The following is a 288,358-nucleotide window of genomic DNA, read 5'->3' as shown; positions in this document are numbered from 1 at the left end:
CTGAACTGAAGCAAATGTTTCTTGATCAAATCCCACAATAATTGGGCCCACTGGTGACTGATGTGTGGTATGAAGGGGTGGAAATGTTCCGAGTAGACCTCCATTCATTTGGTGATCAGTGTGTCAGTGTTTAGAAATCCACCCCTTTTCCAAGCAACCACGGTCGTGTGTCTGCTCTGTTCTGCCTTTTTCCGGTTAAGATTCTCATCAGTAAGGCATATAAAGTATGACATTTCGGGCCTCCAATTTCATAGCTAAGCCACCGTTTCTGTGGAATGGTCCAAAAAAAACAAAAACAAAAACAAAAACCTGTTATAATTACGTATGAGTGAAGAAAATTAGGAACTAGGAGGCAGAGGACCTTCACACGAGGATGCCCACCTTGCCCCTACAGCAAGAAGGCGCCAAAGAAAGTTTTATCTTCTTTTGTGTAATCCACCAAAGAGATGTCACTGACGTTCACCATCAGCTTGTCCCCTTCCTGCAAGGAGAACATGGCCCCTAGGTAGATGGGCTGGAACCAGTTGCTGCCTACTTCGCACACAGACTTAGTCCCCATTAGGAGCTGGGTCGGCTCGGGGTAGCTGTCTGTTACCTTAGTGATGACCACGATGATGGAGTCTGGCTTGTTTAGTCGGCTCCCTTGGTGGATTTCACCACACTCAGATGTGGTTCCTCGGAACGTGACCTGGGAGTAAACAAAGTAGTCTCCCGACTCTGGGATCACCAGGAATTTATTTGTGTAGTTCATCCGGTTCTTGGTAAAGGCCAAGCCAAGTTCATGTTCCCAGTGCAGAGCTGGAAACTGATTTTTCAAAGACTGTGTGGGACTTTGTCTGACAACTGCAAAGACAAGAGAGAGGTTTAATTTCCTCGTGTCAGAACCTGTGGACTTTGCCAAAAAGAGTCTCATATTATTTTCAGAGTAAAGTGATTGAATAAAACCAACAGCTAACAAGCTCCTTGAGGAGGAATGAGTGGAGGAGATCTAAGCAGACACACACTTTTGTTCAGAGAGTAGCATCTTAGGGGCAAAAGACTTCGCCTCTCTGAGCCTGAGTTTTCTTTCCTGATCATTTAGAATTTTACCTGAGCTGTGATCTTGGAAAACAGTGGACGTTAAGAAATCTCACTCTTTGTGTTTCGGAAAACAGCCCATTACGATGAACCTCTTCTCCAAATGACTTAGATGGAACTGGTGGGTGCCCTCCACCCTTGGGTACATATGGCAAGACCAGACACCAGATCCTCCAGATCGCCATTCTCTACCGCATAAATGATCAGCTGAACTGTACTGTCCCCATTGATCCATGGGAACATAATGCTTGTTTTTTCTTTTTTAAAGATTTTATTTATTTATTTGAGAGAGAGAGCACGAGTGAGAGCAGAAGCAGGGGGAGCGGCAGAGGAAGAGGGAGAAGCAGACTCCCTTCTGAGCAAGGAACCCAATGCGGGGCTTGATCTCAGGACCTGAGCCTAAGGGCAGCTGCTTAACTGACTGAGCCACCCGGGCGCCCCAACATAATGCTTGTTAACCCAATTTTGGTTAAGCTTCTCTTCTGCCTCCAGGCTTTGGTCTACCCTCAGCCTGGACCAGCAGACAGTCTGTCTTGAGAACAGGCTGGCCTTCGGGTAAAACATTCTCTGACGCTAACACCTTTATCCCACTTCTTCCCACCTGGTTCTTTCTAACTTTGTTTACTCCTTTCTGCAAAAGGAAACCCCTTTTAGCTTAACTCTTGAGACACTTGCAGACCTTCTGGCCAGAGCATTCTCCCTATTGCTGCTGATTTTCTTTCTCCTTTCTCCCACTGTGCAATAATCCTTTTGCACAAGCTCTCTCTTTACTAAGTCAGGATTTGCTTTTCATTTGACGTATCTTTCCTTTTTTTAAATTTTTTAAAGCGGATAAAAATACCCATGGAAAGGATTAAAAGGGATGGTGTGTATAAAATCCCCAACTATTAGGAATACCCTCTAACCTGCATTCACTTTCATTAGCCTTTTGTTTCAGACATACCCTGCTACAAGGAGTAGACATTTTAGGGAGTTGGATGATCCCTGGAGCTCCCCTGCAGCTCCCCTGCAATGCTACGGCCCAAAGTTACTGAAATTCAGACAGTGATTAAAAGAAAAATCAACATGCAGGACAGATATTGGAACCAGAGATCCAGAACATTCTGGAAATGCTTCTCTGACACCAAAATACAAGCTGATGTTATTGGCTTGTGGAGTATAAGGGATCAGGGCTCTGGGTCACTTCAGCTCTATGGCCATGTAACGTTTTTAATCAGTGATGTAGGTCCCTTCTCTCTGAGTCTTGATTTCCTGTCCCTAAGCTAGAGATAAAGCCTCTTCCCAGTCTCATTTGGAAGATCAAGTGAATAGAGGAGACATGGACATTTTTATCATGAGCCTGGCTATGGCAAGTACTCAATACATAATCACTTTCCCCAAATAAACCAGCATCTCTCATCTTGACAGATTAAAAAATAAGCCTATTTCACTGTATATATTTTTATAGGTTCTTATGTTTGCATTGTTTACAAATATACATTATATACTCGGACATATAAATGAGTGCTTTTTTTTTTTTAAAGATTTTATTTATTTATTTGAGAGAGAGAATGAGAGAGACAGAGAGCACATGAGAGGGGGGAGGGTCAGAGGGAGAAGCAGGCTCCCTGCCGAGCAGGGAGCCCGATGCAGGACTCAATCCAGGGACTCCAGGATCATGACCTGAGCCGAAGGCAGTTGCTTAACCAACTGAGCCACCCAGGCGCCCTAAATGAGTGCTTTTATGAAGTATGTGTATCGCAGAAAAAATGAATAGAACCAAACCATTGATTTCAAATAAGATAATCTGCAGTAAAACTAGCATGTTTTAGGAAAATAAAAGCATATTTTAATTTCCTACGACTGCTTTGGAAATCCATAGTGATCCCCGATATGTGCTATCAGCCACCGTTTGGGGATAGGTTATCTTTAAGGAAACATTTAGCAACTTTCACACCCAGTGGCTGCCTAGAAACCTGGTTCCTGGATTTTTCTTAAGCATCTTTGCCGATGCTGACTGGACCCTGGATTATTTTGCACCATGACACACGTTTAGAATGCATGTGGTCTCTCCGGTCCTGCGCACTCAGTGCGTCCTGGAGAGTTTGTTGCTTGTTTGCAAAATCTGTGAAAGGCATTTTTATCAATCACTCCTGATCATCTCCACTCCTTCTTTGTGGATGATGTAGTATAAAAAAATCCTCTGGGATGATGCAAAAACAAAAAAATCATTTAGTCTCTAGACAAAGCGAGTTTTGTTGAACTGGTATAGAATCTGCTATGTCAACACGGCAACAAGTGGGAGTTAGGGTACGGAGTAGGTTGTAATGGGAACAGTGCAGGTCTAAGAGTCAGACTCAAATCTCAGCTTTTCCGAGTCATGTATATGATTTGGGACAAGTGACTTGACTTGTCAGAGCCTCAGTTTCCCCCCTTGTTGGGCTGATATGCAGATTAAATGAGATCATGGTTGCAAAATGCCTACCACAGTGCTGGTACACGTGAGGAGCTCAGTGGAACCTAGATTCCCACCCCCAGCTCCCCCATTCAGTAGGAAGAAGGGTGATATCCCCACACTCTGTTGTTAGGATTTTTCCTGCCCAGCTTGTTCACTCTCTCCCATTCTTAATATTTTATTTATTTATTTATTTTTTAAAGATTTTATTTATTTATTTGACAGAGAGAGAGACAGCGAGAGCAGGAACACAAGCGGGGGAATGGGAGAGGGAGAAGCAGGCTTCCCGCCAAGCAGGGAGCCCGATGTGGGACTCGATCCCAGGACTCTGGGATCATGACCTGAGCTGAAGGCAGACACTTAACGACTGAGCCACCCAGGCGCTCACTCTCTCCCAATCTTAAAGGCAAGTGGTAAGTGACTAGTGACTTGGTGTCTGTCTGGTCATAGTCCTCACTCAGGACTCACCACAAACACTTTCCTCTTGGTCACATGCAAGTCACATGTTTGGGCCCTGGGGATATCCCCCTGTGGGCTGCAAATTTTCTTATAGGTCAGGAGAGTATGCTTGCTTTTAACTCCTTAGGTTTTCAAAGGATTTTTTTTTTTTATAAAGATTTTATTTATTTATTCATGAGAGACAGAGAGAGAGAGGCAGAGGGAGAAGCAGGCTCCCAAGGAGCAGAGAGCCCGATGTGGGACTCGATCCCAGGACTCTGGGATCATGACCTGAGCCGAAGGCAGACGCTTAACCATCTGAGCCACCCAGGCGCCCTCAAAGGATTTTTAACACATACTTGTGCACAGTCTTGCTCTTTTCTCTGGAGTCTTAGATATATATGCAACTCCAGGCATCAGATGTCAGAAATGTCTTGGGAAACTGGCCAGCTGGTGATATTTTTTTATTTTTTTTTATTTTTTTTTTAATTTGAGAGAGAGAGAATGAGAGACAGAGAGCACGAGAGGGAAGAGGGTCAGAGGGAGAAGCAGACTCCCTGCCGAGCAGGGAGCCCGATGTGGGACTCGATCCCGGGACTCCAGGATCATGACCTGAGCCGAAGGCAGTCGCTTAACCAACTGAGCCACCCAGGCGCCCCTGGCCAGCTGGTGATATTATGAGGCTGCTCTGAATCTCTTCACATCAACAAAAATTCTTTGCAAATGTCTACCTGAATGCAAATGTCCAATCACTTCATCTTGAGTGGGGTACAGATGGACTTGATACTTTTAACAGCCCAGGGGATCTTTTATCTTTGACCAGATTCAGAATTATGTGAATCTCTGAGTCTGAGTGAAGCCGTTTCTGAATGCCTGATGGTGTGTATGAAAGAGAGAGACAGGAGAGGAAGGAAGAGGACTGATAGAATCTGAAAGAAAATGCCCAAGAGCCATGGGCCTTTGGAACCCTTAAGGGGGGAAGACATCTGAAAACCCTCAATTGAGAGGAGAAGTCTGTTACCAAGGTGTGTCGTTTCTGGTTTGAAGCTATTAGAATAAGTTTTGACAAACCCTCTGAAAGAAATCTTGGGCCCATGGCCCATACATGATCTCCTGGAAATCACACCAGGGAGAAATACCTGTCAGGTGTGCCCTTGGCTTATCTCCAGCAGCTCCGGAAATTGCATCTGTAAGGAAAGGAGAGAGATGCTTTGTGTGAGTCAGGGGGTGGCTGGAGTGAAGACAGTATTTTTGGAGTTGCATGGTGCCTGCAACTGGAGAGAATCATTCCTCTCCTTCAGCTGGGTCCACTGGGGATTGTTGTCATTTCCCCAGGGACAGAGAAGCCTCAGGAGAAAGAGTTTTGAACACAAATAAATCTTGGCCCATAACTTTGGGCAAGTTTCCAACCTGCCCAAGACTGTTTTCTCATCTCGAAGGTCATCCCTTGCTATCATGAATGTAGAGTGCTCAGCATGATTCCTGGCACATGGCCTATGCTCAATGAACTCACATTGCCCCCCCCCCCCCCCGCTACTGCTTCAGGGTGAGCAAACTGACCTTTGGCCTTATTCAAGGTCCCTTTAGCCATATCCACTGAAGCATCTGGATGGCCTAACAAATAGGGTAGGGAGGGGTAGGATTAGGCATTCTTCTAATACTTTTATAGGAATTAACTGATTTAATCTGCACTAATCTAAGAAGGTAGGTACCATTATAGCCAATTTACAGGTGAGTAAACTGAGACAGAGGCAAGTGACATTATTTGCCAAAGGCCATCACCTCCATAGGCCATACACTTGGACACAGCACCATTTTGTCTTTTTAGTGACTTGGGAGCAACCTCACTCCTCCTCTGGGTTTTCATCCCTCTGAACCTCCCTCATACCCAAACTACTGAATGCTCTGTTCCCCACAAGAGAAGGCAACAAATATGAACACACTTACAAGCTCGCTGATGTGAAGGTCCAAACTCTTGCCCTTTTGAAGTCTATTGGAAAAGAAAGATATGATTCAGCCCACCTGTGGTCCTTTTGTCACCCAACCCCACAGCTGCCCATAGCAAGGGCATAATTAAGATGCCGCTGCTACCCAAACTGGGCGTTCTGAGATGAGGGACATGGCAATGAGACTACTCGATGGAGGGGAATCTTGTGCCCAAGCGCTCCCCTTTCCTCCTCCAGCACCCCGATGACCTTCTCTCTCCTACACTCGTCTTGGAAGCTCAACTTCGAAGTTCTGTCCTGAGAGCCTTCCCTGTTCTGTTCTAGGACACTCTGACATCTATTATTTGAACAAATGATGGCACTTGCTTTATTTTCTTTTGTCCACCATGATTTAAGAATTGGAACTATTTAAAAAAATGATACAGAAAAAGAAATAAGGGCTCTGTTCTCCTTCCTACCAGCCCCTTGTCTCCATGAATGACATGGAGACATGTCCATCCTTGCAATCCTAGCTTGCGAGCCATTTCAGATACCACACGGGGCAGTCGGGGCGGGGGAAGGGTAACTGCTTTGGAGGCAGACAGACCTGAATTTGAATCCTGCTGTCACCATTTATTAACAATATGATCTCGAGCAGACACCTTTCCTCTCTGAGCTCTGGTGCCCTCATTTGAAAAATGGGAACAATAACATCCCTAACCTCAGATAACTCCCACATTTGAGATAAGGATCAAATCAGATGTGTGAGTCAGGGCAAAGAACGTGCAGGAAATGAAGGAATCACCGTGTCTGAACACAAAGCTCAGGAGCAAAGCTAAGTCCTTGGCTTAAAGGGATAAAATCACCACCTTACATTTTACGGTTTCCAGGAAAACCTTCTCTGATATGATATTGACTCAATTCAGAGTCTTCTGATTGGGTTCTTATAACTACATAGTCCCCACGGACAGTGATCCTCATGTCACCAGTTCTGTATCTTAGAATCCGTGTGTGTGTGAGATCGTACTTGTGAATGAGGAATTGTGCGTCCATGTGGGTGTGACAGAAGACAGCTCTAGCAGTGGGGGAGGTAGGAGCCGATGTGTTTTGTGTGTCTACATGTGACTCTAGTGTGGAGCTGTGTGCATGGATGTCTCTGCACGTGTTGGTGTGGTCACGTGGGTGTAGCTGTGTCATTGCTCACCAGGACTGTGAGCAGGTCTGTGATGGCAGTGACCTCATTAAAGCCCAGACGGCCAGGCTCTTTTTATTCCCAAGCCATGCTACCTAACCTCCACTGGAAGGCTTCTTGAGGGCAGAGATCTTGTCTTTGAACGACAGACCCATTGTCTCTCCATTGTCTACTTCCTAATTCTGTGAATAGCAAGACAACTGCTTGCCTTCAGTTGCCAGGCTTGAAACTTGCTGCTTTTTCCTCCCACAAACCCAAGCTGCCATTTCTATTTTGCAATTTTTCTCATTCGTGCCTCCCCGCCCCCCACCCAGGCCTCAGCACGCTGTTCTTCTGGATTCTCCCATCAGCCTCTTAACTGATCCTTTTGCATCTGGTTCTCCTTTCCTTGAAATCATCTCCTCACCTGCTCTCAGAGTGCTTTTTCTAAAGCATCACTGTATGGGGACACAATTCTGTCCATAAACCTTCCATGGCTCTCCATGGCCTTCCAGACACAGGCCCAAATACTTATCTTGGCATTCAAGGTCCCAGTTGATCACCCCATTCTTGTTACCCACTATTTATTCCTCTCCGAGTACTCTGTGCTCCAGCCATGAGAGGCAACCACAGTGAATGATTCAAAGGACCTGAAAGATGCAGTAAATGTAGCTACTTTCTGTTGAATGAGGAGTGGCTCTGTGCTATGCTACGCCCTTTGCACACGTCATCTCCTTCAGTGTTGTGACGACTCTTCAGGTAGATGCCATTCATACCCTTATATTGAAAAGGGGGGGGGGGTGCCTGGGTGGCTCAGTTGGTTAAGCGACTGCCTTCGGCTCAGGTCATGATCCTGGAGTCCCGGGATCGAGTCCCGCATCGGGCTCCCTGCTCGGCAGGGAGTCTGCTTCTCCCTCTGACCCTCCTCCCTCTCATGCTCTCTGTCTCTCATTCTCTCTCTCTCAAATAAATAAAATAAAAATCTTTAAAAAAAAAAAAAAGAAAAGGCGGCTCAGTCAGGTTAAGTAACTTGCCCAATGTCCCACAGCTGGAAAGTGAAGTAGGATTTTAACCCAGGTCAATCCACTCTAGAATTCCTGGCCCTAAGCCATTGCACCTTCTCACTTCCAGGTAAGCTCCCCCTTTGGTGAGGTGGATGGATGAGTACCAGCAGCTCCATGCACTGCGACAGTAGGGGAAACACAGAGCTCAGAAAACAGGAACCCAGCCCAGAAGTGGGGGAATCAGGGGAAATTACCTCTGAAGTTGAGTCTTAGAGGTCCCACAGGTATTAGCCAGGTGATAAAAGGTAATGACCATTCCAGACAAGGCTAAGAGCTTGTGCAAGAGTACAGAGACCCAACAAGGCATGGGAGCAGCTGGGAAACTACAAGGATTTCTGCTGCCAAATGAACCCATATATACATTCAGCATAGGGTCGTGAGTACAGTTGCTTCGGAAAACCTAAACCCAATTGATGCAACTACTTGTCCAGCATCGATAACTTTGATGGGCTTTAGGAGTGGGGTGGGGTGGAGAAGCAGCCTAGAAATGAGCTTATTCTGTAGCCTGTTTCCTATGCTGTTCCTTATTTGCTGTTAACAGAGCTGATAAAGAATTGGTTTGTGGCAGGCAGAAAACTGAAGGGGAAGAATTGGGAGAGCATGGTTGCATCCTCTTGTGTATGAAATGGTACAGTCCTGGCTGGTCTTCTGCTTCATTGAGTACTCTGCTGAGAAATCTTCTTGAACATCTGCTTATTTTTGTCTAAGCAGACACTCAGCTAAAAGACTGGAACATTCCCTTTGGCTCAGAGTCTTGCTGTCATTAGCATGTATCTGCGATGTGAACACATTTCCCTCTTTGCTCTGCTGGATTTCTATATCTTGGGCATACAGTTATTTTCACGTGTGGTTGGACGTGTATGGAACTTAGTGGCCTAGAATCTGCTATACATCTGGAGTCTGTCATAGTGCCAGTTAGCAGGTGTTGAAGACCTCAACAGTCCAAGAGTCCCCAAGAACATCAGCTGGGACTCTCTTACCAAGAACAACATCTAAAGCCTTCCATTGCTGCTTCCCTTAATAATGCCTCTTCATGGGAGGAAGATTTTTGTGACGGGAAGCAGGAATGAATGAAGAGGAGATTTGAGATGAAGAAATAGTAGCTTATTTGGAGGAGCTTATGCATTTGAGCTGGCTCGATGCCTGTTTTCAAGGTGACTGTTTGCAAGAGCTTTTCGCTCTCAAGTACAATCCAAGCTGCCTGTGGGCAATGACCTGGTCTGTCTTGCTCACCATCAAATTTCTGGTGCCTCAGACCATGCCTGGCACTTCTGCCGGATTACCCAATCAGCAAAATATGCTGATGCCCAGGTGTCGGAAAGACAGGTAGAAAAGAGAGCTGGAAGAGGGAGGCAGGTTCAGCCTCAGTGACTTTTGCCTGAGTTTGGCAATCCAAAAAACGAAGAAAAAAAAGACCTTTTGATTTTACAATACATGCCAAGTTTTGAGTTCTTGTTTAAATTTTAAATAATTAATTTAAGAGTTAAATGGCCATAATCTTTTAGTTACTGGCACCTCCAAGTTTTTCATCAGGCTTTGCTTGGAGCATAGTCATGGCTCCAGAAATGTTTGTGGAAGATTGTGAGCTTTGTCCAGGAATCAGAGACAGAAAAGGCAAATGTGGATGCCTGTGGGGATTCGTGTTAGTAGAATAGTGGGGCGCCTGTGGCTACCAGCATTGATGAGCCCAAGCAAAGCAAGCTGGTGCTTTTTACCCCTTAGTTTCTATAGGTCAGGGGATTTTTCACTCTTGTTTGCGTTTCTTTCTTTTTTCCTTCTCACTTTTTTTTCTTTTTTTTTTTTGTATGCTGATTGGTAATCCCTGACACATTTTTGGAATTACTCTAATACTTCAACCAGGGAAGAAAGAAGGATGGAGGGAGGGAGACGGCTATCTAGTCGAGTACTCCCTGGGTGCCAGGTCCTGTACTGGGGTTTATGTGTGTTCCTTGTCTACCAGTCCAGTTACTCTCAAAGGAGGGCATCACCTTTTTAGAGGCTTTGTAGGCCAAAGGTCAAAGAGTAAATGGAGGGTCTGGGATCTGAACCTTCAGACCAAGTGCAGACCCTGGCACGTATCAGGAGCCCCATAAACATTAGCTGAGTACACACCATGGACCATGGAACCCGAAGCCAGATGATCTTTGAGATTCTCTTATTGGCATTTCCCCAGAAAAAATCCCTTGAGTGTATTTTAGCTAATGACCCATTTAGCCTTTCTCCCATGTCCTATACCCACTGTCTAGTATATTCATAAACAGGAAAAGAGATCCATTTTTTGCCGTCATAAATGCCGCAATTGCAAAACCATCAATGTTTTATGACCCATAACATCCTCCCAGCACTTCTAGGAGAAATACACAGACCATCGCCTCCTTGTTTTTGGCTTTCGCTTTTCTCTGTTTGTACTTGCACAAGGATAAATCCAACCTGGAAATGTTTTATTCCAAGGCCACTTCAATTCATTACCCTCCTGGGTACACTGGATGGGGCTTCACACCCAACATTCAGAGGGGTGCAGAGCTGAGCATGTGGTGTTGGCAGCCGAGCAAATGTGGGAATCCCAGCCCTAGGGTTTCCTAGCAATCTGACTTTGGTATGTCACCTAACCTCAGTGAGATTCTGTCTCCTCATCAATGAAGGCAGGCAATCATTCTTTCCTCCTGGAAGCATCGTGATGCCTAAGGAAGACCATACACATACAGTGGATATCCAATTCACCTTCCTTCTTTCTTTGGGTTCAGTCAATATTTATGGTGCATGGTGTTGGTTCTGTGTAAGTTCCCTTTGTTTTCACTGCTTCGGTGTTACACAGAAGGCACCCTTGGGTCTCTTTATGACCAGTGGCAGATTTGGATCATTTAGGAGCTCTGGATGGCCTCCTCCTCCCAGCAGAAGAGGCTTCCTCCGTCTACAGCTGGCTTCTGGACTTCTGCCCCTTCCAGTGCAAAGGGCTTGAGGGAATGGAATGTACCCTCCATGCATTTCAAAACCTACCCTTGTTACTGCAGTCGGTGGCTGGGCCTCATTAAGGAGACCAGGCTGGGCGATGACCTCTTACAGCCGGACAGCGTGTGGTCCATCAGGTGAGGACCCAGGAGCTCCCAGTGCTGGGCATGGAGTAATGTGTGTGCTTATTTATATATATATATATATATATATATATATATATATATATATATATATGAGAGGGAGATAGTAGGGGAGGGGCAGAGGGAAAGGGAGAGAGAGAGAGAGAATCTTAAGCAGGCTCCACATCCAGTGTGGAACCCGAGGTGGGGCTTGATCTCACGACCCTAAGATCATGACCTGAGCCAAAATCAAGAATTGGATGCTTAACCGACTGAGCCACCTGGGCGCCCCGTGTGTGTTTATTTTAACAGGTGAATGAATGGATCCTGGAGTCACCAGCTCGGAGCTGCTGCAGATGTTTGGGATTCATGCCCACAGCGGGCTCACCCTGCCTTCACGCAGCTTCACCAGTTCTGGTCTTCTTGCCCTCCACCCCCAGCCTGAGCTTCTGAGTGAGTTGGCTTCTCTTCCTGGTGTGCCAGGACTCTCAGAGGCTAGAGCAGGGGCAAAGCCACCTAGTGCTCCGTGTTTTACAATTTCCAAAGCACTTTTTATCTCAACCATCTATTTGTTTTCTCTAGACAACCCTGAAAAGGGATTGTCAGAACCGTCCCTGTTTCCAAAGAGGAAACAGTTTGAGTGAAATGAAAAGGCTACACCCAAGATGGAGCAAACAGGGAAATCATGTCTGTTGAACATCTACTTCATGGCATTACCTTGCCGACATCCTCTCGCAGAATTCTCAGCACGGGGCTATGAGGAAAGTGTCTTTACCTCCCCATTTGACAGACAGGGAGCGGACAGCTTAAGGAGGTCAGGTACCCTGTGCATCCCTTCCTCTCTCTCTCTCTCCACCCAGCTAACAGTGTGCCAGGGACAGCGAGGTGCCCCCAGGGGAGGAAGGAGACTCGAAGTTATTGAGCACTTACTCGGTGACAGGCACTTTTTAGGGAATCCTTATTAAACGCTCCTGACCACCCCAAGAAGTGAGTGATTTGCTGGGTTAACACCACAGGCAGACCAGCGTGGTCGGCTTAGGAGGAGCTTTTGAATCCCAACGTCACACTCAGTGCGACTTTGGGCACATGGCTTAGGTTTTCTAAGCCTCAGCTCATCATCTCTGAAATGGAGATAATCGTAGCACTTTCTTCATTGTGTGATTTCAAGGACTAACCCAGATGAGGTATTTAGTAATAATAGCAAACGCATCACACAGACGTATGTGCTAGACACCAGGCTAAGGACTTTATAGACACGACGATCTCATTTACTCTTCTCAAAACCCTGGGTGTGAAGAAGCTTAGAATGGTGTCTGGTGTCTAATAAGTTATTATAAGGTCACAACTGTGGTGGTGGGGGGAGCCATGGCATTCCCTCAAGCCTGCACAACTCTGAAGCCTCAGATGGCACCCCTATGGGATCCTGGATGGAGACCGGGGTGGGGGTGGGGTCTCAGGAGCAGGTGTGCAGGGGAGAGGCGAGCAGGGATCAAGGGCTAGGAGCCTTGCAGGGTTTTTCAGGAAGGGGTGAAAGTGAGATTGCAGGGAAGCAAGAAGAATCTGGGGCGAGCATGTGGGGATTCCAGAAGCAGCACGGGAAGGGAAGGACGGAGATGGGGCAGTGGTGCAGTCCAAGGAAGCAGTGTCTCGTGGCACCCCTGCCAACGTATTGCACAGTACCATGGGCCTGCTCTGCCCAGGCTGGGGGCTGAGCCAGCACGGTGCATTGTGTCATGCCTGGAGTACCCCGAGTGAGCCAGAGCAGTGCCTGGGGAAGGCAAAACCTGGTCTCCGGGGACCTGTGAGCCAGCGTGGGGTCCATGCACCCAACCTGAGGGCAAGGAAAGCCACTAAGGGCCCAAAGAAGGCCCAGGCCATGGTTAGCGCAGCTGGGTAAAGAATGGATTGGAGTGTGGGTTGTCGGTACAAGACCAGGATGGAGAAGGAGGCGCGGAAGTATCTCACAAATATCAGAGACCAAGAAAGGCCCTCCAGCACCCAAACCTGCTCTCTGGCCTGGTGATGGCAGATTCCAGAGCAGGTGGGGAGGGTGACAGGTATGATGCAATGTCCATGAGCAGGGAAGTTCCTCAGTCATGATAATGATCATTGCTACCATTTACTATTCTCCTACCTCCTGCCAGACACTTTAAATACTTTATTTCTAAGTATTCCATTTCATACATAAGGAACCTGGGGCACAGGGAGGTTACATAACATGGCTAAGAAGTGGCTGGGCCAGATTTCAAACTGATTTTTCCAACACATGAATCTACCGGACATTCTCTAGGAGTTTAATGATCCTAAAACATTTTACTCTCTCTCTCTCTTTTTTGTAGATGTAACATACACATTTTGTACAAAAGAGGGTAAGTTTAAAAATGTCTCTCTCTTCCACCTGTCACCCAGGTCCCCAAGCTAGATGCTGGCAGAGCAACCAATCTCTTGTCCTTTTCTTGACATAGTCTATGCATTTATAAACACATTCATAAAAGTGAATATATATATATATATTTAGAAAATGAATGTCCCCGATTCTATATACTGTTATATACCTTTCCCTCCCCACTTAATGATACATCTTAGAGAAATTCTCCATCCTTACATATAGAGATGTGTCATTTTTTAGAAACGGTGGCAGCTGCAGGCTTTCACTGCACGGAGGCACCAGGCTGTATTTAATTGATGCCCTATCTACGGACACTTCCCCTAAAGGTAGTTATCCCAAACCTTTTCAAATCTGATTTCTGCTCTGCAAGCTTACCTGGGTAAGGATTTTGTCACATCGAGTATTTCCTTACACAACCCCTGAAGGAAGAGTTCAGTTTAAAATAGATATATAATTTTAAGTTCTGGTAACTGTTTTTGTTGCAGCTGATAAAAACCTGGAACATTCCTACACCAATCGCTGTTGCTTTTTGGTAGTTGCCTGGTGTAACCATGATGATCACGTCCCAGGAACCAGGTGTGTAACCCTCCCTGCGTTCCCATCAGACAACCTGTTCCTGCACTTGCCTTCTTAGCATTGCCAGGGTGTTAACATTAGCATCCTCTTTTGGCAGAAAAGGAAACAGATTCAAAGAAATGAAACCACATGCCTATTTTTACCCAATCAGAGGTGGCTGCGCTGGGATTTAAACTCAGATGTCTACGAGCCACGATATTTCAGTTATGTCCACTCATGCTCTCCTTGGTGATTTAGCTTTCCCTCTTGAATCCTATCTTCCATCTTTTCTGAGCTGGTTATTCTCCATTAGCCCACTGGAACCTCTCTTTGCCCTTCTTGGCCCTGCACTGTGTACCGAGAGGCTGGGCACACTTGCTTCCTGGCTTTTAAGCCTGACTTCCAGTCTGACCAATGGGATGAGAGGTGGGGAGAAGAGCATGGCCAGCTCTTCCATCCTTCTTCCTGCTCCCTCCCTGATGTTTGGCAGGCAGGCTAGCCCTCTCCTACATTTTCCTTCTCCTTGGGTTCCCCGAAAACTGCTCCCTCCTATCTGCACCCTCAGGCCAAGAGGTGATGACTGGCTTCCCACCATTGCTAAGCATCCCAGGATGCTTCCAGCTCTTCGGTTCCCTTTTATCTGTCTACATCTCAGCAAGTAGACTCTTCTTTGAACCCTTTTCAGACTCTTTACACATTCTTCTTTAAATGCTCCTGTTTGAATGACCAGGTGTTTCTTTTCAGGACTCCGATTGCTACATGTGGCCCCGCCTCACCCCTATTTCCCTTTCTCTTCTTCTGATGACCGAGAAGTTCTACAGTCTTGCCAAACCACCACGCTAAGCTTCTCTGTGTTTCTGCTCTTCAGGGAGATTGCCTGAAGTGTCACAGAATGCACTATTAGCCTTTTCATTTCTTGAGTAGCTAAGATAGGACAGGCACTCATGCCTTCCCTCGTGGGGCTTCCTGTCTAGTGACAGCTCGTGTCTCCAACTCTCTTCCTGACAGGGCAAGTCACTGGCCCCTCTGGACTGTGGCCTCCCACCACCAAGGGGTGGTGACTGGCTTCCCATGGTTGCTAACCCCAAGGTGCTTCCAGAGCCTGATGGTCTTCTAGATCAAGAAAGGCGTTTTTTTGGCATCTGCTGAAATAGGGGATCTCAAGACCACATTTTAAGCAGAGGCACTGTTTCCCTCTAGAACCCTGGAGAGTTCAGGTTATTGGAGGCCACTCAATGCCTCATTCAAGAACAACGGTCTCTTTCTGGCTAAAGCACAGACTCCCAGAACACCGACTAGACACTGTGGTTTGGCTTCGTAGAAATCATCTCCATGGTGGCCTGGAGGTCACAGCCTGACTTGCTATGCCTTGAATTTCTTCTCTAACATGAATGGCATTTCTGGGCTGTCTGAATATTTCTATGTTTTCTGAAAGATGGCATGTGGCTGTGGATGCCACCATCTGAATCGAGGTCTGGTTGCTGACCCTGAGGGGATGGGGAGAGTTACACATTAGCCATGGCTTGCTTGCTCGCTCCTTGTGTTTCTGCTTTGAAGTCAGCCAGCATTGCTTAGCAGACAGGTTTCCTGGTAAACCAATTGAAAAGCCTGTTTTCTCCTCTGGAATTTAATACTTTGGACTCAAATGAAATCTGTCATCACAGACCATGCAGGTGTGTGTGTGTGTGTGTGTGTGTATTTATAAAATGGTATTATTTGAATGACTCTGTCTTCAGTCTTTAAGATTTTTGATATTCCTATTCCAGAATAAGTTTCCCCTTGACACTTAATACCCCCCCACTTGGAATCATTGTTCTCCCTATACCTTATATTCATTTTTGACTAAGCTCCTCCACCCCGAGCCCCCAGCAAGATCTGAGAAATAGACAACCAGGCAAGAGGTTCTTTCTTGAACATTGAAAGAGAATATTTCTAAACCCAAGAGAGGGGGTTGATTAAATAAATTATAGCACATGCATATACAGGACTATAATACAACCATCTAATATCATCATGCTGCTTTGAATTTACTAACAATAAATAAAATCATAACACATTTGGAGATTGAAAATAATCTCATCTTATTAAAAAATACAGAATTATATTCCCCAAGATGTCAATAGTGGTCACCTCTATGTGGTTGTGGGTAATGATAATTATCTTGTTTTCCTTATCTGTGTTTTCTAACTTTCTTCAATGACATGTGTTAGTTATGCAATTTAAGGAGGCTTATTATTTTTTTTTAAAGAAAAAGAATGTTCCCAGATTATCAGTACATGATGATTACAATTATCTAAAAATATGTTATTGGAGATTGTTCCCATATAAACGGAAAGAGGGACAATTCATCCCCTGGCATTACTGAGGATAAACACCAAATCAGACCTCTCCAGCCCTCACATGCTGCTTCCTTTGCAGGGGAAGCAGAGAGTGGGTTGGGTCAAGGGGGTCTGTCCAGAGCTGCAGTGCCCAACAGGTGCCTGCAGCAGGTCCAAGGATCCCCGGTTCAGGGCTTACCTGGAACACACAGGCATCTCCTTGGGCCCGGAGCTGGCCCACGAGCAGGTAGGTGGTGAGTCCTGCCAGGATGGGTAGCGATACCAGGCAGCAGGTGAAAGCCCAGCGCACGCTGCTCCTGGCTGCCAGCCTGCCTCTGGCCTTGGGCGTGCAGCTGCCTTCCTCAGGCAGCATTTCCACACTGGCTGTTTCCCCGAAGCCCAGCCCCAGATTCTCCGCCATCCTCCTGCTGGTCCTGGAGCTGGCTCTGACTCCCCCTGGGCAGAGAGACCCTCCATTAAATAGAAGACAAGCTCTCACAGTGGGTGCATTAATCACTGCCTACTCCTCCCCCAGACCTCTCCCCTCCCCCCTCCACAACACACTGGGCCCCGCCCTGCAGGGAATGCACCGCCTACAACAGAAACCAAGTTTGGTTTAAAAAAAAAAAAAAAAGAAGAAGAAGAAGAAGAAAGCTTTCCCAAGCGTATTTATATACAGTGTGCTCATGTGCTCCTTCCTTCGTTTACAGAAGGAAGTTAGGAAAGTCCCTGGAGGAGGAGAAAAAGAATCCATCAAGTCAGTGGGCAGGGTGAATTAAAATATAGCTGTCCCTGCCCTGGAGGCCTGCCAGCCAAGCCAGTCGGGGGAGTATGCTGCTTCTGGAAGTGAAAGTGAAGGATGGGGAGGTGTGTGGTGTGGCTTGCAGACTGGGAAATAGAAATCATGTTTGCATCACCACTTTGCAAAATGCTGCCAGGCCCTCTGTCTTTTTGAGCTTCATAGGAGCTCATTTTCCTTGCACAGCCTGGAATACCGAAGTTCTGAAAAGTGAAGGCACTTGCTTTTGGTCATCCAGGGATTAAGACAGAGGAGCCAGGATGATGGTCTAGTTCCTCTAAATCTCTATTTGGGATTCTTACTTCTATTACACATCCACCTGTGAAAGGAGAACGCATACCTAGCCTGAGTTGACCAGTTGTCTAAGCAAAGAGCATGAGGTCATAGAGGTGACTGTCCATGAGGAGAGGACATTGACTTTTCGTCTCTGATTAATTCCAAGTTGATTGAGCACAAGTGATAGGCCTTGCCCACAGTTGGGTGTGTATGGGGGCCACATTTATTAAACATTTCCTCAGTGCCAGTCACTATTCTAAGGGAGTTAAATGTACCAGTGAAGTTATTCAATCCTGAGATAATCTTTTGACGTAATATTTTATTCCCACTTGACAGATAAGGACATGGAACCATAGGATTAAGACTCAGGTCAGCCGGCTCCGGAGTGTCATAACCATTGTACTAGGCTGCACGTGCTGCTGTGTTATGCACGTACACGGATACCCACACCCAGCGTGCCCAGGGAGAGGCCATCCTTTCCAGTTAAGGGTTGGGAAAGCTTCCTGGAGAAAGACGTGGTATTGGAACTAGGCCTTGAAGCTTATGGAGGGTGAAGTCGGAGAAGAGTAGAGGACCTTGCAAAAAGATGGGTTATAGAAATAGGAAAACTTAAGGATGTCCTGTGGCATGTGGTGGAAACCAGTCCGACTTGCACCTCCATTCAGTTGCTACTTCTGCTTATTTCACCGCCTGAGCCTTGTAGTCTACTTGGAAAGGTGTTTCAATACCTGGTCCCTGCCCACATCACCCCTCCCCAGTGTCCAGCCTCATCTCTTACGACTTTCCCAAGCTGCAGTTCTCCTAAATGCATTATGGATTAGCTACACTGTTGCACATGCTTTTCCCTCCACCATGACAGCTTCCAGTCTTTCCCCTTCATATCACCATGCCCCCCTATTTTAAAACTTTGTATTAAAACCTTCCCTTCTTCGCCTGCCTCCAAGATTGGGTGAGATGCTCATCTTCTTTGTTTTTATAGCTTCTCATTCTTCCCCTATCATCAAATATTTCATACTAGACTGTGGCTGGCTACTTTTCTATCACCCCCATTAAGTCATCAGATGTAGGAGGGCAGGTGCTAAGTCCCATCCCTTCCCTATGGTTGTAGCTCCTAATGTAATGATGGTCTTAACAGACATCTGTTGAAATAAGCATCTAACATATTTCCAAAGAATCCAGCACAGGATGATTTTTATGTCCCTTGGTTACCCATTCTTGGTTTAACAAACCTAGTAGGAAACTTTTCTTTAAGACTAAACTAAATCTTTGCCACTGTAACTTTTAAACACACAGTCACACTTAATATCCGATCATCCTGAAGGAGCTTGCAAATGTGTTCTTATTCTTGTATTTCTTTTTTAGGAAGTTGGTATGCTTAATCAAACCAGGGTCTTAAAAGTGTTAGATGTATGGGTTCACATGAAGAAGTATATATCATCAGCCACAATATAAGAAGGCTTCAAAAGATGGGGAACACTAAAGACACCAGACTAGGGATCTGGAGATCTGGGATTTAGTCCCTCAATTGTGTGACCTTGAGAACTCTAGCAGACCCTACTCGTTTTAATGTACCTGGCTATCTACAAAACCTGGCAACTAAGCTTGTTATACTTCTGTTTAAAGTAAGGGTCAATAGATCCTGAGTTTGTGCCTAGGGAATGTCCTATGAGAAGAGAATAAGAGTTTTAGGGCATGAAACTATGTGCATCTAATTGGGATGGTTGTAGATGTAGATTCACATGTAGTTGTAAGAAACAGAACAGAGAGGTCCTGTATATCCTTTACTCAGGTTTCCCCAAAGGCAACATCTTGCATAACGAGAGCATAACATCACAACCAGGAAACTGACATTGACATTGATATTCAGATTCTACCAGTTTTATATGCACTCATTTGTGTATACATATTTAGTTCTGTGCAATTTGTCACATGTGTAGATGTGTGTGACAATTACCACAGTCAAGACACAGAAAAGCTCTGTTTCAAGGATCCCTCATGCTACAGTTCAAGCCATTGCTACCACCCTTCTTCCCCTCCTCACTTAACCTTTGCCATCCACCAGTCTACCTTCCAACGCAATAATCATGTTATTTCACAAATGTTACATAAATGGAATCATGTAGTCTATATCCTTTTGAAATTGGCTTTTTTTTTCCCACTCAGCATAATTTCCTTGTGGTCCGTCCAAATTATTGCATGATCAGTAGTTCGTTTCTTTTGATTGCTGAGTGATATTCCATGATATGAATATAGTACGGTTTGTGTAACTGGTGACCCATTGAAGGACTGCTGGGTTATTTCCAAGATTGACTTATTATGAATAAAGCTGTTATGAATATTAGTGCACAGCTTTTTGTGTGAAAGTGCCTTAATTTCATTTCTGGTGTAAATGTCTAGAACGAAATTGCTGGGCCATAACAGTAGGCACCTGCATAGTTTTGTAGGGAACTGCCATATTCTCTTTTCTAGAGTGGTGGTATCATTTTGCTTCCCACCGGCAATGTGAAAGAGCCAACATCCTCTCTGCATCCTCCCTCCAGCATTTGGTGTTATCACTATTTCTCATTTTAGCTCTTCTGGTAGGTGTATAGTGACACTGTGGTTTTGCTTTGCATTTCCCTAATGGCTAACAATGTTGAACATCTTTTCATGCACTTATTTGCCATCTGTAAACTCTTTGGTGATACAGACATCTATTTTGGCTGCTAAAAGTTACTTCTCACTTCCTTCTAGCTTCTCAGTGGATTCCAAGGCAGAAGGTAAATAGCTTACAGATAAATGACGAGTTATTGTGTCTGAGCGCCAATTATGTGCAAGGTAGCATTCTAGATACTGGGTTCTAGGTACTTTCTAGCAGTGACAAGAGCAGACAGCAATCTGTATGGTCATGAAGCTTATATTCTAGTGGATTGAGATGGCCAGTAAATAAAATAAGTTAAGTGTGTAGGGAGATAGGCAGTTACTTTAGTTACATTTTAACATAGGGTGGTCAGAAAAGCCCACCTGTGCTAAGAGGAGAATGAAGACCTCAGGTGAGGGAAGCCATGGGTGTCTGGGAGCAAACTGCTCCTGGCTTTAAGCAGTTGTGTTCCGGGAGCATGGGGATAGCCGGGAAGGCTGGAGCAGTGAGGGAGGAGGAGACCAGGAGCAATGAGGTCAGAACAGTATTGGAGGAGGTTCTGGGCTTCTGGGCATGGGTAGGACTTGGCTTCTCATTCCGTGTGGCGGGGAGGCTCTAGCACATGTAGGGTAGAGGAGTGGCAGGTTCTAATTTTGCCTCATAAGGATCATCCAGGCTGCTGTGTTGAGAGTAGCCCGAAGGAAGGGTGGAATCAGGGAGACCAGTTTGGAAACTGCTGCAATCATCCAGGTGAGGCAAGATGGTGGATCGGACAAGGTGGTGACGGTAAGGGTGACAAGAAATGGTGGGTTCCAGATATATTTTGAAGTAGAGCAGACATAATTTCTTTTTTAAAAGATTTTATTTATTTATTTGACAGAGAGAGAGAGAGCACAAGCAAGGGGAGTGGCAGGCAGGGGAGAAGCAGACACCCAGCTGAGCAGGGAGCCCGACGTGAGGCCTGATCCCAGGACTCTGGCATCATGACCTGAGCCGAAGGCAGATGCTTAATCAACTGAGCCACCCAGGCGCCCCGAGCAGACATAATTTCTTATCCAGCTGGATGTATGGTGAGAGAGAAAGAGAAAAGAAAACTCTGGGTTCAAGGTTCTTGGTTGGAGCCTTAGAAGGATGGAGATGCCATTAGTGGAGACAGGGAAGGAAGCTTGAGAGCTCAGAATCAAGATGTGCACCACTGAAGGTGACTTTCAGACAACCAAGCGTAGGTGACATTACAAGGATGCAGTGGATGATGAGTCTGGGGTCCCAGGCAGAGACTTGGTTGCAAAATTAATTTGAGAACCTCGCATGGCACAGCACCTATCACATAGTGCTCTAAAGTGGGTGCTCCTCTTGATTACAGGTCCTTAATTTTTTTTTTTTAAGGATTGCAGTCCTTTATTACATTATTTTATTCTTTCAACTTTTTTGAATATCTGAAAATTTTCACAAAAAAAAATTGGAGAGGGAGAATATATTTTTATTTCTACTGCTTTATAGTACCCAGATAATCTAAATGTGATTTCAGGTCCTTAATTTCTTTTTTTTTTTTTAAAGATTTTATTTATTTATTTGAGAGAGAGAGAATGAGAGACAGAGAGCACGAGAGGGAAGAGGGCAGAGGGAGAAGCAGACCCCCTGGTGAGCAGGGAGCCCGATGTGGGACTCGATCCCGGGACTCCAGGATCATGACCTGAGCCGAAGGCAGTCGCTTAACCAACTGAGCCACCCAGGCACCCTCAGGTCCTTAGTTTCTTAATTCAAAATCTTTGGTGTCAGGTTTTGGAAAAGCATTAAGTTAAGCTATATGGAATCACCATTATCTGACCATTTTTGACATATAATAATAATAATTTCACATGGTTCACCTTAATAATCCCCTCCATATGCCTTATATTACATAATACACTTAGTGGGATTTGAAACAGTGAGATATAATCAAACACAGAAATATCTCTGCAACCCAACACACTCATACTAAGTGGGCTAGATAAGGACCACACACACACACACACACACACACACACGCATGTGTGTACCCTTTCAACTTAGCCTTTGCTGCCAAGTGTATTATAACAGCTTTCAAATTTTTAGGGCTTTTTGGATTTTGGATTGTGTGGCCTCCAGAGAGTTGAAACAGGCCAATGAGTAGAGTGTACTGAGAAGCATGTTTCAGCTAAATTTTAAGATTATGTCAATGCTATTCAGTGACTAGTCACGCTGTTTCCAAAGGTGGGAGCTGTCTGTCCCATGAGAACACACGGGACCTGAACAACCACTTACTGCGGATATTTTAGAGGAAATTCAATTACTGGAGATTGTTAGAGTTGATGTCTTTTATAGCTCTTGATCTCACTGAGACAGAAATGACTCTAAATCATTTCTATCTTTAGGCCTCATTCTCCCCATCTGTAAAATGGTGCTAAGGAGGTGAACTTTGTGATTGCTGAGGAAATGTTTTCAGGGTCTCTATGCTTCTCTGTCCACTGATTGTTCTTCCCACCTGTGTTTACATATCCTTGTTTGCTGAGTAACCCCCTTTCCAGACTATGCCATGAGGCAATTTTCCCAGGGGGTGCAATGAGTAATTAGTATGGGCAGCTGGATGGGGAGGCAGACGTTTTCCCTATTGCTTCCCCAATTGGGAAAAATAGTTATTTTTTTCAGTAATGACTTCTGGACATCCAAGCGTATTTTGACTTATGCAACATCCACATGCTTCCTGCAAGAGTGCTAATCTAGGCCACGATTCCCCCTTCCTGGAATGGTAGAGATGGTGGCAGGACCTCCCCTTTCTGGTTCTCTTGGCAGATGAGCTATTTGATGAAAGACTTTTCAATGACTGCCCCACAGCCTTCTAAGGGACAACCTAAATGGAACCATTTTGAATGGAAAACTTTCTAAAATATAATTCCCCACAACTTTAAAACAACTTTATTTTCCTGATTATAAAAGTGACATATTTGACTCTAGGAACCAAAAAAAAAAAAAAAAAAAAAAAAAAGAGTGGGGAAGGAAAATAATTCCCTAAACTAGAGGTTGGCAGTGGGTCAGATAGTCAGTATTTTAGAATTTGTGAACTGAGGGGCAAAATTGAAGGTATCATATAGGTGTTTATACAACCATTTACAGACAGGAAACCGTTCTTAATGTGAAGACAAAAGCCTGACTGGCTGGATTTCACCTGTGGGGAGTAGTTTTCTGACCTCTGGTCTAAACTGTTTAGAAACTGGTATTGACCTTTCGGAGTATTTCTCTCCAATTTCATTTTCCATGGTTTTCTTTCTTTTTTTTAAACAAGGGATCACCTTGTGTGTCCCATTGTGATTTCTGTGCATCTCACTGAATGGCAGCATTCCGGGAATAAAGTTGTTCAGGGCCATATAGACCTTCTCTCAAACAGAAGTACGACAGTTCATTTTAACAACTCCCACTTAAAGTGCATTGGGATTGTTTCTTATTAATTTAGAAATAAAACATGGCTCTTTCGTTGTTGTTGTTGTATTGTGGGTCTTGCATGGAGTCCCAGGAGGGGCATCTCTAGGACAGAAGCTATGAATATGTTTGAGGCCCTGTGTTTGTAGAGGTGGGAACACCTATCACCCCATCTCTGCCGGGATTGGGTGTTTTCCCAAAACAGCAACAGTATTTACATTCTTGAGTGGGGATATGAAAGCCGATTTAACCGTGTCTGGATAATTCCGGTTTCCACCATGAACATCGCAAAGTCTGAGCCTGGGTCCTTTGCAGCCACTGAATCCCAAAGAGCAATGTTTCTCTTACGCTGAGTACGCCCACAAATCAGGCTTTTAGAATCTTCTCTTCTTTTCCTTGTTTCCTAGTTGCTCCCTTTCTCTCTGCTTTGCTTGGATTTGGCTGCCCTTTAGAGTCACCAAGATTCTCACACAGGTTAGAGCCAATTCATCCTAAGCACATGGCCAAGAGGGACTCTTGCACACGTTCAACAGGAGGTGCCTACAAGGACCTTGGGTACAACAGTTGCCATGGTAACAAAAACCTGGATGCACACCTGGTGCCTTTCACCAGGAAAGGTGGTGAAAACCGTGCAGCTGTACAGTCGTCCAAGTGAGGGAAAAATGCCCCACGCCTCGAGAGGGATGAGTCTTACCCAAAGATTATCTACAGCAAAGGTTATATAAAGCTAAAAATAATGCATGCGTGTGCATGTGTACATACAGATAGATACAACAAATTAAAAAGTAAGTCTTGATAAACATAGGACTCGGGATGATGGATACCCTGAGCTGGGGCAGTTTAGTGGTGGTTGTGAGGGGTTTCGAGGGGGTGTCATATGATATCCCTCAACGTCCTGGCTTGCTTGCTTGCTTTCTTTTTTAAACATTTTATTTATTTCTTTATTTGAGAGAGGGAGATCATGAGCACAAGGCGGGGAGGCAGAGGGAGAAGCAGGCTCCCCGCCGAGCAGGGAGCCCGATATGGGGCTCGATCCCAGGAGCCTGGGATCATGACCCGAGCCGAAGACAGACGCTTAATGACTGAGCCACCCAGGCGCCCCAACATCCTGGCTTTCATTTTATGTCGTGGGTTCATGGGTATTTATAGTGTTATAACTAAGTAACTGGCTAAGTAAAAAGCAGGCCAAGCACGGGCCATGATGATGGTGTGCCATGATCCAGGGATGATGACAGTCCCAGTTTTGTCCTTCTGAGATCCAAAACCAGATAAGAAATAAGAGTCAGTGAGTGCTGTGTGTGGTCCTGATAAGACTTTCCGACAAACCACATGGATGAGTGTTAGTACAAAGATTCCAGGGTGTCTGTTTTGTCTGTTTCACAGAGGGAAGTTTTTATTTTATTTATTTATTTTTATGTTCCTGATTCTGGTCCAGGCAGCTTGTGTTGCCAGATAAATAATGTCTTGAACCAGACCCCACTGTTAGAGCTCATAAGCATTCACTTAAAAGGGCCTGAAGTTACAATTACGTACTTTCTGAGTATTTGGTTATGGGACGAAGATAGAGGGAGCCCTGTCTCTGGAGAGATGGCACATTCCAGCTGGGAGCAGAGTGCTCAGGTGGACAGTGGGTTGGCAAAGGTCCAGGAGTGAAGCAAGGGGCTGCAGAGGCAGGAAGGCGTACCCAGTGGTGACATCGTGCCTGCAGGTTTGGAGCAAGCAAAATGGAGCCTGAGAAGTCATGGCCAGGCCAAACCACCACCCTGTTTGCTGCGCTCTTTCTCCCTTCTCTGGCCTTCACGTTATTACTCAGTTTCAACCAAGAAGGCTGCTAGGTTGTGAGGCCTGGCTATGAGCGTGGGCATTCCCTCACTGCCCAGTTACTCTGTGGCCCCAACTGAACCAGAAACTGAAGATACAGACGTGACAGATCTGAGATAGAAGACCCTGATTATTATTATTTTTTTTATTATGTTATGTTAATCACCATACATTACATCATTAGTTTTTGATGTAGTGTTCCATGATTCATTGTTTGCATATAACACCCAGTGCTCCATGCAGAACGTGCCCTCTTTAATATCCATCACCAGGCTAACCCATCCTCCCACCCCCCTCCCCTCTAGAACCCTCCGTTTGTTTTTCAGAGTCCACCATCTCTCATGGTTCATCTCCCCCTCCGATTTCCCCCCCTTCATTCTTCCCCTCCTGCTATCTTCTTCTCCTTCTTCTTCTCCTTCTTCTTCTTCTTCTTCTTCTTCTTCTTCTTCTTCTTCTTCTTCTTCTTCTTTTTTAACATATAATGTACTATTTGTTTCAGAGGTACAGATCTGTGATTCAACAGTCTTGCACAATTCACAGCGCTCACCATAGCACATACCCTCCCCAATGTCTATCATCCAGCCGCCCCATCCCTTCCACCCCCCAGCACTCCAGCAACCCTCAGTTTGTTTCCTGAGATTAAGAATTCCTCATATCAGTGAGAAGACCCTGGTTATTTTGTCCATGGTTGTAGCCTTACCTCTCAACATAGACAGTATTGGCTCTTAGCGCTCGATTAAGTCGAATGATTCTTAAATTAAAGGGGCAGAGGGCTAAGCTATGAAGTGGCATTCCAAGTGAGAGCCCCAAGCCAAGGTAGAGCTCCCTCCTCTCTGTGTGTCTGGCTGACACCTCAATTACTGAAGTCTTATCACATTGTATTGTCATGATTTATGTATATAGCTCTCCCGCCTACTGGCCGGGAAATATCGCAAGGGTAGAGACCATGTCTTTTTCATTGCCAAGTCTCCCAAATTCAGGGCATAGAGTGGATGCTAAATGAAAGTTTGGGCGAACACAGTGCCCTCACCACACCTTGTTGTCTGTGCCCAGTGAGTGGGACTCAAAGTGGAGACAGATGATCATGGTTCAGAGGGGTCCAGGGGAGCTCAGAGAGGAGGGAGTGCTGACATTTGGGGTTTGAGTGGGTGTCACGGATGGAGAAGGGAGGAGGATGGAGAGTAGGGTGGTGGTGGCTGGGTGGGGATATTCAAGGTAAATAGCAACCGACTGCGTGTCTGCTGACCCATCAGAGTAGACTGGTGGCAGGTAGGCAGTATTGCTGTCCCTGTGCCTACTAGCTGCAGGTCAGCCTAGAAGATGATGAGGGACCTGGAGATGGAATGGGAATAAATGTTTCATGGTCATTGTCTTTTTTCTTGGCTCCGCATCAGGAGCTTTCTGTATATGGTCTTACTTGATTCTCTCTAGGCACTGTAACTCCAATGTCTAAGACTAGGAAACAGACAACAGAGGAGTGATACCACATGCTCAGAACTACCCAAAAAGGGAGTGGTAGAGAGAGAGTTGACATTGAACCCAGACCCCTACATTCCTGGGCCTGTGCTCTGTTTTCTCTGCCCTCCTGTCACACTGCCACCCATAGAGGGTGTGGCCAGTGGAGGTCAGGGCGAGAGCCAAGGCGTGAGGCAGGAGCCATCAAAGGCACCCTGGGGACTTCATGGGGGAGGAGCAGGAATGAGGGTGAGGCAGAGGGCTGGGCAGTTCCCCAGGCCAGGGTGGGTGTCCCTGGCCGGGGACATTCTATTTGGAGTCTTTAAACCTCCACCCTTTGTACCCAATAAAGTTCACAGTGGCCACACCCTTGTCATGGCCTTTCTGGGGAATGTTTCTGGAGCTGGATAGAGGGCTCAGGCAGGGAAGGAGGACAAGGCACTGTCCTGGAACCAGGGCCAGATTTTGGAATTTAGAAGGGAGAGGTTGAGCACAAGCTTTCAGCTGGAGACTTTGAAGCTGGAGATGAATAATGCCTGGTTAGGGGAGGAGCTCCACTCTAGAGATGAAAAGGAAGTGGTAATAAAGAATCAGAGACTAAAGATGTGGCTGAGCAAGTAGATGGTTTTAGTACTGGCTATGGTGAGGACTGGTTTCACAGGGGTCATTTTTTATCCAAAACATCTGAGTGGTACATTGGTGGAAGCAATGCATGGAGCTGAGGGAAAGAGGGGAGGCTGGGAAAGAGAAATGGATGCATAGACACAGAGAGACAGAGATGGAGGCAGAAATACACAAAGATTAAGGGAAAACACAAAGACAAAGACACAGAGAGGTAACACCCTGGAGATCCAAGGGCTGTGTCTGATGGAGAAAATCCATGTGAGTTCCTTGAGAAGGACTGCATCCGGGCCCTTTGGGCCTCCGTGGGAGGATGTGTTCTTTGGCTTAGCTGAGGTACTGGCCAGTGCTAAGTTCCTGTGTTTTCCTGACTGCCAGGTGGAAACTCCAGGGTAAAAAGCCACCTACAATATGGACTTTCCCTATAATCATGGCATCTCAGCCTTCGTCCCATCTCCCAGTCACCTGCTTGCACCTCTGCAGTTATGTCCAGTGACCAACTTCTCAATACTGACCCTCAGAACATTCTTCCTCAGGCTGGGCTACCTCCCCGTGACTTCCAGTTTGGGAGCAATGCATGAGCAAATCTAGTGCTGCTTTTCCACTTAGCTCTTCAGGTGGTTGGTGACCATGACCGTGTTCCCTCTGTGTTCTCTCTTCTTCAGGATCATCTGGTATTAGCGGCAGCATGGGCTAAGTTATGCTGTAGGAACTGATGATCCCAGGATCTCAGGCGCTCTCAGGAACAAAGGTTGAGTTCTTGAGAAAAAATAATATTCTAACTGTTAAAAAGATAATTATTCAGGACACTTGCTAAAGAACGGTAAGGCAGACTTCATTGAAAGGAAGCTATCGCAGTGGGTGTAAGGACCACTTCAATGGAGCCTTGTAGACATTGCACTTGGATCTGAGGACAGCCTGGGCAAGTGGAAAATCTTTAGCTAAGGAGTAGGGTGAGGATCAGTGAATGGAAAATTACTGAGATATATCAGGAATAAGGGGAACTTTGGCTAGACTGACCCAACAGGATTCTTACTGAAGGCAGGCCAGGGTGAGCAGATGCGACCTGGGAGATGATAGAGGATGAAGAGCCTAACTGGATATCAAGAGTGATCAAATACAGAGGAAGGAGGATTCTGGCTAGACTGACTTGGCAGGTTTCTTGCTAAGATGGGATAGCACAGAGACAAACACCAAAGCTCAAAATCAGAGCCTAGTTGAGAAGAGAGTTCACAGAACCCTGAGCAGATTTTGGCCAAAGAGAGAGACTATTGCTTACTTGTCACTTACTTACTCTGTATATTCACTGCAGGCTGGGACCACTGCTCAGATTCCCACTCACCCCAGGACCCAGGCTGAGCAAGCAGCCTCTACCTAAAACATGGCTGACCTGTGGTAGTCGAAGAAGGAGGATGTGAGTCTCCATGTGCTGGTCCGGGAAGCTTCTACCAGAAGTGACACATGTCACCTTCAGTAACGTTGCATTGCCCAGAGTCTTATGTCTAAGAGGTGGGGATGGGAACTCTGTGCCCAAGAAGGGTCTGCAAAATATTTGTGAACAAAATATTTGTGTCCACCAGAACTGGCTTCTCCCACAGTACAGTCTCCAGTTCTCACACTAAGCCAGACCTTTATTTGTGGAGGCTCCCAAGTTTACTGATATTCCCTTGGGTGCTTGAGAGCCACTACTGGACAAGAAAGTTGAGGGAGGTGATGCTCCTGGGGGCACCAGGTGATTGTACCCACGAATGGTTCTCCACCATATTATAGCTACAGTTTGCCAAGGCCACAAAAGATAGAAAGAGGGAGAGGAAACACACTTGCAGTTTGATCTTTCTACCAGGGTTTTACTGGGTCTTTATTCCCTGATGCCTTTTAAAAATCTCGTCTTTTACTGCTTGGGATCTAGAAGCAATCGGCTCTCCTGTCGCTCCAAAACAGAAAAGGGAAGCCTATCTTCATTGGACTTTGAATAAGTGAGAAATAAGCCTTTATGATGTTGATCTACTGAAATTTTAGGCTTTGTCTGTTTTGACAGCTACTGTTCATTATTTTGATGCAGAGATTGGGACAAGAAGTGGAGTGCTCCAAAGCAAAACCATCAAATATATGATGTTAGCTGAGTGATAAGGGGACAGATAATGGGAAATTGGACTTGGCACTGAAAGATGGAGGCCAGGGCATGCCATGGCAAAGGTGTTTGAACGGTTGCTGCCTGGGACATCTTGAAAGGCAGACTCTGTCCTCATGGAACTCACCATCCCACCGGGAAGAGGTAGGAAAATTGGAGACAGGAGAATGGTAGGTAGCATGGCTGCATTTGGTAAGGTATTACAGGTGTGAGATGAGCTCTGGGAATTATTAGGTCAATTGTAAACAGAAGGTAAGTAGAATAGAGAGAGTCCATAAATGTGAGGCCTTGAATTTGAAATAGCATACTGCTTTAGATACTACACAATGAGGGATGGGATTCACAACGGACTTAAGTGGCAAAAGTCTAGTAGAACCACTTAGTTGGAAAAATGCCTCAGGGCAAAGATCAGATGAAAAGAGCAGCCTCTTCATTGATTTTTTCCATATAGCCTCCTGGTAGCTGCCATTAGCTTACGAGAATGAGAAACAAGGAAGTGAAAAATCAAGGAAAAAGAGTTGAGAACTAGATCTTAAAAAGAACTCTGGCTGTAGTCACTGCAAATAGATTAGAAATCTGAAATAATGTAATATATGTTAAGAAAAAAAAAAAGAAGAAGAAGAAGAAGAAGGTAGCGGGAGGGGAAGAATGAGGCGGGGGAAATCGGAGGGGTGGACGAACCATGAGAGACGATGGACTCTGAAAAACAAACAGCGTTCTAGAGGGGAGGGGGGTGGGAGGATGGGTTAGCCTGGTGGTGGGTATTGAGGAGGGCACGTTCTGCATGGAGCACTGGGTGTTGTGCACAAACAATGAATCATGGAACACTTCATCTAAAAATAATGATGTAATGTATGGGGATTAACATAAGAATAAAAAAAAAAAAGTAAAAAAAAAAAAAAAAAAAAGAAATCTGTTATGCTATTGAGTGAAACAGTGCAAAAGACACCAGGAGTCTGGTCTAGGAAATCTTTGAGGCTCAAAACAACCCTTGGGATGCCAACCTTCCAGGAATAGAAAGTAGACTAAAGAAACTATGCCCAATGGGGAGTGTAATATCAAATACCCACTTCATATAAGTCCAAGGAAGGTCATGGCTCCCAAAGGGTGGACCCAGGGCTCAAGAGAACAATGGATAAGCACGAGCTGCCCTGAGAGGAGAGTCACAGTCCCTCACCCAGAGTAAGAGCCTTCCTGAAGTCTGCCTAGCAGAATTTCTGTGTTCCCCATTCTTTCTACCAGGTGTGTTGATTGTGGCTGCCCTGTCTGTGTCTTGGATGTGTGGTGTGTGTGTCGGGGGGTAGGGTTTGCTGGGAGAGAGGGCTATATAATTTGTCCTTTTCAATCATAGGTCTAGGGTAGTGATTCTCAGCTGGGGGATATTTGGCCAGAGCTGGAGGCAGTTTTGGTTGTCACAACTGGGAGCGGTGGTGTTACTGGCACCTCGTGGGGGGCCAGAGATGCTGCTAAACATCCTACAATGCACAGGACAGTTCCCTGCAACAAAGGATTGCCCATTCTCAAATGTCAGTGTGACCAAGCTTGAGAAACTCTGTTCTAAGGAATAGAAGGTGTTAACATCCTGACCTAGTAGTAAGATTACAGGACATCACCTGGAAATCAGAAAGCCTGACACCGAGTTGGTGCTTATTCCTTCTTTTGACATTAGGTGAGTGCCTGCAAAGGGAAGCGGGTGGCTGGGGGTGCTGGTGGAGGGATGGGGATTTGTCAGTAAGTCATGCTAGTTGCTACAACAGACAACCTTCCCAAATCTCAGAGTCTTAAACAACAGAGGTTTATCTTTCATCATGTCAGGAAAAATCTGTTTTTCTCCTGAACAACTAATCTTATTTTTCTCTTATGGGCATGGTGAGCATGATCATGGATTGATTTTCGTCATTGGCTTGGCAACCAGGAAGCTCATTATAAGAACTGCTCATTGCTGCTTACTGATATTCCCTGGCTCATCTTCTTATCTGACTCTCATTTGCCCATGACTCTGATCTCCTCCTCCCCCACCCAACCCCAATATTGTTGTACTTTTGATTGTTCCTCAAAATATCTTTGGGGATGAAGGGAGCTGTGGAATAATGAATGAATCAATGTCATTCTCGCTGAGAAGTGGCTGCTACGAAAGGGATATTGGGGAACCAGTTAAGTGTCCCTTTCCTTCTTTAAAAAGGAAAGTGGATCTTTAGGTCCTGGCTTGAAAATTTGCAGAATTGAAACTGATGTTTGGGCTTGGAATCTGCAAATAGCTTTTCTTTTTCATTCTGCAGTTTTACTTACCCCTTTTAAGTTGCTATTTTAACAATCCAGAGTCTCATTTGCTCTAGCTGGCAGAGGAAGGAGATAAGAACATCTATTCTCCAAGGTCTTTTGGGGAATCACTTCATGCAAATATCTTTGCCTCAGAAGGAAACTGCCCAGAGGTTAGGTCTCTGCCCATCCTGGAGAAGGCAACTTTCAGAGTTGGTGTTTTTCCTTTTGCTTTTCTGTTTGCAAATATGAAACAGACAGGAGTCAGGAGACCAGCCACAATCTTGCTATGTGATTTCAGGCTCTTCACACCGCCTCTCGGATCTTTGGAAGAACAAAGTGGGCTGAGAACCCACCCTGATCCATGGTTCTTGTTTGTGTATCAAAAGAGGGGGCTATTCCAGTGAAATGTGCTTTCTGGTGATCCTGGCTGAGTGGGATTTTAGTGACACTCATTTGGAAGAAGCTCACTCAGCTTCCCTTAAATGTGGAGGAGATGGCGAGTTTAGAGGTCCAGACCAGGGTCTTGCTGGTGACAGTCTTGAGAGATGGGTCAGTGTGGATCCGGGAGCCCCACTGCCCAGCTGCCAGTCCCCACAGCATCCCTCGGTTGTGTAACCATGGGTGAGCCATGTTGTCTCCTTCGGCCTCGGTGTCCTCATCAGCCTCAGTGGGATGACAACAATATGACCACGTGTTGTGCAGAGTCAATGACGCAAGGCTCATAACGTGCTGGCCATGTTGTGCAACAGATATTCCTGATCCCTCCCTTTAAATGGGCCACACACTGCTGGATTGGGGTGTGGTCACCAGAGTGACTGAGCTAGGATGCCCTCAACCGAGGCCCCACTGGACAATCCTCCCTCCTTTTGAAGAGGCCAGAAAGGAATTGCCCCCGACACTGTCCTAAAACAGGATGAAAGGTATGGGGACATTCTCGCAGTGAAGCTTCTAGACAACCAGCTCTGTCAACAGTACCCTCTACCTCTCCATCCAACCCCTCTCTAGGACATGAGTCCCTTTCCCCTCTGGTTTTCATTTTTACTTCAGTGAAATGGGTAAGTGAGTTAGATCGTTTATAATTGAATGTATTTCGTCCCACCCCACTTTAGGTAATTTGTATTAAATTAAAGCAGGATTTCTCAACCTTAGCATTATTGATGTTATAGGCAGGTGAGTCTTTGTTGTCCTGTGCATTGTAGGATGTTTAGCAGCTACCCTGACCTCTACCCACTAGATGCCAGGAGCACCTCTCCCCCAAGTTGTGACAATCCAAAATACTTCCAGACATTGCCAGATGTCCTGGGGGTGGGGGGAGCAAAATCACCCTGGGTAAGCACCATTGACCTAAGAGTACTTAAGCATAATAATAATGATGGTCACATTTATTGAGTACTTTTTTATGCTAAGAGATTCCCATATTGGAATCTTAACGGATCCTCATCCAATAAGGATCTAATAGATATGAATGTCTTCTGCTTCTCAAATGGGGATGTTGACTTACTAATACATGATGAAGCTGGGATTTGAACCCATGTTTTCCCAACATCAGAGCCTGTAATGCCTCACCACTTTAAAGGTTTCTAAATACAAGGGGATCTTTTGAAGAGCAAACGATATGGTTGATTTAATGAGAACACAGGACTCGGACACAAGCAGACCTGTTTGGAATGTCAACTCCACAATGATGAGCCGGTCACCATGTCCTCCTGAGCATCATTTCTGCATCGTTAAATTGAGGGTAATACCAACCTTGCAAGTTGTCAGAGGACAAAATGAGGTAGAGAGACGCCTGGCACTCCAGGTCCTTCTCCGGCTAAATAACGCACCGGACAACATGAAGAACATGGCTGACATGTCTTTCATTCCTTCCCCGCAGCCCTGGGTGTGGCGTAGTGCTCCTGGGGTGGATGGAAACCTCATGCCACAGTGTATCACCTCATCCCTGTCCCACATTGTCCTGGGTGTCTGGGGCTTTCTTTTAAGCTCCAGACCAGCAGAGAGAGTGGTTTGTGGGAAAATCCATAGTCAGCACAACCAGATCTGAAACAGTCATGTTGCCCCTAATTGGCTCCACGCTGCTCCCCCTTTCTCAGTGAGCCCAGTCACCCAAGCTAGGTCTCTGGGAGTCATTCTTGACTCTTCCCTCCTCACTTCCCACAGCCAAGTGGCAGCCAGGAGCCCCCCATTACGCTTGTCATGCATTTGTTCCTGTCTCTCCCTCCCTCTGCCTTGCCCTGGGCCAGTCACCATACTTTTCCCCTGGGTGCTGAAAGATGCTCTCTGCTTCCACTCTTGACCTTCACAATCCATCCAGACAGGTGGCCAGAATGATCCTTCTCAGCTGTGCCTCTGACTGCGTCTCTACTGCCTCCCTCCCAGGAGAAAGCCCCATTCCTTAATTGGCAATGGAATGTTTCTCATCTGGGCTCCAGCTTCTCTTCATCCTCACCTTGGGCCTCTCTTCCCTTCTTTTTCCCAGTTTTGGCCATACTGAACCACTTAGAATTTCTGGAAGGCACTCACCATGCTCTCCCTTCTCTTAGCCATCTGAATATGTTTTCATCTGGTCCAGAACACTGGCCACTTTTGCTTTGGCCTGGGTAACTACAGCAAGCTTCGGCCTAGAGTTCACTCCCCACCTGGGAATATTCTCTCATCCCTAACCCTGGTCAAGCACCTTCTGGAACTTCCCCACTAAGGCAATTACTCTCCTGTGTTGTGAGCATCTGTGGACAGGTCTGCTTCCTCCGCCAGATGGTGATTTTTTTTTTTTTTTAGGGCAGCAAATGTGCCTTTTTCTGCGACCTCCAGTCAGTGCCCAGCATGGACCTTGTTACACTAGGTGTTTGTAGCACCAATGAATGATACGCTGTGTTGCCTCAATCAGAGAGTAGGTGTGAGAAAGTGGGAAGAAACCAAGGTAGTGACTTGGAGAAACTGACATATGAACAGTCCATGGCCAGTCCTGAAACTGGCTCGGGGCCCATCTTTCCATCTTGAATCTCCAGGAATTCAACAGAAAGATGATCTGGTTTGGTAGAAATGTGACTCAAGGTAACTTTTTCTTTGACATTAAGAGAGAGAAAAGACCATCTTTGTACCTGCCAAGGAGCCTACGTTGTTGTTTGTGATATTAATGTCAGATGAAGAGAGTCAAAGAACCAGGAGCCGTATGACCTGCACGTACGTCACTTTTAGCTTAGCCATTAGAGAATTTATTAAGAAGCCTTCCTGATGATGTTACTTGAAAAGCCAGATGAGCTTTTGGTGTTGTCTAGAGCAGGATTTCTCCACCATGGCATTATTGGTGTTTGGGTCCAGGGACATCTTTGTTGTGGGCGTTACTCTGCACATTTTGGGGCGTTTAGCAGTACGCCTGGCTTCCACTCCCCTCAGATGTGAGCAGTACTCCTCTCACCTCAACTCTGACAACCAAAATGTCTCCAGACATTGCCAGATGTCCCCTGTTGGGACACAGTTGGCCCAGGTGGAGAACCACTGCTTCAGAGGAATCCGAACTGGAGTCTATCTTGTAAAGCCAAAGGAGCACTGGATGAAGGGTAGGTTTGAAGTTCATCTCCAACTCTTCAATTGACAAAAGACTTTTTTTTTTTGTAAGTTCTCTTTGAATTCAATTTCAGGATATTTGACTTTGGGGAATCAGCTTGACCTCTCTTCTCATTCAAAGTAATAGAATAATGCAAGCCCAAAATGTTTTGGATGCTTCTAAGTTCAGTTTTGGTCTTAGGAGTGGTCCAGGAAATGGGATGGGGATTGATGGCCTAGTATCTATAGTCAGGCAATGAGATTCAGGCCCGTGCTTGCTCAGGAAGACCTGTTTCCACAGGCCAACCCAGCTCTCTCCTTAGAGCTTCTCAAGATGCCCCAGGGAGGACCTACCTCATTCAGTCTCCTCTCAGCTGCTCTCCAGTAACTTAGACTGTCAGTGCTGGAAAGTTCTTAGAAATATTTGATCTGAGCCCTTTGTTACAGAGGGGGAAACTGAGACCTGGAAGAGGGAACAGATTTAGCTAAGATCACCCAGTAAGTTAGAGTAAGAGCCCTTATTGACCCAAGTTTCTTTATTTTTAAAAACGGGGATGCCTGGGTGACTCAGTCGGTTAAGCATCCGACTCTTGGTTTCAGCTCAGGTCATGACTTCAGGGTCATGGGATCGAGTCTTGTGTCCGGCTCTGTGCACAGTGGGGAGTTGCTTACCTTCTTCGTTTCCCTCTGTTCCTCTCCCTGCTCACCTCTGCCTCTCGCCCCTCTCTCTCTAAAATAAGTAAAATAAAATCTTTATTGAAGTATGATTGACATGTGAAAAACTACATATTTCATGTATACAGCTCGAGTTTGGGGCTGAGAAATCATCACCACCAACAAGGCCACAAAAACTTCCCAAAGTTTCCTTCCATCCCCTTTATTATTATAATTATAACCACAGTAATAATAATGTTAAGAACACTTAGCATAAGATCTACCCTCTTTGCAAATTTAAAGTATACAACACAGTGTTGCTAGCTATAGGCACTATGCTGTATAGTATATCTCCAGAACTTATTTATCAGTTTCAGTTATATCCCATGTCTCTTGATTAGAAGTCTGCTATTCTCTCTCCTGCTCTGTTCTGCCTCACTCTGGGAGCCGTGTCTGTTCAACCTGTGGTGGAAGTCTTTATTGTAGGCTTTTCCTGATGTTTCTGTTTATTTTGTTGAAACGTATGTCTTTGTTTTCTACTTCCTGTATCCTGCTTTTAGCTTGCTGATAGCCATCAAATGCAAAAGGAGGTCCATAACACATTAGCAAGAACTAATATGTTTACTTTCCCTCTCAAGGGAAACATTTGGCTTTTCATTGAGCTCTGCCCCAATGAAATGAAACTAATAGTAGGAATTTGAAGCACTGAGATAGGTTTAGAAAGATTTTAGGAGTGGCTAGATCCTTTTGGGAAATTCCCCATCTTTGGAGGTCATGTAGCTTACCATTGGGTACAGAGTTGCACACTGGGGTTGCTTCCCCATCATGTGATTTAGAGGAAAGAACCTGAGCTTTGGACATAGGTCCAAACTCCAGCTCCACCACTTTATAACCCTGCAAATTCACCACCAGGGCAACATCATTTCTGAATGGTCGGCGGGGGCTGGTGTCAAATTACCTGTGTCATCTCATCAATTCTTTACACAACTGGGGGAAGAAGGGTCAACAGTTTATGTGGGAAAACGGAGTTTCAGCTGAAGACACAGAAAGTTACATTAAGTAACAAAAGTTAAAGTAGCAGAGTTAGGAGTTGAACCCAAGGCAATGAGGCTCCAGATTATGAATGACTCAAGTGACATTGGGAAAAAAAAAAAGATTAGGCATAACATAACCTCAATTTCAGTTTCTTAGGATGCTAAATTAGGATGCTAGTACCTCCTTGGAAGAACCATTGTGAGGATTAAATAAAATAATGCCTGCTCAGCACCTGGTACTCACTGAGTGTCTAATAGTTGCTCAGTCTTCCTCTTCACACAAGTTGCTCATGTTAGTTGAATGTTAGCTACCATTTATTAAGTGCTAACGGGGTGTGGGCAAATCAGCTCACATACACAATTTCACTTGCTTTTTTTTTTTTTTTTTAAGATTTTATTTATTTATTTGAGAGAGGGATAGTGTGTGTGTGAGAGAGAGATAGAGAGAGCACAAACAGGGAAGAGGGGCAGAGGGAGAAGCAGACTCCCCACTGAGCAGGGAGCCCGATGCGGGGCTCGATCCCAGGACCCTGGGATCATGACCTGAGCCAAAGGCAGACGCTTAATGACTGAGCCACCCAGGCACCCACAGTTTCACTTACTTTTGCAAAAGCTATGTGAAAGAGGTCAATATTCCACCCCCCTCATTTGCACCTAAGAAATCAAGGCAGAGAGAGATGAAGGACACTGTGGAGCTCAACAGTGAGGAAAGGCACAGTCAAGATTTGCATTCATGCCGTGATAGAGCTCTTGCCCCCTTGGCTATGTTCACCCCTCTGTTACTCCAAGCCACAAATGAGCTTCAGAAACTCTCAGATGCCCCAAGTCTTCCCCCTTGGAATGCTTTTCACCTTTTGAGACTAAAATAAACCAAATTTTCATCTTAATCAGTAGATCTTTTCCTGTCTTGGAGGTTGGTGCCTGGAGGACCATCTGAGTTCGAGTCAGCCTTGAGGATACTAGAGTCAATTCTTGCTTATCCCCCCTGAATTTCTAATTCAGACTCATATTTCATCTCTCTTCCTTGTCACCCAATATGGCCTCAGGGACTTCAGATTAGCCTTCAGCCAAATTTCAGTGAGATCTAATTAAAGCTGTGCATGGCTTGCTTCCAAAGCACCCAGCTAACCTCTCTTCCTTGGGTCCCCCTTGTGAATTACAGTTTTCTGGACCCTCTGTGTCCTTTAATCTTTCATGTTCCTTTGCTTAGCGCAACCCTGTCTTCATCTGATTGGAATTTCTTCATTCCAAAGCCTGCCAGTGTGAAAAGTTTGGCTGGGTCAGAGTCACATTTTTTTCAGACCGAACTGATGAGACTGGAAGTCAATTTCCTCTTCATTCTTTATCTCAAGAGCTCAACATGGTGCTTAAACTGTAGGCCCTAATAAGTGCCTGGTGATAAAACAGGAAACTTCACAGGCATAAAAGCAGGGGTGATGGAGGCAGACAGACTTGGGTGTGAATCCCAGCACTTGTAGCTCTCTGATCTTGACCAAGTTACACTGAAGCTCTCTGAGCTTTCTGAGCCTCAGTTTCCTTATTGGCAACCTGGGGACAGCAATGTGGTTGTTGTGAAGATCCAAAGAGGCCATGTCTATAAAAGCACTTAGCACTGCTGAGTTTAGGCTAAGTAGATGTTTGCTAAATCACAGTGGACCCATAAGTTGCTCTCCTCTGATCTGATCTCCCAAGACATTTTCGCTGTGTCTCTTTGATCCATTTATCCCTTTCTACCCTAGTTGTTATGAACTGGGTGTGTACGTATGTTCTCCTACTACTCTGAGCATCTTGGAAAGAAGCCTCATAACAGACTCAGTTTTGAACTCCCAGTACACTAGGGCCATGCTTTGTACAGAAGGGATTAATAAATAGTTGTTGCATTAAGGAACAGAATGAACAACCCATGAGAGAAATGCATAAGGGAGAAATGCAAGCTTCAAAGAGAAATACGTAAGAATCAACCTGTGTATATAGGGACTGGGTCTGCCTCAGTTTCCTGATCACTTGGCACAGTGCCAGGTGATCAACAGTGTAAAATGAATCCCTGTTGAATAAGCGAATGTGGGGTCCAGGAGTATTTAACCTATCAGAGTCCCTAGAGCCCTCTTGGACTGATGTCTAGCTATTCTCAGCAAGAGAAACAGGCCCAGGGAAAGGGAAGGACTGCCTATTTTGACATGACAGGGACTCAGCAGCAGGTATTCTATATTATCTAGTAGGATTTTTCTATAACCTGGTATAACCATAGCTTTTGGTTGACAAAGACTGACTTGGTGTGGTTAGTCACAACTGAATCTAGCCCTATTCTCTTACCCCTCAGTGATTGGCAGGAGCTGAACCAACGAGAGAATGAAAGAAACTAAAGCAATCAAGGGGAAAAAGCACCTGCACAGTAATCCATTCATGTTTGTGTTCTTTTTGGACTGAAATTCAGTGCATTCCTAAATCAGGAATGCACTGAATTTGGGAGGTTTGGGAGGAAAAAGAGTTTGGGTTATTTTTACGTTGCATACCTTGCATACCTTGACTTTTACCACGTGGAGTTTTATAGCCAGATTCTGTCTCTTTTTTCCCCAAAGTTGTGCCAAACCAGCTACTTATGTCTTCCTTGGAGGAATTCTTTGGAAACAGAATCTTGCCTTATAAATCAACAGCATATGTTGTGTGGCCTAGAACAATAGTTGGAGTCAAATTCTCTTCTGTTTTCCTGATTCTATATTCATTGTGTTTCCTTTTGCTCATGGCTTCTTTGAAAAATAAGCCTTTCCTGTCATTCAGAGGGATTCATAAAAAATAAGACGAGGGACTACAATGTAAGCGTCATGAGGACAGAGATTTGTTTTTTTACTGCTGTATCCTTAGTACCTAGAATAGTGCCCTGTTTATGGTAGGAACTGAATGAATGAATGAATGAATGAATGAATGAATGAATGAATGAGTTGAATGTTCTTAGACAATGGACAAGAACCTTGGGGACTCGTGCTGGGAGACCCTGAAGCCATCTGTAGTCTTACTTATGACCAGCTATGCAACTTTGGGCAAGTCGCCCATTCTCTCTGAATTACTGACTCATCTGGAAAATGAAGTGGGATGAGTGGATGTAAAGAGGGTTGAATTAAATAATGAATATGAAAGTATTTTGGAAAAATATTGGCTTCCAACTTTTTCCTTTCTTCGAAATCTCTCTCTGGGAAAATCTCCAGAAATGTTTGTTTTGGATCATAGTTGATAACCGGATGGAGAGGCACAGAGAGCAGCACAGATGTTAGTGGTGCTGCTTTGGATGACCCAATCAATGAAGTTTAAGGTAAAAATTAGGGTTGTTCAGGTTGGTTCTGTGTTACAAAAGGGTGGCAAGGAAAATGAGGAAAGGTAAACAAAACAATCAGATCTGAGGGATTGAGGGAAAGCAAGAGAGGAAATGAGTTTATTAGGAACTAGTTCACACTTGACCTTTCAGTGTGGTGACCTTGGACAAGTCATTTCTAAAAGATCTATGCATTGTTTAATGCCCCTGGGGGATAGGGATGAATATAACTCAGCCTGCACAGCTCTGGGAGATGCAGATAGGTAACAGTGATGAATGAAAGATGAGATTATGATTGCTGAGATGAAGGGTGTACCAGATTCTATGGGAATGCCTAAGGGAGAGAGATTTGAATCTGCTGGAGTGGCTCTGGGAAGGTATTCAAGGGGAGGTGGTGTTTGGGATGGGCATTAAGAGGAGAAGAGGTCTTTACTAGGTGGAGTAGGAGTGATGATGGGTCAAGTGACACCGTTCTCAAAGGAGAGAATAACTTGCACAAAGCATGGAAGCATGAGGTTGCATGGTGTCTTTGGTCAATGAACTGTGATTTATACATAGGCTATATGGAGAAGAAAGCAGGGAGGAAAGGAAGGCACAGATCATAAAGACCCAGTAAACCAGGCTCACTGAGATTTTCATACCTGTGGACAATGATAAGCCATGGAAAAATTGTAGGCAGAGGAAGAATATGGTCACTTTTGCATTTCAGAACAATCATTCCAGAGCTGTGCAGGGGATGAGTTGGAGGTAAGAGAGGCTGGTAGTAGGGTCTCCAGTGGAAGGCTAGTACACTTGTCCAGCTGAGAGATGATTAAGACAGCCAGCAAGATAGGATAAAGGGACAGATACAAATAAAAGTAAGAGGTGATCCTCAGGGCCTCAGATTCCCTATCTATAAATTTAAATATTTCTGAACCCAAGTTTCTATGGTGGTCTCAAAGACTACTAAGGAATATAACTATGGTGGGATTTGGGGACGCCCTGGGAAAGAAGTGGCCTCATGAGGAATACCATTTCGTAGACTCCCTACAATTTTATTGGCTGGGTGTGTTGGGTGGGGAAGGGTTAACAACAGCCTTGCCAAAGGGTGAAAAAACTCTGCTGTGAAGCTTGAAGGATGGGACCTGAGGAAGGGCATATGTGAATGGTGGCAAGACAGTCTCAGGATTGGAAGAACCTTGAGAAGCCAGTGTGTTGGGTGCTTTCAACACCTCTGCAACATGCTCACTAAAAGACTGTCCAGTCTCTTCTGGGTCCCTCCTGTAATGAGAAGACCTTCACTTCCTGAATAGCCTGTCCCATTCCCGAAAAGTCTCAGCACCAAACATCATCCTATCTGTCTCATTTCTATCCCTCCTTGGCCAGAGAAGGTAGTCTTTGAAAGAAACCATCATAAGAATCCTTGCACAAAAAAAAAAAAAAAAAAAAAAGCCTGATTAATGCAGGCATTATAGAAGCAAGCCATTGCCTTGATTAAAATTGATTTTCATTTTTTCTCATTTAAGGCTCAGCAGTATTTCAAGCCCCATGCCAGATGGAGACAGAAAGATGGTTGAGTTCAAAAAGGATTTTTTTTTTTTGGTCAAAACAGAGCTCTGGAAGCCAGAGAATTCTAAGGCCATTCGTGATGAGGAGTCCCTATGGGCGGGAAGGGCACAGGATATAGGCTGAGAAAGTCAGAATCTATTCTTGGTGGGAGGGTTGATGTAAAAGCCTTGTCCTAGGGTGACACAGGAACTGTTAAGAAATAAGGAAGAACCGGCTGTAGTGAGTGTGACTAGAGGGCTGCACAAACATTGAGGCAATGCCTCCAAACGCAATGGGCTGCTCACTGTCCTCTCTTGCCCACTTCCCTTATCCTCCTCCTACTCCAAAACTCTTCTTCCTGGTTTCTTCCATCTTCTTCTTGAAATTGGCTGCCTCCTTCCTCCTGCCTTCCCCACCCACCTCTTTCTGACTCTAGGTTTCTGTATCATTCTCCACATAGAAGCAATGCCTTACATTTTTATGATGCTTCACAGTTCACAAGGCCAATTGGAATACATGATCTCATCAGCCACATGTATAGGTAGGTGCTGTCCCCATTCTGCAGATGATGAAAACAAGGCTATGGGAGATGAAGTCTCTTGCTCAAAGCTACACAGTCACATGGCAGCAGAGGCAGGTGATGGCCTGTGCCCTTTCCTCCAAACATCGTTCCATCACTCCAACTTGACAGGTTAACTGTCTAGTATTCCTGTGTCCTGACTTACACTGAACATGGGGAACTGAATGATCTCCTCATTGAAGGACCCCAAAGGAGGGATACTTTCTCCTGGAGGTGTTTTTAGAGGAGGTCCAAGGAGAATTTATTTCCCTGAAACTTTTCTTGAATTCTAGAGAAGTCCCGTTCTAAGTCATTGGAGTTTTTGAGTGTCCAAGCTTACTGCAGATGCCCAAATCCATTCTGATGACACTGATACTCGGGCAGATATAGCTAGAATCAGCGGTGTGCTGGAACCAGCTCATACTGGCTTGTTTGTTAAATTTTCAAGAATTTTGCAAGCTGGTTATGAAACATAGCCACCATATAATGTTGGACATTATATAAACTTATAGTCAAATGAATTATGATGAAAGCAAAGGTAGGGAATATTCAAGACATCACTTTTTAATTATTTTACTACATTTTACTATAACTATCATTTCCTTACTATTTACATCTATTGTATTGATATTATTTACAGCTATTGTATCGGAACCATGTGATGATGTGTTATTACTTGTCTCTTACTTTCTCTGTGTTCAGTGACATCGTATTGGCAGCTTGAAATTGGCCACAGGGGGATTATTTACACCGCAGAAATTAGCAAAAGCTAAAAATCAAGGCTCTTTTTTCCTTCCCTTTACCATTTAGCAGCCTAGCACTGGCTTAGATAAAGGTTTGTGGAGATTGGACCTCTAGAATACTGAATGCCCAGCATGGTCTTCCTTCTTGCCGGCATGAACTTGGGCAGAGGGAGAATGGTGTCTAGAAAGGGATGGAGACAACGGACATTGGGAAGTCACTCACTATTTGTCCTTGGTGGTGATGATCACACTAGCAATGCTATATAACATTTAATGCCTATTATGGGCTTGGTACTGTATTAGACATTTGACATGCCCTATTCTGTTTCATTCTCACAAAAGCTATACAAAGTAAGTATTACTGTCCCCATTTGACAGATGGAAACCCAAAACTCAGGGAAGTGGAATGACTTGCCCAAATTTAGAGAGAAAAAGTGGTAGGGCCAGGCTTTGAGTCCAGGTCTGTCTGATCCCAAATCGGTGCTTTTTCTGAAATGCTAGTGGAAAGGGAAGTCACTGGAACTCTGTGGACCATCCTGCACATCTGTTCTCACCTCCAGAAGCTCTTTTGTTGGTGTGGACCAGTGATATGCCAGGTGTCTTTTGCTTAAAGTAATCACTAATTCCAAATAGAAACCAAACTCGAGGCATCTATTCATTCATTCAACTGATTTTTTTTTTTTTTTCTGAGTGCATATTGTATGCCAGGTACTATCTCAGGGGCTTGGGGTCCAGCAGTGGACAAGGCAGATAAAATCCCTGCTTTCGAGGAGCTTTGGGACCAGCAAGGGGTCAACTTTAGGCCTGGTGAGATACTGATAAAGGCACTTTTCCAGTGCATCCCCAGAGCATATTCTGAGGTTATTATGCTGATAATCATGCACTCTCCTGCATCAGCAGGCCTTGCCCAGGCTTGGCAATCTCTGCTTCTGGAGTTAGCAAAAGTACCTCTTCCTTCGTGTAAAACAAGATTGGTCACCAACCGCTTCAGAGAAGGAAAAATAGCCCTGGACACTGTCCACAGATTGTTCCTCCTTCCAGGGGCAAGAGGACTAGGAGAAAGGTATGTACATGGTTTCCTCAAATTGTGGTTTCCTATTTGGGTTTGTTGTTCAAATCCCCATTTTTGGCAGTTACCTCTGCAGCCAGTCACAAGAGTAGGTCCATTCCACACCCTGTGGGATGGATTTCGATGTTAGAGGGGAGGTATCAGATTTGTTATTATTCCATCCTCCTTTTGGGGGATGGGAAGCAAAGCTAGTAATTGTGGATTTTTGTTTTGTTTTGTTTTTGCTTCTTCAAGGGCAAGGTTAGATGATTCTGAATGCTCTACTATAGCCACACTCAGGTTGCCTAAGGGGGATATTTCCTGAAGCCTCTACTTTGACTTGGAAACAGACAGTTGAACTCTTTGGCAGGTAGAAGAGGTGCAGTCGTTTTGATCTTTGTAGTGTTGATTTCCTTAGGCCAGCTAGAGTTATTCCTTCTGTCATGATGGTGGTAGAACTGTCTTGAAAAGCCTGTCTGATCATAGCCTTATTCAAATGTGGTTGGTTTTCAGTTATCTGAATTTGGGGCTTTCCGTGGCTGCCTTCTCTCTCCCTCTTGCTGTTTGTAAAGAGAGGTGAGTACTTATTCCACTTGAAAACCATGCCTGGAGGATGGCATTCATTCCAGTTGGATGATGAGAGTGGCATGAGCACTGGGTCATGGCAGGCTGGGAGTCTAGAAATGAAACAGAGGAAAGTATCCAGCAGAGCTGGTGAGGTGTGAGCAAGGAGAGTCCCAACCTGGCAGGGAGGGGCTGCACAAGCAGGTGCAGTCTGAGCCAAACTGGTCTACCAACTCGGGCTGCCTTCCCCCCACTCCCATCAGGGACATGGCTAGATCCTTTTCTACAGAGCTCCCCCCCAAAGATGGTCCTGTTTTGGTCATTCAGGCAAATGGTGCTGTTTCCATTTGCTGGAATCACACACCCTCCTGTCCTCCAGAATTCTTGACCTTTGCATTGTTTTTGACTGCATCTACCCCCTCTCCTTTGAAAGCCCTGCCCATAAGCAGCTTCATCTTTTCTGCATCGCAGGTGGGCTTACCATTCTACAATTCTGCTGCCTGACAAAACTCTGTTTTGAAAGATGTTTCCTACTAGTAATTTATTTTGCTAGCTTGCATGAACCAAACACATAGGAGGGAATGATTAGAGCTTCCAAAGTGGTTACAATCAGATTAACCACAGCAAGTTCATTACTCAATAACTACAAAATCTTGGGCATCTCTTTCGATGTAAGCTGTTGTCATTTAGACCGAACATAATAACATAATGATATACAGCTCACAGTGTTGTTGAGTGGATTTTAAAGACAATGAATATAAAATGCTTAGTATCAAACTCAAACTTGCTGTGATCTCTCATTATCTCAAGCATGATGGATTAGAAGAACAATATTCTGGGAGAGCCTACTCTGTGCCTGACCCTGAGCTTGGCTTTGGAAATTCATTGTTAAGCATTCCTGTTCCCAGGCTCTCTGCTCTCTTGGAGCTTTGAGTTGAGCAGGGAAGGAAATAAAATCAGAATAAAATCAGTGTGTAAGAGTGCCTTCTCCATGGACTTGATGTGACGTGGTTCAGGCGTCCTCCCCCACCCCCCACTCCTTGTGGACAACGGAAGACTTTCCAAAGTCTCTTTTTCTTACTGTGACTTATCTCCTGAGAGTTTCATGTTTTCAACTTCCTAGTGAACATGTCCTTAGCTGTGCCACCATATGATTTTAAACTCAGTGTGTCTAAAAGCAAATGTATCCTTTTCTTTTCCCTGTCCTGACATTCCTTCAGAATAGCACTGAAGTTCCCTTGTTTAGCTCGTTAGCTGGGCTTTCTGGGTTATCTTTAGTGCTTTTATCCTTTTTCCTCTCTTTGTCCCAACATTCTGGAAGGCACTAATATTCCCTGGTTTAGATGGCTAGCTGGCTAACTATCTTGGTCATCTTTAGTCTGTCCTCCGTTTTGTCCCAGCTGTCCTCTTAATCACCAAATCTTGTAGGATTCCAAGCCATTATCCCAACCTTCCTGTATATTATAATCATCTCCCTGCCTCTAATTCATCATGCATACCCACTTCTTTTTTTTTTTTTAAAGATTTTATTTATTTATTCATGAGAGACAGAGAGAGAGAGAGAGAGAGGCAGAGGGAGAAGCAGGCTCCCAAGGAGCAGGGAGCCCGATGTGGGACTCGATCCCAGGACCCTGGGATCATGACCTGAGCCGAAGGCAGACGCTTAACCATCTGAGCCACCCAGGCGCCCTGCATACCCACTTCTAACAGATTAATTTTACCAAAACGTGACTTTGTAATACAACTTGACAGCTACCATTTATTGAGCACCTATTACATGCCAGGTTCTATGCTAAGCATTATATATTCATTGTCTTTTAAATTTCACTCAATGACTCTCTGAAGAACATATTATTATGTTCACCTAAATAACAGAAGTTTATGGGAAGTGAGATGTCTAAGATCCTATAGTTATTAAGCAACGAGATTTAAATGTAATGTTTTCTCTGATTCCAAAGACTGTGTTCTTAACCAACACTAAATGGCCTGTAGATTTTTTTTTTAATGTTTGTTATCAGCTAAAAAATATTCAGAGGCTTCCCATTGCCCAAAAGTAATGTCCAAATATCCGGTCAGGTTCTTTTGTTGCGCATTCTCCCTCACCATTTCCTGGCACAAACTTTCTGCTAGGGCAGGCCAGTGTCCTGAAGTTCCCTTCAATGTTTGGTTTATTCCAGCCTTTCCATTTTTGGTCATGCTGAGAGCTATCTGAAAAGTCAAGAGATTGATAAAGGAAACTGATTTAAGCACTGTTTGGAAAGCAAGAGAAACAACTCAACTCTACTTACATTAGAACAAGAAATAACTCAGTTTAATGAAGATGATAAATATCACAGAATGAATTTGCATTACATGCCATTGACTTGTGGCCACACGAGGTCAGTCTGTCTTTTGAGGTTGGTGAGCTAATAAGATACTAAGGAGTACAGTGGCTTATGAAGCGTTGCTTGAGTGAACGAATAAATTTCAGTGTTGCTTGAGTGAATGAGAAAGCAAAAAGGCAAGACAAGAAAGATGGAGATGTGTATGGGGAGAGGGGCTGATGCGGGCAGGCTTTATTTACATGTTGGGGGACTTACTGTTCAAGTAAAGATTAAAAAACAAAAATACAGAATTTGTATTATTTTAAATGTAAAGATTTAATAACTTAGAATTTATAACACCAAAAATACATTACAATGTGTTTGTGCTATTCATAGGATGAAATAGACTTTATAAAAAGTGTTACTGTGTATGCCTCAATATAAGGCAAGGTCTTTACGCACTCACTCCCTGATTACCCTAAGGAAAGAGGGTTTCTTCATCCTCAGCTCCTCTCCTTGTGGAGTGTCACAGATTATGGGATGCTTTCACAATGTATTTTATTCCATCACCAGTATAATGGTGGAGGAAGACAATTAGTCTGAAATGACCTCAAACAATGCAAAGTTCAGATGCTTACTGAGCTCATCTGATGTAGTTAATTCAAATCTAACCCAGATTCAAAGTTTTCTTGGATTCTGCTTTCCAAATGTAAATGATGGGTGAAAGTGCAAATGAGCTTTTAACAGATGGCCTCATAAAGTAATAGAACTAAGTAATTATGCTTTGAGTATCACAGATACACACCAGGAGACCAACGCAAACAAAATCTTTGAATGTTTGGAAAATGGGTACTGTTGCTAAGGTTACATTTGCTGTGTGACTACGATTCATGGATTAACTCAAGCCCTTAAGCAGAAGTGTAGATGATATGCTCTGGAAAACTGAGTTAGGTAACTCAGAAAAAAGGCTCTAGTAATGACAAAGACACTGATATTGAAGATGCATGTGGGAGAAAGCAGTCTTTCCACATTAATGGAATTTTATATATGAGATTATTTTAGATGTATTGGTATAACTTAATTATCATAATAAATATTGTGAACAGAACTATAAGTCTTTCTTGTGTATCCCTAAAAGGTTATATATTCATCTTGGCCCAAATTATATTTTTTATTGGTATTTTGTTAGGAAAAATGGGGCCTCTCCCTACACATATGGTTGCCTTATATTTGGACTTACATGGCATTCACCAAACTCTCTAGAAAGCATGGTTTGGTTATTAGCACAAGTGAAAAGTTGTATAATGAGCACCTTCTTTCAATCCCTACCACCTGTGATGTATGACTGTAATTGGAATTAAGGTAAAAAAGTCTACATGGGAGGGTTCCTTCGTGAAGCTGGGGCCTTGATGTGATTTTCTGAGAGACGAGAAACCATAGAAGAGAGTCAGGTGAGGGGTGCCTGGGTGGCTCAGTCATTAAGCATCTGCTTCAGCTCAGGTCATGATCCCAGGGTCCTGGGATTGAGCCCCACGTCAGGCTCCCTGCTCCGTGGGAAGCCTGCTTCTCCCTCTCCCACTCCCCCTGCTTGTGTTCCCTCTCTTGCTGTGTCTCTCTGTCAAATAAATAAATAAAATCTTAAAAAAAAAAAAGGAGAGTCAGGTGAGGAGATCACAAAGGTCTTCTACTATTTAAAGTTCTAGATCATTCTTTTCCTCCCAGGCCTCAAATATCCAAGAAACCCTCCTTCTTATACCATGTATCTAGGAATCAATCTCCTTAGTCCTGCCTCTCTCTATTCCAGCCTTTCTCAACTGGGAGCCTCATCTGAGCTAAGGAACACAGAAAATGATTTGAGTAACTATTGTCTCATTTCTTCCAAGGGTGCTTCATTATTAGCACCATCTGGATGCAGAGGAGAGAAGTTAATGGATTATGTATAATGGATACCTTAGAGCCTCTCTATTGTATCTCTTGGGATTTCCTTCTTTCCCAGGATTCCTATGTATGAAGACCCCATGTCCTCATTAGATGAGAGATACTACTCACACAACACATTGTGGTCTAGGGCTATGGAGACATTTTACATACTCATTTAATCTTTCCAATGAGACTATGACCTATGTACTGTAGATTTGTGGCTAAAGAGACTGGGGCTCAAAGAAGTTAAATAATTTGGTTATGGTAATGGTTAGTTAGAGAGCCAGAATTTGAGCCTGGATCATCTAGACTCTGAAGAGAGCTTTTAACTATGGCTCTATATTGCCTGTAACTTGGTATACATGACATTTCTTCCCTTTTGATGATGAAGAGCTTAATAAGACTAAGGCTTATAAGAATCATAAGCAAACTCTCAGTCTATTGCTTGGTCTTCATTGCCTGTCTCATATCTCTTATATGAGTCCCTTCTTACCTAAATCTATCTACATGTCTCCTGAAAATTTGACTTAAATTAATACCTACGGGGATCATGAGCTGGGTGCTGTGCTGGGTAGTAGTGTAAAAGCATTAAAAACCAGTCCTGAAATTCCCCATAGGGAAGGTACTCCCTTTAAGAAGTATCACCTGGGGTTGTGAGTGAGCCCTCCCTGAAGGGTCTAGTTAGAGATAAGGAAAAAAGTTAGCAAAAAGATTATGTATAAGAAATCAGCAGGAATTTGGGCATTGAGGGGTGAGAAGAGAAAAGAGGGATAAAGGCTGATGTTGGGAGAGAAGCAGCAGCTGAGGAATTTTTTTGAAAATCAGGGTTGCACACTATAGAATTCTAACACACTTAGGCTGCTGTAATGTAATACTGTCTTCACTCCCATAATCTCCATAAACCTCTCCTAAAGTCGGCTTTCTGTACCAAGTGAGTTCATGCACTGCAAATAAGATTAGTCAAGTTCCAGATCTACACCAACTTTTAAGGAAGAGAGAAAGCAATGTACTAGATCAAAGACAAAGTATAAAGTGAATTGACTCAGTTGGTAGAAGCTGGGACGCAAGAGGTTTCAATTTCCCACTTTCCTGGGAATTGTCCCCATGCTTTAGTGATGGAGGTTCAAGACAATCTTATCTGGATCTTAAGAGGCTTAGTGCCTATAGCTCTGAAGCTGCTGTTTGGTTTACTCAGAGGACAGCAAGGTAGGCATTCTGTCCTCAAGAAACTTATGGTCTAAAGGGAAAGGCAATTACATAAAGAGATCATCTCAAAGTCATGTCCCAAGGCTGAGGGGAAGGGAAAAGTACTGAGTCCTAACAGTGCAAAGGAAGGACACAAAGACTGGTCATGCTAGGGCCAAGAAAGTCTCCTTGGAGGAGATAACAAGAGTCTTAAAGGAGGATCAGAAATTATCCAGGTGAAGAAGAGTTCTTTCAACATTCTGGGTAGACAGGTTAGTCTGAGAATACCACCACCACCACGGCTAGTACTACTACAACTACTACTGTTACTACTACTACTACCAAAACTACTAGTTAGCATTTACTGAGCTAATACTGTATGTACCAGGCCCTGTTCAAAGCAATTTACACCTCATGGGAACCTCTCAACTCTATGAGATAGGTACTATCATTGTCACCCTTTAACATATGAAGGAGCTAATCAGGTGATTTGCCAAGACAGTTGTGGTGAGTTGAACCCACACAGTCTGACATGAGAGCCTGACAAGCTTAATCACTATACAAAAGTGACTGCGCATACTGGTAGGGAAATTTAGGGAGTTTGGTATCACTGAGAGTAAGGATAAATGCTGGAAGTGGTCAGAGATGAAGCCAGAGTTGGTAATTAAAGGCCAAGTCATGATGTCCTATTGGTCTTTTCTTCTGGGGGTAGGGTTTCCTAGGATTTTTCTTCCTATCTCTACCAAGAAATCTTTATCCAGTTGAGATGGACCAATATTTGTGTATTAGTTGGGTGTTGTATCAGTCTTCTATTCCCACAAAAATGCTGTGTAACCACCAACCATTGAATATTTCTTTAGCTCAGGAGTCAATGGATTCAAACGATCTGGGTTAGACTTGATCTTGCCTGGGCTTGTGCATGCATTTGCGGTCAGCTGTGAGTCAGGTAGTAGCTCTGCTGATCTTGGATAAGCTTGCTCACATGTCCGGGAGTAAGCCGACTGTTAGTTGATCAAGGCTGAGTGCCTCTGCTCAGTTCCACTCCACATGATTTTCATCCTCCAGCAAGCTAGCTCAAACCAGGTCTCATGGCAACAGTAGATGTTACAGAAACAAGTTGAAATGCGTAAGCCCTTTCTCAAGCTTCTGACGGATCCTGTTTGCTAACATCTCCTTAGCCAAAGCATGTAACTAGGCCAGCCCAGATTCAAGGGGTGGGGAAATAAACCAAGAAGCACATGACAAGGGGCACAATATATGAATGCATGAAGAATTAGATCATGAATCCAACTGATCTACCATATATATTCCCCTGCTGTCATCCTTCTGCTACAAGCCATTTGCATGATCACTTGAAGGAGTTGCTTGAGGACTGTGCTTATTAAAGCGAAGAAAGGAAAAAAGAGTGGAGGAAAAAAACAGGATAGCATTCATTTTGGAGGAAGGGGGAAAGAAAGGACATATTATGGAAAGAAGTTATGATTCTGCATGGGTTTTTTTAAAATAAGCCTTTTATTTTAGAAATTTTAGAATGGTTTTAGATTTACAGGAAAATTGCAAATCTAGTGTAGAGAGTTCCCATATACCTATAAAAAATTTCCCCCTATTATTAACATCTTACATTAGTAAGATATATTAATCATAATTAATGAATTAATATTGTTACAATATTATCAACTGAAGTCCATATTCTATTTGGATTTCCTCAGTTTTTATCTAATGTTCTCTTTCTCTTCCAGGGTCCTATCCAGGATGTCCCATTACATTTAGTCGTCTTGTCTTCTTAGGCTCCTCTTGGCTATGAGTTTTTTGGGCTTTGTTTTTGATGACCTTGACAGTTTTGAGGTAGATTGGTCAAATGTTCTGTGGAATACCCCCTGCCCCCCACCACAGTTTGTCTGACATTTTCCTCATGATTAGCCTAGGGTTATGGGTTTTGGGGAGGAAGACCACAGGGGGAAAGTATTATTTTCGCCCTGTGATATCAAGGGTACATAAACCATATATGGAAGAACAAAGAAAATCTCAACCATTTTAAATACCACTCAGATTAAATACAACCAGGTATGTGAGATCTTAGGTCAATGAGTTAACTACTATATGCATGATAAATCAGTTTAATTTCGCTCAACAAGTATAAGGTGAGTCAATACAATGGCCCAAAGTGAACAAAGTGTTTTAGTGTCAAGGTGACTATTGAACCATTGTAATGGAGTAGCTCATGTGAAGGTTTCCTGTAAGTAAACAACTTTTCATGATGACTTTGTATAGGATCAGGGCTTTAATTTTCAGGAAGATCTTTCCTCCTCTTGACTAACACTTCCCTCCACCCCAGGTTATTTCTAATCATTGGAAACATGATATTGTCTAGCCAGCACGTTTCATTCTCTAAAGCAGTCCTGGCAAGAATTTCTTTTTATTATTCCAGGATTCTTCATTTCCTGCCGTAAAAGCATGGGGTCTCCGGTTTCAAGACAATACCAACCAAAGCTGAAACAAGACTTTGGAACACATAATTCTCTATTTCCATAGTCTAGAGGCACAGGCCAAGAAGGATGAGGGTGAGCATTCACTGATTCAACAAATATTTATTGAACATCTATTACGTGACTGGCTCTGACCCAGGGGACGAGACAGTCCCCGCCCTGAAAAAGTTCGATCAGGATGTGGAAGCAATGACAAACCAGCGTGAAGTGTGATAAGAAGGAAGCCCTTGTGTGGGGGCTACAAAGCAGAGATGCCGTCCTCTGGGGAGGGGGCTGTTGGCACCTAACAGGGAAGCTTGCTCAGAGCCCTTGACCTTTAAGATACCTGAAGGATGAGTAGGATTAGGGGAAAGAGGCGTTGGCGTGCATGTGTGTGAGTATACATGTATGTGCATGTTTGTGCACGTGTGTGTGCCTATGAGTAAAGAATATTTTTGGTGGATGGAAATCCATATTCTAAAACCTAGAAATAAGTATAGTTGTGGCACATTCAGAGAAGGGCAACCATATCTCTGTGTTTAATTTTACCTGAAGAGCCTGAGGTTTAGGAGGATTTCCTGGCTGCAGTAACTGCCGAGCTGGTCTTAAATGTTGGGTAGGAATACAGGGAGCCCAATGAGAGGGCGGGAGAGCAGGGCTCTCTGAGCAGGGACCACAGCTTCAACAAAGGCACAGAGGAAAGAAATGCCTAGTGCCTTCAGCAAAAACTGCAAATAGCTCAGCCAGACTAGAACATAGATTGGGGGTGGGGAGGAGTGTCCCAAAAGAGGGGAGACTGGGGAGGTGACAACAATCCCAGGTCTGCCACTCACTAGCCTTGAGGTCTTGAACGACATCACCGAGCCTTAGGTTTTTCATCTTGAAGGGGGGAATGACAATAACCACCACAACAGCAATAGACCCACTGTGAGGATGAAATGAGATAAGCCTGCAGACCACCTAACATGGTGCACCCCTAGAGCTGAGAAAGGGGCAGATTGGATTGTCATACATTACCTTTGAATTGCTAACACACTGATTAGTGACCATTGTTTGCAGCTGGAGGTTTCTGAAATTCTCCAGATTTCCCCAGGGTGCTCCTTGGAGAGAGCCTGGGCTGGGCACAGTGCCTGGCACATTGCTGGCGGTCAAGGGCTAAGCATAGAGGTAAAGTGAGATTATTCTTTGGGTTTCAACCACAGGAATAAACCGCAGCTGTACCCAGGCTCAAGTTAAATACACAGGCAGGCTCCATAGGGCTTTGGTTCTTTCTCTGGAAAGTTCTTCACTCTTGAAGAAGATGACTCCTTGAATGCCACTCTGGGTTCCTGTACACATTTTAATCCCCTCTCCCTGACTTTTTACCCCCTGAAATAAAAATGTGCATGTTAAGGGTGATGGAGGTAGGAAGCAGTGTTACGTACTACTTTTTCATTTGGCCAAGTACTGCTCTGCCAAAGATTCTACTTGTGGTTTTCCTCTTTGCAACCGAGCCGCTGACTCTGGGTGTGTAGCACATTTAATGAGATTTGTGCCTTTAATCTTTACAGGAGCAAAGGAACCTCCGGAGGGAACTTATCTCCAGTGAACTGAATGTTTGCATCCCTCCAAAATTCATGTTGGAATTCTAAATCCTAACCTCCACTGTAATGATATTGGGGTGGGGGGGGGGGCTTTGGGAGGTGATTGGATCCTCAAGGTAGAGACTTGTGAATGGGATCAGTGCCCTTATAGAAGGAATCCCAGAGAGTTCTGGCCCTGTTTCCCTCATGGGAAGATACGGTTAAGTCTGCAACACAGAGGAGGATCCTCATCAGAACTAGACCATGCTAGCATACTATATAAACTGCTCCATAACCTCCCTTTAATCCCTTGCTATATCATGACAATCTTTCCTGCTATTAAATATTTTTGTTGTAATAACTGCACTATACTAAAGATGAATTATAATTTATTTAATGCTTCCCCTGGATGCTGAACTTTTAGATGGCTTCTATTTTTTTTTTCTTTCTGTTTTTTTTTTTTTGCTATTTTGACTAGTTCCATAATGAGCATTTTTACAGCTAAATATTTGTGCACGTTTATGTTTTTCTTTCCTTCTTTAGGATACATTCTCAGAAATAAAATAGCGGGGTCAAAGAGTATGCATATAATTTTTAAGATTTTTGACACATCTTTGTCTCTTTGCTATTGAGGAAGTTCATACCATTTATACTATCATTGAAGTGACCTCTTGCCAACACTGGGCATTGCCATTATTTTTAATATTTGGCAATTAAATGAGTAGAAAATGGTATCTTATTTTGAGATGCATTTCTTTGCTGATTGATGAGGTTCAACATCCTATTTACGTTGATTGATCATTTGCTTTTCTTCTTTCCTGTTTGACCTGTTGATGATCTTTGTCTGTTTTCCAACTGCTGGATTCACCTTTTTTTTTTTTCCTAGTTATCGATGATAATACCAATATTTGATTAGGGTCCACTATTTGCTAAATGTCTTACATCAGTTCTCTTAGAACTCCGGGGAAGGTGAGAGGCTTTTTTCCTCCTGGCACCAGATATGTGGTGTCTTTTCCAACACCACTTCTCTAACTTTTGACACCAAGTAGGTGTCCTAAAATTCAATTCAATTCTGACACTAACCACCAGAGTTAGCATCAGACTTAGTAGGTTTAAAAGCTCAGTTCCAGAAGACAGCTTTCACTTCAGACATTAGTCACAAGTATCAGGTCAACTGATAGACCTGCTATAATCGGGGGTTCCCGATACTACCCCCTCAGGTTTGATGATTTGCTAGAATGGCTCACAAAACTCAGGAAAGCACTTTACTTACAGTTACTGGTTTATTATAAAGGATATAAGTGAGCAGCCAGATGAAGAGGTGCATAGGGTGATGTTCAGAAGGGTCTGGAGGGCAGGAGCACTTGTTCCTGTGGAGTGGGGGTGTTTTAGGCTCCCAGCACCTTGTGCCCACCAACTCTAAAGCTCTCAGAACTCTGTCACTGAGGAGTTTTCATTACTAGGCATGATTGATTAACTTATTGGTCATTGGTGATTAACTGTATCTCCAGAGCCCTCCCTTCCCTGGAGACTGGAGGGTGGGGCTGATAGCTCCAAGCTTCTAATTAGGACTTGGTCTTTTTAGTGACCAGCTCCCATCCTGAAGCTATCGAGGGGTCCACCAAAAGTTGCCTCATTAGAACAAAAGATGCTTCTATCACCCTCTTTACTCAGGGTTTTAAGGAGCTCTGTGCCAAGAGTTGGGGACAAAGACCAAATATTTTTCTTATTATACCACAGAAGAGCATTATCCTCATTTTTCAGAGAAAGAAACTGAGGCAAAGAGAGAATATGGGGCAAGTAATACCGAGGCAAAGAGAGAATATGGGGCAAGTAATACATTTGGCAAGAGGCAGCCTTGGAACTGACTCGATCTGTCTTTCTGTAAAGTCCATTTCTGAACAAAAGGCTATGTGGCATTATTAATATTTGTTAGCTTTTCATAAATTAAACACAATAGCCTATGTCTGTGGTAGATGTTGCAAAATATATTTTCCTTTTGGTATATTATTTGTATCTTATTCTTTTGAGTATAGAAGTTTAAATTTTTGAATTATTATTTTATTATTTCAAAAGCTAATCTACAGACATAAAAAAGTACAATGACAGGTTATTCACATTCTCACTCCTGGCCCCTAGACTTAAGTTCCCCCCACCACCCCCAGGAAGTTAAAAAAAATTTAGTTAACTAACATTTGCATTTTAAATTTGGAGGGAAGACAGAGCATATTTCATGTCCAATTGCAGAATTCAAGAGAATTAATGATGCAGCAACAAAAAAGAGCAGATGCCTCATCTGGAGGAATGAGAAAGAACTGCTTCTGTGAGAGAAAGTGAATGCACTCATTATCTCACCAGTGCAATCCACAACTCTTAGCAGGACTAGTTTGAACAAACTTATGTGATGAAAGAGGAATCCACAGGGCCACTCCCAGCAAACTCGCCCACTTGGACTTCTGCCACCATGTTCTACTGCAACACCCAGGGAAGAATGAAAGAAGGGATTCTCCTATGCATACCAGATTTGGGGACTTTCTCAATTCTTCTGGGTGGAGATCCATCCCCTCCCAGGATTAATGAGAGTCATGAGGGGACACCTTGACTTTGTAACTTTATGTGGCTCAGCCCGTGCCAAACGAAAACCAGGACTTGGAGAGCAATACTCTTGGAAGAGAGTGATGAGTTAGATGGAGACTGGTCTGGAGAAGTCCCAAACATTTTCTAGTTTCAATTTTCTCACTGATTCCTTGAGTGAATTTGAACATACTAAAAAATCTATGGGATCTCCAAGACCTTCCCAACTTGAAGTTTATGATCCTTCTGGGCACTTCCCATTGTCATTCTCATAGGCTTCAGGCATTCATTCATTCACTCAGCAAATATTTATTAAGCACCCACTGTGTAGGTAGAAAGTTGTTGTTACAAGTAGATCAAATGGTATTGAGAGCTTTTCAAGAAACTAAGACTCCCAAATAAAAGTGACTTTAATAAGACAAAAATAATCTTACATTACAAGATATCCCAAGATAAGAAGATTCCAAGATAGGTTAATTCTGATGCTGAACGACAGCAAATACCAGGTTCCTCCATGCCATTCTCAGCATGTTTGTTTGGTCTCTTCATTTTCTCAGCATAGCTGCAGCAACTCCAGCCATTGCATCTTCAGGCAGCTTGGGACAAATAGAGTGGGGATTGAAAAGACTTCATCTCTCTTTTTAAGATCTAAGAAACTATTTCTAAGAACTTTCTCATCCATCTCAATATGTTTCTGTCACACACCATTACCTAGAATCAAAATATATGTCCCCTCTCAAGCCAGTCACCAACAGAGAATGGAATCATCAATTTTGGCTCAGACTAATCAAGGTTCTTCCCTACTGGGGGAGGGGGGCTGGGTTAGGACCTAGAAAAATAGAGCTAACCGGAAGAGTCTGGATAAATGAAAAACATCTAGAGTTTTGTTGGCAAGGAAGGATGCTGTTGCGTAGTCTGCCTTACCATTCTTTCTATTTTTTTGCAAATATTAGAGGCAAAAAGTGATAGCTTATATTTTTGTTTTCTTCTCAATTCAGCTAGGCATTTTCTTCCATATTTCTTGACCATTTTTTTTATTTCTTCTTTTATGAATCACCTGTTCATATCCATGGCACATTTTTCTATTATATATTCCTTTTTCTTATTGATCGGGAAAAGTTCTTTGCTTATTATTTTTCTAGTGGGATTATTTCCTTCCCTATTCCTTTGCTCTGAATCAGGTAATCCTGAGTTCTTTCTTTTCCTCAGTCCAATATACTTTCCAAATTTGCCTTTTTGGAGATATCTCAAAAAATCTTTCTTTTATAACACAGCCCTGGTCTAGCGTAGTGTAGCTTCCCACCCACATCTACTTAGTCCTCAATCGTCTGGATTCTTCTTTTAAAATACATGTCACTTTCCGTGATGAATCAAACTAGCTCACTATGACCTACACAATAAAATACATGTCACATCCTCTTTTCCTCTTCCCATCACGAATGCTCCAACCAGTTCTCCCTTTGGACTATTGTCATGGCTTCATAATTGGTTTCCTCTCCCTTAGTGCCTTCCTTTTCACCCATCCTGCAGTAATCAGTGATAAAACACCAAGGTGTGGATGACATAGCTTTATACCCATTGTTGCTCAGGCTGCCTTTTTGCTTGTTGAGGGAAGTCTATACTTCCTAGCCTAGCATGTAAGACCTGCTCCATTCAGTTTCACTTTGGCCTTATGCTCTTATTAGATCAGTCTGGCATGCCTACTCTTGCTTTCTGTTAGCACGGTTTCCCTTTCTCTCACACGCTTTTGGTGAAATCGCACCCATCTTTCAACACCCACCTCAAAAGCTACCGCCTTGGGAAAGTCTTCACAGATTCCTCAAGTCAGAATGACCTTCTCTTTCCTCTTTCATAAGCATTTCTGTTGTCTGTGCTTGAGTATTTAGGACATCTTGCTTGTATCACGATTCCATACACATGGAGCTCTCCACCAGTCCCTGAGGGCAGAACTCTTGCCTGCTCCAAGCTGCTCTCAGGTGTCCTCATCACCTTCTGGGGTTTATGTGGAGTGATGTTCAATGTGTGCTTGTTGAATCTGTTAGTGCTCAGTAAACACTTGACATTAACAATTCCTCTCGGTGTACAATTAACCCAAGGGTTAACTTAAATTTAATTGCCATTTAACATTTGCTAGAGCAAGGCTGATCGCTACTGTAAGCACAGATGCTTTTGGGAAAGGCAGTATTTTTCCACAGGTTGTTTGTAATAGTATGGATTTTCTAGCCCGCTTTTTTGATTTGTTAGCGTATGACTCCATAATGGTGCCTCAATTAATTGATTTTTTTAGGGTAAGGCTCTTTTAAATGTGAATTCAACCTTACAATTGCTACTACAAACAAATCTTTAAAAGTTGCGCTAAATTATGGGGAAGGAAGTTAACCACAGAAATTTACTTTTCTTGTTCTTTTTAAGAAAATTTAAAAGATAGTTAATAACCAATAGTTACTGACAATTTGCTATTTGTCATGCACTATTCTGAGCACTCTACATGTATTAATTTATTTAATCCTCCTAACACTTCTGAGAGATAGGTACCATGATCATTTTCATCTTAGATGGGGGGGAAACTGAGGCAAGATAGCTTAAGGAATTTGCTTTAATTCACACAGCTAGTAAGTGGAGAAACCAGGATTTAAATCCAGGCAGTTAGATTTCTGAACTTGCATTCTGTGGTGAGCTCTAAGCTATGTTTTTACTGACTAACCAAGGAGACAAGTAGTCAGTTCGAGGCCATTCAATATAAATTACTTTTTCAACAATCTTAGGCTGCAAGGGACAGGAGGACAAAAAGGAGAAGAGCTAGATGGTGAAAACTTTGGGCTCCATCTATAGTTATGGGAATTAAAATTATATTCATTTACCATTTTATGCCATACTTGGTTTCCTTGCTAGAACACCTGTTGATTTGGGAGCCCCAGGAAAAGATGCAGAAAGATGATAAGGCATAAATTAGAAGGGCCATTACAGAATCTGTGGTTTCATGCTGCTGCTATGAATATTCTCTTTCATGAAGATAAGCTTTTTGTGAATTTCACCGTCAATGGTATTTTTGTCGTTTAATGAGAATGTGCATTTGAATCTCTCTGCTATGACATGCTCGTGTATAAGGATTTATCCTAGTGGGATAAACAGATCCTTTGATTAATTTTCCCGCCTGTGTGTAGAACTTGTATTATGAAATGTGTGGAGCAGTGGTTCTCAAAGTATGCTCTGGGGATCCCTGAGGGTCCCTAAGACCCTATCAGAGAGTCCACGAGGCCCAGACTATTTCCATAATGATGTTAAGATGTCATTTTCCTTTGTCACTCTCATATTCTCACGAGTGCACAGTGAAGTTTTCCAGAGGCAACAGGTTGAATGCAGAAACAGACCTGAAAATCCAGTTGACTTCCATTACATGGAACATTAAAGAGATTTGCAAAATGTAAAACAGTGCCACTCTTCTCATTAAATTATTTTTGTTTTGGAAAAATAGCTATCTTTTCATAAAAATATATTATTTGTGTTAATCCATTAACATGTAATGGGTTTATTACTGTTATTTTAAAAGAAATAAATATTCTTAAATGATCGGTTTTAATTTTTAATACAGTCCATGTCAACAAGTATAACCCACATAAACAAAAGCTCTTTAAGATCCTCCATAATTTTCATTCTAAACAATGAAACTCTTTTTTTTTTTTTAATTTTATTTATTTATTCATGAGAGACAGAAAGAGAGACAGAGGCAGAGGGAGAAGCAGGCTCCCCGCGGAGCAGGGAGCCCGATGCGGGACTCGATCCCAGGACCCTGGGATCATGACCTGAGCCAAAGGCAGACGCTTAACTGACTGAGCCACCCAGGCGTCCCAACAATGAAACTCTTAAAAAGAGGTTCTGAGACTAAAGAGTGTGAGGAACGCTGGTATAGAGAGACTAGAACAAACCCGAGTCATGAGTTGTATCTAGGTTAGCTTCTGAGATCTTAATTTCAACTCTGTATGTGCTGAAGTATTTATAGCTTGAAAGATATTCATTTATTTACTCACATATTCAAAGGGCATTTATTGAAGAGTTGTTGTGCACCAGGTGCTGGATGAAGCACTGGGGGTAAAATGGGGAGCAAGAGAGCCTTGCCCTCCCAGAGCCTAACCTTGGCATTCATTCCTGCAGATTTCCTTTAGCAGCTATATTCAGGGTCTACTTTAGTCTTTGCACAGTCCCCAAGGAGCTTATAATCCAGGGAGGCAAGACAGCTGTATGGAATCTTTAAGTAAATCAGAGTGAATGGAGTTAAGATGTCACCATTAGCCATTCTCATGAGTAGGAGCTCAGAGAAGGGATCAGTCGTGTAGGATGGTAGGATAAGGGGTTCTGGGATTTGAGTTAAACCCAGAAATACAGGCACTTAAGACAGCAAGTGGAGTGGAAGGGGGCAGGTTGAGTGGGGGAAGGGATGAACAGGCTTGTGGAGTTAAGTCATTCATTGCTCACTGCATAGGATGTAGGGAAGGGCAAGGGCCTGCCTCCATGGAAAAGATGCTTATGGTGGGGTACTCCTGGTCCAAGACTGGGTTTTTTCCTGTACTGATGGAAAGCCCCTATGTCTTCTAAACTATTGGTCAGTGAGTGTCTCTCTTGGGTGTGATTAAAAGTCCATGCCATCATTCTGTGTTTCCCAAACTTGCCAGATCCTAAACTTTCCCAAATAACAAGAATTATCTGGAAATACTTGTTAAGGACACAGATTCCAGGGCTCCATCCAAGGTATACTGATCTGGGGAGGGGCATGAGGTTCTGTACCTTTAAGTCATGTCAGGTGATTTTCTTTTCTTTTTTTGTTATAGGTAAGTTCGGGAATTATAACTCAACCCATTACCGATGGTTTCAATCCTAAAGCTGCATAATGGGAAACTCAAACAAATAAACAAACAAACAAAACAACAACAACAACAACAACAAAACCCACTGCTCAAGCTTACTCACAGTGACCTAATTTAATTTAAAAAACGATAAAAATGAAGATAACAATAATCAGAATGAAATTATGAGCGATTTCGGTCCGTAATTGTTCCTTCAATTGTACCATATTCTCCATAGCCCCAGAATCACCTAAGAAAATAACCTCTAGCTCCTTTAACAGTGTTTTTCTTATTCGAAGATGCTGAGAATATGGCATTGCAAGCTAAGGGTGTGATTGTTGATGGTGGTATAGGTGGGGAGTGATATGACTCGCTTTGGAGAAAAAGAAAAGAACGCTTATGGTTACTCTGGGCTCTCACTACCTGTTCAGGTCACAGAAGATGTTAAGAGCAGCCCACTGGGACCACGTGGGAAATAATCCTCTTGGTTCCACTTAGCTGGAACCTATGGGAGGAAGCAAAGAAACAAAAATCACACTAGAATTCTCATTGTTACTGAGAACTTTCTGAGTAAATGCAAAGCATGTGCGGTTTTATCCCACAGGAAAATCAATTCTGTTTTTACTGGGGAAAGTGTGTGTTTTTCCATTTATGAAATCATGGACTCCAAGTTTTGGGAAGTTGCAGAGCCAGAAGACGTTTCAGAGGCCACTTGGCTCTACTGCTTACATACTCTCTGTCTTTCCTCGTGTAGGCTGGACTGGGTACCAGGAGATGTGAACTTTGAGCTGCCTCTGGCACTGGCTTGCTGTGTGATTTTGGGCAAGCCCCTTGCCCTCTCTGGGCCTCAGCTTCCCCATCTGGTCAAAGAAAGATGTGCTTTAGTTTGTTGAGCTCTTCTAGCTGGAACCTTGCAAAAATATAAGACTCTATCATGCCATTGTTTTGGCACCTTCCTAGACAAAGGACACCTAGTTTATAGAGGTTCTACCGCATCTAGAAAGAACTATGTTTGTTATGTGGGCCAAATTGAACAGGATCTGATCAGGGACCTAGACAGCACTCTTAGCATTCAGGAAACCTTGTTTGATACTCTGAATAAAGAAACTGTCTGAATCTTGGCCTTCTTGATTCAACACTCTGTTGGGTTGTATTGTCTTGGGCTTGTGAATTATTTTCATGGAATCCATCTTCTTCATGAAATGGGGATAAAGATAATAATAATACCTCTCATGAAGTTGTTCTGACAAGTAGATAACATAATATACTTAAGGTTTCAATAAAAATTAGATATCATTATTTTCCCCTTATAATTTTGGTCCCCATGTGTATTTTCTCCTTTCCTTGGTGTATCCCTTGGTACTGTTCTAGCTTCATTTTGTTAATGCATCTTTATTGCCTTTCTATTTTGTTATTATTTAGGCTTGGTTCACCTAAGGGAAAGAAGAAAGGAAATGTTTTTTAAGGAGTCAATTTTTAAAGAAAAATAACATATCTGATGGTAAGAGTGAAAGCAGGTGACAAACCACCAGTATTTTATTCTGTCAAACAAAGACAGAGGTAGAATCCAAGGTTTGTGCAGGGGAGCAGGTTTCTGGATGACGTGTTACCCCGCCCCCCAGCACTGTACTTTATGACCATCATTTCCTGAGTAGGAACTTCCTGTTTAAACCATTGGCATGCGTTAAAGGACATTTGGGTTTTCTTAGAGGCAGCTTCCTAGAATGAGGCAACATTCAAGGCTTTCCATTCTTTTCCCTCCACCTCTCGCCTGCCCAGCACAGTCCTTTGGAGAGGAGCAGTGGTGGTGAGGAGTCCACAGCTAAAACACAGCTGTAACACAGCTGCCAGGTGTCAGGTCTGGAAGTCCAGACTTGGGATCTAATCCTAGTTCTTCAGCTTCTTATTCGCCATGGGTCCTTGAAGAGGTCTCTTGCCCTATCAGCCTCACTCAGGATCTGCATCTATGAATGGGCAGGTTAGACTGGATGCACAGAAGTACCCAAGGGCATTTTGTTAAAAATACACAGGTCCAGACCTCACTCTCAGAGGTTCTGGTTCAGAAAAGCCAAAGATGAGTTGTTCTTGTGAATCACTGCTTCTGACCCAAGGCACCTGCACATAAAATCCTAGATGTCTTTCATTTGTGGTATGTGGTGTGACTCACCCACCTATTGGAATATGAGAGAACTCAAGCAAGTTTTCTTTTTCATGGGATTGTCACCCAGGCTGTGGCTCTGGAAGTGTGGTCTATAGGTCTCCAGTGAGCCACAAGGATCTGTCTGAAGGTCTCAGACAGAAACAAATGTGAGTCCTTTCTTTACATTTAAGAAGTTAATGACGTACATTTGCATAGGTTGATATCTTTGTACATGATCAAGGGCTACTTGCCAAGAATCTACTATTTGAGTTTGGGCTCCGGCTGAAAGCAAAGCCTAAAGCAAAGACAGGTGAGTTTATTTGGTACTACCATTCTTTCCTTTGGTTTCGTGATGTGTGGGTGGAGAACAAAGATGACAGAACTTGGAGAAATGAATTTTAGTTCCAGGCTGAGCTTTGTCATTCACTGGCTGTGGATTTGGAAAACCACTTTTCTTCTCAATTTTCACATTTATAAAGTGAGTATAACCAAGTCCTGACTCACTGTGTTGCTATGAAAATTACATGAAATAGTATAAGCGAAAGTGTTGTAGGAAGTGTTAAGTGTGCCAACAGTTTATTATTTTACTTGAATGTCCAGTGTTCTCAACTCCATCTGGGACTGTGGAGCTTTAAAACATACAGATTTCTGGGCTTTAGCCCTATGACTGCTGAGTGTACCTGGAGGGGGACCAAGGGAAGCTGTAATAAAATTCTTGCTAGTCAATTGTGATACTTCACCAAATTTGAGAACCACTAAACTACACTGTGAATGCCATGGAACAGGGATTACGTCTTATTCAACTTTGTATTCTGACTGCTTGACCTAGTTCCTAGTATACAGTGTAGTCAATAAATGCTTTTTGAATGAATAAAAGGCCAAACCTTTATACTTAACAAAAAAAGAGCAAAGGTACAACTCTCGAGGAGTCACCCTGTTTCCCTGATGTGCAAGTCTGCCTGACCTACTTTCCTCCACTGAATTAGTCTGTTTGTCCCAGTAATACCTGGGCTAATTTATACCCATTACTATAATACTTGAGCAGCTTGCACTACCTGATGCTTAAAGTCACCATGGGTGACAATATCTTCTTTTACTATTTCAAAGGTCATTGTGAAGTATAAGGGGATCATAAATAAAAAGTGATTTTCAGGTTGCAGTGTGCTATAAATATATAGGGAATTAATGTTATTAAGAAGAATATGCTAATTAACTTCATGGCTCTTCAAAGCTCAATAGATAATATGGCTCTAGAAGAGAAGATTCTTTAATCAGAGTCTCTAGGCCCACAGATTCACTACTGAGCTCACTTTAAAGTGGTTCAGAGAGCAGATTTAAAATAAGGAAACATGGAGAATTGAAATTTTGAGACTGAGCAGAGGTATACAGGCTAAGGCAACCCAAAAGAATACAGAAGGATCTCAGTATTAATATCAAGAAAGTGGAATTCAAGGCAAAAGATGTTGAATAGGTCAAAAAAGAACCCTTTATAATGATGGAGTATGTGGTCCATAGGGAATATACTGTAATGAATAGTTATGTACCAAAGAACATAATACTAAAATGTAGGAAGCAAAATCTTCAGAAAATACAAGGAAGAAGAAGAAGAGGAAGAAGGAGGAGGAGGAGGAGAAAAGGAGAAGAAGGGGGAAAGAAGAAGGAGGGGGAAAGGAGAAGGAGGAGGAAAGGGGAAGGAGGGGGAAAGGAGAATGAGAAAGAGTGGGAGATGGAGAAGGAGAGGCAGAAGAAGTTGAAGAAGAAGGAAGGAAGGAAGGAAGGAAGGAAGGGAGGGAGGGAGGGAGGAAGAAAGGGAGGGAGGAAGGAGGGAACCTGACAGAATAAAATTTGTAGTGGGAAAATTGTTACACCTCTTTGGAATTTGGGCAGATCCAGCAGATACAAAGGTAAAGATAAGGAGAGTGTGAACATAATTTACAAGCTATTTTTAGTACAAATGTATTGAACCCTACAAACGAAGAACAAATCTTCATGAAAGCATCTATGGAACAAAACCTCACCATATTTTAAACCTAAAAAGACCTTACTAATTTCTTCAAAGAAAAAGAGTATTGACCTGGGCTGTCCAATATAGTAGCTATGATTCATATCTGGCTATTGAGCACTTATATTGTAGAAAATAAAGAAATGAGAAAAATAAAAAACTATGCTGTCCTCAAGGTCTACAGTCAAGCTGGAGAAACACATTTACCACTGCACAGTGAGTATTTAATCACTCTTAGTATTGAACACTTACTGTGGGCCCAGCAGCAGGACCTCCCCTACATCACCTGTAACCCTTTCAAACACGCTACAAGGTTGGCATAATTATAACCACTTCTCAGATGACCAAACAAACTCAGCCAGGTTAAGCGGCTTTGTTTAAGGCCTCAAAGCAAAATAGTAAATGTGTGATTGGAATTCTGGTTCAAATGCCCATGCCGCTTCCAGATCATCACACTGGTCCCATAAAACGTGCAGCTACGTGATTGAAAGTCCACAGGTTATAGGATAGACATTTGGAGGTGAGAGAATTGAAAAGCCCAGATCATTACATTTGCCTTGATTTGGTTGGCATGTCTTGATTGAGTTTTAGGAACTTCAGTCTCCTCCTTTAGAAGACAACAACAATAGGTAATTGTTTAAGGCCTCTTTCAGAAGGTAGCAATGAGAGGCACTTTGGGCAGGTCAGCTTTTCTAGTATGTGATGGGTATCATGGGTTCCTGCTAGAAGAGTCCTCTTATCATGGTACAGCATGCAGTCACATGTAGGGGGTAGTCCTGACTGTGTGTCAACCATTAAGAGTTTCCTGGAGTTTGGGTTGTCCGTCCAAGGAAGACTCTACTAGTGACTTCACATTTGGATACACTGCAGTTAAAGCTTCATTAACTATAAAATAAACTTGGCCAGAATTTATTCCCTCTTTTATTTTAAGAGAAAGGAGAAAATCATGCAAAAATCCAGAATTAATCAATTCCTTGGAGCTTTCTGGTCAGTTGAATTCATTTCAACATATGCTTTCCAGGCTCCTGCTGTGTGTTGGCCCCAGGGACAAAGTTATGAACAAGACAGAACAGTCACTCTGGAAGGGACCATATAGACTCTATCAGTGTGTTATTTTTCCAGTTGTAAGAACAGAGACATTCCCAGGTCAACTCAGGAGATACTCAATATTAGAGTATACTTGGATAGATAACCCAAATTCAGGAAACTCAGGAGATCCCTAGCCTGCTGTAGGGACATGCATAGGAATCATGAAGAACAGAATCTCAGTTACACAGTTGACTCCTAAAAGATTGGCTCATCACGAAAGTACTGGAAAGGTCAGGACCTTCCCAGAACAGCACTTGACCACTGCTGCTGTTTCAGCTACCATGTACAAATTTTTCTTTAATCATAATCATGCCTGTTAAGGGTCAGGCACTATGCCAAACACTTTCTAATTCTATTTTTCATATTGTTTACTACTTCTTGGCTGTGATTTTACCTTCCTTTACACGTGCGCTTTGGTTTCTGGTTCTGTTATAAATTTCTCAGCTCACTGTGCCTGGATTTCAGATGATCACAGAATTCCTTGATAGCTCCACTTCGTTGATTCATCTAATCAGTATCTAAAGTCCTCCTGTTAAGTGCCAGTATTGAGCTAGGTTTTGGAGGTTCCAAATTTAATGAGCTAGTGGTGGGTCCTAAAGTGTGTGTGTGTGTGTGAGAGAGAGAGAGAGGGAGAGAGAAAGAGAAAGAGACCAATAAGCCAACATGATCCAATTTTTATTTTATTATTATTATTATTATTATTTATTTTTTTTAGAGAGGGAAGTGGGGAGGGGTAAAGGGAGAGGGAGAGAGAGAACCTTAAGCAGGCTCCATGCCTAGCATGGAGCCAGAAGCAGGCCTCCATCTCACAACTGAGATCGTGACCTGAGCCAAAATCAAGAGTTGGATGCTTAACTGACTGAGCCACTCAGGCATCCCAGATCCAATTTTTATCTTAAAAAGATCCTTTCTCATGGGTGGAGGATGCATCAGAGGTGGGAAGGAGGCAGCAAGGAAGAGGTGAGAACTGGCAGGAGCTTATTCTAGTAATCCAGGTGAGAATGATTACAGTGCTGACAGTAGAGATGAAGAAAAACGTAAGCACTCACTAGGGGATTAGTGGGTAGCACAAGCCACTTATTGGTTGCTTGGATGTTAGATATTAGTGAAAGGGTGATTTTTTGTTTGAGCAATTGAGTTGATGGGATAACTCTGAAGAAGTCTAGAGAATGGGAGGTGGGTTGCGGAATAGAAGATGTGAAGGAGTTTGGTACATTTTATATTTGAAATATCAGGGAGAATCAGTTAACTAGTCAGTTGAATTTGTAAGAGTGGATCTCAGAGGAGTTACCTGGAGTGGAGATATAAATTTAGTAGTCATAGCATATAGAAGGCACTTCTAGCCATGTCATAGAAGACATAATGGAGGGAAGGACTATAGAAGGAGATGAGAAAGATCTTCTGAAGAATGGTAAGTTCAGGAAGGTGAGGAGAATCCAACCAGGTGACTGAATAAAATGCTCCAGTGAAGTGGGAGAAAAAACCTAGGTGATTGGTGGTATTATGGAAGCTGAGAGAGGAGCCATAGGATGGAATTCAGAGCCCAAGAGGAGGGCTGGCCTTTAGTAGGCTTGAGAACACCTCCTCCATCATGGTAGGCTAAAAGAAGGAGAAAATGATCATGAATACTGTAGGATTGAGCATGGGTGGTGAGAAGTTGAGGGAGTTTGCTTCTGGTAATTTGTATTTTTCTCAACTAAGTATGAGGCAAGGTCATCAGAGGAAACTGTGGATGGAGGAGGAGGTGTGGGAGGCATGAAGAGAGAGAAATTATTCACCTCAGTGAGTGGGAAAGTTAGCATGTGAGAGAAAGATGGCCAGCCCTCTGGGCCATTGTGAAAGCCCACTGATACTGGGACTGTTACATTAATGTGAACCCTGTCAGCTCAGTTTTGTGATTGTTTTCTCTGGCAACATACAGCTGCTTGGGGACACCACAGAGAGAGGGATGGCATGTTTCATTAATACAGTAATATTTCTAGAGTTTAGTTCGTATTAGCATAGATATATCACTAAGCTATTTTTAAATGCCAAATAAAATGTCAGTGAAAGGTCATATAATCCCTCTTAGATTAGCAAAAATAATACAGATTGGTTGTATTCATGGCTTGGTGTGAGGGAGGTCAGCACCACTCTATACTATTGGGTGGAGGTGAATTGGTTTAAAATTTGTGAATGATAATTTATGACATCTTAAAATCTTAAATGCCCATATCCATTGACATTAAATTCCACTTTCAGGAATCTAATCTATATGGGGCACCTGGGTGGCTCAGTCAGTTAAGCGTCTGCCTTTGGCTCAGGTCATGATCCTGGAGTCCAGGATCAAGCCCCATGGCTGGCTCCCTGCTCAGTGGGGAGTCTGCTTTTCCCTCTGCCCCTTCCCCCACTCATGTTCTCTCTCTCTCTCTCTCAAATAACTAACTAACTAAATAAAATCTTCAAAAAATTCTCACTGTATTTTAAGTACATAGTGATGTATTTTTCAGGGATGTTGATGGCAGGTCTGTTGAAATAGCGAAAGCCACAAACAAGGTATTCATCAATGGAGAAACGATTTGGAAAACTACCTTTTTACAAAGAAATACTAGATGGTCATTTAAAAGAATAGAGAACAATGACAGCAAGGACAGATCTGCAAGCACTTCTGTGAAGGGATGTCTTTGCTATATTCTTAAGCAAAAGAAGTAAATTGCAGACCAATATGTTTGGCATGATTGCATTTTTGTCAAAGAAAATGCGTATGTGTTAGATATATATAAATGTGTTTCTGTATCTATGTGGATATGTATGTTTACATGTATATCACCAATTCGAAGACTTAAATTTTCATATTTTTCATGTCCCTGAAATCAAGAGATTTGAGTGTGATGAAATATGGCAGGTAAATAGATAAGTAGAGAGAAAGAAAGATAAGAATGTATAAGCATAGGAAGAAGAATACACACCAAATAATTACTCGAGTTATCTTTAGGGATGGGGTTGAAATGACAGTAGGTGGGGTTTTTTTCTTTTCCTCTTTTTACAAATATTTCTAAATTTAATTAAAATTTTCCCTTGCGGTAAAATGCCTAAATTTTAATTGAACACTTTGATGAGTTTTCATAGATATACATGACCTGTCTAACCATCACTCAGAACAGATTTAGAATATTTTCATGTCCCCAGAAGTTTCTTTCATACCCAATCAATTAATACTCACCCCTCCTCCCCACAAACTCTATTTTGTCTTCTATCCACACAGATTAGTTCACCAAATCTGAACATTAAGTAAATGCAATCATACATGAATGCATTCCATTCATCAAATGCAATCAAATGAAATGTACTCTTTTGTGCCTGGCTTCTTTTTGCTTAATGTAATGTCTTTGAGGTTCATTCATATTATTTGTGTGGCAGTAGCTTTTCTTTCCTTCGCTGATGCCTAGGATCACATTGTATAAGTATACCACTATTTAATTATCCATCAGTCTGTTGAAGGAAATTTGAGTTATTTTTGCTTTGGGACTATTACAAATAAAGCTGATGCATTCATATACCTGTCTTTTTCTGGACATACTTTATGACCTTAATTCTCTTAGGACTGACTATGCCTAGGAATAGAATGGTTGGATCATAGGACAAACATATGTTTAGCTTTCATAGATATTGCACAATAATTTTCCAAAGTGATTTTACCACTTTCACTCCCCCTCTAGAATCAGATTTCCAGTTGCTTCACATCATCACCAATACTTGATATTGTCCATCATCCTAATTTTAGCAATTCTGGTACATGTGTAGTGGTATCTCATGGTGGTTTTAATTTCCATTTCTCTGACTATTAATGATATCAAACACCTTTCATATCCTTATTGGCCATACAGATATTCTCCTTTCTGAAGTCCTGTTCCATTCTTTTGCCCATTTAAAAAGTAAATTGATTTGTTTTTTTAGTTGACTTATGGAAGTTTTTAGATATTGTGGATGTGAATCCTTTGTCATATATATATAGCAAGCATCTTCCCAAATATTTGTGGCTTTTCTATTCAATTTCATAATGGTTTCTTTTCAATAGCAGAAGTTCTTAACTTAGATGAATGCCAATTTATCATTCTTTTATGGTTGTGTCTTTCATATACTATCAAAACATTTTAATAATAACATCTAAAGACATTAAAAAATTTTTTTTCTTCCCTTATTTTATTCTTCCCTTATTGCTCTGGCTAGGACTCCAGTTCAGTATTGCGGTAGAAGTGGCAATAATGGGCCTCTTTGCCTTGTTAACAACCAGTGGACAAATGTTTACCATTTCACCACTGAGTATGCACCACTGACTTGTCCTCTTATTGCCCATGGGTGAGGCTCTGCAAAGCCAAATCACAGTTATCACAGGTGTTCCATCCCTTAGTTGGACATTCCAGGACAGGACTTAAGTAAATGAACCTCTCAGGGCTTCGTTTCCATATCTTTAAGTGGGAGCTAGTAATAGGACCACCCTCATTGGATACCCGTGAAGATGAAAAGGGTTATTTGAACGTAAAACACTAACACTAATGCCTGGTTCAGAGTAAGCTCTTATTATATGTTAGCTCTTATTATTATTAGCTGGTTTTATTGCATTTGTTGGGCTTCTCAATATATCATTTTATACTTTAATCAGGATGTTTTGGGTACATACAGCGTATTTTCCAAATTAGTTTTTAAGCTCTATAAAAGCAAATCTGAGTCTTGTACTTTTCTCGAATTTCCTTTGTGCTAATCAAATTTACTGTCTGCAATAGCACAGCAAATCATAGTACTGGGATTTTTTTTTTCTAGCTGTATTTCTGAACTATTCTGAAATTGGCCTGATCTTTGTTGAAGTGGTGATATTTTGGGTATCATGGTTGTGTCTCTAATATGCAGAGATTTTACTTTCTTTAAGTATTCAGAGAAAGAGCTGAAGAAAGCTTTCAAGAAATAGAATAAAAACTAATTTGTTTGCTGAAAATCTGGATTGGAGTCCTGGTTTTTCCATTTATTTATTAGCCAGGTGATTTTCATCTCTGAGTCTCAATTTCTCTATATCAGTAAGATGGGCCTAGTAATATTCCTTGTTAGTGCAACATTGAGCTTTCTTCCATATTTCAATATTTAGATTAAAATGCCAAAATAACCATTTTTCTTCAACAAAAATATTACTTAAAAGTAGCTGAACCACTAGAATACTATAAATCTGTACTGTAATCGCGTGTGTGTGTGTGGGGGGTATCTGGCATTGTTGAATTAATTGCAGAAAGGGGTATAGACCAATGTTTATCAAATAAGTTTCTCTGGAGATGCTAATAGATGCTCCTGGGTGGGGGAGAGGGTTACAAATAGATGAAAAACTTGCAAAAGTGGTCAATATCCACAGAATGATAATCAGTTACAGTGCATGGGACACAATTTGCATCTTTATGGACGAGAATTATTTGTATTACTATGAATTTTCTACAATTTTAGGGTGGTAAAATATCTCAGAGACAATGAAAGCTTAAAATAATCTGAATTCATGAACTCTCTCTGAAGAGTCAGTACTCTCTCTAAATTTCAGTCTTTTGCAATTTTTCCCTATACCATGTCTTCTCAAACAGAATGTTATTCTTGTTAATCTTTTATTTAAAAGGAGCCTGGAGTTAATTATTTTAAAAATATATGCACATAGAGCTCATTTAAAGAGTATTTGGATAGAACATCTTCAGTTGGAAAGATATTGAACTGAAAGGGAAAAATTCAATATAGCAAGTTTTTTTAAAGGTGATTTTAGTTTCTATTCAAATCAACAAATTTTTCGTAAGTACCTACTTTGTGATTCAAAGAAGAAAAATAATGGTACCTTGTCTTTTGGGGAACTTAACAGTGTTCGGCCATCCACGCTATTAGGTTTCACTCATGTTTGCATAGGATCCCATGCCTGATAGTATACTTCTGGAAGTCTAGATTATTCAGGCTAGAAAATAGCCATAAAGAGGATTCCATAATTCAAGGAGAGTTCACTTAAGTCCCCGTTACTAATGTAAATGGAAGACCCTTCAGTTATCATCTTGCCTCTGCTTCCAAGTTCCCCTGGGGGGCTGATGGAAGAAAAACAGACAAATCTAAGAGCAGACAATTGTCTTGGAGAAGTACATTCTGAATCCATAACTTAGAAAGATACATCTTCATTAAAAATATTTTCATTATTATAAAGAAGCTCAGCTCCTCACATCTCAAACCACTTTTATTTAAAACATGATCTTTGTTTTGTGTAAGTGAAAGGTCAATTAATGTTTTCTTTTCATTTATATTCAATTAGCCAACATATCGTACATCATTAGTTTCTGATGTAGTGTTCAATGATTTATCAGTTGTGTATAACACCCAGTGCTCATCACATCATGTGCCCTCCTTAATGCCCATCACCCTGTTACCTCATCTCCCTACCCACCTCCCCTTCTGCAACCCTCAGTTTGTTTCCCAGAGTCAAGAGTCTCATGGCTTTTTTTTTTCCCTAGAAACAAAACAAAACAAAACAAAACAAAAACTCTTTTGTTCTCAAAGGTTAATTTAAGCTTCTAATATTAGAAAGCTCCTGGCAGCTTTAATCATCAAGATATAATAATAATAATAATATAATAGTACAAGAACCCTGTTTCAGTGTCAGCTACTGTATTATGTACAACTAGACTGCATTGGGTCATTATAATGGTGTGCAGGAATTTCCTGGAGGTCCAAGTTATGATTTTAAAATTATTCTGTTTTTCATGGTTCTTCTGTCCCTACTTATTGGAAGTGATCCCTTCTCATTGCTTTTGGTGGACTTGACTCTAAGACCTTCTTTTAGCGTGTCACTTCTTCATATTGTTAAGATGGATACTACCATGGTCAAAGCCCATGCGTTTGTCCATAGAACCTCTTACTTGGCACTTACAGACATGGTCTCTACATGATTCCAAAGTACTTCACATTCCCCTCTCCCCTCTTGAGAGGTTCAGGTAAAGGCAGTGGCCAAATGGTTCTCTTTGTGGGTGAGTTTAAGATGTATGGTATGTAAGTGTATATATCTGAACATATATGGAGCCATCAGTAATATATAGCAGAGTCCACAAACATTTTGTATAAAGGACCAAATAGTAAACATTTTAGGCTTTGCAAGCTATGGGGCTGTCCTGCTTTCTGGCACAATTACTTGTAGTCGTCATAGCACAAAAGCAGCCCTAGACTGTAAGTACATGAATGGACACAGTTGTGTTCCAATAAAACCTTATTTACACAAACATGCAGATGCACCAGAGGTTATAGTTTGCTGACTCCAAAACATAGTATAGTCTGGACAAGAAGTCATAATGCCAGGGGATCCCAGCTTTGCCCCTTACCAGCTGAGTGCATAGCTTAGTTCTCTCATGTCACTTGAAATAATTGTTTTGTAAACTCTCAAATACTATGCCGACATCTAAGATGGTATTCACTCAATTATTCATTTATTCAACAAATATATATCAAATGCCCGCTGTGTGTCAAGAACTGTCCTAGAACAACAAGGTGGTAGTAGGTAAGAATGAGTCACATAAATTTTGGGAAGGGTACCAGTATCAGGCTGTTGGGTGATTGTCAGGTTGGGGTCAGAGGGTAAGATGACAGCCTGGTGGGAGTGGGGGTTCCCCTGAAAGGAATTGATGTTCACACAGTCACTCATTTTGGGAAGTGGTTAATTCTGGACAGGAAATGAGTTGGCACTTTGGGTTGGGGGTGCTCATACTTCTTTCTCTCTCTGGGGCCAAGAAGAGTTGGGCCAAGATTCTAAGTCACAGAAAGGCTTAAATGAATCTCACTGGGGAGTGAGATGTTTCTTAGCTATGTGGAGTTAGGCCTCTAGTGATTGGTATCATCAAGTTCATGATTTTCTAACTAGTGGGGCCAGTGACCAAGAGGACAAGCAACCAGTATTTCTGGAGCAGGCGGTGTGAAGACTCAGGGTTGGAGAGTCGCTGGCCTCCAAAAAGTAAGATCCTGTCCAGTATCCAGAGTAGGGTGTGAATGGTGCAGGATCCAACTAAAATAATTTGGAAGCAAGAATCACTTTATTTTGTAGATACTGGCAGAAAATTAACTACGTGTAAATACTGTTCTTACAATCAAACAATTTTGGTACAGGGTGGTAAGTGTTTAGATAGAAGAGAGGATGTCAAGGCAGAAATTGGATACCTAACTTAGTCAGGGAATGATTCTTGGGAAATAAGGTCTGAGTTGAGATTTTATGAATGGGGTCAGGTTAACCAAACAGAGAAGGGAGGGCAAGGACCAGGCAGACAGAGGGATCAGCATGTGCAAAGTCAAGTGGTTTCAGAGGGAGCAGTGCAATGTTGTTAGGGATGTGACTCTGAAGTCAGACCGTGGGCATTTACATCCTGGCCTCTGAGCTACTTAGACATGCTTATGCATTTCTCTGAGCCTCTGTTTCCTCATCTAGCATGGGAATGGCAATCTTGATCTCAGAAAACAGTGTTGAGGATGAAATAGACAACAGTATTGAAGGCTTCCAGTATGATGCCTGGAACCCGGTAAGGAAGCCCTCAGTCAGAGTTAGCAATGATATATATTTATGTAATATAAAGCTATTTAAGTAAACACACCAAAATTGATGAAGGAGCAATAATGAAAAGGTCAGATTCAGTTGAGGGCTGTGTATTTGAGTGTATGAAAGTAATTTTGGCAGTAGGAATTAAGTTTCCTTAAGCATTTTCTTGCTTTTTCCTCATTTTGATGTGTCAATCCCATGACGGGTCATGGCCTTTCTTCCCTTGACTACTTCTGCGCCTGATGCTGAGTGCACCAGGCTAGCTGTTAAAATGAAACTAGTTGCGAGAGCGGAAGGCAAACTCAGAAAGGTCACAGCAGTTATGTTCTCTGTGCCCCCAGCAGTGGGAATGGAATGATGAAATACTTCAGCTGGTTTTCCCTCGGAGCTTTTTGTTGACGAAGGTGGATCAGACTCCAATTCAGCATGTTCTTAACTAGTTTAACAGATGCCCTCAGCTGGTAATTCCCTGCCTCGCTGCAAGGGAATCCACACATTTCCTGAATGCTGACTCTGTGCCAGACTCTGATCTGGGTGCTGGGGCTCAGACAGGATTCTTGTGTCCAGACACTCCACTCTAAGTGGAAAAAAAGACACCCAACCCCCAACACTCCAATGCATCAATAGTGTTGCTGTGAGGGAGATGCAGGGAGGAGACCCCCAGTACTCCATTTCTCCCAAATATTTAGTAGGCTTATCCAGGCTAATTTTCCCTAAAGTATGAAAGCATTCATTGGGCATTTGTCTCATGAACACCTTTGTTCGTCCAATGGCTGGTTTTTCCAGATGCTGATGGTGCTGGCTTCGGTGAGTTTGAGGAAACATCATTCTTCTCGTATTTGCCCTTGAGCTTTTCCCTGCTCCTTTCCCACAGTGAAAAGCCTTTGGAGAGACGGAACGTAGTAAAAGCCTTCACATTTGTATACTTTTCAAGCTTATTGTATGTACTTCCCACAGCTTTGGAAAGGATTATGCTTATTTTACAGTTGAGGATATTTAGAGAGTGTCTGTGATTCATCAAGATCCTCATGTTAATCAGTGCCTGAGCTAGGATTCAAACTGAGGTTTTCAAACCATCCGTTTCCATCCGCCGCCCCCAGACTTGGTTCTCTCTTTCCTTGGCCATGGGGAAAGTACATCCCCTACTCTGGACTACATCTCAAGCTTTCAACATACTGGTTACAGTCTTGCTCCAGCTCTTGCCCAAGATACCCAAGGGAAAGAACTGGACCAAAAGCAATTTTTAAAAATGCAGCGATAATTACAAAAGAATACCATCATGGTGACTTAATGACGCTTTTGGTAGTGTCTAGACCCTTATATTTGCATAAAAAGCAGAAAGGGAGGGAGAATCCATTTCCCAAAGCTAGCTGGGAGGAAACAGGGAAGCATAATGGATTCAGAGAAATCTACACTTACCAGGGAAAATCATCTGAACCAGCAGCCCTCAAACTGTTAGGTGTCCATGAATCTCCATCTTGTCGATCTTATCAAAATGCTGATTTTGTTTCAGTAGGTCTGGGTAGATGTGAGATTCTGCATTTTTAGCAAGCTCTCTGGTGATGCCAGGGCTGCTGGGTTCAGGACACAGTACAGATAATGAGGACATAAACCACTGACTCTTGAACTTAAAGTTGGGGAGCTTAAAATAATTCTGATGCCTGGGCTCTATCCCCAGAGATTCTAATTTAATTGGTCTGGGTGGTGCGCTGAGGACCAGGCATTAAAAAGTCTTTCAGTTGATTCTAAGGTGCATCAAAATTGAATTTAAACTCTAGGGAGAGTATACCCACCTACAAAATGATTAGAACTGCAAAGAGCTGTCTCATAGGGACAAGAGGGAGATGGATTATATTGTAAATATACTACACCGAGCTCATAGAGGGGGTTCAATAACCAAGTGAGGGTTTGGTTTTTTTCCCCTTCCAAATTCTCAGATGGCACAGATGGGTTCTGGCATCTGGAAATTTCTCCTTTCTTTAATAGCTCTCTTATTCTCCTGAATGCTGAAAAACATTTCTAAGAAAAAAGGTGGCTATCAATTCACATTTCCATACTTTTTAAAGATTTCATAGTCCTTTTTTTTCTCTTTTGGATGGCTTATTTGGTATCTTTGCTCTAGAGTGTGGCCTGTATTTAAAGAGATTTTTTTTTATTATTCATTTAGGAAATAGTTATTAAACAGCTATTATGTCCCAGGAGCTGTGTTGGGCTGTGAGGACCCAGTGCTGAGTAAGATTGATAGGATTCCTGCCTTCCAGGAGTTTGAATGCTGGTGAGGAAGTATAGAGAGAGCCAGAGTGAAGAGCATCATGCACTAAAGAATGGGACAAATGGGGAAGAAGACAGCAGGGAATTAGGTGAGGCCAGAAGAGTCAGGAAGACTTCTTTAAGGAAATCAAAGCAATGACAGGAGGTAGCGAGGCAAAGAGAGTGAAATGAATATTCCAGGCAGAAGGAAGAACACCTTCAAACACCAGGTGGCAAGGCTGAGCATGGAAGGTTTGAGGAACTGGGAGGAGTTCAATGTTATTTGAGTATCAAGCACAAGGTGGGAAGTGGCATGAAGCGAGAGAAGAAGGAAAGATCTTGATGGGGAGGGAGAGAGCTTAGATTTTAGGGAGGCTGGGTCAATAGTGGTTGGAGAGGGCGCCTGGGTGGCTCAGTTGGTTAAGCAACTGCCTTCGGCTCAGGTCATGATCCTGGAGTCCCGGGATCAAGTCCCGCATCGGGCTCCCTGCTCAGCAGGGAGTCTGCTTCTCCTTCTGACCCTCATGATCTCTCTCTCTATCTCATTCTCTCTCTCAAATAAATAAAAATAAAATCTTTAAAAAAATAGTGGTTGGAGAATGGAATGCTGGAGTGGGGATGTTCACATACCGAGGGCTTGAATTCCAGCTCTACTACCCACGGGCTGTGTGATGTTGGCCCTGCTACTCAACATCTAGGAGTCGCAATGGCACGGTCTGCAATGTGGGGAGTACAATACTTGCCTCCCAGGGCTGTTTAAGTTTAAATGACTGAGTGAGTAAGTACATGAGAAGTGCAGAACATGTAAGAGCTTGATAAGTGGCCATTATTGTTATCAGTACCCAGAATGATGGTGCCATCTAGGGATGGGATTTGTAAGGGGTAAGACAGGAGCCAGGATGTGAGTTAGGAGGTGACAAGGGTAACGCAGGTGACATGGTGCTGGTGGGCACAAGAGAATTGGATGAACTGGACAGATGATGACTGGATGGGAATTAAGAAATAAGGGTCATGAAGACTCAGATTGTCCTTGAGATTTAGAACATAGGAATAGTGACAAGTTTGGGATGAGTCCTGTGAAGTCAGTTTTACATGTTAAGATTGTATTCATCAGGGATCATTTGCAGAGAACAGATGTCACTCCAGCTTGTTAGCAGGAAGGCACTTATCACAGTATATTAGGTGGCTTATGAACTTGCCGAGAGGGCTGAGAAAACAGAATCCAGGTTGCGCTTTCAGGAGCAACCTCTAATGCTACCCTTCACAATGGGGGTACTAGAGTAGCTGCTCTCTCTTCAATGATCTTGCAATCAGGAAGCTGCTCTTTTAGCGCCCACGACACCACTGTTTCAAACAGGAAACCATCATAATCAGGAAGCCGAAACTGCTGTCAGATCTAGAACCATTGTGAATCTGCAACAGATCATGTCAGCAGAATGGATGCTCCCGTCCCTAACCAGACTCACCGCACCTACCAACCTAGTATCTGAACACTGAAGCTTCTGCAAATGCACCTGCAGAAAAATCAAACACCTCCATAGCTGGGCTTGCCAGCAGAGTGGACAACAGGGTAAAATCTTGTCCATCTTGGACTACACGCTTCTAGAACTCAAGCTGCCAGAGAATTAGGAAAGTATATTTTGAGCCTTCCAACTTCTGGAGCAGGGAAAGTCAAGCTAGAACAGTACTTTGCAGACTGTGGGTTGTGACTCATGACAACATCATAAAAATCAATTCAGGTGGTCACGACAAGATTTTTTTCTTAGTCATAAGTAGTAAGTATTACTTAATGTAACCTTTGTCTTAGGGTTTTGTGTGTGTGTGTGTGTATACATGTCTTTGTTTGCAAAGTAAAGCATTTCTTCCTCTGAGCCATGGTAAAAAAACAAAAACAAAAACAACAAACTTGAAAGTCACTACCTTAGGTGTGGAGTGCCAATCTTCCATTGCAAGATCTCAGAAAGAACTCGTGTGTAGAGCCCAGTGGCTACTGAAAATATGGGGTTGAATTTCAGAAGCAATCAAAGCTGGAGATAAAGATTATGTAGTTATTGGCAAGAAGATGCCATTGAAGCCAAGAGGAAGTTGAGTAAGCCATCCAGGGAGACAGCATGGATTGTGAAGAGAAAGGTGGGGGATAGACACCAAGAAATACAGACATTTGATCTTCGGGGAGAATTTTCCGTCTGGGGTTGTGTTCATCCTTCCTGCACTCTGGTATTTTCCATTTGCTCTCCAGGGAGAGAACTGGATCCAGGGAAGCCCCAGAGTGCTTTGGAAAAACCAGTGCTTTGGCATGGGGGCCTGGCACCGCACTGGCCCTCAGAACTTGTGTGTGGAATGGATGTACAGAGCGCAGAAGTTCTAGGAAAGATGGAAGGAGCTTTTTAGATTCCAAAGCTCCAGCTCATGAGCTGTGACCACAGAGGGGTCTAGCCTCACCTGCAGAGGATGACTCAGTAGAGTTAGAGTACTAGTTATAATTTTCAAAGAGTATTTCTGCTACATAGAAAAATGGCAATAAGGAGTGGGAGCTGTATAGGAAGATATGCTCATTGCAGCAAAATCAGGAGACAAGCTAAATATTCATCCATAGGAGCCTGGCCAATCCAATGTATTCAAACAATGGAATAGGATATCACAGTTAAACGAGTGAGCTAGATATATACAGGTGTAGTCTGTATAAATCTCAAAAAATTTACATTACCTGAAAAATTTCAAGTCACAAAATGTGATATGAAGTATGATATCATTTATTGAAAAAAAATTCATTTACTGAAATTGTTAAAGCCACACAAAATTGTACTATATATTCTTACGGGAAAACAAGTATAAAATTATGTAAATGAAGGGGCTGGGCACACTTCCAGGCAGTGGCTATCTCTGGGGAGGGTGGAGGGAAATGGATGGAGGAGTGAAGCTTTGTTCTATCTGCAGTGTTTTATTCTTAAAAAGAAGCAGAAGCAAACATGGCAAAATATTAATAGTTATTAAATAAGCAGTGAGGCATGGGAGAAATACTATTTTCTGTTGTTCTCATAATTAAAAATAAATACAATTGTACATACATTTTGCAATGCCCAGAGCAAGAATAAAGCTTCCTCCCCTAACTGCAGGTTAAGCAGATGACCTGAAAACAATTACTAGGGGAAAGCGGGGACACACACACACACACACACACGTACATATATGTGTATACACATAGTACACATATGTGTATATATATAACACACATGTATGTACATACATATACAGATATATACATACATAGATATTCATACATATACACACATATATGTATAAATTCAGATTAAAACAATAAGCTTTTAATTTTTAAGTTATTTCTTCAGTTTCTGAGAGATTGAACTTTTATATACGGGACGCTGGCCTCTTCTGTGATTTGACTGTGTACTGAATCTAGAGACTATCTGTGTGTCACATTTGAATGATAATCCTGGAGGATCTGATTCGGGGCAAAGAAGAACAGAGGAAGTCCCTGAATGCTGGGGACCACCCCAGTGCAGGGCTGGAAAGATGTGACCCGAGGAATTCCAGAAAGGCTACAGGATGAGACCAGTAAAACCTGGTGGGAAATAGTGGAGAGGGGAGTCAGGGGGCTGGGCTCCACTGCTAGCTCAAATCCCAGCCCTGCTACTAACCACACGTGAGGACTTGACAAGGCTCTGCCTGCTCTTGGGCATACAACCAACCACTGGCTTAGCTCATCAATCAGCTTCTTTCCAGAGACGACACTGACTGAATTCTCAAGCCTCTTAATGTAAGTGCCAGAATAATCAGTGGTATTCCAGGGATTCCAGAAGGCTCTCCTGTTTGGTAGATTCTGCCCAACTTCCTTCAGCCTTTCCTCCCTTTAGAGCCTGTTCCTATCCACCCTCCTGGGGGTGCAGGGACCTCCTCTGAGCCAACCTTTGTGTGACAGGGGAATTCTGAGGGGGAATAGGGTAGGTTAAGGAGGCAGCAGTGGGTGATAGACAGATGCGATGAACAAAAAGTTACTAAATGTGGAGAAAGAATGTCTTATGAATTCCCCAAGGGCAGGAACACACTTAGTCTACACTGACTTGTTTCTTATCAACTTACGCATTGCCCTTCTCTACACTTTCTGCAAGTATACTGTGGTGTGTGTGTGTGTGTGTGTGTGTGTGTGTGTGTGTGTGTGTGAGCTCTGGGTTTTTCCTCAGGGGGCATATGTTTCGAGTAGCCTGAGTTTCCAGTTAGAAAAATTATTTATTTTATTTACATAGATGCTATCACATTCCCGGGGAGGAGGGGCTGGTTAAACCTCAGGGAGTAACAGAATCTGGTTTTAAACTTTCCAGCTTATCCACGCCCTATTATTTTCAGTTGAGTTACTAACGATTATTCTCTTTTACTTTTTTGTCTTGCTACAGGACTCCTTCAGATGCTGAGCTCCCTGTGTCTTCAGCTGTTGGCTCTCAGAGTATTGCTTGACAGAGACTGAGAGTAGGAACCACTCAAGTATAAAAGTCAGGTGTCTCTGCTCAGAGAGATGGAATCTTTCTCAACTTTGAGTATGAGACAGTAGAAAATTTGCTTAGTGTACACAAGCTTAGATTGCAGATACCTTCTCAAGAATGCATGAGTTGGCTTAAGCAAGGTTCATTTGTCCTCCAGGGTTTGGGTATAACTCAAATGCCAGGTGCTGTCTTACTTGCTAGTTTTGGGTCCCCCAAACCTGTCTCTTTGTTTACTATATACTTGGCTTGCTGAATTCAACAACTCTTCCAATGCCCGCTCCTCCCAAAGAATCTACTCATAGAAAGTGTTAGAAATGTAGACTTTACTGAATATTTCATAGAGGAGGCCTAGGAGGAGGTTGACATAGCACGCTGCTCAGAAAATGATTTCAACTTTTCCCTTAGCTATTTTGTGTTCCCAAGTCCTTCTCATCCATACCAACACTGCAGGCTTTATTTTTTTTCTTTTCTTCTTTTAAATTTTTTCTAGTCTTTCTCTGACAAACTTCCCTGATTTCCTACATTTTTGTTTTCCTTCCACCTTTTTTTGAGAAAATGCAAATTTTGCTCCATTCTTTTGCATGGCAGTGAAGAGTCCCTTTTGCTTCTGAAGCATAAAATCTGGGTCTTTATTCTTCAAGCTCAGTGGTCCTTTTCAACAGATAAGGTGCTCCTTTGGAAATGATGGACGGATGTAAAGGTAAGTTGGTGTAGCTAGAGGAATCTCACAGTTACCCCAATCAGGAGAGGAGGTTGCCATTGTTCAGAAGTCCTCACCATGTGCAGGGTCATCATCATTATCAACAACATTTGGGGGCCTTAATGGCCCTCCACAGAAATGGCTTCCTGAGAGGCGTTTGAAGCAGGGAGCAGAGAGAGATCATGTGAGAAATGGCAACACCTGGTCCCTGACCAAATGGCCGCATCACCATGACCACTGCATGCTGATGGAGTGCCTGCTGAACACAAAGCCCTTCCCTACAGGAAACGAAAGCGGTCTGTTGTTGATGTGTTGTCAATCTTAACTCGAATGGAGTCAAGCCCAGTCAGATGGCTTTCCAAATACCAGGAGGCCTTTTAGATTTGGGATGGTCAGTTGGGCAGTCCTTTCTTTTACACATTTTAGATCCCCCAGTTCACATCATTTGTCAAGGGACCCTGAACCTCATCCCCAAATTCTGACTCTGTTAAGGGACATGCGGCCAGATCCTACATATGTACCATCAGATTTATACTGGTGTGAGGTGAGGGCCTTCCCTTTGGTTGGGGGCTTCTAGAACACTGCCTGGAATCTTAGTTCACAGGGGAATGTGACATTCTGGGATGAGACATCCTGGTCTTTTGAGATGGAAGAGATTTTGGAGAGATTCAAGTCCAGCCCCTTCATTTTTCAGACATGGATCCAGAGTTCCAGGGAGGGGAAAGGAATAGCTCCACGTCATACAGTGAGTGAGTTAGTGGTTGGGCCAGGGCATAAATTCATCCCTTCTGATACCCATGTGGGGCTTTTCCCACCATACTGTCTTGCTTCCCTGCCTTCTATTTGAAAGATACTTCACTCAAAACTGTTTTTTTTTTTTTTTTTTTTAACCCTGGAGCTGTATCTTCCCAAGAGACAGAAGGAGTAGCATATTATTTAATACACTTTATGGTTTCAGTCTTGATCTAGAGTTTTCTTTTTGCCCAAGTGTTTGGATGGATGAAGTACTGTATGGTAGAGAGTGGCTTTCTTCCTGAAGACCAGAAGAAATGGTTCAGTCTGAACTACTATATAAGAAGATAGACAACACATTCTCAAGAGGAAAGGTGTTTGTATCCACATACTGGAATTTATCCACCTTGACTGATATGGTGGTGTTGACCTGGAGGTGCTCCAGCAAGAATTGAGAGAGATTTTGGTATATGTTTTTGGTTTGTGCTCCAGACTCACACACTGTCACCAGCGTCTGCTTTTTGACGTCTTTGTTGATGAGAAGCTCCAACTTCAGGTCAACAGAATGTTCTGGGCATCTCACGAGAAATTGCAGTTGGCAAATGATGACATACCAACCTGGGAACTGGATTACCAGATTCCCGTCCTGATATCTGACTCCATGGACAATGCCATCTTTGTTCCAAGACAACTTGGATTTGTTTATATGCTTTGACACTGGAAAGGGAAGGACAAAAAAGAATTACCGAGCATATTTCAGATGCAGATCGGAAAATGTGAAGTTTTTACTCAAGGTTTCCCATTCGAGACCCGTGTTTTCTATAGTGTTGCCTGCTGTTCCGACCATCTGGAATATCTTTCATGTTACTCATTCCAGGTGCTGCTTAATATTCAAGGCACAAGTGCAAAACCACCCCTCCTCCTTTTCTCTAATGCTTCAAGCTGGAGGGTCAGAAGACACATGGTAATGGACTACTGTAACCTCCTATAGAATCACTCTCCGCTTATTTATTATATTATTCTGTTATTATTATAATTAATAACTTTCCCTTTTCAGACCGTGAGTTCCTGGACTATATTCCCCACAAGTTCTGGACTATCATGCTCATTCAATCAATCACTCAATCAATCAATCAGTGCTCCATCACTAAGGGACTACTATTTGGTAGGCATTGCATCAAGTATCCGAGATGGGAGATCCAGTTTTGTTCAGTTAGTAACCAATTTAAGCATCAAGATGTCCAGGAGAATCTCAGTCTGTTGATTGCATCCTTTAACAATTCATTGTCTCAATTTTTTTGCATGTTTTCCTCTCTTTGAAAGGGCAGCCAAACATAATTGTGTAGACCCCGCCAGTGTACAGTCAGGGGCTCTTCCCAGCTGGGATTTTTAGAGAAGCAGAGGATTGGCAGACCCTGTGAGCCAACATGTTCATGTGGAAAGCCAAGTCTCTCCGAGTCCTGACAAGTGAAAATCAGCACTGATTAGTCAGGGTGACTTTCAGAATCGGAAGGCTGGCCTTCGTTCTAATTGCCTCCATGCCTTCCCTTTCAACCTCGTTGCAATTCAGCTGAAGAGTGAGAACTAATCTAACTGCAAAATGGAATTTTTAAAATGGGCAGAATGGCTATTGAGCGGATCTCGGCCATCCCCTCCGCATCTCGGCTTTCCCAGCCTAAGTGCCTCGCATTGTGTCCTTTGAGGGGCCTCTGAGCTGGGGCACACTGCAGTATGCAAATAGGCTGGGTGCCTGCAAGTTCATTAAGTTGTCAATCAGGGGACAAGGCAAGTTTGTGGTTCCCTTGTGAGTAAACTGACAGAGGCAGAGACTAAGAGCTTGCTTCTGTTTTGTGAGGAAAAGTACTGTGCACTTGGCCCCAGACTTGGCCCCCCCCAATCTGAATAGAGAGGGGCCCTTAGGGTCAGACACAAATGCCTTCGGAGGCCAGGTTGGCAGCACAGAAAGGTGAAGGGGGCTGGGGAAGGAGGAGTCTTGTGGCTCTCTCCCCTTCGCCCCTAAGGTCTTTAAACTCAAATTATAAAAAATAGCATGCAGGCTAGATGCCACATCTGCAGGTCATACTTGGCCATGGCCTTCTCCTTGTGACCTCTCTGGTTTAGAGGTTTCAGAAAGGCCACAGGAAGTGGCCCTCAGGTAGCTAGAGTTCCTGGATTCAGTTACTGACCTTGCAGGTAGGCCCATGACTTCTTGAATGGAGCCTTTTCCAGTATACATGAGATGTCCTCTGAGCAATTTCCTAAAAATAAAGTGATCACACATTAAATGTCTTTCTCTGCTCTGGGGACTGGAGACACCAGATCCTTTTCCATGACCCTTGGATGGAGACAATTAGTATTCTGTTTCCATTTGGGGACCTAAAAGGAAACCTGTTTATTTCTCATTTTGCCATCAGGTACTTTAGGATTCTTTGGAATTAGTTGATTCCACAAAGACTGGAAGTAGGGGGAAGGAAAGCAAAAAGGACCTGAGCTCCCCTAGGTACCAGGTACCATTCCTGTCCCTTTACCTACTTCACTTCACCCTTGCAGCAACTCAATGAGAGTGGTATTATTAAGTCCCTTTTACAGATGGGAAAAGCCTGGGCACCAGACAGACTACGTATACTCTCCCACGTCACTCAGCCTGGCAGTGATGGTCAGAACCATAGTTCCAATAGTAATTACTGCTATCCTCCCTTTGAGAGCGCACCAGATACTAATCTGTGCACTTTTACATATACAGCAGATGCTGATCGAATTCTCCGAATAACTCTGCCAAGTGGATGTCCTGATGCCTAGACAGAGTCAATGACACGAGGTCAAGCAAGTTGGTGGTAATGTTGAGACTCACCCCCATGTCTATCCAATTCTAGAGGCCAGTTTTCCTCCTCCAAGCCATTTGCTGGACAGTGGAGATAAATACATTCTTGTGCTCGATTTTAAGAGGATATAAGATTAAAGAGATCTAAGCAGGAAGCCTGCTACCGGGAAATTCCTTGGCAGGGGAAAAAGACAGTGTTTATGTCATTATGGTATTTAAGAAACAAAAATATTTTTAATATATTCACCGGTGATGCTGGCTTAGCAGCTTCTTATTATAGAAGCTATTTTATATGCAAAGAGCCAAGTTATACATTTCCTGCGGTGACTCATGAATTCAGCTTACTGTGGGTAGATTCCTTCTTCTCTTTGGATGTTGGTTTCCCGTCTATAAAACTGGGAGATCTAAGACCTGACATTGACATCTTTTTGATGATGTCATCAGGGTGACCATTCATTCCATCTACCAGAGATGAGGCAGCCATGGGCCTGCTTGGTTGAAGCAGCCACGCCCTGATGAGTTTGCTCGCTGGATCTCGGAGTGGTATCTGTTGGGCTCACAATATTCCCCATTTGCCTCTCTGCCCCAGGCCTGAGGAAACCTCTCCCGGCCTTCCTCACTTCCCCATGGAGCCTTGGAGAGGTTGGAAGTTAAGCGAACAGTTCCCTCTGCTGTCTGAACAAGCTCACTGCTAGCAGCCACCCCAGCAGAAGCAGGGGGCAGCTTTGATCCTTGCCTGCCCTCAACCCATAGGTGCTCTGGCCCAAAGGTCTCCTTGGTGATGAGCGCTGGTAGACCAGCTGTCTTTTTTTTTTTTTTTTTTTTTTGGATCCCATCTCTTTACCTGGCATTCTTGTCCTGCCTGTTTTAGCCACAGCCACTCTTGAGGTTTTAGAACCAGAGTTACAACATGAGGGCCACTCATTTTCTAATGCACTGTGAGTGCTGTTAAGAGAGTCCCCCTGGCCAGCCTTCCCTTTTTGGGAGTGTGGAATATCGAGTCAGAAAACACCGCAGCGAGGTATATCTGGCCATGTCTCTTCTCTGCTGGGAGTCCCTTTCGGACTTTGCTGTGCCTGCTGGATCAGGGCCCTGATCCTCCACAGGCGTTCATGGTCCCTAGTGATCTGTCCCTCCTGCATTCTCTAGTCTCACCCCCACCTTCCCTCCTTCCCTTGTACTCTCGATCCTGAGAGTAGTAACAATAGGGCAGACTATAATAATAGCTAATATAGTGATGGCGATTTTCCGGGTCCTCTGCTGAGCATGCTACATTCGGTCTTCCACTTAATTCTTACAGCCACCCCATGAGAAGGCTACTACAGTGATTTCTGTCTTGTACATAAGGAAACTGAGGCTTTAAAAGGTTAATGACTTGTTCACATTTGCACAGCGCATCAGTGGGAGAGTGAGGTTCAAACCCAGGCTGTCTGACTCGAATGCCTTGGGTCGATTGCTGACCACGATACCGCTCAGCCCCCAAACATGCATGTTAATTTGCCTCTCCACCTGGAAACCTCCCTTCACCAGGAAAGTTATTCCTTATTTAAAGCATGGCCTGGAAGTCATCTCTGACCTTCCCTCTGTTTGCCTATTTGCCTCCTCCATTAGACTGTGAACCCTCAGGGCAGAGACAACTATTTATATATCCCCACTGTTCAGCCCAGAAGATGCTCTGTAAATGTTTGTTGAATTGAATCATCTTGTCTCTCCCTCTTACTTCCCACCGTGGATGTCAGCTGAGTTCTGGCATGAGTGAGGTGAATGGGGGTGCTTGGCTTGTCTTTCCCCTTGAGGCTGGAAGAACACCAAGCCTCATTCCCACATAGTTCTTCAGGTTAGTGTAGATTAGATGGGAGGAGAGGACTCATGCCCTAGGCTGAGGCCAACACAGCATGCCAAGAACAGGTTCTGCTCATTGGCTGGAGGCCCCCTCACAGCGTATCACTTGTGGCATCTGTCAGGTGAGCTTCCGTAAACAGGTAGGTGGCTGGACAAGTACAAGCCTGGGCTTGCCTCTCACACATGCACGTTTTGTTGTTCCTTTCCCCTTTGGTCTTCGTATGTTTGCTTGGTTGACCTCAGCTGTAATTCTGAGAAACCCAAGGATGGAAAAAACAACACACAAAAAACCAAAAAAAAACAACCCTCATTCGGAAGCATTTGCATTTCCTGAAGTCAAATGGCAAGGTGTATTTTAGTTTTTCTTTAAGAACCTTTTAGATGTTTCAAGCAAAAGGAAAAACACGGGCAACCATCTCCAAGAATGGCATTGCTGGAGCTGCCTGAGGGAAGGGCGCTGGGAACGGGACACTGGAGAAGCTATTGGCAGAAGGGGGCAGTTGAATGTGGAGAGGAGCCCAGAGGAGGACACGATTGTTAGCCTTTCACATCTGACAGGCTGTCAGCAGGAAGGTGGAGCAGCCTGCTCCGTGGGGCCCAGACACCAAGGCTTTACGTGGAGGTTTGAAGAGATGACGCACTCAGCTCATAACTAACATTGCCCCTGTCCCTATTTTTCAGATGAGGTGATGGGAAGACCTTCTCTAAGGACACACATCACACTGTAAATCACAGGGCTGGCAGCTCAAATATTTGACCAGTTAGTGCTATTCAAAGATGTGTTGGGCTGTTTTGAGGGTCATGAGGCTCTTGCCAAGAGGCAGTGGGGCATTTCACCAGCCATGTGTCACCCTGTGTGTCCACGATATGACTTTCTTTTTTGGTTATGAAGACAGGAAGGAGTGATTTACAAATAGGTGGTGTGACCTGCAGCTGGAAGCCTGTGATGTCTCTGGAATTTTGGATGCTGGGAGCATGGGGAGAAAAACACCCCTGTTTCATTAATTTCCCAGCTGAATGTGATGTCTGGAGGGGTTCAGTTTGAAAAACTGACCATTCGGGTGGGGGAAATGAGAACTGTTTGCAAGTCCTGACTGAGTTGATGTCCTGGGAGTTAGAATCTAGGAATTTCCCTTCTCTGGGCCCTAGTGTCCTTAGCTAGATGAAGAGCAGTGTGGCCCTTCTAGTTTATTCTAGCAGGCTGTGTAGACTCAGCTATATACAGCCAGGCTTGCTGCAGCAGGGGGAAAGTCAGTCCCAGTTCCAACTGTCTGTCTTTGTGGGCATGTTGCTCTACCCCATCTAGGAGACTCTCTTGACACATTTAAATTTCCAGACACCTGCAGTGGTAGAATAGAACATTTTAGGTATGGGGTCGTCTAAGTTATGAACAGCCTGATTCTGTAAGGATTTGCATGGTTTGTAGAAATGGAAGTTCCTGGAGAGGTTACCTGGTCCAGGCTTTGGCAAAAATATAACAAAACACATATGCTCCACAATGTTACCCCCATGGCAGACTTGTCCTAGGTCACCCCATGAATTAATGACAGAGGTAGGACCAGAGCCTGGACACCTTACCCCTTCTATGGGGCATTCCATCTTTCAAACAACTTAAGCACTCTGTGAATTTTTCTGAAGACCAAGGTCTTTAGATGGGCAAGATTTATAAGCCCAAACTTGGCCTCCTCTAGGATCATGGAACTTTTCTGGGCATTGTTTGGAAGCCTGGAGAGAAGTATGTGCCAATGAAACCTTCTTGGCCAGTTTCACAGAAGAGAGAGCTAGGGAGAGAGAGGTGTTGCTTAAGGTGTTTGACAAGACCATGTTCTAGGGGTGCCTGGGTGGCTCAGTCTGTTAAGCAGCTGCCTTCACCTCAGGTCATGATCCCAGGGTCCTGAGACGGAGCCCTGCTTTGGGCTCCCTGCTCAGTGGGGAGTCTGCTTCTCCCTCTGCAACCCCCACCCCCTGCTCGTGCTCTCTCTCTCAAATAAATAAAATCCTAAAAAAGAAAAGAACATGTTCTAGAAACCAGCATAATGACAACCTGAAGACTGGACCCTGCCTTGGGATCTCAAAATGTTAGACTTGAAAGGGCCATTTGATGCCCACTTAACCAAGACCCTGTTCTATGAGTGGGGAAGGACATTGAGCCCAGAGGAACTGAGGGTCTGGCCCAAGATGTCACTGTAGATAGTGGCAGAGCTGGGTCCAGAGAACATGTCTCCTGACTCCTAGTCCAGGGCTCTGTCCTCTGTTAGTCTTTCCCTGGAGGAGGAAGTGTTAAATGTAGGAAGAAGTGGGTGTGCAGCCACCATGCACACTGGGCTGAAAACTGATGAGACAGCTGGAGGTGCTGGGAAAAGGGCACTAATGAGCCTTCTGGACTCCCTCTCACAGAAGAATGCCAGCAGGTGACTTCAGGACCATGTGCTGAACCTGCCAAGTCATAAGTCCTAAGCCTTGATTGGGCTTCCATCAAGATGCAGCAATGCCCAAGCTGGCAAAACAAACCACGCCAATCATTCTGGCCAGATGGTATGTGGTCAGAGTGCCAGGCACCTTCCAGGCTGATATTCGGACAAGAGAGACACAGTGCATCTGGGCTCTGGTCAAGGCTTTTAGTTGTCACTTCCCCTTACAGACCCTCAGTTACTGTATCTGTAAGGTCGGTTGATAATAATAAACCCAAATGAATGGTTGTTGCAAAGACCCAATGGATGTAAAGTGGCCAGTGTAGCATTTGGCTTAGAGGAGACATTCAGAAAACGGTAGTCCCTTCCTCCCCTACTCCTCTTGTCCTTGTTACAGTAAACAGCTTAGCCATGCCACTCAACAGAGTGAGCTGGCTGATGAAATGCTCATTAAAGCAAAGCTCATGGCATTATCTGATGGATTGAAGTTTCTCAATTATGTGCATAAATGTTTGAGGCCATCTGATGGCTTCCAGAAGAATGTGTAGCATGCTCCCTCCATCTGTTGCCAATATTTTGAGCCTTCTAAGAAGGAGAGGAATTATCTTAATGACGGCATCTACCGAGGTTCTGGCAGTCCCTTCCTCTGGTGGAATATCCAGGAGAGTCCCAACAGTGACATCTAGGGGAGAGTCTCTCCATTATCAGTAGAATCTGGAATCAAAGTGAATCCTTAACCTAAGGGTCATTTCAGTTGACTTCAACTTGACCATTTCCTTGATGCCACAAAGCCAACTAGTGGTGAAAGGACTCCAAGATGGGTTATTTGTTAAGCAAAAGACAATGAGGTGACTCTGGATTTACAAACAGCACTTGGGGAGTACTCATCCCACACGCTCAGTGTTAAGCACATAGAAAGTGACCAGTAGATACAAATTGTGGTCAGGCTGGAATTCATTTGAATTTCTTGACAGTTTTTTAGAATTTTCGAGTCTTTTTGATCCTGAGCTGTTAGAGTATGTAAGATCAACCTATCTGACTTAATCTAAATGCAGGTGGAATTAATATTATTGGAGGCAGTTAAGAAGCATACAAAGTGTGGGCGCCTGGGTGGCTCAGTTGGTTAAGCGACTGCCTTCGGCTCAGGTCATGATCCTGGAGTCCCGGGATTGAGTCCCGCATCGGGCTCCTTGCTCGGCGGGGAGTCTGCTTCTCCCTCTGACCCTCCCCCTCTCATGCTCTCTGTCTCTCATTCTCTCTGTCTCAAATAAATAAATAAAAAATCTTTAAAAAAAAAAAAGAAGCATACAAAGTGTATAATTCAAAAGGCAAAGTGAAACTGAAGTCGCATGGTGAAATCTGGTAACATTTAAATAATTTTTTAAAAACATCTCCTAGCTATTCTAGATGCAGAGGTATAACAGCATACTTGGGAAATTAGGCTTAGGATCAAACAAACTTAGGTTCACATTCCACCTCTGCCATTTTACTGAGTTGTGTGGCTTTGCATAAGTCACTCAGCCTCTTTGAATCCTCCCCCAAAGGGAGGATAGTAACAATCTCCCTTGAAGAATTGCTGGAAGGTCAGATGAGATCATGCATAGCAATGAGCCTGGTGTCCACCACCCAAAGGATGCTAGCTGATGAATTATACCAATTCACTAGGTATAATGAAGAGCCAACCTATTCCCTGGTCCAGGGCTTGTGCGGCTGGGCTGGTAGAGACTCAAGCCAACACAGGTGGCGACCAGAGAGCTTGAGTGAAATATATCATCCAAGTCCTGCTTTCCCTCTATCCTTCCTTTTCTTTTTCCATCCCTCCTTCTTTCCCCTACCTCTTTTTCTTTCCTTTTTCCTTCCCCGAAGTATTGGAAAGATGGGGATTTCTTCAGATTTAGAGACTTGTAATTTGTATGTGCTAAATTCAAGTATAAATTTTAATATGTTTCCCAGTGATCTGAATATTTTTTCCTCTCCTCTCCTCTCGTCTAGACCCCTCTCCTCTTCTCCCTCATCTCTCCTCTCTCTTCCCCCCTGCCTCTTTCCTTGGCAGCAGGGGCTGGGGATTACATATAGGTTGCTTTAGCACTCTGGATGGCCTCTGCAGGACTCCATTCCACTTTATTCTGAGCAGCCTATTTTCTAGTTTATTTCTTGTGGAGAGATTCCCAACTCCTGTTAGCTCTGCCTTAAGAAAAAGTCAGTGTAAGAGTGGGCTTTGCGTGTGTTTAAAGTAAATGGAGAAGCAAATAGGCTCTTTAAGCCCTGTGACTATCTGAAAAGCAGTTTGCCCCCTGAGCAGAAGTACCCCCTCTTGCTGTGAAAAGTTACAAAAAAAAAAAGGCCCACCACAACGGGTGAATTGGGCAATCGGGAACCAGATCAATCTATCTGATAGAAGTGAGGTCTCTGCTGTTTTCAGTATTTCCAGGGGGTGGGGGAGGCTGCTTCTTCTCTACCTGCTGCTTCTGCTGCCCGTGAGGCATCCTGGTGGGGCTGTGACCACCTGGATCGTAGATAGCCATATGACAGCTGGGATAGCTGGGGATCCCTGAGTAGCTCGCCTCCATGGTTTAGTTTCATTGCCTTCAAAGGGCGGTTTTTATTATCTGTTTGCAGGTGGGTTCACTAGGTATAATGAAGAGCCAACGTTACTTGATGTTTTTTAACGCCCACATTTTCTTTTTAACAGAGGGAGTGGGGAGGAGGGTAGTCTGCCAAGCCACGTAAAAATTGCCAATTGTAAGAACGGTAAAATAGTCCACTTGTCTAATTCCGGGAATGTTAGACTCAAAGCAAAATCCATGCCAGGGTCAGGTCATCTGGCTCGCTCCCCTCACTCTTGATATTTTTAGACAACAGGACTTTCCAGCCCCTGAGAGGGAAAATGCATGCTTCAAGTCCCAGGACTGGAATGTAGGTATTCCAAAATCCAACCCGGTTCTCTGTCTTTGCCCCTGTCTCCAGCTGGGTACTGGATTCAGGAGAAGGTATTCAGAAGAGGGCAGGGATTGCGTTATAAAGGGGCTTTCAGGACCCATATATGGTCTATCCACTGTTTCCCCTTCCTCAGGGCCTCCAGGAACCTGTGGAGCAGGGGTGGAGGGGGCGGGTTGTTCGTGACATAGGAAAGGCCAACCTCTTGTAACAGGAGGCTGTGCGGAGGGAAGGAATCTTCCAGCCTCATGACGCCTCAGCCGCAAAGCTAGGGCTTAAATTTGGCTTCCAAATTCCCTGCCATGGGCTGTTTATTCCCCCCACTGCTGCGGAACTCGACAACAAGAAAACAAACAGCTGTGGGAGCAGGTGCTGAGAAAGCCATAGTGTTGGAAGGGTGCCCAGCCCTGGAGAACCAACCGGTAGGGGCGCTGGAAGGAAGCGCAGTGGCATCTGGCAATGTAATCCTGGATAAGCAAAACCAAGGCGAGCCAGCCAGCATTTTGAGGTCTTGCCCTTTTCCCTACTAGCTGTGCACTCTTAGGCAAGTCAGTAAACCTCTCTGTGCTCCAAGTTCCGTCCCTATACGACAGGGATAGTACTATCCCTGGGACATGTTGTGAGGACTGCCGGCTGAGTCTCGAAGCGCTAGGCCCGGTGCCTGGCACAAGGTGGGTGCCCATCAGTGCCCACCATTTTCACTCCTCCAGAGCCTCATACACATGTAGTGAGGGAATAAAAGAAAAACCGGTTGAAAAGTTGTCTACGGAATTCGTCTGGTGCGGGAAGGACTGTCATTTAGTCGCTGGGATGTTGGGAAGGCTGGGGGCTGACACCAAGGTGGCCAAAACCGTTCTATAAAATAAAGGCCGAGTTTATGAGGAAGGGGGGAGGATGGGGAGTGAAAACGGGGAAGAAAAAAAGAGGTAGAAGGAGAGTGGGTTAGTATGCAGGGCGGAGCGCTGCGCCCCAGTGGGGAAAGCTGTCTTTTGAGAAATTCCCAGTAGCTGGAGGGGCAGAGGTCTTAAAAGAACAGGGGGTTCTAGTGCTCAATTTACATCGTCCCTGGGATGAAATGTACTGCCCTACCAACTCCGCTACGTACCCTAAATCCTACGGCAAGTTTGGCTTTACACAAAGGTGGGGTGCTGTTGGAGCTCTGGGGGAGTCAGGGCAAAGGGGCCTGGGTTCTGTGGTTTGGTCAAATATGCCACACAACGTGAGCATGTGTGAGATTCAAAATGTGGCAGAAGTGGAAAATTGGAATAAGAAGTGAGGAGAAGCAGCCCAGAGGCCCGGGGCTCTCCCCGGAGCCCAATCTTGGCTACCCTGTGTGGGATGGGACGGAGTCATTTTACTTGGGGATGAAAGAACAGAGTGGCCTCTGTGTCCAAGGGATGTAGGCTCAGCCAGGTGGCAGACCAAGAGTCATGTTTGCTGTCCCTTGTCACCCTTATCAACTCCATCTTCTAGATGAGAGGAGAAGGACGTGGGGCAAGGTTCTCCTCCCTGTGGTCTTCCCGGCCCATGGTCCCTGCTAAACCCCCAGAATGGTCCACTGTGTCCTAAGCACCGTGGGATGAGTGTAAGGTGCCAGTCTGCTAATGAGCAGTCTCCTGGCTGGTATGGGAAGCTTGTGTTGGGACTAAGAAATCCTTTCATGACAAAACAGGCTTGTTTTTCTGTGGTTATCCTGCAGCGGTCATCCTGTGTTAAGGTACCTTAGTGTGTGTACATGGGCCTGTTTCCCGGGGCTCGGGGCCGCTGCTGGCTCCTGCTGATGGTGTGTGATTTGCACTCACTAGTGGTGGAGGGCTCCCTAGAAAGTGCCTCCCAGAAAGATCCAGAATGCTTGTCTGTTTGCGGCTTTTGCTTCTACTGGCTAAACGTTTGTGTGATAGATAGTAGCTCTTGTTCACCCAGTGACAAACCACATGCTACCTCTGGAACCTCTTCCCAGGGTTTTCTGGGTCACGGCACCCCTCGGCCAGGTGTCTCGCAATGGCTTTTTAAAAGGGGCAATGTGCTGCTTGTATCTGTTCGAGAGGGGCTTACTGGGGAAGGAGGCTGTGGCTGGAGATTCCCTCAAGATTATTGTTAGACTTTTTTTCTTCTCTATTTACATATAGAGCAAGAGAATCAGAGTGTCATAGTGTCATTTCATTTTAGTACATTGTTATTACGTTATAGAGAGGCCCAGAGAGGAGGAAAACTTGCCCAGAGAGACACAGCCTGCTAGCATGAAAATCCGTTCTGGAGCCCAGGTCTTGCTCCTTGGTAATATTCTTTCCACCTCGCCCTAGAACTGTGTCTACAGGTGGCCAAGGTAGGAGACAGGTAGGCGTACATTACAAAGAGGAGACAGCCAGGGAGCACATCACGGCTGGCCATTAACATTTCATGGCTCAGGCACATCACGCAGGGAACAGAGAGGAGGCCTGGATTCTGTTCCCTGCTCTGCCATCAGCTCCTTGGGTGACCTCAGGCAAGTCACCTTGAGGGCTTGGACCTCAGCTTCTCATCAGCAGTAGGGAAATACTAACCCCCACGATGCTCGCTCACAGGATTAAGGCGAAGATCAACCCAGGAGAGGCAAGGGGAGATCCTTAAACAAAATTTCAGAGCCCTGGTGGGGATTACTATTAGCATTTCTAAAATCTGGTTGCAGAAACGTTGAATTGCCAGCTGAAGTTGGTTTGGGATTCGTGCACATTCTGATACAGGGATAGCCAAGATAAGAAGGGACTTGATAAGGGACCTAGTCCATGGCTCCCACCATTTTGGGTTTCATGGACCAAAGAAATTTACCCCCAAATGAAAATTTAGTGGCCAATATAGAGAGGGCAGCCTTTGATTTTGTCTCTTGTGTCCATTAAAACAAAACAGAGTAACTCAGACAAAACGCAAGTGAACTTAACTTGCACCCATATCAGCTTCACGTTGTAAAAGAAAGGAGAGTTTTATGCTCTCGGGAGGGATGTACTCTCGGAGGAAAGGAGTGCCCCTTACATTAAAAATAGTTGGCTATGGGAAGAAGGGGCTACCTTGTCCTTCTCTTCCCTATTTCACGCTGGGCTGGTGAACACCAGCATAGGGCCAGACCCGGCAGTGAGAGCGACCTGTGAAGGACGGACTCTGCAGGTACAGGAACTGTGATCCAGGATGGCTGGGGTCACATCGCCTCATGCAAACTACCCTTGTTGTTGAATCGCGTTTCTGTTCAAGACTGCCTCTCTCTCCCACAAGAAATGAAAAGTTCTGGTCTTGACTTGGAAGACCCGGAGGTGGGGAGGGGGTGGGGTGGTGGTGGTGGTGGAATGATGGGAGAGGAGAAATGAGAGTGACTCAGTGTGCCTGGGTGCTTTGCAAGGCTCCGCGAGGGTGTGTGTTACATGTTCTGACTCCTGAGAACCTGTGCCTTTTCCATAATGGGGGCTCTCGGACTCTGCTCTGTGCGTCACAGCGAGCCTCTCACCTCATTCTAGAAAGAAAGTTGTATGGACCCACAGCTGTGCCTGCTGGTTTTCAGAGTCTACAGCTGCACCTGCACCACAGAAGCACTGTGGGAATTGAGGTCCCTTGTGAAGTAATTCCAGCCAAGGTTAACATATTGTTACAAGGTTGTAGTTAGTAGTCTTCCCTCAAAGATCCAGAATGCTTGTCTGTTTGCGGCTTTTGCTTCTACTGGCTACACGTTCGTGTGATAGGTAGCAGGAAAGGCGTCCTGAAGGAAACTCCCAGTAGGATGCTGTTGGTAGGCAGGGCTGTGTTCAGCCACTGTGTAGACACCGTGTCCCGCAGATGCCCTGGGGTCTCTAGCTGGGTGCCCAATACCCCACCCTTTCTTTTTGACTTTTTTTTCCTCTGAGCTGTCTCGTTATCCAGCTGTGATGCTATCTAGGTTCTAAAGTTTATAGGACAGGGATGGGTCCATGTTCTGGGGTGGCAAAAAAAAAAAAAAAACATTGGATAGGAGATGAGGACATCTGGATTCTGGGTTTGGCTCCATATGACCTTGGACATGACACTTCACTGGCTCTTACTTTTCCTCTTCTGTGTGAGGAAAACATTCACCAGATGATCTCAAAGTTTTTCATCCTCAGTGTTAAGCTAAGTCTGCATATCCCCTCTGGGGCTCGTAGAGACGATGCGTTAACTAGTGATGGCAGTGATAGGAAATGTAGGGGGTGAAGAGAACGTCCGTTTTTACAATCCTACCTTCATTATGCATTTTGGCTACTACCTGTTATTTCATGATTACTATAGGCCAGTGGCCACGCCAAGCAATTTATGGATGAGATCTGATTGACTTCTCCGATTCCTTCATGAGGTAGGTAGTATTATTCCCATTTTATAGATTAAAAAATACTGAGGCTCCCAGGTGGGATGTAGAGCCAAGATTCATACCCACATTTGCCTGACTCCAGATTTCAAGCTCTTAACACTATGCTGCTTTGCATTGCTGTCCGTGTCCATGTGATGGCCTATGTCATAGGTGGGGTTTTCATTAATGGCAGAGCTGTGGGCACCAGGGTGCCGAACGGAGGCTGCTCGGATGAATCTATATGTACTAGCTCAGCTCTGAGCAGCCTCCACCTTTGCCTCCACCCACTTCTCTGTTGGGCACTGCTAGGATGCTTCCGGTGGTTAATCTACTATGATGTCATATGGATGATTTAATATACATTTACTCCCATTTCCAAGGTCTTACCTCCTTTAAGGGGGAATTTTCCCGGTGGGTTAGGAATGGAGTCCTGGAAGAGAAGAAAGAAAAAAAAGAGGCAGCGTGAAATCATCATCCAATGGAAAGAACTCCTCTTTTTCTTTTCCATTTTGGTTGCCCTCCAAGTGCTGTGCAATTTAGAATTCGTGTTCCATTTGACTCTTAAAGTTAAAAAAAAAATTAATTCACTGACCCAGCCTACATTGGGCTTTCTCATCCATTTGCTCGATAACTTGCCTGTATCAGGAACGCAATTTGAGGGTTACTATCCACATTTCACAGGTGAGAAACTGGGGGCCGAGCAGGGTAAAAGGAAAAGTTTATGGCAGCTTCGGGGACCAGAATCTGCAACTCATCGCCCTGTCCAGGGCTTTTGTTTTCACTTCTGCATTTGATATTTTCCCCCCTCTGGTCAACAAAAGACCAAGCAAGTGTAATATATAAATACATGTGGGTTTTTTTCCGTATTTGATTCATCAAACAGTGAAAGTATGCTGTAAACATACCTGGGAAGGTACATCTCTCTCTTTCCTGTGGTTGGAAATTCTGAATTAATTGAATATATGCCAAGCTTTGTGACGATACGGTAAATAATGAAATCGGGTCCCCGCCCTCATGACTTTATTACAAATTTATATATGATTATAATATCCAAATACTTATAACTATATAACATAAATAAACACAAAGGGATATTATGTATTTATAAATTCACATTGTATTTCATATTATCTGTTCTATCATGAACATGAATATATATATATAAATATTTATACAGATAAATAAGAGGTTGATAGAAGTGGATTGTCTTCTGAAGGGGGGGTCTCCTGGGTTGGGGGGATTGGAGGGACTGATAGGGAGGCCTTCTTGGGGTACTCTGAGCATGGAGGCAACAGAAGCAGCTGGGCACAGTTCTTTACCCCTCACAAATCCCTCAGAGACTGAAGTCCTCACGCCTCACCTCTCTCCCTTTCTCCCCGCCTCAGCCATGGAGCCACACGTCAGGAGTCTTGCCAATAAGGAATTGAGTATCTTATTTCTCCTGTGACTTTTCTAGGTTGGGGTCTCCTGTAGCGCACTGGATTGAGATATTAATAAAGTCCTAGAAAGGGTGTCTCTGATGTGGCTGAAAATAACTCCCCGACCTCTTCGAGAGCAAGAAGTTAGCATCTGTGCACATCTCCTTCCTTAGTGTTCTGTCTGAACACCTAGGACCCTCTGGAGTTTCCCTTTTATTCTGCCATTTCTCTGGGGGCTCTGTCCTTGGCCTTCCACTGATGGCTCATTTTCTGATAAATGGATCTCTTCTCTAGCCCAAGTGCGCTGTAAGGAATTGAGGAAGTCTCCTGAAGGCAAAGCCCTAGCATATAGCTCTGCTCTGGAGATGGCAGAAGTCAGTATAAACTTTTGGCCTTCAGCTTTTCAGGGCAAAGGCAGTGAACTTGGCTTGGAAGTTCCTTCCCTCTCGGCTCTAATAGTCTATGATTGTATTGCTTTAGTTGAAAGCTCTTAACCTAAGTAACAATGCTGTGCATTTGTGGTCGCTCAATTATGCATGCAGTTCATAGGAAAACCTGACATCACCAAATTCCCCTCCGTGTTGCCTCTGCTGGACTGCAAAGAGCATTTCAAAATCTAATGAATGGCTAATTTGCTTCCAAGTATGATCATCAATTAGTGTGATGTGGAAATGCATAAAGAAAAACATCTATGTTTAAACGTGGTGCTAAGATGGTTGAATTCGTCGGCCGCCCAGGAAAGTGTCCAGGGAGAGCGAGAGAAGGTTGGTACAGTAGAACCACCAGGGCCGTCCCAGCCTCCACAAACCATCCGGGAAATAACAGAAAGTCATACATTCAGCATCTGTTCAATGAGCCCCTGGTCTGGTGTGTGCCAGGAACTACGTTAGTCACCGGAAGACATCCTGTGAATTTTATGGCTTAGTCATCAAAGCTGTCATTTAAAACAGACAAATAAATATATAATTGAATTGCAAGTTGAGGCAAGGACTATGAAGGAGGGGGCCCTTCAAGATAAAAACTTCTCAAACTTTAACGCGTATGTGAATCACCTGGGGAACCGGTTAAAATGCAAATTCTGATTCAGCTGGTTTGGCTGAAGCCTGAGAGTCTGTATTTCTGACAAGCTCCCAGGTGTCACTGAGGCTCCTGGCCCACGGAACACACTTTGCATACGTGGCAAGGTTGTAAGAGATAATACCTGGGAGGAGGACCTCATTTATATGGGGGTCAGAGGAGGCCTCTGTTATTTGAGGGCTTTCAGGTTTCCTAACTCTAGTACAGGAAAGAATCCTGTTGCTCAAACCTTCACCCAGGGCCCAGGACATCCAAGATGGAAGTGTGATTATTCCTATTTTGGAGAGCTCCTGGGACAAGGTTGCCATAATTCCCCTGCTGCCCATGGTAGAGAAGATCAGGGAAGCAGAGCCAGAGAGGAACCTCGGCATCTTTCAGTCCATCAGGCTAATTTAATAGAAGAGGAAATCGAGACACTCATGAGTCAGTGGCAGATCCTGGATTGAAATTCTCTGGTGTTCTTTCCACTGCCCCGAGAGATGCTAGCTTCGGAAGTCAAGGTTGGAGATGCTCATTCTCCTCTCCCTTTAGCAATCCTTGCATTTGGAGGTAGAAAGGCAGGGTGTAAAGAGATGGTGACTTTTACAATTTGCTGGGAGTTGTTTATGCCCTAGGCACTATCTAGTGCAGTCCATCAGCTCCTCTTTGGCAAGTGCCTCTGAGTCCTTGCATTTTCTCCCAGATCTTGCCTGGGTATCTGGGTCTTGGCTGGGGAAATGTGGACCATCTTGCTCAGTGACTTGGCTTTGTGGTCAGACCCACATAGGCTGGACACAGACCTGAGCTAATGGACCTGCCCAGGCTGTCATTCTCAGCTCCATTGAGAGCTCAGGGAACTTCATCTTCATGGTTAACAACGAGCTACACTTCCTTCATTGTACTTCTTTTGTTTTAGACTACAGGTGTCTGATGGGTATTTCCAACAATGTTTCTGTGGATGGAGGGAGGAACCGTCACATTTAACCTACTTGCCCCCAGGTGGAATGACTCAATCGCAATCTTGTTCCCTGCCCAGGACTCTGTTTTCCTGTTTCTTTCTGTCACTGTGATTAGAGGGTTAATCATCCTTCGCTCCACTGGCTTGTTGCCGACACAATAAGATATTGTATATAAAGTACTGAAAAGTGCTCAAAATGATAACTATTTTGGTTACTCTCTTGATCCTGATGATGTGCTTACTTTACCCCAATACCTTGAAAGGCTCATTTCTTTCACAGAGCGATGCTGTGCAGAAGCAATCAGATACCAAATGTGCTTTTGATCAAAATGTCCTTTCTGATTGAAAATGGCCAAAGGCAACTAATGTTTAGAATATGCCAGGGAGATTCCATATCCCCTTCTTTGCTGGCCTCACATTGTCTTGTAAGGTTGGCCATGGAGATTTTGGGCCAGGAATGTTTCCCTTACTTTCAAGCTAGCATGAGGAAGCACTTCATGAGGGTGCTTAGTCCTCCAAGGCTAAATGCTTTCCATGCATTATTTCATTTGGTCTTTACCCCAAGAGTTAGTGATTGATGAAGCCCTAGAGATTTCAGAAGGTCCTACAAAGGTGACTAGCAGGGAAAAGATTCAAATCAAGTGTGTCACCCTGGAAGACAATGATCTTCAATGCCATGCTACACTGCCTTTCTAGAGTAGGGCAGGATGAAGCTGGGGCAGAAAATTCTCCTGTGACTCAATGAGAAAGTGGATGGAGGTCACAGAAAATCCTCAGGAGAAAGACAATTTTTTTTTTTTTTGCAGCCTTTGTTTTGGTATGGTTAGTGTAAGTGGGAACTGGACCAGAGTGGCTTAAAGCAGTGCTTTTCCCACTAAGGATCTTGTTAAGATGCTGACTCTGGCTCAGTAGGTCTGGGATGGACCCTTAGGTTTTTCATTTCTAATAAGCTTTTAGATGATGCCAATGCTGCCAAGCCATGGACTACACTTTGAGTAGCAAGGGCTTAAAGACATTGCTCATTAGGCAGTCAGAACACCTGAGGTCTTCCTTCCCCAAGGAATGGGGGGTGGGGAATAGCTACAGGAGGCTGGGCTCATACATGGGTTTAGGATATCTTCTTCCTACTCTGCTGATGGACGTAGCGTCCTACTTTCTTATCTACCTCTATCAGTGCTTCTTGCCAGCTACCCATGCTTCCTGCTGTTCCCCTGGGCTGACTTCTGTTCTGGCCCCTGCCGCTCCTCTCCTGACACCTGGGCTTGCCTGCTTCTGGGCTGTGCCTCTGCTCCCTCTTCTGCCTCACCTGGAAAGCCCTGCCCCAGCTCCACCTGCCACCATCCTTCCGATGGAGAGCTCTACTCCACTGAAGAATACAGTTAATAAATGCAGGAAGAATGATAGGATTAGGCAATCATCATTCTTCAACCCTCAGTGCATGCCCCAACAGGCGAGGATCATTGAGGAGTGCCCAAACAGCTGAATGAAAGATATTTATATGTCTTTGAAGTATTACCCCATAGATTACTTATTAGTAAGAAAGCAAAAAGTGTTCACCGGGGGTTACCACCTTAATCAAGTAAGCCAAATCCAAAACTTGGCCAATTCTATAAGCGTACTGGCCTGGACCCTTTGAAAAAGTCAATGTCCTGAGAAACAAACAACAAAGGGCAGAGGAAATTGCTAGGTGATTGCTTCTCAAACTTTAGGGTGCATAAGAGTCACCCAGGGAGCTTATTAAAAAACAGATTTTTATTCAGTTGGTCTAGAACGGGGCCTGGGTTTCTGCATTTCCAGCAAGCTCCCAGGACCACCCTTTAAATAGCAGCATTCTAGATTGAAACAGACATAACCAAATGTGGTGTATGACCTGAGTGTGGATTCAGGATCCCCCATCAAAACAAGGCACGACAGCTGTAGAAGACATTTTTGGACAAGGGGCAGGCATTGATATATGGACTGTGCACTATTATTAGATGGTATCACTGAATTGACATTGATTCTCTTGGCCGTGATAATGGCCTTGCAGTGAGGAGGAGATGGGTGCTGAGACAGGTGCAGGTAAAAGACCACGCCGTCTGCACCTTACTGTCATTCACATAAAAAGAGCACAAATAGGGCAAAATGTTAACACAGCCGATTTAGGTGAAAGGTTATATGGGTGTTTACCATCCTACTTTTCTGTAGGTTTCAAAATTTTCAAAATAAAACTTTAGGTGTAAGACATCCTTCTGATTCTTGGAGGAGGCTCAGCTTCTGTTCTAGTTCTTCTGCAAGCCCTGCCCTCATCCCAAGCAGAAATTCTTCTTCCCCTCCCATCGATGGCATTCTGTGCCATTCTGCCCTGGACTCAAGCTCTTGGGTGTTTGGGCCTTACTTTGAGAATCCTCAGAAAACAGGGGTCCTGCCCTGTTCACGTGGGTCCTACCCTAGCATAGGGCTTGCCCCTGAGAAGACTTTCTGTGTTTTCTTTTTCTTTTTTTTAAGTGATAAATTGAATGCATTGGAGAGAGTAGTGTGGGTAGAGAGAAGCATCATGGGGCATTTCAACTCACCCCTATATTGTATCTGAACGTAAAAGCAAACCAAAAATCCATACCACCACCAACAACAATCTCTACACCAAACCGGATGCTCAGTCCATTCTTGGTGAGGAGGTAGAGTGGTATTGGAAGGATACTTTTTATTTTTTTAAGGCATTTTATTTACTTATAAAGGGAAAGGAGGCAGCTTCTTTCTCTTTCTAGAAAGGGTCTTCTTGAAAACCTAATGATCCTGAGCCCTTGCTCTAACCTTTTGGAATATAAATAAATCTCTTCAGGGACTGGATAAGCCCAGTCCCTAGGTTTATAGAACTGGCCCTTAGATTGAAGACTTTAGAGCCTTTTGAAATGACACCTCTATAGTCAACCTTGTAGCCTATCTCCTTATATAACCCTTTGTTTCTGGAAGAGATAAGATACATTTAACTGTTTTTCATTTGCTTTGCTGTACAAATTGTGCGAAGTTTCATCCTGACACATATGCATGCACTCTGTTGTGCTTACTTAATCCTAAATCAGCTTTCTGTCTTTCCATATGGATGTGAAGAGGTGTCTGTTGGTAGGACTTTTACTGACTTGAGAATATATTGGTACAATCTCTTCTGAGGCTGAATAATGTTTACTGAGGTGAAAAATACACATTCTATTCCCATCACTAGGAATTTATCCCACAGATACACTTGCAGATGTGGACAGTGGGTAAAAACTTCTAGAGAAAAATAGAAGTGCCCTTCACTAGGCACAGACAAAATAAACTATGAAGCAGTGACACAGTAGAATACTAGTGACTCTTCCAAAGAATGAGACAGACTTTCATGCATTGCCATGGAAGGGTCTCCAAGATACACTGTCAACTCAATAAAGCAAGGTGCAAAATTATGAGTCTACTATAACGACATGTTATACTATGTATTTGCAGATGCACGTATTTTTGGAAGGACATGGAAGAGTCTGTCCATGGTGGTTATGTCAGGGAAGAGGCATTGGTGGTTGGGTGGGCAGGGTGTGAGTGAGTTTTAATTTCTTTTCCCATGTTTACTGTTTACTTTTCTTAAACCATATGGATATGGTATGTTATAATAAATATACTGGCTTAAATGTAAATTAAGAAAAACTACCACAGGGACTCTAAAGACATTACTAGACAATCAGTTCTATAAGCAACACAAAAGCAGGAATCTTGTTGGCTTTGTTCAAGCTATATCGCTGTTGCTTAGAACGATGTCCCACACACAGAAATTGCCCAATAAATATTCGAGATTGAAAGCTAAGCTCCTTCTTTGACTCTCCCTAGGAGTTTGACCTGGGAGTTTTTTGATCTTCAGGCCAAATCTCGAGGTAATCTTTGTTGGTTTTCCTACATAACCTGTCTCTTCCGTTCTCCATCACTTTGTTCATGCTGATTCATTGGCCAGGAGTTCCCTCTCCTCTGATTCCCCTTTCCCACCTGCTTTAAATTTCTCAAGCCAGTCTGGAACTCCAGTCTCCAGTGAAATGTTTCTTAAACCTGGGAAAACACTCTGTCTCTGTAACTTGTGGTGTCATGGAAACCCTATGTGGCTACTTTCCATCCATTATATATCATGACTGATCTTGTTTTAAATTTTGTCTGTTCATGTGCTTCTTACCTACAACTGTGACTTCTTAGGCCAGTAAAACCATTCTCATGGTACTCCATCCCTGCCCCCTTCCAACCTCACACAGAGTGCTATGTAGCCATCGACCATTCCAGTTTTTGATAATTGGGATGTGAATTTGAGTTTCTTGGGTCTCTCCCATTGATTTCTTTAGCAGAGGTCCTTTTAGAGTCTCTCTGTTTATCTAAGTTCTATCTTTCCTGGAGTCAGCCTGCATTCCCTCTTCCTGCAGGAAGCCTTCCTTCATAACTCAAGGGGATAACTCTTCTTAGCTCTTGCAATTGTTAACATCCGAATAATTTATTGGAAATGATATATGTGCAAAACACTGAACACTTAATATCACAATTAGTATTACAAGCCTTAGCTTTTAAACAAGTAACTGATATCTGCCAGACTAAAGAAACCACAGCCCACCAAACCATACAATCAGATTGTGAAGTGAATCTTTTCATACCCTAACATGAGGAGTAAGTGAAGGAAATGGATGTGCAAGAAGATAAACCTCCTGAGAGAGAGGAGCAGGAACGAAGTTTGTAAGTGCTTCTGTGGCTGGCTGTATTGGCAAAGGGAGTGCTGTTCTCATTAAACAATCAAGCACAGTCTTGATTCTATCACTTTCTCAGGATGACTTAGTTCAAGCCCCTTCTCTTTTCTGTTCCTGATTTTCCACATATACAAAAATGGGGGAAGAGGATCTACTCTATTTCTTTCCTGGAAAGAATGGATTTGAATAAGGACCCTTCTAGAGCTCTCTCCAGCTTTATATTTCATCGTCACCCCCAATACCTTTCCTTTCTTTCTCCCTTCCTTCCTTCCCTCCCTCCTTCTTAGCAGTTCCAGCTACAACATTTAACTAAAAAACTTCTTAAAGACCACTTCAATTTCTTTTCTTTGGCCATTACTATAAAATGGTATACTTCTGATTTACTCAAATTAGAATTACAGAAGTTATCTAACATCTACCAAAAAAAAAAATGCCCTAGAATATTTTCAAGAGTATTATTCTTAGTAGATGTAGATGAACCCATTCAAGGATGCATTTCAACTAAATCAAATATTAGTAATTCTTTTTTCTTTAATTTTTATGGAGATATGAGCCTCAAAGCTTCATTTAAATTTCAAAGCTGATGACACTTGAGAAACAGATAGCAAAATCTTTTAAAGCCTAGTTCTTTTCAGCAATCCATCAAGTATAGAACATTTAGCCTAAGACAACTGAAGGGAAACCGGGACACATTCTGCAGGATTGTAATGAAAAATGGGAGCTCTGAAGGAATAAACAGAAATATTCTCACTTTGGCAGGGCGTGTGGAGAGAGTGAGTTCTCAAATTACCAAAGTTAACAAAAACTTTACTTCATTACAAAATTTGTGAGCAACATATACCCTCAATACGGTATTTTCTACAACATGCACTCTGGCCGGATTCTCTGTAAACACCAATTTCCTAAAATATGAAGAAGTGTCCTCCTTCGTCTCTTCTGTTTTTGCAACAAATCGTACCATTTCCTCCAAACAAAGTAAATTTCCTGAGACAGTTTGCTTCTACGGTGGGTGCCCGTGATTGCTTGTCGTTTTAGTATTTGGAGAATCTCAGAGGGAAAAACATGTCTACGTTCTGCCCCCATGCTCTAGGTTTCTCCTGACACCCTAAGCTCTTCCAAGCAGTGGCTCAGGAGGAAGTTTTCAACTTGCACTCTAAGGAGCTAAGCCTGGGCTCCTGTCTTGCTTCCTTCCCTTATCCACCTTGGCCAATGAAACTTAACTCCTTGTTGAGAAAACTCTTGGCAACTGAGGAGACCCCACAGATCTCAGCAACGTGTGGGCTGAGAATAGAGAACCTTGGAATCTGGTCGGAAGACCTTGAAGACACAGTCAGGAGTCGTGCAAATCCGTTATCAGATCTCCTTATCACTTCCTTCTTTGATACGCATCTCTGGCCCAGCAAAATTTAAATCTTAATTTCTTAATACTAATCGCTCTTCTCTCTTCTTCTGGCCCATGCAAGTCTGGAAAGGTTTGACATGATGGCTGAACCCATTTTTCTCTTAAAAGCCAAATTATTGCAGAGAGTTGAGCTCCTGTTTCTTTTCTCCCTCTTCCTACATGATATATGTACCTTCCCCCCCCCCTTCTCAACTACTTTATTAGTTTATTCTCAAGGCTCTCTCTCTCTGGGGAAAACTGAATAGAAATCGGGAAGGAAAGGCGATGAGAAGTCCACTTACCGTCTTCTGAACTACCAACATCATAATGGTTGCCACAGCAAAGACGAGACACAGAGCCAGCGCGGTGGTGGTGAAGTAGAAATAGCCACGGCTCGTGGTTCCCAAGTGGCTGGCGACGGGGCCTGCTGGCACATGCATGGCTGTGTCTTGAGAAGGGGCCACTCGGGTGAGTGCTTGCTGCAGCCCTGGGTCCATTCTTATATAGTCTTCCCACAGCACACCTTATCTGTCCTCATCTGATTCACTTCTGGGCCCATCTCTGTTCCAAGAAGGATTCTCCCCCTGCATCCTGAATCATGTGACGTGGAAAAAAACCTTCACCGGCTGCCACACGAAGAAACTCTTCTCTGGGGGCGTGAGGCGAAAGGCGGCAGCAAGGGTGGGGGAGAGGCTCATTTTTCATTGCCAGCCAGGGATGAATCTGAGTCCAGAGCAACTACAGCTCCAGAGAAGGTGATTAATGTCAGAGGGCGAGTAAGAAAATGACGGTTTCCCTACTCCGGGGTGTGTGTGTGTGTGTGTGTGTGTGTGCGCACAAAGCGACTTCTGTTTCATTTAGACTCAGCCACAAAACGCCTTCCTGCTCGAGAAGCCGCAAATTCTCTTTAGCGAGGCCTGCAGCTCAGAAGACCTCGGCAGAAAATGTCTCTTTGCGGGGCCTCGGAGAAGCTGGGGTCCTGGCACTGGGCTATAAGGACTCAAAAGGGTTCAGTCTGATCCTATCAGCTTCTGCTGAAAACTGCACGTGCTACCAGCTACCTGGGAAGAAAGAGCCCACAAATGGGGAGTTTTATCCGGACAGGGCAAGCCACGGGCAGGATGAAATGTGGGGGCGGATTCAAAGAGAGCAGGGATCTGGAAACACTGATCTTCTCAACAAAAATTCCTGCTGCCTGCAGACAAACCTGGGTTCACCAGCACACTCCCAGAAAGGGGAAGGGCCTGGCGGGGGCGGTGGCGCTGGGGTGGGGAAGCGGGTGGTGCAGAACGTGGGAGGCGTGTTCTGTGCGGGGAGCAGGTGCAGCGTGGGGGGCGGTGGGCGTGTGGTATGCACGTGTGGCGCGCGTGTGCTGCGCGTCCACGATGTGGGGTGCATGTTGTGTGTGTCTTATGTGTGGTGTGAGGTGGGCGCGTGTGTGAGTGTGACTGTTGCAGCTGAAGCTCGACCATCTCAGGCGCAATGCTGGTGTTAACGGGCTTTGCACCTTGCCTTGCTCCGGTCTCACCTCTGCCCTCTGACGCAGCGAACATTTCCTTTCCACGGTTGGCGAAACTGAGGATCAGAGAGCACGAAAGCTGTTTCGATCAAAGTGGCAATTGTCGATCAATGACATCACCCGGGTGCGTAGCCATACCGGTCGGCCCATGTTAATTTGTTCAATCATCACGGCGCTTGAAGGCTGAAAACCTGAGTTCTGCTCTCAGCCCTGTCTGCTATTGGCCTTGGGGCCTTGTGCAGGTCCTTACGTCCCTCCCTTCCCCCCCACGCATGGACACACACTGTGCATTTCACACGAGAGAGTCAAGCGAGGGCGCTCTGTGAATGGGGATAGGCTGGGCAAAGGTGTTGGCCCATCCCCGTCAACCATTCCCAGTGGTGCCCTGGGCCGAGTCTTAGAATTTGGACAGCTATAATAGATTCTCTAGGGGACAGAGTTGTCACATCCGCAGTTACCAACAATCTCCATTTCAACACCCCTTTTAAAATATGAATCACTGCAGAGCTCGTGCCTCCAGATGTGGGTCTTTGAAAACTTCATTCGGAAGTACCCAATTCTCTGTAAGCGCCTGCCCTCCCCTGCCTTTCTGCGCATTTTTGGTTGCACTGTATCTCAGAGAGCCAGCAGAAAGCCCAGCTCCTCCTAAGGAAATACCCTGTATCCAAAGCCAAGCTTGGATGATTCCTCCTGCTGCAATTGCAGTGAACCCAGACTGCCGAGCATCGCCTGAGCTGGGTCAGACTCTAGGAATTGGTCTGAATATTCCTTCCCAGTGAATCCATAAAATCACAGATCCTGGAGATGGAGGAGCCATCAGAGGTAAATTGTTTTCTTGGGCTACCTAGAGGGGTATGAAGTATACCTACGTCACAGTCAAGGAAGCAGACACCCCCTGGACCCCAAGTCGGGCTCAGTTTTGGAAGGAGTGGGTGCACGTGTTCATTTGGCCTGGGAACTGAGGTGGGAATGAAGCAAGCCAGTGTCCTGGCTGATCTGGTGAGAAGGCTGTGTCCGGAGGTGAGCATGGACAGTGAGTGGGTAGTGGGGGGCGCCGTAACCTGCCCAGCACTGCTGAGAACACAGTGCTCCCTTGGCCTCTGTCTTCAGTCTCTTTGATGAAGGTGGAAAACTTCTGATTGTGGAATGGAAGCTGTGGGTGTTGAAAATAAAAAGGCTTTGCTTGAAGTGCAGGTCTTCCTGAAGGCCCGTGGGGCTGAGAAGGGCAGTGGAAAAAAATGTTTGTCTTACAGTTACACATTTTGCATATAGTACAATGTCCTGAGAGGGAAGGCTGACAAGGGGGAAAAAAATCACCCTTTGTTTTTACTCAGAACCTTCTGAGCAGTTGAGATTTTCAGATCCGTTTGCTTCTCCAGCAGCCTGTGCGCCCGATCTCATGGCTGTCCCCGTGCCTCTCCTCCACACGCAAGCTTCCCCGTGTCCCACCCCACTGGTCTGAGCCCTCTCGCTGCCCAGCTGCTCTGGGATCCAGCCTGGCCAACATGGTGGTCCCGTCCTTTGTGCTACCTGGCTGCTTTCTCTTTTCCAGTCGGTCATCCGAGATACAAATGGAAAGAGCTTTTACAGAGTTTCTCGTTGAGTGACTTTCAAATCCCTTCTGGAAGCGAAACTCTGCAGTGAGTGTAGAAACGTAAGAAAGCGGAGATTTTCTGGCTGAAGCAGAGGCAGGACGACGAAGAGGAAGGCTGGGCCCAGCACGTTCATATACCTTTTAGTGGCCTGGGGTCTCTCCAGGCTGGAACAGAACTTGCAAGCTTGCGAGTTAGGTCAAAACCCTTATTCCTCAAATCAGGAAACCGAGGCAGAGAAATGGAGATGAGTCGAGGGGGTAAAGTCATGCTTACGAGTCCCCTGTGCTCCTTCTTATCCCCTCTCTGCTAATATTCCAGGCACAGCCTCTTCCTGCCAGGCCGTCCTCACCCTTCCACTGCCTCAGAGCCTTCCTGCCCTGCCGCCTGCTTCCATCTCTCAGGGAAGCCTGCCCAGGGCTCTCAAGCCCACCAATATCCTCTCTCCAGAACACTCCATGGTCATGGCCACACAATATTGTATCCAATTAACTACTTGTTTTGACCTCTGTCAAGTGTGTGAACACGTGTGACTCTTGCCTTCCCCATAAGACTGAGAGTTCCTGAGGGCAGTCTTCCTTGACTCCCACCCTGCACTACTGGGGGCTGGACCTATGTACAATCAACCCTCAGTCAATGCTTGTGTTGACTTTGTGTTTATGGAAAGAGAAGGTTCTAGAAGGTTGGTTTATACAAAGGAATTGTGTGATGGTGTATTTGTCTCTCATTTCTCAGTGGGTCCCCGGTTTCCCTGTCCTTCTCTAGGGCTTACCTGGCTGCCCATGGGCCTTTACGTTCCAGCATGGCCCCCACAAAAGTCACCACCAGCCTCCTTTCTGCCTGTAGTTAGTTGCTGAGCTGTAGCTGCAGCATCTGAGACTCAGTGAGCAAACATATCTAATCTCTCATCCCTTTGGGAAGGAACGGCATTTTGGAAAAATGAAGAGGAACCAGCTGTAGGACTGCCCCCCAAACTGCCCTGCCATTGTTTCCCTGTATAAAGGACTGTGAGATCTCTATCATACAGACCCAAAGGGTGGTCCCTCAGCTAACACTAGCAGAATTTGGTGGCACTGCAAATTTTTCGGCTCCTCCCTAGAAACTCAGGCTGGGGTCTAGCCATCTGTGTTTTAACAAGTACCCCAGGGACTTGCAATTCCTGAAACCTTTTGGAAATCATTGGTTTAGGAAAATAATCTAAATTCCAGAAAGAGTCTGTAAGGGATCATCTGGTCCAGACTCTGGCCTTTGGGCAGGTGAAGTCCTATCCCCATTGTGTAGATGAGAAAACTGAGGCATAGAAAAGTTACGATCAGGGTCATGTAGCTGGAGATTGTAGGCATGAAGCCTCGTTTTTCTGTCTCTTATTTGGGCCCACTTTCTAAACTCAAATATGGCTGTAGGCTGTAAAAATACTATTGCAGATGGAGATACGTTTATAATATTTACCTAAAGTTCTCTTGTGGTGAACACTGTATGTGGTAAAAACAAATATTTTTTTAAAAACCTTTGCTATAGGTGAAAGAAGGGCAAACTCCTCCACGGTATTTTCAAGCAATAAAACAGGCAGGACAGATCTTGTCCCATTAACTGGAGAACCCTCTGTTTTGCACACTCTAACTTGAGTAGGTGGGACATTGGAGTTGGCCAGACTGACACTACACTGAGGATCTAGTGACCACAGATACAGTGGATGTGGAAGGTTTAGGGTCACAGCAAACTATGGTCATGGGCCAAACCAGCCCACCACCTACTTTATAAATAAAGTTTTATTGGGACGCCTGGGTGGCTCAGTCGGTTAAGCGTCTGCCTTTGGCTCAGGTCGTGATCCCAGGGTCCTGGGATCGAGTTCCGCATCAGGCTCCCTGCTCAGCGGGGAGCCTGCTTCTCCCGCTCCCACTCCCCCTGCTTGTGTTCCCTTTCTCGCTGTGTCTCTCTCTGTCAAATAAAAAAATAATAGTAATAATAAAGTTTTATTGAAACAAGGTCATGCTCATTTGTTTATGTATCATTATGGCTGTCTTTGCATTACAGTGCAGAGATGAATAGTTGCAACCTAGGCTGACCTCACAGCCCACAAAATCTAAAATATTACCAGTTAGCCCTTTACTGAAAAATTTATCTAACCCCTGATTTAGGGTATTAAAATAAACTCAGCTCAAGGCGGATTACAAAAGAAGGGATTTGGAGAAAGAACAGAAACGAGTTTCCTCAGACTCCTCCATAAAATCTGCACTTACATTTTCATCGCTAACTCATGTTTTCATGTGAGAAGTTCCTTTCCTGGGATTCACTAACCGTAAAGGAGCTAGATACCCTCATTTGTGCGTGACCAAATAGACTACTGGAGAGGCCCCAGAAGCTGAGAGAGAGGCCGGCAGAAGAGATCTGGGAAATATGTAGATAGATAGACTCTTGGCATTGGGAATATATGTGTGTGTGTGTTCATAAATAATATGCAATATACATATATATGAATCTATACATCACATGCACGTGCACACACACGTTATTCCTGCCTACTTTAAAAAGGTTTTGAGACCACTTAAAATAAATGCACACATATATAGGAACTGAAGCTCTTAAAACAAGGCACAAGGTAAGAACCATGATGTAAAGGGAGAGATTAAGGATCAAGAGGTGAACACGCCCTGGCAGATGACAGTGTTCAGCAGTTGAGTGTTCAGCATGTATACTTCTGAGCTTCTTGGTAACCAGGGCAAAGAAGAAAACATATTGGGTTGCATAACTCTCTTTGATCGTAAAAAGCAGATGAGTTCAAAAGGAGAAATGGACCCTTTGCTGCTTGTGCAAGTGCTTTGAAATACATAGCATATCATGAAATGGCTGATGGTAATCTATGAATTTAAAGCTTGGCATCACAATGCATCAGGTTAAGAGCCAATCTGAACAAGTGAAAATACTGGAATATTTAAAAAGAATGTATAGTCTTATGATTTTCAGTGATGCCGAACTGAAGATAAACAGACACTAGGGCAGTGGAAGATTCAAGACAAAAAAAAAAAAAAAAAAAAGAGCATGACTTTCTTGGTGTCTAGGAGCTTCCAAAAGAGCTGAAGGACTAGAAAACTCTTAAGCTAGATGGTCCTTAAGAACTCCGTTGTCATTCAAAGAAGAGAGGCAGATCTGCATTTTTTTTTTTTTTGCAAAGCTGGGGAAACATCCTTCCATATCAATAAAAGATAGAGGAGAAGAGACAGGATGACACGTTCTATGATACGCCACCCGTTGGGCGTCTGAGGGCGCTGCTGTGTGTGGCTAGGCGCTGTTGCTATAGCAACGAACACCCCACAGACATCATCCCTGACTTCGTGAAGCTTACAATCGGGGAAGCCAGATGGACGATTAAATATGTAATTACAATATAATGTAATGGATATTCATAGCAGATGATTCAGGGCATTATATGTGCAAGGTGAGAAAACCCAATCTCCTCTATCATTCTCCCGGGGGCTTCCTTGTGGTGACATCTTTGATTGTACACGGGTTTAATAAGTAAAAACACCCAAACTCTACTAGGTCCCTTCACTCCCTTCCTCTTCCAATTTAAAATCTTCCAGATGCTGTGGAGTCTTGCCTGTGGAGTCCAGGTCACACGTCCTTGTACGGCCTCCCTGGCCCTCCCCTAAGCTTCATTTTCAGCCTCTGATCCCACTAAAAACCTAGCTCCACTCCGGGTGCCCTGTTTATTCTGATCCCCTAGCCGGCTAATCCCTCCCCTGACTCCGTTTTCCTGTAGGCAGCATTCTCACCGTAACATCCAATGCCCTATCTTACATCTCTCGCTCTGGCAATCCAACGTTTGTTTAAGTTGCTGTTCAAATATTGTCTCTGCTCTGAGCGTCCACCCCCGACTTTCAGAAGAAATATATCCCTCCGTAGGGTTTCAGAGCACACTTCTACCTCTAGTCAATAATGGCGAGAGTAATAGTTTTATGATTACAACCACCATACCTCCATTTAACGAGCATTAGCTCATTGTGTGCCAAGCACATTACATTCATAATTTCACTTAATTTGTCCATTACCCTGTGAGTGCTCTTACTCCCCTCTGGCAGATAAAGAAAACTAAGCTCGGAGCTGCCAAATGGCTGTTCCAAGGTCGTTCTGGTATTGAGCAATGGAGCTGGCATTCTGAATCAGGGCTGCCTGGCTGCAGAGCAGGTTGCTGTAAACACCATGAGATTCAATTACCTGTATTCTAGGTAGCTACCTACGGCTCTGTCTCCCCAACGGTGCTGTAATCACCCTGAGAACACAGCATGTCCATGGAGTAAATAAATGGCTTGCACATGTCCACACCTAGCAGGTTCCCAATAAATGTTTAAATGGTACATTTACCTATTAAATCCACTTGAAGTACATAATGTTGGAGGAAACACCATTTGTTTTAAGGCACCGTGCCATTTTCATAAATGAGATCTAAATATGAGCCCGTTGCAAAGAGATCCAAGACCTGATCCTCTCTCCGGCCTCCCCTCTTGCTGCCTTCCATTCTCCAAATTCCCGTCTCTCTTCCGACTCCAGTTCCCTGCCCCTAAGTATATGCGCACACACATGTCCCCAAATAGAAGCAGACAGAAACTGTGACATGTTAAGGAAATCTGTGTCTTCTTGGAACATAATTGGTGGGCAAAGAATTCAATGAACAAATGTTATTTGGAGAAAAGGAGAAATAGAAAAAGAGGGGGGCGGGAGGGAGAAAGAGAAATTTAGAAACTTTTCAGAAGTTTAGGGTCTGTTTTGTTTGAGGAGAAGAATGGCTCATTTCTCAGTTACTCAGACTTCTTTCGAGTGGAGTACAGCCTCCATCCTCTGGGCGTGATAGATTTATGGACTTTGCTGGGGGTGGTGGTTGACATTGAAAGATATCCTAAAGTGTTTTTTCCTGATGTTAGCAAAATCAGGAAATGACCTTTTCTTTTCTCTTTAAAGTGGGCTAGGTTTTTTTTTTTTTTTAAATTTCTACGAAATTTGAAGTTCAGCGGGTCCTGCTTTTGAAGTAAAAATCAATTTATCCCCAGAGTAAATGATCTCAAATTGAATGGGTGCTTTAGCTGTGCCATGTTACATATTTTCAGTTGTGAGGCAACAAGCCAAGGAGAAAACATGTCAACCACAAGAGAATGAACCAATTCACTTTCTGTGGTTGTTATTTTTACTGGGAAGAAGAACAAAAAAGTCCCAACCTAACCTTGCCTTCTGAAAGGCAAACTTTTCAAACTTACAGCCATGCGAAGAAAGGGGGTTATTGGCAGACGGAGAGACCGAAATGTGAGCATCTGTAGAGGGGTCATCCATGAGAGGGAACACAAAGGGTGTTAACGAACGGAAGAATGTGTAGTGGAGCACCTGGCCGGGAAGCGAAGCCATAGAAGAGTGTGCCTGAGACCACATGGTTTTGCCTTTCTTTCCTCTTTCCCTTGCTTTGATGTGATGGAGAGGGGTTCAGAGCAGTGTTCTGGATACACAGGCTTGACTTCACATCCCTCCCCCTTCCTTCAACTCAAGTAAACATCTGCTGAGCACTCGCTGTGAGGTAAATGCTCGAAACCTTTGGGAGGGGGTCTGCTTGGCCACCGGTCTCACTTGCCGTTGGCAATGGGACAGCAATCATTTATTTTCACTTTTAGGGTGGTTATAAGATTGCTACTGTGTTTAAAACAGCTTAGAACACCTCCTGGTGCATGGTGAACACTTGGCTTACATTTGTCGAAGGGATCGGATCCTTCCTTTTGTTGACTTGAAGTGTTGGACACTAATCTAGCTACATAAACCACTGAGTACCGATCTAGGCGACCAAATTCCTCCTCTGTCATCCCTGGTCAAACCACCGAAGACATCATTCCCCCTTTCCGTTCTCCCTCTGTCTCTCCTCCCAAGTCTTTCCCGCCATCTTTGCTCATTTGTCCTTATCCCAACTTTGTTCTGCTGTTCCCTCCTGCTGACTTCCCAGTTACAATTTTACTAAGTATATTTAGCTCTTCTCTTTTCATGTTATATATGTTTTTGTTTGTACATTGTTTGTCTAATTTGTCCCAAATTGTTTACAATGAATACGTATTGCTTTTTATACAGAATGTACTAGAAACAACCCGGAATCTGTACCCAGAGAGGAGACCACAAGTAGTATCTTGGGATCATACTGGACATCTCATGTTGTTTTCTTTTTTTAAATATATGTAGTTTCCTATAGGTCATAGGAACATCTATTATTTCCTTGTCTGAATACCATGTACTACCTTTCACTACCTCTTTCCAGGGAATGTGGAATATATAAGAATTTAAATTTCTCCCTCTGAAACCAGCCCACAGAATGGTTTGCACAGCCCTGTGTGCCCTTTTCTCCTTCCTCTGTGAAGTTGCTTTCTGGGGTATCCCATTCTGTACTTCACATCACAAAATGTGAGCGTAGCTGATGAAAAGCTGGACAAGCTGGAAACCCTCTATGGGAACTGAGAGAGCATCAGGTATCAGTCCAAGGGGCTCATCTGCCTATTTGGTAAAACCTTAGGAGAGGAGTCCCCTGCCCTTAGGGGACTGGTACTTAGGTGGGGCTTGGCAAGTACTCTTGGCATTGAGCTTCTCTTTTGAGGTCCTGCCTTTGGTTTCCCTGTGAATGCCCCTTGAAGGAGTGGGCTGAACAAAACTGGTCCAGCCCTGCGGGCCTCCATGGGTTCTACCCCTGAGACCACATGGTTTTGCCTTTCTTTCCTCTTTCCCTTGCTTTGATGTGATGGAGACTGATAAGCATTTTTGGAGAGAGGAAGTAATCCTTCAAACAATGCATTTAGAACATTGTGGAATCTGGTGCTTCTCTGCTGCATTGGGACTGAAGGCTAATTGATTAATTGTAAATTAAAATAAAAAGACCTAATCGCTCTTACTGAGCCCTCTGGAGAACATCAGTAATTTTGTGATTATAAGTGAAAACTAGAAACAACAAGAGGAAAATATACACGAATATTGATTTGACCTGGGAATGAGTAAGAGTGGCAGAGATTGGCTTGCGTCCGCTGTTAACGCCCATTCTGAGTGACCAGGGTTCTGGTCCTGGGTTCATCTATACCACCGCCTCTCGAACTTCATGCAGAAGAATTGCCTGCGGGTCTTGTGAAAATGTGGATTCGGATTCAGTAGGTCTGCGGTGGGACTGATTGCATTTCTAAAAAGTTCCAAGTAATGCTGATGTTGTCTCTCCAAGGGCCATACTTTGCATAGAGAGAGTAGATAATCAAACCCACATGACTGCAGTGGTCCACTCCACTTGGACACAGCAGAGGAAACATGACAGGCCAAGACCACAGTGACAAATGAGTCTCCTCAATGGGCATCCTTGGGGCAGTCTAGGGTCTATACGCCTTTCCCCCCCCATAACACAGGTGTTGTCCTCATATTGACACTACGCAGTTGGGTATAGCACAGTTGGGTAAACACTCTGGTTTAAAAGCCCAAAGTGCCATTGGAACCAATATCTATTTTCACAGCTTTCAAGTCCCCTATCTATGGCTTTCCACTGGTATTCATAGTTCATGTACAGTTTGCCCCATCTAGAGGCTATTTATCAATCATTTTCCCCATTAGCCTTTATTAGGGAATAGTGTTTTGAGGTTAGGCCATAGTCATTTTCCCACAGAGAAGGTGAAGGCATTTTGTTAAACCTTTACTCATACTTACCTATTTGTTTTGTTTCTGAGCACTTAAGATCACCATGAAGTCTACAACAATCTGTCTCCCTGGTAGTTAGGGTGGAGCCATGTGACTAGTTTGAAGCAATGAGATATGATGAGGAGTTATGAGTTGGTATAGTTCTCTGAGCTCCTTCTCAGCTAATGAGCTAGGTGCAGAAGATCCAGTAAAGGACTCCAGGGATGATGTGTGGGGGATGGTGGAGTCTCAGGATGGAGGGAAAACAACAGAGAGATGTTGGGTAAGAGTTGCTATATGTTGTGGGTAATATAACTAGCTTAACTTATAATTTTACTGTTTAAGCCAGGATGCCCTAGAGGGCAAGACTTCTCTTATATTAATAATTACATGGAATTACACTGGGACAACGGGTCTAAATGGGCACTGTCTTAACATAGCACATATGGTCACTCTGGATATAATTCATTTTATCACCCAACAAATTCTTTAGTAAAACAATGTGTTTTGCCATCACTTTCAGAGTTGTATATATGTGTGGGAGAGAGGGATATATGAAGTACTGAGTCCAGTTTCCAGGTAATATGCAAAATCAAGGACCACCCATGGTGATCTATTCATGTCTGAGTATCATGGATGAAAATTCAGATCCAGGAAGACAACTTTCCAATGTCATATTCTAAGCTGATGCCAGAGTTGGGCCTCAAACTCTTGGTTTCTTCATTTCTCTTTTTAGTTTTCCACTCTGCCTCTTTGTATTAGTCAGGATACTACTAGGATATGTAGCAGTAACAAGTTAGTCTTAAAATATCAGGGACTTAATAAAATAAAAATGTTTTTCTCACTTACATGAAGTCTAGCAGGTGATAGGTAGCCTTTGTGACCTCCAAGTTGGCTAGGGAGACGGAAGACAGTGTGAAAGATGGAACATGGAATATTTAATGGATCAGGCCTGGGAGTGCCTTATACCACTGCTGCCTAAATTCTATTGGCCAGAACTAGTCATATGACCCCAATCCAAGAATAGGGGAGGCTGGGAAATGCAGCTTTTCTATGTGTCCAGGAAGAAGGAATAGTGTAGTGAACGTAAGCATTTTCTCCACACGCTCTCTCAGAACTATGCTTTAACAGTTGGCTCTAACAATATAGGAAACTATATAAAGAAGACTGAGGGCTCTTTGAGTACAGCAGATTACCTCCTGACTCCTGTCCTCCACAGAAGGACTATATTAGTCTGCTTAGGCTGCTATAACAAAATGCCATAGACAAGGGGGCTTAAACAGCAGACATTTATTTCTTATAGCTCTGGAGGCTAGGAAGTTCAAGATCATGGTGCCACCATAGCTGGGTTCTGGTGAGAGTTCCCTTCCTGTGTTGCAGATGGCTGCCTCCCTGCTGTACCTCATATGGCCCAAGAGAAGGAGAGCAAGTTCTCTGGTCTCATCTTATAAGAGCCTTAATCCCATTATGAGGACCCCCGTCCCGCCTGCCCAGCCCATGACCTCATGTAAACCTAATTACCTTTCCAAATACCTTCACATTCGGGATTAGGGGCATCAACATATGAATTTGGGGAGGAGACAAGCATTCAGTCCATAACAGAAATCTTCTGCCATCTTCCACTTGTACTCAGGATGCTATATGATTGGAAATATAGATACTTGGCTTCTGGTCTACCTGTGACTCTGGGAACTAGAATCTCTGGTCATGTGGTTTCTTGATGCATTTGTTTCCTCTAATATTTACCTTTATAGCTCTTAAAATAATGAATATGAAGGAAATGTATGGAAAGAGGTGGTGATTATTGTGTCACAGTCAGAGAAGGAGATGATGTCTGTTCATCTCGTTTCACGCATTTTGACCACCAAGTATGGAAACATTTTCCTACAAACTAGAGACATAGTGGTGACCAACAAATTCACTTGCTGTATAAATTCTCACAGTTGTTTGTTTGTTTGTTTGTTTGTTTTGGCCTAGTCAGGAACATATATATTATTCTTATGATAATTTGAATTACACCTAATTATGGATTATAATTAGTGCTATGAAGGAAAAGTACCCAGTCACATGAATGGGCATGATTGGGATACCCAATCTAATCTGGGAGACATAAAATCTTCCTGAGCAAGTAATGTTTGATAGATCTGAAGATTAATTTGGAAGTAATCCAAAGTAATTTGACCTTGGAGTTCTGAGTTTGAGCCCCATGTTGAGTGTAGAGATTACTCAAACAAACAAACAAGATGGTACTATGTGCCAGGAGTTGTTTTACTTGTCTTAAGTGTACTACCTTAATTATATTATTATCTCAATGATTCCTCACAACCATGCTGTGACCGAGGTCCAAATATTAACCCATTTTTGCAGAATTAGTTGGAGAAAAGACGGATGCGTCTTCCAGTGAAAGGGAGTGGCAAACAGGAAAACATGCCCAAGACACATTTGAGGAAGTGAGAGAAAGATGAAGTATTTGAAATCATACTGTGCAACACGCTGTAAGGAAACCCTCCTCATCAAAGTGTGAATGTGTTGGGGGACAGAGGAGAAAAGCAAATGTGGACATTTGTGGTTGGGTATCAAATTCAACTGCCTATAAAATACACTTACCACGTAAACAAACTTATGTTGAATTTGATTTAAAAGTTTTGTAGCTGGGGCGCCTGGGTGGCTCAGTCGTTAAGCGTCTGCCTTCGGCTCAGGTCATGATCCCGGGGTCCTGGGATCGAGCCCCGCATCGGGCTCCCTGCTCATGGGAAGCCTGCTTCTCCCTCTCCCACTCCCCCTGCTTGTGTTCCCTCTCTCGCTGCGTCTCTCTCTGTCAAATAAATAAATAAAAGCTTTAAAAAAAAAAAAAAGTTTTGTAGCTGTATTCCTCATAATGTTACCACAAGGACTCAGAGAAATCAAGGCTTTGGGGAGACACATTAAAACCCAAGACCAGGAGGAGGGGATGGAGGGTTTGCTAGCACTTTCCTTCTCTTGCAACTGTAAATCCAGTGTGGGAGCTGCCGAGGTGTTGCTGGAAGTAGAGTTCAAGAAAGAATACCACTTGCACTTGACCTTATTTAAATCTGCAGTGTGGATTGGGGAAGAGGACAATTTTGTATACTACAGCAATAGCTTATCTAGTCTGGTTCAGAGTGTTTTCACAGCAGGTTAATAGGAAAGACTTTTTTCTTCTCTTCTTAGAAAATGATCAGCTTTTTTTGAAGTTAGAGTTTGATTCTCTATGCTAGGCAGCCTTTTGTTTTCATTGAATTGACTTTGATGTGAAATTTCCTGGCATTTCTTAATTCTGTAGAGGAGGTTTCTCCCTTTGAAACTGAGATGTGTACGTGTCTAATTACATGTGTTACTATGTCTGACTGATCTACGTGTTCGTGTGTTCATTAGCAAGTATTTATCCAGCACCGATGATAGGATAGATTCTGGGGATGCTGCACTGAGCACATCAAACAAGACTCATGCCTTCACAGCCATGGTACTTATAATTTGAAGGTGCTTACTGACAGTCAGCAAAAAGATACAAGAGTGAACATTTTATTGAATACTAAGAAGAAAAAGAGCAGGTTGCTAGGAGACGGGATAACAGGAGGGTCTACCTGAGAATGGAGGGTGTGCTGGGTAGCTCCTGTCATCCTTCTTGCCATCCTTCTCCACCCTCCTGGGAGGCTGGCCTGGCTGGGCTGACTTCAGGGGCTCCTCTGCTCCCAGTAGGGGGTTGGCCGTTGGGGCAGTGGGAGAAACAGGAGGCTGGGGTGTTTCCTTCTTCTACAGATCTTACTGTTCAGTTGTGACCCTCTGGTGAAGTCAGGTGGCCTTCTTCTTGCACCTGCTGTCTCCAGGTTCCAATACATGTGCCCTCCGCTTGTGCTTCAGGCACCTGCTGGTGCTGGCCATGGCGGACTGGGCTATTGGTGCCCCTCAACCCTGGCCGTACCTTCGGAGATAGGCTCTTTATTAAAATAGTACCCTCCTTGGTAGGTGACATTTGTTTCCTGCCATGCCCCTGACTAAAATACACTCAAGAGGGTCTTTTTGAGGATGTGGCTTTTAGGTTGAAACCTGAAATATCAGAAATTATGGGGCTAGAAAATTAATGGGAGGAAGCAGGTTTTAGAAAGAGGGAAGAGCATGTGTGAAGGCCCCAAGGCCAGCAAGAATCTTATGTGTTCAAGAGACATATGGGAGAGAGATACATATGTAGGCGCAGAGCAGAGGCGGTACCAGATGAGGCTGGAAGAGTGAACAGAGGCAATCGTACCTGGCTTTATAGCTGCTTCCAGAGAGTCTGGATTTAATCTGAGTGGAAGCCATTGACGGAGGGTAGGCAGGAGAGTGTCGTGATCAGATCCGACCTCTTTATCTTTTAATTTGCTTAAGGCCATTAATTGACACTTACTGTATGCCAGGACCTGTACAGATTATGGGGGAGAGGGAGACAGAAATAGAAGCATGTAAGACTGGCCCTGCCACCAGGTAGCCTATTGGAGGAGGTAGGATATTGGTATATAGAATGTTAATATAAGACATGATGGTAAGTAGTGCAAGAGGGAGTGCCAGTGACGGACTGTTTTCAGTGGAGATGAATAGGGAAGACTTCCTGGAGGTGGCAGCATGTGAGTAGGGCTTTAAAGGATAGATAGATCTTACCTTTGATGGTGGAAGGCATTCCAGGGAAAGACAACCATGCTAAGCAAGGCTATTCAAATTAGCTGGTCTGTGTACCAACGAAATAAGAAACTTGTGCTTGAATGTATATCAGTGCATTGCTCCCTTCATCAAGTCAGCCTTGCATTGGGCCACCTGGCATTCGTAGGTAGGAGGTGGAGTCACAGAGAGAGAAAGAGAAATTTGGTGAAGTGGAATGCAGCCGGAGGATGCAGATTATCAGGGTAAGGAGTTGAGATTTTAGGCTGTGGGCAGTGATGGGACATTAGACATTTTTGAGAAGAATGGCAAGATTAGAGCTGCAGGTTTTTTAATGATTTATTTATTTATTTGAGAGAGAGAGAGAGCATGAGCAAGCAGGGGGAGGGGGAGAGGGAGAGGGAGAGAATCTCAAGCAGACTGCCACCAAGTGCAGAGCCCGATGCAGGGCTCAATCTCTCGAGGCTGAGATCACGACCTGAGCCAAAACCAAGAGCTGGATGCTTAACTGACTGAGTCACCCAGGTGCCCCTAGAGCTGTGTTTAAAAACACAATCTAGTGGGACAGGGCTGGACAATCTGAGGGGGAAAGTGAGGCAGCGATGAGAAAGTCACTGTGGGAGCCACTGTGGAGATTCAGTTCTCTCTCTTGTGGTTTCATTAGTGTAACAAGAGCTGTTTTATTTTTGAAATGATGGCTGTGGTCTAAATGTGTACTGTTCACCTGTTCCCTTTCCATGCTAATTCTCAATGTGCTGGAATAAAGCCAGGAGTCTTCCATGAACTAAAACAGAAATCTTGAGAACAAAAGTGAATTGCAGGGTGCTAATTGTTAGCTTGCTCGTGGGGGGTGGAGAGGAGGAGGGCTTACCATCTGCTCTGTGACCCATGGGAACTGGGGGCAAATCATGGAGTCTCACTATGGCTCATCACCTTCAGAGTAATGTCCAAGAATTATGCGGAGAAACTTGGCGAATTATCAGCACGGTCTTTATTTGTAGGCACAAGAGATCGGTCATTTTAATTAACAGGGGTCCCAAACAAGATTTACAGAAGAAAAACGGCGGGGGGGCGGGGGGAAGGGAAACCAAACCCGAACCATGGGGGGCTGTCTGGGAAGAGAGGCTCTCGTGCACATTTTCTGGGTAAACGGGTTAGCTGATATCAAGCAGATCATTCAGGGTGGACTGTGTCCTTGAGGAGACTGGGTAGGAGTGTGAAGGAAAAGCTTTCTGGTTGCTTACGGATTCTCTGGAAAACCTGGAGAGTTTTGTTGTGGAACACACATGGCAGACTGGGGAACTGAGGGTGGAGGGGCTCGGGTGCTCCCAGGCAGAGGGAATAGCGTTCAGGAAAATGCTCGAGGCAGTAGGAGCCTGGCATAATTGAGGATCTGTGAGATGGCTCTTGCAGCTAGAACATGGAAGGGAAGGGAGGCTGGGGCTTCTGCATCGAAGCCCCTCTGTGGGTCCTTGAGTCAACCGGCTGTGCCAACATCGGGGTGTTGCTGCATCCTCCTTCCCACCATCCACATCACCTCAGCTCTCATTTATGGAGCCCTCGATGGGCATCAGGCTCAGCGGTAGGTACTCTCTACTAGGTACTCTCCATGTGTCACCCCATAGGAACTTACCAGCCACCCTGGGAATTGTTATCCCCATTTTACCGACAGAGATACTGAGGCTCACAGAATCCTCTGACTTGCCCAAGTCACAGTAAGTGACAGAAAGGGATTGGCAACCAGCTCCATTTCAATGCATAACCTCAGTCCCGATACCATACATATCCCTTCTTGCCATAGTCCTCTTTGCCCTCAACTCCGGCACTCAGCGAAGTGCACACTGATATTTGCTCCGCTGACTGTTGTTAGGATTATTGTTTTGCTTGGCAGATGCCAGGTATAGGGCATTGCCTTCCCCTCAAAATTGGCACAAATGAGAAAATGGGAGGCACCAAAATAAGAAACCCTGCTTTCTGGAATAGGAATCTACACTTCATGCAGATGACATAGAATTGGGATAAGCTATTGAATGAATGAATGAAATGGATCCAAATGAATTGCCCACAATGAATATTCAAGAACCACTTACTAAGGTAAGTCCATCACCTTTGAGTGACATCACTTTGGCCATTGGGTGTCCACCCAAAGAGTCCCACAGACCCTGAATCATGGCTTGTGCATCCAAATGTTTAAAAACAAATTCACCAATATCTTTACTAACAAACACTTTCTTATGTGTAGTAGGATAGAAACATATCTCCTCCCTGTTTGGTTGGGAAGATTTAGTGAAACCTGTCACGTGGGTGAAAACACAAATGTTTGAATAAATACATTTTGTTTTTTTATTTTAATTAAACCAGCAGTTCTTTTCTTTTTTTTTTTTTTTAAGATTTTATTTATTTATTTGACACAGAGAGAAAGCACAAGCAGGGAGAGCGGCAGAGAGAGAGGGGAAAGCAGGCTCCTAGCTAAGCAGGGAGCCTGACTCGGGGCTCAATCCCAGGACCCTGGGATCAAGATCTGAGCCGAAGGCAGACGCTTAACCGACTGAGCCACCCAGGCACCCCTAAACCAGCAGTTCTAAAAATGTGGTCCAGGGACCCCTGAGGATCCCTGGTACCTTTTTAGGGTGTCCATAAAATGAGGTCAAAGCTATTTTCACAACAATACCCAGATGTTTTTGGCCTTTTTCAAGTTCATTCACTTGTGAGTATAAGTGGCGTTTTCCAGGGGCTGCATGATGTGGGATACCTGCAAAAGACTGAATGAAGAAGCAGATGTAATTTTCTAGCTGTTTCTTACTAAGCCAGGCATGAAAGAGATTTGCAAAAACGTAAAACCAATGCCACTCTTCTATTTTTTGAAAGTATAATGTTTTTTGGGGCACCTGGGTGGCTCAGTCGTTAAGCATCTGCCTTCGGCTCAGGTCATGATCCCAGGGTCCTGGGATTGAGCCCTGCATCGGGCTCCCTGCTCGGCAGGAGGCCTGCTTCTCCCTCTCCCACTTCCCCTGCTTGTGTTCCCTCTCTCGCGGTCTCTCTGTGTGAAATAAATAAATAAAAATCTTAAAAAAAAAGTATAGTGTTTTTTAAAAACAAAAATATCATTTATGTCAACATATAATTTATTATTGATATTTTTAAATGAATGAATAAGTCAAGTTTCTCAGTTTTTATTTTGAATAATATTTATTGATAAGCACATACAAACACAAATTTTGGGGTCCTCAATTTCTAAAAGGCTAAGGAGCTTTGAAACCAAAATGACTGAAAGTCACTGACTAAATTAATGTTTAAGACACATTATTAATTCAGTGCTGCCTCATCCCAGCCCAATAAAGATGATTTGTAATTAATTCTTAAGAATTCCTACAAGAAAATGTCAGCAACAATAACATAGGGGCTTCCTGCTACTTCTAAAGGAAGAAGGAGTTAATATGCAGAGTCTTAACCGCTATTTCACAAAAATAATTACATCTGGGTACACCTTAACCCAAGCGCATGAATTGTAAAATATAACTAGAACATATTTCCCCAAATATTAATTGCTATTTATATAATAGAGGAAAAATTCTCTGTTATAGAGGGGGAAAAAGAGGAAATTCATCTTTGAGAATTTCCCAATCTCAGGTTCTTGCTTACTGGTGTGTAGGAACTTCTTTCCCCGAAGTCTTTTCTTTATTTAAAATTTATATTCAATTTAATTAACATATAGTGTATTATTAGTTTCAGTGCTGGAATTTAGTGATTCATCAGTTGCATATAATACCCAGTGCTCATTCCATTAAGTGCCCTCCTTAATGCCCATCACCCAGTTACCCCATCCCCCTACCCCCTCCCCTCCAGCAACCCTCAGTTTGTTCCCTAGAATTAAGGGTCTCTTATGGTTTATCTCCCTTTCTGTTTTGAACTTATTTTATTTTTCCCTCCCGTCCCCTATGTTCATTGGTTTTGTTTCTTAAATTCCGCATATGAGTGAAGTCCTATGATATCTGTCTTTCTCTGACCACATGGTGTGGTCTTTTTCATGACCACATGGTGTGGCCATGTTCCAATAAAATCTTAATGAGGAAAGCAAGTGGCAAAGCAGGATTTTGTCCATGCGCGGGAGTTTGCTGACCCCGGTTCTCAATGATAAAATATTTCAGATATTAATGCGTGCTTTTCATTCCCCTCCTGTCCTGGAAGCCTCCGCGCCGAGGCTGTGTGTACTGCTTGTTCTCTGTATGTCCTGCCTGCTAGCGTCCTGGAATTCCCCTTCGCTGCTTTCCTGTTTTGGACCCCTTATTTCTTGGGTCCCTGCAACTTCCTCTTTCTGGCTTTATTCCTTTGCTTAGCTGGAGGATATTCTCAAGTAACTTCCCAAAAAGGAGGGTGTGTATGGGAGGCAAATTTTCTGAGTCTTCCTATGTCTGAAAATGTCTATCTGCACCCTCTGTTTGTTGGTAGTGTTGTGAAGTCGTGGATTTGAGATTAAAAATTTCCCCAGGACTTGGGAGGCTTTCTCCAGTTATTTCCCAGCTTCTGGAAGTTCCAGTAGATGCTTGATTGCAGTTCTGTTTCTTTGTATATGTGTGCATGTGATCTTCTCTCTCCCGGCCCTGCATCTAGGAACTTTTAGGATCATTTTTTTATCAGGGCAGTCCTGAAATGTCATGGTGATGCCCCTCGGTGGGATCATTTTCAGTCCCATGCCTCATCTATGTTCTGCTCTGTGTTTGATGTACTTGAGTCTGGAGCTGCTTCTGACAATTTCTCCAGACACTGGCTCTTTAGTCTTCTACCCGCAGGGTGGCCATCAGGCTCTGTGGGACCAAGGGGACAATCCACGGGTCTTACTCTTCCTGTGTCCAGATAGGCAGCCTCACCTCTTACCCCTTGTTTCTGTGGAGATTCAGTTCTCTGAGAGCCTTGCCTTGCAGGCGTTCAGGAAGGTGCATGATGGAATTTGGTCAGCATACGTGGCCTTTGGTCAGCATATCTCTAGGCCTTTATGTTGAAGTTTTCTCCATTCTGCTAAGCTGATCATTGCTCATCTGTCTATCTTCTGTCTTCCAAAATTTCATTATAATTTGTTGTCCACTTATATCTTACACTTGTTTTTTTGTTTTCTTTTTTTTTTTTCATTTCATAGTGGGGAAGGAAAATATGTAAATGCTGTGGTCAGTCTATCAAGTTGAACCAGGAGTTCACAATTTGTCATTTGTCTGTCTGCTCTGCTACAAAGAGTCTGTGTCTGCTTATTCACCCACTGTGTTCCTAACGTCTGGCTCAAAGTGGGCATTCGGCAGATACTTAGTGAATTGAGTGAATGCATGCATGTTGAGTGAGTGGTCTGAAAGGAGCGGAAGCCTTAGGTGGGGGAGCCCTGGGAGATGGTGCTGGAGGAAGAAGCTGAGCCCAGATTATGAAGAGCCTTAAGTGCCAGGCCAAGGAGTGTGTACTCTTTTCTTGGTTGGAAGGCCATTGATGGTTTCTCAATGGTGGTGGAGGTGGTGTTTTGGTCAAGCTGGTTTTTCTGGCTGTGGTTTAAGGGCTTGTTTGAAAGGAGTACACAGGCAGGGGAATAAAATGCCATGAATTGACGAGAACCCACGAGGAAGGAAGGGGTGCACTGCAGAGCTCTGGAGGAAGAACCAGCAGAATTTTTGTTCTGAGCCAGAGGGAGGCCTGGCAGCTTCAGCCAACTTGGCCTTGGCCAGAGCCGAGGTCTCCCACAGACCCCACCTGCTTTCACTCTGATGGCTTCCCCGAGAACACTTTCTTCTCTAGCACTTTCTACCTTTCCTGCTGCTTTGGTTCAAACCAGAGAAAACTATGGCCAAGTAGCAATTCTCAGAACCCAAGCGGGGCTAACATCCTGCCTGGTTTCCTCCTTGCTTGCTCAGCCCAGAGCAGCCTGAGAGAATCACGGGAAGGTGGCCTCTGGAGATTTTCAGGAGTGCCCCATGCAGGGCAGGATTCCTGGGCTCCTCTCCACCAAGCCCCCTCCCGTAGCATTCCTTTGGGTTCACCGCATGGGTTGAGGGAGGAAGAGAAAGCAGACACCGTGAGAGTGGGGGTTTGGGGCATGTAGGTTGTGAAACAGCATGAGAAACCTCCAGAGCCAGCAAAGAAAGTTTTGTTTCTGGAATTTGGAATTCAATGTTTTTCACACTCAACGTTTCTGTGACTAGAAGGTGAGATAAAAATCTATGTCACTCCACTGGTTTTCATCTTTGTTTTAAATTATCAGATTTTAAACAGAAATTATTATCAGTCCGATATTGTTTCCTTTTCTAAAATGTGGTTTAATTTCGCAAAAAGCTGAGTAAGACGGCAGAGCTGAATCATAGGAAGTGTCAGCAAGCAAGCGCTACACCCGTTCTTACAAAACCCTGGCCAAGGATTTGATATTCTCCTAGAGCAAAGTGTTCCATAATCCTAGATTTTTGTTTTTAGCTGGGGGGCATTTCCTCTTCCTTTCTTTTAACAATACCGTCTCTTTGACTGCATGTGAAAGAATGTTTAATCCAGTGAGAAAGTATGGGCATTGAGTTGGAAGGAATCCCACCTCCTCCTCTTCCTTACTGGGTAATATTTCGACAGTCACTTAACCTCTCTGAGTCTCAGTTGTCTCCCTATAAATGGAAGTAAGAAGATGGAGAATACATATTTTATAAAAATATACTTGTATCAATTATATATTACAATACATTATACGTATAAATATATAATTAATGACTTATATATTATATCTATGATTAATTATCATATGTATATGATTAACTCATTGTTAGTAATTCATAGGTAACAAAATCATGTAAATTCCTACTATTGAACAGCATTGGATAATTTTTTTCCTACTGATAGTCACTGACTCACCAAAAAAAAAAAAAAAAAGGAAAGAAAGAAATAATCAATTTAGTGTATGCTCTTAATTCGAGGGAGAGAGTTGTGGGTGTTTGTGTTTTGGATCTTATTTTTAGACATTACAAAAATGTTCCATCCACTGGATTTTGAAATTAAGAATGGGGAACATTATTTATATCTGAATCATATATTAAAACAAATGAAAATATTACATGTATGGTTTCCGTTCTGTATTGTAGGCATTTAAAGGGAAGAAGGAGAGAAAGAGAGAGAGGATGGGGGAGAGGAGGAGAAGGAAGAGAAGGGGAAGATAGGCTACGGCAGAATTGGCAGAGGCGAAAAAGACACAGCAAGGGCAAGGTTCACTGGGCTTAGGCGCCAGTGTCTGCAGGTAAATAGCTTTAGTTTTGCCCTAATTAACACTTTAGCTGTTGATACCAGAGTCATATATTTACTGCAATCACTTTCCTTTGAAACCCACCCACCACCCGCCCATCCATCCATTCTTTCTTTTTTGAATCACTATATCCTATGTGTTTAGCCCTGTCCTAGGTGCTAGCAAGGCAAGCCATGAGGTCAGTCCTGCCTTCTTAGAGCTCACAGTTTCGTGGGAGAGGCAGACAGGTAACTAAATAACAGCAGAATAAAATAAGTGCTTCAGAGTTGGGGTGTGATGGGAAAGACTTCACAGAGGAGGTGACCCTCTACGGGGTCTCAAAGGACATGCAGTAATGTGTTAGGTAGACAAGATTGTTGGGTGGGAGATTAGGGGTATGTTCTGGGCACCCCAAAATTCAGAATAGCTTCTGGAGTGACCCAGTCCTGTCTGAAACTGGGAGCTGGTTTATTTGAAACCTAGCCAGTGTGGCAGCTGGTTAAGATCATAGATATTGCAGGATAGATATGGGTTTAATCCTGATTTACTAGCTGTGTGGCATTGGTCAACTGTTTATTCTTTCCAAGCCCTAGTTTCTTTATATTTAAAAGGAGGTTAAAACTCGGGAAGGTTGTACATTTTAAGTGAGTTGATGTGATACATGTAAAAGCTTTGCACACTGCTGGGGACAGTAGTGAGACCATTATTTTCATTTCAGTATTTGGATCTTTGGTATAGTAGAATCTTAGTAGCAATCGGAACGCTTTGGGTTAAGGGTGAGAAGCAGTGCCCTATGCGGGGGAGAAACAGATTATATTTTATTTATGACTTTTCAACTATTCTCTTGAAATGTCTCAGAAACTTTTCTGAATCATGGTAACTCAGATATCAATGTCAGATTTTTTCACCCTGGGGTCCATTCCCCTCTGTATTTTCTAAGGCTGGAATGAAGTCAAACCAGAGGTGAGAGATTCACTGTCTTGTAGATTACCTCTTGGTGAAAAACCTAAGCTTCAGCTCCTGAGAGCAAAATTCTTTGAAAGGTACCAACCATACCTTCAGCACAAAGCTATTTTCCAGCCTGTAATTATGAGTAGCACCAAGGATACCCAATGGAGAGGATGATGAAGGTCTGGGTCAAGTGTCTTGGAATAGATGCTCATGTACAAGATATAGCTAGAGCTAGTAAAACCATAAGACTAAAGCGTGAATGGAGGGGAGCCATTTTTAACACAGACCAATTTGAGGTTAGCTGTCTCTTCCATAGGAGTACTATTGACTACTGGGAGTTTGGAGTGTGATATCCATTGAGCAGGTCTTCAGTTTATAATACATTCTTTCTCAGGTAATATAGTGGACTGCAACACAGTGGCCAGATTTGTTCTTTATCCCTCTGCATCCTTGGCCATAGCTGATTCTAGGGCAGTTGTCCCCAAACTTGAGTGTGTATCAGAATCTCCTCGTTAGAACAGGACTTCCTGGGTCCTGTCCCCAGAACTTCTGATCCAGTAGGTCTAGGGTGGGGCTTGAGAATTTGCTTTTCAGAAAGTTCCAAGGCATCCTGATGCTGTTGGCCTGGGAGCATACATTAACAACCACCCACCTAGGAGTAGGCAAGTGAGCTACCTCTGTATTCTTTCTTCCAACGCACCCATCTACCCTCAGCCTTTGTGTGTGTGTGTGTTTGCTGGATATAGTTTCCATTGCTCACAAATAAAATGATGTTAATGAATACTAGAGGGGGGAGTCTTTTCTTTATCCTGGAGAAGAGAGGAGTCAAAGGGGGAAATCAAGGTTTTCTCTAACATCTTAAGATCTGTTGTGTCAAGATAAGAACAGGAGGTGAATCTTACCAATTCTCCCATTTTGTCTCAAACTAAGCAAGACTTTTCTTAACCATTTAAATTATGTAAAAATGGGCAGTTTTGGGTTAATGATGATAGATTGAACATACTCATTTATCCCTCTTCTCACTTGAAACACCAATAAAATGACAGTGACTGGGTTTTTAGCATAATGTATGGCATCAGCTCTCAAAGACAAAAAGAAAGGAAGAAGGAATGGTAAGAACACTGGGAGCTAGAAAAAAGACGGACAACTGGTCCCAACTGATTTTAGCAGACCCGAGAAGCCTGACTCATAAGCTGGCAAATGCAGAAGAACAAAGAGATTTACACTCTAGAGCCCCCAAAAGATTCTGGATGCTGGGAATTCCAAATAGGGTGAAGTTGAGCCTTAAAATAGGCAAAGTGGTTGAAAATCTGTAAAAGCAAAGGGACATCTAGATCATCCCCACCAACCACATCAGCCAACATATGCTCCTATGTCCTGGCCCATAGTGGGAGGTTTACTTTTGAAGGAAGCCAATCAGGGGACTCTGGACAAGTGGGTACCAGGTGCAGTTGGAAGAAGGGGTACCTTATAGACAATGGGTGGGAGATGAAATGAAAGTCAACATACGGAACTTTTATACTCCAGTCCTCTTCCCACACTGACCTCCCAGAATCTTGACCTTCAATTGTGTGCCTTCCAGATGGCAGTATGGTGTTGGGATTTAGAAGGTACTCAACAACCTGGAGCTATTATACAAAAAGCCTGGGAAGGGATGGAGGGGGTTTGAGATGCAGGGCAGGGCTGATGAGGGTGTCCAAACTGAGTTCAAGTCAGCCCTGTTTACTGAGCATCTGTACCTGCACCAAGTAACAAGCTCTGAGTTCTCATGATTCAGTTGTGTGATTCAGTGTGCCCATCACCCGTGAACTAGAGGGGAAGGTTGGGGGAAGGAACAGCTTGTACAAAGGCTAAGCCAATAGTGAAATAGCATGCTGAGTTTGTGGAATGACGAGCATTCAGTATTGTTGGCTTGGAAAGTATAGACACACAGGGAGTGTGGGAGGAGGGGAGGCCAAAGAGATGCCATTAAAGTTTATGACCCTCTCTTTCTTTCTATGCGGTCTCTCAAAATATATGCACGTATTTTGAATCTCCATAAATGTATCCATTCTGGTTTTCCTTTTTTTTTTTTTCCCCATCAAGGGCAATGTTTTTATTTTATTTTATTTATTAAAAAATTTTTTTTAAAGATTTTATTTATTTGTTTGACAGAGAGAGATACAGAGAGAGAGGGAACACAAGCAGGGGGAGTGGGAGAGGGAGAGCAGGCCTCCCACCGAGCAGGGAGCCCGATGAGGGGCTCAATTCCAGGACCCTGGGATCATGACCTGAGCCGAAGGCAGACGCTTAACAACTGAGCCACCCAGGCACCCTATTTTTTAAAATTTTAATTCCAGTTAGTTAAGGACAATGTTTTTAAGATCTATCTATGTTGCTATGGCAGTAATCTAAGCCATTCTTTTGAACTCCTGCCTGATACTTTGTGGTATTTTATGGCATGTAGTTACCAACTTTTACCTACCCATTGTCCCAGGGAAGGACATCAAAATCATTTTCCATTCCCTCCTCTTTCTTGCTCCCCTCCCCTCCAAAAAAACCCCAGCAATAAACATCCCCAGGCATGTTCTCTGATGAACCTGTGTGAGAATTTCTTGTGCCTTATACCCTGGAGAGAGATTGCTGGGTATGTGTATAGGTAATGGGGTGAAATATTGATACTTTGCCCTCCAGGATGGCCCATCACTGGGACATTAGTATTTTCACATTCCTGCAAATCCAGTTTTTTTTCTTTTCTTTTCTTTTTTTTTTTTTTACTCCAAAAGTGTTCTTGTACCTCTTTGGGTTATCCTTACTATTATTTTATAACAACACTTACAGTGAAATGAGATAGATTCTCTAAGTGCACAATATAGTATTGTTAACCATAGGCACTGTGTTTTATAGATCTCTAGGACTTACTCATCTTGCATAACTGAAACTTGATCTCCCATTTCCCCCCCTCCCAACCTCTGGCAACCATCATCCTATTCTCTGCCTTGGTATGAGTTTGACTATTTTAGATATCTCATATAAGTAGAATCATGTAGTATTTATCCTTCTGTGACTAGTTTATTTCACTTAGCATAATATTCTCCAAATTAATCTGTGTTCTTGCATATGGCAGGATCTCTTTCTTTTTAAGGCTGAATAATATTCCATTGTCTACACACACACACACACACACACACACACTACTTTTTTTTATCCATTCATCCATCAGTGGACATTTAGATTGTTGCTACCTCTTAGATGTTGTGAATAATGCTGCTGTGAACACAGGAGTGCAGATACTTCTTCGAGATCTCGATTTCAGTTCTTTTGGGTATATACCCAGAAGTGGAATTGCTGGATCATATGGTAATTCTATTTTCAATGCTTTGAGGAACTTCCATACTGTTTTCATAGCAGCCGCACCACCTTATAGTCCCACCAACAGTGTATAGGATTCCAATTTCTCCACCTCTTGTGCCAACAAAATTTTTAAAACACAGTGTTATAGTTGTTGCTAGTGTGAAATGTTTATCATTTTTCCTGGGTCCAAAATGTCATTTGGGTTTCTTTCATTGCTGATGATTTTGAATACCTTTTTTTTTTAAATCAGTTTCTGAGCTTTTGAGGCTTCCCCTTCTGAAATTGACGGTTCCCATCCTGTTGCCGTATTTCTACTGGGGCAGCTGTCTGTTTCTTGTTGATTTGCATGATTTTCTAATAGATTTTAGATATTAATCTCTTGTTAGCTACTTAATGAATCTACTCGTTAGCTGGGGAATGCCCTTCAACCGCAAGCCCTGCCTCAAGATACAGCCATAGCTTCTCAGAAACAGAAAAACGACCTTGAGACTTGAGACAAAATAAACTGCCAGTGATCCTCTGTGTGACATGCACTTGCTTATGATCTCCAAGGGTCACTAGGGTCGTCTTGTCATTAAGTCTTCTAGCATCTGACATCACTCACAAACTTTCCCTTCATCACTTCCTTCACCTGCCTAATCTTTAGCTAAGCACAACATACTACCATCATTACCATTTCACCTTTATTACACAGGCTACAAAATGTTCTGCTGTTGAAAAATTGGAAAATATTCAAACTGATAACAAATAATTAAAAACCACCCACAACTCTGCTATTGAGCAATGATGCCCATTAATCTTTTAGGACGGATCCCGCTCCCTATAGAGAATGGCTGAGAAGACATAAGCATCATTATGATCAATGAGCCTCCTCCTAACCCTGTCTCTCTTGTAGGGCTCGCTCCATCTTACTATAATTATTTGTTCAATAACTATTTGTAAATAACTATTATAGCTATTTGTTCAGAGGTTCTTGGGACAGGAGTCAGTGGACTCATGTTTTAGTTCCGTCTCTGATTTGCCAAAGCTCCTCTTTTTTTGTTTTTTGTTTTTTGTTTTAAAGGAGGCGAGCTTGCAAATCATGCCCAGCAGTTTTCATTTTCTTCTGGAAGTGAGTAGGAGCCACCGAAGGATTTGAAGTGGTGAAATGAGCCAGATTAATTTTGGTAGAGGAAGTTCTCCCTGGAAGCGATGAGACGTAAGTGTCAGTGAATGAAGATGACATTAATCATGTACCAGCTGTGGTGCTCCAGGCATATTATCCATGGCATTTCAGTGGATCCCTTCAGTATCCAGTGTAGGGAGAATCCTCCAAGTTAGAGATGGCAACTTGTAACTCGGTGAGGCTAAGCAGTGTTCTCAAGGACACACAGCTAGTAAGTGTGGGGGACTTAAACCCAGCACCATCTCCTCTCGAGCATGATTTCTTTCCAGGCACAGAGGCCAGTTCAAAAGGTCCTTCAGTAGTTTAGGCGGTATCAGTTCCTACTTAAGAATGGAGTTCAAGTGCCTAGCGAGCTTCATTTTTATAGCAGCAGCATTACTTAGCTGGTGGCGGTCCCCAGGGGTTTTTCCCTATGACTCATACACAGCAGGGGAATCCTGAGGGAAGCTCAGCTTTTACTTCTTGAATTTCAGTCTTGGCAGATGCTGTAGTGACCTCAGATAGCCATTTGAGTCCTTGCCAACAAAGAGATTGGAGGAGGGACCTTGGGTAAGTCCCTTCCTCTCTGGACCTCAGTTTACTTAACCACAAAAGATGAAGGACCTCTGAAGTTTAATTAGAAAGAATCTCTCATAGCACCTAATGTGATGCTGAGTTCTTGTGGAGCTTAATAATGATATCGGTGACTTGTTGGAATTAAACCAACAGAATACAGTACACGCAGAAGTGATTGAAAATCGGCTGTAGGAAGGGCATAGAAGATATACGTTCTTAGCTAGTTAACTTGCATATTCACTCGACTGTACGATTCATGTGGGAGGGATGTGCCTGGGATGGTATGTTTGTTCATCCCACATCTTAGAATCTGTCCCTAGTGCCTTCTATATAAGTGGCCAAACTATTTTGTTGAAGGAAAGAATGAAAAGCAGAAAGGCTACTTGTCTCTTAAGATCCATCCTCCCCTTCTCCCTCAATAATGCAGGATATAAAAGTTACCGGAAACAGTAGCCCAGGACAAAACCTCATTCCCCAGACTTCCTTGTAAGTTGGATGTGGCCGCGTTATGAAATTCTTACCAATGGAATGTACATGGAATTGGTGTTGACCTTTTTCTCAGGAAATAGTCTTAATGAGAGAGACATGATTTTCTCCTTCCCATTTGTCCTTCTGGCTGACTAAGATAAAATAGATACATGGAAAAGAGGTTTGGATCTCGGATCACAAGCTGAAAGCTCGGTGTTGAGAATAGCAGAGCAATAAAAGGGATGGAGTCTGGGTATCTGATGATATTTAAGCCTCTGCAGAAACATTAAACTGCTCTGTTAACATAAGCATGAGAGAGAAATATATTTCTCTTTTGTCTTAAAAATTACTGCTTTTAGTATTTGTTGCAGCTGAGCCAAATATAAGGGAACATTCAAATGACACATGATCTTCATAATTTTTCTTTCAAAGAGCAGCCGATAAAAAAATATTTTGAACCTGGTTGCCATAAACTTCACAATTATATGGCATATCTGATTTGGGAGGTGGCCAAGGGATGCCTACTCAGTTGGGAATAGTTGATTTTTAAGAGGGCCAGTAATTTTTGTATAAATACATGCAAGTTTTGCTAAGGCAATAATAACTTGAATATTTTATATTCAATTTCTAAACTGATCCTTTTACTTTCACTGAAAAATTTTATTTATTTATTTATTTATATTTTTATTTTTTTAAAGATTTTATTTATTTATTTGACAGAAAGAGACACAGCGAGAGAGGGAACACAAGTGGGGGAGTGGGAGAGGGAAAAGCAGGCTTCCCGCTAAGCAGGGAGCCCAATGTGGGGCTCGATCCCAGGACCTTGGGATCATGACCTGAGCCGAAGGCAGATGCTTAACGACTGAGCCACCCAGGCACCCCTCACTGAAAAATTTTATATGTCTGTTCTTTACTTGAGGTTCTTTACTTGAGCAACTCATTTGCTGTGAGTGGAGCGGGGTTGAGGAAACATAAAAAGATAGCCAGTTGTTCCAAACCATTTATTTCATAGGATATATTTTTCTTTTGCCATGGATTTGAAAAACACAATTGTCATTTATTAAATTTCTACATATTGGTAAACATTAGAAGAATAATGGCTAGGAATTTTATAAAGTTGATAAAAATATAAATCCAGAAATCCAAGATGGTTAACACATCTTCAGCTGGAAAAACACAAAGAAAATCACACAAAGAAACATACTTATTAAATTTCTAAAAACAAGTGATAAAGAGAAAAATCTTAAAACTGCCAAAAATATGTATAGCAGAACAAATATATAAATCCAATTTCTCATCAGCAACTATGCATGCCAGAAGAATGGAAAGTGTTGGAAGAAAACAGAAAATAAACCTATACTTCTGTATGTGAGAAGAATATCTTTCAAAAGTGGTAGGCCTGGATTATAAGAAATGTTAAAAAAAATAAGTTCTTTAGGTTGAAGGAAAATGATAACTGATGGAAATTTGGATCTACAGAAAGGACTGGAAAGCTCTATGAATGGTAAATATAAAATATATTTTTATTTGCAAAGTTCATTAAATGTCTGTAAAAATCCTCAGTGAGTGAAAGCAAAATCATACTAAATGCATACTCTAAATCAGTGTCCTTTAAATGTTACTGTGTCTTCAGAGGTAGAATATATGGAGTAGTAACCAAAGGAGTAGCCAATGGGAGTATCCTTGCCTGGAGAATTTATGCACACATTATGGCAAATCTGAATTCTGAGTGTTTAGGGGTCTTGGTTTTCAAAGGAGAATACTTTCAAGGGAACACAGGGAGAGACCCATTGAACTATCCCACACTGTTTCCAAGGCGTTTTGGGCTCCTTGTGCCAAAGGACCATCACGCAAGAAGAGGAGTCACCATGATAGGGACAATTATTTCTCATCATAGGAGGAGGAATTGCTCAATGGAGGTAAGAAGGAATGTTTGGTCTCCATGTGATCCACTTTGGCATTCCCTTGGTGTTCCTTTGCCCCGTCTAGATAGTAAATGGACAAATGCAGCAGTCGCAGTAAGAAGGGCATGGTGGCCGTGGCCTCAGACCCTTCCAGAACTAGTATTCATGCCATTAGCTAAGCCACCAAGAGTGGTAGAGGTTCTAGCTGAGGGTGAGGGGAATCTAAAATGCATAGCAGAGCAGGGAATGATGAGTATCACTTAAAGTCCCAGACAAACAGCAGTGTGTAGGGGCTGTAGTTTTCCCATAAACCTTTTAGAATCCTGAAGTCCTCAGAACTTAACATGAAGAAGTGGATGCAAGCAGCACAAGCAGCAGAATCTAATGAACGCCGTGATAAGCCTGCAACCCAGATCTCCTGTCAGGACTGAAGGACTATTTCCTCACAAATGAGGAATCCTGCTAGGAGACAGAATTCAGTTTTCAGCCATCACCTGCGATTGGCTTCCACAAGAAACAGCTGCCTCACCCAGGGTCAGGCTTCCTTCCCAGGGGCAGACTGCGTCCAAGGGGCTTGGTAGGAGCTCAAGCAAAAAAAAAAAAAAAAAAAAAAAAAAAGCATGGCTAAGCTGTCCAGACTGGGAATACAAGAGGATTTTAGAGGGATGTCTGTACCTCTCTGTCAGTGAGGAAGAGGAGAGGTTGGGTATATAAAGGAGTGGGGGAGGAAGGACTAGAGAGATGGTCTGTGGCTGAGAACTACTGGGGCGGGGCGGGGCTGGGGGGGGGGCAGCCAGAGCCGTTAGCTGCAGGTTCTGCAGGTTACCATTGTTGATGCTGGCTGGCTGAGGGGGCAGGTTGGGGCTGCAGTGAACCAGTGCTCTGTTCTCCAACCCTTGGTCTATGACACATGGAGGGGGTGCTTCTATGGCCCAGTGGTGACCCTGGGAAAAAGCATCCCATGGGAATTCCCTTGGGGCCCCTTGGGGCAGGGTGGACATAAGAAAGTTTCACAAGGGACATGTTTAATGTTCAATCTGAAGTTGTTGATATGTAACCCTTTACCTATCTCCTAAGTAAGTTTTTTTTTTTTTTAAAGATTTTTATTTATTTGAGAGAGAGAGAGCGAGCAAGCACAAGCAGGAAGAGGGGGAAGGGCAGGGGGAGAGGGAGAAGCAGGCTCCCCACTGAGCAGGGAGCCTGATGTGGGGCTGGATCCCAGGACCCTGCGATCACGACCTGAGCCGAAGGCAGACGATTAACTGACTGAGCCACCCAGGCGCCCCTCTTCTAGGTCAATCTTCAAGTAAGTGTATCATACTTATCAGCTCTGTGCAAGATGCCGTGTGTGTGTGTGTGTGTGTGTGTGTGTGTGTGTAGAAATTGAGGAAAAGTTGGATTTCTTGTCTGGGTTGTAGCAATGTAGAATAAACAGCACTTGCAGAATCAAGAACCCAGACTTGGAGACATCAGAATATAATCCCTCTTCCCCAGGAAATCTACAGAAACTTTAGCCTTTGCTTTTCCATGGAGCATAGAAATAATGATTTGAGCCACTTTATCTGGATTTTAAAGGGCAGGGAGGAAGCAAGTGGTATCAAGATTACATTTCATTGTTCTGGTGCCTCCAGCAAGATGCCGTTGGTAAGTTTATTTTATGGCTGTCTCTTGCTCAATCAAGCAAGCTGCTGGTGTATTGCTAGTACTTTACACAAATCATTGAGGCTTTAAGGAAGCAGTTTAAAACAGCAATTATATGAGCAAATGGAGATTCTTATCTCTTGGATACACTCGCAAATAGTTCACTTATGTACTGTATCTTCTGGAATGCTTTTTTATAGACTGTAACTGGATGAGCTAGCTGAGTACAATGCACGGAATGGAAAGGTAAACAGAAGCCGTGGGCTTAAGACCCAGCTCTCATGCTAAGTTACTGTGTGAATTTGGATCCTTTAGCCCTCTCTGATATGTAATTGTCCTGTGATACAGATGTGTTAAAGAAAAATGGTCTTCAGGATCTGTATTAATTAAGACTAAATTAGTTGAGTGAAACAGTGATTTAAATAGGATAGAAATGTCCTCTTTCCTCATGTAGAGGTCTTGAGACCTCTATATTGGTTGGCAACCCATATATTCTACCTTTAAAGATGCAATAATATATAAAGTCACTGACTTAGAGTATGCATTCCATATGTACTGCAAAGTGTCTTTACTCAAGGAATCCTCAAGAACCCAGGAGCCTTTTGTTTTGTTTTTCCAGAAAGAGGAAATAGAAAGAGCCAAGAACATACCACTTCTAATGATTAAATATACAAGCTGGAGCCTGCACATACCATTTCAACTCACATCTTGTTGGCTGGACCTTTGTCATATGGCCTCACCCAGCTGCAAAGTTGACTGGGGAACAGTTTTTATTCTTAGCTGCTACAGTGCCAGCTATAACTGAACAGAATAAAAAAATAAATAAATTTTAAAAAATAAAAAATAAGTCAAAATACTTGAGAAAATGTAAAAAAGATAAAAAGCATTTGCAAATTTGGTAGGAAAAAAATAAATAAAACCTGGGGTTCCCTCACCCTGAGAGAAGAGGAGAATGGATATTGCAGAACAGTTAGAAATCTCTGCCAAGAGTTCCTTCCAGAACTCACAATCTAGGATTCTAGGTGTTATCTACAGATTGGGTGATCAAAAATCAGATCCTCCTCCATAAGGGCCTTCCTCACTGAGTGATATAGTCAAGATGCCTTGATCACAGAATTAGCAAGTAGCATGTAACTGGGGCTATCCCAGAGAAACAGAACGTGAGCCACACAGACATTTTTTAAATTTCTAGTGGCCAGAGTAAAGACAGCAAAAGCAACAGGTGAAATTAATTCTAATAATATATTGCATGCAACCCAATCATGCAATCAATGGAAAAAGTTATTCATGAGATATTTTACATTCTTGTTTTCATACCAGGTCTTCGAGTTTATAGTTTACACTTAGAGCATCTCAATTTGAACCAGCCTCATTTCCAGTGCGCCAGAACCACATGTGGCTAGTGGCCACCATGGAAGACGATACAGTTGTAGATTGCGTCTACTAGAACAATAGCACCATTATAAAAAGACTGCTAATTAATTCATGCAGATTTAACACAGTATTAAAGTCTATGTGAATACGAAAGAGAACATTGTCTTCTCTCCTCCCCCTCCGCCCCCCGAGGATTTCTATGGATAAGTGATGTTAGCTATTGGCTTTCTGGATCATCAGAGGTCTCACAGATGACCATACCAACTACCCAAGTCAGGTCAACCTGGCTGGAATCCAGCTCTGCCACTTACCCTGTATGTCACCAAGATTAAGATGTTGAGTTCCTCTGAGCACAAGTGCCCTACCTGGAAAAATGTTGAGGTGTCTTTTTCTTTTTCTTTCTTTTCAAAAATTATCTCTTGGAGGCTGGACTCAGCAGAAATAATACTGGACCAAGAATAAAGAGTTTGGATTGCAGCTTTACCTTTCCTCTGACTCTGAGACTATCCATCTTGTCCTTCCTCTGGATCTTACCTTTCCCATTTTGGAAGCTAGAGGTGGGGTGGTATTTTAGATGCTTACCAATTTGTCTTTTTTCTTTTCAGATGAATCACTGCAATTTAAAGTAAAGCTAAAATAGTCACCTTTCTAGGATACGACTAGGGAGATGATTGCTTTCTCAACTTGTGATGATTTCCAACAATTTCATAAAAGAGAGAATTGAGATTTGGAAGGTTGAGATATCCATAGTGGTCTGATGTTTGTAAACAGACAAATTCTTTGGAAAAAGGAGTGGGAGGGGTCAGGTAGAAATACCTCTATGGTAGGGACAGAGCCTTTAGCGTAAGGGTTGCAAATAAACTCTGGGTGATCTCAATCATTGCCGGTGAAAGCGTATATTGAGGCATCTTCCTGGAAGGCAGTTTGGCAACATGTATCAAAAAGACAGAAAATGTGTACATCCTTTCACAAAATAATTTTATGTTTTAGCATTTACAGAAACAATCTGATGTTCACAAGGATTTGTTTATTCATTCAAGTGTTCTTTGCTCTATTACTGACATTTCCATGAAATAGAAATACTCTGACTGTAAAAAATAAAGGAAATAGTCAAAAAGTTAGGGTATAGGCATATGTGTGGGTATTATTAAACCACTAAAAGCCATGTTTTCCAAGAATATTTAGTGATGTAGGGAAATGCTTCACTACAATGTTGAACCAAAGAAGATCACCAACAATGCATACAATATGGTTCTAACTGTCTTTGAAAGTTGCCTTCTTCCCAGGGGGTCCCCCAGACACCCTGTCCTTGTTTTCCTGTCTTCTGACCCCTGTTTTTCCCCTCCTTTCTATGTCCTCTGTGAATCTTCATTTTTTTTTTTTTTTTTAATAGCTCAAGCTTTCTTAACCTTGACACTCTTGATATGGTAGGCTGGATGATCCTTTATTGCAGGTGGGAGCAGGGCTGCCCTGTGGTCTGCAGGATGCTGAGCGGCATCCCTGGTGTCGCCTCACTAGATGCCAATGGTACCCTTCTTCCAGATGAGATGACCAAAAATGTCTCTAGACACTGGCAGAGGTCCCCTTGGGGACTAAACCACACATCTCCTCCTCCAGTTTGTGGTTAGCCAAGTTTGGTGATTATTCAACTCTTCTTGCCAGTGAGAGGTGGAAATTGAAGATACTTCCTGATTACCACCCCCTCCCCCAGCTGTCTCCCTGTCTCTCTCTCTCTGTCACACACACGCACTCACATGCACCTTCTCTCTCACACACACCCCATTCCAGCACATCCTTATACGCTCATATTCACACAAATAGTAATGCACTAAGACAGCTCCGTCCGTGTGCACACTTGGCATTTCCTTCCATGGAGCATTTCCAGCATGATCTCTTTCCACCATGAGAGTAGAGCACTCCTGGAGCACTCTTTGCTCTCTTGGTTCATCCTCTGGTTTCCAGAGTAAATGGAGAAACTCATGCTCCTAGAGCTCAGTGGTCGGGAAGTGAAGCTGAGGCCCAAGGTGACTTTACCATTTGTCCCAGGAAATTCTTGTCCAAGCAGATAAAGCTGTAAACCAATAAATGACTTCATCATTAACCTCAGGCACCTCGTTAAACCCATTTATCCTGCTCTGGACAATTGGATGCTCATCTGGACAAACATCCTTCTCAGGACAACAGATTGCTCAGCTGGGCAAACGTTCTTGCTTATCAAACAGCTGTTTACTCATCAACATTCCGCTCAGGGCACTAGACTTTCCATGTCCTCTAATCCTAAACTATTAGGACAATCTACTTGAAACACTCAAATCTGGATCCCCAGACACTATAAATGTTACCCTTGACCTCCCCTTTCGAGACACACAAATACTCCCTCAAGATGGTGTTCTCCCTTATGCGACCAGTAAAAACTCAGCTTTGCCCAATAAATGAAAGTCTCTTTGGGGGAAAAAGCAGTCCTCTGGGGCCTGTCTACTTTTAAAGAAGGGGGGCCATCATAAAGCACGGACCCAATGATACTTACAAAAAGCCCAGGGGGAAATTTTGACCTAGCAGCTTCTCTGCAGCTTTGGTCAGATAAGATTCCTAAGTGATGGTGCTGCACTGCACTCCCCGAGTAGAGAGAAGCCAACCGGAAGTTTATGGTCTTCCTGCCCACGGCATGTGAGTGCAAGTGGAACAGAGTGAGGGCCACAGGTTTCAAAAGCAGAGAAAAGAGAAAGCACAGAAACACACACACATACTGTGGAATTACGGCTGATTTCATTTTTGTACTTTTCTGTATTTACAATTATGATCATCAAAGTAATTAGTCTTCTGATTTTATTTTATTCATTTATTTGTAAAGATTTTATTTATTTTTTTGACAGAGAGAGAGACAAAGACAGAGAGAAAGCACAAGCAGGGGGAGTGGCAGGCAGATGAGGAAGCAGGCTTCCCGCTGAGCAGGGAGCCCGCTGCGGGACTGGATCCCAGGACCCTGGGGTCATGACCTGGCTGAAGGCAGACGCTTTTGCTTAACCTACTGAGCCACCCAGGCGTCCTACTCTTCTGACTTTAGATAAAACAATAGGTTAATAGAATTCTCTCCTAGAATATTAACGGGAGATACAGGATATTGGCTTCAGGGAAGGGCCAAAGAAGTCAGAGACTTAGTCCTGGAGATTTTCCTTTTTCTGCATGGTTCAGAAGAGCACTAGCAAAAATAACTATAGGCTTTGGGGGTGTGTCATTTGGACCAAGAATTACTTTGAAGTACAAATGAAAAGGATTGCAATTACTCACCCCCCCCCTATTTCTTTAATCACCTCATGGCTACTAGGAGATGCACTCAGCAGTGAGAGGGGATAGGAAAGCCATGGGGCATATGACAGGATATAGTGACTAGGCACTAAAATAAATCATACGGCCGATACCCAGTGACATGGACGGATATAAAAACTGAGAATGCCCTTGACCCAGTAAGTCCCTATAAAGAAGCAGCCTCTGGGGTTGGCTTCAATCCTACTTAGTATTTTGTGACCATGAGCAAAATGCTCCACCTTTTCACAATAGTTCCTTCACCTGCAAAGGCAAGATACCTGGACCTTGTCCAGGGAACCTCATGAGTTTGTTACAGAGATCAAGAGCGAGAACGGATATATACATGTTTAGGAGACAGTTCAAATGCAGGGCATTGTGAGAATCTCTCTCAATGTTTCAAATGTCTCATTGACTGATATTAACATAATTTTTTTTTTAAAGATTTTATTTATTTATTTGAGCCAGAGAGAATGAGAGAGAGAGAGAGAGAGAGCACATGAGAGGGGGGAGGGTTAGAGGGAGAAGCAGACTCCTCGCCGAGCAGGGAGCCCGATGCGGGACTCGATCCCGGGACTCCAGGATCATGACCTGAGCTGAAGGCAGTCGCTTGACCAACTGAGCCACCCAGGCGCCCCTGATATTAACATAATTTAAGATATTCAGCCCACACTCAATGTAAATGCCAGAGCTAGTTAGCTCTATGGGACTGCTTGAGGCAGAGACAGAGGCATTTGGGGATCTCCACCTTATCTCAGAGCACCCCGGCCTGGCACGGCACCAGAGACCTGGCTAGAGGCCCCCAACTTGGAGCCTGGTTCCCACAGGGCTGTGTGGGGACTGCGTATGCCCATCAAGAGCAAACCTAGGGCGGCTGGGTGGCTCAGATGGTTAAGCGTCTGCCTTCGGCTCAGGTCATGATCCCAGGGTCCTAGGATCGAGTCCCACATCAGGCTCCCGGCTCAGCGGGGAGCCTGCTTCTCCCTCTGACCCTCTCCCCTCTGATGCTGTTTCTCTCTCGCTCGCTCTCTAAAAAATAAATAAAATCTTTAAAAAAAAAAAAAAAGAGCAAACCTAGAGGAAGGCTTAAGTTCTTAGGAATGCTGGCCGCAGCTGCCCACCATCCATCATTAACAATCCACAAATCAGATTTTCCAGGGTGGAGTCCGAGAAATGAGAGGAATGAGGAGGAGCAGAGGGGGAGGCACATCTCCTGCATCTGCCATTTATTTATTGTGTGTCTACCAAGGCTGAGTACGTGTTATCTCATAGAATACCCGGAACCAACATGCCGATGAAATCCATGTGGTGCTTGTACCTATCACAAGCTTCAAGGGTTCAAACAATTTGCCGCAGGTCACAGAGCTCACCGAGAACAGAGCAAGAATTCACACCCAGCTGCATGACTTCCCTTCTGCCTAACTCCAGCTGAGCCACCCAAGGGTAGGACAGCGTCACCAGTAGATTTCCTACTAGAAATTCTCTCCATCACTTGTGCATCACCAGAGGGCAGAGGGCAAAAGAAGGTATGAAGAAATGAGACCTCTAATGTTTAGTGCTCTTATTTCTCCCACATAAGCAGAATTTATGCCTAACTATGCAAAATGCTTAACTATGCAAATCATCCCAGAAGTGGGTTAGGTTTTTATTGGGCAGGTCCTGGGGCGCTAAATGCTTTTGACTTTTTTTTCCTCTGCCACTCTCCACATTTTGATTTTAAGAATCAAATAATCCAAGAATGTCATAATCCAATGTTAACTGAATGACACATGCATGACATTTCACAAAAAAAGACTAAATACCCTTTTTGAGAAAAAACTTAATTTGGGGTGGGATGACTTGAGGCAGTAACTTCCCACTTTCCTTTGGCTTTTGAAATACAAAGTGGGGAAAGTCTGTCAAAACAGAGTTTGATAGGTTGGGGAAAAGATTTTTCTAAAATCCCTCTGACATGCTCAGGATATGAATAAGGTCACAGTCATCATTGCTTGTGAACCCACGTGCCCACTCGAAGGAAATGTAGTATTTCTTTCTTTCTTTTTTTTTTTCAGACTCCCCAAATTCTCCAGATTTTCCAAGAACCTTAGATGCTTATTCAATTCCAACAGGATTAGTTCTTTTTCTAAATTCCAAGCCCTAAGGGAGAGCTGGGTTCTCAGCCCCTGCTTCTCCCCACCTCACGGGGGCGCTGCGGTAGCTCAGTCCTGCAGAGCCCGGTGGCCCCTTTCCCTGTCCCCCTTGAGGTGCTTGCTGGTCCAGCTCCTTGTCTGGGCTGCAGATCTTACGTGGTCTTCAGAAGGAATCGTTCTCTTCGGTTACATCCACAAGCCTAGGCATTTTTGTCCACATTGCTACGGTTTTCCCCAAGGGCTGTACCTGTCCTTGTGCTAACTGTGAATGTGGGCTAGCTTGTGTCTCACTTTTCTACAGATCGCTTTATTTCTGGTGCCTGTTGCTTGTCTCCGAACCTCTGATGAGGTTCCTGTCCTTACCTCCCTCCTTTTAGAGTTCTTTCTCACTTCGGATCTCAGTGAGCCGCAACGCGGTCCTCTTATCCCTCCTCTCCCAGGAGACCTGCTCGGTACTCCTCAGATGAACTGAGCCCTCTCGTTCTTAGCGAGCTGCTCTGTGGACAATTAGCCTCCATAAGTAACAGCTCTGATGCAATAATACAAGATTCTGTCCCTGATGCCCCATACCCCACAGTATCATCTACATTTATGAAACTCAGGGAGCCCAGAACACATTTCTTCTTAAGTGATTTCTTTTTCCATATCTAAATAGAAGAGGGACTAATTTTAAATCCATCCCTTCTGATGGATTCAATCCATCTGATACCCTGTTTGATGTCCTGACAGCACTATATTGGTGATATATTATTCCATGACACTGTGAAAAAGCGTGGCGTTTGCAGTCCAAGCAGTCCGCCTTTGCAGGCTGGCTCTCTGTCATCACTTAGGTGACCGAGTCATTGTTACCTCAAAATACTGTTATCTCAAGGATGCCTTCCCTTGCCTCCTGTTTCCCCCTCATGGATCCAACCTACACGCTGCAGCCAGATTGATTTGTCTAAATTACTGCTCTGTGTGACAGGCTTTTTTTAAAAAAAAATCCCTTTCCTCTATTTCGAGTTTTCTGCACTGATCGTGCATTCCTTTTGTGCTTTAGAAAATAAAGCAGGGAATGCATAAATAAACCACGAGGGCATACATATGGCAGTTAAAATGGAGCGAACTAGATGTAAATGCAACTTCAAGGATAAGTCTCCAGATCTTTTGGATGAGTGAAGAAAGCATGGTGCAGAGACGTTCTGAATGGTTCTGTGTATGTTCCATTTTAGACACACAGAGAGTACAATGAGTTGAGATTTGAAGGGTCCAGGAAATAGCACCTCCCTTCCCTGCCAGAGTTCAAAACCATCCCACTGCAGGGGCCACAGGTCAAGCTCTCTGTGTAGCCTCTTGAAGGGCTCTTTTTTGGGGTTGAGGTGGGGAAAAGGGCATCCTCTGTCCCTTCCCTATGATGGAATAAGCATGAAGAAAAGCAGAGCACCCTGGCAAATTCTTTCTTGAAAAAGTCCCTAATTCTTTGATTTCTTTTTCCCTCAGAAGAATTATGAATTCTTTCATAAAGCCTGCAAGTGAGTCATGGGGCCTTCTTGGCCAACTGTCCTCAAGTCTTAATATAGAATTTCTACACTTCAGAATATGGGGCATTTGATAGGCTTGGCAGGTATTGCATTATAGGTGGTTTCTGCACAAAGTCCCAGGTAGTAGGAGACAATCTTGTTAACATTAGACACTGCATTAAGGCCCAAAGTTTTCCCACTGGCATTCATTCTATACCCAGCTCTTCTGGGTCCAGCCCTATGCTGGGTGCTCAGACATGAACAAGACCAGACTCCCAGCTTTGGGGCCTTCAGAGCTGGTTGGAATTACCTCCCCGGTCAGTTCTCTGCAACTGGCCTCTACACACAGCTAAGCCCCCCAGGTGTGCTGGCACCTGTGTGGAAAGCACGGCATACTTCTCCACCTCCAGGCCTTTTCTAGCGGTTTCCCTCTGCTTGCAGTGACCTTTCTTCCCCCAGCAAACATATGCTCACCCCAAAGGCCGGAGAAACTTTGCCGATGCCTGGTGCACGGCATTTCTCCCATCCTGACTCGAATCTCTCCTCTGTGCATGGCGAACCCTTCTTCCAGTCTGCCTGGGGTCATCCGTGTCTCCCCCATCAGACTAGGAGCTCCGTGACGGCACAGCCCTTGGCTTTTTATTTCTGTGTTTTCTAAGATGCCAGATGCAGTGACTGGCCCTGGTCGGCTGGATGAACATCTAAGTGTGTCTTTTGGGCCACGAGCTGCTTGGCCCTTAGTCCATACAACTGCCTCCCCTCCTTCCTGAGGGTGTCCCTTATCCCGAAGGCCCTGGATTCTCAAGGGGTCTCAGGAGGGGTGACTGTCCAGACGTGTGGAAAGAGCACTGGGCAGAGCATTAGGAGGCTTGGATTTTCATCCCTGCCCTGTGAGCTTCCTGCTCCAGGGACCATTACTTTCCATGCCTGGGCCTCGGTCTCTGCCTGCGGAGGGCCTGTGGCTCAGAACTCTGAACATGTCTCTTGCTATGTGCTGTGCTGCTTTCGGATCAAAGCTCCCCTGTGTCTCTGTCTCTCTTTCCCCTCTGTCCTTCCTCTTAGGTGCACAATAAACCAAGAGTTTACAGTAAAAGCACAGGAAGAGCCGAATGATGTGTTCTCTTCAGGAAAGTACCTGGTCCCCCAGGGAGCAAGAGGCTGTCTCAGGAGCCCCATGCCTCCCAAGCTGTGGCTCCTGAGGGCTTTCAGTGTAGACCTGCCAACCCAACTCTAGACTTTGATGTGGCTTTGACTGTGCATGATACACCAGCCTGCCTGATTCAGAGCTGCGGAAAGGCGTGCTGCTCTCTGCCACAGACCCCAGGGATCGAGCGGTGGCAGTGGTGGTGGTGGTGGTGGGGGGGTACAGACAGAAGGGCCACCGAAGAGACGGCAGAGATCCTGACTCTCAGCAATCACACCCCACCTGATCCCGGGACTCCATGCAGGACCAACCTCTTGTCCACCGAAGCTCTCCTCAAGAGGAACACAGACATGCTCTTAGAATCTCTGTGCACTTTGAGAAGCCAGGCAGTGCTCAGAGGAAATCCCTGGAGACACAACACATTGAATAATCAGCCCCCGAATCTTCAGAGGTGTCTGTGCTCTTATGAAGAACTGAGGAATCCCCAGTTTATTTATGTCTTGTTCCTAGTAGAAATGAAGGCAGTGGAGGAGGCTGAAGATATGGTTGCAACTCATGGCTTTCATTCAACTCATTCATTCATTCACTCATTCACTTACTTAGCAAAGATTTGAGGACCTATGTTATACACGGCACTGTGCTGGCTATCGGGGGTACAAGGGTTTTAGACAGATGAGAGCTAGAGAGATAGATGAATACGGACACAGATACAGATACAGATCCAGGGATACAGATAGAACTGGGCCCTTGCAAAGCTCAGAATCTGGTAAAGGACACAGCATTCTACAAACAGGCACAAATAATTGTGGTAATTGCCCAGAGGGAACAGACTGGTGAACCACAAACCTATAAAATGGGGGAATTGTGATTTATCTCAGGGGTCAGGCAAGGTTTTCTGCATCATCATTTGCTTGCTGAGCTCCAAGGAAAGGAGGCGGCCAGCCCCCCACCCCCTACTACAAACACCTGTTAAACTAATTGTCGTGTGGGTTCTGAAGTCAGACTGCTTGAGTTTCTCGTTCTGTTTCCACTCCAAAGTAAGTAGTTTAACAGAGTCATGGACCCGGAGTTCCTTCGTTCTCCCTTCCCAGCTACAGCCCTAGAGCACTTTGTTTCAGGTGAAGGGAATGTTGCTTCTCCAGGTGTCACGACTGTTTTGGGGTGCAAAGAACAGAAGGACCAGATCCCAAAGGGGGGCATTTCCTTTCCAGGAGGCTACCCAGGGGCTCTAGCCACTGGATTCTGCCTATATCTCATTGGCCAGAACTGGATCTTACCACTACTCCTAGGGGAAGGGATGTCTAGGGGGAGGCAGGAGGACTTTACAGTGGATGCTTTGCCTCTTTGAGCCGAATCAGAGGAGACTGGGTGGGACACCAACTGTGTCTGCCTGAGCTTGGACTTCTTTTTGGACTATGGACTTCTTTTTCGGTAATCTGTATCTTTTCTGCTCTTTTTGTCAACACTGACCAGATTTTCTTTCTGGAAATGAACCTGCTCCCAGGATAAAGTTCCTGATGTTCTGCCTTCTTGAAACCAAAGAAGGGACCTTTAGGACTTGGAATCCCGAGCAAAAGAGACCAAGATGGAAAAGAGTTGTATATTTATTCTAAGGCCTGGTCAAAACGACTGGTTATTTCCTGCTACCCAGAACCCTGGAATTGCCCAATTTCTGTTCTTTTTACATTGGGTTTTCCAGTCTTCTCCTAGATTCAGTGAGCTAAAGCCTCTGCTCCCTCTTCCTGGAGCAGAAGTGCCCTTTCCCCCACCCCCACCTCCTCTCCATCTCCCCCCACCCCGACCCCCAGCCCCCAGCTCTCCAACTCTTCACTAGAAACTCATCCTAGCAGTCAAGTCGGTTGGCTTTTCTGCTTTAGGTCATTGCCTGTACGTCTGTGCCCCCTGCCTCCACTCTTTTGACTGTAAGCTCCTTGAAGGCAGGGATGGGTTGAATTCACTTTCAGGTCTAACACCTAGCACAGTGATCAGCGTGTGGGGTCTCTTGATACGTGCTTATTACAGCCGCAGCAACGTGCTGGGAACTATTACAGAACAGACAAAGCAGAAGGCAAGAGTCTTGGCCATGGAGAGATTCCTGACCATGCCTCCAGAACTTTTCCAGAATCCTACTAGCTGTACAGACTTAGTGACTCCTTATTCTTCAGTAAGTTTTGACTCCTGGAGTCACCCTCCCCTCTATATTACAACAAATTCTCCTCCCCCTCCTCCCCTCCTTTGTTGTCATCTTTACCTTCATCATCATCATCATCGTAGACTTATATTAAACATTAACTATGTGCCAGGCCTGTTCTAAGTGTTAGGTAAGAGGATGAGCCTCTTGCCCAAGATTATAGCTAAATCAGGGCAGGGTTAGGACTCAAACTCAAGTCAGTTTGACCCAAAACCTGTGTTCTTTTTTTTTTTTTAAGATTTTATTTACTGACAGAGAGAGAGCGAGAGGGAACACAAGCAGGGGTAGCTGGAGAGGGAGAAGCAGGCTCCCCACTAAGCAGGGAGCCCGATGCGGGGCTCGATCCCAGGACTCTGGGATCATGACCTGAGCCGAAGGCAGACGCTTAATGACTGAGCCACCCAGGCACCCCCAAAACCTGTGTTCTTGACCCCCCTTCTCTCAGCTGCAAAGGCTCTGGGGATGGCGGCCAACTTCTCTAGCCACGGTCCCCTTTAAAATCCTCCCACGAGCTCTGCAGGGCCAGCTGCGTGGTGCACACTGAGCCGAGAGCCTGAGGACCGCGCTCCGACCCTCAGCCCCGAGCCATCCTTCACCCCGCCCTGCGTCTGTTCCACGTGACTCGCCTGACGCTCTGCCCCGCGCACCAGGCATGCGCCGGGCATGCGCGCTACGTTCTCGCTGCCCGAAACGCCCTCCCCTGATCCACTTGTAGAAATCACAGCCTTGGCTCGAGACCTCTGTCAAGTGATAGGGGCACGTGAAATCCTCCTGGATTCACGCTCCCTTTCAAAGTTAGGCTTCTCTCTTTTCTAACCCTGCGCAGAACGTCTTGCTTTCCTCTTGGGCCTAAGGAAGCCGTGCAGGGGAGGGACCAGGGCCTGGGGAACAGAGGCTGTTGGAACCCCTTACTAGCTTGATGAATTTGGGCGAGTTACTTGGCCTGAGTCTCTTGGTATCTGTGAAAAGGAGATAATAATATATGCTTTGAGACTATGACACAATTCTCATAAACGGGCTCATGCCCTTGCCCACCTCACCCCTTTTGCTACCTCTGCCGCCCACCCTCTCGCTGAGGCCAACTTCCTAAGCAGCCCACAGGCCTGACTTTCTATTATCTTCCAGAGAAGAGATCATCTTGGTGATAATGGCATTAAGAAGTGACACCCCCGGCTGTTAATCACTTCTGTCTCCTTTGCGAGAGCACTCATTGACCTCGGAGTGATTTTCTGGCCTCCTGATATCTCGGTGCCTCAGGGGCTGCTGAGAAGCACCCTGGACATGAATGTCTGCCCCACCGAGGGTGGAAATCCTATCTTGATGGCCTTGCCACTGGTTTATCGGTAAGTCAGATAAAGGGCATTACAGACCCTATGTGGAAAGGGGGAGGAGGATGACCTGGGTTTAGTTATGGGGCTTCCTCTGATTCACTGTTTCTTTTTTAGATTTTATTTATTCATTTATTTGAGAGAGTGAGAGAGAGAGCACATGAGAGGGGGGAGGGTCGGAGGGAGAAGCAGACTCCCCGCCGAGCAGGGAGCCCGATGCGGGGCTCGATCCCGGGACCCTGGGATCATGACCTGAGCTGAAGGCAGACGCTTAACCGACTGAGCCACCCGGGCGTCCCTGTTTTATTTTTATTTTTTTTATTTTTTTTTTTTAAAGATTTTATTTATTGATTTGAGACAGAGAGAATGAGAGACAGAGAGCATGAGACGGGGGAGGGTCAGAGGGAGAAGCAGACTCCCTGCCGAGCAGGGAGCCCGATGCGGGACTCGATCCAGGGACCCCAGGATCATGACCTGAGCCGAAGGCAGTCGCTTAACCAACTGAGCCACCCAGGCGCCCCTATTTTTAAAAAATTTTTTAAAGATCTTATTTATTTATTAGAGAGAGAGAGAGCACATGAGAGGGGGGGAGGGTCAGAGGGAGAAGCAGACCCCCCGCTGAGCAGGGAGCCCGATGCGGGGCTCGATCCCGGGACTCCAGGATCATGACCTGAGCCGAAGGCAGTCGCCTAACCAACTGAGCCACCCCGGCGCCCTCACTGTGTGTTTCTATCAAGGTTCTGCCCCCTCTGGCCTCAGTTTCCCATCTGTACAAGGGGACAGAGGGACTCAATTCCTAAGCAGTGTCTACCTGGATCAACTCACTAGGGTCTGTGCCTCTGTTTCAGGGGAGAATGCCTGGCTTTAGAGGCCCCACGGCTTTGGAGGAGGCGTGATGATTGGTGGTGGAAGGGAGATGAACTAGAGGAGTCCAGGATGTGTGTGGGGGTGGGTGGGGGGACTATGACCAATTCAGGGGTCTGCTACGGGACATCTACCTAAGGACAGTCACTGGGAATTCAGTACCACTTTGAATTCTTGAAGACACTCTAGATAGCCTTTGTAAATCACTCTAAAGGCAAGCAGTTGATATTCGCTGAGTATCTACTCTATACCTGTGTGATACTGATAGGAACTTTACATTTACATTTATATTTTTTATATGGATAGTTGAGTTACTCAAATATTTTATCTCGGCACAGTATGATCTTTGGTCCAAACAGCCTTTCTTATTTTAATTTTTATATTATCAATATTATTTTTCTTCCCTGCTCCCTCACTCCCCTCTCCCATCCTGCCCACACCCATCCTAAAAATGTGTGTATATTTTTGAACACGTGTAGGGTTTATGGTGAATGGGTAAGCTTTTAGTTTATATATATGATGCTGTGATATGTATCTCAGACAGTTTCTTCTTCCTTCACTCAACATTTTAAGACTCTATCCAAGTCATTGGGTATCCTTCTAAGTTGACATTTCTCACCACTACATGATATCTCAGTGTGGAAAACCACTTTGTAGTCTTCATTCCCCTAGAGACTGCAGATATATCACCCCTAAATTCCCAGAAGCAGTGATGCAGGCCTTTCCTGCTAGGGTACTCGGCCTTTTCCCAATGCTTTCTCAAGTCGGACACTTGTTGCTGATGGACATAGTTTTAGGGGCTGCATAGTGTGGCTATTCATCACGTGGGATTATGTACTACATTGCATCATGAAGATCCTAGCAGTTTGGTGCTAGTAAGTTATTGGTGACCTTTTATGCTTGCCAAATTTCCCCTTTTTTAATAGATCAGGAGCAGACCTCAGGCTAACATATTTTCAGGCAGCACACTCTAGCTGAAATTTAATTAAAATGTAATTTAAAAAATTTATTTATTTAAATGGCTTCTATTTTTAATATGCAACTCTGGTTTTCTACTTAAAGAAATGACATTCCATATTTAATAGAATCTAAAATGTGGCTGATTATAAAAACAACATTATTACATATTCCATTAAGAAAGGAAAATAGGGGCTCCTGGGTGGCTCAGACGGTTGAGCGTCTGCCTTCGGCTCGAGTCATGGTCCCGGGGTCTTGGGATCAAGCCCCACATGGGGCTCCCTGCTGAGCAGGGAGCCTTCTTCTCCCTCTCCCTCTGCCTGCTGCTCCCCCTGCTTGTACTCTCCCCCTGTCTAATAAAAAAATAAAAAATCTTAAAAAAATAGAAAGGAAAATAATTCTACTAATTAAACCATCATATATCACTCAGGGTAAGAAATATGCCTGCTTTCAAAGATGTTAAAATGTGAACAAACATGCATCCACTTTTGTTTCCTTTAGCAAATAAGGTTATTTAAGCAAAGAAGAGAATTGATTGAATGAAAAAAATAGTTAATAAGTGACAATAGCCATGGTAAGTGAATTTGGTAGAAAGGAGGATGCAGATGCAGGAGTGACTGAAGTCTGGGAAACAATGAATTGTTAAGAGTAAATCTATACTCTGTAACAGTAAAAAAGAAAGAAGGAAAGAAAGAAAAACATTAATTTGAAAACAGATATGCACCCCTATGTTTATTATAACATTATTTACAATAGCCAAGATATGGAAACAACCCAGGTGTGCACTGATAGATGAATGGATAAAAAAGATATGGTATATGTATATACATAATGGAATATTACTTAGCCATAAAAAGGATGAGATCTTGCCATTTGTGACAACATGGATGGACCCAGAGGGCATTATGCTAAGTGAAATAGAGAAAAACCAATACCATATGATTTCACTTATATGTGGAATCTAAAAAACAAATGAATAAACAAACAAACAAAAAGCAGAAAAAAAAAAAAGAGTAAATCTATACTCAGGCAGGTAGGTCAAAAGTTCCTGCTCCCAGGTACCAGAAGTTCCCAAGTCTTGTGACCTGACTTCAGTGTGGCCACTCTCCCACCCCTCACCTCTGAGTGGCCTTGGGGAGTGCCCAGATCTTGTCCTGTTTCCCTCCCATCTTGAGTCCTTCAAAGCACCTGAATGCTTTCACGTTAGCAACACCTTCACTTCTACCTGAGTATGAAATAGTGGATCCTGGCACTTTCCTCACAGTAGCCAACTTACCCATGAAGAAGTGAAATGATGAGGAGTGGACATTTCTGACGTTGAGGCACCCACTAAGAGATATATGTTGACGTCAGAGAATGTGCTAGTAATAGTGTAGAAATAATAATTGCCTTGTTAGCTGTAAGTTCTTTCACTTTTATTTTTATTTGGCCCTTACCACAATGATGAGTAGATATTCTCCCCCTTTTTCAGGTGGGAAAACTGACAATGTTAACTTGTCCCAAATGACACAGTAGTAATCGGCAGAACTGTAAGGAGATCCACAAAGTTACTACCTTTCTATTTATGTATTCATTTTAAAGATTTATTTATTTACTTGAGAGAGAGAGAGAGAGAAAGAGTGGTAGGAGGGGCAGAGGCAGAGGGAGAGAGCAAATCCTCAAGCCGACTCCCTGCTGAGTGCTGAGCCTGATGCGGGACTGGATCCCGGGATCCTGAGATCATGATTTGAACCGATGTTAAGAGCTGGTCACTTAACCAGCTGAGCCACCCAGGTGCCCCTCTTTCTCTCTCTTTTTAAATTAAAAAAAAATGTTTTAATATTTTTTATTTGTTTATTTAAGAGAGAGAGAGGGAACACAAGCAGGGGGAGTGGGAGAGGGAGAAGCAGGCTTCCCGCTGAGCAGGGAGCCTGATGTGGGGCTCCATCCCAGGACCCTGGGATCATGACCTAAGCCGAAGGCAGATGCTTAACCAACTTAGCCACCCAGGCGCCCCACTTTCTCTCTCTCTCTTTAAAATTAAACTTCTATTTTGAGATAATTTTAAGTTCACTATTGTAAGAAATGCTAATATAGAGAGATCCAGGAGATGTGCCGCATTACTGGATTTACCACTTTCTCCCATTAGTAACACCTTGTAAAACCGAAGTCCTGAATCACAACCAGGACGCTGACATTAATATAATCAAGATGCAGAACATTTCCATAATCTGTTGCCTGCCTGTGTTGCCCTTTTAATAGACACCCCCACCCCCTTCTCCTGCCCCACTCACCTCCCCATTCCATCCCTGACTCCTGGCAACTCCTGGCAAAACTTCTGTTTTGCATTTCCATAATTGTGTTGTTTCAAAAACGTTACATAAGTGGAATCATGCAGTATGTAACGTTTTGAGGTTTTTTTTTTTTTCACTCAGCTTAATTCTTTGGAGATTCCTGCAAGTTGTTCAATGTATCAGTAGTCTGTCCCTCTCTGTTACTGAGTTCCATGGTCTGGATGGACCACAGTTTAACCATTCACCTAGTGAAGGACATCTGCCTTCTTTCCAGTTTCTGGCTATGACAAAGCTTCTATGAAGAACCTTGCAGGTTTTTGTGTGAACATAGTCTTCATTTAAAAAAAAAAAAAAGATTTTATTTATTTATTTTGAGAGAGATTGTATGCAAGCATGAGCACGGGGAGCAGCAGAGGGAGAGGAAGAGGGAGAGATGCAGACTCCTGAGCAGGACTCTGATATTATGACCTGAGCTGAAATCAAGAGTCAGACTCTTAACCAACTGAGCCACCCAAGCGCCCTCCTAAGTCTTCGTTTTTGAGGGATAAATGCCCAAGAGTGCAATTGCTGGGTTGTATGGCAGTTGCATGTTTATCTCTTAAAAGAAACTGCCAAACTGTGTTCCCTTACCACCAGTGTGCAAGTGACCCAAATTCTCTGCATCCTCACTAATACTTGGTTTTGTCACTAATTTTTATTTTGACCGGTTTGATAGATGTGTAGATATATCTCACTGTGGTTTTAATTTACTTTTCCCTAATGGCTAATGATGTTGAGCATCCTTTTCGTATGCTTGGTTGTTGTCTGTATACCCTCTTTGGTGAAATTCTGCCTTTTTAAAGAAAAAATTCTTGAATTGTCTTTCATTCTTCCCCAGTATCCTTTCTTTTAAAAAGATAAAATTGTCCTGAGATAATTGTAGATTCATGTGCAATTGCAAGAACTGATACAGAGATCAGTAATAAAAAGATGAATAATGCAAGCCATGGGCAAAAGATTTGAATAGGCATTTCTCCTAAGAGAATACACAAATAAATGGGCAAGATGCACATGAAAAGATGTGCAACTTCATTAGCCATCAGGGAAATACAAATTAAAACCACAATGAAATAGCACTTCACATGTCCTAGGGTGGTTATAATAAAGAAAAAGACACAAGATAGCAAGTGTTGGTGAGGATGTGGAGAAATCGAAACCCTTGTACACTGCTGGTAGGAATGTAAAATGGTACAGCTGTTTTGGAAAACAGTCTGGCAGTTTGTCAAAAGGTTAAACATAGAGTTACCATATGATTCAGCAATTCCATTCCTAGGTATATACTCAAGAAAATCGAAAAGAGAATCACACAAAAACCTGTACATGAATATTCCCACTAGCATTATCCCTACTAGCCCCCAAATGGAAACAACCCCAAATGTCCATCAATGGATGAACAGACAAAGAAAATGTAGTCTATCCATGCAATAGAATCTTGTTCATCAAAAAAAAGAAATGAAATATTGATGCACGCTACCATAAATGCTAAGTGAAAGAAGCCAGTCACAAAGGACCACCTAAAGTATGATTTCAATTACAAGAAATATCCAAAACAGGCTGCTCTATAGAGAAAAGAAAGTAGATTAGTAGTTGCCTAGAGCTTGGGTCACGGGGGTATTAAGAGATGACCGATAAAGGGAGCAGAGTTTCTTGTTTGGGATAATTAAAATGTTTTAAAAATATGGTGACGAATGTACAAGTTTGTCCCATGGAATCGTACACTTTACACAAAGAAATTGTATGGTCTGTGAATTGTATCTCAATAAAACTGTTTCTGTTCTTTAAAAAAAATTTTTTTTTAAGATTTTATTTATTTATCTGAGAGAGAGAGAATGAGAGCGAGAGAGAGAGCCCATGAGAGGGGGGAGGATCAGAGGGAGAAGCAGATTCCCCACTGAGCAGGGAGCCCAATGCGGCACTTGATCCTGGGACTCCAGGATCATGACCTGAGCTGAAGGCAGTCGCTTAACCAACTGAGCCACCCAGGCACCTCAAGTTCTTTTTTTTTTTAAGCTTTTATTTATTTATTTTAGAGATAGAGCGCACACAAGCAGGGGGAGCGGCAGAGGGAGAAGGAGAAGCAGACTCCCCACTCAGCAGGAAGCCAGATGCAGGACTCGATCCCAGCACCCTGAGATCATTACCTGAGCCCGAGTCAGACATTTAATGGACTGAGCCACCCAGGCACCCCAAACCTGTTTTGTTTTTTTCTTAAAAGAAATAACACAGAAATTGTGTGTACTCTTTACCCAGTTTCCCCCAGTGGTAATATTTTGCAAAGCTATAGTACGATATACTGCTGAGACCAAGATGTTGAGATTGATACAGTCCACAGCATCTTGCCCATTTATTTGTGTTATTTAGATTTCCCCAGTTTTACTTGTACTCATCTGTGTGTGTGTGTGTGTGTGTGTGTTTAGTTCTACACATTTTATCACACGTGTAGATTTGTGTATCCACTGTCACAGTCAAGACACCGAAGGGAATATTGCCTTCAAAGCCGGGGTCACCCCAGATTCCGCCTGAAGCTGTGCTCTAAAGACCTTTAGTTTGCCCTCCCTGTTACTAACCCAAAGCAAGGAAGCTTGCCTCCAAGCATCTCCTCCTTGCTTGTCAAAGGGCAAGAGTCACAGAAGGCCATGAATTCCCGCCCACACCGGAAGAACGGAAGGTTGGGATCACAGGCACCATTCATCTAGATTCTAGAATCACCCACACTTCTGAAAGAGTAGGAAGTGATCTTACCAAAAGGAAGAATGTGAATTCTGGAAGGGGGGTACGCCTCCGTGTCTTCACTCCCCGCTTTCTCCTCCCACCAATTTCAAAAGCCATCTACGTCCCAGGCCTGGTGGGTAACTTGTCAGCGCTTTCGGAGATCCGGTATTTATCGGCTTGCCCCTAGCAAACGCTGTCAGGGAGAGGACTGGCAATGATTCATCTGTACTAATCCCTGTGTTTTCATCAGCCTTGGGCTGTTCGAGGGGACAGCCCCGGATGCTCTTCCACATCATCATCACTTTGGTTTCTCTCAAAATGTTTGCTCAGAAAAAGCCCAGAGTTTGGCCTCGGTTCTTTCTGGGCTTCCAGGGGGATTTCCCATCCTTCTCGGACTCCAAGGGTGAATTTGCTAGAAGGTTTGCTTCTTACCTGGCAGGGCAGAAGGTAAAGTCTGGCTTCTGCATGGATTGTTGTTGTTGTTATTGTTGTTTTTAATCAAAGACAAGCTTGTTATGATCACATCAGTTGGGACAAAGAGCTGTGGGAAGACGTAGCTGATAACTACTCTCTCTCAACTGTGATCCAATTGCCCCCAAATCACTGGGCCTGTCATAGCTGACCACCTGCTAGTCCCAGCTCTCCCCTCCACCTGGATTTTATGACTCAGCCATGATTTGACATCTAAAACTTAGCTTATGCAGATCTGCTCCATACAACCCTAACTGTGGCCCATGAACACGGACTTCATTATCTGACCTCCACCCTTGCAAAGCCTCAAACTCTGACACTTACAATCTCTGTTAAACTTCACACTGTGACTGGACGTATCTCCAAAACTGAGTACTACTACTAATTATAATAATATCTTGATTAGTTGAGCAACTTTGTGAGACAGATAGAAGCTCAGAGATGCCAAAAACTTGTCCAAGATCACACACTATGGTGATAAAATTTTATAATAACAAATGTAAATTTCTCCCCTTTAACCATGGTTTCCTTGCAACCCCCTACTTCCTTCAAGGTCATTATCCCAGAGGACAGGTACTTGACCTCCTCAGTAAGACCACAGCCTTGCAAACTGGACCTTATGAAGAAGAAAAGGATGATCAACAGGCTGAAGATTCAAGGAGGAGTTGACATTGAAGCTTGAGACTGAAGGTAGTCTGCTGACAGAGTTCCCTCTTCCCTGAGGGAGGTCAGTCTTTGCCTTAAGGCCTTCACCTGATTAGATGCAGCTCACCCACATTATGGAGAGCAATCTGCTTTAATGAAAGTCTAAATGTTAATCTTATCTGAAAAGTACCTTCACAGCAACATCTGGACTTGTTTGATCAAATATCTGAGTACTGTGGTCAAGCCACATTGACACATACAATTAACCATCACAGCAGCCAAGAAAAGAAAAGCACTTTAGATAAATGAAAGAAACATCCAGAACAGAAGGTGGTTCTTTCTTCCACTCTCTGCTTGGGGAGCTACCCAGCAGAGCCACCTTGCAGGACATGATAGGGCAGCCATCTCAAAATAATTATGGCAGTGTAGTGCCTGTGAGGCCCAGGGAGGCTTAGAGGGTTAGCCCTCTCCAGCTGCCTTTGGTTCCCGTGTGCTGCAGACAGCTGGGTGCCGGTTAGAAGGTCCATCGTAGCAGGACCTTCTAACCAGTTCTGTACAGAAGGCTGCAGAGATAACAAACCGTGTGGGCTAAAGCTGAATTGGATTCACTGCCAGGCCTCAGAAAGGTCTAGAGGAGGTGGCCCTGAATCAGCCAGGGAGCACCCACACTTTGCCCAAGCAGAAAGAGAGAGAGACACACACACAAACAACAGACCTCAAGTTTCACTGGTTGCAGACTTGAGATGCAAGCTCTAGGAGGTCAGTCTGCATTTAGGTGGATCAGGGGTGTTGCTTCTGAAACCAGCATTGAACTGGCTTTGTGCCTGCAGCCCCAGGGTTGCCCTTCCATTGTGAGGTTGCATAAACCACGCCCAGGCGCCATCTTGGAGAGGAGTGAGGGATGGCAGGCAGAGAAGCATGATTGAGAGATTGGATCTGTTTCCTCCAGAGAGACTGAGAAGTTCCTAAAGAGTCTACTTAAACTATTGGCTGAAATGAAGTATAAATTATATAGAATTTAAAGTCCACCTTTTATCTGTTAACCAGCATGAGGAACTAGCTTCATGAGAGACGGCAATAGATTTCAGAATTGATGTGTGATTACAATTGTGACCTTATTATATCAGTAAGTGGTAAATCCAGGCATGAAGACCAGCTCTTCATTTCTCCAAACCAAAGTTTCATGCTGACCCCCGAACAGTGTCACCATGATCAACTGACCCTCTCCATGAGCCTCTGTGACCACTGGCCAACTCCTGCGAGGCTTGATCTTGTCTCCTGGCCACCCCCTTCTAGCATGGACTTACTCTGAGGTCAGTTTAGCCTAACTGAGGGAAGGACATTTTCATCATGCTTTGTATAACCCACTGCTATTTTCTGATTACTTTTATTTTGATAAATTTAAAAAAATACAGAAAGGTATAAAGAATAATATCACACGTATTAACACTGTCCAAAGCAACAAATAAATGCTAAGGTATATCATATTTGTTTCTAGTTTTTTTTTTTTTTTTTAACATGAGCAAACCATTACAGATGAAATTACTGTCCCCTTTGACCTTTACCCCTAGACCCATTTCCTTCCTACCTTCCCCAGAAGCTACCAGGTTCATGAGTTTGATGTGGATTCTCCTAGTCCATTAAAAAAAAAACCAAACTTTTATACATACAATTGCACACATCTGTGAAAAATACAGAATATTTGGTGTGGGGTTTTAAAATCCAACCAAAGGGTAACCAAATTATATATAATCTGATAACTACATTTCCCACTCATTCTTAATGAGACTCCATGGTATTGATTTATGTGCTGCATTTTATTTGCTCTCTTATTGATGGACATTTAATTTTTTTTCCTACTTGTTAAATTTGTAACCAAAATTTCAGTGGGCATCTCTGTACATGTTTCCATGGGCACCCATGGATGTCTCTCTAGAGCATGTTCTAGAAGGGGTGCTGCTGGCTTTCTTGTACATGTGTGAGGTAGTTATCACACTAGGGGATCAGTAACTTGTGTGTGCATCTGTCTTTCCACCCAGACGTTGAATTCCTTGAAGTCAAAGGCTATGTTTTATTCATCTCAGCGCCTGACACACCATGTTGAGAGAAATGATTAGATGCATGAATGAAAGAAATGCTTCCATCCCTCCCCCTGCTTTCCCAAACCAGCTTCCCCCTCGCCCGAGCATGATGACAATAAAGGGAACTCTCTGCCACAGCTTACAATGTGTGTTACTTGCATTGTCTCATTTAATTACCACAACTTTGTGAGAAATGCCGCTTCACCAGTGATAACACGGAGACTTGGAGAAGTGAGCTCCTGCCAACGCAGTCATTAGGAGTAAAGGCAAGATTTGAACCAAGGTCTTTCCAAATCAGAGCCTGTGGCCTCTCCATTCCCTCCAGCTACCTCTCAAACAATGGGATGGGCTCATAATGGAAAGAGTCTGATGTTTTGACTTTCACAAACATGACATCTGCCTCAACAGTTCTCTCCTTTTCCACAAAATCTTTGTTCCCTTAGAGTCTGGGGAAATCACCGTCATTAATTATCCCACAGCTTTGAGTAATTAACCCCCATCTTTCCCTCTCGGGCCTTGAATGCACACGTTAGAATCCTGAAGTGTGAGTGGTTGCTTTGGTATCCTTGAGGGCAACCCCACAGTCCTCCAGATGGGAAAGCGAGACCAAAAACTGAGGAAAGTGCTCAAGGGGACATAGCAAATTAGAAATCCAGCTGAGGTCAGGACCAGGTTTTCTGTGACTGGGTCTGGTGCCCTTTGATCTGGCTTTTGGATTATCTGATGAGGCTGGCTCTTCTCCACCAGGGAGGAGACCTGGGCGGTGCTCAGCTCTGCTGCCTCGCTGATTTCAAGGGCACTGGGCAAGGACTGGGGCCGGGAACAGACATCACAGAAACCAAAGAATGTGCGTTCAGTGAGTCCAGCTTGGAAAGCACCAGATGGAAGCTACAAGTGATGCTGAATCCACCGGACTGAGGTCAGAGGAGAAAACCGCCTTGACCTCAGAGGGACTCTATGAGCCAAGCTTAGCTGACTGCTGTTAACTACATGAGCTCCCTGGCAGAATGCTATAGAAATGCATTGCTTGGGGCGCCCGGGTGGCTCAGTCGTTAAGCGTCTGCCTTCGGCTCAGATCATGATCTCAGGGTCCTGGGATCGAGCCCCGCATCGGGCTCCCTGCTCGGCAGGAGGTCTGTTTCTCCCTCTCCCACTCCCCCTGCTTGTGTTCCCTCTCTCACTATGTCTTTATCTGTCAGGTGAATAAATAAAATCTTAAAAAAAAAAAAAAAAGAAATGCATTGCTTGCTCGCATCATGGAACACTGCCATGGGTGGATTTGATCTCTGCTCTGTGCGGTTGTTCAGGGAATCAGGCTCCTTCCACCTTTGGACTCTTTCTTCTCCAACAGCCTGCAAAGGCTGTGTCCCAGGTGTCTAGGGAACCAGGGGGGAGGCAAAGCCACTCAGGGGCAGAGCTCGGGCTGGAGCAGGCATTCCTGACTCCGAGGCCAGGGGCTGGTATTTCTACCACAACTGTCCTGCCTCTCAACATCTCTGATCCTGTTTGCTCCTCTCTGGAATCGGGGTCATGTGGCCTGCTCTCATCATCCTCGGTATCGTGATTTCAAGGAGTGGAATATGTTTTATAAATGGGAGTGTGGCTGGTAGAGATAAGCATGGCTGTAGGTTCTTTTCTAAATGACAAAAAACAAAGCATTCTGCCCACCCCAACCTGGAATCCTTTCCCTTCGGGCCCTGAAAGTAGGTGACGTACCTGAGAAACACTGTACACGAATGGAAGGACAGCTACAATGTGACCACAGAGGACACGGTCACTGTGGCTATGAGTCGGAGGCACAGGGGGCATCAGGGGGCACAGGGGTTCACCAGGCAATGCTGGTGAACCCAGGCTATGCATGCATTCTGACGCCTCTCCCAGCTCCTCCCACCTGCAGTCCTCGAGCTTACATCTGCAAGGTCAGTTGTTGACCTTGAGCCTGGACTGCAGTACCGTTGGATCTATGCAGGGTAGTTGGTTGGCTGAGGCCTGCAATTTGGAATCCTAGAACTCTGGATTCAAGTCTTGGTTTGAGTGCCCAGTGAGTTCACTTTCCTCATCTATAAAATGGGGAGAATGACTTATATGGTTGTTTTAAGAACAAAATGAGCTCATTATGAAAACTGCTTAGCAGGTTGAAAATAGGCAGCACTCAGGAAAGCTGTGGTTATTTTCATGCCAAATCCAATGTGCTAGTAATATGTTCTGGGCACTGGCAGAAGGGTTGAGTCAGACCTTCACCTTGTGGCTTCCCTGGTGGCCCCGTTTTGGTGAGCGGCCTTCTGCATCAATGTCCCTGCCCATCCCAATCCTTTCCCTGAATCTTCGCTGGCTTAGCAGAGGCCCAAAGACTCCATCTGGCCCTGGTGAGGCCAGATCCCCGGCCACCACCGCCATGGCAAGGCCCGTTGGCAGGATTCCCAGGCTAGGCTCCACCATTTGACTGCGCAGACAATGGAGTCTGAAATCTAAAGCTTTTCCGTTTCCTGTTCACCTTCTGGCTCATATTAACCTCACTGACATGATCTTACACAGCACTCCGATTCTCACTGTAACTATGACGCGTTTCTGTCTCAGCCCATCAGGCCTAAAGCAGAGCCTGAGGCAAGAGCTTGCGAGATGACCCCCGGATGCAGGAGTGAGGGCGAGAGCAGGGTGAGACAGGGAGGAGGGATGGCCAACGTGGGCTTTGCTGCTCGGTTTCCGCTGTGGACAACTGTGGCTTAGTCCCACTGGGGCCCCCGTGAGAAGGCATGCCGAACGTGTGTCCCTCTGTGAAAGGAGAGGGCCCGGGGGCATTCATCCGGTCATTCATTCCTGTCCTTCCTTGGTGGAGGGTCCCCAGGCCTGCCCCACCTCCCACTTGGAAAATGTCCTTGTGTGAGATGGGAGTAGCTTCCCAGGCTCTAAGGAAAGGCCCAAGGCAGAGAAGGGGAGATGCTGAGAGGCAAGCTTGCAGGAGAGCCCATGGCCTGCAGCTGCGCTGACGTCAGGGACCAGGGAAGGCCCTGGAATGTCCGCTGAGGCCATGTCCCTTAGCAAGCGGTTTCCCACTCCCGGCCTTTTTGCACTAACAGTCGCCCTGTGCCATCCCGAAGGGCGAGGTGCCAACGTCACCTTCCTAGCTGAAGGAGCCTCCCTGTGGTCCCTCCTTCCCATGACCCCATGATATGTTTCTTTCCATGAACCTTCTCTGGCAGCCTGGCCAGTGTAGCGTAAAGCCTCCCAGCTCGTGCGTGTGTCCTTGTGTTGGGATCAGTTCAAACAAGACCCGTGCGGGACCAGGGCGGGGCTCATTACAGAGAAAGCGGGTCAAGTGTCCACGCCAGGCCGGGAAGTGGGCACCGCAGGCGTGCTCAAGCTTTGGTTGCTCGTCAGGTGTCGGGGTCAGATGCAGCAGGCAAGGCAGGCAGTGAGCCGAGCGAACCAGGCCGCGGGACGTGGGCGCTTCGGGGGAAGCAGCAGGTGCCCTGGATTCTGCAAACTGCATTGTGCAGGCAGGAGACTCTCCCGGGAACGGACGAGGTTCCCCTCCTGGTCCTGCTGGGCCATTTCAAGGGCGCTGCCGTGTATGTGGGTTCCACTCCCGCGGTGGCCACGCCGATGACGTCATTGAAGTTTGGGAGAAGGGGTGACTTCCATGCACACCCCCACGAGGATGCATTTCCACCGGCTGCCGTTCACTCCGAAACCCTGGCGGCAATGGGATTCTGGGACTTGGAGGGAGGTTCTTTTTGGGGTTTGGTGCAAAGGCAGTGTAGCCTGCCGTGGCCCCTGGGATTCTGGAGACTCCGGAGTGCGGAACGGCTGGGCGGTACCTTCTGCGGACCACAGTTTTCCAAGCCACAGGTGAGAGCAGCCACTTCTCTCTGAGACCAGCTCGGCAGGACCGGCTCGGCTGCACACAGTGTGAGTCACCCTCCAGCCCGTGGGCAGGAGCTGGGGCTGCAGGTTCTCCCTTCTCACGATCCCGGTCTCCATTCTCCACCCTGGGGGCGAGGCGTTAGGTTGGAGGGAGCTGGTGGAATGATGTGTCTGCCTTGCAGGCAGAGAAAACATTAGGGTGTGTGCCCTTTTACCTTAATGGGTCTTTTCTCCTGCCAACCCAGTTACAGCAATAAGTAACCTCTTGGCTTGCTTTGTTTCGACCATCGGGTTCTGCCCCTCCTGAGAGTGGAATGTGAAAGGTGGAAGGAACATCGGATTTACTCCTGATCCGGACACTTGGTGCCGGCGCTGTGTGTGATCTGACTCCATCACCAGCATCTGGAGTGTATTCATCAGATTCAGTCGTCTTCCTGGCTCCCAGATGACGAGGTTCTAAATTAAACGTTCCATTTTCATTCTGATCACCTTCAATAAAGCACAACAGTGTGGTTTTGAAGTTTCCTAGCCTTCCCGTGCCTCAGTTTCCTCCTCTGTGTAATGGGTACAGCGATATCACTTACCTCATGGGATTTCAGGTACTGTTTTCAGACTAGGAAGGTCCAAATTGGGAATCTGTGTGCCCTTTTATATCTTTGATCTTCTTCTCGCTTACCCTTTTTTGTTTGTTTGTTTGTTTGTTTCAGAAAGACGTGTGGATTAAACAGAAAGCAAGATCAGACCGTTGGGACAAAAAAGAGAACAGAAACCGGTGGAAGAAACTAGAAGGAATAGATTCGCCACAGACCTGAGCCACGATGATTGGAGTAAGTGGGCAATGAGTTTGCCCTTACTGTGCTTGCAGCTAAGGCAGGGAGGGGACACACCGGGTGACATGCATTTCACTTCCTGATTGCAGCATCAAATACACATTCATTTGCAGAAATAAATTCTTGGGGGCGCCTGGGTGGCTCAGTTGGTTGAGCGACTGCCTTCGGCTCAGGTCATGATCCTGGAGTCCCGGGATCGAGTCCCGCATCGGGCTCCCTGCTCGGCAGGGAGTCTGCTTCTCCCTCTGACCCTCCTCCCTCTCATGCTCTCTGTCTCTCATTCTCTCTCTCTCAAATAAATAAATAAAATCTTTAAAAAAAAAAAAAGAAAGAAATTCTTGGGTGCAGCGAGGGGGACTAGATGCAGTACGAATTTATTACGTGGGCCCTTTAAGGCTGAATGGCTTTGAGTACAGTCTACCTTGTCTGTATGTCCAGCTTTACTAACGAGAAGCTGCTAAAGGTGTGAATCTTGTGAATCCTCCAGAAGGTCCGGGGACTTTGCCTTTAGCAGCTGAATGTCTAAGACAAAATCACGGTGTAAATGAAAGACAAATGCGAGTGTTAGCTGTCTCTCCCAATTAGCAGAGATATACTTAATTTTGGGTTTCCTTCTCTCCTTCTGCCCCAAACTCTTCCATGGGGCAGCCGCCTGACCCAAGGCACATGACCTCACCTATCTGTGCCTCCTCCTCCATTAACTGAGTTCATATTAGTTCCAAGTATTGATCAGCCAGGCAAATGTTTACTGATTATTTCCTTTGTGTGAAGGTTGGTCCTAGGGAGTAGAAGGGGCATGCTATTTTGCTGAGTGCCTACTATATGCCAGACACTTTCTGGGACACTTTATTCTTTTATTTTATTTTACCTTTTATTATTTTTTTATTTAAATTCCATTAGCCAACATAGAGTACCTCATTAGTTTCTGGTGTAGTGTTCAGTGATTCATCAGTTGCGCATAACACCCAGTGCTCCTCACATCACGTGCCCTCCTTAATGCCCATCACCCGGCTCCCCCATCCCCTCACCCACCTCCCCTTCTGCAACCCTCAGTTTGTTTTCTGGGACACATTATACGCATCATGGCATTTATTGAAATCATACAAGGTAGTTACTATCATTTCTGATTTATAGATGAAAACATTTCAAGCTCCGAGAAGTTTCACAGCTCCACCAAGCTCCCAGTACTAGTTCTGTAGCAGAGCCAAAGATCGAAACCATCAATCAATTGATTGATTCATTCAACGATTTAGCATAGTGCTATCTTCCTCGCCAGGGGCTGCAGCTCCAGAGCTGGCTAAGAGCTGATTCTGGCTCCAGCATACCCAGAGTCTGGCCAGGGAGGCACTCGCCCGCCTCCGTGACTAGCGGTCTTGTTATAATCAATCTCCAACCTCACCATGAAACGCATGTATCATACGATGTACATGAAGTCGCTTACATCCCCCTTGAATGCTCTCAGCATTTAGATGAAGTGGGAAGAAAGGGTTAAGGGGGAGTGATATTGGGGGCCAAATGTTAACATGAGATCCCTGTTTACACTTAAAATCTCCTTCCCAGAGACCGCCGCTTTGTGTGAGCCTCCTGGAACTTCCTAAGTGAAGTTAGGGAGGGGAATCTGACCCCAAGCAATCTCCTGTGGTCAATATCCCCGCCAAGGAGGCGGTGAGATTCTCCGGGAGTGGCTCATGGTTGCAGCTTCAGGTTTCTCTTTCTGTAAGGAGCTTGCTTCCAAGAAACTCTTTAAACCTTGGATTTTTAGGAGATTTAGGGTTTTGCCAACTTGCAAGTGTGGCTCCTTCCTGGCGCATTCCCCAGAGGAAGGGCTTTGAGGAGAACAGTGAACACTGTGTTTATCTCCTGTCTCCCCGAGGGGCTGCCTTCTTTCAATAAATCTGTGTTTTGTGGTCTCTTAACTTTGTCATGATGGGCATTCCTTTTGCTGTATTTGAGACTCAGGCTGGAGGCTGAAAACCTGGAGCAGAAGCTTTTGGACAGCTTGGATGAGACAACTAACTGAGCCAGAGGGGAGAGTAAGTCCATTTTGGGGCTGGAAGGGACATTACAACGTTACTTTATTGAATATGTGAACCTCAAGACCTAGGACCAGGGTCAGGAGCTTGCTGCTTCTCTGATGGCTTGTCTGTTCCCTGGATGGTTTTGGTAGTGACAAGCTCTTTTCTTACTTGGGTGCCATTTGTCCCCGTGTAGATTTCACCAGGGGACCCTAGTTCTTCCTTCAGTCACCCAATAGGATGAGTCTGCTTTCTCTCATCCAGGACGTGCCTGCAGAGATCCCGAGACCGAGGAGATGTCCCTGCTCGTTATCCCATGTTTTCTCTCAAAAGATACGGTGTTTTCAGTCTCTTCACAATCCGATTGTCTAAGTGAGCACCATTCTAAGGATAGAATAAGATGAATAAGACATCTATTAAGTGAGGACAACTCTCTTTCATCCTGGGCCTGGTTGTGACCTGAGAGCCCTTCCTAAGGACTTGCAGGCAGTTATTGTGAATTGATATCTCAGTGAAGAGGTCTTGATTGTGCAGCTACGATGCTCCCGCGCCATGTGCTGTGGATTCGGTGCTGGACACCGCAGAACAAGCCAGGCTCTCGTGCAGCTTAGAGCCTGCTCCGGACCCAGCCCTGTGCTGCAGTCAGATGAGAGTGCTGCCTTAGGACTGGGCCTTTGGGTGGAGATGTTTTTTCAACCCCAAACTCTGAGGCTCCCTTGCAGGGTATCCAGGTGGAGTGCAGTCCTCAGCCTCTGCTGAGCTGGGTCTACTGTGTAGGCCAGACCCCTCTCACCCACCTGGGGCCTGCTCCACCCTCTCCTCTGCTCACTGCTTAGAAGGCCTTGATTGTCAGGAAATAGATATACTTCTTTTTTTTTTTTTTTAAGACTTTATTTATTTATTTGAGACAGATAGAATGAGAGACAGAGAGCATGAGAGGGAGGAGGGTCAGAGGGAGAAGCAGACTCCCCGCCGAGCAGGGAGCCCGATGAGCGACTTGATCCCGGGACTCCAGGATCATGACCTGAGCCGAAGGCAGTCGCTTAACCAACTGAGCCACCCAGGCGCCCATAACTAGGTGAATTTCGTTTATGATGCTTCTACCATCCCTGGAAAACTACTCTGTCTCTGCCTCTGCCTCTGTCTCTTTCTGTCTCTGTCTCTCTGTCTCTGTCTCTCTCTCCCTTTTTCTCTCTGTCTCTGTCTCTCTCCCTATTATTTCAGTAAATCTTTAAACTCATGTAAATAAAAGGGTCGACAGTCGCTAATTTTACACACTTCCCATCAACCCTTGTGAAATGATGGTTCTCAGTGTGGTGGTGGAGGGGGAGGGTGCAGAGCCTTTGTCCAAAGTTGAAAGGATACCCTCTAAGAGACCACATGTGTGGAAAGTCCCTGGACAAGCAACTTCGGTTGGATACGCACGATGCTCTGCTTTTCAAATGCCTGATATTTATGGTGTTTTCCATTTAAATATCCTGCTGGATTTCTCCCTCCTTGGCTGTGAGACAGTCTCAGCCCCTAGCCTGTCCCTCCCTAGGAGAGGCTGCTGCCTGGGGCTCTCAATAGAGCAATTCCTCTGCTGTTTCTTTAAGCCACACGCCAGGTTCTGACCTACTGTGGTAATGATGTGGGTGAGCAGGGACTGGATTTGAATCCATACTGGTTGCAGGACAACTTTGAGAAAAATCACTTATCTGAGTTTGTTTCCTCTTAAAATGATGATCTGGGGACAGAGCGAACCTCCATGAGTTAAACAGAGAATAAGGTGAGGCGAATAGGGCCTGCTTGCCTCTCTTCCTAGGTCTGGTCATGTATTCGGTTAACACGTAAGGACCGGGAGACCACAGAACGGGCTCTGTGCGAGGTGCTGGAGATACAGCAGGGGGCAAACACATAGAAAGTCCCTGTTGTCACGGAGCTTAATTTCTAGAAATCATACCCGTAAGTAAGTAAAGCAGCAGTGAGTCAGGTGGAAATACGAGCTCTGGAGAAAGAGAAGAGTACGGGGGATGGGGGGGCTGGTGTGCGTGTGCAGCGGTTTGCACATGTGGAGGGCACGCGTGTGCGTGTTCAGGTGGGGTGGGGAGGGAGAGCTCTCACGGAGCGGACGACATTGGGAAGTTGCCTGAAGGCAGTGAGAAAGCCGGCTGTGTGCGTGTGTGCAAGAGCATTCCGGGGAAGGTTCTGCGGTGGGAGAGCGCTGGGTCTGAAGAACGGCCGGCGGGCTGGTGCACCTGGATCGTCCTGAAACGGGGCTGGCATCCGGAGCAGTACTGACGGACAGATCCCTCCGGGCTTCCAAGGCCACGGTCACTCTCGGGCTTTGCTCTAAGCCAGAAGGCAAGCTTGGAGGGTTTGGGGCAGCGGAATGAAATGACGTGACTCAGCATTTTAACAGATCGCTCTACACCTCTTTGAGGGTGTAGACTGACTCAGGGAGCTAAGCGTTGGGGATGCAGGATCACCATCTAAGCCAGGCTTTGAGGAGAGAAAGTCAAACAGTAGCAATGATAATAGGAAGTAGGTCCCATTTCCAGAGGGGCCTCGCTCTGTGCTGGAACGTTAAGCGGTAACAAAGGAGAAGTCCTGAGGCTGAAGGGCCAGGGACAAGCCAGAGGAACCAGCTAGGACAGTAGAAATTGTGGGGGCTTGCCCTTCACTCCCAACAACAAGGGATTCATAATGGAAAGTAAGTCAGTGAGGACACATCCCTACAGTGAAGCTGTTGAACATTCCGGAGACGGGTGGTGGTCCTGCGGAATCCGCGTGGGGATTGGACATATGGGCCCGAAGCCTTGCCTCCCTGTCCCCCACATTCCTATTCCCTGCACCCCGGTGTACATTTGCAAGAGGTGATAAGCAAGAGGGTTTGTGGTTGTTCACATAAGGTTTTGTGCAGCCGAGGGGGAGACAACAGAAGAGACAGCCCCCCATGCCCCGCTGCCCGTGGATGGGATTTGAACCTCTTATGGAGCAGGAGACTGGAGTGAAGGTGGAGGTTTCCCTGGAGGTTTCTAAGAGCCTGGGTCTCCAGCCACCTGAACACATCGCTAGGAGCACTTCCTTGAGTGCCCTCCTAAAGCCGGGGGAGACTGCCATCTGCTGGCTGACATGAGTATTTTACCCTGATGCTCAGCTTTGAACTACTGTCTATCCACTTCAGAGAGAGAAATGTGTGCTTGGCACTTTCTCCAGGCCAGGTGCTGTCCATTTTTCTCTTTCAGATCATCACAACTTCTCGTCAGGGTATATCTTCTTATTTCTAATGTTTAAGGATACTCAGAAAAATGAAGCCGCTCAACCAAGATCAGTCGGTAATTGGAAAATGGGATTCAAGCTCAGCTCTGACTGCAAAGACGATTACTTTAAAGAAGTTATAATCAGGGCGCCTGGGTGGCTCAGTTGATTAAGCGACTGCCTTCGGCTCAGGTCATGATCCTTGAGTCCCGGGATCGAGTCCCGCATCGGGCTCCCTGCTCTGCAGGGACTCTGCTTCTCCCTCTGACCCTCCCCCCTCTCATGCTCTCTATATCTCATTCTCTCTCTCAAATAAATAAATAAATAACCTTTTTTAAAAAAAGTTATACTCACATCGACTTTGCAAACTGTAAAGTGTTATGAGGGAACAAGCTTATGGTGGGTGTTCCTCGTGTACCGAATGGAAGAATGGATAAAAGGAATAAATATGCCAAGAGATGCTCCTCCAGGCACTTGGCCTAAGGGGTCAGATCTAAGATTTCAGTCCTAGCTCTGGCACTTCAAGATCAAGTGAATCTCAGAGAAGTCGTTTCACTGCTCTGAAACAGTTCCTTTACCTGCAGCTGCAAAGGTACTGGGCTAAAGCCGGAGCTGCTCGTTTTGACTGAGTGTGTTGTGTGTGTTTCTTTCTGTAACACAGTAGAATCTATTTTCCAGTCTTGGTGAGGCTGGAGTGATTCTCAAGAGGAGAGCCTTTTCCGACTTCCTTCCTGAGATTTAAATTCACTTGCGGTGCTGGCCACGGAGGGAGGAGGACAAGGGGAGGGAGCCCTCTGCTGGCCACAAGTATACCACATGTGCCTGAATCGTGGTGGGGGGCACCTGTGAGGACGTCCAGCACCCCACTGAGGCCAGAGGACAGGCTAGCAGGAGCAAATACCTTTCTACTATGGGAGGGAGCCTTCCAAAGAGCAATGCTGATTTTGTCACTCCTGCCCTAAACACCATCAGCACCTCTCAGCTGCACTTACAGGACATAAAGCCTTCAGGGCAAGGCCCCCCACCACCTTTACCCTTTGCCTTCTGCCACAGCCTCGCCTTGGCATTAATCCCATTCTAACCACAGTAACCTCCAAGGAGCTTCCCTGATTGCCGCCCCCCCATCCAAAGTCCAAGGAGCGATGCTTAGTACTATGGGACCCTGCAGGCCTCTGGGTTCCTGGGGCTCATGGAGCCTTGACTCCAGCTCCGCACACCCCTACTGAGACAATGGAGTCGCATCTAGAAGACACCCCCTGCAAAAGCTGAGAGCAGTTCCGGAACTGGGGTGCGGACGTGGAGCAGCTCTCTGGGACCCCAAGTCCTATGGGTTTTTCCTTCTAAACATCTCTCAGAACCGTATGCCCCATCTCCATGACAACATACCTACTCAAACCCCATCACTTTTCCCCTGGGCCCCCGTGGCACCTCCTGTCTTGCAGGCTGCAACACAAAGATGGTTTAGAGAAAAGATAGGATCATAATCCTCCCCTGCTTAGAATTCCTTAGCAGCTTCCCATTGCATTTAGGGAAAAAGATCAAAATCCTTATCCTGGACCAAAAGAACCATCAGGACGGGATTCCTGGCTGGCTTTCTGCACAGCTGGGCCATCTCAGGGCCTCTAGAGATACTCTGCCCTCTGCTTCCCCTGCCTTCTTCCCTAATTAACGCTCACTTATCGTTTAGGTCACGATTCAGATGTTCTTTCTCAGGGAACCCTTCCCGGTCAGGGTCAGGTCCTCGTTAGATATTCTTGTAGTGTCTCGGCTTTGCTTCCCAAGCATACCCTCAGTTGGCTTGTCCGATGTGGTGGCTGTTGCCAGCCTGCCCCTGGCATGGAAGCTGCTCGAGGGACCAGGGCCCATGGTTATTTTGTTCATCTAGTGCTGGGCATATGGGGGGCATTCAGCACTGACTTTTAAACAGAAAGTGAAAAGAGAATCCTGGGGGAGAAGAGAGCCAATCAGCACAGCCCACAGGGGCCCCCACCCTGTATGTGGAGTTGGCAAGGAATGGTGGGAAGAAGAATGGCATGGGAGGGGCAGGCTGAGAAAGGGAGAAGGTGGGATGGATTGTCCCGAAGGACGGGGATGTGTGGGCAGACACTGTGGTGGCCGTGGGGAAGCCAGTCTCTTAGGCTCTTTGATTTTCATTCCTTGTTCAAGGCTAGAAGTCCCTCTGCAGGTATCCATTGGGCAGGGCTCGAGGTATGTGCCCCGGCTCCCACGGGGAGGAGGAGGGAGTATTTTCCCCTGTGGCTTCCATGGTGGGAGGCCCGAGGGGAAAGAATGGTGTAAGGCCAGCAGGCAGGGACAATAGGGGTGCCCGGAGAGTGGGCCTGTCTGTCAGGGTCCCCGGGAGAGGCAGGAGAAGAGGGACTGTTTCCAAAGGTGCAGGCAGGGAGGAGAGCCTGAAGGGCTCAAGGGGGGACAGTTACCCGACACCTGGACAGAGAGCTGAATGGGCACGGTCAATGGACAGGCGCTGTTCCTCTCCTGGGAGGGAAACTGTCAGCCCCCTGTGATGCTACAGAGGTAGGGCTGGAAAATAAGGACCTTGACCGCCCCCCCCACCCCATCCCCCACTGTCCCAGCACTTCCCATTCTGATAGCCAACCAGAAGCCTGAGGGCTTGGGGGTCCATTGGTATAATCCATGCAGGGTGGCCTTGAAGGGTACAAGCAGGGGGGAAGGGAGGGGAGCAGATGGAGGAAGGACAAAGGGAAGGCCAGACTCCCTGGAAATTCACTCTGAGTGGAGCTCTTCCTGGGAGGCCGCAGTGGAGTAGAATTTCCAGGAGCCCTTTCAGGAGGGAGGAAGTTGCTTGAACAAAGCCAGAGCCAGCGACTGAAGGACTCCTTTGAGGACTGTGAGCTCATGCCTTGACCAGGATGGGGGCAGCATTGAGCGTCTTGGCTCGGGCCCTTCTGGCTGCCCATCCCCACATGGGGGCATCTGCAACCTTCCCAGCGCCCTGGGTTAAGGACTCCTATTTGATGGGGAATTTGATTCTGGTGTGGCTTCTGGGAAGAACCTCACCCACTTCGTTATGACTGCATTTGCGGGGAGGGGACAGCAGCGGGGCGCAGGGCCTCCCAGGGGAACCGTCAGCAGCGGGTTAAGCCTCCCACTTGAGGCTTGGTTGTTGCAGGAGCACGTCTGCTCAGGTTTACACAGCAAGGCGAGTTTGCTATGGCGGAGTTGCAGAGGGTGAGTCTTATGATCTGGAACAGCCAACTGTGTATATGACGTGACAGCATTTACTAAAGCAAGATAAACTCAGCAGCGAAGGATCTGGCCTGAGTCGTAAATTCTTCTCATCCTCATGTCTGAGCTATCACATTCCATTTGAATGAGGCCTATCAGCCCAAACATTTTCATTAAATAAGTCCCTTTGCTGAAAATCCCCTAGAGAATTAACTGGGAATTGCTCTCCCCCCACCCCCAACCCACCCTGTTTTCAAAGACAAATGTGTAATATGTGGTTCTAACTCGGTATTTGCCGAGTACGAGCAGATCTGCCGTGCTGGGCAGTGAGTTCCCTCCACCACTAGATGCATTCAGGCCGAGGCTGGGGGACACGACAGGGGGGCTCTGAGTGGGGGAGGGGGAGATCTTCCTAACAGACATTCTTTCTAGTTCTAAGATCTTGGGGTTGTAGGAAGGATCCAGCAGGACTTCCCCACACTCCATCATTCTGCAACTCACCGCACACATTTCCTCAGGGAAGGAGGGATTTTCATCAGGGTCCCGAGGGAGAGCAAGAATACTCGGGCCAGAGACTGGAGTTGAAATCCTAGTTCTATGATTAATTGGGTGGGTAGCCTGCGGGCAAGTCATTGCACTTCTGTGAACCCCAGTCTGTCATATATAAAGCGATCGTAGAGACAGCGAACACTTATTGGCACTTACTCTACCCCAGGAGCCATGTTAAGGGCCTTATCTGGATGATATTTATTTTTTCTGCAGAAATGCTATGCAGTTAAGAAGTGCGAGTATCCCCACTTTATTGATTGGGAAACTGAGGCACAGAGAGATTAGGGAACAAGGGGATGGTGGAGCCAAGATTTGAACTCAGCTAGTCTGCCTCTGGGCATGTTAATCCTTGCTGGATAACAACTGTCTTCTCATCTATATCATGGAATTTCTAGAAGATGGGTACAAAGGCATCTTTGAAATCACACACTCTTAGTCTTAAAAATAATGAGCAAGAAGCTGAATCTCAAGTGGGAACTTTTTCCCAACCTCGTTCAGCCTTGTTCAAAAAAGTTCTTTCTTCTCTCCCAGCGTGTACGCCCCCTCCCTTCTTCCCTTCCTCCTCGCTGTTCCTTTCCGGTCCTTTCCAGCATTCCTCCCTCTGTTCAAATACGTTGCCTTTGGTGGAATTCAGGCTCAACAATGAAAGGCAAAAACAACAGCCGAATTTAAAAGTACTTGTGCTTTTATTAAAAAAAACAACAACAACATACAATCAGGTACTGTCCAGATGTGTTTTGGAAAGGAAGATCTCTTTAAAAATTCTTAGTTTTCATCGTCGTTTTTATTATATTAATAATATTAATCGTATCCTTAAAATCGAGACAGTATTGCTTTTCTGGTTTTTGTTGCATGAAATGTAAAAAAAGGGGCGGGGGACGGCCTCCCATGATGCACACCGAATCATTGCGAACAAAAATAATGATACTCATACAGCTTTGTGTAAAATACAGCTGGTTCTAACACAAACTACCACTGTACAGCCTACCCCTCTCCCATTCCCAGAGCCACCCAAGAGAAGGACAACCACCATGACACCATCACTGGAAGATGTTTGCTGATTCAAACAACAAGCAGACACCTGTGGAGACTGTTGTCTTTGGTGCGTAGGACATACTTGCAGAGTAGGTGGGGCCAGCGCTCCTGCCATCGCCCCGATGATCCACGGTCAGCTTTAGCTCCTGCCAAATGCCCGGGTGTGGCTTGATGGTTGGATGGGTTTGTACTGAGACTTTGGTAAAATTTGCTTCTTCCTCTGGGCCCTACTCCTCTCCCACCCAGTTAGTCGTTCCTGGAATTTATGCCCGCTTGCGCCTGCCTTCGAGATTTCGGAAGTTGCTGGGTCTCAACTTCATCTCAGCAAACTGGATGGAATATTCGTGGCCCTTCCAATGGAACCAGTTAACGCCCTGTGAAAAAGAGAAGACCTCAGATAGGTTCCCACTAGGCAAAGTGCTCACTGACCACCGCTTGGTCGACGGGAACAAAGGGAGTTCTGTTTGAACCTGACCATTTGGTAGCTCACAGCTGTCTCTTGCCTATCTGTCTGTTGATCTGTGTAGTGAGAACTTGGAAAGGAGCTGGCTGAATCTGACTCGATTTTTTAAATTTTAGTCAGAAGCCACCTACACTTGCATTGAGCTTTGAGCTGCCGTCGTGAAACAATATGGTGGCTAGTGAAACTTGCCATCAGTAGGAACAGGTGCTGAAGGAATTCGGGTCATGATTGGAGGTTACAGAACTGACTAGCTAGATGCAGGGGAGTCTCTAATTCGCAGGATTCTTGTGGAGTGTTTTAATAAGGGTTTGTCCAGAATGGCAGGAGGAACACAGGCGGAACACAAATCTTACAACCTGACATACAGGATTAAATCTTAAGGCTCTTACTTGAGACATAAATGGTCTTGAACCAGTCATCAAACCTTTCTGGGCCTCAGTTTCACCATCTTCCACCCCCCCACCCTTCAGGGTCTGATAATGCCAACCTTGAAAGGATGCTATGAGGATTAAATGAATTTGTAAAGGGGTGCTCATAGTGCTGGGCACATTGTAGGTGCGAAGCAAATACAACTTCCCTCATCTCCAATAGGGAAACGATTTTTTTTTTTTTCTCAAGAAAAGATTATATTTGGGTCTGGGCCCCCAAATTCCCTGTTTGACTCTCCCACAGAGTCTACAGATGGTAGAGTCTGCCGTCGAAACCGACAAGGCCCTTTGCCCCACCAGGGCCTCAAGGGGGGTCCACTTCTGCAAGAGCTCCTAGGAGGCCACCACCTCACTCTCTGACCCCTCTTCTCTTCAAGCGGCGTGGGGCTGGGAGGGGACATGCAGGAGTTAATGGCTGGTAAAATTAGGATTTACTTTATAGGATTCTAATTGTTCAGCGGGCACCGATAGCAGGCAGTCTCTGACTGACGGGCAGGTGGGGTGTGAGAATGGCTGGCTCACCCCATGGGCAAATGTGTCTGTAACTACTCAGTGCTGGTGAAGTACTTGGTCCCTGCACTGCCTTCCTCTGCCCCCCATCCTCCCTCGGACAGAGGCGCCCAGTGGGACGCAAGCCCTCCTTGTTCTATGCTGGGGACGGAGGCTGGAGAGGGAAAGTGACATCACCGAGTCCACAAGGCTGCCGGAGCAAAGCTGGAGCACGGACGGGCTCCCATATCTCCTTCGTGGCCTTTCACATCCGCCCACATTGGAGGGGAGGAGGATGGAAAAAGAAGTTTCCTTTTGGGCATGAGTTTTTGTTTTTGTTTGTTTGTTTTCCAGAAGGACTTTGTGTCACTCTGGTGGCAGGGGACGAGGAAAGAAAGGTGGTACAGTAATGCTAGAGTGAAAGCGTCCTGGGGGCAACATCATAAGACACCCCACTTACATCCCTGCGTCACCTAGACGCCTCCACTTGAATCTGCTTTCCTTCTGGAGTTCAGACAAAGGCTCTGTCTGAGGAGAGCTTTCTGTGTTTGGAATCCACCTGACCAGTGGTCTCCCGGGGACATTCACGGGTTAGCATGTGCTGTCTCAAGGATTTCACCTGACCTGCAGTGTCCCCGAGGTTCCTCCTTGCTGGGAACAGATGTGACACCAGGTCCCAGAGGCTGCTGTCCCCTAGTCTCAGCCAGGACCGACGGGCTGGGGTGCCTGCCTGTCACCCGCGACCGGTTTCCTGAGCCCTGCCCCCGACCCTCGCACTTGGCTCACCTGACTGTGGTTGTTGTCCCCGTACCTCCCCATCAGGTTGACACGGTGACAGTTCTTGTACCAGAAAGCCCCCTTGTAGGACAGGGCGCAGTTGGTGATGGCTGAGTCCGTGTCCTTGTCGAAGGTGGAGAAGGATCTGCCGTTGTGGTAAGCCATGGAGTCACCTGCGGAGAGGAGATACGGATCTGAGGAGTCCCAGTGAGGGGGGGGGGCGGTTTCCTCGTGGGCTCAGAAGGACAGAACTGGGGTGGCGACTGAAAGATCCTGGAGGGTGGGCTGCCCTTGAACCCTGGGCCCAGGATTAGTATCAAACACAGGACTGGAGTGGTCATGAGAGATCCCCCCGCCCCCGAGGGCTCTTCTTTGCTGGAAACAGTACAATGTGGTAGAAAGAGGCTTGTGGGTGGCTTTGAGGGTCCAGCTTTCACTCCCTAGTGTGACCTGGCCCACGTCAGGCCTCTTGCTGAGCCTCACTGTTCTATTCTAGAAAATGGAACTAGCACATTGATCCCATCCACCTCAGTGTGCTGTTGGGACCATCAATGGATATGAAGGTAGAGGGGTACGCTATATAACAGCTGTGATTGTTGTTACTTTTATCATTTTTTTTTTTTTTTTACATTCCTTTACATAACGGAACACAGAGATGGAAAGGCAGGACTGATATTTTGAAGCAAGGTACAAAGGGTCTCAGATGCCTTTTTAACGAGGAAGTGACCAAGAGCAGGTAGGGATGGACGAAACAAGATGCCCTCCTGTGGAGAGCTGGCTGCCACCAGAGGATGCAGCTCTACCAGGGTCACCTTAGTAAGGGGGCTTTGGAAATCAGTGCCGAGAGGCGGTGGAGGCCGCATTCCCACTGCTCAGTGACTCCCCCCGGATCCCCCCCACCCCCGCCCCCGGTAACCAAAACCTTCTTGCCTGAAGCCACTTCACTCAAACAGATATTTATTGCCAGGTAATAAAATGTCAGAATTCTTTGCGGGACGCAAGAATGAAAACAATGTTGGCCCCTGGTTCTCTCTCTTCACCACAGCCACACTGATCTCCAAAGAGCCTGGTCTCCGCTTAGATGGCCAATCTTTCTCTGGAGGCTCTCCCTATTATGGATGTTTCCTCTCGGGGCTCAGAGAGGCTGGGAATGTACCATAGCTTCTGTCTTTTCTGTTTTCATAGACATAACTGGACGCCAGCCCAAAGCAGGGAGGAGTGGTCGTACTGTCAGACCTGGTCCCTCCTCGTTACCAAGCACACCTGTCTGCCACCAAGCCTGCCCCCTGGGTCCACCTCGGGCAAATCACCCAGGTTTTCTGGGTCTCAGTTTCCTCATCTGTGTTATAGCAACAGTGGAACAGTGTCCGTGAGAACTGGAAGGGGGTAACGCTTGCGGAATATCCGCCAAAAGGAGATGCTCCCTCATAGGCCTAAATGCGTGTGGCTTCCTTATTAATTTCTCCTCTAACGTGGAGCCGGAAAAGCACACAGAGGTCATTTCAAGGCAATGACATCTGCAAGATCTGGATCTGAGCTAGGTCATGTACCAGACAAGGACCGGAAGGGCCACTTGGCAGGTAGTGAGCTTCTGGTCATGGGGGTATGTGGGCTGTGGCTGGATGACCACGTGGCAGGAATGTCTTTGAAAAGATGCAAGCAGTTGGGGGATGGAGTGGATTGCCTGCTACTCAAAGTGTGGTCCACAGACCAGCAGCATCCCCAACAGTGGCATCTCCAGGGAACCCGTAAGAAATGCAGAATCTTGGTGTGTCTGCACCGGCCCATTAACAGGATCCCCGGGGGTCATATGTACACAAAAAATTCGAATAAATAATTTAGATGCACTGGATTAGGTGAGTCTTCGGGCTCCCAAGAGACTGTTTATCCATCTAAAGTTGATATCTAAAAATGGGTAAGAAAAAGACGTATTGTTCTGATTCCCAACCCTACTCTGTGTTTTGGTGACCAAAATATCTACCCCCCTCTGCCCAGTTGCAGCTCTGGATTAGTACCTAATAAGGATTCAGATATTTGTTGATCTGATAAGCGGATGGATTCGAGAAGGAAGGAATGAGGGAGGAATGAGCTAAAAACCCAAGGAACGCTTTTGTGGTTTCGGAGGCGGGGAGTGTGGCTGTCCCCTACCTGCGGTCCCACTGTAACCCTCCACCTTCAGCTTGTAGCGGGTCTTGGCGTCCCCCACGCTGAACTTGTCGTAGACGGCGTAGGCGGTCTTCCCGTGGTCGCGCAGGTCCACCCGCAGCTCGTACTGCCCTTGGGCTGTGATTTTGTGCAGGTTGTCCAGCCCTGTGGAGGACAGGCGAGGGTTAAAGAAGCAGCACAAGTGACTGAGGGCGATGCTTCTACTGCGTCCACCCTGCAGGAGCAGCGGCTGGGCTCTGTAAAGAGGCTCGCCTCGCATAGACCGCGTCTGGCCGTTTTTGCTCTCATTGGCACAACACCAGGCGAAATATAGGACGTTTCTGAGCCTCAGGTAAAATCAGGGCGACATCTTTGCCCTGCCCACCTCCTAGGGCATTGTGAAGCTCAAAGGAGGTAAGGTGGAGAAAGCACTTTTAACCTCCACAGCTCCTTGCAGGAGAGAGGCAGTGGACGCTAACGGGGTGGACATTCCCCAGTGCAGGCACCGGAGCGCGGAACAGTGACCCCTGCAGGGAGACTGTGGGAAAGTACGAGCTACATGGATGGACGGACAGATGGACGGACGGACGGACGGACGGACGGATGGATGATGGCTTTGTGGTGTTGCTTGGGGAGATTTCAAGTGGCAGCTCTACTGCTTATTGGCTAGATTCTTGTGAGCACATGACTTCATCCCTCTTTTCCCACGTGTAAGGAGGGAATTTTCTACCTTCCATAGGTGCTGGGGGGCTCAAGGTTATGGCTATAAGGCCCATCTCAGCACCTGGAGCCCAGGACGGAAATAGTTAATAGTATCAGTGAGGATGAGTCTGTAAGTGGTTCAGTGAATGACTTCAGGCTAGGCTCATTCTTCAGGTCTGGTTGCGGTCTCTCTCTGAACCAGATTTTTATTTTTAATGACCTAGGGACTTTAAAGTCTTTTCTATGGAAGAGTTGATATTCCATGTCTACTACCAGAGCTACTGTTTCCTCCTAGGCCTTCTCTCCCACGGGTTGCTGTGGGTTAGGAACAAGGAGGGCAGATATGGGCACTTGGGACACACACAGGCAGGGCTGCATTACCAAGCCAGAATTCTTCTCTGCGGTCCCCAAACCCAGCAGCATAGGCTTTCCAGTTGCGATAGAAATCCTCACGTCCATTCTTGCGTCTCAGGAACACCTGGAACATAACCAATGAATCAGGGCGCACTTCAGCTATCGGAAGAAAGAGAAGGCATCTTTCTGAGAGGAAGAACATCAGAACTGTGGGAAAAGCACCAGTCCCCAGCTCTGTCCATCACTAATTTGCTGTGTATCTCTGGGCAGGCCACCTCCACCTAAAAAACAGGGATTAAAAATACCACCCAGCTTTGGGTGATTATGATGTGTCAAGGTCGGCTCATCACTTGTTCTAAATGCACCACTGTGGTGTAGGATGTTGATAGGGGGAGAGGCCATGCACGTGGGACAGGGAGTATGTGGGCACTCTCTGCACTTTATGCTCACTTTGGCTGTGAACCTAAAACTGCTCTAAAAAATAAAGTTTATGGGGCGCCTGGGTGGCCTAGTCGGTTAAGTGTCCGCCTTCGGCTCAGGTCATGATCCCAGGGTCCTGGGATCGAGTCCTGCATCGGGCTCCTTGCTCAGCAGGGAGTCTGCTTCTCCCTCTCCCTCTGCCCTCCTGCCTGCTCTTGCTCTTTCTCTCAAAAAAAAAAAAAAAAAAAGAAGGTTTATTAATTAAAAAAAAATACTACCCAGCTCAAACAGTATTGGGATTGAAATGATTCACATAAAACTCTTAGCACAGTGCGTGGTAGATAGCAAATGCTAATTAATCCACATAATGGGCTCCACGACCACCATCATTTTTATGCATCACAAAGCTGTTTGAGGATCCGATCAATTACAAGAAAATTATTTTCTCCTGGTTTTTATCCCCGGCTTCTTCCCCATTCCTTTGTTTCAGAGATGGTTCCTGAGCGTCTCTGGATGACAGGCACTATCTTGCAAAACCTCCAGACGTTGGTGTGTGAGTGCAGCCCGGGCTGCGCCCTCTGCCCCCAGGCCCCAGGCCCCAGGCCTGAGAGCTGGCGATACTCACGATCCATCCACCCCCATCAGAGGTCATGTCGCAGAAGACTTCCAGAGCCTGGGCCTTATCACCATTCAGGTAAATGGTGTAGAGGCCAGAGGTCGTGTCTCCATTCAGCATTGCTTGGGAGCAGTCCCTGGGGAATGGGTACAGGAGTCCACCTGCAGGATCAGAAGGAAGAGTGGCCCTCTTCGAGCAGGAACATTGGTAGGAGCTTTCAGATTGCAGCTCCACTGCGTACTGGCTGCATGCCTATGAGCAAGCAACTTAACCTCTCCACAGCTCTGTTCTCTTGTGTGCAAGATGGGGGTAAAGCCTATTTCGCAGGGGTGCGATGAGGCTTTTGAGGTTATGGATCTAAGGCACCCAGCTCAGTCTCTTACACTCATGGAAGTCGCCAATGATATCGGCGGGAGGAGAGCTGAGCCGCTGTGAGGAGCGAGTATCAGGCTGACCTTGATCTACCTCGAGCAGCCAGGCAGCACCTGCTGAAGACCCAGGTACTGGCAGGATGGCCGGGTCTCTAGCACCAGTCGGTGGCTCGCTGTGGATCAGGGCACTCGACAGGGCATCTAAAAACCATGCGTCCTGACTTCTTCAGAGGATTTGGGAGCCAAAGACAAGAATTCTAGTCTTGACTTTGCACTCTCTTGCCTCGGCACACTGGAGAAGTCATTTAACTGCTCTGAGCCTGGGAGTCTTAGAGGGACCCAACAGAATGCCTGGAGAATCTCCAAGTGCGCTAATGTGATGTAAAAACAATGTAAAACTTGACAGAAATGGACGGTCTTGGGGCTGTGCTGAGCAGGTGGGACAGGGAGCTGGTGGTTCTGACCTGACCCCCTTCACCTGAGGCTGCGTCATGAGCTGTGCCCTTGTTTATGTCCCGGCCCTGGTCTGGGAGCATCTTTAGGGCACACTCATGTGTTTGTGCTCCCAGCACCCCGCTGTGAGGTCTGGCAAAGGGCTTTGGCTTCTGCAGCTCCCTCAGCAGGGAGAGTGACTGGAGAGTGTGCAGTGACTGGAGCCAGACGCAAAGGGCAGGAGGTGGCTGGGGATGCACGCCGGGTATCCTGCGCTCAGGGCTTTCCAGAGGCCCACTCCTCCCTTCCTCAGGAATGCGTGCGTCCTCTTAGTTCACCAGAGAAAGGCCTCACACATTGGCCATCTGTGGACGACACCCAGTGGCAGGGCGCAGGGTGCTTCCCAGGGCCCGGAATCCCTGAGCCCAGATCTGCCTCTCACTCATGCTAGAGCCTGGAGTCACTGAGTCTCTGGGAGCCTCTGCTTGCCCCGCAGAAAATGGGGCCCGATGATTCTATCAGCTCGGTGGGAGGACTGGTTTTGATTTCGACTACGGACAGGCTTTGTTCACAGGACCCGGCTTACAATGAGCCCGGCCCATGGGCCACACACTGGGGCTAGGAGTTCAGACACTGCACAGGGTCCTTGTGAGGAAGGGCTACTGTGAGTCTCACTGTATAGATGAAGAAAGTGAGGCTTGCAGAGTGGCAGTAACTTTCCTAAATCACCCAGAGCAAGTGGGTGATTGGGGCTTGCATCCAGAGGTCTCACTACTGGTCCTCCTTCCCTTTCACCACGAGGCCCTTAACCTCCTGCACCCACATTCCTCGGGCTCTCAGGGAGTGGCAGGCACTGATCATTTTAAGAGATTTGAGGGAAAAATTCAGTCATGGTCAGAGAAGTGGAGGGTCCGTCTTGTCTCACAAAGTTCGATCTCAAGGCCCCGCTGCACCCTGAGCCCCTTACTTGTGGTAAAGACTGTCTGGACCAGCTTGCTCCTCAGGGGCCCATTCAATGCCTGGATCTTGGCCGTGTAGTGGGTGGAGGGGCTCAGCTCCGCCAGGCTATAGGAGGTGGTTTCTGGACCCAGAATGACTTCCTAAGGGCAGAAGAAAGAATGTTACAGTTTTTTTGCCACCCAAATCCTCAGGGTACAGATGACACATTCATTCATTCACCCATCCATTCATTTCTTCATTCAAAAGAATCCACTGAGCCTCACTCTATGTCAGGCTCCATGCTCATTTCTGGGACATCAGAGATGGGGGGAGTGCAGCATAAAAAAGGCACTGAGGCCAGAAGGGGCAGAGGAGGAGGTAATGACCGACCTGAACCACACTTGGTTTTGGGTGGTGCTGGAGTGGTGGAAGAAGTAGGCAAAGACCAGATTATAAAGGGCCTTAAGTGCCAAGCTATGGAATCCGAAGTTTATCATGATAAGGAATGCGGACTCCCAAAAGGTTTTTGAACAAGTGAATGAAGTGAACCCAGCTTAACATGGTAGCAAGAGGAACCACACAAAGGACAAAAGGTTTAGGTTTTCAGACCAGTTATATCAGTGGTCCCTAATATGGCTCTTTTTCACAGGCCTCTGGGAAGCTTTAAGATAATACAACGCCTGGGCGCCATCCCAGACCGGCGGCATCGTAGGAGCCAGAAGTGGGGCTCTGCCAGGTGCATATCAAAGAAGCTCCCCGAATGATTCGGATGCAGTCAGTGTGGGGATCTCTTGAGTCCGGGGATGACTGCAGTAGCTCAGCAGGCACGGTGGAAGCCTGAGCTGACCCGGCTTGTCTCTTTCTAGAACAGAGATGTCCAGGAGGGGCGTGCGTGCGCCTCTGCGGCCAGACTTCCTCTCACCCCCCCCGTAGTTTGTGACTGCTCACGGTGTTACTGTCCAGAGAACATTAGTTCCAGCTTCCAGGAGGTCTTCCTCCTTTCCAAATCCTCTTTCTAGCTTCCCATGCCTGCAAATTCACCTTTTAGCAGATGACCTGGGTGTCTGGGATTGGAATTCACCCTACACTGCTAGCAAACCCAACCCAGCGGTGCCTGCTGCCTGCAAACACGGCCGACAAGCTGTGGGCAATAGTGAGTCAGGGCGGAGGCCCCTGCAATGCTCTCTCGCATCCTCACGCTGGGCAGGTGAGGTTATCCTGATGCTTCCCATGAGGGGTGGGGGGCTGACTTCCAGAAAAGCTGAGGGACTCACTCTCACTCCATAATGTGTTGGTGGCAGAGGTTGGTCCTACCTCCTATCTCCCCACATCCTGTCCAGGACTCTCTCCTCCTACATCAGGTTATTTTCTTGAGTGAAACATACACAGTTGGGGACTGGACATGCAGGAAGGTAAGTCAGTAGGCTGACATCGGTGACCTGGTGACCTTTATGTGGCCCCCAGGTCTGGTCCCTGGGGAAGGATCAGGTATAAAGTTGGGTTCGTTGACTTACTTGGGGATACAATTACCGCTCAGCTCTCTAGGCTGCTGTGCAAAATCTTTTTCTAGGTAATCGGGGTAGACTGAAATGAGGCTCAGGACTCAGGTAAACTCAGTCCTAGAATGCCTGCTGGGAAGCAACTTGTAAGGCTGGTGAGTCCAATGCACTCATTTTACAGATGGGAACACGACACCCAGAGAAAGTAAAGGACTTGCCTCCATGCATGCAGTGAGTTAGTTCGTTGTTATGCCAACTCAAAGAAGGGCCACAGGAGTAACTAGAAATGTGTGTCCACTTCTAGTAAAACATGGCGGATTAGACATGCCAGTTTAGCTCTACTTTCTTCTGAAACCCCCTGCAATGAGAGTGAAGGGATAGGAAGCACAAGTCCATGAGGATGAAGCAGATGACAGACGAGACAGACAGAGGCATGCAATGTCCACAGAATCCTGATGGATGGGAAGGGATGCGGTGGGGTGACAAGCGAGGGGGCAGGCTGGGGGATAGTTGGCTGAGTGGGTGAGGCCATCCTGAAGCTGGTTGATGAATGCTGCAGGGCCTAGCAAGTTCAGGAATGGGATGTGTACAAAAACAAAGATGCCTTTGAAGGCCAGTGTGGGACATGGCTGAACAAAAGTTTGTTTAACAGCTTAAATAAGGAACAGATTCCAAGCTCTCCCATCCCCCCCACCCCCACACCAAGTCTGGATGACTGTCCTTCCCAGTCCAGATGAAAGGCTGAGGTGTACTCTCTGGAGACACTGAGCCAGAGAGAAGACTCTGGATTCAAATCCACCAGGCCCCGTGGAGCTACACTGGAAACAGAAGGGAAGGTGTGTACACAGCGGGGGCCCAGGCTCTTCCTCGGGCTATGGTCCTGGCAGCTTGGTTTGAAGGGGTTGGAGGACCCTCTAGGGAGGTGGATTAGCTCAAGAGAAAAGGCTTACAGAACTGCTACTTGTGAGTCCCCCAACAAAATTGCTGGGCACTTGCTTACTCTACGGTGAGCCTCATTAGTTGACAAGCCCTGTGTCTGCCATCGGAACTCCCAATAAGCTGTTTCATTCTTGGCTCAAGTACAAAAGGACCATCGGACATTGGGCGGAAGTCTCCAACATGAAAGATAAAGACCCAAACCAAACAATAGCAGTGAAACAGAAAGAAAGGAAAAAAAAAAAGGAACTTGGAAGAGACACTATGCAGGTTGTAGAATTAAATATCATCCATCTTAGAGATGAAGAGAAGAAGCGGAATACAAACAATACGCTAGAGAAAGATGGATGAGCAGGGAATAAGGAAAAGATCTTAGAAATGTAGAGTGCGATGACCAAAACGAAAAGTTCAATAACAAGTTCAGAAAATAAAGTTTAGAGATCAAGTTCACTTGTGTGAAAGGAAGGGTTAAAGTTATTTTGAATTGGAAAGTAAAAGAAAAGATGTTCATGGGTAGAGAATATCAGTAACAATTGCTGTAAATAGCATTAACAGTTGTTGTCTTAGGAGCGTGGTGATGTATGTTTCAATATATAATGGAATGATGCCATCTGCGAGATTGTATATATGGCAAAGATGCTCAAGAAGCCTCTGGCTTTTGCTCAATAAAACATTAAAAGACCAGCATCCAGCTCCTAAAATGTCCTCAAATCTTGTGAGCAGTGGTTCTTGACCTTGGCGGGCAATCAAAACTGGAGTCTGGTTAAAATGAGACAGGGAGGCCGGAGCATATGATTCAGAAGGTCTGGCATGGCATCCCGTCCCTGTTAATTTTTTTTTTTATTTTCAGCTTTCTAGCTGCACTGAGATGGAGAAACAGCCCCAGGGTGATTCTTCTCTCTGCTGAGGATCATGTACATGTTTCAAACAGTAGCGGGGAGTTTATATACTTCAAGATACCTTGACTGTACCATCAACGGATTCATACACCAATAGGTAGCCGGTGACAGATGCCCGGGGGGGTCTCCAGGTGAGGAGGGCAGTTTCTGACTGAACCTCAGTGGCAGTCAAGTCTCTTGGAGAATCGAGGTCTGCAGAGGATAAGTCATTTGTTAGCAAATGTGTCAGCAACTCTAGGACAAAACTCCCTTGGCTGGGCTTTCAGGAAGCCTGGCTTCAAGTCCTTTCCCTACCATTGACCTATATGACCTTGGGCAGAACCTTCCCCACCCCGTAGACGAGGGGGTTGAATCATGCGATCTCCAAAGGCAGAATTCTCTGTGGTTCATTTCATCCCAAGGGCCAGATTTTCCTGAGCCCAACACACTCTTGATTGGCCTTGGGTGGATTTGGGAAGAAAGACACAGCTGTGAACATAATTCCCAGCCTCTCTTGCTCCTCGATAAGTGGATAGATGAATGCTGATATTGGCATTCATCCCTACTGAGAGGCTGCTTCTTCTCTTTCCCTGCCTGCTACAGTTTGTAAAAGGATCTCAATGTATAAAAACCCAATGGACATCTAGGAAAACGTGCCTGAAAAATCCTTCTCTTAAAAATATTTCCCTGCCTAGAACAGGGATCATTAAATACTGGGTTGAGGGCCAGTAGGGACTGGTTTTCCACTTTAAAAAAGCCCTCCTCTTAAAACCGTTTCTTAGTCCGGGGGGAGAACAAGGTCATTTCAGTTCAAAAGGAAACGGTGTGTTTCTTAAGGTCCCGATTGAGTGGGCACTGGTGAACTTAGCTGATGTGGATGTCATCACATTGCAAGGACCTGACTTGAGAAGGAAGGGGTTGGAGTTTAAGACGGAGGCCGTGGGTGGGCGTCTTCATACCTGTTGTGAACTTGGTAGTGATGACTGAGCTCTTCTGGGGCCCTTTCTCTGCAAAGATCCTCAGCGTGTACTCCGTGGCAGGCTCGAGGTCGGTCAGAGCGTACTCCACCGTGTTCCCGGACACTGTGCGTGTAATTTCTGGCACTAAACAAGAAACACACCGAGCGGTGACCGCTAGCCGTCAGCACGCTTGGCACATGGCACACACACCTACTTCTAGCACAAACTTTCAGTGACCCTGTAGAAAAGCAGGTCTGATTTCTGAAATGACTCACACCCTGTTCTCTCTCTTGAGCACTCACCTCATGCACAAAGGATTTATCATATGGAGACTGGATTTTTCCAGGCACCAAATCAGGAGGAAGGGGGCCTGGGGGTCAGGAGGTGTTTCCACATGGTGCTGGCCGGGGGGAGCTTTGCAGCGGAGGTGCAGGAACGAGAGCTGCAGCTAACGTCTCCAAGCCTCGGGCTGCCCAGATTTAATGTGTCTCGTCACTTGCTTTCCCCTCTTTTTCACTTACTCTCATGTCCTTTTATAATCTGACAAATGTTGTTAAATCACGAGGCTGGAGAACCACAAAAACTGGGCAGCTGCAGATGCTCTAGAGCCTGGTTAGTGCCTCGCAGACCCACTGGGTCAAGTCCAGTGGTGGAAACCAGAACATGGCGCCAGGTGCGTGTGTTTATTTCCTGATCACAGGTGACCGACCACCTTGGCTGGCCAGGGACTGAGAGATTTCCCAGGGTGTGGGACTTTCAGTGCTGGAATTGGGAAAGTCCTGGGTATCCTGGGATCAGTTGATCATCCTGTTTATCATCCATGAGACCCCATCTCCTGGACCAGGCCCCTTTCTAGGTCTGCATCTACTAATCCCATAATCCCTGTGAACTATGCTCTGGTTTACTGTAGATACAACATCACCAGCTTCCTTGACTCGGAGGAGTTCGCTCATGGGGAATATTTAAGAACTGAAGAGATGAATGAATAGAGGAGTAAAAAGAATAAACCCCGAAATCTCTCTTCCCTCACTCTCCAACTTGCTCTATGCTCATAAAGAACTCTCTTAGGTAGTGGTCCAGGGGGGGAATGCAGATTTTCAGAGGCCCCAGGCACAGGTTATGGCATCCCTTCACGTTGTCACTGCAAGTAAAACAATCCTAAACCATAAAATAGGAAACTTACACGTGCTTTGGGATTCAGATAGTAAAGTCTTTTTCTAGGGTAGCTCATTACAAAAGCATGAATTCATTCACTGAAAAACAATCTCTTTCTCCTCTCTCTTACTTGTATTTGATCTTACGTTTTGGTGGCCGTGATGTGTTGGTGCCCCAAACAAGTGTTTAGTCGGCTAAATAAGTATATTAATCAGCACAGATGTCTGCAAGGACAAGGAGAAATAATTTCTGATTTCTCAATTGCATCTGTTAACTCCTCTGTAGCCTCTAAGAGGCCCAGCCTCCCCAGTGCCTCCTGGAATAGCCTGTTTAAGACTCTAGATTTTGAACTCATTCTTTGTAAGAGATGGGAGCTGCTGCCTAGAGAGGGAGGCTCACGGTGACAGGCAGGGAGACTCGCAGGAGAGGGGGGGACAGGCTAGGGAAACGCATGCAGGCTGGAAATGTGCCCTTTGTTTTCCTTTAAATGGCCTACCGGCCTTCCTTGGTGTAACCACAACATTGATGCTCTTCACTTGTCAACAAGCAGAGGAGGATGGGTGAGGCCTCCCTTGCCCCCCGCTGGCCAGGCCCTCCACGCCGACCTACCCAGCCCCGGCTTCAGCCCATTAGTCTCTTCTGAGAGCCTCAAGAACATCACTGGCCTTTCCAAGCTTCCCACGTATTTTTGCTTTCCTGGTCCAAACGTGACAGGGAGGAGGGGAACAGCAGGACAGACACTCCTCCTGGTGGGGAGGGTCTTAGACATGGCCTTACCTTTCTCCCCTGTGTAGGAGATGACATAACTATCCACGGGGGCAATGGCTGGCTGCCACATGGCCAAGGCTTCTGTGTCGCTGATGTTGGCTGTCACCAGGCCAGATGGGCCATCCAGAGCTGCAAAGAAAGATGATGATATAGTGAAGAGATAGGCAGTGGTGGGGTCAGACACCAGCCCACAGCTGCTCGGCTGTCTCACTGCTCCTGGACTCCTGGTGTTGGAACGTGGCGCCTGGTGCGCACACAGTTCACGTCCTGAGTCTGGAGCCAGGGCGCCCTGGCTTTGAGTCATGGTTTCTTCCCTTGCTGGCTGGCTTCTCTTGGGTCTCTGTTTCCCCACTTGTACAATGGAGATCCTCATTCTGCCTGGATTTATCCTCAGGGTTATTCTGATGCTCACATGATAGTATAGGTGGAAAGGAGCTATATAAACTGGAAAGGGCTGAACGTATGATGAGGGTTATCATTATGGTTCATCACTGTTCCCAGGGAAAGAACTTACAAAAACAGGGAGCCTCCCAGAGTCAAGGCTGCCCGAGGCTCTTCTGGGCTTTGAATGATAGCTCCGGTTAGGGGGCTGGTGGGCAACACGGAGCCAGGGCCCAGAGGCTGGCAGGCCCCGGTTCTATCGTGGCTTCTCTGCCTAGCGTCTGTGTGCCCTTCTCCAAACCTCATTTCTTCAGGTGTCAGAGGGCGGCTGCTAGATGGATGAACGAGACCTTGCGTGTGTGAGACGTGCTGGGGCAGCGCTCACTCACGGTGGCTGCTATTAGCAACATGACTATTAACGTTACTGGAGTCTTCGATATGATTGCCAAGTGACTTGTACTGACAAAGGGCGCTGGCCCGTTTAACCGACCCCTGTGATGACCCAGCAGCCCTTTCTCAGAAACTAACCTAAAGAGGACTATTATCCTCTTGCATTTGCATTTATGACTCAATTACTCCAGGACAACGGCCCTGGGAGGCTGGAGGTCAGCTGTCATCAGCTCATTTCAAAGATGAGGCTCCTGAGCCCCAAGAGATGTGATGACGGCCCAGAGAAGCAGAAGGAGGCAGAGTACTTTTGGGAGCCCACATGGTCAACTCCAAGCTCCTTCCTGCTTCAGCCTGTCTGTACAGAATCTCCTTTAAATGCCCAGGACAATGGGCCTCAGGAGGGAGTGCGTCCAGCGTTTGCAACCGGAAAGTCCATGAATGAAAGGTTTCTATGGGGGAAATAAGGGCCTGTGTGGCAGGGTGGACAGGACTCTGGGTTCAGATGGGATGTTATAATTGCATATAATCAACTTTTTTCGACTATTAGGATATTTTTAAAATTTCCTATGAGGCCCATTCTTTGGATCCCTTAATGGATTAGACTGGATAATTGCTCGCCTATCAAAGGATAAATTGTTCAGAGACGTGGCTGCCTGAAGAGAAATTTTCCACTTCATTCTCCTTCAATGCAATTCATTATTTCCCCCTCCTTACAGTATGCTGTACAAATCAGGTTGTAATAGGAAAACAATCCTCTATTTTAGAAGAACACAGGGTTTGGAGTGAGACTGACCTAAGTTCAAATTTGCTTCAGCATTTACTTTACTAGTTAGGTGGCCTTGGCCAAGGTATTTCATTTCCCTGGATCTCAGTTGTTTCCTCTGTAAAATGGGAATGACGTAGGCATTTGCATGGTTTAAATGCAAAGGGTTTAGGGACAGTGCCTGGAATGCAGTAGCAGCCCAGCCAGGAGTAGCTACTTTATAGCTATCACCATTACAGAGGGTTTCCTCTATAGGCAGGGAGGGAAGGAGGTGGATTAACGTGCACAGTCATTTCCATTTACAGATGTTTTACATAAATCATGTCATGTGATTCTTATGGCACCCTGCAAAGAAAGCAGAATTGTACCCATTTTACAGAGAAGGAAACTAGATCCTGAAGAAAGTAACTGACAGCTCATGTATCTAGAAGTGGTAGACAGGGCAGTATGACTCCCAAACGTGTGTTCTTTCTTCCACACTAACCCAAGAAATGAAGGCCCAGGGCAGTTCAGGATGAAATCAAGGGTCCCTGCCTATAACAGGCCAGGGACGGGCCAGAAATGAGATCTCTGGTGGTCCAAATTCAGTCCATTTTCCACTAGGATTTCCCAAATAAAAGAAATTTTTTCCAGTTGCTGAGTCATGAGCAATAGTGCGGAAGGTGAGAAAAACACCTGTGCTGAACGAGCCTGAGACTGGTTCGCTTTCCTCGAAGCCCTTCATGGCGATGACGCTGACAAGGTACTCTGCTCCAGGTAAGAGCCTCAGCAGCCTGGTCTGAGTCTTGGTTCCATCCACAGTTACCACTGACGGTGTCCCTGGAACATGGCAAAAGCAAGATCGGGAATGGTGAACCTCACTGAAACTTACTGTTGCCCCAAGAATGGGTGTATCCGATTTGGAAATGAAATTATATCTTGATCCAGTACCATTTTCTGGACTTCCTCTCATTTGCTCCTATCCTCTGGCATAAGAGAAGAGGTCTTACTTTTTGTATAATGCTTTTTTTCCACCCGTGCAGATGCCAAAAACCAAGCCAGGAGGGGAAGAAACATGAAGTCACAATGTGCTAAAAATGGCAAGTTTCCGTTCGGTAGAGAGCTGGCATGTTTTTATTTATTTATTTTTCCCACAGAGAATATGAAAAGCTCACTATGTAATGTATATCTGGTCTATTTAACCCATTGTCTTAGGTTTGGGTTAAGCAGATCTGACGGTGCATCCCCCCTGCCCCCACCACGGTCTTTGTTGTGGCCCCTGTGCATTGAACTAGAACTCCCACTTCTACTAGCAAAGTCACAACTCCCCATCTCTACTGAGACAGACAGATTTGAGGACCAAAGGATAAAACCTCACATACATCCAGGTCAGGATCAGCTTTCAGATGAGTGTGCTCAAAGAGAAAAGGACCAGTGTATTTAGAGTCTCTGCCATTGTGTGAAAACAACACTGGGGTCCATTTCTTATAGGAGTCGAGGGTTTCAAGGCTGGAAGAGGGTCTTCATAAAATGACCCTTCGCAAGGCAGTTCTTCCAAGGATCTTACAGCACTTTACAAATGAAACCTACAGATATGGTCTCCAACAGAAGGAAATAATTTTCTTTGGTCATATTTGGGAGGATGGGAGTTATCAGAGTCTCTTCACTACCCCACTCAAACCCTCCAGGCTGCTCCTTCCAACCCCTCCTTCCAGTGCCCTACCTCCTGCAATGGGCACGTAGGTAATCCGGAAGCTCTCCACCTGGGCAGAGGGCGCCATCCAGCTGACAGTGGCCGAATCCTCAGTGATGTCTGAGAAACTGATCTCCTTTGGAGAGCCCATGGCTGTCAAGGAGAAAGCACAGGAGAAACCCAGAAATAGTCAACTATCTTGCTCATCAGTAATTTTTCCTGGATTCCTTATCTAGGAAAACTCAGCTTCTAGAGTTCGTGTCTGAGCCAAGCCTTTAGGATGGAGAATGTGGTGATCTGTGGTCAAGTTGTGACTTGATAGAGACGATTGTTCTCGCATTCAGGTACAGGGCCCAGGGCCATGGAGCTGCCATTAGGTTTCACTCAAGTAGAATGTTAACACCACAGCTGATATCTGAGGAAGTGAGGCTGGTGGTTTCACAGCTTGGAATATGCCATCCTATAATTTTTCAGTTTTAGCATTTTTTCCAAACCTTTGCTTTCTAGTTCCTTTTATTAACTGATACCAAGACTTGACCATTGTACGGTTCTTTGTAACTGATAAGGATTAATCCTCATTTAGAAATCCCTGAGAAGAAAGTGTGGTAGCCATTTTATAGAGGAGGAAACTGAGGCTTGGTTCTCCAAGGCATATTGTTGTGGTGTGACCTTTCTGGGCCCAGGACGGGGCAGCAGAGCCAGCCCAGCCGAGGGATCCTGGACATGACACTGACATGGAAACTGACCTCGACGAACCCATTCCCAGAACTGGATGGAGGTCCAGAGCCGGGAGAGCAAGAAAAATGAACACGTCCTGTGCACTGGGTCTACCTGCAGGGAGAACCATGCCCATGGGACAGTTCCTGCTACATAAATACCATCCCCCCAAACCCAGGTTCCGTTGGCTTTTCTCTGTGTATTTTTTGGCTTCTTTCTTTGCCCTCTTCAGCTGACCATGTTTAACCAGAGACATCAGGAAACAATTTTCAGGTCTCCAGGGAGCTCATTTCTCATCTTTTCCCTCTCCAACCCACGCTGATCATTAAGTTTTAAAACCCACAGCCCACTTGGGGGGAGATGTTTTTCCCCCTCTCCATTTCTGTTTCTCTCCTCTTTTGGCTTTCTCCTGTAGCCTTTCCTCCTGGTAGTCAGACTCTGTGGCTGACGGGGGTTCTGCCCTCTCCTTAGAACCAAGCTTTGGAAACCACAAGGGCTCTGGAGCCTGGAAGATCCCTTCACTTCTGGGAGCCCCAGTGGGAAAAGTGATGCCCACCTACAGGAATATTTTCAGGATTAGCAGAGCTAGTGGGTGTAAAACCCTTAACAGAATCTGGCAGATAGTAAGGATTCAGTAAACGTGATTGTTCTCTCTTTATTTCCTTCCCCATAGAACTCTTTTTCCCATGGGCTACCCTGGATTTTGCAGTAACTCCCGGGAAAGGGCTAGATAAGGTTGGCTGAAAATAAAACCCAGTGAGGTGTGTAAATGCAGGCACTGTGGCTCTCCCGTGGCTAGCCTGGTCCACGCTGCCCTTCACTCTGACTGCAGACCTCAGCACATTTAAATATATCTTTGTGGCCACAGCTTTTTTTTCTAGATGCCAGGTTTTCTCATCTACAAAACGGCAATATCATCTGCCCTGTCTTAGAAGCCGTAAGAATTAGTAGCGTCATATATCGTGCGCGCCTGAGGGCCATGCTTGGTCAGAATGGCAGCAGGGAAAAAGCTATGCATAATAACCTGACGGAATGGCCCAGTAGTGATGGGCGTCCAGGCTCAGTGCTGTGCTATTTTTGGATGATAGGCCTTCCTCCATGTGGAAGACTATTTATTATTTTAGCGTATCTCCTTCTGCCATAAATATAGTGCCCATAAGTCTCTAGCTCCACAGTACAGGAGATGGTCAACGGGAACCTGCAGATAGAGCCTCACACGGCAACTAAATCATACTATTGAAAAGTTGAGAGACACAAGCAAGGCGATGCCTCTATCTCTTTTCCCAAGTGGACACTTGGTTTTCAATAAAAACTCCATTAGGGAAACATTTGGATTTGCTAAAAACTCCCAAGGAGGTTGAAGAGGGCTTCGATCTGCAATTTGCATAAAAAGTTGCCACCCCAAATCTGGAGCCAATGTCCATGGCTTTAATTATATGGCCACGGACAGTCATTTTAAAAAATGTATTCTCCCTTCAACATGTTTTTATTGAATACTTCATATGTCCCAGGTCCCGTATGAGGCTCCAGGGACAGCTACTGGGGCCAGTATGGTTTAAGAGCAAGGATTTGGGGGTTAGACTGACCTGGGTTTGGATTCCGTTCTGGCCTTCCTAACTAAAAACACCTTACCCCCTTAGGTCTCAGTTTCCACATCTGTGAAATGGGGCTGAATGCGGCGCTCCCCTGGTCTGGCTGTGTCATGGTGACTGACGGAGATAAAAGGGTGTCAGTGGCCCTGCTCACGTGGCATGGAGCACATGCTTTATAAATGGTGGTCACTGTCTTTAGGCCTCACGGGAGTCGGAGCCAGAGGCACCGAGCATAAAGGGCCTGGTTCATATAGAAGGGAAGACTGCCAAGCAAGGTCTCTGCAGACCTGCAGAGTCAGGCCCCCGGACACAGTGCCCTTGCAACTCGGTGGTTTGTGGTTTCGAGTGCATTCTGAGCTGGAACTGGGCAGGGGAGTTGCGAGGTTGTCTGGCTGGGAAAGGACCGGTGGGATGGGAGGGGGGCACCTTATGGGAGTTGGGAGCAGGGGCACTGACTACCCCCACGGGCCTCCGGGGTGGAAGGGAGTACCGAGGCTGTGCGTCTGGGGGCGGTGACGGGGACAGGTTAAGGAAGCATTTCAGGCTCCTCCCTAAGCACTATAAACTCCAGAAGAGAAAGACAAAGTCATCATTCTCTGTGGTTGGATTTTTAACTATTTTCTGTCTATTCCGGGGCCCCTCCATTTGGGGCACAGAGGCACATTGGCGTTTAGCTCCCCAGAGGCAAAAGATGCTCCTGGCAACTCTGGGCTTTCCAAAGAGGGACCATGACTATTGGGAAGTGGCTCAGACCACAGAAGGAAGAGGAACCATTGCAAAAACAGGGATCAACCTAAGTATCCATCAGTAGGGGACTGGTGAAGTAAATAAGGCATATGGGATTATCTCTCAGATCTAATAAGCAAGAAACACACATACCAGAGTGTGGAAGAATGCTCCCCGCAAAAAAAATTTAAAAAGAGTATAGATGTAAGTCTAATTTTGTCTATTCGTACAGACAAGAAACTGGTAATATTGACTACCTGTATACAGAGCAACTAGGGAGCAGGGAGAGAGTTGAATAGAGACTTTGCTATATGTCTTTTTTTAATTTTTGAATTTTGAACTGAGTGGACCATTAAAAAATAAAATTTACACCCAAACATAGTAACAATTAATATTGTTACAATGGGCAAGGAAACAAAGTACTTGACATTCATTATCTTATTTAAACCTCGTGGCTGAATTCTGAGTTAAATTCTACTTGCCAGATGAGGGGACTGAGGCTCAGAGAGGAAAGGAGAATTGCCCAAGGCCGCTCAGCTGGTAGAACAAGGCTCGTGGACTCCCAGGGGTCTACCCAGAGGCTCCAGACCAACCAGGTGCACTGCCCTTAACTGGCCTCTCTGCCCTGGGCACCTCAGGGCAGGCAGCCTGTGCTCAGGGAGTGAAGGAGACCCTGCAGCAGCTTTTATGAGGATAAAGAGGAACAGAACATCTCAGAGAAGGGTTTACAACTGTGCAGGGAAGGAAAGAGGAGGAAGGTTGGAAAAACAAGAGGGAAACTTTATAAGACTGACGAGGTGACGGTGGAATTAGACATATGCTGTCTAATGGAGTCACCTGTCCTGTCCTCTCCAAGTACCTGAGCAAGGGGTGCAGGCACACGTGTGCACACGCATGTGCACATACATGCACCTGCAAGCGCGCACGCGCACACACACACACTCTTGCTTCTCTCTGGCTGTGAAATACAAAGCCCCAAAACAAGAAATCAAAGAAAAGGCTGAAAGAGCAGGGTCTTTCTTTCTTTTCTTTCCTTTCTCTTTTTCTTTCTTTCTTTTTTCCTTCCTTCCTTCCTTTCTGTTTTTACAAAAAAAAAAAAAAAGGCTCTTGATTATTCATTGTTTTTTTGCTTTAGAACTGCAGGGCCTCTGGCAAAAAAGATTGGCAAAACAAAATCAGTGATCAGAAGTAAACTTTGAAAGGCAGTGTTTATAAACCAAGGTCAAAATCAGGCTCTGTCTGTGATCTGAAGTTGTTTTATGGGCAGCCACAGGGAGGAGGAGACAAGGACCCGCATCCCAGGGGTAGGGTGTCCAAGTTAATAAGAAACAGGGTTTTTCCTCTGACTGGATTGCCCTCTGCACTTCAGCGTTTCCTCCATGCCCACAGACATTGATTACGGTTTCTGTAGGTGGCTTCTCTGAGCTCAGTGTCCTGCAACTTGACATGATAATATACCCATCTCTGCACAAAGAGAAGGTTTTGGCTAACGTGCTCTATGCCCGTCAGAGACGGCAAGTACGTACATTCACTGGTTATCTGTCATCCAGCCTGCTTACATTTAATAGTATTAAAATAAGTATTAAAATAATAAAATAGTATTAAAATAAGTATTAAAATAACCACATTTGGGTTCTATACCAAACCTGGCCGTGCGACAGGAGGCAAATCACATCTTTGTGGACCTGACCTCAGCTTCTTCCTGCACGAGCGGAGGAGGCTGGGCTACACCCTTTCTTAATCCCTTTTACCTCTCCCTGTACCTTTGATTCTTTCTTCTGATTTCTCTTTGAAGCAGTTTGTCTCTAGGGAATGCTGTGTTTCTCCTTGTCCCTTAGTTTCAGGAAGGAATTCACCACACCTGTTAGAGGTCTTTGCCTCTAAAGAGTCCTATTACCAATCAATTTTTTTTTCTCCTTGAAACAACTCATATGGAAAAGGGTTTGCACTTCCCCCTCCAGTGCTTTTTAGAGTTGTTATGAATGTCTATCGTATAAAATCATGAGCTTTATGAAGAGCAGCCCTTGACCTTGCCAGCCCCCTCCTTCGATCCTTCCTGAGCATGGTACTGATTATTCACACGTAGCAGTTGATAAATATTCATCTTTCTAGGTGGAGGTGCCACTTCTCCATTATCCCCTGCACACTGTAAGGTCAAACATTTGCCCAGAGGTACTTTTGCATAAAAAAAAAAAAGATAAGATAATAGGCCGAAAGAAGGGTCTTTGGAATTTAAAAATTGCACTAACTGTAATGATGATCATGTATTAATGAAAATAATGCAACTCTAAATAGTTTTTATTTGCCAAGCCCTTGCTATGCACCAGATCCTCTGCTATGGGCTTGCCATGAATTATCTCATTCAATCCTCACAACTCCATTAAATAAATGGCATCAGGGTCCTCTGGCATAAAGACTCAGCCAAATTATCCACACTCACACTGTCTATAATTGAAAGAGCTTGGCTGCATTCAAAGCTCTTGCAATTTCCCAGCCCTGTGAGAGAAGACCCCCGAGTCAACGACTTTTCTTGGTTCTCTCCTGTTTATGTACAGTACCTGTGGTTGCTAGGGCTCGGACTGGTTGGGATCGCTTTCCACTGCTTATTCCATAGAGTTCAATTTCATACTCAGTGGCCTCTCTGAGACCAGTTATGTCCCTGGTTCGTTCGGGGGCAAGTAGGGTTATTTCCAGTGGCTCAGACTGCTTTTTGGTATCTCTGATTTTGAGAACAAAATTGTCGAAGACCCCTTCATCAGCTGTCCAGGACAGACGGAAACCATCTGGGGTGGCATCTGAAACCAGAAGGTTGTCCACCTCTGGCTCGGCTTCTAGAGGAGGAGAACATGGTGGGAGGAGGAGAGAGAACATCATTTCCCAGCCCGTGCAGTCTTCTTCTGCAGGGGGGGTTATCAGTATGCAGTGGCCCTGGCTCTCAAGGACAGAAGTGTCCTGAGATCCCGAAAATAAAATCATTCAACATAAACAAGTAGGTCCAGGAGAAGGGAAAGATGGAATTCACACATCCAATACAAGCCAAATGGATGCTTGCATATGTGAGTTTTGTCTAAAAGCAATTCTATAAATCCACATCTGGACTCCGCTTTGGCCCCTCCCATGCATTATTAAACAAAGTTCAAAGCCAGTAACTTGTTTACATTTGCTGTCTTCCAATGGCTGAGTGCCCATCCTCTGTGAGACCTTTTTCTTTTCTTTTTGAAAAGACAAATAAACCAGTATTAACGATCTGTAGAGTTGCCCATGATGATACTGCTGATTATATTTCCCTTGATCCTGAGCAAAATGGCTTTTAAAATGTTACAAATGTTACGGTCTTCTTGCGTTTTTCTTGGAACTGTTGTACTCAAGAAGGCTCCTACTCTTGACTTTGTTGAGTCCAGAGGGTAGAACTGAGGCTTGGAACCTCTTATGCTCCATACTTTGGACTCAAGGTATATGATCTTGGATTGCCTTCACTAGACAAAACTCATTGTCAAGGTGAATTTAGAGCTGAGTTTCCCAAAGTGTACTCAGAGCAAACTATTCCTGTTTGTTCTTCTTCCTTAAAAGGTATCTGGTGTCAAATAAGTTTGGGAAATACTGCCTGGGTGAGTCCCTCTCAGGAGAGACACATGCACATTGGGATATTCTGTAAAGCCTTTTGTCAAGGATCCTATCAAACTGTGTTTCCAAACTTATTTGAACATGGAACTTCTTCACCAAGCAGGACCTTTGGATATCCTACGGAACTAGTAAAATCTGGAAAGACTTTGGGAAACACAGATTTTTAACTGTTAAAGTTGTTAATGCTATATGTCTGAAGGAATTATTATTAGTCTTGAGAAAATTATGGATTTAGTCTGTGTCAAAGAATCTCTATGATATTAGTGTTGACCAACAAAGTAAGTTTGCAGCTGGGTTTCCAATAACGAGCCCACCTGGTAAGTTTATCAAGATCCACAGTTGAGATGTTGAGATGGCAAATGTTGCAAAAAATAAGTTTCTGAAATATACTCATTGGTATATTTCTTTTGAGAAGGCTGAAACATAGCTGAGGACCAGCCAGGATGTATACGGAAGAGAATGATGTGGAGTAAGCACACAACAACTATGGACAAGACATGGTCTGAAAGATTTGGGATGCCACGTGGCAAACATTTCGACCTTCTCATTTCTGGAGTGGGAGAAGAGGAGTGCTCAGTAGAGACACAAGACAAGAGAGAGTGTGGGGGGAAACACAAAAGAGCAGGCCACATCTATGGGTTACATAGAGAAAATGGACAAGGATGTTAAAACCATGGTGATGTGGTAGATGGATTACACGGAAGAGAACCAAGGAGGTGAGAAAATGGCTCACTTGAATCCAAATACCTGTAACAATCTCAGCCCTCAAGGGCTTGGTTTGGTGCCCTTGGGTGAAGCCAGAGACCATAACCTCATAGCCAATGCCAGTTATGAGGCCTCTAAGCTCCAGCTTCCTCTGGGTTCCTGAAAGTGTGAATTCCTGGGGGTCCAGCAGCTTCCCAGAATCCACCACCGTTACTAGGAAGCTGTCAAAGGCATTCTTCGATGCCATCCAGGAAACTGTGAACCCGTAGGGATTAATGTCGGAAATGGTTAGGTTTTCCAGAAGGGGCAGGGCCTCTGAAAGAAGGGAGGAGTGAAAATAACTCAGGTTAGCAGCACTGACCCTGCTGAGATAGCACACGTCTCCACGAATACCGACAGATACCCAATCAATCACTAAATGTGTTAAATTCTGAGAAAATGAATATTTAGTAAAAGCTTATTGGGCGCCAGATGATATCTCATGTCAGTCTCTCAACAGGCCTATGCGATAGACGTTACTCCCATTATGCTGGCAAAACACCCTGAGTTTCAAAGAGGTTGATTGGTTTGGCCAAAGTCACAGAGCTAGGATGTGACAGAGCAAGGTTTTTAGCTGGGTCTTACTCCAAAGGCCATGAATTTTTCCCTATAAAATTGGATAGCTTATGTTGGTTTTGGATCCCTTTCTCTCTCCCACTTTCTTCTGAAGGTCTTGAAGGAAATCAACTTTTTTTCCTCCCAAATATACTTATATGTACTTTCTTTTTGGTATACTTCACATGTTTATCCCACTTCTGGTTCGCATTTTGAATCAAGTTGATGAGGCCCATTAGTGACATATATCCTTATAAGCTGAACTAGAAGGAGGCGGTAAGATTTTTTTCAAATGTCAGAATTAACAAATCATGGTCGTGGCCTAGTAAGGAATACTAGGATTTGTTAATTCTTTGGCTGTTTGTTTTCCTGGATAAAGTCAGGAGCTAAAGACATGTCTGGATCTTTAGCAAGTTCTGTTGTCATCTATTCATTCATTTACCAAACATCTGTGTCCGAGGCACTCTTATTTCTTAGGTGCCAAGGGGTCTTCACACATTGGGATTTCCAAAAGGACTGAGCTTATATCACTTAAGTTTCTAAGTGCCATTACTTCCCAACTGACTAGGCTTCACATCCGTTTTCCTATATAAATGACACTGTGAAGTAGCTATTGTTACCTGTCCCCTCACCCCCATGACATCTAAGGAAACGGAGGTCAATAACTTATCCAGGATCACACATCTACTGGATGGCTAAGCTGGCCCCCCACCCAGGCCATCTGATTCCAAGCTCAATGCTCTTTCCACACCCTGAGCCAACGTCTAATTAGTCGACTCCATCAGGGCTGGCAAGTCTGGAGGCTTAAGTAGGATTGGTGTAGAAGGCCCAGTGCCTCTAGCAGAACAAAACATGGTATTGGTGACTGGTTTTCACAGGAGGGGGCGTGGGCCTGGGAACTCCATGACCAAGGTTGCTTTAGCCCCACCTCATTTAGAGGCGCCTTTTCCATTGCTTCTAAATAGAAACGTTCAAAGAGATAAATGACCTTACACTGATACCCGGAGCCTAATCCACGGGATGTAAAGAAAAATGTTTAAAAAAAAGATTTTGGTGATTGAATGAACAAGTGAATGAATGCCCTCATTCCTGAAGCAGAGATTTAAATTTTGTTGTAGCTTGGACCTGCACTTATTTAACACACTTGCTGTTTGTTTTGAGGCTTTTTTTTTTTTTTACCATGTAAGGCTCTCTCCCAAATCGTAACTCTATCAAAGGCAGAGATGAAATCGCATATCCTGTGCAAAGAGGCTTCTCTGTCTGCAAGACAAGGGTCTCAAGTTCTGTTGCTGAGTTTTGTTTGGATAAATGGTGCCTCTCCGGTAGCTAGCCCTTTTGCACCACCACCCCATCAAAGCGGTGGATTCCAATGAAAAGGAGGGCGTTCAGGCTAATTAGTCAATCAAGGGCTTGTTATTTATAGTCATTCATGTTCAGCTTTTTTTTTTTCTTTTCCTTTTTAAAAAATATGCTTCTTTTAAAACTCAGCGTCTTTTCACTTCAAGGATTAGCTGAGACAATGCTGTAACCAGATCTAGGATTCCCAAGACCAGCACTCCCAGCCTGCCTCTCTCCTCTCTGTTCTGTGGGAGGTCCTGCTGGAGGTAAGGCGACAAGTAAGGGCCTGACTGACCAGGAGCCATTCCTCCCCTCCTGCTCATTTCATGGCTTTGGGACAGGACAGAATGGAAGTCCCCACCGCTCCCTCCCCCGCCCCACACAGAAATGAGCATGTTCTGCATTTGAAGACTTGTCTGAATGACTGAATTCACAGTAGGCAACGGGACAGAAAATATAACCACTTTCTGGTCTCCCATTAAAACATGTACGTGTTCTCTTAAAAATCGTAAGAAAGTCATAGTTTCATAACAACAGTTGCTGAGTTTCTGTCTAGACTTGTGGCTTATTTTTCAGAACACAGCTCCCCTCCTATTGCTAGGAAATGGAAAGAACCCAGTATCTGTAAGATGCCTGCTGGATGCCAGGCCATTAAAGTTCATTGTATCCATTTAATTCCTGAGACAAGGGCTGCCCCAAGTAGCTGTGGGTGTCCTTTCTTCATTCATAAGGAAATTGGAATTCAGAGCAGTTAAACACCAGCTAAGATTACGCAGCTAAAAAGATGTGGGAGAAGATCAGAAACCACTCAGGCCTGATATCAAAACCCTCACGCTTCGAGGTCATCACGGCTGCCTCCAATTAAATATTTAATTGAACGTATTAACATATCTTACTGGCAGCAGTTTAGATGCTGGGAGAGGCCTGGTTTAATGTGAGAATCAGCAGGCAAAGTCAGTCTCCTGAAAATTATCATTAGTGGAAGGCAAGAGACTTCTAAATATTTCCTGAGGTTTGTCAGGCTAGAGATTTGGTAAATCGACACCATTTGCAGTCTTTGCCATTGATTTGGGATAATCTCAGGCAAGAGAATGGAAGGCCACATCTTTATGCAATTCTTACATAATTCAAAGAGAGGTTAGAGGTCACATTCAATAAATGGGTAAACTTTAATTAAGTTTGGATTTATCTGCTATCCTAGGTCAAACCTTCAGTAATCTGTTGTAGATGTTGATTTAAGACAAAGTTTTTTTTTTTTAAAGAAAAAGATAAATTACTGCATTTCTGGGGCAGGTAGTTTATAAACTGCCTTACATAGCATGATTTATGGACAAAATTCCTGCTCTTGGCTGTTACTTAGAACTCACTCTTCAGCCAGAATCGCTAAAATATGGATCAGCCCGTAAAGCTAGGCAGGGAAATCCCTGGAGATTTCATGGAGCTGTCGAACACACGGTCTCCATTTCCCACAAAGGGCTGTGAAATACCCATCTCTGCCATAGGATCTGCTCTCCCTTCACTTAGACATTTACATCCGGGGTGAAGACTGTATTTGGGGTTGAATTTCCCTTTAGAATGTCTGTCACCTTTCCCCTGCTCCCCATCTCAGAATTCTAAACAGACAAGCAAGAACCTCTAAATGAGTACCTGTCATGACAAAGGCAGTGAGGGGCCTGGTGGGGTCCCCAGCCGAGGTGGTCCCTGCCACACTAACGTCATAGCCAGTGTTCTCCACCAAGCCCGTGACGTGAGCGTGCTGTGTGTCTCCTGAGACCGTGAATTGCTGGGGCTCATACAGCGAGTGAGAATCGCTAACATTGACAACAATCTTTGCAAAAGGCCCGGCTCGAGCGGTCCAGGACACGTTGAAGCTGTCAGGAGTAACATTGCTAAGGATTAGCGTGCCCAACTGTAGCTCTGGCTCTGAAGGGAAAGGGACATGGGCGAAAGAGAAGGAGAGAGACATGATTAGAGGAAGCAGTGGATTTTCCCAGAACGTAGCCATAGGACATGAAAGTGCCAATCCCTCCAAATATTTGCAGAAACGTAGTGTATCAGGCTGTGGCTACAGCTGCTTGACTATAATGCTAGAGAATACATTGCTTTCTCTGCAGGCATGGATGTGCATTCTTTACATGGACAGACATGACCATTTGCTGGCCATGTATGAAGACAAGTGAACAAGCCATTAAAATGGTAGATAGGAGTAACATAGAATATTAAGGGTGCATTTCTAGGTTTGCAGTGGGCCATTAGCTCCGTAAGATGTTCTAAGAAAAACAGCTTTATAGTGAAGTATTTATGGATATTCTATCTCACCCTGGAGATTTACAAAGCATGTTAGCATTTTATAGCCTCTGAAATGCTGGTTCTATAAAGAAACCTACTTAATTTTGTGTAGCCAGAATTTCACAAACTTTCTGATCAATGGATACCCGTTCTGAGAAATATTCTTTGAACATCTCAAGGAGCTGGTGCTCCACTGAGCACAGCTTAGAAAATGTTACTTTGAAGTTTCCTTATTTAGTCTTCTTTTGATCTGTTTGGATTGTACAAATTAAAGGCTGATATCCATACAAGAGAAATTCTCCATAGTATTTAGAAACCTAAAGGTTTCTTATACACCATAGGGAAATCTGTATCCTACCCTAAATACAGCAAAGGTAAAATGGCTTTCATGAAATCATTCCTGGTGTATGCAAAAGTTAAAAGAAAATTTAGCTAGGTGTTGCATTTTCTGCCTAGGAAATTCACTTACTGGATAATTAGCAAAGATAGCTAATTAGCAAAGATAGCTAACCTCCCCTGGAGGTTAAGTTTCTCTTCTCCCTTAGGGACTAGGAGATCAGTGATGAAGGGAACTCATTTTTAATGTAGGGGGCCTGCACCACTAGTTTCAGCTGGAATGTAGATGGTCTGACCTCCTCAATGCACACTTATCAAGTAATACTACCACTAAAATGAGCTCAATTCCGACTGTATTTTAGAAAGAGGCAGCAGTCCTGGAGGCTTGAGGTACCAGGGCCAGCCTTTAGGGTTAGGAAGAGAAGCAGACTATTTCCTCCAGGGACTTGGGAGTTGTGTGCCTGGATGTCCAGGGTTAGGAGGAAAGAAGGGGCTCACCTGGAGAAACTTTAACTGGACAATTGCACAGTATAACTCGATGCCACAAAGTCTCCAAGGGCAACACGGATCTGGCTCAGAAGCAGAATATAGCTGTAAGGGACAGCCGGGATCTCCTCCTTAGCAACTCATTTGAGAAGCTAATGATGCTATAATTTTTAGCCACGACGTTGGCAAATTACTTCAACCACACTAAAGGTAGAACCCTCCAAATAGGCCTCTGTTTGCTCTTTCCCTGTATTTTGCTGTGGGAGCAATCTCTCCAAGTAAGGATGCATGTTAGGACTCTTCTCATGCCCCTGGACAGAGACTGGCAGTGGGAACACATTCACCATGCAGAGTAAGACCTGGATTCTCATGGCCAGCTTGACCTCCAGCTGTCTCCCAAAGGCTGCAGCCAAGCTGAAAAGTGAGGAGCAAGAAGAACCTCAGAGAGACAGAGAGGGAAGGTAGGAGCAGTGTTCCATGCAAGCTGGGACATCTTTCCCTCCCCAGTTCTGACCCTTCAAAACAATTCCTGGACATGCTGTCTACTTCCAGGAAACACAGATCTTTTCGAAATTTAATGCTCTGAACGTTCACCACATGCACCAAGATTTGGACAAGATGACAGATGAAAGAAGACTGACATTTCGTGATAGGTGTCAGTAGATGACAAAGCATGCTTCATAGGGTAAATGTCAAAGGAGAACGGTCTGTTTGTAGGGAAGGAAAGCAAATAGAAGTCTCAAGAACATGATGAGACCACCGGGTCCTCTCACGTGTGTTAGGGTTTTTTCTCTGCATGCTCCTGGCACTGCTGTTTAGAATCTTGGGGGAGAGAAAGAGGATGTAGAACATTCTGATCAGGGGACGAAAAGTGGCATGCACGCACCTCTTTGAATATGACATAGGCAAACTCTGATTAGACCACAGGCAGATGATAATGGGTGGAACTGGAAACGATTATTCAAGATCAGATGGAAGGATGATTTAGAAATTCAACCAAAGCAAGTCAGGTTAACTCTATACAAACACACAGCAACTCCTGATGTGAGTGCCTATTTAGGAAAAAGAGGTTGACATTGAAGTTCCTTAATTTGGGGTGAGAGCTTTTTTTTTTTTATGTTTTAAGGCTCTGATTTGGGGGGCTCTATCAAATTTGAGAACGATCTGGAGGAACTAGGAGGATGACAAATGGGTAGTGAGTGATTTTTCTTTTTTTTTTTTTTGGAATGATCCTCAGAGAAAGTTTAATGCAGAGAGAAGAAGCCGTCGTGGGAAATACCTGTGGTTGCCTGGGCCATCAGAGTCTGAACACGGTGCCCGCCCATCAGCCCGTGAAGGTGGGCAGTGTAATTAGAAGAAGCTTTGAGGTTGGTGATGACAGAGCTGCGAGATGCTGCGGGCACAGAATGCACCACCGTCTCCTGGCGGGGGTCAGAATTCCTAACTTCTATAAGAAAGCTATCAAAGGTAGCCTCCTGGGCTTTCCACGAGAGGGACACACTGGCCCAGGTCACATTTGAGATAGTGAGGTGGCTAAGGAGAGGTTCGGCTACTAAAGCAAGCAGAAAAAAAAATAATAATGAAAGCGCGTCAGTTTAAAACACGGTTACAGAGTCAAAAACCGAAACACGTAAGATTAAATCCATAAAGTTTTAGACTTCATCCTTTGATAAAGACACTGGTCCTGTGTTGAAGCCCAGTTTGAACCAAGAGAAACGAATGGATGAGGTTGGTGGTTTTCTTCCCTAGGTCTCAGTGTACTGAACCTGGCGGGGGCAACCGCTCCATCACCCGGCTGACAATTTGTAGTCTCACGTAGAACGAGGACAGACCCTCCCTCAGCCATGGGTGGCTTAAGTGATAGATGATTTTGACGCTATGATGGGAACTCTTCTTGGATTCACTGATTCACTGTCCAAAATGTGCTAAGAATGCTATTTTGAATGGATAAGCTTCTCCTTTCTAAATTCAGATAGAGAATTCTCTTTTGCTGCATGCCAGAGAGCATCTCGTGTCGTATGTATACCACAGACACTACACATTTAAGTAAGAGCAGCTTATGCTTTGGTTGACCAAGTTCCTTATTTAAACATGACTACTTCTCTTTTTGAAATCAACCATTCACTCTCTGGGGGCAAGACAGCATGCTCAGGTCTTTGCTCCCAGAGGTCGTGATGGAATCTGGGCGTTCCGTATGGTACCACTTCCTCGGGCACCCATCCGATTAGTAATCTGCTTTTTTTTTTTTTTTCTTTTAACATTTTCGCAGTTGAAAAAAAAAAAAAGCACCAACACGATTTCATTAAATCACTGGGATCCTTGGGTATTTAGAGGCCACAGATACTAGGGTAACACAAAATATAATTTTTAAGACCTCTTTGACTGATGCAGACATCTTTCCAGATCAAGGACAACTCTGGCTTTTTAGGTACGGAAGGGCAGAATTTTTTTCTCCAGATTCCATATGGCAATCTGGACCAGACTACGTTTAAGGCTGCACATGTCCTGGCCAGTAATAGATCAGGCAAGGGGCTTCATGGAAATCCACCATTTGGGCTGCTGTTGGAAGAGAGTTATGTTAAGCAGTGCTCCAGCCTCGCATCCTGGAGGAGTTCAATGTGTTATGGTTTGTGCCTCAGTGGGCGAGAAGGAGCAGCTTCGCCTTGCAAAGAAGATTCTGGAGACCTGGAGAGAGGGTGTCAGACATGGGAGAAAGCAGATGTACCTGTGGTGGCAGTGGCACTGATGACTTGGGTCCGGATGCTGGGAGCGAGTCCCGAGAGGTAGATAACAAAATGATTATTAGGGTGTAGCCCTGAGATGTGGGCAGTTCGTTCAGCACCAGAGATATTATATTCCATCGTCTCCAAGAACCTATTGGAATCAACAATTTCAATGGTAAAGGTCTTGAAGGCCCCATCGGTGGCTGTCCAGGAGAGATTGAAGCTCTCAGGAGTTATGTCAGAAACAGTTAAGTTTCCAATTTCAGGTCCTGTGGCTGAAAAAGGGGGTAGGAGAGAAGAAAAAAAATCGGGGGTTAATGATTTGGCTTGTGTTTTAAGACTGAGGTTGCTAATAGAACCACGGCTAGGTAGAAGGATCTGCCGGTTCAGTGTTACGGTGAAATGCAGCAGGTGTTACCCAGCGGTGCCGATGGGAAAGAAAGAGGGGCGTTTGTTAACAGGAGAAGACCAAGAGGAAGGTTGCGCAGTTGGATTTCCCTGCTCTGGAGCTGCCTTACATGATCAGGCTGGCTGAGATCCTGCGTGTGAGAAGCCGTCTAAATGATGTCAGCAGGAACTGTGGTGCCTAAGCTCAGATGCTCCAGGGAGCCCCACCGCAGGGATGCTGGCCATTGCTCAAAAGATAGGCATTCTGGCAGCTCCCAGTCTCTTGAATTGCACTCAAGAGACCCCAAGTTGGCTCCCTCCTGGGGTCATCCTTTGCTTTGAGGGAGCTCCCATCTATTTAAATGAGGACTAAGTAACTCTGATGCCATTACCTTCCCAAGGTGGTACCTCGGGGCTTCTGCCTTTGTGACTTAAAGGCAACTGGCAACTCAGTGTGGTTCTTGGTATTGTCTTCATACTCCTGACAAGGGCCGGCTGTTTTCATATTCTGTTGGAATAGCTCGTCCTCTCTTAACTGCTTCTACGTGGGCCAAGAAATCCACCACTGCATGGCTAACCAGGAGAGCTGAGCCGATGCAAGGCATTCAGGTCACCCTGTTCGGCCAAGAGATAGCATTCTGTCTGGGAGACGGTCCTACCAGTGCACAAGCACTTTGTCATGCAGCAGGAATAAAACAGGCAGAAGGCAGGCAGAAGCAGCGTGGGAAGAGCTAGTATTGCTTCTCTAGCAGGGAAGGAGAAGGCCTTCCCATCCCATCAGATGTAGTGAGACACAGATCAGATGGAACCACGACCCTTCTCCCCTCCTACCAGTTCATCAGAAACAAGACTGTTGCTATCATTAAAAAGAAACACACACACACACACACACACACAAGTACTAAGGGCACCCAAACCACAAGATCTGCAGGAAAGATCGGAAATGGCAGGTGATTTCTCTTGCCTTCTGGGAAGGGATGATTTATGATCCCTATGTCAGATCAAAGGGCCCTGGGTCCATCCAGGGCACCTCAGTTGCAATTTCTGGGCATTTCAAGGTCATCATTCATACAGTGGCTGTCCGTATTATGTTTATCTCGGCCAGAATGATTGAAATGATCAAGGCTAAAATGCAGAGCTATGCTTTTGCTAGGATCAAGGAGGTTGTTGTATGGGTTTGTAAGGAAGTTTAGTTGTAGTAATCATCTAAAAGTGGGGCAGGCCCCTGCAGAACCAAACACGACAGCTCTGCTGAGCGTCCACCCTGGGGAGGCGTGTAGGAAGGGAAGAAATGGGAAACAGCGCTGGGGAAGGCTGCTCACTGTAGCAGGCTCCTGGGGGTTCTGAATGCCTTGCCGCTGGAGCCGAGGGACAGGTCAAGTTTAACGCACGGTCCTGGGTTGGCGCTGGGAGTGTGCCACGCCAAGGCCAACCCTCCAGGGAGCACCTCTTTTTTTTTTTTTTTAAAGATTTATTTATTCATTTGAGAGAGCGAGAATGAGAGAGAGTACATGAGAGGGGGGAGGGTCAGAGGGAGAAGCAGGCTCCTCGCTGAGCAGGGAGCCCGATGCGGGACTCGATCCCGGGACTCCAGGATCATGACCTGAGCCGAAGGCAGTCGCTCAACCAACTGAGCCACCCAGGCGCCCCAGGGAGCACCTCTTGATTAAAAGAGCAAAAAGGGCATCAGAGATTTGACATTCATAGCCTGGGACATTCCTTACTTCAAATGCTGCTGTGTGGACTTCTAATGAATGGTTTCTTCTTTGGTACTGTCTCCAGTCATAATTGTGCGATTTTTTTTTTTTTTCCTTTTTGGTCTAGCTATTTGCTAATTTGATGTTCTAACAATGACTCAGTATCTGAGAGAATTGCCCAGAGGAGGGTAATTCAGTTCTCTCATTATACTCAGCGCATTTTAAAGAAACATTTAAATTAAAACATTTCTTTTAAATGCAAGAACCACAGTGCCCATACATACCCTTGAGGGATTTGGGATAGTAAAGCACCATTTCCAACTAGCAAAAGGACTCTCTAAAGTAAATAATCTGTGCTCAACCAGAACTCACATGTGGCAAGGGGCGGCTTTTAGTTATATTCCACCCCTGGAGAAGAGAATTAAAACCATCCGGCTGTCTCCTGGAACAGAAAGCCATCATTCAGAAAGAGAGGGGTGGTAGGACTAGGTAAAGGCTGAGAGAGGCTGAAGGCTGGAGGTCAGAAAAGGCAACATCTCTATCATTCATTTTCGAAATGGCAGAGGCTCGTAGACCAAGGCACAGTTCACAGGGACGTCTCTGAGCATGCACGCCAGCCACTAAGCAACAGAAGGGAAGGACTCAGACATAGAGAAAAGCTGACTTTCTGCACAGTCTCTTGGAGAGGAAGCAGGGCGGCTTGGGGAGGGGCATCGGCAGTAGGGAGGAGGGTACCTGTGGAGGCCTCGGCAGAGAGCACCGGTGTCCTATAGCCCCGGATCACCCCGTAGATGGTGACTCTATAAGGGGTGGCCGCCTTGAGGCCCGGGACGTCCACAGCCCGCAGGCTGCCGGGAACCGTGAGGTTCTGAGCTGCCTCTACCCAGTTGGCTTCCTGCACCTGAATGACAAAGTGCTCATAGGCCTGGTCAGTTGTGGTCCAGTTGAGTTTAAGGCCATCCCAGCCAGCCTCGGTCACGGTTAAGTCCCCCAGCTGAGGGAGCTCCTCTGAAGAAGGACAGAGAGGTATTTGTCAGTTCTGCAAACCACAAAAGGAGGAAACCAAACGTCCCACAGCCCAGCTCTAGGGAAGACAGAAAGAGGCGTGAGAATTTTCGTGGGCATGTGTGGTCCTTCTTGGTCTCTGGGCATTTATTTCCAGCTTGAATGGCTGTGACCTGGCCACAGCTTTCTTCAGGAGTTGAAAATGGTCAGAAAGGGGAAGATCCTCATGGTTCATCCTTGAGATGGCAATGCTATCTGGCAGACCACTGAATAGCCCACGTGGGAGGTCTCTGGGCATGCATGGCCAGAACCTAAAGGGCAGCTGGAAAAGTGGGATTGTGGGTCAGGGTAAGGGGGGTAGGGACGGTTAAAAGTGCAGGCTTTGCAGGCAGCTGGGCCTTGGTTGGAATTCCAACAATATTTATCACCCGGGTAGTCTTGAACCTATCACCCAGCTCGTTCCCGAGTCTCACTCTCCTCACCTATATAGGGAGCTGACAGTGCCCTATCATTGGACCGGGTGATGGCTAAATACCATTTATGAACCCTGGAGCGTCATACCTGTCCCACAGTGAGTGCCCAGTAAGTGGCAGCCCAACAAATACATCATTGTTTAGATGCTTCCCCTTGGCACTTCTCAGCCATATTGGAGACAATTATCTGCCTCTTTCATGACTTCACGTTGGAGGGACTGTCTTATTGCTGGCCACCTACTATCGGACTGGCTTTATAAAGTGTACGCTGGGGGCGCCTGGGTGGCTCAGTTGGTTAAGCGACTGCCTTCGGCTCAGGTCATGATCCTGGAGTCCCTGGATCGAGTCCCGCATCGGGCTCCCTGCTCGGCAGGGAGCCTGCTTCTGCCTCTGACCCTCCCCCCTCTCATGTGCTCTCTCTCTCTCTCATTCTCTCTGTTTCAAATAAATAAATAAAATCTTTAAAAAAAAAAAAATAAAGTGTACGCTGTCTCAGTCTGGACAAGTCTGCTGTTTTATCTCTGGACTTTACTCTGCTTTCAGGGATCAAATGTTCTGTGCTGGATTCTTGGCTCGGTTCTTTCCCTCCCACCTTCTGCAAGTACTCTGTGCCTGGATGAAGAATGTCTGTACCATGAAGCAAAGCCATTTGTACAAGATGAGTGCCCACTTTTAATTAAAAGTGATTATGTTTTGCTCGGTAAATGATGCAGAGCAGGGCCCACTGTTTATCTTTCTACCACGTAGGAAGGAAATTTAACGAAGTTCTTTTTGCTGATTTAAGAAGTCTGGATTCTGAACATGGCAAAACCCACTGCTTAGTGGAACACCTCTCAGGATTAAATGCAATCTCAGACTTTTCTCTTTTAACAGGCTGAAGGGGCCATGGATTCGAAGTTAGAAAAGGAAGTATCTGAAGGGACTTCAGCCACAAAAAAAGTGCGCCCGAGGTACTTATTCTCAGGTATTTCAGGACTCAGTGTACTGTGAGAGTCTGAGCAAACTCAGCCTGTTAGAGGAGCTGATTCAAGCTGTACCACATGACTTTGGTGCTTTTGGGCGTATCAGTGCAGTAAGTCCCCTCTGCCTCCCTAGCTCACCAAGAAGAGCTGTCCATTTACCTGTCATGGAGTGGGGCAAAAGGAGTTCTGTTGCTCAAAACAAAAGTTTACATCCCATAGGTAGAGACCCATAGCATCCCACATCCAGATCACATGGGCCTCAAAAGCCCCTTTTGCTTTGGTGGATTGCAACATCGCTTTTCTCATTTTTGGAATTGTGTGTAGTTTCTAGCAAGGACCAAATTTACTTGGTATATGCAAGCAAGAACAACAATTTATTTGAATTAGGTTATTTGGATGGTATTATCAAAACACAGGATGTATAGAGAAGGGCATGGACTGAGGGCCCAGCATAAAAACCCTACCAAAAATTTGGCCCATTTGCCCTTTTTAAGGCTGTTTCTAAACACCTCACAAACAGCATAGCATTTCCTATAACAGATGGAACAGCATTATTTCCAGGGGACAAATTGGGATAAATTGTTTTTCCTCCCCAAACTGAATGAAAAACATTGAAGTCAAATGTGGCTGTTCTTTCTTGGAAATGTGCTTGCTGCCCTGAGTATCTGTTAAGGGGAGAGAGACTTGGACAGTTTCGGCCGAAGATGGCCAGATTGCTTCAGAGCTTATTCCATAGTGATGTACTACAAGTTGGACGGCAGTCAGTGACTCTGAGGCCACTTGTGATAAGATTTCTCTAGAAAGTTCTGACCTTATTCTTGTGCCACAGCCGTACTGTTTCTGCTATTTTCATTAGGATACGTTGCTACCTGATATATTTACCTATTTGCTGTTCAGTATTTACCACAGGATGGGAGCTTTGCTAAGCACTTTTGGTCATGGTTTCATTCACTGCTCAGGACAATGTTCTGAGGTGGGGTATTATCTCCTAACTGAAGGTGAGAAAAGAAGACTCAAATGTCAAAAGAAATGTCAAACGACAGACCCAAGAACATCCAGCCAGGAAAGTGAAATTCCAACCCAGACCTCCCTGAGTTCAAACTTGCTTTCGCATGGCCTGTCAGGAATATTGGGATAAAACTCGGACGCATGGGGAATGTTCTCGATTCCAAAGAGAGGTTGGCTCAGTCACGTCCCTGGTGTGGGAGGAGGGTCCTATACCTGTGACGGCCTCCACAACAAGGGGTCGAGTGCTGCGGCCTCTGACCTGGCCATGCAGGGTGGCCGTGTAAGGAGTTCCGGCCCTGAGGCCCGGGATGTCCACAGAGCGCAGGCTGCCAGGAACCGTGAGACTGTGAGCTTCCTTGGCCTGGTCAGCCTCCTGGATCTCAATGATAAACTGCTCATAGATCCCATCGGGGGCGGTCCAGTCCAGACTGAGGCCATCCCAGTGGACCGCGGTCACTGTGAGGTTTCCCAGATCTGGAACCTCCTCTGCATGAGGACACAGAGTAGCTGAGTTACTAAAAAAGGTAATTGCATGCCGGGGTTCAGGTAAGATGACACTTTGGCTGGGGTTGGGACGAGTTGTCTGGTTAGTGTTGATTACAGATGCGTGATCTATAGCAGGTGTCAAGCACACTCTGACTGTTGGCACTAAAAGCCAGGGTTTTTCTCTTCAGTCTCTGGGAATGAAAGATAGTTCTAGGAATTGTTCATAACTTCCATTCTTAACATATAAATGGGGCTTTGGGGAATCTTGGTGTGTTCTTAAAATGAGCTCAGACCACTTTTTTTCCACTTGCAAACTGCGCTTTCCAACTCCTCGGCTATTATGACTGAAACTTGCTTTGAAAGAAAAGTCACCTCTCACTTTTGTAAGGGGAGAGTAGGTGGAATTTTCCATGGAATTGGCTACCATGCTAGACTAGGACTTGGCCAAATAAGGGATATGACATTTGGAGGGAAGCAGGGATGATTCACCGGTGTTCCCCAGTGGAGCTGGGGCTGAGCCAGCTTAGAGCAGGAAGAGTTTGATCCGTCCCAAGCAGAGACACAGGGAGGAAGCAGAGTAATGAGCTAGTCTGGAATACCTGTCAAGACTTCAACAGAGAGAGGAGTCGTGCTGAAGTCCTGCGTGACCCCACGGATGGTGACGCTATAATGAGTGGCTGCTTTGAGCCCAGGCAGGTCCACGGACCTCAGTCCTCCCGGGACTGTGAGGTTCTGGGCTGCCTCTTCCGCGTCAGTCTCCTGCACCTGAATGAAAAACTGTTCATAGGCTCCTTCCGGAGCAGTCCAGTTGAGTTTGAGGGCATCCCAGCCCACCTTGGACACCGTGACCTCTCCCAAACTGGGAGGTTCCCCTGGAGAAGGACAAAGAATGAGTTTAATGATCAAATCACACAGCAAGATTCAGGGAATCTTGGACACCAGAGTAGGCTTTAGATTACTTAAAAATACAGGACTGTCTTTAGATAAACATGCATCATGCAGCTTCCTGAATTCGAGAAATAGAGCAAAGAACATGAGGTATAGAAAAATATTTGTCATCTTATTTTATTCAAGAATTGCCCCAACCTTCAGTGGGCAGGGAGATTAATTTTCTGATTTTTCTTTTCCTTTTAAATAGAATGCCTTCACATCCCTTACCAGGAGGGAGTCTGTTTGTGAAGCTAAAGAGCCCTGCCACTGGGGCTGTGTGGAGAGCCCCCAGGCAGGGCTCTGCACAGCCCCAAAGGGTGTTGTTCACAGGGGGTGCGATGTCAAAGGTGCCCCTGGAGTCGTACAGCCTGACGGCTCCCCTTTATTAGACACCACAGCGCTGTAACTTGGGGCCGAAGAAGTCCATTCAAAAGTGAGTTGTGTCTGATGATCCGTGGGTAGTTTCCTGTTAGGGACAACAGAAGCTAGAAACGGAAGGGTGAGAGAGAGATACCTGTGGAAGCCTCGGCAGAGAGCACCGGTGTCCTATGGCCCCGGATCACCCCGTAGATGGTGACTCTATAAGGGGTGGCCGCCTTGAGGCCCGGGACGTCCACAGCCCGCAGGCTGCCGGGAACCGTGAGGTTCTGAGCTGCCTCCATCCTGTTGGTCTCCTGCACCTGAATGACAAAGTGCTCATAGGCCTGGTCAGCTGCGGTCCAGTTGAGTTTAAGGCCATCCCAGCCAACCTCGGTCACGGTGAGGTTTTCCAGTTCAGGGGCATGGCCTGAATAATGACAGAGATGGGTCAGTTAAACTGTTCCTCAAACCCCTTTCCTTCTGGGAACCCAGAAATGGCAAACCCGTTACCAGTGCTGAAAGGCCTGTGGTGGGGGCCGGGGCAGGGCTGAGCGCCATGTTTCTCTCACTGCATCCCCTAGCGCGGCTGTCAACATCAAAACATCAACAGAAAACTCCATATAATACTTATTTTGCCCTGTGGCCTCTTTGGGTATGTCTTTTGGAAATGGTATTTTCCTACCGACCAGTGTCCTGTGGATCTAGAAAACTCTACACATCCATGTTAGTAGTGCTCTAGGCTTCGGTTTCCATTTTGGAAAGTGTCTCTCATCATAAGGATGACATCATAAGGAACAGCCTCCAGCTCTTCTCAGGATTTTTGGTCTGAGCTGCTCAGCCTTCTGTCTTTTGAGAAAATTGGTTCCTCTTAATTCCCTTCCTTTTCATGCTTCCTCAATCTCCATCTCGTCTGGGTTTGTTTTATAGTCTCTATGCTGAAATTTTTGTCAGTTGCCGGGGCTCAAGTCAGTTTACATAAAACCACTTCAGGAAGATCAGAGATAAATTAACACAGTCCAAGTAAGGCTGTACTGAGGAAGGGGAGGAGTCTTTGCAAAACCGTCCCTTACTGGAGAGAAAGACTGAGGCCTGGGACAAACAGAGCTTATCAAGCTCAATTAAACCCGAAGGTGTCATCTTCATTCATCTCCTGAACACACAAAGTACAGCCACAACACACCTGTCTGAATATGCCTTCCAGGTGATAATTTGCCCAGGGCTCAGCTTAAGTGGGCTTTGCGTGACCTAGGAAGAAAGGATTTTTCTCTGGAAATGGATCCTGTAAACAGAGCAAGAACTGCCTCGAGCTCATTTAAAAGAACAAATGTTCCTCTCTTTATGCCTCCCATTGGCTACTACTTTCAAAAGAGCCCCATGTGCGCATTAAAGCACGCTCCTAACCTGAAAATCCTAGCTTGATTGGATTGAAGATATCCTTTCTGAGGGAAAAATCTTTCCAAGAATCTATTTAATTCAGACTTTTCCAAGTTCTGGGAAAAGCTCTTCCTTAATGTTTCATATTGACAAAGTTTGCAGTCCTGCAAATCTTGTTTGACCCGGAACAGGGGTCTGCGAACTACGATCTGAGGGTCAAATCTGGCCTGCTCCCTATTTTGGTAATGAACTGCTAACAACAGTTTTTATATTTTTTAATGGTTGGGGCAAAAATCCAAACAGAAGAATGTTTCATGATATATGAAAATACAAATGAAATCCAAATTTTGGTGTGTAAATAAAGTTTTATTGGAACACAGCCATGCTTGTTCATTCACGTGTTGTTGATGGCTGCTTTTATGCTAAAGGCACCCTTGAATAGTTGTGACAGAAAGCTTATGGCCTGAAAAGTCTAAAATATTTGCTCTCTGGCCCTTTACAGAAAATGTTGGCCATACCTCATCTTGAACTACATTCTACGGGCTCCTCATATAACCCAAATTCATGCCCTGAAGCTCACCCGAAGCAGGTCTTAACCACATAAATGTGACTGTGATGAGAAAGAGAGGACCCAATACATCTCATTTGGGGGAAAGAAAGGGAGAGTCAGCCATCCTTAAACCCACTGGCCCTTGGAGGCCAAGAGCAGTGCTCCAGATATAACAGTTGTCATCCTTGACCTTAGGATTTAAGCACAACTAAAATCAGGAGTGTGTCCTTTTCAAACATTCTAGTAGTCCTCATGCATGAAGAGATATAGGACAAAAACCAATCTAAGCAACTCTTTAAGGTTAGGGAAATTAATCCTATTATCCACAAATGCCCCCTATGACTCATCCCACTTTCCTCTTTTTTTCTCCTCCTGCTGTCAAAACTGCTTGTCAGGAACTTGGATGGCATTGACAATCTTCCTCTTTATGTGAATTAAGTCCTTGTCTTTCCTTCTCAGCTAACTGCTTTTTAAGCTGTCTCTCTAATTCAGACATAAAGCCTTTTTTTTCCCCCATGAAAACAATGTCAAGAACCACTGTTGCAGGTGAGGTGAGGAGAGTTACCTACCTGGGGCAGGGAGGAGTGGGTTATGGATGGTTTCTGAAAGCTCTTGCAGTAAAGAGAGACGGAGAGAGAACAGGAGGGGATGCGCGGTGGGAACTACGTCTTCCTGAGGAGAACCATCTTTTCTCTTTGGATCGGCTTTTTTTTTTATATGCCTCGGACACTGATATGACACAGCCCTCGTGCCCTGCTTCTTCCGTTCTTTTCACAGAGTGATTTTCATATAACGTCATGTTGCTCATAAACAGTAATAATCAGGGTGATATTTCTACCAAAACCTTTGACTATTCTTCTATTTTTTTTTTTTTTTGATAAGCAGGTCAAGAAAGAGTATTAGTTTATCTTGAGGGAACCGTGCTGTGACTGTTTCTGTCATGGGTGCTGTTGGTGCCCCCCCCCCCCCCCGCCCATCCTTTCACTAAACAAATGCTAGTCAAATAAGTAAAAGGTGTAACTTAAATGAATGGAATTGATAGATAAATTGAAGGAAAAGAGATAATTATGAAATTAGAGGGAATGATATGAATAAAAATACAGTGGACAATAGCAGAGGTGGGGACTAAGAAGTTTCACTCAAATGCAGAGTCTACATTTCAACAGCAAATGACACACTGGTAGCCTTACTGTCCAGAAGCCCAGTGTTTCCGCTGTATAGTTCCATGCTGCATTTCTTGGCATTTCTTTATGAAAAGGCTGTTGTCTTTTTCTTACAGCTGTGCACTGGCATCTACCCTCTGAACAATGTCAGTGGGCCTGGAAAATCAGAATTTCGAAATCCCATTTCTACGCTCATGGGGGGTTGACCAGCTGGCCTGGAGGAATTTCTGGCTGTGCCAACTTTAAACTTTCAGATATGCCAACTTTAAATCTTCCACCATCTTGTAGATGGTAGTTACCAAGCGCTAGCTGATTAGGAATTCACTTTCAGTGTTCACTGATGGAAGAGAGGGATTCTCCGACAGCAGGTGGATGGCCAAATTCAAGCCTGAGGACCCTACAGGGTAGATTTAATTGCTTTGATCTCATCTTGTAAAGTCAAGATAATTAAAATTAAAAGCCTTGCCTGCCTTAAAACTTTTCAGTGACTCTTTATCACTGTCAAGAATGGAGTCCAAGCCCCTTAGCACGATATTCACTGCCCTCTGGTGATGTCTCCAACCCCGTACCTTGCTGTTCTCCCACTCCATCACAGAGCAGGACTGGACAGCTTGTGTTTCACTAATAGGAAGTTGCTCATGCCTGGGAGCATCTCACATGCTGTTCCTCCTGCTGGAAATGTCATTACCTGCTCTGTACTTCCTTTCTTCTTTTCCTCTTTGAGGATTCAGCCAAGTGTCATGCCTTCCAAAAAGCCTTCTCTGATATCCTTCTTTCCCTTTGCTCAGGTCTGGAATGGGTCCTTGTTTCTGCTCTCATAGCTTCCCAAACTTCCCTCTAAAACAGACTAGTTATATTCTTATAATTTTGGTTTTGGTTCTCTCTTTCTCATTGCAATGTGCATCATTGTGTGCCTTCCTGTTCTATACAGACACCAGCACTGCCTGACCCACAGCAGTTAAGTAATAAATATTTGTTGGATGGTTAAATATTTGAATAAATTCGGTTTGCTCCATGAATAAATCAAAATGGCATCACAGCAGAATGTTCCCTATTACTTGCAGCTGTGACTATAAGCAAAATTACACCTTTCTGCTTCCCAAACTCATGAGAATTACTGGGGTATCACTGTTGAGTCTTATGCTGGTATGGAAAGATGCTTTATTGGCCTTGTGTTTTACATATTCTCTCTGCTTTATGTCCCTACTGCTCACAGCAAATTCATGGCCTCCACTTTAAGCAGGGTTTCATTGAGTTTATCAAAATATAAATGCAGGGGGTGGGGCATAGGGGAGATGCCTGGCACACACTAATTTTCCTCAACTTTAATGGGATTCTACCTTTCTCTCGCTTTCCTTCTCCCTCCCTCCCTCCCTCTCTTTATCCCCCCTTTCCTTTCTCCTTCCCTCCTTTCCTTCCTTCCTTTTCTATCTAGAGTAAGCTTAACTTAAGACAACAGAGTAACTTCCCTTCCCTTAATCCTAAACAGAGAGAATTTGGGCTGTTAATGCAGAAGTAGAAGGAAAAGACCATGAGATTCAATGGAAACAATACCACTCTGGAGTAGCTGGGGTTCCCAAATCCTCATGAAGCACATATCTTGTGCTTGGCTGTGTCTAAGGCACTGGGGATGATGCAGCACTGAATAAAGGAGACAGAGTCTTTATATTCTGATCAGTAGTAGGAGGCAGGTCATAGGTAAATAAACCAACTACTGAATAATATCAGGCCAGATAAGTGTCATGAGGAACTCTGCAGCAGCATGAAGGGGTAAATCGGGATGGAAACACCATTTCAGACTGGTGGCCAGAGAAGTCTACTGAGAAACCACTCGAGCAGAATAAAATGAGGGAGATGCCAATGAGTAACTGGGAGAGAAGTGGTATTTAGATAGCAGGAATAGCATGTGCAAATGCCCTGAGGTAGGAGCAGGCTTGGCATACTCAAGGAATAGCAGGAAGGCCAGAGTGACCTGGGTGAAATGAACAAGGGGACGAATGGTGGGAGTGAGGTCAGAGAGATTGGAAGGGTCAGATTCTGTAGGGCCATGTAGGCTGTGGTAGGGTCTTTGGATTTCATTTCAGGTGTGATGGGCAGCTGGCTTACGCATACTCTTAATTTGATTCTGCATCAGGGAAAAAGTTTACCTGTTGGCTCAATTCCATGGCTAGAGCTCTGGAATTCCCTAGGGAAAAAATGCTTTGGGGGCAGCCAATTCCACATCTTCTCCATAAGACCCACAGATAATGAGCAGCACTGTGCAGATTCTGCCATTAAGAATCTAGTGATGGGGCCACCTGGGTGGCACTGTCGACTGAGCGTCCAACTCTTGGTTTTAGCTCGGGTCATGATCTCAAGATTGTGGGATCCAGCCCCGCTTCAGGCTCTGTGCTCAGCATGGAGTCTGCTTGAGATTCTCTCTCCCTCTCTGTCTCCCTCTACCCCTCTTGCTCATACTCTCTCTCTCTCAAATAAATAAATCTTTAAAAAAAAGAAATGATAAAAAAAAAGAATCTAGTGATGCAGAACAGGGAGTCCCCTTCTTCTGAGGTTTGAACATCTCAAACCTCAGGCCCTTTGGGTTGACATCTCAGGACTCAAAACCACATGGTACACTTGCCCAAGAGCTCCCATGTGATCTGTTTCTTTTTTCTTTCCATATGTACAAGGCCAAGTGCCTATACGTGTACTTATTTCCATAATCCACAACACAGTCCTGTTTGCCTTTATGTGTTTGTGCAAAAGCTTCTGCCCATTTTAAGCCTTTCCTGATGCTCAGAAATCATCCTGTGCTCCTGCTGCACCCTCTGTACCCACAGCTCTAGCAAGCGGAGTGTAGTGTTGTTGTCTGTCAGTCTGCGTATCAGCAAGTTTCCTGGCAGCACAGATCTGTCCTGACTGATCTAGTGTCCACAGAACTTAGCGCATGGAGCTCAGCTGTAAACATTACTGGTTAAGTAATGTAGAAGACTTGAAAAGATAGAATTCGAGAGACAGAAAGAGATGTCCACCTCACTTCTAATGAAATAAAACTGTCCTATGGAGAAAGCCCTAGGGTAAAATATTCTGGAGACTATGGGGGAAGAGCCAATTAAAGGGAGTCTGCATATTTTTCCTGAAATGAAGGACGTCTTTAAATAGACAACATGATTTATTTGGAAACCGTATTAAGGACGTGTGGCTGGGGAAATGAAACCACTGAGTCTTTGGGATGCCAAAACTGGGCTCTTAGTCAGAGACAAAGTAATTCCAGCCTGTGGTTCACTTGAAAGCTTTCATCTTCCTGGGCTGCTGAGGCCTGGGGCTTCCCCACTGGAGATAGGAGATAACCTAGCTACAGCCAGAGGGTAAAATGAGTAGAAATAGGAAACTCCTTGATATAGCATATGTCAAACTCAGGGAAACGTGGAGAGAGAGAGAGAGAGAGAGAAGGAAGAGGAGGAGGAGAAGTAGAAAGAAAGAAGAGAAAGAAATGTCTTCTCTCGTGTTTTTCAGATTCATTTGCTGTTCCTTGACACCTTATGATAAACTCATGTTTATAAGGCGGAAACATTCAAATCTCTACCATAGATTTATTTCTTCTGGATTCTGTTTTGCCCCTCCCTTATCTAGGATTGAACTGTCCCTCCAGAGCACCCTTGATGCTCACCTCATAGCTGGGTGGGAAGCAGTACATGCACAGAGGCAATCACATTGACCACTTGAGCTCACTTCAGACTCTCTGAAGAGGCTGCTCTTTGTCTACCAAATATCTCTTCTCTCTCTCTTATAAACAACCACAATTTTATGTGGGCAGCAACAAGCTGAGCCAGTAGACTACCTTTCCTAGACTTGCTTATAGTGTGGAGTGGCCCATGAAATAGGAGTAGAAGTCAGTGGTGAGGTTTCCAGAAAGACTCATCTAGGAGGTACTCCTTCTTAGTTTTGGTTCTTCCTCCTTCAGGCTGCCTAGAACACAGATGTGAAGGCTGTACTGTGGCAGCCACATTGTGACAAGGAAGTGACTTTGGGAATGGAGCCAAGGACTAAGAATGGTGGAACAGAAAAAGAGAAGGAGCCCAAGTCCCTAATAACTTGAAACTGCTACGCCAGGCCTGAACCACCTAGCCTCAGGTTTACCTTATGACAAGAAACCAACTTCCATTTTGTTGAAGTGACTGTTTTTTGAGTTCTCCTGTTATTTGCAGGGAAAGGTACTCATAAATGACAGAGTCTTCAAGGTATCTCCAGATTTGCCCATCACCACGACCCCTTTTCTGCTTATCGAGATGGAGTTGGACTAACATCTCTGCCATGACACTTTCTCTGGCTGCCCTTGATTCTCCCAATCACCCCCTTTCCTTGATGGCATTCCATCTAACATTCTGATATCTAGTCTTCCCCACAGACAGTGAGCAGGAGCACGTGAGTGAAAATAACAATGCTAAATACGTGACCCACTTTCCCCTCAAATATCAGCACACTATGTAGTCAGTGGGTTCTCAATAAAGACTAATTAAATTGAGACTAAAGACTATTACTTGTCAAGCCCTGAAGAAGTAACATTTTTCACCGATACCTCTTGAATAGTTTGGGGCCACAATTCTATGCACATATTTTTCATATCGGAAAAATGGATTTTTTTTTTTAATTATTTTTTCAACTTAGCCACTGAGGAACTGTGGCAGCAGGTATGAGGAACAGGATATTTGGGCTAGAAGGAACACCGGAGATCAGGATTTAGCTGTCACGGAAAAACCACGTTCGCCTCTTAAAGTCTAGGAGAAAAGAGAAAATGAGGAGGGCGCTGTGCAAGGCTCAAAGGATCATATGCAACTTTTCAGGTAACCTTAGAGGGAAGCAAAAGACCTGGAATAAAAACATTTAGTGGGATGGGTGCCTGGCTGGCTCAGTCGGTGGAACACGTGACTCTTGATCTTGAGGTCATGAGTTCAAGCCCCATATTAGGTGTAGAGATTACTAAAATGATAATAATAATAATGATAAATAAACTTAAAAAACATTTAGTAGGAAATAACCAAAGAATTATTACCAACATCTTGGTAATCTTGGAAAAAAAAAAAGTAAATTAATTGTTAGGCTAAAGAGAGAGGACAAAAAATAAACCATTTAAAAGACTCTGTAAAATGCACAAAATTAATTAAAAAAAAGAACCAAAGACAAATGCAAACCCTGATGCTTTAAGTTCTCCTAGGAAGAAATATTTTAAAAACGCCAGTGATTTCCCAACAAAAAGACTTTGCTGAATCAGCTGACAGAGGAAAAGAGAAGTAAGTAGCTCCTTCAAAGTGCTATGCAGAGAAAGTTGTGCGTATTCCCACCTGGTTTTCCCTTATGGAGACAGCCTGACTTACGGGTCTGCAAACCTCAGAATCAACAGAGAGTCTGGAGGGAGCTCAGAGGCTGACCTCACCTGTGGATGTCTTTACTCGTGCGGGTTTGCTCTTGTGCCTTCCCTTCTCCACGGTGAGGAGGATGCTGTATTCCGTCCCGGGTTCCAGGCCTCTCAAGACATAGGAGGTGGTGTCTCTCGGAAGCTTCACCTCCACTGGCTGGCCCGAGGGCAGGCTGTAGTTGAGGCGGTAATGGTCAAACTTGGCCGAAGGCCTCCTCCAGAGCAGGGTCAGGCTGGTCTCCGTGGTTTCAGAAACCCGCAGGTCCTTGGGTGCGTCCATGTCTGGGAGGAAAGCAGAGAGATGAACGGGTCTCGGGCTGGGAGGCAGGGCTGCTTTTGGGGCTGATAGGCAGCTCTGGGCTAGCATTCCAGCTCTGCCCTACAGGGGCTGTGTGACTGCAGGTGACTTTCCCGTCTGGGTCTGTTTTCACCTCTCTAAGATGCCGTGGGACAGTGCCGCATTGGAGTTTTGGAAGATTAAAAAGAATATAGTGGTATATATCCATACCATGAAATACTACCCAATTAAAAGCATCTAAAAAGAACCGACTGTTGACACAGAAACAATCTGAGTAGACCTCAAGAGAATTACACTGAGTGAAAAATCCTATCTCTGCAGGCTGCCTTCTCTGTATGATTCCTTAGATACAGCATTCTTGAAATAACAACATTACAGAGATGAAGATTAGGGGTTGCCCAGGGTTAGGGAGAGGGGGAGGGAGGGAAGTGCCTGTGGCTATAAAAAAAAGGGACAAAAGCGACCTTAGTGATGGAAGTATTCTGTGTCTTAACTGTACCAGTGGGTGAAAAAAGCTGCTTGGGAAAAAACGGCGTAGGACTAAATACACACACATACAAAAATGAGTTGCATGTACCACTGGTGAAATGTGCATAAAGTTGATAGATTGTATCAATGTCAGTTTCCTGGTTGTGATATTGTTCAATGGTTACACAATTATTAACCATTGGAGGAAACTGGGCAAAGGGTTTAGGGGGATCTCTCTGTATTATTTCTCACAACAGCATGTGAACTGACAATTACCTCAAAATAAAAAGATAAAAAAGGGTGTGTGTGGGGCACCTGGGTGGCTCCGTCGGTTAAGCATCTGCCTTTGGCTCAGGTCATGATCTCAGGGTCCTGGGATCATGCCCGCATTAGGCTTCCTGCTCGTTGGGAGTCTGCTTCTCCTTCTCCCTCTGCCTGCCGCTCTGCCTACTTGTGATCTCTCTCTCTCTCTCTGTCAAATAAATAAATAAAATCTTAAAAAAAAAAAAGTGTGTGTGTGCAAGTGCTCAGCATTGGGTCCTGCATAATGAGGACCCATGAGGCATGATCTACATCCTCTTTGCACACCAGACCCCTTTTCTTCATGGTGCCTGGGGAAAGTAAGGAGGAGATTAGTGGAGAAATAGAGGGAAGAGTTTTCTTTTCTTTTTTTTTTTCTTAATATTTTTTTTTTTAAAGATTTTATTTATTTATTTGAGAGAGAGAGAATGAGAGAGAGCACATGAGAGGGGGGAGGATCAGAGGGAGAAGCAGACTCCCCGCTGAGCAGGGAGCCCGATGCGGGACTCGATCCCGGGACTCCAGGATCATGACCTGAGCCGAAGGCAGTCGCTTAACCAACTGAGCCACCCAGGCGCCCCAAAAAATATTTTTAAAAATCAATTACATTAAGGTTATAGTTTATATACAGCAAAATGTACCAAGGGTACAGTTTGATGAGTTTTGACATTTATATCTACGTAACCACCACCACAATCAGTATTTAATACATTTCCTTTTTTTTTTTTTTTAAAGATTTTATTTATTTATTTGAGAGAGAGAATGAGATAGAGAGAGCATGAGAGGGGGGAGGGTCAGAGGGAGAAGCAGACTCCCTGCCGAGCAGGGAGCCCGACGGGGGACTCGATCCAGGGACTCCAGGATCATGACCTGAGCCGAAGGCGGTCGCTTAACCGACTGAGCCACCCAGGCGCCCCTATTTTTAAAAATTTTTTTAAAGATCTTATTTATTTATTAGAGAGAGAGAGCGCACATGAGAGGGGGGAGGGTCAGAGGGAGAAGCAGACTCCCTGCCGAGCAGGGAGCCCGATGCGGGACTCGATCCCGGGACTCCAGGATCATGACCTGAGCCGAAGGCAGTCGCCCAACCGACTGAGCCACCCAGGTGCCCGAGTTTTCTTTGCTTTAACACATTTTCCAGGGATGGGGGAAACTTGAGGAAAGAATTAATTCAAATCATACGGCTCCTCATCACTCTCATCCAGAGACTGGAGCTTCATGGGTAAGAGCAAAGTCTGTCTGAAACTATGTTTCTGCTACTTACCCTCTGTAGGACAAAACTACACTATAAACGTCAGGTGTTTTCTAAAAGAAAACCTCCCAGATGTGTTCTGATTAGTCCAAGGTTTATACATATGTATATATATATATGAAATGGAACTGATTACCAACTTAAGTTTGCAGATTTCTTATAAAATCTGGTTCTAATTTCTCTTAAAAAAAAATCTCATTCCCCTTAAGGATCATTTAGATGTGGTGTGCTTATGTTACTTTTGAATTAGACATCTGGGCTAGATGATCCTAGAGGCCCCTTTCTTCTCTGTGCATCTACTGTTTCTTTCAAAATAGGTTTTCTGCCTCCTGGGCCCCAGCACTCTGTCAGCGCCAACCCAGCGGTGGTGGGGATCCAGGGGTATCTCACCTGTGGCTGCGTTGATGGTGGCTGGATCGCTCTCCTTGTCAGCCTTCACAGCAGACACTCCGATCCCATACTCAGTTCCTGGCCTCAGACCTAAGGGGAAATGTGCAGGTGGATATTTAGCCCCAAACTGAGATGATGTTCAGAGGATCATCAAAATAGCCCTGAGCTGCCTGTCGCTGGAGGCTATGATTTCTCAGTGTCTGGTATGTTGTACAGACTGCCTTGCTGAAGTCCAAGTGAGAATTGCTGGGAACTGCACTTTTTCTCTACGTGGACGGCTGCAAAATGGGGACACACCCCCACCCCCCCGCGGGCGGGCTGGGTCTGGGATGCAGAGCTTACCTGTGAGCATGGTTTTGGTGGTGGCTTGCTGGCTCCTTGGGACTTCGACCTCAGCATGGGCACCTCCGGAGATGGGTGCATACTTAATTCTGTAACTGTCAACGGCCGCCTTGCCGTTCTTCCATTCCAGGGTAATGCTGTTGTCTGTCTGGGAGATGCGACGGAGATTCCTAGGAGCATCCAGGCCTGTTTGGAAGAGGAGGGGACATGTGCATCGAAAACACCAGGTGCTAGGAGACTGGGAGTCAGACAGTTCTAAGTTGAGACACGAAAGGCACCTGCCATTGGAGAAAAATGACATCTCCCCCCAACCCATCTCAATACCTGATGCACAGATCTAAATAAATAGTGCATTATCGGGCACCTTTCCCCATTATTTTGTCTTATTTTATTTTATTTCATTTTTTTCCTTTCCCCATTATTAATATGTGCGCTATTTTAGTCATTCACACGCTCCTCAGATTTTATGCCTAAAAAAACTATACAGAAACTTACAAATAAGGTCTGTGAGTGTAAGAACTGGTCTGTTGTGCCCATCACTGTATTTCTAATAATTCATACGGTGCTTCATAACGTGCTCTGAAAAAATATCCATTGACTCAAAGATTGATGGACACTTTGGGACTTTTAAGAGAATGCCACAGGGGTGCCTGGGTGGCTCAGTCAGTTAAGCATCTGTTTTCAGTTCAGGTCATGACCTCAGGGTCCTGGGATGGAGCCCCATGTTGGGCTCTGAGCTCAGCAGGGAGTCAGCTTGAGGGTTCTCTCTCTCCCTCTCCCTCTGCCCCTACCCTCGCTTGCACTCTCTCTCAAATAAATAAAATCTTAAAAAAAAAAAAAAGAATGCCACAGGCTAAGAGGTTATGGGCATCTTTGTCATCCATGCTTTCCATAAACTGTATTTTATCATGAAAATATTTATTTGAATCTTATTTTAATCAGAACTTTTTTTGTCTGAGATTATCAGACCAGCACCTTATGTTTTTGTTTTTTTTTTTAGAAGCTTATTTGGATATAGTTTTCTTTAAAAAGTTAATCAATTGCTACAATATTTTTAAATAAACATTGAAAGGAATGAAATTTCCCTTTCTACTTTCCTACTGTCAAAGGAGCCTGGAAGATGCCAGGCAGCTCGGAGTGGGATGGAAGCCTCACAGCCAATCTTTCCTGGCTGTTCACAGGGGAAGGCCCATTACCTGTTGTGAAGGTCTCCTTGGCTGGGTTGCTGGACATGTCACCCCTGCGGGAGATGAGGGACACCTCATACTCGGTGTCTGGCTTCAGGTTCCCAATGGAGTACTGGTTCTCATCATGTGTGAGATCGATGGTTGTGCGGTCGCCGGGCACGTCTTTGATTCCATAGGAAAGCTCAATGCCATCAATCTCGGCCAGGGGCTTGAACCAAGTGATCAGGGCCGTGGTGTCCGTGACATCTTTCACCTCGATCTGGCTCGGGGCGTCCAAGCCTGTGACGGGCAGACGGCAGAGTGGTTTCAGAGATTGGGGCCGGGGCCAGGGGCTGAGCAGACAGGGGCTTACAGCCATCTAGTTCCAGGTGTGGATAGTTCAGTGTCTACTAACCATCTGAACTTCTTTTGTCTGTGTCTCCATTTCCCATCTGACAAGCTCTAGATAGGGATGATGACAACTACCTTGCAGGGTTTGTTGTTTTTTCGAACATGAAAGGAGAATGCTTGCAAAGCACCTAGCGCAGAGCCTGGAGCGTGGCAGTTACATGATAAATGGTCATTGCCCTGTTATTATTATCACTACAGTTCTCATGAGTTGAAGAAACATGCTTAGGGCCTTTTTCATTTAAAAAACATTGATTTATATCTGAAACTAATGAGGTACTATAAGTTGGCTAACTGAATTTAAATAAAAAAATAAAAAATAAAAAATATTGGTTTAGGCTCTCTGGCTTTTTATTAGGCAAAACTCCCTGGATGGATAACTTTTCCATCAGAATTATGGAGCCCAAAAGTGAGGCCACCCGTGGCTTGGCCAGGTATAGAGAGTTACTTGTGAGGCAAGAATTCAGGAAGAAAGTCATAGCTTGTTCCAAGCCTTGCCATCTTTGTGCCTTCATCTCAGTCCTCCTCCTGCCCCACCCACGCCCCTTGTGTTGTCGTGTTGTGCGTGTGTGTTGTGTTGTTGTTTTGTGACAGGAAGCATGGCATGCTATTTCTCACCTCTTGGCCCCTGCACTAGCTCTTCCTTTGTGTCTTCCTCCTGAGATTGCCCCTCCCCCTCTAAAAAAATCTCCTATTCATCCCTCAAAACCCCACTTACATATCACTTCCTAATGAGAGTCCTCTTTGACCCTTGTTATAATCAGGTGAACACATACACCCTCCCCAATAAGTATAAAGTTTCAGTTTATGTAAGATGAGTAAGTTCTAGAGATGTGTTGGACAACACAGTGCCTATAGGTAATCATACTCATTGAAAGAGTAGATAGAATTCATTCTAAGTGGTCTTAGCACAATTAAAAATAAGAGAATCCTTGCACTTTCTTCACTGTTCTGTAATATATTTCTCTACAGTTTGTGTTATTCAACTTAGATAAGGTCTCAATTCATTTATTTAGAGTGGGTCTTTGACCCCTTTTAATCTCCAGCAGAGCGTCAGACTTTGTCATTTATGTCTGAATTCTTTTTTTCTAATTATAAAAACAATTTTAATGCAAACATTAAAACAGACCAAGAATTTGGCAAATGCCTAAAATTAAGATATTAAGGCATTTAGCCAATGTTTATTTCTTCAATTTAAAAATAGCTAAGTTTGTGTTTTCAGCTTTGGTTGAGGAGACAATATCAAATGAAAGGAACTTCAGTGTTATATACGGAACAGGAAGGAGGAATAAGTCCTATCTGACTATGAGAAACCTGCAGAGTCTTTTCTTTGAATTCTAAGTGTTAACCCATCAGTCTCAGCTGACGGACAATGAACGCATAGAATTCACAATGAAAACAAAGCTAGAGTTCAACAGTGCAGCTGCCTGTCCCGTGTTCTTACAGGTGCCAGCAAGCACCCAAACCACACCTGCTACTGTCCTTAAGCAGCTCTTTACTAAGAAGTTGGGATTGAGTCAAGCTCACTGATTCTTCCCCCTCCCCAGATTTGGGACCCTTGAATAGAGGAGGCAAGTGCTGCCATGGCTTCCTAACATGCCAAGCACAGTGCTCTGTCATGCATGTCTTAACTCTCATGACAACCCGGCAAGGACACCATAAACCCATGTTCCTGATAGTAGGTCATAGACTTAGAGAAGTAGAACTTCACAAGGTGATGGTGAGCGGTGAAGCTGGAATTCACACTCAGGTCTGTTTGGGTCCAAAGCCCATACTCCTGCTCCAGTAAATGTGAACGCCTCTCAAAAGCATCCAGGTGCCAGAAATGGTTGGTAATACAGCCTGATAGAGACAGATGCCAGTGGGAAGGGGCCAAAAATGCTTTCTCACCCAAACTTTAAGGTCCTTTAAACCTGGATAAAGTTTGGTTATCAGCAAAATGAACACGTAAATGTCTGCCTCTCAGTGTTGATATTTATGTGATTAGGGAACTTTAGGTGTTGGGATGTTTGTCCTGCAAGAAGAATAAAGCAGCTAATCCCCAGAATTAGATTAAAAAGCAAGGGGTAGATAAATTTTATTTTGTAGTTTTGGTGTGCCTTTTCTATAGCAGGTAAGCATTTGCTGGATCTTTTCTATGCCTTTCTGGTGATCTAATGATTTTTTCCTGTCGATACCTGCTCTCTACCTACCACAGAGGGATGGTGTCAGAATGATGGAAAACACTTGCCTATAGGGGAGACAATCTAGGAGTTGGCTCTGAGCTAGGCAAAATGTGCAAATATTTAAATGCAAGATGTTCTTTCTTGTCATTAGTCAACAGACTTAACTTTTCCAACAATCTCCTGCCAAAAAGAATCAATTCCTTAAACAGTTGGCACAGATGCTATCTTGAAGAAGATAAAAAGGTTTTCCCAAATGGCAATGCAAAATAATTTTATTTATTTATTTATTGATGTTTAAAATTTTGCTTCTTGGTAGAACAACTCCAAATCCAGATTTTCTTTGTCCCCCTCACCAAAGGATCCAGTAGTGACAAATTCTATTCTACCCCCAAGAAGTTCTGACATCTTTATTATTGAATGACATTTAATTTATGTTCCTATTGGAGATACAGGATGAACATTCTACAGAGACCAGTTCCTCGTCAATGCTAGTGGTAAAGGGGGTGAAAGTTATAAAACTGGATCCTCGCTGATAATTGTGGCCCTGTGGAGGCCCAAGTGTTCACCACGTGATGTTTGTTAAACTGATTTCACTTCCCTAAGCCTCAGTTTTTACTCTTGGAAAAGTAATAACAATAGTATTTTCCCACCCTCTTTCATAAGACTGGTGTATCAGATTAGATGATGTGGTAGGTTATTTATAATGGTCTCTCTTATTGATCTTCCTGTATCTGTGCCCCTTTGAGATGTTACTTTGAGGCTCCTTTCATCAAGGGCTGGATCTGTTTCCCCACCCCTTAAATCTGGACTGGCCTTGAGATGTGCTTTGACAGAGCGATACAGTGCTCAGCTGCCATGTGATCAGGCCCAGGTTAGCATACTGAGGCCACCTGAGGCCAGCCAGCCCCCAGCCCACACAGATGCATCAGCGAGCCCACTCAAGAACAGAATTGCCCAGCTGAGCCCAACCCCAAATCACCAATGTGCAGAACTATAGTTTTAAGCCACTAAGTTTGGGGCTTGTTTTTTACATAGCAAAATCTAGTTGATGCAGAAGCGATAGAAGAGGAAATATCTTCAAGCAGAGGCGCTATGGGGTGCACTCAGCTTTATCAGAGGGTCCGTGCTATTGAAGGTGATACTCACGGGTGGTGGTCACCCTCTTCAGGCCCGGGCCGCGGGTATTGTTTTTCACAATGTGCAGCGAGATCTCATATTCTTGCCCAGGAGCAAGGCCAGTCTGCCGGTATGTGGTCTCTGGCCTCCTCAGGCTTTTGGTGATCTCTCCCTCATCTTCTTTATTCTGAAAGATAGGAGCACCTTGGTAAGACCTAAAGGAGGTTCCAGCCTCTTCTTCTCTGTGGCTCGCTCCTTCTGCATCCACTCCTTCGCTAAGCTCTCCCTTGGCGGCAGATCAGCATGGCAGGTGCTGAGGACGCACAGAGGATAAGGACATTTCTTGAGTTGGCTTCTCCCTCTTTAAACCTCTCTATTCACTCCTTGGACACTCAAGTCAAGGGCCAGAATGTGAGAGCCAAAGCAGTCTAGAGCCACAGATTCAATCCTTCCTTTGATAGACCAAGAAGCGAGCATCAGAGAGGTTGGATGCCTGCCCCATTGGCACCCAGCTAGTTAGTGACAGTGCCTGGGCTCGGAACCTAATTCCCTGCCTCTTATAAGCTCTAAGGCCCAGATAGAAGGGATACTCCATCTCAGATATGCCTGGAGGCATCTGGAGACAGAGCTCATTTGTTCTCTTCTGAATAGAGATTTGCCAGACTATGAGGAACAAGGGGACGGCTCAGCATCTATTTGAGCTCACAGCCCTAAGGGCTATGCTTACGGACTTATTAAAATTACTTAGAATATATATGCAAACATGTCGGGGCCAACTAACCACAGCCCTGTTCCCCACCAGAAGCTAAGGAAATAAAGTTGATATAAAAGTCTGTAGAGCCCTCGGACCATCATTTAGATCCTTGAGGTCAAATATGCCCGCTCCTCTGTGCTCCTTACCATATTCCGGAAGATGATCTCCCACGCTTCAAAAGCGATGTCCAGAGGATCCCACTCCACTTCCACAGATGTCTCCTTGATAGACTTGAACTTTAGGCCTTCAGGTGCAGGCAAGTCTGTCAGGAAGAGCAGAGGAAAGGATGGCTGCATGTTGGGGGGGGCGGTGGACACAGCGGTGATTCCCCTAGACCCCACCGGTGGGTGCCCCACCCCCATCAGAGCTGGATTCCATTTCCGACTACTTGTGGGATGCTGTTTACTGCGAGGCAGTGTGACAATTAGTATTAGGACCCACCATACGATTAAATCCTGGCAATTTCATCTGGTGAAGCCATATGAACCCAGGGTTTGGAATCAGATGGACCTTGGGCTCAAATCCAAGCTCCACATTACAAGTTTTGTGTGCATGGGCAAGTTGCACAAAGTGCCCCAAGCCTCAGCTTCTTCACTCGGGAGGAAGAGGTAAGTACGCCTGTTCCTGGGAATGTTTTGAGGACTGAGTGATACGTTGCATGTCGGCCGCTGGGCACGGTTCCTGGCGCATTGCGCATTTCAATACGTGGCAGCCAGGGGCACCTGGGTGGCTCAGTCGGTTAAGCGGCTGCCTTCGGCTCAGGTCATGATCCCAGGGTCCTGGGACTGGGCCCTGCATCTGGCTCCCTGGTCCGCGGAGAGCCTGCTTCTCCCTCTCCCTCTGCCTGCCGCTCTGCCTATCTGTGCTCTCTATGTCTCTGTCAAATAAATAAATAAAATCTTAAGAAAAAAAATACATGGCAGCCAATGTTATATTTGCTAAGCAAAAGTAAGGACCAATTTCTAGCCACAACTTGCTTTTTAGGTATGAAGGGAATTATACTGTTGTTGGATTCTTTTTTTTTTTTTAAAGATTTTATTTATTTATTCATGAGAGACAGAGAGAGAGAGAGAGGCAGAGGGAGAAGCAGGCTCCCAAGGAGCAGGGAGCCCGATGCGGGACTCGATCCCAGGATGCCGGGATCATGATCTGAGCCGAAGGCAGATGCTTAACCATCTGAGCCACCCAGGCGCCCCACTGTTGTTGGATTCTTAAAGGAATAACTTGAACCCTAATGTTTCTACTTTTTTTTTTTTTTAAATATGTGGACAATGAGCTCCATAGAAAGGAAATAGTAGAATAGAATGGGTAAGAGCATAAACCTGCAACCAGACTTCCAGGGTTAAAATCTCATCTCCACAACTTATTGAGTCTGATTTGGGAGGAGCTGCTGACCATTTAGTCTCAGTTTTCTCATCTGTAAAATGAGTTAATAATTGTCCCTATCTCATAGAGTTACGGTGGGTTAAATGAATTACTAGATGAGGGGTTTCTTTTAAAAAAATTCAGTGGGCTTAACTGGATCCCGGGGTCTTAATTGGTGCAACGATGAAAGGACAGCTATGCAGCTATGGGGGCAAAGGTGAGGCAGTGACCCGTGTGGGCAGGTCATGCACTGGGCAAGCCAAGGGCCGTAGAGGCTGCGGGGGTGGGGATGAGTTCTGGGCACTCACACGTGGCCACCCTGGCGCTGACGGGAATGCTCTTCTTGTTTTCCAGGATGGCAAAGACGCGGATAAAGTACTCCACACCAGGCTCCAGCTCCCGGATGGTGGTGGACGTCTGGTCCCCAGGCACGCGGAACTGCATTTCTAGGCCGTCCTTGTGGGTGGGTGTGTACATGACCAGGTACTCCGTGACCCGCATCTCGTTGTCCCAGGCCAGGTTTACGGTCTCTTCCGTCACTTCTGTCACGATGAGGTCTTTGGGAGGGGACACTGGCAGGAGGATGAAAGGACAGCTTGGGTCAGGTGGTGTCAGTAAGGTCCTCTATAAATTCTCTCTCTAGGCTGCTTCCCTTCACTTGTCCCCTCCATTACCAGTCACAGAGCCCTAAAATCCAGCTTCCATTTCCTAAAATGAAAAACTCATCAAGGACCTTCTGCTATGATCCAACTTGAAAACCTTTGGTGACCTTCAGGCTAAAGTGCTGAGTCTGCAGTGTGGCCATCAGGCTTCTTTGTGACCTGACCCCTCCGACTTCTCTACTCCCTGGACCTTAGTTCAGATTCAGGCCATTTGCATGGGCACAGGAAGCCTGAACTTGGCTCTCTGCTCTGAATTTGAGGTCATACATCGTTAGTGCTGGAAAGGTATCTGGGGCTCATTTGGTCCCATTCTTTCATTTTCTAGATGTGAGAGGGGCAGAGGGACTGGCCCAACTTTGCTTATCTCATCAAATTTGGGACTCACACCTCCTCCGTGCCAGCCTGGTATTCTTTCCAACCAGGCTTCCCTGCCTTGGGCCCATTAAACACATTTATTTATTCATATCAATGATACCTTCAATCGGGGCAGAAATTCTCTATTACAACAGGTATAAGTCTGGATGGATGAGAGGAGTACAAAGAAGACCCTCAGTGAACATGAGCATTATAGTTCTTTGTTGTATTTTCACTCAATCCATGTTTACTGAGCACTTACTGTATACTGTGCCTTGTGCTGTCAGATTAGCGCTCCTTGAAGGAACTCATAATCCTCGGGATCGAAGACAGTTACGAATAATGAGTTAAGAGATGGGTCCACCTCGTAAGTGATTAATTAGCATTTACTCTCTGAGTGTGCATGTAAAACAGTTTGTTTTAGGTAATCTCACTGTCCATTCAATTGAGCTGAATTTTTGCTTCCCTCCAAATAGAGAGATTTAGGTTATTTTTGGTTCCGTGTCAGTGGGGAGGAGATGAGAGGGCTCATATTTAGCAAAAAGGCTGTCTTCATTTCATCTACCTCACCACGGGTGTTACTGGGTATTACACTCGGTAACCAGATGGGTAGACTCAATAACAGCTCTAGAATGTACGAGCTAAGTGTTCCTGGGACAATTCTATGACCCCCCTGAGCCTCCGAGCCTTCAACAGGTAGCCCTGTGACAGGTGAATAACCAAGGGCCCCTGCTAAGGTGTGTGTGTGCGCGGCGCACGTGGGCAGGGGTAAGAGGACACCTAGCTCTCCAACCCGCACCAGGGCCCGCTCCTGAACCAATGGTCAGTGGACTCACCGTCGGAGCAGTCGTCCCCGGCGTGGCCCTCGCTGCAGATGCATCGGCCCTCCACGCACTGGCCCCAGCCGCTGCAGTCGTTGGGGCAGGAGCGCAGCCTGCAGTCGGGGCCCGCGAAGCCCTCCCGGCAGACGCACTGCCCATCCTCGCAGCGGCCCCGGCCGTGACAGTCGCCGGGACACCTCCGCTCCTTGCACGCGGCGCCCATGAAGCCCTCGTGGCACACGCACTGCCCGTTCACACAGCGGCCTTGGCCATGGCAGTCGCCGGGGCACGCGAGTTCCGCGCAGTCGGGGCCGGTGAAGCCGTGCTCACACTCGCACCGGCCGTCCGCGCAGCGGCCGCGGCTGCTGCAGTCCCCGGGGCAGCGCAGGTCCCGGCAGTCCTCCCCGGCGTAGCCGTCGTCACAGACGCACATGCCGTTCACGCAGCGGCCGTGCTGGTGGCAGTCGCTGGGGCAGCTCATGTCACTGCAGTCGTAGCCCTGGAAGCCCGGCTCGCACGCGCACTTGCCCTGGACGCAGCGGCCCCGGCTGTGACAATCGTTGGGGCACCGCAGCTGGCCGCAGTCCTCCCCGGTGCGGCCCTCGTCGCACACGCACTGCCCGTTGACGCAGCGGCCGTGGCCGCTGCAGCCGCTGGGACACTGGAGCTCGCCGCAGTCGGTTCCCGCGAAGCCGGCGTCGCACTCACACCGCCCGTCCGTGCAGCGGCCGTGCTGGTGGCAGTCGGCGGGACACCTCTTCTCGCTGCAGTCGGGACCGGCGAAGGCCGCCTCGCACACGCAATGGCCCTGCCGGCAGCGGCCGTGGCCCGAGCAGGCGTTCGGGCAGCTGAGCTCGCCGCAGTCCTCGCCCGTGAAGCCCTGCTCGCAGTAGCAGGTGCCGTTGACGCAGCGGCCGCGGTCGAAGCAGTCGTTGGGGCAGATGAGCTCGCCGCAGTCCTCGCCCGTGAAGCCGGCGTCGCACACGCACTCGTTCTCCACGCAGCGCCCGCGGCCGTGGCAGTTGTTGAGGCACAGCGGCTCGGCGCAGTCGTCGCCCGCGAAGCCGTCCTGGCACACGCAGCGGCCGTCCACGCACCTGCCGTGCTCCTCGCTGCACGCCACCGGGCACACCTCCCGGCTGCAGTCGGCCCCCGTGTAGCCTTCGAAACACACGCAGACCCCGCTCACGCACTTGCCCTGGTCGTTGCAGTCGCCGGGGCAGGCCAGCTGGCCGCAGTCCTCCCCCGTGAAGCCCTCGTCGCAGACACACTGCCCGTCCAGGCACTGGCCTCGCAGGTGACAGTTGCCAGGACATTCGGGCTCTGAGCAGTTGGGGCCTTTCCAGCCGGGTTCGCACACACAGCCGCATCCTTCCGCGCTGAAGTTCCCGTGGCCGCTGCAGAAGGGCCTGGTGTCCAGGCGGCCTGCAACGAGAGCGCAGAGGCTGACCCCTGAGCCTAAGCGGCTGCTTTCTCTGTTACCACCTGCCCGACCCAGATTCCAATGCAGCCGCAAGATGGTGGCACCCTCAGCTCCCATCTGGCTTGAAAACTAGTGGCTTCATGTGTGAAATCAGAGGCAACTGACATCCCATTAGAGTAGGTGCGAATTCTTAACCTGTCCTCTCAAATGTAAAGAGCGTGTACTTCCATGTGTAGCTGTGTGTGTGTGTGTGTGTGTGTGTTTTCCACCCACCCCCCAACCCCTCCTGGGAGAGGATCCATAGTTTTTATCGAATTTTCAAGTATTCCCATGACCCCCGTGATTACAAATCATTGCCTTGTGGAATGTATTATGCTGGGCTACATAGTTTCTCTTGTACCTCGCCAAGGTCAGGCACATAAGAGAGTCATTGTTTCACACAAGAAATATTTGTTGAACTGAACTCAATTCTGATCCTGGCTCAGTAGCTGTGCTGCATTTGGAAAGGGAGTTAGATGCTTCGGAGATCCGTTTCTTCATTGGTCAGGTGGGACCAATCGCCTGCTTCCCTGGGGTGTATCGGGGTTAAGTGAGGACATTACAGACCTACTGTTGTTCTCATTGTGATCTTCTCTTGCAGTTTTTTGGGTTGACTCAAGTCGGTATGTGGGTTTACGTGACCGAACTTTCTGATTTTCCATTATTGAAATGAGGCAGCATAGGAACGGCTTTCTAATTCTGTCGGTACGGCTTATAATGTGGCTTCACCCCCACAACACTCATGTGCGTCTAGCTTTTTCCCTCCCCATCCTAAAGGCTGCAGGGATGGGTGAATCTGAGGAAGACATGGTCAGGGCTGACATGACTCCATCTCTTTGAAGTCTACATCGTGTGTTGGCTCAGCTTGCAGGAGTGACTGGTGTAGTCTCCATGGAGCCAAGGAGAAGAAACAAAGCTCACTCCGTTTTCTCTGTACCCAAATACAGTTGTATATGTTTTATCTCCTTCCTAACAGCAGGGAAGAAGGCAATTAAAACACATAGTTTGAAAGGTGAGACTCATACGTTTTCATGTATGGTAGCCACTAGACACATGTGGCTACTAAACAATTGGATTGTGGTTAGTCTGAATTGAGATTTGCTATAAATGTCAAATACATACGGGATTTCAAAGACTTAGTTTAAAGAAAGGAATATAAAATATCCATTAATAAGTTTTGTGTTGATCCCATGGTGAAAAGTGGATAATTTGGTTACACTAAGTTAAATAAAATAATTGATTAAAATTATTTTCACCTGTTCCTTTTTCATTTCTTTAATGTGACTATTGGAAGAGTTAAGAATACGTATCTGGCTCACGTTATATTTCTCCTGGACAGCACTGCATTCAACAACTATTTCAACCCATTCTTTAGCATTAATTCTATTGTGTAACTCCCATCTGCATTTTGCCAGGAAGTTGATGGAAATGGAAGATAAAGTAATTTGTGCCTAAAGAAAACATTTTCTCCCCCCTTGGACACCTAGAGCATGTCCTATAGTCCTCTCCACCTACAATGATTAGGTCTACTCTTGAAATAACTTATCAAAGTGCTTTCTGGTCATTTGGTCAGGGTGGCAGAAATAAAGATGTTCAGCTCTGATTTGAAGTTGCCAAAACTCCTATAGCCCTGTCAAGTCTAGGCAGCGAAGATGAAGACAATTCTAAAGTGGCAAAATCCCTGAGAAAAAGATGCACAGGATACAGGTTATCACGGGGTGGGGGTGGGGGTGGGGGAGCGTGAGCTCTGGAGACCACAAGCCCACTCAGAGATCCTTTCTCTTATTACTCTTTCTCTTATTACTCTTATTTGTGCCAATTGGTTAACTTCTTTGAGTCTCAGCAGTTAGATCTGTAGAATGGGAGTATTAAACCTTATCTCAAAGGGTTGTTGGAAGGGTTCAATCAGGTAATGAATTACAGTGCCTGATGCATGAAAGAGGGCTCAATGTATATTGTGATGATGGTTGTTGCTGCCATAAACTGGAACGTTTTTCCCAGTTCCCAGACTTTGTATTACCACAGGCAGCGCTGTGTCTTTGTGAGAACAGCCAGGGTGTGAGATACTGTGGTTCAAATCCTCACTCGATCACTTGTGGCAGGACCGTGAGGAATCCCACCCTCCTTCTGGGCCTTAGTTTTCCAGCCTGGACAGTGATGTGATGAGGCCATATTAGCACCTTTCAGAGAGTGATCTTGGGTCAGGAATCTCATGATACGGTTCATAGGTTTTGGGGTAGAGAATGTGTAGATCTCACGGTCAAATAAATGTTAGAAACTGGTCATTAAGGTGAAACAAGGTTTTTCCAAGCAAGGCTTCTCAGAGGTCTAGAAACTCCTCTGAGAAACATTCGTCACCAAGACTCTCCAAGAGCAGAACAGAGATGGTTTACATTCTGCACATTTATTTGACCATAAAATCTCTTCTCAGTGAACACTTTGTGAGGCCAGCTCCCCGGGGAACCTGTTTTGGAAACAAAGTGGCGGATCTGGCCGTGCTCATCATTTCTCGCATCTGGACAGTGAGAGGCTGGGCGTACCTTCCGCGGGCTGGAGACAACAGCCAGCTCCTGTGGTGCATTGCTCCCGCAGGGAAGACACCAGATTCTCCAGATCCTCCAGTCTGCTCAGAAGCTCCTTGACGTCAGGAGCCGCGGCGCAACCGCAGGCCCGGCGAGGGATGTTGATGCGGTGTGTGAAGACGATCTGGTTTTCCCCGTCGCCCGTGCGCTCCTGGAAGCTCTCGCTGGGCTCTGATGGCGGGACCAGGTCCTTTTCCCCACTGGCTGATTCCAGATCCACGGAGCACTGGGACCCGATGGGCAGCTTGATGTTGTAGACGTGGTTGAACACCACCGGCTGCTGGTCCTCCGGCAGAGTGACATTGACCCCGCTCTGTCGCTTGTGCCGGATGACTTTCTTGAGGACCCCACCTTCGGTAGTGAGGGTGAGTGAGGCTAGGAGGATGCCGGCCAACAGCCGGGTCACGGCCCCCATGGCGGAGGTGGGTTTGGCTGGGGCGTTTCTGTGCACTCACTCCTAGGGTGTCTCAGTCTCAGGCAGAAGTGAGGATGTGGAAGCACAGAGGAGAATCCAGATCAGTGTGTTCCTGATCTTCCCGAAGGAATTCTCTTCTGCAAGGAAAGGAGGGAAAGCAAGCCTGTTAGTATCCACTGCTAATCGACTCTATTGAGTATCATCATTCCAAGTGAATTTTGATGTTCTATCTCCTGCGTTTGAAGCTCTTCTGATACTCCTTCAGTATTCACTGTGGTGTTGATACCAACTAGTCTCTAGAAGAATATTGCCATCTTGAAGGAATGATTTCACTCACTTTTCAACTTCCAGAAATACAGGGAGATGGCAGGGAATACAGAAAAGGGCAAAACTTTGGAATAGTATAGACCAGACCTGGATTTGGATCTCAGCTCTAACTCTGTGCCTTTGGGTAAGTCATATAACCCTTCTTTGTCCTATTTCTCTTTCTGTATAGTGAATGGCTAATGTTGGGGTTAAAATAATGATATAAGTAAAAACATAAGTAGAAATCTTTCATAGATTTACGAATCCCTTCAGTATTTACTCGAGCCCACTGAGTGAGTCATTGTAATGCTATGAGGCCATAGTTGCAGTAGATGTGTTCAGTAACTCCTGCCTCTTATTACTGGTCCTCCAGTCCATATTTAGCAGCATCTGCTGGTTTCCCTCCACTCTGGGAGACAGAGGTTCAAATGATGAACGTGCTAGAAGGCAAGGCGAGTTTTAATTCCAGCCCAGCTTCTTAATTGTTGTGTGGCCATTGGAACAATACTCTACCTCTTTGAGTCCCAGTTTCTCTTCTCCTTATTTCTAAAACCTTAAAAAGTCAAGTTTTTTGGAGAATCTGAAAGAATGTTTCTAAACCAGTTGTCCAAACTATGATCAAGGGCAGGAGAATGTCCATGAGCCTCTGAGGTCTTCTCCAATCTACAAGTACTTACACTATTCTCACTGAGTGTTATGGACTAAATCCTGTCCTCTCTTCCCCCCAAATTCATATATTGAAGCCCTAACCTCCCATGGGACTGTATTTGGTGATAGGGCCTTTAGAGAGGTAATTAAGTTTAAATGAGGTCATAAGAGTGAGTCCCGAATATCTTTGTGCTAGTGTCCTTAGAAGAAGAGGATCACCATGAGACAGAACTCTCCCTCTCCCTCTCTCTCTGCTCCTGCACAGGGGAGAGGTCATGTGAGGACACAGTGAGAAGGCAGCCATCTGTAAGCTAAGAAGAGAGGCCTCACAAGAACTGAATTTTCCAGCACCTTGGGTGGTGGAATTCTATCCTGTAGAACATGTAAGAAAATAAGTTTTTGTTGTTTAAGCTAAAATAACAGTCTGTGATTCTATAATAGCCTGAACAGACTAATACACTGAGTTTTCCACAATAATCAGAGTTCTGTGGAGATAGAAATAAACATAAGACTAAGTGCCTACCCTCAGAGGCCTTAACAATAGAATTATAAATAAAATGGAATCACACATTCAATACTTAAGGAACAAAGCAGGAAGGAATGCAAATTACTGATTTTGTGGTATGGAATTTGAAAAAAAAATGAAAAGAATTGTCAAAGAGTGGTAGTTGGAAAGGACAGAATTCAAGCTGAGCCTTAAAGAGTGAAAGGATTAGATACCAACAGTATATGGAGGAGATTATGCTATTGTGAGGCAGTTCTTACTTGGCTAAATTGTCTTAGTCATCTCTCTTAAGACTATTTATCAGTATGGACAATCAAGGCAACAGAGGCAAGGGCTGTTGTCAAAGGTGGTTGAGAAATTTTTGAGTAGATAAGAAGACATGGTTAAACCTTAGATGATTATAATATTGACCTAATATGCTCTGGATGCATGTGGGAATGATATATACAGGGAATGAAGTCATTCATACCACTCTTTAGTTAGAAAATACACCAGAATATAGTTCAAGAAAATAGTTGAGAGGTATTTGGTTTTTAATCAGTCACTTTGCAAATTGGCATTTTCCTATGCCCATGCTATTCTTATACTTTCTCCTTCAGAGTTAGCTACGTATGTCAATTAGATTCAGTATTTGGAATACTTATCCTATAGAGGTTCTCTAACTTTTTTTTTTCCCAGAAAGATTTTAGCCCAACGATCAAATGCATCAACATGATCCCATGTGATTGCCTCCTGCATGAGAACAGAAAGTCTTTGCGAAATCTGGAGAGGGATTATGGCAGGGAACACTGAACTGAGAAACATTTCTGTAGGACTGAGCACAGGTCTGGGGACCTAGAAAGCACTGGCTATGTATTTAATCAAGAACTTCCTATCCACACATCCCCATCACATCCTAATTATATTCATACTTGATATTTTACCAACTATCCATGTAACAGCTACATAGGGCATCTACTCCCTGGTTAGGCAAAAACAAACAAAACCCCAAAACAACAGCAACAACAAAAAAAGGAAACAAACACTTCTTTTGAGTATGCTTTTTTATTCAAATTAGTTTCCTAAATAAGAATGTGTGAATCTGCAATGTAGGCCAGCGCATTGAATAAAAATGATTATGAAGAAGAGAAACTTGGTAAGTTCTTTTCTTTTAAACCAGCATAGCCCATCTTATTTGTTTACTGGACAAATATTCATTAATTGCACACTCTATTGCAATCACTTTAACTCTCTTTGCCTTCCACAAAGTCCTTCCTTCCACCCTCTTTCCATCAATTCTTAGCTTTTTCTTTTCTTTCTTTTTTTTTTTTTTATGAGCAAGGGCCATGGGCCAAGCTTGAAATGCTTTTGGACTTTTATCCAACACTTTTTTGTGTGTTGCTAAATGACTTAAATTTCCATCTAAAAGGCCATTAGAGCTGCTGGTTGAGATGCTGAGGCAATGAGTCTAGGGTAATAATGACCAGAGTATGGGTTAAGTGAGGGTTTTGCATTGCCGTATGTAAGAGACTTACACTGGCACAGCCAAATGCTGCATTGTTTGGTGGAAGGACATGTGATTCTTTAGGGTTGTGTATTTCCCATTGGCTCATGGTGGTCTGAGGGCAGGTGAATATTTTCTGTACTTTGGAAAAGACCCATTACATCTTCTGTGTGGAGGAAAGTGCCCAGGCTTTAGAATTAGACATACCTGGGTTCAATGCCACTCACCGGCTCTGTGACTTTGACAAGTGACTTATCTTCTCTAACCGTGACCTTATTTGTAAAATGTGAGTCGAAGTCTTTCCAAAGGGAATCGTGGATTAGAAATCATTACAGAAAGCACCCAGCACAGTGACAGGCCCATAGTAGGCACACATTAAAAAGTAGCTGCTATTTTGTTGTACTCCTAACAACAAAACGTAGCCATGAGCCCAGGCCAATAGCTTCCCTTTGCTTAAGCTTGAGCTTGACCTCCGCATTGAATCCTGTCTTAAACTCTGTAGCAACCTGGATCTAGATGAAAGAGGCACTGTAGAAATTACTGATGGGGGAGGAGGTAAACCTTATGAAGATAAATTTTCTAGAACTGGAAATATTTATGCCAGAGAGGAAAAAGGGAGCAAATAATAACCTTTAAAAATGTGAAGTATTCTCATGCAGGCAACTGGCTGGTTAATGTCTCCCTTGAGGATAGACCTAAGGATAATTATTTTGGATTGTAGTTTATGACAATTTAGGTTAAACATGAAGGGTCATGTTCTGACAGTAGGGCTTTTAAAATTTCAGAATTAACGACTTATTCTAGAGAGACTCCTTAAAAAGCACAAGCAGATTCTTATCTTTATAAGAAGTGATCAGGCAATAGAAGGTCTGAAAACTATCTTGTAGGAGGAATGAGTGTGGACTGTGTGATTATCCTGTAGCTGAAAAAGCCAGGGTTGAGAGGGACAGGATGACCATGTATAAATCCTAGGGAAGCGGGAGCTGGCTAGTCCCTTGTGTCCTCAAAGGACAGAACAAGGGCTGATGCGTGTTTATGTTGGGGGTGGGGAGGAGGGTTGGTTACAAGAAGCCAAATTTCAGCACAAGAGGAGAAATATTTTTCTACTTGGAACTCTCCAACAGAAAGGGCTTTTTTGAGCCCTTTATAGCACGGTCCAAGGCACTGGAATGTAGACTAGTGTTGAAGAACACGGCTTCTGTAGACACACTGTCTTGGGTTTGAGTCACTGTTCAACTTTCTCTTTCTTGGGTAAAATATTATCTACCATCTTAAACCAGAGTCACGTCATCATTAAAATGTGATATAGGGGTTCTCAGAAAATTGTTGTGAAAAGTGCACGAGATAATGTGGGTCGTAGGGACGGCACAGCCTTAGCAGAAGGAGCTCATCAAAGGGAAGCTTTTGTAGTGATAAGTATGGCCTTCAATTTCTAGAATTTTCTTTCTTCCAACTCTTGAAATCTACCTTGGCATATACAGATCTGCTTTTTAAGCAAGGATGAAAGTTCTGCAGTGAAGTAGAGAGTTCTCTTTCAGAGTTCCCAGACAAATATGCTTTGGAAGATATGGATGTAGATATAGATCCAGGTCTGCCTGTGTTTTATGATAAGATTAAAGGATCTAGTTGAGTATCAGGGTTTGTAAAAGAGAATAGCAGGAAGAGACACAGCCTTTGTACTGGCTCAACATAGATCGCTGGGGTTACACGTTTAGGACAAAAGGGCTGTTTCCAAGCTTTGCATGTTGCCCTGCTCTTTATCCTGTCTCAGCATATATTCTGGGTGCAGAAGAGTAGTGCAGAGCAGACTTTGCTTTGTATCTTTATCAAAAGCAATTTTTAGGTCCGAATGAACTGCTGTGCTTTGTTTTTATTTTTTTGTGAGACTCTTTAGGTCCCTCCATTCCTGTTAGTTTCTCAAAACAAAATTAATCTGGAGAGGAAAAAAAATACTGTAAACATTTCCCCATGAGGTAGAAGGTTCAAGAAGAGGTAGAAAACTTTGAATTCATTGGTCTAGAGCTGCAGTGTGCAATATGGCAGCCACTAGTCACAAGTGGTTATTAAAATGAAAATGAATTAAAATGGAAAACAATGAAAATTTCCATCCTCAGTTGTACTATTCACAGTCAAGTGTTTTACAGTGGCATGTGGCTAATGACTACAATATCAGTGCAGCTAAAGAACAGTTCCACTGTTGCAGGAAGTACTGTTGAGCAGGATTGGTTTAGAGGACGGCTTAGTGATCTTAAATCCATGGTACAGATGAGGAAACTGAAGCTCAGAGAGGTCAAAGAGAGTCCGTATGATGTTGCTAAGTGTCCTGTCTCATGAAAATGAGGTGAGTACCTCAGGTACAGATGGCAGGGGACTAGTGTAAGAAGATGCTGTTATGTGGTAACTCAGCGAAACATTAGCAAATGTGTGCGTGCAGGATAATCTCCGTTATGTTTTTGGACCTTACATGTTCAAACGTATCCAGGTACAAGTGAGAAATAACCTTTATGGCTATTGTCCTCTTCAACTCTGAAGGGACATCCACCTTGCCCCAGGCCAGCATATTTCCCCCCTGCTCCCCATCCTACCCTTGGGATAGGAAACGTTTTCTTCCCTTTTTTTCTTTCTTTCTTTCTCTTTCTCTCTCTCTCTTTCCTTTTTCTTTCTTTTTCTTTCTTCCTGCCTTTCTTTTTCCCTTCCTTCTTTCCTTCCTTTTCTTTTTCTCTTTCTTTTTCCCTTTCTTTTTCTTTTTCTTTCTCTTTCCTTTTTCTTTCTTTCTCTTTCCTTCCTGCCTTTTTCTTTTTCTCCCTTTCTTTTTCCCTTCCTTCCTTCTTTCCTTCCTTTTCTTTTTTCTTTTTCTTTCCTTCTTCCTTCCTTCCTTCTTTTCTTTTTTTCTTTCTTTTCTTCTTTTTTTCTTTCTTTTCTTTCTTTCTTTTTCTTTTTCTTTCTTTCGTCTTTAGAGCCCCAAGTTCTCCATGAGTTTCTTCTCCTCAAATCAAACCAAAGATAAGCTATTCCAGGGACCACTCTGGCCACGCCTAACATCTTATTCTGCTCTGCTTCACCCTTCTCTTGGAAGCTGGTAGAACTTGTCAAAGATAACTTATGGCTTTCCTTCTGTCGACCCATACACTACTTTTCTCCAGAGTTTTTGAGAGGACTCAGTCTCTTCCCTTCAGCAATATAAACCATTCTGTTGATGAAGCAGCTGGGTGTGAGAGGAAGAGCCTGATCATTGGACAGAAACAGACCTATGTTCGAATCCAGCTTTTCCACTTAGTAGCTGCTTCTTGTGGCCATTCATTCACCCCCTGAGTCTCACTTGCCTGGATCCCCTACGTGGCTATACCTACCTCTATTTCATGGTGTTTCAGGAGAATGGAATGAAGTGAGATATATGTTAAGCTACTAGCACAGCGTCTGGCATACAGTAGGTGCTTTATATATGGTGGCTAATATTAATATAGAAGCAATAATAACACTGGTCAAATAGAGAATGGATCAGAAAGAAAACTTTGCATCTAGAAGGGATGGGAGAATCAGGGAGATACATCATGATTATAACAACAATATAACAGATAACAACAGAGACTGGTCAACCTAAGTCTATGCGATGTTTAAAGTGGAGGGAGGCTGCATTCTTCTGGGGGGCTTAGGAAAAACACATTGAAAGAGGTACCCTCTGAGATGGACCTGAAGGATGGGTGGCAGTTTTGAGAAGTGGATGGATACAACTGCAATAGGTGGGCAGAATTCGAAGCCTGTGGAAGACTAGAAAAGGAGCGGAGAAAAGGCAAGGGACTTGGAGTGCAGGGTTGATAAGGAGAATAAAGAAGATGACACATGCATCCCTTTGCAGCTCCCTGCTAGAGGCAGAGGTGGGGGTAATGTGGATGGAATACTGAAGGTTGGTTCTCCTGGGGTGTCAAAGACATGCAGGGGAGCAGAAAGGAGGGAGCACACAGAGTTGGTAGAACCATGGTAAGGAATAGGAGGAGGACATGCAAGGTCAACTTGAAGAGCTGGCACTGAGCCCAGGAAGCAACATTGTATCTCTCTAAGGATAGGTGTCTAATTGCTCAGCGTCCTCTGTTGAGGCGTCTGTCTGCAGTCCTTGGTCTCCAAATACCTGGCATATTTAGGGTTCCCCCCTCCAAATTTAAAGAGATTAAAATAATGGTCCTGAAGCCTATTTTTTTTTTTTTAAGTGGGGGAGGGTGTTAAACTGTTAGGACTTCATTACCATTGCAAGATAAAAATTAGTTCTTCGTTCATCTTCTCCGGCATTAGATGATGCCAGTGTAGGATCATTTTCCAGATCTTGGCATTATAGATTTTTATTCAGAACATGACTCTGAGGTAACACTTCATTTAACAGGTGAGGAGAGTATGGTCGGTACCGTGGCAGCCGTTTTCCAAGGGCTTTCTAGCTGATAATTTTGTACTTTCAGGCGCCTCTTGTCTGGTTATCAGCTCTGCCCCCACCCCATCTCCACGAAGAGCTGTTTGGTGGCTAACCTTTTGGAAGCAGCATAACGTAAACTATCCGTTATTTTTAGGAACCTCGCCACAGGACAAAGACCATTGCTGGATGAAGGAATCAACAATCTTTGAAGTTTTTCCTAGTCACAGGAAGCCTGTGGAAGACTATTCTCCGCTCCTGGAGAATAAACAATTTCATTTTTAGATAAAGATAAAACTTCCAACTGGCTAGAATCGTATTTCAGAATTACTTATGACTTCATTTTTAGTGGCTCCCAGAATATATCTATCTTGTTGACTTAGGCAAGCACATGAAATATCCTAGGTTGGGGGCAGTGAGGAAGATTCCTACTGTTTAGAAATGCAGATGAATCTCTTTCCAACGCATTTTGGCAACGCATGAGGCAGCTCACACCAAATTTTTCTTCTTGCTTACAGGCAAGAGAAGAATTTTATCGAACACAGTCATTACGCATGGGCGTTCTTAAAGGTTCTAGAAATTCTTCACCCCTTGTCCTTCCCAACATCCATAAATTCCTTCTTGGAATGTGTCAGGGAGAGAGAGGGGCCAGGAAACAACCTTAAGTGTGGATTTTTTCCGAGGACATCTGATCCTTAACAGTTAGTGGGGCCAGCACAACCTGTCTTGAAAGAATTAAGAGAACCTTTGACTGCCAAACCAAAGCACCACCAAGCCCTAGGTGTTTGAAATCCAGCACTGAAAAGCATTTATCCATTCATGTAGCATGGTGACTTAGCTGGTGCCCAATTTGGATGCTACTGGAGCCAGCAATCATCCATCCCAGAGGCCTGAGAATGAATTCATTTGAAAAATTACTCATTTTTGCATTCAACACAGATGAATCGAGTGAGTGCTAAGATAGCCCAGGGGATACTGAGGTGTTTCAGAGACCTGTGATGGATCATTCTTGTTCTCATTAAATTCATGGGCCAGTAGAGGAAACACACATATCAACAGATAATTACAGGGAGGAATGATAAATGTTAAAATGGACAGTTATCCAGGGAGAGTCTGTGCAATGTTGGAGAATATCTGTTCTAGAATCAGGCAAGTACTATTGAACCCTGGTTCTGCCACTTGCTCTCAGTTTGACCTCAATGGAATTGCCATTTTTGTAGGTCAAAAATGGTTGGATAGAAGGCAACTTCATATGGTTCCATCTAGTAGCTGTGACCTTCGATATGTAACATTCCCTCTCTGAGCCTCACCTTTCTTGTTTGTAAAATGGTAATATTAGTATCAACCCCACAATAAAGTTCTTTCAACTGCAAGTGGGAGAAAATGAGATTAAATGAGATAATATATGAAAATATTGAGGATCGCGCCTAACAGGACAGAGATCTCAGTAACCTGTGTGTGTGATCACTGTGTGATGGCTTGTGTCCTTGGTTTAGAGGAGGCAGTTATTGGAAGGCTAGTCTCTGAAGGATGAGAGATTCGTAAGGGAGGGCGGGGAGCCCCCTCTTGCCGCTTTTTCCTTGGAAGTGTATCATTGTTAGTGCTTCAGTTTGTCAAGTGACAGGGATACTCTGAAATCCACAGGGGAGTGAGGAGGCTGAGGCTACAGCCCTGGTTTTCCTCCTGGTTTATCTGTTTTCGTTCAGTAGCAAGAAAAGGCAAATCTGTGAGGCTAGGGTGGGGCTCTTTTCTGGGAGGTCAGTACCCCGGCCAAGAGGCAGTGCTCCTTCTGGGATGGATGTCCATGCTGCTCTGCCAGGGATTTCTCCAGAAGAGGCTGCTTGTGGTGTAGTCTTTTAAGACATTGCTCCTGACGGGAAACGTTTGGCTCAGCTTCTCGGCACTTTCCACAGACACAGACAGACATGAGATGATAGGGTGAAAATCAGAGTTGAGCAGGGCTTAGAAGCAACTGTAGAAAACCACTGAGTCGGGGGGTGGCAAATCTGTGGCACCAGAACACATCCTTCTAGTATACGTGGCAGGCATTTCTAATCAGCACTGATACATTTCCACAGAGCCCCACTTCAGAACTGATATGAATACATCGCTCCAAGCAGCCACATCTGAATCAGGACAGGTAGTACATGCCTTGAAAGGGAATTACTGAACTGAAACATCAGAGAAGGTCTGTAGCTAATTAGTGGTAAAGTTGATATTAAAACCCAGAGATCCTCCCTCTTGGTCAATGAATTTGATTGAGGTTTCTCTCTCCCCCCGGGCTACCGAGAGCCCTTCAAAAGTAAGGGCATATGAAAGGCTTCTGGTAATTCTTAGTCTGAGGTCATTGTAAAGGTCCCCAGAAAGACGTATCAGCAATAGGATCTTGGAGAGACTCTGTGTTAAGAGATTTCCAGGTTTCTTGGTCCTGTAAGGTTTCTTCAGTTTTCCATCCATCCACCCACCCATCCATCCATTTGTCCGTCCATCCATCCATCCTTCTACCCATCCATCTTTTCAGTACATATTTATTAAATACCTACCATCTGCCAAGCCTTGAGTTAACCATGAAGGATACAACAATGAAGAAGATCAGCATGTTCTAATCATAAAGCCTACAATTTCCTCCTAAAAGTTCACAAATGCAGTTTACTATTTTATTATTTTTTATTTCAAAAGAGAGAGAGAGAGAGAGCATGCGGGGTAGGGGGGCAGAGGGAGAGAGAGAATCTCAAGCAGGCTCCACGTCCATTGATGAACAGATGGGAGCCTGACTCGGGGCTCAATCTCACAATCCTGAGATCCTGACCTGAGCTGAAATCAGGAGTCGGATGCTCTACCAACTGAGCCACCCAGGCACCCACAAATGTATTTGATTTTAAGTCCATGTACTATGGATTTAATATCTGTGATATTCTTTTATTTTTATTGTGTGTGTGTGTGTCACTGCAGATTGGGAACATGGCACAGACTCTCAGGCTGATAGCAAGATTATAAGTGTTAAGATTCTTTTAAGGGCTGCTTTCTCTTTACTTACAATGGGCTGCACAGTATGCAGTGTGCTAGGGAGACTAGGCAGGGGAAGGACTTACTGTCTGTTTCCAGAAATCTCAGAAACTAGAATATACATAGCAAGGTTCAGTAGCAGTGCTGGTCTGAATGAAGGAATTGAAGAAAGTGTTAGTCTGAGCATGGAAGTTCCCAGAGGGCTTCCGGGAGGAGGAAATTCTTAGAACTACCAAATATTGATTGAAAAGGCCTTAGAAGATAAAGAAGAGCTTGAAATCATAATAGTGATAATAAAAGTGATAATAAAAGTAATAAAAATGTCATCTATGCCATTCCCTGTGTGCTTATTTTGCCAGTTAAGCATCTTACGTTTCCAATTTTAAAATCCTCACAAAATGATATGAGGCAGTATCTTTATTATTTTGAAGACGAGGAAACTGAAGCAGAGAATAATTATGTGGCTTATGTAAGTTCAGATATTTATTAAGTAGTGGAGTCAGGATCTGAACACAAGTCCATCTGAGTCCAAAGTTAAGTGCCCTGAACCATGGTCTTCTACAGCCTTTTGGGCTGGAGGGCCAAGGAAAAAAGTTATGGTTCAAGACCAGTCCCAAGCTCTATCTCCATAACTTTCAAACACCCGGCTCAAAGGGGAAAATCTTCGGAGATGCTGCCATATCTCAGTTGTCAATGAGAGAGGGTACCAGAAGCCTCGAAGGCTGCTCGAGAGCCCCTTTGCCATCTCTGAATGGACAAATCTATTTGTCCTTCAAGACAGAGCTAAAAAATCATCTATTATTAGACATTTTCTCGGGTAATTTTTTCCCTCTGAATTCTCCAAGTTCTTGATTTGATATGATTTCCATCACGTGTCATTCTAAAATTGATTTTGAGTGACTTTATTATGTATGTACATCTTCCTCTTTTCGAGCATAAGCCCGTTCTATCTTGTATTTATATTGGACTGTAAGGTCATTGTATGGACTATGTCAGCTCCATGAAGGCAGGAACTACATCTGAGCCATTCATCTAATACCCAACACCAAGCTCAGCGTCTACAACAGTGAAGGCACAATATGTTTATACTTATGTGAAATAAAGCTGAATATATTTCTTGATTTGAACTTACACATAGCAGGGTCTCGTATGCATGGAATGACTGAATGAACAAATACTCTTATTTTCCTGATAGCTCTAAGGTAATTAGTTCTCCAGTGATCTCTTCTAAGACAAGATGTATCAAGGAATTCATCATAGCTGCACTCCCAGCATTAGTTCATTTTTATTCACTCAGCTGTTCAGTGAGTACCTACTATGTGCCAGAGACCACACTAAGCCCAGGGGTTACAAGATGGCCAAGACACACTGGGCTCCTTCCTATGAGATTCCAGGCAACACCTCAAGGGTTCTTGAGAGCCCAGTACTGTCCGCTTTGAGATAGATCTTCCATAGCATCACAGTAAACTCAACTAGACCGTTGGCAGGAGGTGAACTCGACCAGGACTGTGATGTCCTCAGTGTAAAATTCTGGTTTCCATGTGAATGAGGCCTCCTGGGTTATTAGTCTCCCCATGTCACTGCGGCATTTGTTGTTGGAGTTAGGTCACTCTCTCTCCTTTTGAATTTTGACTTTTCACTACTTATTTCTCAGCTCCCAGAGATCTGAGGCTCTCCTGAGACCGTGCAGTGGGGAGTGCAGTAGATCAAAGGGCTAGAAGATGAGCTCTGAGGCACAGTCCTGCCAACCACTCTCTGTGGGACCTTGGGTAGGTCCCACCAACTCTCCCGTCAAATAAGCAAGAGTGTGTGTCCCCAGTCCTTGACTCTTGGGTTCTAGGGACCCGTGATCCATTGCTAATTTGGCAATATTTCTGCTGAACTTAAATTTGGACTTCATTTTAGATCCATGTCAAGTAGCCAATATTAAGGATAGCCCCCTGCTCCCCAGATTATGTTTCTTTCTTTAGTTGTTTGGCTGAAGGGCTGGTGGTGCTTTGTGGCTTCCTTCTTGCCATCCCCCAAACAGAAGTTTCCTTACCAACACAATTAAGCTCACAAATCTTAATCCATAAAATATTTCCATTCAGACACAATAATGAGATTCATATTTGTGGTTTAGTATACCTAAGAAAAGCTCAGATGAAATATGACTAGATCCATTGATACATTCAGACCACAAACTGCCCTGGTGTGGTCTGGTTTCAATTTTTGAAATAAAAATTCTGCAGAGCACTTGCTTTCTCTCTCCTCTTTCTTGCCTAGACAGAAAGGAAAATAAAAAGAGGGTCTGACCAAGTGGCAACAATATAGTTCTTGTAAAGTTCTGGAAAATTGTTTCAAATGTAAATTTCAGTTCATTTCCTATTGGAACAATGACCTCCTCTGGTCTTCATCCAATTCCAGGAAATCTAGTTGACTCTACTGCAAGTAGGTTCTTGAGCTCTTCAGCCAAAATGAAGAGATCAGAGATTTGTCTAGGAAGGATGGGTTACAGACTGACTCATACCTCAATGTTAAATAAGAGACCTTTTAAAAGGGCACTGGGACATGGTGACCCCTGTGAAGCTGTTGTAAGCTACCCAATGCCAGAGATGTAGCCTTGAAAGACTCTGAAAATTTTTAAGGAGGCACTGTGATAAGATAGAGAAGAACATAGCCTTTAGAGCAGGAGATCAAATTCTATAAAATTCTATAAATAAATTCTGTAACGTTTCTGAATTGTGTCTTCTTCAGCTGTAAAATCAGGATATTTCCAGGGTTGTTGGAGACAGAGAATAGAATGATAGAGTTATATATACCGCCCCCCCCCAATGTTAGCATCTGTTCTGCTTTTCTCTCCTCTTCCTCTGTGGCTTCCCTTATTAGGGAACTCCAAAACATCGGACATACTAAAAAATAGACAGTAATATTGTAGAGGTGGTTGAAACATTGACTGAGAGGTTGAACTGGTTTGGGACAGCAACGGAGTTTCCGCTTACGCATCAACCTCAGTGAGCTGATACGGCCACCTGGCACCATGGCCTCGTTTGGACTCGGGGAAAAAGTGCTGTGATGGCTTAGCACCATGGGTCCCAAAGTGAGGGATTATTGCTATGTGTGCCAAATATTTGGCATAGCAAGACTAGATGGCTTTGGTAATCTTTTCCAAGCCAACGTGCTGATATTCGAATGAATGGAATGCCATTTGAGGCCTGAGTCAGAGGGAACCAGATGGAGTCTCTGACAATATAAAAGCCTGTATGAATCAAGTGCAGTAAAGTTTGATGCATTTTGATAGAAGTTGACTCCTGAAATGAAACAATGCCTCTAAGATTCAAAGCAGGAAACCGGACTCTCAGGGAAAACTAACACTGCTCCAGCAATTAATTTGTGTGATACCCACACAAGGAAACATACTTTCATTGTCTGCTCTCTCTTTCTCAAATGGGGCCATTTCAATGCTTCAATAGTAGCTAACACTGAGTGAACACACCTGTGCCAGGAATTTCACTACCTGTCTTACTTGGGTTATTTTGTTGAATCTTCTCCAAGACCGATGAAGTAGCTACCTTTATTTATTTATATCTTTGTCTGTTTGTTTATTTATTTTTCAGTTTAGGGATGAGGAAACTGAAGCTCCCCCAGCTCCAGCTCACTGGGCTCGAAAGGGGCAGCAGGGATTTAATTCAGATGGACTGACTCAAGTGTCAGAGAGCCCATTCCTATACTCGGCTTTGGGGTCATCCTTGACTGTTGTCCAAGTGTGGTCAGGGTCCAGAGTAACTATTGACAATGAAAGACCTTTACTTCCAGAGAGAGTAGGGGAAGCTGCACTTGAGCCTGAAAAATAGAGAGATTTCCAACCCCTGACTTGGGTTTAATTAGCTGCATAACGTGAGGGGGCATTTTGCACTTGACCTTAGCCAAAAGGCGGAGAAGAGATTGAGGGGGCCTTTTGTAAAGTGTAATCTACAACATGTTGGCAGGTATTAATGCAAGGGACACAAAGTTTTCCTAGTTAAACGTGTTTGAAAAATGCTGTTTTAAACCAAACAAATTATACAGCTTTGTTTACTTCAGGGTTTTCCAGGGTCTTTAATGGGTTTGTGTTCATCAGAAATTTCCAAGAGGGGGAGAGTTTATAGTGTTTTCCAAACCTATGTGATTATTTTGTGTTTGAAGTATGTCACGGGATTCGGTTTGGTGGCACTCAATGTCCACCAATGTAAACCATGAGTGAGACAGACAGTGTCACATGTATTCTGTGCCTGGAACTTTACAGATGCCCTTTTTATTTTAAGGTTTATTTATTTAAGAGACAGAGAGAACATGAGCAGGAGGGTCAGAGGGAGAGGGAGAGAGAATCTCAAGCAGACTCGGTGCTGAGTGGGGCTCAATCTCATGAACCTGAGATCACAACCTGAGCCAAAACCAAGAGTCAGACGCTTAACTGACTGTGCCACCCAGGGGCCCCTGCAGATGCCCTTTAATTGTGATGGCAACCTCAGGAGTTAGGAAGTGCTGTTCGTATTTTACTGTTAATGAGAGCTGAAAGCTTCGGAAGGTGAAATAACTTGCCCAGCCAGTAATTATTTGATTTAAAATTAAGAACTCAGTCCTATAATTCTAAATCCTATGCTCTTTCTGCTATACCAAGTTATCTTTTTAAGCAAGATTCATTTTTTCAGTTTAGACAATTAAAATTTATGCAACAAATATCAGAGGGATACCCAATATCACTCATGCAAGTAGAATTGTTGGATCCCTAAAACGGGGCCCCTTAGGAGGGTGGGGCTGGGGAGCTGGAGTGCACATAGCCATTTTACGTAGTTTTGAACTTGAGCGGAGGCACAGAGCCAAATGTGCTATAATATTTCTGTCTCAGGCAAATCTTTAAAGCCCCTGGAAAGAGCCTACTCTCTTTGAGTCTGGCCTGGACAGAAAGTGAGTAAGTGAGAGGAAGATAAAGTGAGAAGTAGCAGACAGAGGAGCTTAACAAATCTCTTCTTTCTGGAAAACTGGTCCTCATGCTATGTACAACTAAAAAAAAAAGAGTATTGTTTCCAAAAAATCAGTCAAGGCGTGAGTCTTTCAGAGGGTCTAGAAATTACAACTTTCATTTTTGAAAGAACGGACTTATATGAACAAATAAATAAATAAGGAAAATTGTGTGTGGGGGGGAGTCCCTTCTGGACAACAACATTTAATTCAGCATATGGCAGGGAAGTCAAGAAATTCAGCCTGAGAGAGATAAAAGGCAGAGGGGGTTCCAGGGGAAATCGAGGATGAATCATATAAATGAATAACTCTTCTGTCATTCTTCGAAGTTTCTTTCAGCATTATGTTTTTGGAGGGGGACTTACTAGATGAGCCTTTATTTCTGTTTCAATCTCTTTATATGTATAAGTATAATAATATATACCTTGCTAGGTTGTGGTGATTGGCAATTACGTATCTAAATTTAGCACACTGGCAGGGGTTGTAAATTTATTTCTAAGTGACAGTAAATATTTTAGGTTTTGCAGCTAGATGATCTGTCGCAAAGACTCAACTCTACAATTGCAGAGAAAGTAGCCATTGTCGTGGCATAAAGGTCAAATGAGCATTGCTGTATTCCAATAAAACTTTATTTATAAAAATAGGCTGCCACCTGGGTTTCCTGACCCTTGCTGGAATATAGTAGTAAAACCAAATACAGATTGAACTGGACGAGAAGGAAACTAACATTTTGTTGAGAGCCTACTATATATCGTTTTGTGCCATACCTTATGCTAGAAGCTGTTTATACATGCTACCGTTTATCTTGTCATTTGTCATGACAACCTGGTGAGATAGGTATTACTATGCACACCTGGAAGTCAAATCGAGACTCCGGGAGATTCAGTGATGGGTTTAGAGGGACAGCCAGCATTTGGACCCGAACTTGTGACTATAAAATGTGTGCTCTCAACTACTACCTTGGGCTGATTCATCAAGCAACTTCCTGTAGTTCATTTTAAGGTGAAAATTTAAATCAGCGCTGCTCAATAAAGAGAGAGATCAGAGCCCGAGTAGACACCTTCACCTTCCATTTCCTAGATCTTTAGCAGCAATCTGGTGGCTGTCTGTGTGTAAGCACCGAAATATTTGACCTCTGTCTCCCAGAGCCTCTGGCTGGACCTCAAGTTTTGTACACTTCCCCTCTGGAGAATGCTTAAGCCAAGGTGTACTGTTTGCAAACACTGATTAGTTTTTAGGCAGATGTTGGCAAGTTTCCTTTGGCCTGAGATGGGATTCCAGAGTCTGCTGCAGCCTGGCTGTGCTCATTGATCATCTCAGCCAAAAAGAGTTGCTAATTAGGGTGACACCCTGCTTCTCTTTACCTCTAGAGCTAGGTCTTCTTGCTCCGGGCATGCCTGTTTCAGCCCGAGTGGTTTGCTGGGCTTTTTACCATAGGTCTAGATGAGTGAGAGCAAATTTATAGTCCTTTTAAAAATCTATGAAGCCTTGTGCTCCAGTGTAGAATTTACCAGATTACATTCCAAGATGTTTTTAGGTACATGTCCTGTGGAAAATGGCATTTATGGTCAAATAACTTGGGGGACACTGGGTTAAATGAAGCTGGATAGGTTAACTGCTACAGGATTTCTTAGATCATGTACTCTTCTCCCCCAAATCTCCCATTAGCTTCTAATCACACTCAGAATAAAATCTAAACTCCTAGCCACTACCTACAGAGCTAATTTCTCTGTTTTATTCAGATCTCTGCTTAAATGTCATCTCCATGTCTCACCCTATTTAAAAGAGCACCCCACTTACCACCATCTCATTGTCTGCTCCCTTACTGTGTTTTATGTTTCTTCTTAGCAAATACTTGCCTGAAATTGTACTCACAAGTTTATTTGATTCCTTGTTATCATCTATCTTCTTCCACCCTAATATAAGCTCCATGAGGAGCTTAAAAGGATCTTGCATGTCCTCTTATCTACTTTATCTCCACCCTTGGAATATGAGCTAAGAATTCCCAAGAACAGGACACAGTGCCAAGGGTCTCCTAAACCCCTTTGTCCACAGGACACTTTTATAGTTGCATCTCGCAGGAATGCTGCTCCACAGGCCATAGTTTCGGGAACTGTTTGTCTAATGGAACCTTATTACCCATGACCATTTCAGTAACAGGTAGCAACAACGACAGTAAAACATTTATACCCATATATACAATGGAATATTGTGCAGCCATCAAAAAATGAAATCTTGCCATCTGCAACGATGTGGATGGAACCAGAGGGTGTTATGCTAAGCAAAATAAGTCAATCAGAGAAAGAAAATTATCAGATGATCTCACTGATATGTGGAATTTGAGAAATAAGGCAGAGGATCATAGGGGAAGTGAGGGAAAAATGAAACAAGATGAAACCAGAGAGGGAGACAAACCATAAGAGACTCTTAATCTCAGGAAACAAACTGAGGGTTGCTGGAGTGGAGGTGGATGGGAGGGACGGGTGGCTGGGTGATGGACACTGGGGAGGGCATGTGCTATGGTGAGCGCTGTGAATTGTGTAAGACTCATGAATCACAGACCTGTACCCCTGAAACAAATAATACATTATATGTTAATAAAATAAATAAATAATAAAATATGTTAAAACATTTATACCGAAGTGTCAGTTTTGTGCTAAGCAATGCACTCACCCTTATACCATTTAATCATCACAATAACCTTCTGGAGTAGGTGCTACTATTTTACCTTTACTATGGATGAAAATGAGGGTTAGAGAAGTTGAGTAACTTGGCCAAGATCACGTTGATAAGAGCAAGCACTTGAACCCAGAACTAATGCTAAAGCCATACTCTGAACCATTAGCCGATCCTCCCCCTGTGCTGTGAATTTCTCCATGTCCTAAGATAGAGAGCTCTTTGTCTCCATCCCTCCCTTGAGTCCTTCCCTTTCTGTTTGTAGACTGATCCTTGTTATAACCTTCAGATACTAGGATCTCTTGTGACTCAGCCTCAAATCCCTAGACAGGTCTCCTCTGTCCTTGGTACTGGTTTTTCCAAATCCCAGGCAGGGCATGCTTTGATCCCAGAAGCCTCCTCTGAAAGCAAGGCCATTCCTTGAAGTCTGTGTCCTGAGATGGTTTCCTGTCCCAGAACAGGGCTGGCTTCCTGCTGTCATAAGTCATGACATCACTCTGCACAGTTGAAAGCCCAGAGGCCAAGACATGAAAACAACTTCAAGTTCTGGGCTTTCTAAATAAACTCTAGTGAGGAAGGAGAAGTCCAAATCTGGGACCCAGCAATAACTCCTGTCTGTGGTTGAAGATTAATTTTATTCCAATTGTGCTCAACTTCAGATGAACCAGATATAAATTCTCCTTTCAAGAACTTCATTGGCAGGAGCAGTTGAACTATGAGCAGACAGGCAGTTCCAGAATGATAAGGGTGATGACACAAAAAGATATGGGGTAGAATGGGATGACAATAAAGGGACAATTCATCTACCCGGAGGAGGGAGGTGGTTCCTGAATTGAATTTTAAAAGATTATGAGTAGATGAAAAACACAGGGAAGGATATTCTAGGAAAGAGGGAGTGGCATTTGCCAGGGTATAAAAAGCATGAAATAGTTGGTGTTGAGCGCATGGATTACAGCTGAAGTACAAAGTCTGTTTGGAGGCCAGAAGCCAGACCATGAAAGAAACTGAATTCCACGTTGGAGATCTGAATTTTTCCTGTGGCCAGAAGAGAATCATTTGGAAATCTTTAAGCCTGGGAATGTTGACCTACAACCCAGGTTGAGGGATAGATTGAAAGGAAAAGCTGGTGGGATGGGAACCAGTGGGAAAACTACTGCTATGGTCCATCTGTGAGATGCACGACCTGAACTAGGATGATGAGGGAGGGGGTGGGGAGGCAGTGAACTGATTTACTGGTTAAGGCAACAGAATCCACAAGTTTGGAATAGGATGGTGCAGTAAGGACAAAGTGGAAAGGGAGAAAGAATTAATCCTAAATTTTAGTCTTCATTATATCTGCTAAAAGAGAAATAGGTTGGGGAGGGGAGACAATGGATGAGTTTCAGATTCTGTCACTTCGAATGTCTTGCCTTTGAATGAAATATATTTGAAGCCATTGCCTTGGATGATCCTGTCCTGAGATATTCAAGGGAATCATGCCTCCCCAATGAACTAGGACATCTAATGCAAAACACCTGGCTCCACCTTATAAATGATGGAAAGCTTAAATAAAATACAGCCCACTCTAGTGGCTGCCATAATTGTTGATTGCCCATCAACAGAAGTGCAGGTGTGGGTTGGGTGAACTTGTTATTGATAAGAAGTTGTCAGAAATAGGTGGCATTGGAGTGCTGGAATGGCAGAGAAGCTCTGAGATGGGCCCCAATGATACTGCCCCTCCTATTCACATCTTTGTGCAATTCTCTTCCCTTGAGTGTGGGATGGCCTAGTGGCTTATTTCTAACCAACAAAATATGGCTAAGGTGATGGGTATATCACTTCCACAGTTAAGCTGTACAAAACTGTGATGTCTGTTTGCCTGCAGGCTCTCTCTCTCGTTGGCTTTGATGAAACAAATGGCCATGTTGGAGAAGTCCGTGTGGCAAGGAGCTGAGAGTGGTCTTGGGCCAACAGACCTCAAGAAACTGAATGTAGCCAACAACCACGTAAGTGAGCCTGGAAGCTAATAATTCCCCAGTTGAACCTTCAGATGAGACCTCAATTCTGGCCAACACTGTGAGTGTAGCCTCAAGAGAGACCATGACCTAAAACGTCCAACTAGGGACGCCTGGGTGGCTCAGATGGTTAAGCATCTGCCTTCGGCTCAGGTCATGATCCCAGGGTCCTGGGATCAAGTCCCGCATCGGGCTCCGGGCTCAGCGGGGAGCCTGCTTCTCTCTCTGACCCTCTCCCCTCTGATGCTGTTTCTCTCTCGCTTGCTCTCTAAAAAAAAAATAAATAAAAAATAAATAAATAAAAAAATAAAACGTCCAACTAAGCTATGCTCAGATTCCTGACCTACAGAAATTGTAAGATAATAAATGGGTGTTATTTTAAACCACCAAATTTCATGGCAATTTGTTATGCAAGAGATAACAAATATAGTGGACGCTTGCCTCAACCCCTGTGTGCTAAAGGTGTTCAGAAAATAAGACTCTGCTAATTTTCCCTTCTTAAATAATATATTAACTCTGACATTTTTTTTTTATATTGTCCCTGGCTTCCAAGAGCAAGAGTCAGAAGACCTCGGACTGAGACCTGACCCTGTTGCCAACTGGCGTGAGATCTTAGAAGGACTTTTTCCTCCTCTGAGTCTCAGTTTTACCATCTTCCAAATAAGAGGAGTTAAACCAGGCCAGCAATTTGCAAAAACTTTAATTTTTTTTTTTGCCTCAGAACTCTTTCATCAAATGACATTTCATGAGGAAGCTCTGTGCACAAAACAGATAAAAGTGAAGGGGCTTAAATTAAAATAAGATTGAATGGAGCCCCTGCGTGGCCTCCCCCTCTCTCCACGGCAGCCCCCAAATCACCTTGGAGGAGTCTTTTCAATCCGGTCTCCAAGCCCCTTGCTTAGAAGCTGCTGAAGAGCTCTTTCAATTTCAACATTCTATAGGTTCTCAGGAAAAAAATTTTTTAACAAACTACCTATAAGTTAGAACACTCTACTGTGACATCTCTGTATCAAGCCACCTCTGTATGACCATCCCAGGACCCAGGGCACAAGTTTCCCAGAGAGCAGCCAGCTTCCCTTGGGGGCAGCAGCAAAGGTGCAAGTGCCCAGCATGAGCTGATTTTTACTTCCCTGAGCTCCCCAGCAGGTGGGTTCTCTCCCGCTCCTTGTGTACTTGCCTCTCCCAGACTGTTTCTTCCCTAAGTGGGAAGTTATGGCTTTCCTGTCTGGATGCATTCCCATGCTTTATTGGTATTGCTGTTGTTGCTGTTATTTTGTATCTTGGTGCCTAGACTGGATGCAGTGTTTGGGAGAGGTTCTGCCTGGCAGAGAGTCCAGGGCTGCTTTAGGCTCTCTTGTTCTGGCTCTCGTGTGTCACTTCTGCAGGGAGGCCACATGCGTTCCTGCTGGACCGCATGCCTAGAAAGTTCCCCAGTGCACTGCTATGAGCCAGGAGTGCCTTATGCTGCACATGTAGGCTTAGAGTTCTGAACAAAAATATACTGACTTGCGCTCAATACTCAGTCCCCACCATCTTTCTTTCTGTCAAGTATGGTTTTACCCCTGAACACATCCCTGGGTGATAAAATTTGAGTTCTCCTACTCCTCCCAAGGATCCCCTTGCCTGAAATCCACCTTTGGCAATTCTCTTATCCGTTAAGCATTGCCCTCTCTACTGAGTTACCCTTTAAAAATGTAAATATTCCTCTGGAAAGTAGCCTGCTGTCTTTAACCTCCTTATCTGAACAATGGGAAGAAGATCTGAAGGGCTAAATGGCACAGGAAAGAGGCGCAGTTGCGGGAGATGGGCGCGCCACCTCTTCCACTTTTGCAAATGACAACCTTTCTAGGCCTCAGTTTACCCACCTGTAAGGTTATCTATAGTTGCTGGGACAATCTGAGAGTGAGGCACGGAAAAGTCATTTTATACATTTATAAACTTCTGTGCATTCTACTTTGTTAAAAACTGACCCAGCAGAGGAAAATGCTTCATAAGCCATGGAACACAGTCCCGAAGTAAGGCAGTGCTGTGCTGTTGATCCATTTCCTTTGGGACGGCAGAGAGTTTCAACAGTAACTTACTGAGGGCCTGGTACCTGTCAGCAGGTGGCTAGACTCCTTGGGCAAAATGAGTACCAGCAAGACACAGTTGCGGCCTCTCTGAAGGGGGAAGTCAGAGATACCACCAGTGGCTGCCATGCCGAAGAGAAGAACACGGGGGTCTGAAAGACGAGCTTTTGATTCTTTCTTAGCTTTGTGGTGTCCAGCCCTCTCTGTTGTCAGAAGATGAAATAGAATTAAGGTGCGGAGCGTGACCTGCGTATCCTAATGTTTATAACCACGTGTTCAGGACTTGGAGCTGGGTTTGAGTTCTGGCTCCGACATTTACTCTCTGCGTGGTTTGGGGGAAGCTACTTAAATGTTTTTAGCATCAGGTTTCCCATGTTTGAATGGCGGGGGGGCAGTTACACTGGCTGAATGGTTGATGATTCAAAGGCAAAATGCCTGGAGAGTTGTTGGGAAATGTTAGCTATTACAGTCACCCCAAAACCCCAGCTAGAAGACCTTTTTGGACCTGTTCATGTAGAAGTTCATAGCAGCCAACTGATCTCCTCCAGGGCAAGAGTTAACCACTGGTTAGTTCTGAAGCAAAGCTATCGACTTTCAGAGCTTACAAAATCTCTCTGGCTCCTGACATAGGGTGTTTGGGGGGTGGGGGTGGATGTTAAAGACCAACCAAAACTATTCAAGTTACCATGGCTACATAATTAAGAACCTGTGAATTTCAGGAAATTTCAAAAAATCTGAGACAATTTGGCATGATTTTTTTTTTCATTTCCATTCACAAATAGACTAGAAATGCACGTGAAAGGGCTTTTCCTCACATAGGGTGCTTTCAGTGTGGGCATTTTGCTTTTATTCCTTGATGGAGGGTCAGAGGATGCAATGATAGTGCCGAATGAGGTTGCTGCTAAATAGAGGCCAGAAATATGAGACAAGGCAGAAGGAAACAGAAAAACAATTCTAGGCTTAAGGGCATTACTGAAAGAAAAGTCTGGTCACCAGGGTTAGAATCAGGTAGGCACACAGACTCTTCCCCTCTACCAAGAAGCCACACGGAATGTGCAGCCCCTTTACGGTAGGTAAGGCCACTGCTGCCTTTTGTTTGGATGGGATTACGGCCTGGAGATGGCAGGATTTTGATGGGGTTTTCCCCCTTGGAAGGGAGCCTTTGTTTCATGTTTCCCACATGTTGAAGATCTTCAAATTGGCCGGGTTTAGATGCACGGGAATCCCCTGTGATCTTCTCAAAGCGAGAAGTGATTGAACCATCACCCTCATCTCTAAGACTTCAGGGGAATTTGGGGCTTGGAGCCTACAACCCTTTATTTCCTGATCGTCCTGAGGTTCACTGCCCCAGGGCCGGGCACACTGATCTCGCTCTGTCCCCCCATCAGCCCTTTTACACCAGGTGCTCGGTTCACCTGGCTCTCGGAGAGGGTGCGGGTGCAGGGACGGTGCTGCTTCTCCAAGCAGAGTTCCAGCTTGCAGAGCACAGCAAAGTCTGTGCCTCCTTTCCTGGGATGAAAACCAACAGTAATGACCTGACCGCCTCCTTTAGTGTCGTTCTTTCTTTCTCTCTCTCTCTCTCTCTCGGGGCTGAAATTCGAACTTTTCTGTTTCCAGGCAGAGAACTGCACCACTATAAGCTGACCTTTTCTGAGCACCAGGGAAAATGATATATGCAGGGCTATTCTGTAAGGTCAACAGATACCAAGGCCAGTCGGGGGCATCTCTACAGTCTGGCCAATCACTGAAAGAGATCATTCAAGGTTCTACATGGGGTCAGCCCTGCCTGACTTCGGGAAGCAATGCAACACAGTGGAAAGAACAGTAGAGTTTTAGTCAGAGAGTTTGGGTTCAAAGCCAACCCTGCTCCTCACTTACGGAAAGCCCTCATGTGAGCCACTTACCTTCTTGGGGCTTTTGCTCTCTGTCCATAAAATGGAGTGAGTGATTTATAATTTGCAGTGTTAGAGTGAGAATTAGATGAGGAACAACAGACAAACCCTCCTATCATGCATGTGATACACAGTTAGCCCTCAATGTTAATTACCGTGTGTATGTGTTTTATCCTCACCACAAGGAATTGTGTATTTGGGGTGAGCTAAATGTCTGGTGCCTACTTTCTACTTTTCAAACTAAAGTGACTTCAGTGTGGAGGGCCTTGTGCTTTACACCAGCTAGATAGTTTTCCCTGTAACAAAACATGGCTGTGTGTCTATAGAAACCCAGGGGAAGGAGGGAATAGGTATTCTTAGTTCATTGTGAGCCTCAGAAAGGGTAGGATTAAGGGGGATATGTTTTTCATTCTGTCAGCTTGAATTCCCTTTCCAAATTCCATTCTGGTTATATGATCAGGCTACTGCTGTATTTATGGGTGGCCACAGTCTGGCTGGAGGGATAGATTTAGTCAGAAAGGAAGTTTTTTTCCTTCTACAGGCAGCGAGCGCAAGAAGCAGAAGCATTCAGAAGGAACCCGGTGAAATGTGCTTCTGATTTGGGGGTCATCGGGACCTGGGTCTCAAAACTGGCTCCATCACCCTGCATTCTAGGACTCCAGAAACGTTATTCATCTTCTCTACTCTTCAACCTATGTCTTTGCCCAATAGGCATGGTCCGTTTCTCAGAGATGGGTTGTGGATGTTTAGTGAGTTGACATACACAAGAGTAGACTCTCCATATATTTTGGCTATTGGTATCATTAAAATTAATTAAAATAAGCGTCCTTTGTTAAGCATTTTATACTTCCCACATTCGTGTCTACTGTCCTACTCGGGGAATAGTATTGATTCCTGTTCCAGGTGGGCCCTGGAGGGGCAAACATCCCCACTGAAGTGCAAGATTGCGGCCTGAATGTACACTGCCTTGCTTCATGATTTTTAACTGCATTTGTGTCATTCAAGGTTCTGTGGAAATGTCCCAAGGGCTGAGAACCATGGGGTGAGTTTCAGACCCTCCCCTCCCGCTTCAACCAAAGTAGCCCCACATCTACTGGTCATACTGGAGTCCTGCCATCAATTTCATTTAATGAATATTTCCATGGCTAAATATAAGTTTGAAAACCACTGTCTGAGAACATGAATTTCAGATAAGTCCTTATAAATTGAGAAGCAAGAAAACTAAGAAAAATCTCCATTTACTGAGCCCCTACTATGTGTCAGGTACTGAGTCTGCCATATATTATCTCATTTGGATGTCACAAGAGTCCTGAGAGATAGAGATTGTCATTCTCTTTATATGGACAACAACACCGAGGGCTGGAAGATCAGTAACTTCCTTGGCGGGGAGGAGACAAGCAGCTAGAAGAAGAGATAGGGAAGCTAGGTTTTTCAAACAAAGCACAGACAAAAAAAAAAAAAAATCTTTAAAGACTGTAGAGTTGGTAATACCCCTTTTAATCCTTATCCGATGCACACTGTTCTGAGCAAACCAGAGATTATTCATATTGCGCGTTTCTTCCCCAAAACGCCATCACCTACCTGAAACACGTATGGTCAAAGCACAATCACATCTACGGCAGTGGGCTCAGATGCACACGATGCCAGCAAACTTTCCAGAGATTTCTTTAGCGCTGAACCTAAAGTTCCTCTCCCCAGTCCTCAGTTGGGCTTACCATATTGAAGGACAAGGCAGAAAGCTGGCTGGAGTGGGTAGCAGGTTTTATTTCTAAAGCACATATGGGAAAGCTTCATAAAAAAGGGGAAAAGGTCCACAAAACATGAAAAAGAGGCATTCATTCTTCAAGTGGGGCTCCCTGTCCCGCTCTCACTCTGGACGGAAAGCATTTCCAAGGAGTCCCCGGCAGCACCGTACTTCATAGCTGACAGCTTTAGAATCTGCAAACGCCCAAACTCAAAACCTTGTGCATTCTCGAGTCAGAACTCGACATTTACATCCAGCCCTGGGCTGCTCCCTTCCCCCTAACTTGTGCCAAAACAACCTCCTGCTTATAAAATACGGCCAAGTCTCCAACCTGTCAGCCCACTGAGACACCCTCAGACCAGTGAGATAGAAAGAAGGGGATTTGGGGTAGAGGATGAGGAACACATGAGAAACAATCCAAGATCGCCTCTTTTAACTTCCAAGGTGATGGCAGTGTTTGACAAATGACAATGATTATCCCAACTTCCGGTTACTGAGCACTCACTCTCCCAAATGCGTTATGGCCCATTTCCTCCTCATAATGACAACAGAAGTTATTGTCCCCATTTTAGATAAGTGGACACTGAGGCTCATAGAGGTTGCAGATTCTCATCTTTGATGGTGGTGGTGGGGACACCAAAATGACTGACCCTTGCCTTCAAAACCCGAGCTCTGAATCCCCTTACGACGATGAAGAAAGAGAGGAGCCCCTGTGCCCTTCTCAGAGTCTGCCAGGTAGAGCTTCCCAACCCTGGGGCAAGGGGTTTCTCAGGGCTTTCTGTGATGAGAGGCGAGGAGGGGGGAGGCGATTCTAGAAAGACTCGCGGTACTGCTGGCCCCAAGCACCCCCAGACATGCACAGGTACCCAGCCCAAGGATCATTGAATCATGAGATACCCACGGGGAGTCCCCCTGCCCTTCAGAATGGAAGCTGGTGTCCACCCCTCCCACCTTGTAGTCTGGCCCTAGGAGTCCCTTCCTCCCTTCTGTCCTCCAGCCCTCATCCTTTCTGTGTCTTACCACAGGGAGGATGTGGTGGGATGAGGGATGGATACAAAACTTTTGTAAACTGCAAGGTGAGCGCTGTTTAGATAGACAGTTTTATCATTCTCTCCATCATCCTCTATCAACCTTCCCTTAACCTATCCCAGAGAAAGGCCATGAACGATCTCCACCTTCAAATTCTACCTCTCTCCTCCTAAAACAAAAATATTCACAGGTGAATCAGCCAGGCAGGGAGTTAAGAGAAGATTCTTACTTTTCCTCTGGAGAACGCAGAGATAAAAACTTTACAGAAAGTTCCTTCCACGTGTGACTGTTCGCAGAACTCAAACAAACCCCCCAGATCTACAAGACTGGAAGGGGTAAGTAGAAGACAGTCAACGTGCATCTGATCGTCACAAATACCCCATTTTGCCAGCAGCGAAGACACAGCGAAAGTTTAACAATTATGAACCCACAACTCCTTTGGTACCAGGAATGCAAACAGTGTGCCATAATGATCTTTGGTGATGGGGGTGAAACCCACTTACCTTTCCGGAGTTGGGAAGGACCTAGATCCTTGAATGAACCGGCTGCATGGAGTCAGTACCTGGCTGTGAGCAGCGGGGCTCCCACGTGCGCTGCCCCTAGGGTCACCCCCAGCCGCACAGTCTTTGTGCGGAAGAGAGGCCGGCCGGTGTGTGTCTGCGCTCGGCTCGCGGGAGAGCGTGTGACAGTAGGCAGGCTGTGGCCAGCGAAGCCAGCTTTGGCTGGCTTATATAGCAACTCCTTCCTCTGTAATGGGACGCCTCGCCTCCAGACATCCTTTCCTACTTTTTCAGTTGGTGAATTAAAGGAACAGCCCTCCCAGCGGAACAGGGTTAGCTCATGAAAGACGCACTCACTCCCTGCTGCCTGCCAGGAAAGGAACCCATTTGCATACAATTTATGGCGAAAGTAGGAATTCCACCTCCCCCTGCCTTCTGCCGCCTCCCTTTCTCCACCCCCGACCCAGACCCAGAGCAGCTGTTAGCTAGGTGTGATTTTTGCTTTGCTCCCCGAACGGATTTTCTAACTGTGAGACAGAAGCCCAGGGAGCGAGGGGGAGCAGGATCGGCAGCCCTTGGCTCTCCTACTCAGGCGGGCTGGAAACGCGAGCCACGGCTCGCCTGGGCTCTGGGCAGCAGCTGCCCAGCGTCACCTCCGAGAGGAAAAGGGCAGAGCCCAGTTCCTGGAAAGAGGAGATAAAGCCCTTCAGAAGCCTGGGGGTTTGGGTTTCGCTGGGCAGGCGGAGAGATAACCCAGGATTAGTTCTCAGCAGGTGGGGCGTGCGGGGAGCGCAGATCTGCCGGGCTTGGTCTTCTCGGGGAGGGAGCCATGCCCAGCTGCCCAGAGGCTTCACCGTCCCTGCCCCAGTGCCCTACCAGGGGCAGCTTTTTGGACAATGCCCATGCCCTGTGAGTGGGCTTATCTTCTAAGCAGCACCTCCTGGGGGAAGCTCTCTCAAGTTTTCTTCTCCGTGCTCAGTGCGGAAAGGTGTCCAGCACAAAGCAAAAAAAAAAAAAAAAAAGGTAACAACTTAATCTTTGAGACATGAGCTGTGCCTTTGCTCTCCAGCCTGCTGTGGATTCTTTCCAAGCTCTGAGTCATCCATTCGTTTGGTGGTTAGCATGCACTGAGGATCCGCAGGGCACACACAGGCATCTGAGGCAGTGGGGAAGCAGCGAGGGCACGGACGGCACCCACGTTTCAGCTTGTCACAACACACAGCAGTTTGGGGATAGTGGAGGGAAAGGACAAATCATGTAACCTGTGGCTATCGTTGGACCCACTCTTCTTAAGTCTATAGTAGCTGCTCCACGAGGTACTTGATGGATATTATTTCATTACAGGCTTACTCACACCAAGCAGGTGTTGAGCCCTGTTGACAGGCGAAGAAATGGAGGTTCAGAGAAGTAATGTAAGTCCACTTAGGGAATACACCTGGGAAGGGTTTAGATGACAACACCGGACTCCATAGTTCTTTCTACTGTGCACCACTGTCCAGGAACATTGTCAGATGATATTGAAATGTTTTATGCCCTACTGAATTATAACACTGCTTGTACAAAAATCACTGCCATATTTAAATATGGAAAATATATTTCTTTGTTCCATAAGAGCTAAAGGGGAGATCCTTGTGGGTTTTTTTTTTTTTTTTTGGTTCATTACTAATAATGGTGACTTCAATCATCTGCCTGTTTTTAGTAATGAAGGATATAATTCCCATACTTGTTATTATTGCTGTGGGCCTCAGTTTAACCATCTGGAAAAAGCGGCACGAGGTTCGGTCATCCCCATGGTTGCTATGGCTCTGGCATTCTGGTTTCTCTGCTTAAGTGACCCTCCCGGACAGCAAGAAAGCCCATAAATAGTCATGTCATAAAACAGCTCATTTGAACTTTTGAACATTTCGGCTGATTCAAATGTTGGTTGTTTCGTAAGTTTTTAATTCTGCGTTTTAGCCAAAGTATGTTGCAGTAGCACGAGGCTGTGTCTTTCAACTCGTAGTGAATGCTTCCTTGCCTCTTGGTTTCCCAGATTCGACCAAGTTTATCTCCCCGGGTTAGGGAATAAAACATTAGAACAGTATGTAATACATTTCACATGGCATATAGGCTATATTTACATACAGCACGTAATCAATATATATTTGCGATTGTGTGCGTATTTAACTGCGATAAGCATGCTAGAAAACTGGGTAATAAATATGACTTCTGGGAACGTCCAAAACCGATCCCCCCCCCCCACCACTATTCCACAGCCATTGACTAGGGGTCAACTACAGGTGGCTTAGACAATCAGAGGGAAAACAAAGCCAAATATCACCAGACTGGTCCTCAAGGCAGGAATAGGCCAGTGGAGCAAACACATAAGAATACGACTACGCATTAAGTTACTATCATGGAAGCATATTCTGACAACATAGAAAAGAGATGGCTAGCTTTATTTATGTATCTTTAGAAGAGATAGGAATTTTAGGAAGTTTCTCCAAAACCCATGTGGTATCTTGAGCCACACCCTGGCTTTTGAGTAAGTGAGGGGGGCAGACAAGGACTCCTTTCCATTTTCCATCCCTGGGCCTTTTGCTGCCTCCGTTCCAGGCACATGGGTCTGCATATGCTCTCCCATAGCTGAACCTTGGCTAATTCTGTACTCTACCTAGAATCCTCACCTCCGCCTCCTCACATCGGCTTATCATCCAGTTCTGATCCAACTTCACCATAGAGCTTTCTAAATTTTGTCCACAAGAAGTGCTTCCAAGCACCGTAGCATGTGGGAATTCCATTAGGACATTCATTATCTGTACATGGTAGATGGAGGTCTAGTTTTTTCCCCCTTACACTCTAGGCTTCCAGAAGACATGGATCACGCCTGCTTTTTCTGTGGTTAGTACAGAGCCTTGGGTATTGCAGACACTCAGGAAATACAGTTTATTGAATGAATACAGTAATGGAGGAACAAGTGAATGTCTGACATGCTGTGTTTTATCATTTTAAAATCATCCTTTTTCATTCCTAGAACATGAGAGGGAAACTAGATGATCGTGTCCAACATACCCATTGCACAGATGAGGAAAGGGGATTCCAGAAATGACTTGCCCAAATGACTTGCTTTCCACCCTAGACATCACAGCAGAGGGTGTTTCTAGAATTAATACCCATTCATCCTCCTGTTGGGCAGAGCCACACCTCTTGGCATCCAGCTCTTACGGTCTTGTCCGGTCTTGTCCTTCTCGGTACTGTAAGCGCTTTCTTCCCTGTGAGAGAGTGGAGTGAGAGCTTGTAAACACCTCTGCATGGAGTCCTCCGCCAAAGACTGATGCTGTTGTTGCTTGTTTGTAATCCTCCCTCACCGGCTGCTAGTGGAGGCTGTGGTTTGGAGGCCAGAGGAAGCATAAGGGTTTGCCTCAGTTGAGATCATTCTCATTTCTTTGAAGGTCTGTGAAACGTAATTTTTTTTTTTCCCAGATAGATCAGCCAGTGAGTGCAATGTCGGCCAGGACTAGCATTATCTGAAGCAGTCAGGCATCTATTTCCTTGAGAAGTCTGGCACCCCCTTCCCACAGGACCCTTTGCTTCCCACCTGCTTAGCCACTCCATCACTGTTTCCAACCTTCTCCTCTTCTTGGAATTCATCTAGTGTGCTAACTCCTGCCCAGAAATCCCATGTGACTCTACAATTGCCAGAAATCTCTCCCAAAGCAACGAAGGAGCTCTGACCCAACACAATGGGCTAGTCATTCAATTAGATGCATTTGTTTAGAGTCAAGGTTCCCCAACTTGCTGTCTGCAAGTCTTTGTTCAGTGATCTTTGCCATCTCTTCTCATTTTTCCTAAGACAACAAAGGACAAAAAAGCTCAAAGACATCATTGAATGAGTCTCAAGCTAGAGCAGAGCTTTCCTGCTTGACGGGATAGGGCATAATCAATCAGTAGGTAGATTGTCTGGTCAGCATTGCAGAAGGGATGGAGCTTTGGCTTAGAGTGGGTTTCGAGTCCTGATGCACATCAACTTACTGTGTGACTTTGGGCAAATCCCTTCCTTGCCTTAGCTCTCAGTGTCCTGGTTAGCAAACGAGCCACCCTAAGGATCTTAGCAACTTAAAAATTTTTAGTAAAATACTCAAAGAAATAATTTAGAGGGCTCTGAGACTTTGCACATTCAATTCCCTGTCCCTAGAACAATCTTCCTCCCACTTTGTCCACATGGCAAATTCCTCTATTATTTCTCAAGATTTACTCTGTAGTACTTCCAAGAACATTTCCATGACCTTCCATTAAGAGAGAAGGGCCCCTTTCTATTCTCATCCAGACTTTCATTTTTCATTTTTAGCACATTATACACTTTACCCCATTAGACCATGAACACTTTGAGGGTACGTACGATGTCTTTCCTCTGCTTATTAACAGATCTGTTCATGGTTGGTTCTTAACGCCATGTCACTTGCTAATTATTGTGAATATCATTCCTGCACATCATGGTTCTTAGAATGGCACAGACCCACAGTAGATATAGGAGGTATACAACAAAAAACCCCAAGTTTCTTGGAATGATTTACTTGATGATTGGAGACTTTATTATTATCACTGATTTACTCATCTATTCCCCCACTGAGACTGTGAGAGCTCCTTCGGGACAAGAACTCAGCTTTCCATCCCAAAGCACTGGGAAGTCAGTTAATGTTCCCATAAAATGACTGACTAAACTGATTCACTAGATGATGGAAAAGGCATAACACTGGTAATTTGGGTTTTCACCAGCTTGACCATTTACAAGGTGAATTACCTTGAGGAAATCATGTCCCTTCTTTGAAACTCAGATTCCCCATTAGTGAGACAGATAAAATTCCTATCCCTAGTACCTCCCAGCGTTGGTTTAAAGATGAAGGAAGAGAGTGGAAGAGAAACTGTGATGATTTAGACAGATTTGGGGGATAATGAATGATTTTTCCCCCTAAAATCCCAATCAAAAGCTCACACTTTGCATCACTGAATTGCACTTATGGAAGCATGAATCCCACGTTCTATCTCAAGTATTTCTCCAGGGTTAACAGGGGAGAAAAGGGAGTTAAAGCCACCTGGTGCTGTCTTGTCTTCTAACACTTTCTAAAGAGGGCTTCTTAGCTGGAGGCCCAAGGGGAAGAGGGAGGGTTCAAAAGATTAGCATTGGCCCATGCTAAGTTGGAAGGTCTAAAGTTGTGGATTCCCTACAAAGGGATGGCATGGATTTGGTTTCCATCCTAATTCAACCACTAACCAGCTATGAAAAGAAGTGGGTCCTGGGCCATATTACGTAACTTGTGTGTTATAGGTCCCTCATTTGGGCACAATAAGAACTGATACTTCTTAGAGTCACTCTCAGGATTAAAGGAAATACACTTAGTCAAATATTTATGCTTGCTACACTCTGAGTAATCTCAAAATGGTGGTCATCGGTTATTACAGACAAGTCATTTACTCTACTCTGAGCCTTTACTTTCTCATCTTTAAATGATAGAAAAGATCATCTCAGAGCCATGTCCTAAAATAAAAAGGGTTCACAAAAAGAGTGTATAGAGATTGAGATATACCTTGAAACTCCTGGGTTGACCAAACTGAGTGCACTGGTTACTTTATTTACTCAAACAGCCCACATAGGTTTCCCCTCCACCCTGCTAGGCACATGCAAAACACACACACACAGAAGCTCACGGAGTATTTTCCTGAAGGGATGCTTAGTGTTGGTTTAAGAGATTATCTGGAAGAAACAGTGTTAACTTCCTTTGAGTAGTGGAACTACATTTGCCTATCCCTTCTGTAGTGGGCTTTAAGGCCCCTGTTCTGCCATGGCTTTCCAAGTCTTTGCGCATTTGTTTCCTCAGTGATGCTGGAAAACTCTCCCCTATTTGGAGTCAGCTGGATGGTATCACTTGCCTCAGAGCTGGAAGCTCCCTTGGCAGGGCCTAGAGGTTGATGGACTAGTATGGGGTATGGGGTCACTCTCCTCCATGGGGAGCACCTGTGGGCTGGCCTTTGTCTTGCCTGGGCAGTCTCACCTCTAGTCCTTCCCTATGCCACAGCCTCCCAACAGCAGGAGCAGTGGCAAATACACCCACTTATATTTGCTAATAATATTACAAAGCATTAAATTTTAGCCTCAGCTGACACAATTCAGGGGGGGGACTGAGGTGAGGAGAGGTCAAGAGATTTGCTTAAAGTCACATAACCAGTGCGTGGGTTGACAGAGGGTCTCCCCAGGCAAAATACTGGGCTCCTTGGTTTCCACTGTGGAAACCATCTATATGGAGTATTATTTCATCAGGTTTATGAGGTACAGAGGCATAACAGAAGAAGCCCATCACTTGAAATTGTACAGACTTGGGTTTAATCCCAGTTCTGCCATTTATTAGCGTGTGAAGTGTTTCAAATGCCTTCACTGCTGTGAGCCCCATCTGGGTTGTTGCCTGTAAAATGGGGGGTGAGAATACTCACTTCATCCAGTGGACGGGAGGACTATAGTGGGCTGATTCCCCCACCAAAGATGGCCACAACCTAATTCCCCAGGACCTATAAATGTTACCTTATATGGCAAAAGGGACTTTGCAGATGTGATTAAATTAAGGATGGTGTCATAAGATTATCCTAGATGCAATCACAAGTGACCTTATAAAAGGGATGCAGAGGGAGATTTGACTGCGGGACAGGAGAAGGCAGAGTGACCACGGAACAGAGATTGAAATGATGTGGCCCCATGCCAAGGAATGCTGGCCCCTCCCAGAAGTTGAAAGAAGCAAGGAACAGATTCTCCCCTGGAGCCTCCGGAAGGAACCAGCCCTGCGGACAACTTGATTTTAGCCCAATAAAACTCATTTTAGACTCTGCCCTCCAAAACTGTAAGAGAATAAATTCTTGTTCTTTTAAGCCGCTAAATTGGTGCTGATTTGTTATAGTAGCCATAGGAAGCGAATACAAGGACTCAATGGGATGATGTCTCTGCCTGGTGCACAGCAGGGCCTTAAAAACGGTCATTCCATATCACTGGATTTTCAAGTATCTTCTTATAGCAGCTCCTTGGATATGACTTTTTAGGTACTGTCTGGAAGACAGGGAAAGCAATGGAAGCTGGAGGGAGCTCAACCTCCCCCATTCGCCTGACAGTTTTGAAGTGGCCTCTTGATGTGGGAGTTTTGCAGTGTTGAGTGAGTTAGTCCAGACACAGGGGTAAAACTGGACTTACACATCACATCCTTATCATTCCAGAGTCAGCCTGACCCTCATAAGTGTCAGGCTTATCTCGGTATCTGCTCATCTATAATTCCGAGGACTCATCTGCAGCATACTTTGTCAAGCTGAAAGAGCTAAGAGATCAGCGTACTCAAAGAAGAGATAAGAAAAGGAGGCTCCGAGCAGTGGTCTGCTTTGCCCACACACTGTGAATTGTGTCAGCTGAGGCTAAAATCCAGCTCTGCTGATTCTCAGAGCAATGTTTCATATGGAGGAAGCAACTTGTCCAGATTTCTCTAAGACTCACAGAAGCCAGAGGAATTTATTTCTTAGAAAACTCTTCACACAGAGCTGCTTCTTTAAAAAAAGAAGAAAAAAGATTTTATTTATTTATTTGAGAGAGAGAGAGAGCATGAGAGCGAGCATGAGAGAGAGAGAGCACACAAGCAGCGGGAGCGACAGGCAAAGGCAGAGGGAGAAGCAGACTCCCCGCCGAGCAGGGAGCCCGATGTGGGGCTCGATCCCAGGACCCTGGGATCATGACCTGAGCCGAAGGCAGACGCTTCACCGACTGAGCCACCCAGGCGCCCACACAGAGCTTCTTCTACTTAGAAAGAAAAGAGGTAAGAAGGTGGCTGAGAAGAGCAAGGGTCACTGGCCAGGCACGGCTCTGCTTCCCTGCTTCCATGCACAATCCACAAGTCCTCTCTCATCTGATTCCCTCAGGTTTCCAATTCACTCAGTGACCATATCAGATGGAGCTGTGATATCTGGGGACCAAAGGAGCCCATAGTGAGATGCCAAGCCAGTCTCTTGGACACCATCTCAGAGACCCGCCTCTGTAGGGGAAGTTCAAAGCCTTTCTAAATTCTTCAGAACACCTACCTGCCCAGGCCAGGAATGATCCTGACTCGCAAAAGGATGGCACATGGGGAGTGCGCTAGAATAAGTACAGATACATGACTCACTGTTTGAAGTAGATGATAGAAGACTTCCTCCCTGGAAATACTTTATAAGGAAGTTATGGCGAAGCCTTGATAATCCCCATGGACAGGAGGGGGTGGGGGCCAGAATGAATCAGTGCGACAGCTGCATTGTAGAAGACCAGCAGAGGGGTGCTTACTTGGAAGTATGTTCTGCCAGTATCTCGTCGGGAGTTAGTATAGTGTTGCCAATGAGAGATCTTCTGGGAGCCTGGTTTAATGAGCAGAAATCAGTAGTGAATGGATGCTTGTAAAGGAAGTGGGAGTACTTTGGCTCTTCAGCAAGTTGCAGTCTTGTTTGCACACAGTGAATCTCACAGATGATTTATGTGAAACTGCTGGTATTCGACTACCTTTGACCTACAAAGATGGCACTTACATATTAGTTCAGCTAGTGAACTCAGGCTTTGCTAAGATCCCAGCACCACAGCTGGGTGTGCACGGAGCACAGCCACTCAATTCTAGGGATGCAGGCTGGCCCAGTGAGGATATCTGCCATGCCCAGAGCCGAAGGAGGCGTGCAGTGGTTCCCAGATAATCTGGGACATGTAAGACCCCTGGACACTTGAATGAACCAGGAACAACTCCCCACCAGAGTTGAGACTGAATTTAACAGATACTTGGTGACTTTTATTATTATTATTATTATTATTTTCATTTTACCAGTTACTTGGGTGAGGACATAGAGCAGAAAGGCAGGGTTGAGAGAAATGAAGAGAAATAAAGAAATGCCGTGTTTCTTTTTCTTTTTCTTTTTTTTTTTTTAAGATTTTATTTATTTATTTGACAGAGAGAGAGACACAGTGAGAGAGGGAATACAAGCAGGGGGAGTGGGAGAGGGAGAAGCAGGCTTCCCGTGGAGCAGGGAGCCCAATGCGGGGCTCGATCCCAGGACCTGGAATCATGACCTGAGCCGAAGGCAGACGCTTAACGACTGAGCCACCCAGGCGCCCCGAAATGCCGTGTTTCTTATGCACCAATGTTGCAGAGTATTAGATCTACTCCAGGGCTATAGACATAAAGCTACCAGCTTATGGTCAGCCACAGAAAATGCCAATTTCCTTCTTCCTTCCCATGGAGAACAATCACAAATGAAGTAATGAAGGAAGCTGCTTTTCAGCGGAGTTACATGATGGTTGGAGAGATGAGACCTAGAAGTCTGCCAGACTTCTCAATGCCCAGACACCTGCTTTGGAGGCTACCTTCTGGTTAGGAAGTATCTGTGACTTAATAACTATTTTTTTTTTAAGATTTTATTTATTTATTTGAGAGAGAGAATGAGATAGAGAGAGCATGAGAGTGGGGAGGGTCAGGGGAGAAGCAGACTCCCTGCTGAGCAGGGAGCCTGATGTGGGACTCGATCCAGGGACTCCAGGATCATGACCTGAGCCGAAGCCAGTCGCTTAACCAACTGAGCCACCCAGGCGCCCTAATAACTATTTTCTTTGTGCATCAGCTGTTCCCTTCTCCAAAGGTGCTGAGGTCAGAGGATGGACAGTTTGTCTCTCAGAATTCTGAGTCCTTTTGTTCTCTCTAACCCAAACATCTGGTTTCCTTTGGGTAGCTGAGAAGAATGCCTAACAGCAAAATCATTCTCTAGGTCTCGAATGATCCAATTAGATTTAACCAGCACCTTGAAGAGTGACTGGCCCACAGTAAGCACTCTGTAGATATTTGTTTTATGAATATTTGAATCTAATTATCTTTGAAACACAAGCTTGGATGTGAAAAATCTGGCTCATGCTTTTTCTTTATTAAAACAGCCAATTTAATCTAGTACAGAACTATTGATGCTCTACATTGGTTCCCATTTCTTGGACTTAGTTCGATCCTGAGGAGTATTTTTTAAAATTTGTATTTTTTAAAAAATAATTTAGTCGCTCTTTGTAGACAAAACTAATTTCTGCAGAAAATACTTAGCCATTTAAAAATACCTTGCTATTGATAGAAAAAAAATAACAAGCTATTTTTTTCTTTATCAATGATATTGGTTTCCTTTGCAATTTGCACAATGGGGATGTGAATTTTTACTTTACTCATTTAAAACATATTTATATAATATTTGTTTTGTGCTATGGACTTAAGTGGGTCACAGGTGGTAAGCTCATTTAATCCTCATAACCTAGCGGAGAGGTATTATTTTTTATTTATTTATTTATTTATTTTTTAATTTTTATGTTAATCCCCATACATTACACCATTAGTTTTAGATGAGGTGTTCCATGATTCATTGTTTGTGCATAACACCCAGTGCTCCATGCAGAACGTGCCCTCCTCAATACCCATCACCAGGCTAACCCATCCTCCCACCCCCCTCCCCTCTAGAACCCTGTTTGTTTTTCAGAGTCCATCGTCTCTCATGGTTCGTCTACCCCGCGGAGAGGTATTATTATCATCACTATTATTCCCACAGTTAAGGAAATAGGTCAGGAACTCAGAGAGGTTAGATAACATGTCTAGGGTGGTTCAACCAATAAATGGCAGAGCCAGGACTCAAATCCAGCCTCTCTGGCCCCCAGAGTCCCTACTTATAACCACTACACTGCTACGCCTTGAGGAATTACCAAGGCAAATGAACTACGACATGTGCCCGTCTAAATGGCATGAGAACTGAGTATTTTAATCTCTATTTTGCTGAGGAGTTAGCTGAGGCTCCCTGTTATAAAGTGCTTTGCCCAAAGCCACATAGCTGATAAGTGTCAGAGCTGGAATTAGATCCTGGCACCGTCCAAAGCCAAGTACAAGCCTTCAGGTCTATGTCATCACTTAGGAGGCTCATGGCATATGGGCCACCCCATTCAGGGACAGAATCTTAGAAACACAGCCACTGAAACATGCTTTCTCTTCAGCCTACTCTTTACTTTATATGCCTTAAAATGTACCACCCCTTAGGGGTTAATTATGTGCTATCTCATGTTGATTTATAAACATGAGTTGGTTAGTCTTGTCTCAGTAAGAGCAAAGGAAGTCTGATTCTTCCACTCAAATCCACCCACCTCTGTCTAGGCTGATGCTGTATGTAGAAGTTCTCATTAAATACTCACTGGTTTAAATCATAGACTTTGAAATTTTTAAGATGTTGCATACACACTCCAAAATAATGCACTAAGATAACCCACTGGTTCTGAGTTTGGGTTTTACATTATGCGGACCCAGGTTCAAATCCCAGCTCTGTTATTTTTGAGCTGCATGCTCCTGGGCAAGACTGGTCACCTCCCCGAGCCTCTGTGTTTTCCTCCATGAAATGCAGGTAAGAACCGCTACATTCAGTGAGATAAAGCTCTCAGTACCATGCTTAGGACACAGGAAGTGCTAAACAGTTGGTAATTATTATTGCTTCCAGATTTTCCCTTTATTGAACAAATATCATCTGAACAAAACTTCCTTATAGCTTTTACTTCATCTCTAAAACTAGATAAGGAGCTGGGACTTACCGTATTTTATTTTCCTCTTGAATTCTTTCCCCTGCTTTGATATAAAGGAGTCCAATTTGTTTCACTCTTTGGTTTATGGCAGTGGCTCTGACCTGGGAGGGAAGGGATTTTCCTCCCCATGGGGCATTTGGAAATGACTGAAGATATTTTTGGCTGTCACAGCTTGGGTGGGAGCGCCACTGGCAACTAGCGGATAGAGTCCAGGGATGCTGTTGAATATCCTGTAATGCACGGGACAGCCCCCCACCCCCAAACCAAAGGCTTAGGCGGTAAAACACATCAATAGTGCTAAGATTGAGGTGCCCTGGTTTATCCCCTCTAGCACCTCACACACACGCACGTACACACGCACACCACACACTGCACACAGACATGCTCACACTTATGTGCACCCCAAGTCCCCTGTGCACATGGAAGGAACAGTGTGTGGATCTGAGTCCTGGTGAGCTCCAGGATGATGTCCTACTGGGGGAGACCCACACAGGCCTGTGGTGAGACACATTACACATGGGGGAATCTCACCATTTCTGCACAGACCCCTCACCTCGGGATCACCGCCGCCGCCTCATATCCTGCTCTGATCCCTCCTGGGAACATCGGAAGCCTTGTAGCAGATGGGGTTTTACTTAGTCACATTCTCTGTGGTCAGATCAGATTACATCCACAGCAGCTCTGGCTCTAAGAGACCCACAGTTGCCTGGTGCTCTCTGGGCTGGCCTATGACCTTCCAAACGCAAACATATCCCAAGACAGGCAAGGAGAGGGGTTTGTTTGCAGCTCTATCTATCAAAGGAGAGAAAGGTGGGAAATAGAAAAAAGCCAAAGGATGCTGGTATCCTTTTCTGAGGGCAGAGACTGGGTGTTTCTCTGTGTGTATTTCTCGTGCTTACCACACCAGGTGGCAAGTAGTCTGTAATTTAAAAAAAAGAAAAACATGTAAGTGATAGAAATCTTGCAGGAGTTTGTATTTCATAGGAAAGAGTAAGAATGGGTGCTAATTCTTGAGTGGTTATAATATTCCAGATACTGTTATGTGTTTAACAACTATTATTTCATGTAACTCTGAAACAGTGATGTGTAGATTAGCATCTCCACTTGACAGCTGTTAGAATACAGGGCGAGTGAAGCTGGCTGACCCATAGGCACAGAGCTGCTAAGTGACAAAGCCAGGATTCCAACCTAGATCTCACTTCCTTCAAGGCCTGAGTTTTCACCATCAAGCTAGATGCCCCTCACTAGTGCAGAAAGCCTGGCTAAACCAAGAGGAGTTACATGAGGAGTGATGGAAGGATCCCAGCCACTGAGGAGTGACGGAAGGATCTAGGACTCCTCTTGGCACTGCTCTCTAGCAAACAGGTAGAACAGGTGCAGTTAAGTCCTATGTCTCCCCTGGGCACACATTTCTCACCTGGCCATGCTGCTGCTGCCTTCTGTCTCAAGCTTTGGGTGTTTTCTGTCCTCTTTGTAGCCCATGCTCCCAGATTCCTTGCTCTTATATTTATCTGATGAATAGCATCATAGGCTCAATGATGACACATCTGCAGGTAGAAGTAAAAGAGTTGTTGTACAGAAACAACAACAACGACAACAACTTGCACAATTTCTGTGGCTTAACACAATGGAAATTTGTATCTTGCTCAGGCAGAGCCCTGCTAGGGGGCTGACTCTCCACCAAGCAGTCATACCAGAATATTTCCATCTATGGCTGTACAACCTTGACTTCCATGGAGATCGTGCTTACTTGCAGTAAGCCAGCAGAAGTAGAAAGAACAAGGAGGATTGCATGGGTGGGATTATGGAACAGACACAGTAGTGACATTCCATTGGCTAGAACCTAATCACAGGACTGCACTTAACTGCAAGTTTATCTAGGGGTCTTAGGAAAGTGAGGAAACAAATTTTATGAAGAGCTAGACCATCCCTGCCACAGTAGGGATCAATGAACTTGTTCCTGAATTTGGAAGAGATGGTTGGGGATTTAGAAGAAATTCTGGTAGGTAACAGATCTGGCCATGCCCCTCAGATCTCACCTTTAAGTTGATGACTAGTTCTTTCTATGTATAGACCTTTCTCCTGGGTGGTGACAGGGACAAGGCAGTGAACAATACTCCCCTGGGGGTCGGACCAATTTATAGGATGAAAATAGAACTCTTTGGGAAGAAGGATCAATGGGGCCCTCTTATCTCTCTGTTCCATGTGAGTCTACCCATATTGTAATTAATTCATTGACTCATTTATTCCACATTCATTTGAGCATACTATGTACAATGCTAGGCAGTGGGGACTTAAACAACCAGCCTCTGCTACTGGGGAGCTTACATTCAAGTGTAGAAAAGATGAGGAATGGGGCTGTTACAATCTAGCAGAATGAGTCCTGTGGCAGAGATAGGTACAAGCTAGATGAGGATCATCTAACCCAGGCTGGATAGAGGATTAGCTGATTTACTTCTACACTGAGTCTTAAAACATCTTCAGAGCAAAGCAATTGGGAAAGGATGTTTTGGTAGAAGACGGTAGAAGACACAGCATGTGCAAAGGTAAGGAGGCACGGAAGAACATTCAGGAGCAGTGAATAGTTCTGGAGGGATGGATACAGGATCCATGAGGGAGAGACATGGTTGGACTAGATCATGATGAGTACCATGTGCCCAGCAGAGGAGGATGCATTTATTCAGCTTTCCTGACCTTCTGGAAAGGACAGTGTCCACTGGGGAATAGGGAGTTTCATGGAACACAGTGGAACTGCCCATGGCTGGCTCTGGTGAGACCCTGCTGCTTGTCCATAATGACTTGGGCACCATCAGCATACCATGTGCACCTCACTAGGCTAGGGACTTCCTCTTGTCATGTCCCCTTGCAGCTGTAGTCCACACACAATCTCTGCTACACCTTCTAGCCTCTTATAGCAATTATGTGTGCCAGAGAGGGCACTGATTCTCTACCCACTTGGTTACCATGCTTGGTTTTCCCAAGGACTTACCCATAAAATGATGTCCTTCCTCCCTCCATCCCCAGGGGACTGATGGCTGTTTCTAGTCTCCAGAGAAAAAGATTGAGTCATCATATCATCACTCTGCAGCAACATAACACCCTGTAGTCACTGGCATTCATGAAAGAGACAAATTATGAGGATGCACTGGGAACTAGAATCTCAGTTTATCGTTTGTAATCTATTTTTGGATAGGAAGCAGAAACACATGGAAGAGATTTGATAATGTTAACAAATGACACAATAGTAACTAGCTGAGCCAGGAAATGTTTCTTCCCTCACTCAAGTGATGTGCTTCAGTTACACAGACTTCTGGGAAGACAGCCTTGTCATCTTATCTAAAATGCCATTTCATCTTCCAATGCTCAGCCCGAGTGCCACCTGCTCTGTAAGTCATTCCTCGATATTCCACTCAGAACGCCTCTCTATATTTTACTTGTGTCTCTGTTCCTTGACTACTCCCTTTGCCAGGATCATAAATAATTCCTTCCATATGTGCCTCTCATGAGATTATAAAATAAGGTAACATTTATTATGAGCCTGCATGTGCCAGGCACTGGGATAATTATTTTACACATTTTTTTTTTCATGGAATCTTCTCAAATTGACTGTGGGCAGATGTTACTAGTTCCATATTAAAAGTGAGTAGATGGAAGTTCCTAGATGGTAAGCTCTGGAGGGTTTAAAAATGTACGCCTTTGAGGGCACGTACTGCATGGAGCACTGGGTGTTATATGAAAACAATGAATTGTGGATCACTACATCAAAAACTAATGATGTATTGTATGGTGACTAACATAATAAAATTAAAAAAAATGTACACCTTTATCTTGTTCTGCATGCTACATTGATATGTCATAACAGTTCTGAAAGTGGTAGGAACAAATATCCTTGGAATTCTTCTTTTCCCTACCCAAGTAATGCAATATCCATCCAAGGCTTGTTTTATATTAGAAAACAAATACTAGGAAAGCTCAACAGTGGTGTAACCAAGGAGTCAAAGCACTAAACCTTGGCCTTCTGCCACAGGCATTTACCATAGGACATGTATTGTTCTGTGCTTCATCATGATACGAAGAATGTTCAGTGACGTCACGATATATTTTAGGATCAGATTTGCAAAACTCCAAAACAACTGTGTGTCACAGTGTAGAAAGGGCTTTGGCATCTGGACCACCCTGTGTCCTGCCCTTTTTCATCTTCTTTCTTGACCTTTAGCAAGCCCAGGGTGCCTTTCCCTTTAAAGAGCTTGCGAGACACAACCCTTCCTTGGGTCAATCCCTGGTTAAGGGAAATCTTCAAACACCTGCTTCAGTCTGTGTGTGTGTGTGTGCGCGCGTGTGCACATACACGTGCGCGCGCGAGTGTGTGTTGGGAAGGAGGCAAAAGTGAGGAACTGGTTTCCACTCAGTAGTCTGGGGCCCACAGTATCGGAATATTTCCCCAAAAAAGGAAATGTTATAAGAGCTCTTCTTTTGCAGAGCTTGGAGTGGATTCCTTTCTGTTTTTGGAAGAGCAGGTGTGAAACATCCATTATGTTCTCATCCATGGTCAGAAGGTCTGCTCATACTTTTAAAATTGTGGAGAAAGCATTTGTTAGCCTCTGTTTCCAATTAGCTGAATGAGTTGGTTCCCCTGCTAAGGGAACATGATCTCACAGAGATGATGAAGCCATCTTAACCAACCCCAGGAGAGGGAGGCTAGGGGTAGCCCTAATGAGCTAATGACAAAGTTCAAGCTCATTTAACTTTTGCAATCACCCTGTTTGCAAACACAGCATCTACCATGAGAATGTATAGTATCCATTATGAGGTGAAGATAAAAATGAGTATATTTCTTTATCTAATACATATATTCTGATCACTTGTTCTATATTCAGCATTGTTCTGGGCAGTGAGGAATTTAGATGAACCACAGGGTTTGCCCTGAAAAGGCTTATAGCCCAGGGAGAAGACAGACAAGTAAAGGGACAGTTCTGACCTGATGTGATGAGTGCCTTGGAAGAGTGGGTAGAAGACATTTGTGGGTGGGAGTGGGGGAGAAGCTTGCTGGAGAGCGTTACACCCGAACAGAGTCTTGGACATGATTTAGAGTTACAGAGGAGGGGGAAGGAAAGAAGGAAGGAAGCTGGAAAGGGGCAGAGGGATCTGCCTTTTCAGTGTGTGGAGATGAAAAACAGCATTGTATATGCTAGAAATGCTGGCAGGGGGGCAGAGGGATCACTGAGGTTGGGCTGGTGAGAAGGGCAAGGTTGGTAGGTTCTCATGCAGGCCTTGAAAGCCATGTGAAGGATTTTGATCTCTCCTACAGCTAGGTGATGGGAGGCCATTTCAGGACGTCAGCAAGGTAGGACAAGGGTAGATTCATGCTGTAGAAATATCCTGGCTGCAGAATGAAGTAGAGTTAAAAAGAAGGCAAATTAGAGTCAGGGAGACCACTGAGAGGCCATCAGAGTCATTTTAGCAAGAGATGATGGTGGTTTGGGCCAGGGTTGGAACTGTGGGAATGGAAGGAAGTGGAAGGTTTTAGTATTAAAGATAAGCTTGCCAGGGTTTGGTGATCGATCAGATATGGGGAATGAAATAGAGAGAAGCAGCATCCTGGAGGTGGGGGCCCAGCAGATGGTGATGCTATTTACTGAAGTGGGATTAAGAGAAGAATGAGGATGACCACCACCATTTGGACCTGGAAGTTGCAGCTCAGGAACAGAAGCCATAGCTGTGAAAAGACTTCTCTGTGACCCTGGCCTCAGCAGGACGTAGTGCCCATGTTCCACTCATCTCCAGACTTGGCCTGTGAGCTCATATACATAGAACCCCCTCACTTGCAATGGAGCCAAGGATAGGCCAAATTCATCCCTCAAAGGGCTCTCCTCACTGGTTTGATGTGTTTTTATTGTCCCAGTCCAGCACAGTGAAATAGTTCATGTAAGCCAGGCTGCCTGGGTTTGCAAATAATCTAATTCTTACTGCAGTGTCACCTTGGCCAAATTACTCAGCCAGGTCAATGGGTAGGGTGGACATTAGGAAGGTGGGGTAGACATTAGGAAGGTGGGGATCATAGTTCCACTTGACAAAATTGTAGAGAGGAAAAAATGTATAGAACCACATCTAAGGGAGAAGGCACCTGATAAATATTGATAAAACAAATGAAAAGCTATCTTCTTCTTGGTTCCTTCCCTCCTCCTCTTCGTATAAAACATTGACTGGATGCACTGAATGCCATGGATTCAGGACCCCCCCCCCCCCACCTTTTTTTTGAGGGAGAAAACATTGTTGAGAGGTCAGCTAAGGGTTTTTGGAGAATCTGTTTGCATCCAGTGCTGGGCTACACATTTTTTTTTAACATCTTTGAGCCCATGAACACCCAGAATCATCATCCTAGAATCCTGATCTAGTCATGCTTCTTCCCATTGCTCAAAGGATCAAGTCTCAATAAGGCTTTCAGGGTTCTTTGTGACCTATTCCCAACTTCCTTCTTGAGCTTTATCTCCTGTCCCCACCTCCTACACACTGATTCTACCCACTGCATTAGCCGCAATATGTTTTCCATTCTTCAAATGTCATGATGGTATATTCTGCCGTGTCAAGGTATGTGCTGTGTCTCCTACTAGAACTGCTTTCACTTCTCCCTTATTTAAAACCTGCCCAAACATCACCAGCTCTTACAGGATAGGTCTCTCCACTCTTCTCTGATCCCTTGCACCTTGATGGGTCTTCTAATAAAATGCTTACTACAGAGTATCTTAATTATTTGTCCATGAGTTTACCTTTCCCTTATTA

At 44.9% G+C, this 288,358-nt stretch overlaps 4 protein-coding genes and 1 long non-coding RNA gene across 9 annotated transcripts in view; 2 read left to right on the top strand and 3 right to left on the bottom strand.

Annotated features, from left to right (window-relative positions):
- Nucleotides 1-84,013, top strand: part of TMEM268 (transmembrane protein 268) — a 209,507-nt gene extending 125,494 nt beyond the window's left edge. The window contains exons 9-10 of one of the 3 annotated variants that reach the window (XR_004681235.1): nucleotides 82,148-82,934; nucleotides 83,923-84,013. The gene's annotated coding sequence lies outside the window, so the exon portion shown is untranslated. Of the gene's footprint in view, nucleotides 1-61,679; nucleotides 63,136-82,147; nucleotides 82,935-83,922 lie in introns of those variants that run through there. The other 2 variants (XM_035015974.1, XM_035015975.1) reach the window with 2 other exon arrangements.
- TNFSF15 (TNF superfamily member 15) lies at nucleotides 344-16,966 on the bottom strand. Its single transcript, XM_035015980.1, has 4 exons — nucleotides 16,642-16,966; nucleotides 5,897-5,939; nucleotides 5,089-5,136; nucleotides 344-843 (listed from the first exon to the last, which is right to left on the bottom strand). The coding sequence occupies exons 1-4, from the start codon at nucleotides 16,861-16,863 to the stop codon at nucleotides 389-391; spliced, it is 768 nt and encodes a 255-aa protein (XP_034871871.1). The 5' UTR covers nucleotides 16,864-16,966; the 3' UTR covers nucleotides 344-388.
- Nucleotides 26,552-30,197, top strand: LOC118017771. The gene is made up of 2 exons (XR_004681236.1): nucleotides 26,552-28,883; nucleotides 29,532-30,197. It is a non-coding gene; the product is annotated as an uncharacterized LOC118017771 (long non-coding RNA).
- TNFSF8 (TNF superfamily member 8) lies at nucleotides 83,105-109,336 on the bottom strand. The gene is made up of 4 exons (XM_035015981.1): nucleotides 107,844-109,336; nucleotides 98,389-98,431; nucleotides 85,853-85,924; nucleotides 83,105-84,383 (listed from the first exon to the last, which is right to left on the bottom strand). The coding sequence occupies exons 1-4, from the start codon at nucleotides 108,036-108,038 to the stop codon at nucleotides 83,989-83,991; spliced, it is 705 nt and encodes a 234-aa protein (XP_034871872.1). The 5' UTR covers nucleotides 108,039-109,336; the 3' UTR covers nucleotides 83,105-83,988.
- A 68,261-nt stretch (nucleotides 109,337-177,597) lies between these two features.
- On the bottom strand, nucleotides 177,598-270,184 carry TNC (tenascin C). 3 transcript variants are annotated; one of them, XM_035015968.1, is made up of 27 exons: nucleotides 269,977-270,184; nucleotides 242,286-242,879; nucleotides 238,299-239,708; nucleotides 236,755-237,018; nucleotides 235,228-235,343; nucleotides 234,358-234,514; nucleotides 230,669-230,938; nucleotides 229,473-229,658; nucleotides 229,131-229,220; nucleotides 226,441-226,704; nucleotides 218,095-218,367; nucleotides 217,250-217,522; nucleotides 216,378-216,650; nucleotides 213,452-213,724; nucleotides 210,635-210,907; nucleotides 201,096-201,368; nucleotides 195,533-195,655; nucleotides 194,506-194,649; nucleotides 192,306-192,425; nucleotides 190,374-190,517; nucleotides 189,497-189,627; nucleotides 186,130-186,262; nucleotides 184,369-184,520; nucleotides 183,351-183,447; nucleotides 182,271-182,432; nucleotides 180,132-180,295; nucleotides 177,598-178,339 (listed from the first exon to the last, which is right to left on the bottom strand). In XM_035015968.1, the coding sequence occupies exons 2-27, from the start codon at nucleotides 242,740-242,742 to the stop codon at nucleotides 178,229-178,231; spliced, it is 6,333 nt and encodes a 2,110-aa protein (XP_034871859.1). In that variant the 5' UTR covers nucleotides 242,743-242,879; nucleotides 269,977-270,184; the 3' UTR covers nucleotides 177,598-178,228. The 3 variants fall into 3 exon arrangements, with proteins under 3 accessions (XP_034871859.1, XP_034871861.1, XP_034871860.1); XM_035015970.1 differs by lacking the exon at nucleotides 269,977-270,184 and adding an exon at nucleotides 202,909-203,181 and having other exon boundaries at nucleotides 242,286-242,760; XM_035015969.1 differs by lacking the exon at nucleotides 201,096-201,368.
- Between the last annotated feature and the right edge of the window lie 18,174 nt (nucleotides 270,185-288,358).

The sequence above is a fragment of the Mirounga leonina genome, unplaced genomic scaffold (genome assembly GCF_011800145.1).
Source record: "Mirounga leonina isolate KUSES-001 unplaced genomic scaffold, KU_Mleo_1.0 Mir_170, whole genome shotgun sequence".
NCBI classification, from domain to species: Eukaryota; Metazoa; Chordata; class Mammalia; order Carnivora; family Phocidae; genus Mirounga; species Mirounga leonina.
Note: the sequence above shows the minus strand (reverse complement) of the source record. Positions and strands in the feature narration are given on the sequence as shown.

Bases quoted from the DNA above. Each gene is read 5' to 3' on its own strand.
- TNFSF8 (XM_035015981.1), bottom strand. From the start codon at position 108,038: ATGGACCCAGGGCTGCAGCAAGCACTCACCCGAGTGGCCCCTTCTCAA. The intron at 98,432-107,843 runs GTAAGTGGACTT...CTTCTCTTCCAG, and splicing joins TGTTGGTAGTTCAGAAGACG to GACTCCATTCCTAACCCACC. The intron at 85,925-98,388 runs GTAAGACCTTGG...CTTTATTTTTAG, and splicing joins AAAATTCCCCCTTAAAGGAG to GAAATTGCTCAGAGGACATC.
- TNC (XM_035015970.1), bottom strand. From the start codon at position 242,742: ATGGGGGCCGTGACCCGGCTGTTGGCCGGCATCCTCCTAGCCTCACTC. The intron at 218,368-226,440 runs GTGAGGTCAGCC...GTCATTATTCAG, and splicing joins ACGAGTAAAGACATCCACAG to GCCATGCCCCTGAACTGGAA. The intron at 190,518-192,305 runs GTAAGGCCATGT...TTTCTTGTTTAG, and splicing joins CTCCTACACAGGGGAGAAAG to TGCCAGAAATTACACGCACA.
- TNFSF15 (XM_035015980.1), bottom strand. From the start codon at position 16,863: ATGGCGGAGAATCTGGGGCTGGGCTTCGGGGAAACAGCCAGTGTGGAA. The intron at 5,137-5,896 runs GTAAGTGTGTTC...CTTTCCTTACAG, and splicing joins ACCTTCACATCAGCGAGCTT to ATGCAATTTCCGGAGCTGCT. The intron at 844-5,088 runs GTATTTCTCCCT...TTGTCTTTGCAG, and splicing joins GCCAAGGGCACACCTGACAG to TTGTCAGACAAAGTCCCACA.